We start from the raw sequence: 288,358 nt of genomic DNA on the forward strand, positions 1-288,358 counted from the left end.
TGTCGTGTTGCCTGCCTTTGGTAGCTTCACTTGGGAGCAGAAAACATAAGAGTGTTGGGAAAACCCTCTAGGGACCGCGATGGCTTCCCTTGTTTGACAGTGTCATCCCCTTTGTTTTCAGTCATTGGTGAGCTAATCTGAACTACAGAATCACTCACTGGGGGGAAAAAAAAAAGACTAAATTAAATTATTTTATTTAAGAAAACTAAATTATTTATAAGACACTACTTTAGGACTTTCAAGTTTATACTATACACTAATAGTGACATGACAATTATAGTCTAAATTTTAAAAATATGCATGAACTTATGGATAATAATTGGCCTCTACCGTGTCAGAAATAAACATCTTCACTTCTATCCATTTTCATGCATATATTCATGTATATATGATTGAAGGTATTTAAGCCATTAGAAATCACAAAAATAAAAACAGAACAAAAATGTAACTAGCACATGCTAAATACCTTTCTATTCTAATTCCTACTTTTTCAGAAACATCAACAAGGATGCAGTCAGTCAGTGTCTTCTTTTGCTTTTGTTACAAGTTTGTATTTTTCTCCAATTTATACCTGTCCAGTTCCATTAATTAAGATGCACCTCAGGACTCACAGGCTTCTGCTGTTCTTTTCTCCTCTGTGTGTGTGTGGACTTCTCTTGGACGTTCCTCCAAATCCTCTAAGCTCTTCTTTACATAGTCCTATATTACCCTCATTTCTAATTTTGGTTATATTCAACATTTTGAATATCCATTTGTAAAGACAGACTGCCTCAATATTCTTAACATGACTCATCGTCGTGAAAAGGCCACTCAAAATATTCACTTTTCCACATGCTCCAGTAGATGTTTTTTTGTTTTTTTCAGTCTTTGAAAAGTTTACCATGATCCCCGGAGCGGACACATAGCTCTGGCTCCCTCTGTCAGAGTTATCAGCTAAGATCACAGTGTTCCTGCTCATCAGTTTGCTTTCCACACTGGTCTCTGACTTGAAATTTTCAGGCTGCCTTGAAGGTCAAGCAACAGAACAGCACTTTCATTACACGGAGCACCACTCCTGGCCTTTTGTGGGGAGGGCCCTGCTGGCCCACATGGGTGGCAGCTACCGCAGGGGCAGGAAGGTGCCAACCCTCCCAACCTTGGCGAACTCCATTTCAGGAGAAGCAGGGAGTAATGTGGAGAATGGCTCTTCTTCTGAAACCATCTTGTTAAAATTTCACAACTAAAAAATGCGTCCAAGTGTTCCCTTTAAAGAAGCAAAATTTTCAAGTAAAAAATATATACATTTTAAATGTATTCAGTGTTAGGTCATTAGCTTGGAGCAGACGTGGGAACACACTTGACCTCTACATCAGGATACCCCAACACAAAGAGATTTTCTCCTCTGGTTCTTGGAAGAGGATACAAACTCCTGTTGGGAGTCTGATTCTTCTTTGTCTTACGCATCTTTTTACTCCAGAATTTATCACTGTCTCTTGCACACAGTTCCTGATCAGGGTGTATTTGGTGTTTGAGTGTGTAATTCAATGAGTACTGTCATCGACAGAGGGCTGTATGCATATTATTGTGTGGTGGACTGAAAATGGAATACCTTTTATGCTTAGGGGATTTTGTAGGATGCGCATAGACAGGGATTTTATTGCAGATTAGCAGAGTTGCCACTGACAGTTAATCTGAATTAAAACTGTGGAGGATTTTGATTAGTAAAGCAAGCATTTTGTTGGAGACTTCAGAGAAAGGGAAACTATGTACCTCTCTTTCCACATGTATAGAAAGAAGAAATCCCCCATGTTTACACTTGCTCTTCCAGTTTCTGATCTACATTCAGAGCTTTACCATCTCCATCATTGTCTAGGACTCTGGGGGCATTTTTCAATCCTCCTTTTCTCTTACCAAATGTATCAAATTGATCTCCAATCTCTTCCTGATATCACTTCCACACTGTGTCTTGACCTCTACCTCTCCTGTCGCTGTTCCCATTCCGGTTCTCATTCTCTCGGACCTACACAGCAGCAACCCTGCCCTGACTGATCCCCCTGTGCGTAGTCTCTTCATCTTCAAATCCATCTATTGTCCTGGTCATGGAATTAGTTTTCTAAAACACAAATCTGACCAACTTACACTGTTCAGAGAGCTGTGATAGTATTTTTTTTTTCCTCTTAGGCAGAAGAGTCAAACACTCGTCAAAGTATTCAAGTTTTTGGTTAAGGTGGCTGAAATAATTTCTTCTGGTTTATTGATGCTAGTCAATATCTTTACTATGTAATAAAAAGTGCCATTTTCTAAGTAAGTCATGCTGTCTCTAAAAACGTGCCTTTATTTTGATTTCAATCTTTATTTTTAATTTGATAACAAAAGTATGGTACCTCATCTTAAGTTAATCTAGGACCTGAGGGAACACACTCTAATTATTTGGGTTTTTTCTTTTTTATTGAATCAATTGGGGTGACGCTGACTAATAAAATTAGATAAGTTTCAGGTGTGCGCTACTGTAATATGTCATCGGTATATTGCGTGTTCACCACCCCAAGTCAAGGCTCCTTCTGCCACTATTTACACCCCGACACCCATTCCTCCTTTTCCTCCAGTAATCAGTATACTGGCGTCCGTGTCTACGAGGGATCGTGTGTGTGTGTGTGTGTGTGTGTGTGTGTGTGTGTGTGTGTTTGCTTAAGTGCTGGCTCACACGTCACTTTATTGATCAAGTCAATCTCAAAATAAATTTAATTTGCTTCTTTTCAAAATTCATTGTTTCTAAAACCCTTTGTTTATATATCCCTTCCGTTTGGCACAAATACAGTTTAACTTTTATTAAGTGCTTCTTAAATGTTTCCTCCTTCATTTGATTTTTAAAAAATCCCTGAGAGTAGAAGCAATGTCTTAACTCATTGAGCATCTGCATGATGGTCTAGCTTTCACTGAATTGAACTAAATAGAATTCAGCCATTCTTTCACTTGTTGTTTTTGGAACACATATAACTGTTAGGCATGTGTGTCCACATATTAAAGAGTAGACAATACATGCATTTAAAATGCCTCTGCCTTCCTCTAGCATTTTTCCAGTGAGAGAGACAAGCACTAACAAATGAACATGTAGCAATAGGTCAGATGCTGAAAAGTGCTATACAGTAATAAATAGAAAGAGTATTAAATTGAGTTAAATGTGTAAATGATATTAAGAATTAAAACATTTTTCTATAAAAGTCAAGTAGACAGGTTAATGCTCCCAGGGTTGTCTTCTCAATGCAGTTCTGGTTTTGTGACTGAAAACACCATCACAATTTTTGCTAGGGATTTTGAAAGATACTTCAAATAACTGTGACAAATCAGCAATCCTACTGACAAAACAGCTCTATGCAACCAACATTAACCACTGGATCATAATGTCTTTTATCCACTTAGGGCAATGCCTTTAATACTTAGACTACAATAGAAAACTGTGATCAAGTTATCTTCGGGATTTTCACCTCATGTAGCTATGAGAATTACACTCTGTTAGACTAAAAGGATTTTGAAGACAAAGGGTAGGATGGACTGCACATTCAACGCCTACAGAAAGAAGCTATTCAAGGTATCAGAAGTTAAGAAAAATGATTACTCGCCCATTTAGAACAGAGCAAGATGGCAGAATAAGAGCTCCCTGACCTTCCCTCTGCCCATAGAGCCACATATCCAATTCCTACTTGGGCAGGACACTGTGCTTGGGATAGTGTACTGACCAAAGCAAGACCAAAGTACGCTCTGTTCAAAGCGGGACACAGCGTTTCCCTCTCTGGTTCGATTTCTAAAGTGTGGAAGTCGGGGAATGTGGCGCATTGGGGTAATTATTCTTATCAGTTTACCACAAAAGAGCCCACACTAACAAATACCTGGTGTTCTCATCAGAATAAAAATATAAATTAACTTGGCAATATGCTCCTTTCTTTTGTTAAGGAAACAAAAACCAAGATAACTATATTTACTGTATTTTTAACTCACATGTAATTGATTGATCCCATATGAAATAAAGATTATATATGTATCTCCAATTGAACTTCATAGCTATTAACATATTAATAAAGACACCAGCAACACCTGTATATGTGTCTATATCTAAAAATTAGTTATCCCATATGTCTATCTTTCCCTAGAAAACTGAAACTATTAGATGATATTTAAAATTAAAACGTAGGTGAAGAAGGAAAGGGTTCATTGAATCCCAATTCAATACACTATCTTTGTTCCCATAACATCACTGCATGATGATGCTATTTACAGAGATTTGTAAAATATAATGGCTGTGATTAGCTGTCTATATGCATAATTCATGAGGACAAGTTGCAAACATTTCTGGTGCATGAAGCAAATCTATTTTTCATTTGCATTTTTTCAATAACTATTCTGAAAGAATTTTGAACTTTCTTTGTCTGATGTTGAAAAAGAATCAAATTTAGTCTTTGCATATCATTAACCATATGTAATGCTTGTTGAACTAATTGACTCCCTTAGATGTACTGCCATTTAAGACCAGTGATATAATTATCAGTTTTCTCTGCAGTGTGTGAAAGGTATCAAAACACAAATGTTAGAGTATTAAAATGGGCCATTTTTCTATCGATCCACATGAGGCAATTTTAAGTGGCTAACTTTTTAAGAAGATTCAATATAAGGAATAGTTGACCAAAATTAGTCAAACTAGGATACATCAGACTATTTTCCCTAGTACATCATGTAAGATAAAATTTTTTTCACCTTGAAATGTTGTATGTTGAATGGTTAGAATGGTAACAGATTTTTAAAAACTATAGTTAGAACTAAGCTACTTGAATAATGTAATCAGAAAGAACACTTTCACTATGGCCTGAAAGCGCGTTTGTAGTGTAGGGATAGGAGGTATAGGGTAACCAGGATCTCATACGGTGATGGTTTGGGGGTCTGATTGGACACACAGGTATGAGACAAAACATCTAATAATTAAATCGATGATGTGTTGAGAGGGAACAGGGATCGAACGGAATTAAAGCTGACCAGTAGTTCTGGTTATGGGCAGGCCAAATCAGGAACTACTGAACCAGAGTTGATTGGGGTTCATAGTATAAAAACATTTTCACAACACTCTCCCTATTCAATTCATGTTTATTCCTATATAATTAATTAAAATATGTTGCTATTCTCTGATTCAAATTTTAAAGATATTTATGCAACAGATATACAAACTCTAAAGAGGATGCCTATCTTAAAAAATCAGACATTGTAACTGTTGAAATTAAACTACGTATCTTCAAATTATTTTTCCCTTTTTCATTTTATTCATTGAATTCTAAATATTCTGCAAACCCAATAAAATATGTTCAATACACAAAATTTTTATTTTAGCTTAAATCTTGCATCAGATAGCAAAACATATTTAAAGTGCTCTTTGTGATTTTAAAATGTCTGTAAGTAACATAATAGCTAGTATTTAATTGACAATAAGTATAAGTGAGGTCCTAGGCCATTCAGGATTTTTTCTCGCTACAACTATATTACTAGGCTGGCAAAAATGTCACATTTCATGCAAAGTCAAGTTGAGTATTTTTAATATTAAATAGAACTACAGGTTCTGATTACTAAACTTAGATTACATTATGACTTGAAGTTACCATACTGCTATTAACAAAGAGAGAAACAAAGAAAGACAATTCCATGAAACTATAGGAATCTTCATCCAGGGATAGACTAGTCAGAGCCCCCAAATTTGGTCAAGACAGCTTTTCAAAAAATCATGTATCAAATGAATATCCTAAAAACCTGATAGATACCAGTGTTCAATTTTAAATAATGGAAATAAACTAAATAGATTAAATGAGAAGTGCTGAATTGAAAATGATTTAACAGATTGTAGAATAAAATCCAAAAGATGGAGGAAAACATGTTTTGATCTTATCAGATAGAAAATTTATAAATACCCTTTTAAGTAAAAGAAACGTAATGATGTAGTTATCCCAATTATTCATGAGAAGAAGAATCCAGAATTTTCTCAAATATGATATCCTTCTCACATTATAAAAGTGTGAAGCTAAAATATAGATGTGCTTTAATTTGACTTGAGCAAAGTCTAAATATACCATATACAGCAAAGCTGAGAATCAAAACTGCTAGTCCTGGCTATTTATTTCAGACCAGCTTGATGGAGGTATATTTTACATCGATTAAAATGCATTCACTTTAAATGTGCATCTCAACAATTTTCCCAAATCCATGCACCTGTGTCACTGCCGCCACAGAAAAACAGGACATTTCATCAGAATATGGTCTGTTAGTCTCACAGGCCTTTATTCACACATCACGCCTTTCAACGAGAGTAATCGCGACTGACCATGAACACTTAAAGTTTAAAATGAAAAGGAAATCTATCACCAGCCTTATTGGCATAGTTTGCAACAGGCCCTTACTGTTAAAGGGGAGAAAATGACATTATGCAGGTATCGTAAACTGCGCTACAGCTTAGTTGCTGCGCTTTGTTTATGAACGAGAACAGGTGGGGTGGGACCCAAGACCACAGTGGCCTAACAAATCCAAAGCATCTGACAGGGCCAGGCCAGGACCTCTTTTAAATAAGCCCAACATCAGGGAAACTCCAGGGGACAGGCTCTCCCAAAAAGCTGGTGCCAGGGTAGCTGACCATAATGAGCACCACAGTCTTCAGGGACATTAAGGGGGGGTCACTCCTCCAGTTAACCCAAAAGCTCAGTGTGGATGGGGGCAGCCTAAAATTGGAGGAGTGACTCCTTAGGAGAGGATCAAAATCAAATTTTGTCCATATTTCCTTGTCTAAAATAATTATGAAATCAAACAAAACGTTCAAAGCTTTAAGCAGAATCATTTCTTGAAAAGAATCAAGAGAGACGAATCCAGTATATCGCAGCAGAAAGGGGCATGTGAAATAGGAGGGCCATGTGAAATAAGAGGAGAGAATGCATCCTTGGTCGCCATGAAAAGAGAAAATTATGGAAAATGAAATTGTTTCCTACGGGGACTGACGGGTGCACTATTCCGAATCCATGCTGTTTGCGAGATATTAAAACTAAATATAGCACATCTGCTCGACGATATCAGAGATAATGCATCACAGTGTGAACTTTCATGATGATTATGTGTGTTCAGCTGTTTTGTCTGGATATTGCAATTTTTTTTTTCTCTCTTCATTATCTGAGAGCAGGAGAGGCTGCTTTTAAGGAACCAGCAAAAAAAAAAAAAAAAAAAAAGAAAAAAGAAAAAAGAAAAAGAAAAGGCAAAGCATTCCAGGTGACACAGTAATGGAATGCGTACGGAGTGCGTGGTGAAGTAAAAATCCCACGTTGGAGCGCAGGCTGGCTTTCAGACCCAGAGTGATCATGTTGTTGGATGACCCAATACCCCAGGGCAGCTTCCTCCGGCCGAGACTGGTCCAAACGCACACACGTCAGTGCAGCCATATGACATCATTTCTGCTTGATTTAAGAGGAACTACTCACCTAAACCCTTATTCTGAGTTAACGTTACATGGATATCGCAGGCAGTAAACGGAGCATACTGGTATGACAGGCACACACATTCCAGGAAAAATGGGCAGCAAACTATTAGGCGGCAAGACAAGAGTGAGCGAGCCTCCGGGGCCGGACCCGAGAGCCGGCCGGGTGGCATTGTGAACGCATGTTTAAAGTGCATGTTTCTGTTTCCTCTATGACTTATGAAAAGCAAAACTACAGAATTTTCTCTTTGCCAACCTAACAAGGGGTGATGAAAAAATGGGCCAAGTACTTACTGATAATAACCAATTTGTTTTTAAGTGGAATGAATGCATAAGAGGTGATTTAGTAACAGAAACGTGATACCGATTAGCATTCAAATGATAGGTGGCCAGTGTCGTGTTCTTCCTCCAGCACACAGGGCCGAGCAGGAAATTCAGGTTTCCATGATCCTGGACAGAACCTTATTATGAATGTTTTCCTTCTTCCTCAGTCTCTGCCTTAAAATAGAATCCAAGATTCACGCTGTGACTCTGCAGTACTGTTCCCTGCAAGAACCGATGTTTTTCCGCCTCACAGGCAATCTGTTTTTATGCTTAATTTTGCCCTGGGTAACCACGATGCTTGTTTATGTCATTAAAACAGCTTTTAAAGAAAATGGATTTCCATGAGTCATCAAAAAATCCTGCTTCTAGGGTCTAATTCTCTCTGCTAGGAGTTCAGGGAAAAATTCACATTTTTTTGGTCTATCATATGTTTATTAATCTTGATTAAGGAGTAGCACTTAATCATGTGTGGAGATATACAAATGTGCATTTTTCATATTCTAGCATTGCTTTAATTATATGCCTTTACTTAAACTTTTGTCACTAGCTTCAGATCAGCTTAGCCCTTATTACAGAATTTACATTTACAGTGTAATGAAGTTACGTAACTAAATTTTATCTTTTGAACAAATATAGAATAAAACAAAATTATGTCCCAAAGAATGAAAGAAATGGTTGTCTCTAAGACCTGGGGGAGAGGGGGAAGGAAGAAAAAAAATCAGTGTTCACAGTAATGGCTGACATCATAGTTACGTTAATTTTTATAGTTCAATAATAGTGGGGCCGTGTGAAAAAACCAATCTATATTGCAGAACATCTAATATAATAAAAATATAAAAATTTGTGTTCTAAAGATAAAAATTATTAAATTAGAGAGATGTCTTAAAGTAAAGCTGCCCATGTTCAGGTAGAAAGAATCATTAGATACTTAGATATTTAATGATTTTTAAAAAGGTTGAATGATGAAATTCTAAATAAACAGAGTTTCCTTCTACTTGGAGGGAAAAATAACTGAACTAATGTTTAAAAAGAATAGCTACTTTATTACTTTTAAATGTGTTTAGTAGTCATCTGAATATTATTTTCAAAGATCTATTATCACTTTGTCAAAACTGTATGTGTTCATAAACATTAAAGATATAACTACTGATGACTATTTTTGAACATTTTACCATGCATCACTATTTTTTATGTATTCACATAAATCCATAAACATAAACACATTTATGTGATGAATCTTCTAAAACACAATTCTACAAGACGTGATATTTTGTAAATCATCTTTATTATTTATCAATTTGCCATGGTCATTTTCCATATCAGCAGATATTTTCCTGCATCTTTATTTATATGGTTTCAATAATATTCAAAAGAATGTTTGTGGTCTTTTCTTAACAATATCCTATTGATATGTAATACATTCTTTTCTAATTGTGCTACTAAAAATACTTGAAAAAATAATTATTCAACATTTACTGAGGATCTGACTTTCCCTATCCAATAACTGACTTCTATGGTAATGCACTCAGCCTTGTCAAAACTGTACCATTAGCTCTCCAAAGTCTCCCAGCCATTAAACTCTCGGACCACTGTGCTGGGTTTCTAGCAAGGGGGAGAATACTGGCCCGCCAGGATTCTCGCTGCAATAACATTTTAACCTCACCAACCTTGAAAACCCACTGACCTCTTAACTTTTCATGGGTTTTCACCCCAGGGATTCCCTCCTTCCTCCGGTTTAATTTACTCAGCATGGAAACAGGCTCTTGGTTTTGACTTGGTCACCTGGTACCCTGCGTCCCTCTTTTCCTTCCACTGCCCCAGTGAATTTACTGTCCTACGTAAATCCAACTCTCTTGCTACTCCAGACCTCCGCCACAAAACAGGAGTGAAACACAGACCCGTTCCCACTTGCCTGGCTCCCTGTTCTGATCAGAACCCAGAGGCAGGCTCATAACGCTATCTGTTTGTCATGTTTCTCCTCCTCAGCACATTCTCTTTTCTCTTCTTCTAGACACAGCCCATCCTTCTTTCTGCCTTAAACCTTCATGACCTCCTCCCCACCCTCAGTTTTAGCTAAAGAGCTGGCTTCTTTCTTCACCGAGAACACGGAAGCAATCAGGAATGATGTTCTACAAGCGTCTACCACCCGAGCCCTGGGTCATACGCAGCCACAAACCCACCCTCTTTGTGGTCGGTGTGAACTTACTGACTAACGTCTATGTCCACACTCGGTTGGCTCCTCCCGCCCTCTCCAGGGCCTCGCTGCGACACATGGAGCTGTTCCTCCCTCCCCTTGCATCATCTTTCTTCCCTTTTTGCAGATCATCCACACCAGTGCACAGCTATTGTTTCTCCCTTTCTATTTTAAAAACAAAGCCAACAACAACAAAACCAACCAACCAAACAGCACTGCCACCACCACGCTGCCCAATTTTTCTCTTGCTACACAGGAGAGCTGAACGCTTCTCTTGCCCTATGTGCATCCCCAGGTTTGCTCTGGTTATGTGACTTCAGCACTTTGTAGGATTATTCTGACTCGGGAGGCAAGCATTTTAAACTGAACGTCACTGTCTTATTTTCTGTTTGAACATAATTTGTTAAAATGCTATAATTTTCAAACAATGACATGGAGGAAAGATGCCTGATTTTATAATTGAAAGTTACATCCATTTATTTTAAAATAATGTGCTCAATCTGAAATTTCAGTGATTTTTATGCTGCTTGTAAATATAAATTCTGCCTTTTAATATCACCCTCAATGTAAGAAAATATTACTTAATTCAAAAGTAAACCCATTTGACTACCTCAGCTGGTCTAAACTTTTCAACTTTTTCTTTCCACAGAGGCCACAGTTGGTTTCCTCTTTGCTAAGAATCACTCATCAAAAACAAAAGAAGATGCAACAAGCACTTTCAAAAATGAAGTGGATTTTGTAGGACCAAATGAAAAATATTGCAGCAGCCTGCATGTCCCTGACATCAATTCTCTACTTCTGGGTCAAGACGGAGTCTATTTTCTGGCTTCTAAATTATTTTTCTAAATTTGTAGTTACCTTTTTTTCCTCTCTGAAATTAACAATGACCTGGAATTTAGCATGTCACTATCAAATCCCATAAGCTATCTCACAGTTGTTTTGTTTTCTTTCCTGTTTAGAATCGAGAAATATGTACTGCTTACTGACAGCCAAACAAAATAGTTACGTGAACTCTCACCAACCCAGGGTGACATTCAAATAAGTCTCAGCTTCTTGACCTGCCATGGCAGGTAGGTAACATGACGAAATATTTCAACTGCTCCAGGAATCACTGGGAGTGGTGAGCAGCGAAGAGACTGCCATTTGTCATGTTACTTTCTCAGCATTTTAAATACTAACTGGTCTCATAAACTGTGTGTAGGAAATGATATATTCCTCCTCTAGTAAAACAGATTGGAAGTCAATATAATTTCTATATTTTCAAATATTGAATCAATCATGAAGAATGCAAATGTTTTCTTATTAAGTGCATGAATCATTAGTAAGGACACGAATTTAGGAACATTTCTTTCTGCGGGATGATGCATACCACTAATTTTGGGATGCTGTGCATAGCTGTATAAATTTTACCAGGCACAATTATTTTGAGCATGCATGTTAATTTATAAACTACTTTAATTATGCTGTCAACACTATAAGTTAATCATTGTTATCTCGATTTTTCAAATGGGGAAACTCATGCCAGGGCAAGTTCAGAGTAACATCCTGTGAACCACCTGCAAGCTAAGAGCAAGTCTCCAGAGAATAGGGAAGGTGAAGGGGTATCCAACCTTCTGGTGTCTCTGGGCCACACTTGAGCAAGAAGAGTTGACATGGGCCACACATTAAATACATTACAACACGTAATCACAAAAAGAAAATCTCCTAACATTTTCAGTAAATTGACAATTTTGCGTTGCGCCACATTCACTGCCATCCTGGGACGCCTGCAGCCTGCGGGCTGCGGGTTGGACGCCCCTGGACCACTAGCGAGCTGCCAGCGATATCAGGGAGTGGAACCACAGGAGATCCCGCACAGGTTCACCCGCCATCCCTTCTGTAGCCAGGCACTCTACTCCCTCAACCAGGATTTACTGAGAACCAACGATGTGTCAGCTACTACACGGGACCCGTGGATACACAGACTAAGAAATATGGCTTCTGGCCCGCAGGGCTCTTCAGTGCGGTGGCCAGGACAAGTTTACACAGATCATTACAGCAGTGAAGTGAAGGGCTGTAGCTACAGGGACCTGCAGGTTTCTCTGGAGGCACAGAGAACGTAAAAAAATTCATCTTCCAACAGGCACTTTATCTCAGGTCCTAGTCCTTTGGGTTTGTATATACGTCCATTATTCTTTAACTCTTTCTTCATATACTTCATACTCTCCTCTTTGCACATGGATTATATTAACATGGCTTTTAATTACAATCATGTAGAGAACCACACGGTGTTTCCCTTCAACACAATATAGTGCATAGAACTCGCCTCATTCTATGCCTAAGCTTTGATTTTATTTCCTCATAAAATAATGTGAAACTCCAGCCAAATATCATTCAAATATTCTCCTTCTGATTGCTCTGCTAGACCTACTTCATTTAACAGAGAAGTAGTTCTTAATCAGAAACCTCTGATAAACACATTTTTTATTTGTTCATCGAATAATTAGCTACATTGCAATGAGCCACCTCATTCTTGTCCTCACATGCAACACAGTATGGCGGTTCTTTTGCACGTATACACAAAGGCAAAGTTTCTGGGTCTTAAGACATGAGTCTAATTAATTTAAATAACTTTTGTCAGATTGCTCTCCAGTGTGGCTTGCAGACACTGCCCATGAGAATTCCCATTATCCTCACATGATCTAAGTTCTCTTCCCTACTCAGTGAAATCTTTTGAAGATCACAGCTTCTCCAGGGAGTCTAAGTCATGTCCTTCAGCCATCAATCCAAGACACAAGGGACTGCATCGTCTTTGATTTGATGCTCTTTGAACCCCTATAAAACTTGATGCTTCGTCGCAATTCTTCACTGGTGAAAGCTGCCTGTGTCTTGGCCATGCTCAGCTAAGCACAATCAGCAGACATATAATCCCAGTGCCCATGCCTTTCCCTGCTCTATGGTCTCACTCTTCAAACACGAAACGTGATGGAGCAGACCAGCATTGGAGAAGAGTAGAAGGGGTCGAACGGTGGTTGTCAGGGACGATGGGGTCTGGGGGAGTGGGGACATTTAATGGGTATTGAGTTTTAGTACCATTCCCATTGGCATAGCCGTGATTGTCCACAACCAGAGTTTTCCCTTCTGCTTTTGAACCTCATATGAATACTTCCTAATCCGCTCCTGGTCAGAATCAAGGCACAAAAGAATGTGTGACGGTGCGGCCATGGGTCGGGGCCCAGACATCTGACGAGTGAATCGATACCTTCAGAAGATGATAACAATGACACGTGTGTGTGTGTGTGTGTGTGTGTGTGTGTGTGTAAACTATAATTCAAGCAAACAAAAAAAGTGACTCACTCGATCAGAAAAAAATTAATGCTCACTGTCTCAAAATTATTTTAACTCTGGAATGTACGGGAATGATATGCTCATTTTACATATTCAAAATTTTTCTTTTCTACAGAAATCTCTCAGTTTTAAAAATAATAATTTCTATGTTTTTTTCATTTCCCTTTATACTTTTATATCCCCTTCTCCTACAGGTTCCAATAGAAAGGCAATAACTGCATTTTAGAAAACATGCATACTTTTTGGGGGGAGACCAAAGTACATAATATACTTGATGAGCAATATACAGAAATGAAATCTAAGGCATTATTTCTCTTTAAGTTGCAATAGAAGCCCTACATAAAAGATATCAGAGCAACATTTCACATGTATGTCTTTTTCCTGTCAGTGCCCCGGCAGCCAACTTTGGCAGATGAACATGGAGAGCTGAGATGCGAACATTCGTAAGATTCCTCCCAAGGCCGTTTTTGTCTTTAAAACATATGAAAGCTTCTAAAAATGATACTTCTCCATTACAGAACTCAAATAAGCTCAAGGTCAAACAACAGCATTTCTTCATTTTTTAAAAATAGGAATCTAAACCTTACAAGAACTAAAATGCTGAAAAAGGATAAAATCCCTGAAAGATGAGTCCACTGTAAAAAGGAGTCACAATCTTTCACTTGCCAGCATGTTTATCTTCAAAATGCCTCCAGATATTGTTAAAGAATTGAAATTTGGAACAAAAGAAAGTGCCTGGGACTTAGAAATGTCATAATATATCGGAAGACCTCTGACACATAGCAAGTGTTAGAAAAATTTTTGTTTCTTCCCTTTTCACTTAGTTCTGAGAAGTCTTCGGAAAATTAATTGTAAGTTCAGCTATAACAAATGCTTTTTTCCTTAATGTATCAAACTGCTTAAAAATGAGAGTGAATATTTATTCTAATTTGCTTTACTACAAAGAAAATAAAGATTAGAACAAAATATCCTCAAATAGGGGTGTGTTTGATATTCTACTGCTGTATAAAAAAATCAGAAATCATATTGTATTCAGTAACCAACTACTTCACAGTATAAGTGCAATAATTATATAACTTTATAGGTAAATATCTATATATTTTAGTAAGTTTTGATTGTTAAAAAATTATAGTTTTCTGATTGCATATGGTTATCCTGTGAGTTTAAGTTCCAGTCACCCACAGTGGATGGTGACTAAATAAAACATTTTTAATGACTGCATCCTTTAAGTCCTCAGCCCTTTACCGCTGTTTCTTGCCTTCCCAATTAAAATGCATTTGCTGGAATTCCTGTGCCTGGGCTGCTTGCCCAATAACCCACAGGCAGACCCCTGCAACTCCTTAGAACCCCTCTAAGAACTAATGTGACAGTCAATTCTGTTTAAAAGCAGTATAAGCCTCTGAGAGATGAAAAAAAGTTCTGGTTCTTCGATGATGTTTTTGTGAATTAAAAAGCAAAGTTGAAATAAAGTGAAATATTGCAAGTAAAATTGTATGCTATCATGAAGTGTTATGATTTCTTTTTAAGTTATTTGACAGGTTATTACAATAATCTCTGGTAAGATAATATATGATTACATATATCATTATATATGATTATATATACATATATAACAAAATTATATAAGATTATATATACATATACATATATCCAGGCCAGGTCCTGCAATTGACTGATAATTTCCTAGGGTCTGTCTGTCTCTCTATCTACCTGTGACCTATCTAGTGGCCATTCTGAGCTGTGAAGTAATAAGTTACCCCTCAACTACTTTTGTGGTGAGCATTACGCACGTAGTGGAAGGAGCAGAAGAAACCGAATTACAGATTTTTACGAATGATTAAGAAGCATTGGCAATCCTGTAGGTCACTGCTTCCTGAAACATGCTCTGTGGAAATACCAGTTTTTCTGTAGCTCTTAAAACTCAGTCAAGGTTGAGCGATCACAAGAGATTCATTCTTTCTCCTCCACTTTACTCAAGCCAATTCCCCTTCATGTATTCACGGTACAAATAGGAAAATCCTATTTTAATAGACTTGTTTGTTTCTTAAATGTTTTACTTAATTCATCTAACTTACCTTGCCAAGGATTTGTAAATCAGTGTCTATGTATATGTGTAAAAATATCTAATAAATTCCCTAGACTTTGGAAAGCACTGTTCTCAGTACCCAAATATTAGAATTTAAGTAAATTTCATTAATAACATAAATCTTTTTATCTCAAATACCACTCCTCTGTACATTTCATGTATTTCAGCCAGTAAATCAAGCAGGACAATTAAATTGTAAGTCCACAGACGTGCCTACAATAAATATAAGGCCTTATATTAAGCAACCAATTATTTATTAGTGTCTGGTATGTCCAAGGTGTGAATCTTTTTGTGGTTATAGTTGGATAATCAACTGCAAGTATATAAGCCCCCTAAATGTTTATTTCAGTTATATTAAAGAGAATTTTATTTAAGTATTAGTAGACATAGATACTATGATGGATGTGTAGAATGTAGCTTTTTTTCTTACTATTAATAATTTAAAATTTTGGAGAAAAACAGATTTATATGAAATTATTAGAGCACAAATGTGGCATTGCATAGCTAAATGCTAAGCAGTATTCTATAAACTAGAAGTAAAATCAATAACAATATAAACTTCAGCATTTAACAATCCCTCTGAATCATTCTCACTAATATAACAGTAGCTAATTATTTTGGGTATGTGCCATTTTTTTATTTACTCATATTGGACTGCTCCATAGCATTATTCCAACTACATTTTGCCTTGATGCAATAAGAACTTTCTTCAAGGCACAGTAATCTTCATGTTAATGTAGCTTGGAATTTCAAGGTCAAACCTGATATAGCAAAGTGTTGTCATAAATATTTCTGACATTTACTCATTATGCTGTCTTTAAAAGCAAGTTAATATTTCAAAAATAAATTAATAGTAACATCATTCCTCAGCTCAATTATAAAATATGCTAATGTATCAGACATTCTTAATACATCAGGATTGGCTAGGGACTACTGCAGCTGAAGTAAAAAAGAATTTTAAAAAGCAGTATTCCATGGTGAATAATTTAACCATATGGTCATTTGGCTTTGATTTAATTCAGCAATGGATGTTAGGGATTTTATGGTGTATCTGGAATAGATAAACTACTTCTAGAAGAATATCTTACAGAAAAAGGAAGTGTAAATAATACAGTAAAATATTCATTTATTATTTTTTTTTCCTAAATTTTACCAGGTCTTTTCAAATTCTCCAAGGAAACATACTCTTCTAGTATGTGAGAAACAGCCTATTCAATTCACGCTAAATCCAAGAGTACTGACACTGTTAATATGTAGAAGTTGTATTTTGGTTGAACCTTGACAAATCAGAAGTTATCAGGGACATTTCTCAAAATTAAACTTTATGCCTAAATATTAGAGAAAGGCAGAGGGAGAGAGAACGAAGGAGTTGCTGGAGAGTTACACTCCCCCACACTAACGAAAGAAAGCCTTTGGGTTCTCTCTGCAGGTACATGTTGGAAAATCCACCAACAACCATGTCATACATGTGCCAACAATCTTTAAGAGTCAATAGTTCTTTCTTTCCCAAGGTAAGAGTTATGTCCATAAAACTGACTATTCACGTGACCCGGCTGCCCATATTAAGTCAATGCACTTACTATTAGGTGTGTAAAGAGAATCTTGAACTTGCCCTGCGCACACCTGAAAAACAAAAACCAGTCATAATTAGGGTGAAGGTCAGTGACGCTCCGAGTGACCTTTGAGAAAACTTGGCTAAGACGTCTCATGGATGTCATTAACTTTTTGTGGTTAGCATGCTGCGAGGTTTACCAGGCTGCCCTTGTGTAGGCTACGCCACTCCTCTGTGCATCTGCATCATTGTCTGTAAAGTAAGAAAAGCATTTCCTGTGTTACCTTCCTCAGAGTTTTATGTCAAGCGGTGATGGTAATTGAAAATACCGCTACAAACTTTTATTTTTCCTTCTATTTTTTTTTATCTAACTGTACAATTTGTCACCCAATCTGTTAGGCCTGCAGGAGATAGTATGCAGTAATAAATTGAAGCAAAGAAAATAAATAAAAGAGATACAAAGATGGAATTACCATTTAGAAAGAACATGAAATGTATTTTTAAAAACTGACACTTCCAAATGAAAAGCGATGGCATGAATGGAAATTCAGCGCGGGCCCTGCTGGCTGAGGTCGGGGAACGGCACAGAGAGAGGCGTTTCCTCTGTGTCGTAACCTGCCCAGAATTCTGGGCAAGGATCCTGGGGAGTGTGAACATGCTGTGATGTCACTGAAGAACGGAACCTTAACACGCCAGCTTCAGAAAACGGCCATCCTGAGTCTGCACTGCATTGCAGCGATACGATCCTTTAGCACCCTTTAAACATCATTGCATGTGTACTTGGCTAAGCCAATCAACAAGGATCCATACTCATTTTAGGTCAAATAGTTTTATTTGCCCTAGAAACTATTCTGAAACCACAATGTACTAGCCCTCTTGGCCCCAGTGTTCATTTCATGTTATACCCGCCTGCTGGTGTTCACTTTCGCCATCCTTGCTGTCACACAGGTGTTCCCCCCTGACTGCCACCAAGGTCATGCCATTCACATGGTGACACTTCAAGAGCGGCTCTATTGCTGAAATCAGCATGGCTCCTCTCTCTGCTGACCAGCACGCTAGTACCTGCCATCCCTGAAGCCGTGGTCGCAATGGAGAACTTTGTGCTCAGATTAAGCGTCAGTGCACTGCCCAGAAAATTTAATAACAGCAGTGAGTGACAACTGCGTCCCTGGAGAGAAAAAACCGAACACGTACTTGTGGTGCTCTCTTTACATGCCTGTGTTCTTCATTCCGTCTCTTATTTGCACAGCATCTATTATTTTCATACTATGTAATGTTTTGTTTAATTCCGGTCTTTCCTTTGCCGTTTATGGCTAAAGGCAATTAGTACTGAGGCGGTGAGAAGGGAGGGGTAACAGTGACTTGTTAGCATGACCTCTCAGAGACAGAGGGCAGTCGCCGTGTGGGTGAGGCTCCTCTGCCGTATCTAGTGCAATGTTCTTTTGGTCATGATTATCACTTCGGTGTATCAGGGGTGTCCAACCTTTTGGCATCTCTGGGCCACAGTGAAAGAAGAGTGGTCTTGGGCCACACATTGAATACACTGTGACACGTAATCACAAATGAAACTTCATAACCTATTAAATAAATTTAGGATTTTGTGTTGGGCGGCATTCACAGCCGTCCTGGGCCGCGTGTGGCCTGTGGGCCACAGGTTGGACACCCCTGAGCCACACTTAGGTTAATCCTGGCTTTCCGAATACTGAGTTCATGATCCGAACCAAGCTGCTTGGCCTCTTCAACAAGTTTTCCTAAAAAGAAGCTAACAGTATAGTTTTTGAGGATTTACATCATATTACTTATTTACTCATTCATTCCTTTCTATATTTCTTCCTGTTACATGGTAAATGCCAAGACTAAAAGGCCATATATGCTTAATTTTATTTTCCTATGCACTATGCCCAAAACATAGTAAATACTCAATAAATATTTGAAAGACAGCCTAAATATTAAGCAGTATTTGTGGGGGGTGGGCGGGGAGAAGAGATACACATTGTCCAGTGTTTCGAAAAACATTCAGTTCTCTAGTTGTCTAACATAGGATGGTGAACTGAATCCTGGCTAGAAGAGGAGCATAAATATTACCTTATTTGAAAAATCAGAGTAAACAGTAAAGGTCCAGAGATGGCAATGGAGAATAAGTAGAGTACCTCCCAACATCCTGGAGCTGGGCTGTTCGGCATGTGAAAGCGGGAGTCTCCCTTGGGATGGCGTGAGTGGTATGCTAGGGTCCGCTGGTGCAAAGAATTCCCGGAGAGTCAGCTTGCGTCTAGAACATCAAAGGACAGAGGGAAGGGGAGGAGAGGAGAGGTTAGGCTTACGGGATTGCATTGGATTCATCACTGAAGATGCTCAAAAGTTCCATGGGATAATGGACAGCCCCTGTTCTTATATTTTAGGATGTAACTGAAATAAAAAGACTGTGGGCCAAGCCAGGATTTGTCTTCGTCCTCTCTTAAAAAAGGGCATCATCTCAAAATACATACTTAAGTAAGTCAGAGAGTGTCGACTATTTATAAAACATCCATTCTCTTCTCTCTCAAATTAACAGGAAAGAATAGGCTGACTCTACTTCCCAGGGCCCTCTGGGACCAGGTGCGGCCATGCAGTCCCATGCTGACCAACATACCGGCATTACAGACACATAAAAAATCAGAATGCATTTAGCAGGAAGCGCTAAATGATGAATGACCCTTGTTGTCATACCACAAGGTGCAGTACGCGGCAACACAGGAGCTGATGAACTGTTCGGTCTCATAGCTAAGTCCAGGTCATACGGTCAAATGTGAGATTAGGTTTCCTCAGCATCACAGGGATAAGGAGCTATTGATTCTGATGGCTTCATATTCGCACGGTGCATTGAAATGGGATCCATGTCAAAAATCCTTTTTACAGATTTTATTAACGACCAAAAGCAAAAATGGCAAGAAACTAAGAACCAGTAATTCATTAAATGTATACATAGGTTACACGGGATAAGTGGAACTTATTTAGGAATATATATTATATTGAAAAATAAAATCACTATGTAAACAAATAGAACTGACAATGAAGAAAAAAGCATGTTATCAACTCCGTAGAGTTAATAGACAACTTATAAATGATATATGCCAACACCTAAATTTCATGATGGAAAGAGATGCCCTGGGAATGTAACTTAATTAATAACACCTGGAAATATAAGGATCAGCTAGAATAGTTGAAATTCAGAACACTGTTCACTTTATTCCACATGAAGCCTTTTACTAAGAAAATTGTGGATTCTTTTCACCTTCTCACATCCGCCTCAGGTACCCCCTCCCTGAAATGGTGCGCTTTCCCTGTGCTTACAGGGTTTTATGTAGCACTGAAATCACAGGAAACTAAAAGTGTCTTTTATATTTTATTATGTTACTGTATTAATTAATTGGTGTATCTGTAACTATTTTTGACAGTTCTTCCATGTAAAACAGAAAAAAAATAAATGGAAGACAATTGTTTAAAATATAGAACTTCTGAAATATGTTTTGACCATGCACAAATCATTTTGTAAAAACATTTTTTGACTCATCTTAAATGTATTATGGAAGAAAATATTTGGATTCATCTAAAAGGATACAATTCACGGGGGGGGGGCAGAAAAAAAGATTAACTATATAATGAAGATATAATTTATAGTAATACATTTTACATTCCAGATTCAAGAGATAATTCAAATAAGCAATTATCATTATAAAGCATAGAATTGTCGTTAAAAAATAATTAATCCTTTTAAAAATTCATCAAGTTATTATAAAAGGCTTCCCTTTAACTGAAAAATTTATATATACTTTTGAATGTAGTATCAGGGAAAATGTTACATGACTTTGCATTTAATTAGTCTTTGGGGGAGAGTGTGGGCTTAAAAATAATCAGGGAAGATGTAAAGTTTCAAAAAATGAAAATGATTAGTGTCCTCATATAAAGATATTGAAAATTACACTAATTGGAATTGTTTAAAAACTCCTAAAATACTTTCCCAGTGGAGAACTTATAAATGAATTATGCAAAATATAAATTTAATATTTATTTTCTCCCTTATTTTTTTCCTACAGAATACTTTCAAAAGTTAATTTCAGTTTGAAAATATTTTTCTATGAGTTAATATTTTAGGCTTTTCAAAGCTTCTATAAGACTGCTATATGTTTAGCATGTTGGGAAATGTGGACAGAGATCAATTTTATTTTGTTTTATTTAGCTATTTTTTTTTTAGATCTTACTTATGTATTTTTAGAGGCAGGGGAAGGAAAGGAAAAAGAGAGGGAGAGAAACATCAATGTGTTGTTGTCTCTTGTGCACCCCACTACTGGGGACCTGGCCTGCAACCCAGGCATGTGTCCTGACTGGGAATCGACTGGCAACCCTTTGGTTTGCAGGCCAGCACTCAGTCCACTGAATCACACCGGCGAGGGCTCCATTTTATTTTTTAAAGTTTCATTTGGCATTATGATTTTATAGCTTCTGGGTAAGAGAATCAATGGCCATGAAAGAAGTTAGGCATGGTTAGAACAAACTGAATCTAAAAATAAACAAATAAAGAAAGAAATAAGGGAGGAAATGAGGGAAGGAAGGAAGGGAAGGAGGGAGGGGAAAAGAAAAAAAAAAAAAGAAAGAAATGAACTTGTCATGTAAGACCACTTTTTGCAGGCATATTTGATGAATGTGGTAAGAAGAACTTGACTTCAGTCTTCTTTTCAGGAGTAAGTAGCTCTAGACTCAACCATATGTCTAAGGCTGACTTTGTAATGAGATTTCGCGAGTGAGCAAGAGCACATGACTGAACAGAGTTCTATTACAGTGTACTATAAAATGATGAACTGTTAATTTAACAGTTTTGCATGAAAGTCTAGTCTTTTTTCTGTAAGACTTTTTTTTTTTAAGGAAGAATGATTGGAAGGCATTATGAGGATCTGAGCTAACTCCTTCCAGATGCAAGATTTCTGTATTCCCAATCGTTCTTATTACAGACATATGGGCTGGGGTAATAGGCTTGGTTTCAACAAGAAAAATGCTAGCAGTTTCACAAGTTAACAAATTCATCAAGGAGACAAAAACAATGCGAAATTATCCACAGGAGCCAAGTATGTTAAATTGTATGTGGTCACTATACATGCTTTTATTGTAATAAAGTAATGAGGAAAATCATCTTCCTGAAATCAAGCGCATCACATTTAATTAACCAATATCAGAATATTCACTCATATGCTCAGGGGACAGATTTTTGAAAGTGGCTCCTGCAGTTTATGGTGCTCATCTTTGCATGCCAAAATGATTTTCTTGACATGTAAAATAAGTAGTTAGATCCCTTTTAATAAAACCGAAATCCCACATTGCTTAGTCAGTGGCATAATTATATTCCAAAATAGGGAGCTTTGGAACAGACCAAATGTAGCTAAGGAAGGATTCTAATAAAGAAAGATTTACAGTTTTATATTATTAATTTGCATATTATAAAAAAATCAGAAACTGAAAAGTCTTTCTTTGGTGCTGAGTTTGTCTTTACTAGAGAACATGTATTCTTCCAGCTTTTCCAATAATGACAATTTGAGATCATTTATTTTTGCCAGTTCCTGAAAGTAAAATGCAGGTAGCAGATAATGAATTTGACTTATATTAAACAAACATGAAATAACTCCTCTTATTGTGACTTTGGAAAAGATAATCATAAAAATGATTCTTATAACTAAGGGATAGCGTCTCTCAATTTGCACAGAGGGAAGAATTTGTCTTGCTCATATAAACATTTCATGTTTTGTTCCCTAAGTATGAGCTGAAGGTGAGCCGGGAGGCCACAGAGGGGCAAGCAATGCACAAACCTGGGAAAAAATCATAATACTATGACATCTGAATGTAAAAATCAGAAACATGCACAGGAAGGTAAGAGACGGATCTGAGGATGAGTGAAATTCTGGAGTTACCTGTTTCAAGTCTGATTTTGATTCTTAGAGAAAAGAAAGGGAACGGGGGACCTAGAAGCATTTCACATTCAGAATCAGAATGTATTTATTATGCAGCAGATATTTATCAGGCGTTGGAAAAGAACTTCCAACTCAAAAATAAAGACAAATCACAGCATACAAATATGGCCAGAGGACATAAATAGACATTTCTCCAAATTATTTATATATATATACTCAACAAGCATATGAAAAGGTGGTCAACATCATCAGTTATTAGGAAAATGCAAAAAAACTACCGAGAGTACAAGGTCATACTTGATAGGATGGTTATACTTTTCTTAAAGTGTTAAAAATGATAGGAAGAAACTGGAATCCTTGTACATTGTTAGTTGAGGGGAAAAATGTTTCAGCTGCTGTCGAAAACAATTCAGTGGTTTGTCAAAAAGTTAAGTACAGAGTTCCTATATGGCCCTGCAATCCTGCTCCCAGATATACAGCCAGACAAAGTGAAAACAGGTTCTCAAACACTTGTACCCAGATGTTCATAGCAGCATGGTTCACATTAGCCAGTGGAGGAAACATCCCGAATGCCCATCCAGAAATGACTGGATAAACATGTTGTGTTACGTGCAGACAATAGAGTATTATTTATCCACGAAGAGAAATGAAGGCTACAACATGGGTGAATCTCAAAAACATATAAGGGAAAGAAGCCAGTCATAGAAGGTCGCATACTGTACGACTCCATTTATATGAAACATTCAAAATAAAGGATCCCTAGAGAAAAAAACACGGATGGGTGGTTGTCAGGGGCTGGGGAGAGAGGGGATCAAGAGAAGCTGTTGGAGTCCAGTCTGGAGATCCATGAAATGATTTTTTTTGGAACAACATGCTTGTTTGAAAGCTAAGGTTCAGAAATATAATACATGAATATAATAATATAAAATGATTTCAAAATACATAGATCACTCTGTGTACCTGGCATTCCAAACCTTAACAGTTGTCTTCACCTTAAAATAAAACCACCCCCAACATTTCGGCTGTTGTAATTAATGCCAAATATTCTGTAGCAAACTGCCCTGCCCGTGTGCCCTGCCCGCCTGCCGATTACCCCGGGGGCTGCCTTGCTGCCCCGTCAACCTGGCGAGTGGTGCTGCCCTGCAGACACGCTGCCCACCTGTTCAGCATTTACTTCCAGCCCGTCATGCTTGACTATTACATGAAATTAAAAGAGAACTACTGTGAAAACAGTCGCCTTCCAAGGCTGCGATACAATAATGCAGATGCTTTCGCTGCTTCTTCCTAATTCACCTGCATTCCCTGTTCCTCTATTTTAAAAGGCCCCTCTTCTCTCTAGTATTAAAAATGCCATTGTTCTTAGGACTGTCCTTCGAGATGTGCTTTAAGACTGTATTCTCCAGAAAGCCACCTTCCTCTTCTCTGCAAAAGCTTCTGGGATCAAGAGCAAGAAAAATGTGGCAGGTGTGCTGAGGGCCAATTAAAAAGCAAATCTGCACTAACTGATGGGTAATCTTCAGTAAAATGACTAGTGACAAGACCAGATGCCTGGGGAAAATTGACATTGACCAGATCTGTTTATTGCGGGCAGAGTTGTGATTCATCTGCATCGTGCAGCTGTTGAAAGGTAAATGGCTTGCGCTCCCATTTTGTGTTTTTATGGGTTTGTTTTGTTGCAGCAGTCTTAGTATTTCTTTTGTTTTGTTGGGTTTTTTTATTTTTTCACCCAAGCTTGTAATAGGTCAGATGTTACCATATTCAAACAGCCTTTCCATCTTTCTACATTTCCCAGAGAACCGGATTTGCAAATAGATCAGTGTTACATTTGAGTTAATCACATTCTGAATTACTAAACAGCTTGAATATATTTAACGAATGCAAATTTACCTAAAAGGTGGACAATTCAAATCAGGAAAATATGAGAGTATTTGCCCTGTTTTTCTCCTATTGTTCGACCCCAGCACGAGTTCTTTTTTCACTTGAACACCAGACTCTCTTTATTTGCATTATCTCCCTACCTAGGACACAGGCTGACACAGAAGAGGCACGCAGTGACCTTTGTTCAATGTGGACTGAAGGGGTGTTGGCGTATCCATGTTGGAAGGGTGTCCAAATCCCAATCCTTCACAGTTTCAATCATTGTCATTGTATTAAATACATTCGGTGCTTCTGTAATTTGTGAGATAGGTGGTTTACTCAAGCTGCATAAAGTTACATAAATGCCACACTGTAAATATGTCAAACGTTTAATTATTATTTGATAACGAAATAAATTCTCCTATGGAGTAAAATGGACATGTTACATAGTTAGTTTGTTTTTTTTTTCAAATAAAGCAAGGGACTAAAGATATGTCACACTGTGGATGATAAATTTTCAAACAAAAAATAAAGCCTGGCAGCACAAGAAATACTTCTTCCAGACTTTCAGGAGTGTGTTGATAGAATAGTTAAATTAGTTAGATATAGATATAGATATATAGATATAGATGATATAGATACAGATGGATATAGATATATTGTTACCTCATGAAAATACCTCATTAAATAGCCAACAAGATGTATCTTACATCAAGCCAACTCTTCTCATCCAAACCATCCCCCTTCAAGGCCAAGTTCCCTTCAGTCACCGCCTAGTCCAGGGTCTCTCAAACCGCAGGAAGAAGCAACTGCTTCACTGACACCTTGTCAAAATGAAGTCGCTGTTTCTCGTTTCAACCGGCTCCCACGGCCGGTTCGCACACCACACTCTGAGTCACAAAGGCCGTAGCCCGCTCCCCCGGCCCCCCACCTCTTGCATCTGTGATCTTGCAGTTCACAGATAGGCATCTACTCGGAGTGTTTCTGTTGTTGTTGGTTTGTTTTCATATAAATCTAACCCAAGCATCACCCATTCGATACTTCATCCTGTGTCACACTTACTTGTCTCCTCAGTCAAGTCAGTCTCCTCTCCCCCACTCACTCTTCAGCAGTTTGCCTGGTACCCCCTCATCTCGATCTTTCTATTCCCCACCTCTGTTAGGAACTATTTCCTTGTCCTTCAAGTTTCAGCTTAAACTTTACGCACACGGATAGGATTTCTCTGACCACCTTCATATAAATAGCTTCTACTCTCCATTATTCTATGGGTACTTCATATGCCTAATCAAATATATTTTATTATTGTATATCTGCTTATTTATCTGATTACTGACAGTAACCCCAATAAAGTAATAATTTCCATAAGAAGAGGAACAGTGTCTATATTATAGACCAGTTTATACACAGGGTCACACAATGCCTGCTACAGCAGAGCATATAATAGTCCTTTTTAAATAGATATTTGTATTTCTGTTAGGGTTTTCTAAGTTTTCTTTAACAGTGTATCTACAAATACAAAGTTTCTGACATTGTTTTCTCTTTTCTTGTAGATTTGAATATTGTCAAAACACTTTGATGTTATTTTATTTGTGTTCAATCTTATTTGAAGTCATGAATTCCAGTCAATTTATTAAAAAGATATCATCATAATTTCAAGATACAAATAAATTTCATAAGGAAGATTAAGTATGCCCAATGCCTCCAACTGAAAACAAAGAATTCTGCAAACAGACTGACAGTCTGTTGCTATTCTATGAACGGCCACCAAGTACATTCATGATGTGGTGGGTATGGGAAGTGACTTTTGGTTCCCGGAAAAGGCATAGTTATCTCTTGGGATCCATGCATCTGAATGGTATTGTATAATTAATAGCTAACCTTTACTGAGTGCTTACTATATTTTTATTGTTATTTCCAAACATCACGTGCAAGGATTTTATCATGATCTGGATCACAACTTAAGCCTATCCTGGCCCAATGCCCACTTTCTTAACCACTGCACTTACTAGCATCTACTTTTTAATGGATGCATTTCTTTCTCTTATGTCTTTCTTGTCTGTTCTACTTTTCCCTCCATTTCTTTTTTCCCCTTCTCCCCCCTCCTCTTTTAGCTTCAGTAAGGCAATAAACTATACGATTTGGGAACTTCTTTTTTAGGGGGTTGCTATGCATGGGTTTTAGAATTAGCTGAAACAAAATTTTAAGCCAGTTTCTGACTCAAATGTTGAGAGACACCCAAGGTGGCTGAGGGTCAGTGTTTCTTGGTAACTCAGAAGCCTTGCTGAAAAAATGTAAGAATGAAACACCTGCATTCAAGGATAGAGTAGAATTATAGTTTGTTTTCATCATCATGGAAAGAAAATAAAATCTGTATGAAAAGTCTTCAACAATTTGGTTAAAAGGTTAAGTTTGGGGTCTTCCTGACAAGATCTTCCTCCAGAAACCACTAGTCTGTGCACTTCAAATTAAGGCCAGGGAACTACACAAACTTCTCCCTGGCTTCTCCCCCAGCACAAAGCTCTGAGTTCCTAATTCCATTTACAGAAGGTGAAAATCAATTGCTTTTCTTTTTTTAAAATCAAAGCAATCTTCAGCCTGCAACGCTCCCATTATGTTTCTTGAAAATCCCCCGGCCCCCTGCGGCCCCAGGACTATGGACTCTCTGGCTCAGGGAGGGAGAGCTATTAATTGAGAATGATCAGAAAGTACTGGCAATTTGCTCCGGGAAGTCAGAGAACTTGGAAGAAGCTAAAAAGGCTATTCTCCTTGGTATTGATCCTTATATGGAGCACAATCACAGGTCGCCAGCAGTTTTCCCTTCTCTGTTCACAATCAGATGTAATTTACTGTTGACAAACAGCGGTGCAAGGTGCGTTCGATTGGAGGTCACTTCTTGCCACTCTATGCTTTGATCCTGTATCAGACACCCTAAAAATGGTCAGTTATTTTTAGCTAAGTTTATACCAGCTACAGAATTTTAGCTGTATCTTCATTGAACATCTACATGCGGGTAAAAAATACAACTGCAGTCCCATCAGCAAGCCAAAATCTAATACAACATACGTTTTATGTCATTCAAAATTATGTCTAATATTTTGGAATACCTTCTACCCACATTATCCAAATGGCAGATATATTCACATGCTTAGGAAAAAGAACTTACTAAAAATATTTCACCTATGACCATCAAAATGCAGTAATATTCCACGTAACGTGTCACTGTTGTGTCTCTGTGAGCTCTGTCTTTACTGACCAAATATGAAAACAAAACCTAAACATTATCAGCTGGGCGCTGAACGAAATGCCCTGATCCCTCCATTGCACAGACAACACTGGAAGTCAGTGATTTAGAACCACCTGATCGTGTTTTGCAAACTAATTCCTGTTTCCTTGTTCTGTCTCTCAGAGACCACGCTCCAGCGTCATCGGTGCTCCATCTGAGACTGCTCAGTTCGCAGGCGTCGTTTGGTGGTAGTCTCTCAAATTAGAAGTTCAGCTATTTGTCAACCTTTTCCTATCACTTTCTGCCCATTCCTCAGCATGTCCCTCCAACTTTCTGACAGGCAAGCCCCTAAATCTCACTAGAGCTAAATTATGAGATTCCGTGGTGGTTGTGTGGATGAGGAAGGTCAGCTTCAGCCTTGTCTTCAAAGTGCAGTCAGGGTCTTTGAAGTGAATGTTGAGACTTCCACAATCCCGTTTTCTGTTCTTATTTCTAAAACATTTTAGGAACGACCAGGACCCCCCCACCCCCCCAAAAAAGAAAAGAAAAAACAACAACAAATTACAATCTTCTATTGAAGTAAGGCCCAGGGAGGAGATTATGGCTTCATGGTCCCCTGGCAGTGCAGAACTGTCCCTGCAGGTAAACAGCAACCAAATGCTGCAGGTGGGCAAGCTCAACACACGTGCATCTCATTAGGGTCAGAGAGGTGCTCGCACCGTTGCAGTCAACGTGCCATTCAGCTTATTGTTTGCTCGGGGAATATAAATATTGAAGGGCTTGGCGGAGGAACATGAGCCCTCCATGGATACAGAGAATTGTTAATCAGGAGGAAAAGACTGAACAAGGAGAGCAAAGGCTCAAGAGAGGCCAATGGTCACACATGAAGCCAGGAGGGCAAATGGAAGAAAAAGTGGAAAGTGCCCACCGGCATGCGGACACCGGGAAGTAGTAGAGAAGTTTAAGAAGCAAGTGAAATGGTGGTAGAGGCGTGGAAAGTCTTACAAAGAGCTCCTGGGATGCAGAAGGCAGGCTTTTCAGTAACTAGAGGGATTCTCTCTCTCTTTTTTAAATGTATCAGAGAGAGGTATTTTTAAAATAATCATGGAATAATAACAGTGAAGAGGGAAACTGACGGTATAGCAGTTGAAAATAATTTATGGATGAAATACTAAGGGTAAGAATGGAAAAGAGACAAAAATTGCAATCTGGCCCAAGCCAATTTAATTACACATAAGTCTGATTCTTTTGGCAGGTAATGACAATTTCAGAAATCTTTGAATGGAATGAGGTTTACCTTTTCTTCCATAGCTTCACTACCCACTTCTCATTAAAACAAGTTATGATCCAAATTCTACCATGAATACAGACAATCTATTAACCACTACTTATTACCTAGCATTTCAAAACACTTTATTTAACCTGTCCTTTAAGTTGGATGAAGTCCCAGCTTTGTGCCTTTTCTGATGCACCAGCTACTACTTGGCATGTAAGGTTTGCTCAAGACGCAGTGATGATATTTCAGAAAAAGGACCTGTTCATCCTTAGAGGTGGCATCTGGAAACCAGAAACTGTACCTTACTGACTGGACCTAGGGCTGCTTAGAAACGGGGCTCCCAGTGCCACACTTAAAAATAAAGGTGCAGAGCTCCCTTAGTTTTTGTGCTTTGATCATGGAAAGATCAGGTAGGTGTTTTAGGCAAATAACAATCTTAAATATCCTCAGTTTCATCAAAGAGATCGTAAATCTAATAGTGATAATGTTCCTAAGACACAGATTTCACCATTGAAAACTCATTTGAGACCTTCAGTATGATAATGTGCCAAAGATGTGATCATTCAGAGATTAGGTAAGATCAGAATGTAGGCTTTCTGATCATTCCTGGAGTGTGCGTTCTCAACTAGAGCAATTGATTTGTTTAATACAGTTCAATGAACTAGCACATGTATATTACGCTGTTGATGCTGAAGCGTGTTCAAGCAGATGACAGATACAGACTTGGGCAAAAAGTCAGGAGCCCCCTAAAACAGGTTAACCTCCAGAGAAATATTATCAGGGATGAATCTGGAGGGCAAGTGGTAAGATTTCTTTCTTTTTTTTTTTTAATTAGGTTTTTTATTTTTTATTTTTTATTTTTTTTTGTCAATTGTCAAAGTAGAATGTGAGTGAACTGTATTGGGCCATGATAAAGTCCCTTCTGTCGAGGCAAGAGAAGCCAAACTTAGAAATATAAACAACTTGTTTGGACTCTATTCCTTCTAAATCCCTCTATAGTCCTTCATTTTTCTACTCCAATATCAAGAAAAGGCAATATTAGATCCTTCCAGCAAATGAAAATACAGAGACCCTGCTGAAAAGACCAAGATATGACATCGACTGTATGGCGCCTAGAGTCCCTTTGAGAGCGCGGATACAGGGCGTCCACCCCGACCTCCTCGGTCTGGAGCGGTCAACACCTGGCACCTGTCCAGGTGGGCAGCCAGGGGAAGCGGGGTGAGTCACAAAGAACCCCAGGACTGAGAGCTATGGCTCTGCGGGATGTCCCTACACCAGGCCAACAGGGAGAGTGCACTGCTTCTCTGAAAGTGATCGCACAGTGTCAAACACACCCGTGGACTATGCTTAGCAAACAAGAGTCCCCTAATGAAATTCAATTTGAAAGTGAGGACAACAGTAAAACGTAGCACGGCAAGGAACCTAGAGAAACTGAGCCCAGATTGTTGCAATACATTATGTAAAATATAAACACAGAAAAGGGAAAATTTATGTGTTGCTGCCTAAACAGAAGCCCCGTCTCCACAGTTCATGCGCACAGCGAAAGTGCCAAGAGCTGGAGACAGACAGAAGAGCATAGCGGGAAGACAACAGAACACAGCGACATCTGGGACAAGGACAGAATGTTTTGCATGGCAGACTTTCAATTTAAGCAAATGTGAAAGGAGTCCCTAGAGGCAAAATACTTCTGCGGATAAGACTACCACACAGGCATGAAACCAAAAAGAATGACAACCTCATTCTGGCCTGAGATTCGACCTGTCAAGGCAAGATTTGTTATGTGGCAGAAACAGAGAATAAGCAAATCAGGTTTCTACGCACTGCTATACACGCCTTAATCGTTGAGTAACTCTCTACACAATTCACCCATAATGTAGCTTTGCTACTGTTCAATTCTTAATTATTTTCTTTATGATTTAGAAGAATTCAAGTGCTTCAGGTACTATTAACTTGCACAACTCTTAGGGCATGTGGATTCGACCGAAAACCAGTACAGATTCAGTGTCAAGATAGGACTGTGTATCAATTAAAAACACAGAGTCTGGAGTTAGAATGCATGAATTTGAATCCTGGAACTGCCATTGGTTAGTCATGTAACCACGGGCATTCTGCTTATTCTCTCCAGGTCTCCAATTCCTTGCAGTAAACTCCAATTAATCACAATTTCTGTCCCATGGGATTGTTGTGAGTTTCCGTAACAGAACACCTCTGCAGGACTTAGAACAGGATGTGAAGCGCTATGAGCATTTGAGAGATATCTGTAATTATTATTATAAGACGGGGACTTCATTACCTAGCACAGGACTCTCATGCTCCTGGCCTCTTCTTCACTAAGTTTGGGCCATCACACTTTTACACAAGAAAACAAGTCTTTTCAGATAGAACTGAAAGCCATATTCTTTCAGGTGTCAGGATGAGGCTATGGCACCTTCAGTTTACCTGTATGACAGCAGAATCACCCCAACTAAAGCAAAAAACCAAAAAGACTGTCATTTCCCTGGTCATTATAATGCAGTACAACTAAAATAAATCCATTTTATGAATGTATAATGAGCACAGAGCCTAAAAATAATTCATCTTTCTAGATGCTAAATTATTTCACAAGTTCCATATGCTTTTGTTTGTTACCCATGCCTACATGCTATCAGGCTCCAGCAAGTTTCAGCCAAAATCTTTTTATTACCACATGCACAGGCACACACACACACACACACACACACACACACACACACGGAAGCATCGGCATTGGGCCACAGGGCTCTCGGCCTCATGGGCAATATTGAAAATCACATTTGATTAACTGGCACAATTGAATCAAATCAAAACATTCTCAACCCTGAGAACTTTAGTGCATTGAAGTGATGATGGGACAATTGTGAAACTTCTGAGATTTTATTTTTACAATTTGTTTAGGCACATTTAGACTATTATGTAAATCTGACTATTCAGATTGTGGGCATAGCTGCATTTAGAGAAAACGAGTTTCTTAGCTGTGTTGCAATGAGCATATGCAAAGTTGTTGAGCAGGAGAAATCTAAACTACTATATAAATTTTGAAAAATTTGTGCTCAGAAGAAACTCAGGTTTATATCATTTTCAGTCTTCTTTTTAAAAATGATTCTTAGGCTTTGGCATTTTTGCCAATCATAGAATCAAGCATATTTGTGTTTTTGTTGAGTACACTTAGCTATTTGTTCATTGTGGGTTTAGCTTAAACCCAAATCACTGGTGATTACAGGCTGACTTTGGGTAGAAAGGAACGTATGAACTTTTCAGTGAGCACGTTTGCCACATGCTCTCCTTGCGGCTTGTCTTCACAACTCACCACTGGATGCAGCTCAAGCTGCCTCCTCCCTCAGGTCGCCCGCGCTTTCCGAGAAGTTGGAATCTATTTAGTTTCAAGTTAACCTACTGTGATGGGATTGAAGATGAAATCTTCATGACCACTGCTAGACAAGTGACTGCAGTGGAATTTTTTTTCTTAAGAGTTTTAGCCAACCTACATATGTTTAGCGAAAGGAGAATCTGCTGCTTCCTTTTTTTTTTTTTTTTTTTTTTGCCTGAGCTACTTAACAACTTAGCAAATCACTCAAGTACTGGAGGGTTGACACCAGAGAATACTTCACTGGAATGACTGTATAGACTCCCATCTCTTTTATAGCTTTGAAAACAAACAAACAAACAAACAAACAAACAAACAAACAGCTGCTGATGCTCTATTCTATAGTGAGAGTCCTGTTGAGAATTATAAATAGCCTACACAAAGAAGATAATTTGCATAAAATTTCTGAGAATGGTACTTAAGCTAAATTCCAATAAATATAGTTCCTCTGTTTTAGTGCATGACTTTCAGAGGGTTCTAAACTGAGGAACAGAGAATCATTTATTTTTTGTTAATTTTTAAATAATATTCATATCTATCAAGTGATCATTACCTTCTTTCTGAACTGGATGAAACATTGGTATATCTTATTTGCCATGAAATACTCAGGGGCTACAATTTAAGAAATTTGACAGATCAACTCCAAACTTACAAGGGGAAATAGAGCAATGATTTGGATTAGTTATCTATTGGGAACAAACAGTTTTGGGAATTTAAAACATGAAATAACTGTGTAACCTATGCACTTTTTTTCTTTCCTATTTTTTCCTCAGATTGAAAATGTAAGAATCTCAGACTGAGATTCTTTAACTCTGAGATAATTATTTAGTTTCTTTTGAGGAAACGAATGTATTAAATATGAGAGTTGCTTTCTTTTCCATGTACGGAAAGTGTAATTGAAAAGGGAGTTCATGAGAGCGTATTTCTGCATGTCCTTCTTTATCTAGTCCATTTCCCTTATTATTTCGCAGTGCTAAATAACCACTTTTACTTCCCACTGTGCTTCAATGCAATAGGTATTAGCAGATACCGAGGCCTCACTCGGGTGATGTGTTCAACGCTGGCAGAAAGAGACGGCATCCGCCTGGAAGAAAGAAATGGCCCTTCCCTTCCTCTTCCTCCATAGCAATATGCTAGTGGGTTTTTGGTTGTTGTTGTTCAACATGTTTTCTAATTACTGATTTGAATGGTTCTGTAGATTAAAAATAAAGTTCTTAATTGAGTATAAATGAGTTTGGAAAATATCCAACTGGCAAAGCTCTCCTCTTCTAACATTTATTAGAGTCAAGATGCTTCCTAATTGAAGAAACTGTAACAGACCTCTATCTTTTTAAATCTTACATGCTCATGTCTTGTGGGGAAAAGCAGGGGGATTTTATTTGGTCTGGTCTGGGAGTTAAATCAGGATGTATAAATAAATTAAAATACCCGCAGAACAGATTTTTATTAAATTAACTACTTTGTTTCTTGGAGACTCCTGTGGAGCTTTGCACCAGCATGACAACAGCTGTCACAAGTTTTTTGATCTTAAATACCTTTAAGACAAGCGATCATAAGTCCGCATGCAGCCTGAGGCAGGGTGTGCACGTGGTTCAGAGAAGCGATATCAGGGCAGAGCGATGCGCATCCGACACAGGCGCAACGAACACCTCGCGGCAGACGCACCGCGTGCCCGCCCCGCCTCCGCAGCCCGCTGCGCGCACGCGCGTCCTCGCTCACGGTGCTGCCAGGGCTTTCTTGGACTGAGCCTGACTTTTATCATCTTACTAATCATCCCGCGTATTTTCATTAAAACAGTATTATAAAGTGAATTTTTAATTTTGAGATATATTTCATTATTGAGATCATTTAATTTCAATACGTGACTATAATATAGAGAGAAAATGTCATGTCTATACAGACTGTGGCAAAAGTAGGTTTACAGTTGTGAGCATGCAGAGTTTATTCTTGTATTATTATATATTTACTGTCCTATTTTCCATACCTACACCTAACTGTAAACCTGTTTTTACCTCACCCTGTATCTAGCAACAATATAGACGCAGAGGGAGATATATATGAATAATGTTATATATACACATACATATTTAAGGCATGTGTATATATACATATACATTTTATATAGACATTAAAATTAGTTATTGAATATTTACCACAGTAAACTGTAAGATAAATGGTTATTTCAGATGGCTCTCTTCCAATCAAGGAAATTGTCGCTTGGATTCTTTGAAGTTAATTGTTACACTTTATTGTAAATGGAATATTCCTTTTCTCTTTAAATGCTTTTAAATGTTGCCAGTCATACGACACAGGTGTAAGAGACCCAGGGTACTAGCGGTAACCGCAGGGCCAGGAGAAGAGCCCTGGTGTTTCGAGTTCCGTTGGCTTATTCTGACTACAGCCTCACGCTGAACACTCAGTTATACCGGCTCTTCAGTCTCAGGGAGCGCTTACGACAAAAGCAGGTGCTAATATGAAAACACCTCTAACATATTTAGAGGGAGCGCTGTTCCACCACTGGCTCTCAATTATAACACTGTCCTGAGGCCCTTTCAAAAGCAATATACTCATAGTTTGTTGTGAAGTGTCATCTCCAAGTGACTCCTGTGATACAGCGGAACAGGTATTTCCAGGATCAAATGTTTTGTGGTAGTGCCATTAGGCATCATTTTTTGCTGAATGGCATAATATTATTGTCATAAAATTCATCTTGAGTTTTATGTAGTCTTTTAAGTAAGAAAACCCAGCTTCAAAGGAATGAGGCTCTTTGTCCAAAGCCATAGTGTTAGCGAACACCTGAGGAAACAACTACAGGACTAAAGCCCAGTTTCCTGAGCACCAACTTACCGCTGCTCCTGCCGCGCCGCAGCCACTGCACGGGTGCGAGGAAGCAGGGGGGAGGCGTTGACTTACTGGCACGGCAACACATTGGCGGCTCCAGCTCTCATTGGCACCACGTGCTAAATCATCCCAGGTTCTGAGGGAGACCCATGACCATTTTGTGAACAAAACAGATTTTTTTAGCCATGCATTCTTTGCAGGTACACATTTTACTCATGTTCTGGTATTTTTAATACTCAGTAGATGAAATCTGAACATTGGTACACAGAATGACAGTAAGCAGAGTTTTCAGGTAGAGGAAATGCCTCACAAATTGTGAAAAAAATAAATGATAAATAATATACATGAAAAAAAAAACTTTCCCATAAATGGAATCGTCCAAAGATAGAACATGTTTTCTAAAAAAAATAATGAGTTTGCTGTCAATGGAGGAATTCAAGTAGAAGCAGAAATACCACTAGTCAATATGTTAAAGACACAAATGATCTAAACTTTACATAAGAGAACTTACGAACTTTCTTCAAACTCTGAATTTATCGTGACATATATACTGGATTTTTTGCAGGTTCCACTTTCCACATTTATCAAGTAGAACCTACAGAAGGCATGCTTTATTTGCTACATCCCCTTTGACATTTAATCAATTTTGTTTTCATATCTCTTTTTTGCATAAATTTAAAAATAATTTTGCAAATCACGTCTTTGCTTACAATCGTATGTAAAAATAAGAAAAAAGCAACACACATGGAGTCTTCCATATCGGGCTCATTAATTGGTGATGGTTTACCTTCGTTTTCCTTTCAATGTTACTATATTTAAAGTAGTTTCCATTTTTAAAAGAAAAACCTTATCTGCATATGAAGATTATAACTGTGTCCCATAGAGCAAACCAATGTGTTGCCTGTGAATTTTAACGTGCGGCTACGTCTTGCTACTGTCTTCGTTGCACAGAGTTTGTCCATCGAGCACGTCCGAACACCCCTATGCAGTTGGAGCCCTTGTCCTCCGGCAGGTGAACCCGCTCTGTGAAAGGCTGGCATGGGAAAGCTACCGCGCCAGAAGGCACCGTGCCCAAAGTGAGCTGAGCCCCTGAATGACCTCCCGTAAAAAGCCTGTTCTTTTTCTGCGCCTCCTCACAAAATCAGCCTGGGCTGTCCCCACAGAGAATATTCTAGATAAACATGCCATACAATTAATCTAACAGTTTTTCAGGCTCAACCCAGCTGACACAGAATTTCTGGAGAGACCCTTGCTTCCCTATTCTTATTTCTGTAATCTCATGTGCATGCTGTGACAGTAAAAGCCATTACTAATAATAAATTAGGTCTTAACAGTAAATGATGTTCGAGGGAAATTTAGATAAAAAATGTGTTTCTGGTGTCAACATCTTTGCATGTCTGTCAGCAGTTATACAGACAAAAATCAATATTAAGTTGTAACTCAGCAATAGGCCTGAAAATCATCTCTACCATTATTATTATTATTTTGTTGTCTCTCCTAGGGACACCAGACATCTGGTTTCAAAGATAATGGCAGTAACAATTATTTGCATCACAGCCCTAGCTAACTAGATAGCAGAAAACATCTGTTATGATCCTCAGTTCCTCTAACCTGTCCCTGGAGAGGCTTTGATAGCTGAAATATTTTTTTCACTTCTCTCTGCAATAGCAATTTTTGCGGAATGCAGATCACATGAACTTAAAGAAATGGGCTCTGGTGCTGCTTCTGCCTTCCTTGAATTTAAACCTGGCGGAGGGGACGTTAAGGAAAACCTTAGAGGAAAATTATCTTGCTAGAGTTGGAACTGTTCTGTCCTGGCACCACCGCAGCACCCTTTTCAACTAGGGTCATTGTTTTCCTGTGATATAGTAAATTAAAAAAAAAAAAAATAGAGGTAGTAATATTTGAACTAACACATCAGAGATTCACTAGACTGCTGTCGTTATGATCCATTAAATATACAGGTAGAGCTATTAAAAAATCCTTGGGCACTCTAGTCAAAGAGTGAATTACAGAGTGTTTGGGACAATACCATGGGTCAGTGCGCACTCGGCTCCGGGCTGTTGGGTGCAAACAGAAGGTGAAAGCCCCCTGGTCTCCCCAGTGCCTAGAGTCCACGCTTGGGAAGAGCTTTAAACCGTTCACAAGGGAGACAAAAACAAACCCTAAACGAGAGAACACGAACAACGGTATGCAGCAGGAAGAAATCAGGGTGGGCCACGGCAGTTGGGAAGATCTTGAAAAATTTTAATATAATTTGAACAAAAAAGAAACACAAAAACGAACTCAGAGACACAGAGGACGGCATGGTGGTTACCAGAGGGAAAGGGGAGAGGTGACATCTCGGTGGACCGCAGGCTCACGACACAGCGAGCCAGTGCGAATGCCCGGAGCCAGGCACCCCGCGAGCACGAGCGGGCGGCGCACGCCCACGGGCGCACGAGGGGCTGCGTGCTATGGGGGCGGCTGAAGGCAATGCGATCTGACCTGGCTTTGGAGAGTGGCTGTAACTTTTCCAGTGAGAGAGTGTGAAAAAAAATGAGAGACGGAGTGAGGCCACGGGCTTTCACAAGGACGAGGAGGGGGCAGAGTGAAAGGAGGGTGAGGGGCTGGAAGAGAGACGGCGCTCGCTCAAGCGTTAGGCTCAGAGGAGATACAATCGGACAAACCCTTCTGCGAGCGTCAGGGTGCGCTGTGGAACGTCTGCAAGGGATAAAGCATTTTTACAATTTCTAAACTAGGAAAATTTAAAAAAAAGACTCTATGAGGAATCCTGAGTAAAATATGAAAAGACCAGAAGTACAATAAGCAGCTTCGTCTTGTAGGAAGGACGTTATAATGATTTACACAAGTGTAATTAGAGTAAAAGTGAAGATACAATGTTTGAGAGACCATAACAAATATTTATTAAATAAGACTGTATGACAATTAAATATGTGGATCAAGGAGAAAAAAATCTCCAAAAGTGGGAAATGTCGATAACATGAATGAAACTAAAGGTGTGTAACACTAGGACTACGTGAAAAGAAAGGCCACTTTAGCCTTGAACATGAAAAGCCTGAGGAATCCACCAAGATTTGAGCGGAAATATTAAACCGGAAGTTGGAGAAGCAGGACTGTAATTCTCTGGAACAATTCTATTTGGAGCCATTGAATTTACAGGAATCGGCAAAGATGGATATTGGAAAAAATAGGAAATAATAATCCCTCAAAGTGAGTGATTTTTAGTATAAATGTTTAAATTAGAAACATACTTGCTTCATGTCAAATTATTCTTTGCTGTTAGCAGTGCTCTGGATATTTCATTATAGTGTTAACTTAATATCTCTTTTAATAGAGAAAGACTATACCTTTGATTAAATTGTATAGATAACAATTCCAATATTTTACACATAGTGAGTTATTAGAATTTAAGGATCAATTAGTTCTAAGAATCTGTATATTAGTGCATAGTAACATTTCTTATAAAAATAATGCTTTCAGTTTGCATACTAATAAAACTTACAATAATGCACTTACTTAACAAAACAAAAACACATTCTTATTTTTATTTTTCCCCAACTATACCAGTATTTCTTGACTAACTCTTTTTCCTCCTTTTAGTACTGTGAGATTTAGAGGAAGCTCATTGTCTTTTTATAAATGTTCTTCAAATTCAACCTGCTGGGAGCCTAGGTTAGGATAATTGAACTCAGGAGAATATTTTAAATTACTGAAAAAAAATAGGGCAGCAAGAAAACATGGTTTCCTAATTATGCTGTAGATGTTTTATCTCTTTCTTCTCCTCTCGCATGATTCTGTTCCCTAATCCACTGTGCATAGCTGGTGCTGCCATCGGCGTTGAAGCCAGAGCAACAGCGACAATTAACTGTGCAAAGCAGCATCTGGTTCTCAATTGTGTTAACTAGAATTTTGGAAGTGAGAGACCAATGCCTGTATAGAAACTCTGCTGTCAATAGGACCTCTGGTGCAACGCTGGCCAGGCATTAGAGAACTCAGGGAGTCCCAATACAGAAGGCTGTTTACAATAAAAATCCCTGCGCTTTAGTGTGGATTCCAAATATATGATATTCTGGAAAAGGCAAAACTATAAACACAATAGAAAGATCAGCAGTTGCCAGAGACAGGAAGAGATGAACAAGCAGGGCACGGAGGATTTTGAGGGCAGCAAAAAGGGTCTGCATAATACTATAATGGCGGACACTGAGAAATGTCATGATACACCTGTCCAAACCCCCGAGTGCACAGCACTTAAATGAACCTTCGTGGAAACCGCCGCCTCTGGGTGGTGATGGTGTGTCGGTGCGGGCTCATCTTTGGTGACAATGAAGCATCCCGGAGAGTGACATTTCTCAGAGCGGCCACCCTTGTGGGGAGCAGGAACTAGATGAGAAAGAAATTTCTGTACTTTCCTCTTCATTTTTATTTTAAACCTAGAACCACTCTAAAAAAATCTTTTTAAAAATTAAAGCAAAGGAAAAGTACTGGTTCAAAATCCTGGAGGTAAGCTATCTGAATAAGTGATTCATTCTGACGTAGTTACAAAGTGCATTGCTACTGGGCCCATTATATTATTTCAATCACTGTGTTTGGGTAGGCTGCGGTCTTATAGCAATTTGGTATAAGTGATATCAACTTTTTTAATTCTAAAAGAATATAGATTAGAAGGATTTGTCAAAATTTTCTCACATGGTCAAAGAAAGACAGATTATATTTGGAGGAGTCATGAGTATAGATTACTTTGGCTGCTAGAGTTGTTGCCCCTTCTCTAAAAAAATTAACTAATCATCAGACTGAAATCCTAAGACTAAATTCAATGGCAAAAAAATAATGTCGACTACCAAATGTTTTTAGTCCAATAGAAGCTCTGCAAAAAATGGAGGTTAACAAGTGATACATATTTAAAATATATTGGCTCCAAACGAGATTTTTCTATTTGTGTTTATCAGAAAAGTATAAATGCAATGGATACAGGAGTCTATTTCTCTTTGTCTCTTTCTTTTTCTCTTTTTTTCAATGACCTATCCATGTGCTACCAAAGACCACCTAGAATGCACAGCACATACGTCCCACAACCGGCAAGTGCAGGGCTGAACCACAAACTGCAGGAGGAAGGGCAGACTCTTTGGGGGGCTGCCTTCGGGAGCCCTGAATCACTGATGGCCATCTCTCCTGGTTAAAGCGTTTGCTACAGGCCACGACCGAGTCATTAGACAACAAATGCTTGAGATCATAAAGGACTCATGGAAAATATTTCTATCCATTAGCAATTGAGAGAGTGTGGGAATATTTTAATAACTGGACACATTAACGCAGGACCAGTAAATTTTCTCACAGCAGGGAAAATAAGAATCAATTTGAAATGTCTTTTCTATTTGCCCTCCACAACTCCATAACTCTCTCTTTTCTAGCCCAAAGACTAAGGTACCAAATAGAACCACAGAAGCCACTGTAAAAAAATATATTTCTAGCAATTTAATACTGGAGAAAACCTTATAGATTATGTATTTCAATAGTATAATCTCCTGGTAAGTAAGGTGTGGAAACTAAGATATAATAGATGAAGTGATTACCCAAGGTCACATGCTAATTAGCAACACAGCAGTAACTACAGATTTTGACTCATTATTTATGTAAGCCTTTTCCCAGTACTCTTCAGAACTACATCAAAAACAATAAACAAAACAAAAGTTTTCCTAAGCTCACATTATCTAATAAAACGTGAATACAGAAAAAGGTGCCATGCATCTATTAAATTTCCTTTACATGAATAAATATGTTGCTTCCAAACTTTTCACTTTTATTTCAAGATATATCTGAACGTCTGCCTAGAATAGCGGATAATAGTGCGGTTAAGGTCACATCATCAAATGCCATGTACGGTTTGTTGACTGATGGCCCCGGACTGGTTAAGGTAACCGACAGACCCATGAGTGCTAGCCAAATGAGAGCATGCCAGAAGAGGATGTTAAAATCACCACAAGCTATATAGGAGTATAGCATGTCCAGCACCATTTTGAGCCATAACTTCTACTTTAAATGTCATCAGATACTCTGAAGATTATTTTCAAATGTAGTTTCCCAATGAATTCATATTTCATATAGAAAGTAAAGAGACTCAGGTTGAGTTTACACAGAACTCCAGAACAGACTTCCCTGTTACATTCAGGGTTGGGTGGACCGTGCACAGCACCAACCACATCTTCCGTTCATCCAACTGGCCGCACGTCATGTTAACTCAAGCACCAAAACAATCCACAACACTGGTGTTACCAGGAGCTTATGTATCCCAGGCATGTCCATATCACAATTGTTTGCAGTAATTTTTAATAATGTCCTGAGTTTGTCCATACAAAGCTCTGTAGGTACACCTGTAAGCAAACCTTAAACGTGGATGGAAATATTTTTGTGAGCTATTGGTTCTGCCTATCGTTCTGACCTGTGGCTACGTATTTGGAATAATTTCTTAGACGAAACTTTTTCTTTGGCTTTCAATATTCTAGACTCTTACTTAACTTTGAAAGTAATGTCCACTGATGTGAAGAAAAGTAAAAGCAGTGTGGGAAGATGAGAGCATTTGCTTGATAGGTATGTGTGGGAGGGGCACTGGCAGGACTGAAAAAGCCAGGAGTGTTTCTGACTCCATCACACAACGCTACAACTGTAGAGTCATTGTAGGTATCCTTAAGTATAGTTTAAACATGCTTTACAAAAATGAAGAAATTGAGAGAAAATATTAAGTTTTCGTTGTTTCACGTTTGAATTCTTTTTATTTAGCCTGTATTGATTCTGTTCAACTTGGAAAGGCTCTTTACAGAGTATATTTAACTTTTTAAAAATTATTTTACTACAATTTATATGTAGAAACATGTAATATATAATAAACCTGCATATATTTACATAAGACATTCATGATTAATGTCACAATAAAAACTATAAAATATGATTTAATTCCTTGACCATCCTTTCTATTTTAATATTCTGTATCTCCATACATACTTTCTCTCTCCCCATTATCAAAGTTGGAAGCGCAGTTCTTAGACCAATGCCAAGAGCAAGAAAGGAGGACAGAAAGCAATCTCTTCTAGTATGAAGAGAGGGTGTAAATATGAGCCCGTGACCAGTGAATATATTTTTGTCACTTAAAAACACAAATAAAGAAAAAAGTTATGTCAATATTAGGAGCATACTGCAATAATAACTTGTTATTTTAGAGGAATTAGCAAATTAATTTTGCTTTAGTATCACCATGTCAACTTGTTTTAGTCACTTAAGTTAGTTAAATGGAGACTATGATTTATTTTGGCACAAATGTTTTGATGCAGCTTTGAAAAAAGATTGTAATAATAGTTTTTATAGCTCTTTTTAAAATGACAGAACTCAGTGATCAATTTCAAAATTAGATACTACACTTATGATTTATGTTTGCCTTAATCTGATATCTACTTTTCTATCATGTTTAGACAACCATGATTGACCACGTGTGTTTGAGTGTCAAAACTCCAAATGTTTCTAATTATCTTGTAATGAGTACTAAGTAGGAACTTGGATTGTTAACACCTAAATTCACTGGGAAAAATGGTAATTATCTATCATTTAAAATTCTAGTTGCTGCAGGCCAATTATATTACATAGACAACTAAGAAGCAATAAAATAATTTTATATCTTTTTTATGTAGTATAAGAACATAGAAAAATAATTACAAAATGTTTACATGGTGCAAAACAAAAGCATTATACCAAACAAATTATGCTCGCTTGTAGTTCCTGGGGTAAGCGGTCATTAACTCTTGCTGGACCTACCGTACCAGCCACATAGTGACACCAAGATTGCTCATCTTCGGTTCTCTGCCAAAAATAAAGATCTACTCATGCCATGTCTTCGGTTTCAGAGTAAAATCAAGACCTACCAAGTGCTGACCTGACTATGCTTTCAGCAGCAACACTTCCCCAGAATAAATTTGAACATCCCTAGAGTGCACGCCTTCCCCAAGACCCTGTTGCGTTTTCCTACCTCACAATTGCAATGAACTATTCCTTTGTGCTTTTTCCTCAGCTGCTTCAGTGTCCAGCCTTCCAGGACGAATCTGAGCTTAGTGCTTGCGTACAGTGTTTCCCCAGGTGGCCGGAATTGTGTTAATTCTGTGTTCCCAGAGCGATTTTTGGCACCATCCACCTTGAAGGCAGGACGGCCCACTTCCCAGGAAGAGTTACACACACATTGTCTACCTGGCCAGGTTCGCAGATCCTTAAGGAGAGGAGTAACACAATAATTCTGCATTCCTCAGAACCATGCATGTTAAATGGTAATCATGATTCTTGTTAGGATTTCTAATTCCCACCTTTGTTCTTTATTGTTTCTCAAACTCTTTAAATAATTATGCCCGCTATTTTAACGTAAGTTTAGACTCTATTAAATATTGAGGGAAAATATCTAAATTATGCAATGTATGCGTTTTTTTTTCCAGATAAAATTCACTCCTATAAATAAATCTTGATACTGGCACTATATTAAAAATTAAAACTTAGCTTTATTATAGTCTATTTTATTGTGTGTGGAGGACACACTTGAAAGAAAAAACTATTTTGTTTCAATAATAAAAATACACCATCAACTAGTTGTCCTTGAACTATAGAAGTTAGCCGTGTTAATATACTGTTTTTAAAAGAGATTCTATTTATGTCTATATATTCAAGAATATATTGTCACAATTTGCCATTTTAATAGTTTATTTTTATTGTGTGCTTTGTTCAGAGATCACCTGAAAAATGCATTAGATAGAAAACATGTAAATGTATTCATGTTCGCAAATGTCCAACCCCACTGACAAGCTCCTGATGACCCCCCTTCTCTGGCCTCGCCCTGTGGCCCCTTGTGAAGAGCAGCCCAACGCCGATGACAGGTTACAGTCCAGGAAACTTAGCATGTAGAGCAGAAGGGACAGAGATTTACTAGAGGAAAAAATGCTAGAGAAGGGTGCTTCCCAATATGACCTTCTAGAGATTTTTAATGCCATTGCACCTCTGAACACCAGGTGTACTTCTACAACTCAGTTTACGGTGGTGGGGGAGGAGTCCTGGCCTTAACATTTGCATAAAGATTCCAGTTAATTCTAACATGCAACTGATGGTGCTATCATTGAATTTTGCATAATAAAATACTGATCTATAATTGCAAAAATGATTCACTCAGGTTTAGTTGGAGTAAAGTATCCCCATTGAAATGTGCACACCATTGTAACTGTTTTTGAAAGTGCATCATTAACTGGCATCTCGGCTGATTGGACCCAGAGGGCTAACCAGTCAGAGCCTGGGAATGCTCTGAGCTCACAGAGATCACACACTTAGCGGCTGGTCTCTTTTAGTCATGTGCATGTGCATGTGACACTTTGTAGACAGTACAAAACAAAAGAAGTGAATTGGTTACCACTAATTACTGTAAATGAAAATAAATAAATAGGTAAATGAATACCTGCTAAAATGTCTGTGAGCACAGCAAGGGCAGGAAATTGAAAAACTACAGGTGATTTTAAAAACAGCATGCCTTCTTTTCTTCTTTTAGCAGTGACCCCAGTTGAACTAGAACTCCCCTTGCAAAAGAATTTGGTTTAAAAAGACCATGTATGTTTTGATATGTACAAATGACAAAGGGAAGGTCTCTTCATAGCACTCCTCTCAGAACTCAGAAGTAAACTTCCACTTGAAAGTCAAAACCATTGTCTAGCTTCTGCTGCTCAAGGTCAATTGCATGATAGAGTAGTCTCCTTCTTATCTGAGCCAAAGTGAAGTGCTAATGTTATGCACAATGGTAGAATAACATTTGTTGATATAAACAGAACCAAGAAAATAATCACACTTTTCCCAAAATTCTCCTTGAAGTCTAAGCTTCAAGCATATCAGAACACTTAGAGGCACTTTAGTTGTCTATTTCACTGATGCAATAAAGCAGCCTGAAAATATAGCTGCAGAGAAAGAGAAGAAAAAAACTCCTTATTTCCCACTAAAGTCAAGCAAAATGTCCTTTTTAACCTTTTTCATAGCACCCTCTCCTATTTTAATTTGAGTCATTCTGAGTACCTGAGCTTCACATTTTATAGTTATATAATTTGTAACGTCTGGCAAAGATCAAGGATTCTCCCTTTCCACCTCACAGATGTCCTTGCAAACTGGAACAAGATTTAAGTGGTTTACATACATATATTACTTCATTAGTGCCTAATTAAAAACACGTCTGACAGCTGGCAAGACAATGAGGTGCTTCAAATAATCCATGTGAGCCGATCAAGGAGGGAAAATGGTGCTTATATCACTTAGATGAATTTGTAGCATTTCAGCTATCAATTATAAGATCTTTTCCTCCACAGACTATATATATATTGTGTACACATGTTGTTACTGACATATCCATGCTGCGTTTATATTAAATGTCATATTTTATAGCAGTATGAGGATTACTTTTCTCTGAGAAGTTATCCTTAATCTGATTTCCTCAAAAATCTATTGACTTAAATGTTAATCACATCTAAAAAATGCCATCACTCTAACATCTGGTATTTGACGCAAACCTGTTTGGTTGGCCTCACCAAGCTGACACAAAATTAATAGTCTCAGGTTCATGGAGGCAAATAAACATGTAAAGTTCAAAAGTCACCTATGTAAATAATTTAGGCAGGAAATATTTTTTATTGCAAAAAAGGGGGGAAATGCTGATTTAGTTGGAAGAGAGACAATAATTAAAAATATTAAAAATGATAAATAACAGATTTGGAAGGAAAAAACTTTCAAACCATTGTCAAAAATTTCAGGCAGTGGCATTCTAGGGTTCTACTGTCATTTCTCGTTTATTCTAGTAATTGCTCTGAACACTTTAATCCAGGAATGCCTGGTCTCCCAGAGAAAGCCGTCTGCAGGCAAAATCCAACCTGACCACACCCACGGGGCCTGATGCACTGGGTTTATGGTAGTCGGCTCAGGAATTCACAGTGTTAAAATGCGGTGTTTGTTTGAAACCCAGTTCTGAAACATGCCCCTGAAGAGTTCTGTCCACTGGACTTCTCTGCAGTGACGGCAACGCTCTCCAACAGTCCCGTCCAAACCAGCAGCTAGCAGCCATGTGTGGCTGCTGAGTGCTTGCAATGTGACCAGTGAGGCTAAGGGACTGAATTTTTAATTTTATTTAATATTAATTAATTGAGATTTAAAAAGCTATTCTATTATTCATAGTGACACAAAAAATTATTATTTTTTTAAATAACAAGAAAAACACATGCAAAAGAGCAAAGAAAATGAGTGTAGCTGAAATGTGTCAGAGATAAAACATCCTAGCAAAGGAGAGGCTGAGCAGTTATCTCATTAAAACTTAAGTAAAAACTCAGTATCAGGTATATATTGAACACACTTATGAAGAAAGCCCAACAAGAGAATATCTGCAGTTAGTGGCCGGGGGCCCTTGAAAGAGAACTCATCCGAAGGAATGAAATAGTCACCATGTTGAACCTGTCCCTTCCTAGTCAGTGCATAGGAGAAATTCACAACTATCTCTTAGATACATATCCAGGTACTGGACATAGAAGGCACTGAAATAGAAAATTGAAGGGACTACTTTATGTGAGTCAATACAAATTTAAAATACAAACAACTCTTCAAGAGTTAAACAGTGTGTAAAGAATGATTTTTCCTACCCCAGTTCCCTGAATGCAATGAATGGTAGAACTATGGCAGTATAGTAACTGAGTTTTAGGATTATTTTACTTGTAAATCATAGAAAACCCAACTCAAATTAACTGTAGGAAAAAAAGAAGACATGGTTCATGTAATTGAAAAATGAAGTGGCTAAAAATATTCATGCACCATTTTTTTTTGTAGGATCAAACAATATTTTTAAGGAATGAGTCTTTCTCATATCCTGTCTCTCTTTCCTCAGCGTTGGTTTCAATTAGTGTTATCAGCAGTAGCTTCAGGCTACTGTTTTCCCAAGTTCAAGACTGAAATGAGGGTGTATCTCTCCACACTTTCGAGCAAAAGCCCTAGGATCAGGATGGAACTCAATCTAAAAGACAGGTAGTCAGCTGGGTAGAGAGGGGATACAGAGATAGAGCAACAGAGAGAGAGATATCACTCAACACTTTTAGGAAACAAGTAAAAAGACAGAAGATAAAAGGAATATTCAAAAACATACCCCAAGAATGATCATGAATCCACTGCATTTATCATGAGAGGCAGAGGGGAAATAGGTCTAATATTTAAGATCTAGAGAGAAGAAGGTAGGACAGGTGTCTGAGCATTTGCATGTACTAGTCGATTAGTTTAATATTGTTCTAATATTTTAGATCAAGGAGCCAAGTCACAGGTATTAAGCAATGAGCTAGTGTCTCATAGTATCTCACAGAGCTGAGATTAGAACTGGAATTGTCTGTTTCATAAAAGAAAAGAATCAAGCCTTTTAATGCTTTCTGTGATAACACAAATGCTGAATAAAGTAGTATAAATTTCACACATTCATGATAATTTTGTGTAACAAGGAGCCACAACAATAATTAATTGCAAAAATAACACATTTTAGGACCACATCCTATAAAGTATTCTTAGCATTGGGAAAACTGAAAAATATGAAAGTTAATGAACGTATAACAGGAAACTATTTTTAATAATAACTCTGATTAGTTATCGTATGTCGTAAATACAACTTTTTGTAGGAGTGCATTTTGTATATGGAGCACATTGATTTTTAAATGCTGTACAGTGTTTATCAATAAAGAGAATTTTAAAATTCCCCAATATTTTACCATTGACTGATGTTCGTAGAACTTCTGAGAAAATCCTATTCTCTAGGTCTGTGATATAAGGCCCTAATTTTCGCCACATATATTGTCACTCAGCAATTTCTCTGGCATTTTCTTTTCCTTTGAAGTCATGATGGAAGCAAAGGAAATGCTAAGACAGACAGACAGGCCGAGGAATGGGACTGAGAAACAGCGGGGAGGGCGGGGCTCTGAGAGCCCCTTGAGCTTCCGAAAATCTTGAAGGGAAATATTACTAACATCGCCGTATGAAAGGCAAGTTGAAAAGGAAACATCTTTGTCATCAACGCTCTCTGAGTGAACTCATTAAATAGGTTGCATCTACTGTCGTGGAGGCTATTTCTGTCCCTGTCTTGCAAAGCAAGATATAATACCCTTTAGTTATAGTGAGCGCAACTTTTAAAAATTAGTTTGATTAATGGTGTAACTACATTTTTATTCATTTATTCTTTGAAATTATTCTATCACTTTCTCTATTTTTACAGAGAGTAAGTAGGTAAGTTGTGAAATGCGTTTGTAAATACATATGTTGTCTTGGTCAACTTGAACTTGTATAAAGGCTACCAGAGGCCAAATCGCTTAAACAGCACCATTTATTCCTCACAGTTCCGAGGCTGGAAGGTCTAAGATCAAGGCATTGGTAGCTTTGGTGGCAGGTGAGGTATCTCCAGCTGGTTGAAGGTGAGGGCCTTATTGCTTCTCAATACCCTCATATTGGGGAGCACAGGTTCAATGTCTGAATTTGAGGGGCATCATTTAGTCTAGAGAAGATGTAGATACACAGTGCATATGGAAGGGAAGGTATGCGGGGGTGGGCATCAGAGGAACAGACAAGTTTGCATGATATTCATGACACACAACATCATCTAACAAATATAGTTACTTTGCACCAAATGTAACGCCTATTCGTTTCAAATGCATTTTGAAAAGTACTTTATAAACTCTATTACTGTATTTTATGCCCTGATAAACTGGGAAAGCAACATGAGCACAGTGTTGAAGAGGAAATGCGATGTATGCACTCAATGACCACAACACAAGATGTTGTGTGAGAAGAGCCACATGGTTCTAGGAAAGAGGGGCAGAAAAAGCGAAACCACCAGCTGGAGTTCATATGGAAGGCGCCATATTGCCTTTGACTTTTGAATGGGGCTTTGAAGTGTGGAGACAATGTAAGTCTATAAAGATGAAATTAATTCAGATAATGAAGAGATCTCACTTTATCTGGTATTTGGTGGCCCCCCACTGTGGTTTAAGAATGACTAGCTCTTGGCTTTCAAAGTCTAACTAGTAGCTGTACATTTAATTTATATCTGAACAGACAAGATTAATTGCTGTGCTTTGCCAAGTTCAAAAAGATTTTTCTTTTATTTAGCTCTCAAGAGGAAGTATTAACCTACTGTAGGTATCACTACCTCTCTTTATAAAAGGGGATAAAAATGTGCAATTAACTTCAGACAATTTCTTAGAAACCTTGTATCCTACTGGGCAATTTCAAGGCAGCAATCGCTGGATGATATATTTCTTCTCACCTGACTTTTAGCTCCTAAAATCATTATTGGAGCTTTTCAAGTCTATAAGTGGAAAGGCACATCTTTGTGAGAAAGACTATTAACGCAGGCCCTAAGTAGAGAGGTTATTAATGTTCAAGGAACCGGGGCTGTTCATAAGGCAGTTCAGAAGATCACCCTACTACCGGGATGGCCCCACAGATTTTGAGTTAATAGAAAAGACGGGGTCAAAGTTTAAAGAGCCACGTAAGGCCAGGAATGAAGCAAGGTCACTCCTGAAAAAGTTCCTGGAAGAATAATTTTAAAAGAAAATGAACACTTTTTAATGGTCTTAAATTCTCCTTTAAACTTCACCTTGGAAATATTAGCTATTAATGTTTTTAATAGAAATTTGTTTACATCTTTCCTAATGTAAGATATTAAAATGTTGACATTGGAAATTAGGATAATTAAGAGAGATTTATTGGCTTAACCTATCAGCTCTTTGACTGTGAAAAAATCATCAATGCCAGCGCTTTGAGGTGAAAAATCTGTCCTCTCACCTTGAACCTGAGCTGATTTGTGTGACCTCAGTAGAATGCAACAAAAGTGACCCTCTGACTCCCCTTGATAGCTCAGGAAAGGCCACACACACCCACCTGGTTGTCCTGGAATCGTCACTCACCACATGCCCTGAGAGTCACACTGTAAGAAGCCCAAGCCACGTGGAAAGCCATGCATTGGTGTCCCAGACTGAGGGCAGCGTTGATTGTCCCAGGGTGTTGCCACATGTGTGAGGGAACACGTGTCCTCTCGAGATGATTTTAGCCCCCAAGATGTAAGTGACCTGCAGGCTCCAATCTTCCCGTCCCAGTCCCCAGACGTCTTCAAGTACAGGCGCGAGCACTGACATTTCGATCTGCCCAACTTCCTGACCCGTCACCTGGGAGCGTAACACAGAATGTTTCATGCCACTCAATTTCCGGGTGGCGTGTGACAAGGCATAGTAACTGTGACAATCTTTGTCCAACATTCTTCTAATTCAAGTGGGAGAAAAGGGTTTCTATGCCATCCAAGCTGTGTCATATTAAAATTATGGTTTAATGCTTATGGCAGCTTTTGACCTTTTTTCCTGGTTGTTCTAAGCTTAACCATACTTTTGCTCCTGAAAGCTGAATGATGTGAAGTATATTTTTTCCCATGCCTCTGAGATATTCAGCTTTACAGTCAACCTCTCACACTGCTTTCTCTGTAGGAAAGCATCTCTTTCCGTAGAGAGCAGGCCAGCAAACATGGCTCTCGGTACCTTTTCCGATCACTAGAACCCTGCCCAGTGGAGGGGCAGTCTCAGAGATCTGACAAATTGGATACAATAAAACATAAACTGTTAAAAATAATGATGAAAAAATAAAAACATCAAAAAGGACGATGGGTTGGGGGAGCAAGATCCGCCTGGGAGCACCGTCCACCGTCGCAGTCCCCTCCTTCAGCCACTATGGCGGCTTTACGGAAAACAGGTGCTAGGAGTGCTCTTTCATGGTCTCATTTACATAAATGCCTGCTTCCGATTACAATGGAGCAACACCACGTAGTATTTGTTGTTGACTGTTTAAATGCAGCACATATTTGGCGCCCGGGGCCTGTGCGAAGACAGTAAGCATGAGTGCCCGAGAGAGGAGGGATGGAGAGGCATGCGGACAGGGCGCTGCGCGGGGCCGGAGAGCTGGCCCCGGCCCTTTCATTCCACGCCCGGTGCTGCGTTTCCGGAGACGGGCACCGCACAGCGTCGATGCATCACCGGGCATCACGTCTCTGGGCCGCGAGAAAAACATTTTCTTCTGACATCGGGGCGTCAGTTCCTCCTAAATCTACCACGTCATTTCATTCCCAACTATCCGTTCAGCTCAGAGCTTGCAAGGAGATAAAACGACAGACGATGCTGAGAGCTGCGTCTTCAGTCTGTAATCCAGTAAGGCGACAGGCTGATTAACTGAAGGATTTTAGGGTGGGAGGGTAAGTCATTTGAATTGTGTGTGTGTGTGGGTGTACCTTCCTGTGCATGCCTGTGGTTTTATTTCCCCCACCGCCAACTAAAAGAGTAAAATAATGTACCTGTGAGAATCTAAATTATTTGCAGTGGTAAATTTCTATCAAAGTTGTGGGCTGAAACAAATACAGCGTGCTCCCCCCCACCCCCGCTTGCCCCTTGCTCATAAGCAATGGGAAACACGACGCTTCCCACCCGCGGCGTCTGCAAAGCCTCGCCCACAACCGCCCCCGCCCCCGAGTAGGTGCCTGGGCCCCCTTCCTCCCTCTGGGCCTGGCCTGCAGGCCCAGGCTGGCGCTGTGCAGTTCCCATCCACGCCCCAGGGACCGAAGCGGACCGCACTGAGGGAGGGTTTGCTGTGCTTCCCACATCCAGCTGGGTCCTGCTGTTCCCGAACATCCGTGCAGGCCGTAAACTGATTAAAATTGTCCTGCCCGTGGATCAGGAAATAGGCTATTTAAAGGCAGACATTAGGTAAGCATGAAGAGCTTGCAAATTTGTAGTGTGGGCTTGTGGCATGAATGTAATGTAAACAGCTAGCTGGGTTAAGAATGACCTGTCACAGTCACAAGCTATTTAGAAAAACAGCATGATTACATGAAATCATGATGACTTGTTTCTGCCATTACCAAAGGACTCTGAAACGTAGTGGTTTTTAACGAATATTATGTGAATATAATGTAAATAGTTTCTGTAAAAGATTCTTGCCTTGTGTTCATTACTTCTCCATATTATTAGCAGTTGTTTCTAGTTAGAGGCAAACTGAAATTAGTTTATTTGGGGAAAGGGCCAACCTACTGTTTCAAATAATTAATTGTAAAATAGTGTGTGGGTATGCACAGAAAATGATAAATATATGTAGCAAGCACTAAGTAGAATGCTAGAAATCATTACAGTTATTTGCCAATCTGAAAATAATTTCCTTTGTTCTATTCATTAGGGGAAATTTACAAATAAACATAAGGATGATTTAGAAGTTATCAATGAAGAGCTATGACTTTAATTAGTGTCGCTGTCTCAGAGAAAGAACAATGTTTCTATCTCAATTCACTGGGTGCATCTATAGTCACAACATTTCAATATATCCCGGGGGGCTAAAAGCAAACAAATAAAACACAGAGTGAGAACGTTAACTGAACTAATAATATACTGTACAGATTCCTATTATGTGCAGATATCTTACATCCCACATCCATATGAGATCAATGTAGCGCGGTGCAAGCTACTGAACAACTTAGAAAGCATGAAGACGCATCACTAATGGTGGTCAGAGGAGGGCAATAAAAAAACCTAAAAGAAGAAAGTCAGGAAGTATCTGCAATGGGAACAGCACATTTTTAGGGTTAAGGGGAAGAGCTTGAGGAACGCTAAGATTTGACATGTTAAGATGATGCTATAAGGGAGTCCATTATTATATGTATTCTACTTATAATTTTATGTCATTACTCAAAAAATATGCACTGTACATCTATTGAAGTAGTGTAGCCATACTATTACTCTATGAAATAAATAAAATATATAACATGTTTTCCTATCTAGCAAAGGAAGTAAGTCATGTATAGCAATAATATATGTTAACCAACAAAAATATAAAGTATGAAAGTTCAGAAAATGAAAAGTTTACTTACATGTTGGGATGAAAATATTGTGGAGAAGGCAAAAGTTGATCTAGACTTTTGAATGTTTGTTAAGAAAGCTTAACTCAGTTTCAAAACAAGAAAACTTTTCTTTGCTCAATAATAACTATAATAACCACCAACACGACAGCTTTACACGTAGCGTCACGCTTCATTCCCAGAATTCGGTCACTGGGGTAAAATTGCTCGCCATGCAACTTTTGTTACTTAACTCTTAGACTCAGTTTTCTCAGTCTCTAGAAACGGGAATGTTGCTAATGCATGTCTAGTTCACATCATTATTTCAGGTTTAAAATAACTAATCCATTTAAATCTCTATTAGGATGTTTTTAAATACATGTTAAATATTTAGTGAATGATATTGATAATTATTTTAACATACAGAATCAGGATGAAGAATGAGGGTCAAATTGGTTTTGTAGGTTGACCAAGAACAAAATGCAAAAAAAGAACTTGAAATAAGCCACTTAGACAATTTAAGCCTCTGTGATTCTAAGGGGCATGATGCTGTTATTTACGCTATACAGCCCCCAAATTCAAATGAGGAAATGTTTGCTAGGTCCCTACTACATGATGATATTGTATCAGCTCCAAGAATCAAATGCTGAATGACACAGATAAATATTTTTAATCATCAAATTTAATTTTTAAATGATTTTAAGAGCATAAACAAGAAACAACAAATACTTGGATAATTTTAAGACCGTGTTGAGTGATATCAAGAAAATTAATAGGAAGAGCTTCTTTGTATAGGGTAAGCAGGGAAGGCTTCTATGAAGAAGTGGTTAATTGTCTTTGTGTCAGATAAGTATCTGAAATATTGTGTTAGTAGAAAACCAGCTATATTTACTGCATTAAAATGAGTACAATATCACTGTTTAAAGTTATTGTTTGGGTCCTGGCCAGGTAGCTCAGTTGGTGAGAGCATAGTCCAGATACCCCAAGATTAGGGGTTTGATTCCAAGTCAGGGCACATACAAGAGTCAGCCAATCAATTTATAAATAAGTGGAACAACAAATCGATGTTTTGATCTCTCTCTCTCCCCTCCCCCATCCTTCCCTCTCTCCCACCCTAAAATCAATAAAAATAAAGAAAGTTGGTGTTTACATGATAACAGCAGGAAGATTACCTTGTATTAATTTTTAATGTATAGATTTGTCATCTTTCTACTTCATCTTTTAGATAAAAAATTTAAAGTCTGACCTTTTACAATTATGGGATAATTTTAATAGTACTAGGAATTTGGCTTTAGAAATATTTGCACTTCAAAAATCCTAGCACCTACATAAAGTCTTACTTTATTTTGTATTCCATTATTTATGTGTTTAATATGTAAATCTAAGCATTACTGATCATACACTCTAGATAAAGTCTCAGTGTTTTCTCAAGCCAGTGATCCTCTGCAAAGGAGCTCAGCTGAAATTGACACAGCATACTCTTACTTCATAGAGAGGCCAAATTAATAATGGGGAAAACTTTTGTAGGAATAATTAAAAATGTAAGAAATATACCCTCAAGCAACATGAACACTTCAAAAGCACAGAGCACATGCAAGCTTAGAAAACTCAATTATAATTTACTCTGACAGAGTCATTAAAAAACTTCCCCTGGAGGTTCTCATGAAATAACATTTTTATTGCTTATACTTTAAATATGAAGGCAGCTTTATGTTAAAATAATCATGATGTTTAGCATTTTTACTAATTTAAAATGATACACAACTATTTTCTTTTATTAGTGATTCAACTTGCCAATTATTAAACGTTTCTCTACAGTCCAGTTTACCTTTGACCTATACAATGGTCATGTCTCCTGGTCATGATTACTTAGTGTTCACCAAATTGCAAACACACACACATACTTACACTTATTTTTTTTTTAAATATTTGATTAGTGTCTGTCTGATCCTCTAAACATAACCTTTGTGAAGGCAGAGATCACATTTATTAATGTATTCCAAATTTACATAAAACTGACATGTATTGATAAGGTGCTCTTAAAAACCTATTACATTAATGTTAAATGAATAAAAGAAATAAGTGATAAAACTGGGATTGCTGTCCATTACATATACTCCTTTTGAATTCGAGATTAACAAGTGCGCCTGGGGCTCCTGGCCAAGCACTCACTAGACTTGTGAGACCGGCATTGTATGGAATTAATTAGTTAGTACGAGAGCCCTGTCCGGCGAGATGAGCTGTGGCCACGCAGTTCATCAGCGAAAGGGAGAGGACTGAAACCCAGACTCCCAGCGCCAGTACTCCTCCCGCTGCCCTCCAAATACTGGTTTCATTGAGAACTAGCAGCGTGTTTAAGTGTTATTTTAAGTACTTTCTACTTTAAGTCAACATTTATCAAAGTAAAGATGTTGAACAGGCAATTGGATATCCCAGACTAGAGCTCAGGGACAAGGCTGAGCCTGGAAACAGAGAGACAAACTAGACCACTGACCGTAGTTTAATAAGGGGCAGAAGCAGATATGCCCTAGTGAACGAGAATACAGAGGGAGAAAGTGCGGCCTGCGTCGACTCCTCAGCCCTGGGAACTAGGGTATTTTGGGGGGGTGAGTAAAGCATAAGCAGCTGGCAGAGGAGATATGGAAAAGGGAGCCAGAATATAGGAAGCAAGCCAAAAACATCTTGCTACAGAGCCAGATGAAGAAAATATTACAAAAAGATGGCAGCAGTTAACTGAGAGATTACGTGGGGCGAAAATAAGTTATTTCAATAAAAGCTTTAGCAACAAAGCGGTCATAAATAATATTGACAAGAGTGGTTTCTCAGAGAAGTAGAAGCTGGACAGAAGTGGATTCAAGAGAGATTGGGAGAAGGTTCTAGAAGCAATGAGAAAACTTGTTGGTGAGCTGGTCCATGCGATTTTAGATCTTCTGTGTTTCTAATTAATGCTGATGCAAGGGGCCTGGCTCCTAACCTCCCACAGAGGCTCTGGCGGAGGAGAACTACCTTCCTTAACGATGATGGCTCCCAGGGGAGGGCTCCCAGGGCCTTGGGAAAGGCATGTCTAGGCCGTAAAGCTGGCAAAGGGCTGGGAGATTTACATCTCAAGGGCGCAGAGGGAGAACATAAAGCGTGTGCAAGTATTCTAAAGTGCGTGCTCTGCGAGGTTAGGGGCCGGCCTACCTTCAGAAAGAAACCTGTCTGAAGCACAGCTGCGCTGAGGGGACAGTACGGGCCCCTTGGCCGCATGGAACCTCAGCTAGACATGGAGGAATGTCAGAGCAGGGGGGACAACGCCTCGTGAAAGGTGTCAGGGTCGATGGCTTAAAGGTCATACGGAGAACCATCATGGTGAATTAGGGTTATTGCTAAAAATAAGCAGGAAAAATAGGAGCTAGTGGTTAGTAAACAGAGTAGTTAAAATTGAGGTTTCTAAATAGCATGAGGTTACAGGTCATAAGAGGTTCTAGGATATCACCATGGAACTGGGTAGCTCAGTCGAGATTAGAAAAAACCATGTGAAGATAGGAGACAATTGGATGTTTTGTTAACGTGGCTGCCTAAGTAACCAAGAAAGAACCTGGGGACACTCACACGGAAAGGCAGCACGCAAGCCTGGTGTTAGGGTCTTTAACGATGACTGGGGACGTATCAAAGGTATTACCAAGGAAGTGCCAAGGTGTGCTGAACATCAACAGAAGACAACTTGCTGTTAACATTGTTGCTTTGTCGGCGCTGGTTTGAGAAGGGAGGAAGGGAAGAGTGGAGGGAACCACCTGCAGAGCTCGCTGACCAGAGGAATGAAGGCTGGTGTTTTCCTCCCGTGTTTTGGTCAAACCAAGAAAGTGAAAGGAATGTTCCAAGACGTTTTTGGAAGATTTGGTTGTGCTGGAAGTGCTGGAAGATTTCATGGCAGTGTTTGTGGGATTTGGAGGGATAGGGGATTAGGTCTGATGAGGGAGCAGACAGAGCCATTGGATAAATGTCCACTGGGTGACAAGTCACCTGAAAGTTTGAGCCTTCAGGTAAGAGCTGAATAAATAGGGTTGAAACATATGGTGGGATTAGCGCTGCTGTTCTCTTAGGGCAACAGAAGTAATCACTCTAATCATTGCCTCCTTCTAGGAATCACTCTCTGGGGCCGCGTAAATCACGAGACAGATGGTGTCCTGGCAGAGGGAAAGGGCTTGCCAGGAGCGGGGGGCCGGGCGGTGTTACTCTGCACGCCCCCCTTAAATCTCTCCGTGGGCAATGTCATGCTCAGGAAGGGGTGCTCGGCCGAGGCCCCTGGTCACTGTGATGGCGACCGCCCCTTATCAGCATGAAAACTTCAAGCCCCACAATGAAATGATTCATGATGTTATTATGGTGGCATTAAAACCACATAAATGCTTCACCCTTCACTTACTGTTTAACTGGAAAGATTAACCATTTGTGGATAATTACCACTGGGCCACACATGAATACTGACATCCCATAAATCCGTCCCAACGGTGTTCTGGAATACTCGTTTCTTCACCCACACGAAGGTGAAAGAAGGGAAGGGGACTCAGTGAAAACACCTCCACACTCTTTACTTGTAACCCCGTATCTGTGATTTGTTTGCGCACTATCAGGAGGACGGAGTGCTCTCCAGGGACGGGTGCCCGCGGGGTGGAAGGCTCTGTGCCCTCGCAGTCTCTCGCTCACTCCTCCACCCCCAGCCACTGCGGTCACGGCCCACGCGGGGACACCCTGTCAAGAAATGGAGTCTATGAAATTACCCTGCTCTACGCAGGCTTACTGTTCAGTCAGCACTGACAGGTTCCCGGAGCTAACAAGGCACTGTGTCAAAATGACATTTCTTTATAACTTGTATTAATGTTTTAAAATCTGGGCTCCTGAGGTATGGACTTCTTAATCGATTTTACAGAGACTGTGAACATTTCTCTAAGAGCAATGTGGAATGTAGGCTTGTGTTTGTTTGAAATGTACAGAAAGAAATGGAATTACAGAACAATAATCTATTGAGGCATTTGTGTGTGTTTAAATAAAAAATTTAAATATTTACATTTGCTATAAATATTTAAATACATGTAAACATATAAATATTATATGTATTTTGCAATGTAATTATTTATTTTTCAAGGGCATTCTATACATCAGGAAAGCATCTGGAAGTACAACACATCAGGCTTTTATTTCTTCTTTACATATGACGGTGAATTGATTACTTACGTGGAAGGAAAACTCAAAATAATATATATGTAATATAAATATATATATATATAACAAAAAGATGGGAGCAGTTAATCTTGATATGAGAATAAATAATATATGTGTGTGTATGTATGTATGTATGTATGTGTGTGTGTATACATATATATACCTGAAAAGACTTAACCCCCAAAGCATCTTGTTTTCAAAACAACATAGATTAGCTAGATTCCCTGGTGGAATTTATCATGTGGGAAGAGAAACTATCCAAATTCCTATGAGATTTTATGGGAAGAAAATATGATTTCTGAGGCATTTTGTTTAAGGCATTATTTGGAAGGTGCCGCTCTGCTCTAAACTCAAACATATCATTCCAGTTATTTCAGTTTAATCAAACAAATTTAAAATAAGTAATCTACAAGAAAAAGTCCATGGATTTACTAAATCACAAAACAAAATAACCTAACTCTCATAACCAGTGAGTATATAAACATCTCATAGGTCTATTTAAAAAAAAAAAGTTGAAAGCAATTCTGTAGAGGGGTTATTACTTTATGAATATCCTCCACTGTAGCCTAATGGAAGTTGATTCCACAGCAAGACTTTGGAAACTGACTCAACAATACGAAGCCAAATAATGACTTCCACACACATGCATTTTTGTATTTTGAAGGTATGAAAGTAACATGCAAAAAAATGAGAGAAAACTGTTGGCATATAAAGATCCAACCAAGTGCTAAAGTTTAGCAAAACCAAAGACAACCCGCCAATAAACAGACAAAATTGCTCTTACAGAAATATTACAGGAAGATTATAATTCTAGTATGGGAAAAATCAGAGATTTCTTTTAAGAATAAAGCAAGTTAAAATTGGCGCTGAAGAAAGGCTTACCACCTACCTATGAAAACACGTTTTAGCTGCAGGTGCGTGAGTAAACAAGCCTTAAAAAGCTTTCTGAAGCATGAAACATCAAGGAGCGGACCCGGGGAAAGTGGCTCCCGAGGAACAGGGACGCGGCCGCCCGCCCAGCTCCGCAGAGGCGGCTCTGGCTGGTCTGCGCGCAAGGCATCGCGGAAAGGCCCGCCGCCCCGTTTCTCACTTTTGAGATGAGAGGGATGTGGGGGTGACCGCTCTGGCCAATGTGGTGGTGGCGGTGTTATTTCTTTATTATTTATTTTTTCCAGTTTCTTTAATAAGGACACTCCCTTTTTTTAATAGGGAAATTCTGGTTGTGAATATTATTTTACAGATAATTTTTGGTGGTACATCAGAGCACCAATATCAATACTTGAGTTCTGCTCAGAAAGAATAAATGTATCTACTGAGCAATAGAGAGATTATTTATCTTCAGAGTTACTGTTAAAAACTTCTATTTCAACCCGATATGAGAAGAATAAATTCAATGAACCAGTAAATTAAAGGTTTAGGTAAACTGAAATAGAACAGATGGCAAAGGAATCAGTATATATGATACCAGAGAAAAATTATCGACTATGATCTGAGCTCAAAATTTAGTTAGAAACCTAATCACTACATAACCCTACAGAAGATACATCATATGCCTGGATCTTTACCTAGTCCCTCAGACTCCCACAGTTCCCCCAATAATTAGATATCGGAAGAAGTACAATAGAAGATGAATCTAATGGCAGCAGTTTGAAGCTTACTATTAATGATAAAAGTCATACTGGAATACTCAGCTCAAACTTTGTCCAACACAACAGGAGTTAATACCTCAGTTTCCTATGATAATGGCCTCCAGAATATTTTTAATAAAATGAGCAGAGATTTAAGCAGAGTTTTATGTATTTTCTACATACAAGAATAGAAAGTGTTGGTTTTCTACCCAGCTGCTACGACTCAGTAATTTGGCATGACTTTTAACTTTGACCTTTGTGAATATAGACTTGGACTTAGTGACTTGTTAATGGTCTTCTGTGAAAGTCACAACTTCCATTCATTTTAACCTATGTTCTATAAACTCGTCAGTTGTAGGCTTTCCCATGCCATTTGAAAGACTGAGCCCCTTGGCTGCCATTATAACACTTGAAAGAGAAATTAACAACATCTGAAAATATTAGTGATAATGTAACCTTTGCATTTCTGTTCCAGTTACTCAACTCAGGCTTAAGGATTTGGCTGAACAATATGCTCCTTGTTCTGAAAATATTCTCAAGTTTAAATGAATTTTTTTTTTTTAATTCAACAAATAAAAGATGTCCCTCAAGAAATCTTGCTTACATTTAAAGGAACATTTAAAAAAAGATCGAACACTTGCCAATACTATCCCAGGGCAAGTGTTCGATCTTCTCTGTGTGAATGTATCTACATTTATACAAAACAGCTTTGATATTGGCCATTCTGCACTCGGATTCAACTAAGACAGCTTGACTTGGTTCCCTTAGGTGTTGCTCTTATCCAAGGCCCTGAGGGTTTTTAGAACAAGAACCATTCTGGCACGGGGTGGTTTTAGGACTATAGATCTTGGTTTCTGATATTAATGAGGGAAATCATTAGTTTGTGGAAGCTTCACTCCAGATAATAGATGATAATAGTGCATTTAGGAAGATAGGCTGAGTTAGGAGAAAAGTTTACTTGACCCTTGGCCAAGACATGTATCAAAGAAGCTATTTTGATACTTGGAATTAACATTTGATACAAATCAAAGGAGTCTTTAACAATGCAGGAGTCTTTAACATCGTATTTGTAATTTCTTGCCCTTCCTTTATTTTTTAATACTGTATTTTCCTGGATAACTTTATCCTCGAATCAGAAACTAGGCAACAGTTGCATGTTATATAAAGGTAATTAGGTCATATTCTATGTAACATCAATTTCTGGTGCTCAATTTATTATCGGTGCTGATGCTAGTTCTTAAATTGGATGTCTTGGTGTTAGGGGGAGAGATGCTCTGAAACTTCGTTTACATGAATATGACACTCGCCCAGTGCTCTTCTCTCAGTCTTTTTCATGAGTGGTGGTAGATCTGCTTTCCGCTCGTGTGTGTGGATCATTTTATGCCTGAAGCAACACCCCTTCCAGGATTCGCTTATTTGAGACGAATAGGTCAAGCTGAGGATGGAAGCCAGGACAATGAACTTCCTTATCATCAGTGGCACAGAAGGCCCCGAATCCTTCTAAAAAATAGCTGCTTAGGAAGACCATGTGCGCATGTTCCATAGGCTTACAATAGTGCTTTTTAATGCATGGCAAAGAGTGGCATCCAAACCAAGAACCTTATATGTTATATTGCAATGTGTGCATTTTCAATTAAATTATTTATTTAACCTCAGCTTCAATAACTCCTGGGGAAAAGGAGACCTGATTCAATGACATATCAAGTATTTTCTTGTTTCTCCTTTATAGGGAAGCAGGGAAACAAGAAATTATGGGGAGGGATTTTAATCTTCTTATAAAACAAATATGTAAATTATTAATATAATCATTGCTGGATTATTTATCTATGATAAATGATCTTATGAAAACATTCCTTATTTTGCTAAATCTTCTGATTACTTTATTAGGTTTTAATTCATAGATCAATGCTGACTTTTTCAGCAATATTTGAAAATGTGTATATACAGATATTTCTAAGTAAATATTATGTATCTATCAAAGTAAAATCTGTTCAAATGCAGAAGCACTCCAACGAACATTTAATAGTATTGTGTTCTTATTATTTGTATTTCAGGTGAGTTATACCATGCAAATAAACAAATCCAAGGTACATATATATTTATATTTGTTTTTAAATGATCTTCAGTAATAGTCATATATCCCTTAAACATAATTCCTAAAAAAAAAAAATGTTCTTTCAAAAACAATGTTCCACACTACCTTCATCCTTTCTTGGGAAATTGATAAAATGTGTATCTGTGGTATATTTACAACTTATGTCATTCTATTATTTTTCTTGTCTTGTTGAATATAAGTCTACTCGCAATTTTTGTAAAGTTATTTCACATAAATTACCATTTTAAAAAAACCTGCATTATATTTAAGTAAACAGATAATTTTAGGGTATATTTAAAGAATCCAAATGCTATAATGAGAGTTCTCAAGCAGTGTGCAAACCTTCTGGAGGAAAAAGAAAAAACCAATCTACCAACACTGCAATAATCAAATAAAAATATAAAAATAAAAATCATAGAAAGAGAACCAGAATGTTAGGGAGTGTCAGCCCTGCAAATGCAGCAACCTGGGCTCATTTCATCTCTCACAAATGAGATGCCTGATTACAGCTGCTCCAGTCCTTTGTCTCCCCAGGTCAGCATCAAGATTTCGGGCAAACAGTCTGCAGCTACTTTGGGTTCTAAAAGTCTATGATCGTTAAGTGAAAAGAAGCATTATGATTCAAAGTTGCCAAGAAAGACTTCCTAAAAAAGAAAATGACTTCATGAGCCATGTTAGTTGTGTATTATCTGGTTAAGACAACCAGGGGTGTCCAACCTTTCAGTGTCTCTGGGCCACACATTAAGAACACAAACATCTGTGTTCTGTGGTACCCACAAACACTAACAAAAATTGAGGAGCAAAAAAAGGTTTTAAGCAAATTTACGATTTTGCGTTGGGCCGCGTTCATCGCCACCCTGGGCCGTGTGCAGCCTGTGGGCCGCAGATTCGACAGCCCAGGAAGACGAGGAAGGAGGTGTTTCCCACCGGGCCTGCCCAGCAGAGGACGAGGTGGGGAGTAAGGGACTAGATGGGAAAGGGACTTGGACAAAAGTCGTGCACACGGTCTAGGCAGTGAGTGTTAGGTGTCAAGGGACTGGTGCAAGGACATGCCTTGAATCTTAGTTGAGGAGCTCGGACTACACTGGGTATGAAATAAAGAGCCAGGCAGCGGCCTGGAGCGTGGAAGTGGCAGTGCAGATCTGCCTCTGTGACTCACAGTTCGGGATGAACTGCAAGGAGGAGGTAAGGAAAGGTGTCCATCAGGAGGTCGCTGTGTTGTCCAAGTGTGAAGGGAGGGAAGCTCAGGGTCAGCACCAGAGGCAGGAAAAGGAAAAGGCAAGCTCAGCAGGCACTTCAAGGGAAAGCCGACACAACTGGAGACGGCTGAAATGACAAAGAGCTCCACGTAAAGGGAGGTCTGTGTGTTCAGTAGTTATCTGAGCACCATCTAGTTCCATAGTTTATTGCTGTTTTTAATTATAATGTTCATATGGTGCCCTTGTTTTTGTAACTTTCACATTGGAAGAAAAGTGTTGTTAAAAAGCTGTCTTTCTAGTTAACATCAGCCTTTGCCTGGCTACCTCCTATTGGGGCCAAACCAAAAAGGACAAAGTGCTGAGTGAGACCCACAGGAGCTTGGTTGGGTCCCGCACGTTACTAACTGGATCGCTCGTAAGCCTGACCTATTCCCACTCCATCCGTGCTCCCTATAAGATCTTACAATGCAAAATAGATACTCAATAAATATTGATTGGCGGATTAAGTGGATGAATGAACTTAATGTTTTAAGCCTAAATTACTTCATCCATTCATTGGTAGGAGCAATAAATACATTGTAAAAAGGGAAAAAGTTAAATTAGGTAGTCTAATAAGTATGACACTATGAATGGTAGTTCTATCCCTAGGTAAAAAATGCAGACTATGGTTTCAAATATTTTATTGCTTAAGTGTTTGGTTAAATAGTTTACACATTTTTTTTTTCAGTAATACGCACTGTGTATGTGTTTGCATTGTGTGGCAGCTAGCATTTAATTGCCATATTTTACAGATAGGGCACTGAGGCGTAGAGAAGTTAAATGAGCTACCCAGTGTCACAGAGCTTGGGAATGACAATGCTGTGTGGTTAATCCCTGCGGTGACAATATCCAGTCTACTTCTCCTTGGCGACCATTAAACTGCATTTTACGAAAACAGAGGGAGCATGAATTACAATGAAAACAAAGGGAGATGCTACAGAATACTGATGAGGCCCCTAACAATGGAGTCAGACACCATATTATAGGGATGGGAGCCACTGGAGATTCTAAATCTGGGAACTTGACTTGGTTGGATGTCGTCGGTGAGAGCTCAGTCTACGACGTATGCCATTCAGCGACAAAGGTGACAGGACCGGTGCCCGGAATGCCCAGGTAGCACCATGGCAGAGGTTGGCCTAAGGAGGAAGGCTGGGGGGAGGGGAGGTGGAGGAAAGAGAAGCGATGGGGAGGGGCCTACCCCGGGGCTCAGCCGCAAATGGTGTTTTATTTTGGTTCACTCCGGCATAACTGTGCACAAATATTAAGATTTGACATTGAATTCAATAGCGCTTGGTACACAGGACTTGCTCTATTTCATTTTTGATGTAGATCTAAAATATGGATATGATTCATAATAAAAGACAGAGATGCTACGGTTTTGAATTCAGGCTGTGATAATGGGCAGGTAGATAGGATAAGGATTCTTTAACTGAGGAAGGATTTAATTCAATTTAATTTAATTTAATTAAGGATTCTTTGTTGAGGAATCCAACTAAAGGAGCAGGGAAGGAATAAAGAATGAAGGATAATTCCTAGGTTTCCAAAATGAGTTTATCAGTATATGTTGATTAAAAAAATAAAATAAATCAAAGATAATTTATATATAAATATAAAAGTATATTTTATAAACCCAGGACCTAGAGATTAAAGCGAGACATTGTGCCAAGGGCAAAGATGGAATAGGTAGCAACATACTGGAGGGGCAACATATACCATCTGAGAATAGAGAAAAGAAGGTAGAGAGGAGTGTGACTAGGAAAATGTTGCTTCCCAACATTGTAAACCCTAAGACAACAAACACCTATCAAAATATCTCATCACTTTAAGTTCACTCATTCTGTCTTGCTAATTAGATTTTATGCCTAAAAATATTTCCCTATTGTTCCTGACCTGCATATATATTTTGGAAGTTTAAATTATTGTCAAAAACTTGTCATATCTTCTACCTTTAACTAAATGCAGCATCTTGCAGGTTTCTGACTCGCTAAAATGTGACATTTTAGTCGATCTTCCTCTCAGTCCATTTTATAACTTTCGCCATCCTAATGCAATGGCAGGTCTGAGAAAGAATAGATTCTGACTAACAGAAAGCATATATTATAAAGTAATTTAATTTTTAAAATAAATATGAATATTGATGAAACCTGGTGGTTCAGTCAGAATCCATTCTGCAAAAGAAAGCCCTCACCAGATATTTTAATAGAGGTAAAAAAGAGAAAAAACAGCCATTTCAGCCCACAGCTGGGAGCTGGCTGTTTTATAACTTTGGTGAACATAAATAATTTTTCAGAACATCCATATGAAGTGACTGTAGTTGATGAAGACAAAAACAAGGCCATTCTCAGAAACAATGACTGCCATGCCTCGCTCCCAGCGAACAGGTGAGGAGAATTCTCTGTCACTGGTTCGAGATCTACGCCTGCCCTTCCTGAGTGCATCCTAAATAAAAGAATAACATAAAAATATAACTTTTAATAAAAAAAATAATGTAATTAACATCATTTTTCAATAACACCCATTTCAGGGGGAAGAAATTCCACTTCTTCGTATTCCTCTCCAAATCACATAATATGAGCCCCAATCTACTCAAGAACCAACCCTGTTCCCATCTCTCTGACACCCACCCCCGCCGCCACAGCCTTTCCTGGTGTGTTCGCTCTGGCTTCAGCAGGCAAACCCAGACTTTGACTTAGTAAGGAGCAGAGGAGACTCAGTGTTGTCTTAAGGAGCATCCTGGTGGTTGGTGTTTGGTGTGAGGCAGTGACGGCAACCACAGAAGGGGCAGCTCCTTCGGAGCCAGAAAACTGTCATCATTTGACTCATCTGAGGTTCCCTGGAAAAGTCCCACCTGAAAGACAGTCTTGAGCATCTGGCGGTCACTCACTCTGGAAAACATCCTCCACAAGGACATACCCATGGAGAAAGGAATCGCATCAATAAAGGCAAAAACAAAGGTGTCTAAGTAAAAGGCAGCATACATACATTTGTCTAATGCCATGCTTATTTTTTTCTCTTACAAGATTTTTAAAAAGTGCATAACCTGAGAATGATCAATCTGTGCTGATGGGCGCACGACGGTTAACGAGATAACTGTGTGGCGACAGCAGAACAGAGAGTGAGGAATGGAACAGAGCGGCATGCAAGCCAAGATTTATCTACCACTGAAATTAAATGAGCATTGATCCACACTTGATTGTTATAAATTAAGGTGGTCAATTCAACCTCCAGGGCAACCACTAAGAAAATAACTTAACACAATATACTAAAAAATGACAAGGGGATTAAATTGAAACGCCCTACTATTCATATTGTTCCATGGCTCCGCATGGGTCTCTTTGATTCCCATCAGTGAAGTTAATCTCAATAATATGGGATCCTAATAATGTCATGTGGGCACTCGCAGAGTATCAATGTGCTGGAGGATGCCTGCAATTCATTAGCCATCTCTAAAAAAGGACTGACCTGACAAATCTTAGTTCCCAAACCTTACCGAACTGACAAATCCATGTCAAAATCAACCACCAGTGTTTTAAAGATTTTATTTATTTATTTTTAGAGAGGGTGGGAGGGAGGGAGGAAAACATTGATGTGAGAGAGAAACATCAATTGACTGCGTCTTGGAGGTGCCCCTATTGCATTCCTACTGCCGACCAAACTCACTACCCAGGCATGTGCCCTGACCAGGAATTGAACCCGCAGCCTTTCGCTTTGTGGGATGAGGCCCAACAACTAAGCCACACCAGCTGGAGCAACCACCAGTTTTGAAACAAGATGCACAAACAGCTAAAGAGATTATCCAAACATGGGTTAAATGGTACCATCCTTTCTCATGACACTTCAAACCTTCACTCCTGGAGCCCAATAGGCTTGATGTTGACCCAGCATAACCTCTAACCCCCACCTTGACGGCAAGAAACAAAGTGAGGAGAGTGACGTGAGAACCCGGAAATTTCTTAGGGGTTAACAGCATCTTAATGTGCAGAGTGTGTCAGAGAATTTCTCTTCCTGAGCAGCGTCCTTGTGTTTTAGGCAAATGAGAACAATCACTGATGCGCGCATGTTTGAATTGTGATTTGTTTGCTACTCTTGTCCATTTCATTGGTCACCTGCAGGTCCTTCAACCCTTATTATCATTTCCACCAGCCACAGTCAAGGCGTCTTTTTGGTGAGCACAAAATAGCATCAGAATTGCACAAACCCTGGGCAAGGCCAGCAAGCACAGGTTTCTGTTTGCTATTTATTGGACCAGACACTAGTGACTGATTAACATGCATATGTGCTGAATGACTTATTTATAGTCTTTTTGCACTGTATTAATATTACTAGAGTTTGAATTTAATAACTGATTTCAACTGAAAAAAATGGGAAACTAATAATCATAGGAAATATGAAACTCTACATTGTCTTGAATATTTTTAAATTTTTTACAGAAACACAGAATTTTGGAGATAAAAAGAACAATGAACAAGGTAATGGTCTTCCTGTGGACTGTAGAAAACAACAGTAGGAAAGAAGCTCTGGATTGTATCCTAAGTTCTCTGAAGCCAAGTTTTTTGTTGTTGGTTTTGTTTTTTTACCTCTAGCTATGCAGGAGAGATAATAAAGCACCACATGAACGATTACCAAACACATGAATGACTGAATCTTCTGCTGTTTCCCATTATCTGAAGTATTTCTGCACAGTAAGAATACTAATATGATCAAATGTTACAAAGATAAGAAGTATAGTCATATAGCTTTCCTCTTAGGGTTTTTTTTTCATTACTTTTTAAAAAATTGTATTTGAATCCCTACTAGGTGCCTCCATCTGTAACAGGTGTTGGAAGCACATGTAATTAAGACATCGGTGTTCTCGTATCTCCGGTGGCTTACAGCTGAGTGAGGAAAGTGAATCCTTAATACAAGTGGGGGCCCCCCAAAACCAGAATTTATTTACAGAAAATTGTGTATTTATTCGTGTGTGTTTAAACTTCAGTCACCTTCAACGTGCTCTCCACTGGATGCAATGCACCTATCCAGACATTTTTTTCACTGCTCAAAACAATTTTTTGAACTCATTGATTTCTGTGCTTCTGCTGGTTTTTTTTGTTTGTTTGTTTCACCTATTCCTCATCAGCAAACTGTTTCCCTATGAGGACTTTTTTCATCAGAGGAAACAAAAAACAGTCGCTTGGGGTGAGATCCAGTGAATTGGGAGGGTGGGGCATGGGCGTCATGCAGTTTTTGGTGAAAAACAGCTAAACGTGCAGCACAGTGTGGACAGGTGCACTCGTACACCACCCGTCAGGAAATGGGCAAACCTACTGAAAGAGTCTTCAAAAGAATTTCACTGAAGCCAAATGCAGCCTCTCACAACTACGCCAGCTAGTCCACTGATCCAGACGGGTTCCCAGAACACTCACCCAGCAGGGAAAGCCGGTCCTACAGGGCCCGCCGTCCAGAAGAAAATCCTGTTTTCCTTTGGGGGATGAAATGATCATGGATGTCCCCCCCTGTAAAATGCGGTAAGTGCATTGCAGAACTATCTTGCACATAACCAGTAACTTTCCACTTGGTTTCCAACATCATTTAGAAAGGCCGGTGCATTAATTATTACGTTGGTGTTTCCATCCTTGCCCCAACCCTGAAACCACACCCACTTCAGCCAATCCGTAAGCTGGCTAGCTATATTGTCGCTTTACCTTGATAGCCTACTTACCCCTACACTTTCTTGATATATTTCTATTACCTGTGTCCTTTCTTTATTCTTCTCTATATCCTGTCTTTCTCCTTTCATTTGCCAGCGTTAATTTCTTTAAATGTCTCTCTGGGATATTTACTTTTGCTCATATCGAGTGATGTTTACATGTTTCCCCTTGCGATGCCCTAATTATTATTTTCAATAATTTTATTATCCTCTATGCTATGAGGAATATAAAATACATTAAAGTATTAAAATCATTATCATTAGATTTAGGTGTACTTGTAACAAATAGCAGTGAAGGCAACATTACTGAATTGAATATGCATTTTACTTCTTTAGGTTCAAGTTAAATAGCAGACTGGGCACTATACATTTGAGCATTTTAGTAGCTTCTTTTTTCCATATTCAAAATGGCCAGCAGCAAACACATTCAGGAGTTTATTAGATATTTTCCTCAGCTTAATTTCTATGCTCATTGACCTTGAGATCACTAAGGGAGATGAATGAAATGTTAGTTTATCCCATTTCTTTCTCAAAGAAAGAAGAAAATCTAATAAGGAGTTCTTCCATAAGCTATTAAACTTTCAATACTAAAAATCTTTTGAAAAATCTCCGGGAGCATGGTGTCAGAATGTTTTGGCAGAGGGACACGATTATGTGCAACAAGCCACCGAAGCCCTCTGAGGTGCACAGAAAATGAAACGAAGTTTTACCAAACAAAACAAAATCATTATTTTCCTTACTGGCAGTTACTGATGGCTAATCAAATACTAATATCAATTTTTATTTGGTAAACATTTTCTTATATTTACAGAAATAATGCAGTATATAGAATATTGGATAGTTTTCTATCACAGGAAAATGATGCTTTGTGGTTTTAGATTTCTGTATTTGTATGTAAATGAGAACTGAAATGGCTTTCATTGAAACACAATTTTCTAACTATTCTTTATGAATTTACATAACTTTTGCTGGTAGATGTCCATGGACAAAATAATTTTAAAATGGACGTTTTCCTGTTTATGGGAAAAATACAAGCTTTTTTTTTAAAGTTCATGATAAAAGGTGATTATTAAAAATTTCTGTCAATATGTTGCAGGTATAGTATCTCTAACATGTTCTTTTTTGTAGAAACACAATTCTGGGGAAAGGTACATTAAGAAAATAATATCTAAATGCAATTTCTGAAAGCCATTTTCTACTGATATACGTGTTAAGTGCTAGGGGAAAAATGACTTAATGTGCATTTTGAAAAATCACTTTAAGAAAACAACCCTGATGTTTTTTTCTAAAATCATCAAATTGCATTTTGAATACACTCTCAAATTCTTTAATATATTTAGGATATATTTAATTTATTTAAGTTAATGCTTTCAATGCAAATACAGAATTTGTCTGATGTTTTTATAAAGCCTTTCTATTTCAGAAATTGTTTTTTTTTCTATATATATACTCCCTATATGCAGCCCTCAACTCTATTGTTTTTTTTTAATTTCCAGTCTTTTTATTATTTTAACAGAAGTAAAAATTGTGACTCCCTACACATTTTTGCAATTATCCTCTCTAAATTTAATAGCATTTTATCAATTTTGGGCATAAGTGAATACAATATCTGAAAATCATTCAGAGCAATTCTGAAGAAATACTCAGGTGACTTTTATACCCACAACAAAACCAGCAACCATAAGTCAAACTTTATATGGGGCCAAATGCTTTTAATTACCTTGCAGATGAATTTATGTGGATACACAGATGGCAGGTAAAGCAGTTAGGCTATAAAAAAGGAGGCGCATGAAGAATTGCTATAGTTTGAACAACAAAAGTAAGTTGTTTCCCATGAAAAAGAATAGGGGAAATGCTGTGGTGAATTCTATAGAGAGCTTAGAAGGAGGGACCTCGATGATGGGCATTTCAGCCTCCATCCCACAGAGCTGTGACCAGCAACAGTGAACAGTGGGGGGCGTACACCTGGGTGGCCGCCTATAATCGCAGGGCGAAGTGACCACTCGCGGACAGTCCTGGGGAACAACTGAAACATTCAGATGAACAAGGCGCAGATGAGGGGGAAGCTGGCCTGCGAGCACTGCTGAACCTCCAACATACCAAGCGTAAGCCAACATTCAGAAACAGCTGCTGTGTTCTAACGAGAAGTCGCCGTCAAAACCCATAGTTACACACATAACAAGTGCTGGCGAGAGTGCAGAGAAAAGGGAATCCATGGGCACTTTTGGTGGATCTGCAAATTGATGCAGCCACCGTGGGCTAAGGCACAGAGATTCCTCACAAAACTATAAATAACTCTACTGTACAACCCAGAAACCCCACGTTTGGGTATTTATCTAAAGAAAATGAAAACACTGCTTTGAAAAGATCCATGCACCCCTATGTTTACTGCAGCGTTATTGACAGTAGCCAAGGATGGAAGCAACTGAGCTGTCCATCACGAGATGAATGGATAAAGATGTGGAATGTTACTCATAATGGAATATTACTCAGCAATAAAAAGAATGAAATCTTGCCATTTGCAAAAACATGTGCGGACTTAAAGCGTGTTATGCTAAGTGGGGTAAGTCAGAGAAAGGCAAATTCTGTTTGGTTTCACTTACGGATGGAATCTAAAAAAATAAAACAAAAAGATTAACAGACAAAACAAAAGCGGACACACAGAGATGCAGATCAAACTGATGGTTGCCAGGAAGCTTGGGGGTGAAGAAAGTGAAGGGGAAATACGGTCAATGATACTGCGGTAAGTTTGCACAGCGACAGGTGATGGCCAGATTCAGTGTGGCGACCACAGTGCAAGTTATGTAAGTAGCTAATGCACTGCACACCGACTGTACTTGAATTTAAAAAATCAGTGTCTACACATGGTAAGATTTTAAAATGGCCTGTAACCAAAGGGTCTAATGGGTAGCTCACATAGTTATTATTAGAATGGCTGCCCGCATACAAATGATCAAAACGACGTAGGCATTACCAATTTGTATAAGTAATTATGGGCATTAAGCATAAAGTTTCATTGGAAATGCATCTCTTAATGGCATAGACATGCTGTGGCCTTTTTCAGTTAGTTCAGGTATGTGCGAATAAACAGATTACTGCTTGAATGACACATTCAGAATTAATTCCTATTTTTCTATTGTTTTAATTCTGAGAAGCCTTGTCCTCATAGATAAGATGAGATGTCAATCAAAGTGTCAATTCCTTGAGTTATATGCCAGAAGTCATACATGTATCTACCAATAAATATGATTTTAGTGATAAAAATCCAATAGCCTTACGTAAGACATTCGCTGCCTCTGAGTCACACTTCCTCATTTGTGAAATGATAACCATCTCAACGTGATTTATTTGTTGTGCATGTAAAGCATCCAGCACTATACCCAGCACACAGAGGGAGCAAAAAATGCTAACACTCTCCTGATTTTAAATTTAACAACAAAAAAAAGCTAAAGATTTTAGAAGATTATCCTATTTTCAATAAAGGAAATCCTATATGATCGCACCTATAAGTGGAACCTAAACAACAAAACAAACAAGGAAGCAAAATATAACCAGAGACATTGAAATAAAGAACAAACTGACAGTCACCAGAGGCGAGGTGGGAGAGGGGAAGAAAGGGAAGGGTGGTCAAGGAACATGTATAAAGGAGACAAAGACAAAGGAGGGTAGGATCTAGGGTGGGAGGTGGGTTTGGGGGGACGGGGGTGGGCTTGGTAGGGGGGACATGGAGACAACTGTACTTGAACAACAATAAAAAAATTTAAAAAAGGAAATATAATTAACTTTAGATAATGGACGTTAGTTCATTTTTACTAATATCTGTATCAATGAAAAATTAAATGCTGACCTCTGTATGTTGTTAGGGCTTCCTGAATAATTTGTTCAAGAACAAAAATTCAATAGAGTAAATGTGAAAATCTGTTTGGTTTACAGAGGATTCATGAATGGAGCAGCCTCCTGTCTAGCAAGTGGAGAGGTGTTCCCAGGAGTTATACACAAAGGAGGGTTCTATAAGCAGGAGGTGGTGGCCCAGAGGAGTTATTCACAAAAGAAAAGGAAGTGCTTCAGGATGGGATATCTTCTCTTTTGGGGGGAGAGGGGGTGGTGGAAGGCAGAGGTCTTACTGGGCAGATTATCTCACTAGTGCTAATTGGACATTTGCAGGTTGGCTATTTAAGTAAGGGCCTTGTTCCTGGAAGATGTTGAAACCACAGCTAGGTCTTGATTTGCTGTCCTGAGGGCAAATGACTCCATTTTGGGCCTGTTATTCCTTTTTTAACATTTGTAAAAGTAATTTAAAAGGCATGAGCAATTACAAAGTCACCGGTTACAGAAGTTCATTTTGTCTGCATAACTCAAGAAAGTCAGTATGGTTTCATTATGAAATTGTTCCACAGGCAATAGGAAAGCATTTTCATATTGTCAACAAAATAACCATTGCATGAGAAATTGTTACTTGGCATACCTATCCATTAACTGAAGTGTACACCTAAAAACCATTAGGAAATGAAGGAAATGTAACACCGTCTCACTAAATTGATTTTTAATCTGGTTAGATTCTTAGGTTATTAGTCTTTACAATTACAGTTACTAAGTTGCATATTTCAATAATTTTTCATTAGCATGCTCAAAACGTGCCATGCATAAAAATATCGGCTCTATAGTTCTAGTGAATGCCTACACAATTTAAATTATATGTAAGGATACTAAGGAAGTAAGGAAGCCCTTCAGATTTCCTTTGATAATTAAAATATATATATATATATATATATTTTTTTTTTTGTATAGTAGAAGCAAAATAATAAGAACAGAACCCATTCAACTGAATGTAGTGAGATAAGCTTCTTTTAAGGATGATGGGGAGGATACAGGGTATTTGACAGGGGTTGCTGGGAAAGGCCTTTCTTACAAGTTGACACAAACAGAAATCCAGAAAGGATCAGGAAAGAAAACCTGCTGATATCAAGGAGGAACATGTTCAGGCAGAAAGCTCAGCAAGGGAAAGCCTTGTAGCCCATGGTAAGGAGTTGGGCTTTCATGGTCTTTGACATGGAAAGACAGTAGACAGATTTCAGATTTCGCCAGCATATAACATGATCTTACACACTGTAAACAAATCACACAGACTGCTCCAAGGGAATAAGCTCTCGGGGGAAAAGAGGCCTGTGGAGTGGCTGCGAGAGCCTGGGAAACAGGACAACGGACCAGACGCAGGAAGTGCCGGCGATGGTACAGAAAGAAAGAGAAGGCTGAAGCCTAATTCTGTTTCTGAGGCAGGTCTGATGGGATGTTTTTGACAGGCAGGACAGGGATTGTAAAAAAGAAGACAAGTGTCCCTGTGGTTTTTACCCTGACAAACAACAAGAATAAACAAGAAGACTGGTGGACAGACAGCGTTCCAAGTCGACAAAAAAATATAAGTTATGAACAAGAACACGGTGTCTCAGTTTGGCAAAATCATGGACTGAAAAGGGGAAGTAGGAGATATCATCTATGTATGGGCCAGTTCTTGGGCGCTTTGGAGGTTAAGCCAAGGATCTTATTTTGTAGGAGATTAGAAGCTCTCCCTCCTTCCCTCCCTCCTTCCCTCCTTCCCTTCCCCTCCCTCTCTCTGTTCCTTTCACTAGAGAATGGTCTTTAACTTTTTGTTGGAACTCTGTAGGTTAAACACCCTGAACTTACTGTAAAATCCAGCAAGACTTTCCGTCTGAAGTGAAATTTGCTGCTGGAGCAAAACAGAAGGTGTTATTAAAAGTTAGGCTCTGTAAGAACTCCCTTGGGTTTTCGTTTTTGTTCTACTCTTGCTGGAGGGCACAGAACGCAGCTTTGAGCCCTTCTGTCACCTGTTGCATTTTTCCCCACATCCAGTGTCTGTTGCTTCTCATCTTTTGAGTGTCTCAGATGGCATCTTAAATTTTTGTAAAGAACACTGGTTTCAATTCTCCATAAACTATGTGCTCAGAAAGAGGTTATCTTTGACTTTCTGGAAAATTTTCATTCAACTTTTCTTAAAATAGTGTTAAAACATTTCAGTATAACTTATTTTCATTTAAATAGAAATAATCAAGTTTCCTTGAGACTTTCGCATTTGAAGTATCTTTAAAAGCTATTGCTGACACTCTCAGAAACATGATTATTAAAATGCAAAGTCATCCTTTGAAAAGTTAAAATTGGTTTATCAACAACTATGAAAGGAAATGATATAATGGTTACAAAATTTTTAGAGAAAGTATATCTTTGCTAGTTACATCTTTTAGAGAAAAAACGACCTCAGAAACACAGGCAAAATGCTTTATAAAAACAGTAATAGTAATAAAAAGGTAATACTAAAGGTTCATATTATAAATAATACCATTTTACAAGTTCATATAAATATGGAATAAAATAAAATCCTGAGTAATGCAGTTAATTATTTTGTAAAAGAAATTTAGATTCCTGACAGCTTTTAGAAACTTAAATTTACAATTACCATAGTGCTATATCTTAATTTAGATGGGTTTTACCCTATATTGCCCTCTTTTTCTAAAGCTGTTTCTTTCTCTGAGATACAGTGCTTTATCTTCGATGTTAGTGCAAATAACCGAAATGATTATATGACAAAGGGATCAGGGATATCTGAATATCAATAAATTTATTTAAAAAGTAATGGTAAAGTTGATTAGTAAAATACAGGGCTGTAGTACATGTAATAATGTTATGCATCAAATATAATTGCTCCAATTAAGTTACAAAGTAACAACAACAAAACACACAAAAAATCATGCTTTCAGCCTGGACACAGTCGTAATACCAAGCCAGTTAGACAGTTAACTAGATTCAAATCCCTTTCCCATCACCAGACTAGGCCAAGCAAAAAGCTCTCCAATTAGGAAGAATTAGAGATATAATATGATGCAATTTGCAGATGGAGCCATTCCTAAGACAATACAAAACTCGTTACAGAACGTTAGAAAGGAGAAACACAATTTAGAAAAATCATAAATGTAACCGATAATGACTATCACAGACTCAGCTATTCATAACCAATCCCAAAGGATCAGAACATGGACGATTTTGATTTATTTGTTGTCTAGTGAACCAAATTCAAATAACTGCAAAGAAATTTCAATGAATTATTGCATGAAAGAACAGCAGGGATTCGACTGACAACGACACACGCACACGGGGACTTGAAACGCTGAACGATGGCAGCGGGAGGCCGCCGTACACTAAGCGGTGGAAACCGGTTTGACCTTGGCTGAATATTTACCGTAGTCGAGCAGGACAGATCAGCTAGCTAGACAGATAGGTGGAGATTTCCCAATTACCTCGTCACTGGGGACACGGAAGGGTAAAGAGTAGGGGACAAGTCATCAGTGGATTTCCTGTTGAAACTCTGTATTGGATGCTAGAAATTAGGGATATGGTACTGCCAATAACTGAGAGTTTTTCAGAGCTGAGGATAGAATGGGGTAGGTTGGTTCTCTTCCTTTATACCAAAAAAAAAAAAAAAACCCCAAAAAACAAAAAAACAAAACAAAACAAAAAAAACAAACAGATCCATTACAGAATCTCTTGCCAAAATGGAGTTGGGTGGCTATAATAAATTTTAAGTGACAGATCATGTGATCGGGCCACTCTGCCATGCCCCCCTCCCCAGTCTAGTGGCCAGCAAGGGTAACATAAGAAAGTAGAAATCCCCACCTGTCGCTTCGGGGCAGATGTAAGGCAGCTTAAACTAAGAGACCGTTTGCCTCCCAGAGACAGGCAGCAGTGAGAGGCGATGGCCACACAGCAGAGGCAGCCGGGCGGACATTCGCTGGGACCGGTCCACTAGGTTTTCTGCGGGTGGGAGGCTGGGGAAAACATCAGGGACAGACCCTGGTGAGCAAGGAGGGCTGCAGAGCTTGCCTGGGGGCAAATGGGAGTCCCCAGCAAGTCCCCCCATGGCGTGCCTCTGTCGTGTGCTGATTTTTTCCAGCCAAAGGCAAGTTTAGCAGCAAGCTCAAGACAAAGCTCTACCCCCACTTAACCACCTAGAAGAATTTCATTTAGAGGCCTTGCCCATAAGAGGTTGTGAGAGAGAACTTCTTTTGACCCATGTATGGGGCAGGGTAAACTTCTACTAAAATACAGGTCTGCTCTTCTTGTCCCTGCAATGACCCTCTGAAGCCCCGAAGGTGCGCTGCCACACCTGTAGCTCGGAACGTCAGGTACACCTTAGCTGTCCTTTTCGGTCTCTGAAGCTCTCCTGCATGTGGGGTCTCTGACTCTCTCAAACATGCAGGGTTCCCAGACATATGCAGGCATTTAATTTGGTTGTTGTCTTTTGCTAATGTGTCTCATGTCTCTTTGATTATGAGACCCGCCAGGAAAGCCCAGAGGGTAGAGGAAAGTTTGGTGCTCCCACACACAAGCCATGAGCATCGCCTGTGCTGAGAGATCACTTTGAGAATTATGTGGGCAGAGAAAGAACCAAGGATGAGCCCGTGGCCTCTGGGAAGAGGCAGCACGGCGTCAGAAGGAGCCAGCAAGGAAGGCACCAGAAAGATAGCACTTGGGGACAGAGGAGAGTGTGTTGGGAAGAAACCCTCAAGGATGGAACACAGAGAAGTTGTAAAACCAAGACGTACAAAAATAACACTAAATTTACAGAGGGAGAGAGATGGGGAGAGAGAAGAAGGAAAAGGCGGGGGGGGGGAGTGGAACAGGAGAGGGAGGAGAGAGACAATTTCAACAGAAAAACCTGAGTTGCCTTGAAGGGACATATTTAAGTGGCTCTCCAACCTCCAATCCCATCACTGAGAACGCAGCTCCAGTGCAAAATGCAATCAGTTCTAGAAAGCAAAGGAAGTAGCATTTTTGCTACATTTGGGTGGCAATATGTAGACTTTGACAAAGCCCTGCCTGTGGCTAGCTCTCTTGGGAAAATTGAAGTCAATTGAAAAATAAATTCTGACATACTTTTATCGTTTGTGAGACTAACAGTTGCCAGTAGTTCTGCTTACATAGTTCAAGGATAGTTGAGTATTTTATTCAAAATCAGTTTCTTCAGTATTTGCTCCATAACTACCTTCTGTGTTGACAGCTATCATTTTAGTCTTTGGCAGTAGAGTTTTTCTGAAAATGGACTTTCAATGAGTCATCTCACCTCATCCAGGTAGATTATAAGGCTTCAAATAAGTTGATGCTAATTTCCATAGTGAGCGCGTCAAGTCCAAAAGTAACATATATTTTGTTCCATCGTAAGATATCACACCAAGTTTTCCTGTAGAATTACTTTCTGGACTGTTTAGTTAAATCACTCTTCTTGTTCTGATAGACATAGGGCTACTTATTTTATACTGCACATAAAATTTTCTTCCAGTCTACTTACAATGATCTGAAAATAAGGTTATGATAGTTATGAATTATAATTTAGTGTGTTTTTCCTTCCTCAGATTGTGTAGACAATTATTTTTCTCTAAGTCTGCCAGAGCTAAAAGAAACATCAAAATGGTGGATGGGAAGAAATGTCCTCATGCACCAATGTTATATATCTTTTTTTTTTTTTTCCCGAAATAAGACTTATCTACCAGACAGGAAAAGTAGTGCTTAAAACTTCAACTTGCCTGAACTAGGATCGAGAGCCTTAATCCTACCACTTGCATGATTAAAAAAGTACAGGTTATGAATTATATTTATAATCTCTTACCTAAATAAATATTCTATCTATAAGGCAACATGAGACAGATAAATTTTACCTAACTCAATGAATTAACAGCTTACTTAGAATGTTCTGTAATTGTTATACTAAACTGATGAGTTGGGTTAGTTGACCTCAAAACATTCAATGTCCTGCTTTTAGATCTAGCAAGAGACCCAAAAAGTGGTCCCTCTCTCTATCCAGTAAGGCCAGGTCTTCAAAGGAAGATAAAATGACAATGGAGGTAGAAACAATCGCCTGATCTCAAAAAGTCATTCATGAACCTTGGGGGCAAGCCCACTCTCAGCAGTGCTACATATACACTGTGAAAACAGTTGTCACAATAGCCAGGTCCATGCTGGCGTGCCTTCACAAGATTACTTCAAATTATAATACCTTTCTGTGTGTGTGTGTGTGTGTGTATGTACGCACGCGTGCATATGTGTGTACTGGTAGAATTCTCTGGGGATATTGCCTTTTGGATTTTGGATCCTACGTCCTCCTTATACCTGACGTATTATAAGGAGCTATATTTGAAGTGAGAAAGTGGGAACAGCTTTTGACTATCTATTACGTAAAATGGCTTATTGCAGGGATGATGGAGCCTTGTTAAATGTCTTCACAACATCCAGCAGCAGGCAGAGCCAGGCTTCTGTGCACAAGTAGGCTGCGAGCGGCTAGGCATCCCTTGCGCTGCTGCCAATAACGGCCTGATCCATGTTGGGACTGAGGGGCTGAGAAGCTGGAGACTTTTCTCCTCCTTGACCTGATTTTCTCTGCCAGCCCTCCATCCTCCACTTTAGAACTATGGACGTCAGCTAACGACATGCCATGTGCATTGTGTTTTCTGTGTGAAGTGCACTCACTGAGGACATGTAAAAGAAAAATGTTTTAGCTCCATCTTTATAATGAGAAAAATTGTGTACCTGTGTGAGTCTACATGTCCAGAACACACATTGCAGAGGACCACAAATCCATAGGTCTTTGTGCTCAGTTATTTACTAGCTATGGAAAGCGACATTTTTCCTGGGCCTTGGTTCTCTATTAAGTAAAGAGTAGTTCAGTGTCAATGTTCTGGGTGGTTGTATTAAATAATATAATAATAATATTTGACTGAGCACTAACTGCGGTCTCATTTAACCTCAAAATAAAATATGTATTTAACATGAAAAAAAGAGCAACTTTAAGTAACTTAAAAACTCTGTCTTTCTGCAAGATTGACTGAATTCTGACCTGCTGAACACAAAAGTAGATCAATAACCACAGCATATTTCAGAGGTTTGAGCAAGTGCCATTGTGAATTACCTTGGACATAGAGGTTCAATAACATATTTCAAGTCAACCAGTATTTTTGACAGTTTTCCTTCATGAAGTCTGTGACTATACCAACAAGATTTGTAAAAGCAGGGAGCATGAAAAGCTGGAAAAAAAGAGATTCATTTTTACGGTTCAGATATATTACAAAACCTTGACCAGAAGGTCTCAGGAAAGTAAGGGGGGATTTGCAATCACAGAGTTTATTATGCAATTGAGAATCCTGGGTAGAGTGCTTGATTAGGAGCGAAGGCTCCGTTGGAAAGGCGGAGAGTCTAGTTAACCCAGCAGTGGGTTTCCACTGACATTACATGCACTGTATATGACACTTTTTATAGATTCTTGTATGGCACAGCATACAAAAGCATAAGGCTTTATCTTTCAGAATAACTGCCATATCTTCATGATATTTAACTACCTCAATCGAAATGTCTAACAAGTAACTAACCTTTCATTAAAAATGTAAAATATATATTTGGCATAAAAATATAATAGAGTTTTTTTTTCATAGTTGTATGAAGTAGTACATCAAAACTAGAATTTTTTTTTTTGTTAACTGTCAATTCTAAAAATACAAAAGTTGATTTTTTTCAAAATAAATTTGGCAGTTAATCAATTATCAGAACACTTATTAAATGCACTAAAAGGAGAATTTTGGAAAACGAGGATAATTCAAAAAAGCTTATTATTTCTTGTTAAGAATGAGTGTAAACATGTTCTTTAACACAACATTAAGTAGTAAAAACCTTAAATGCCCATATACTAAAAAAGAACCCAGCTTTTTTTATAATTGTGTTTTGTGTTTTTGAATATTTCTCTTCCATAGACACACCCCCCCCCCCCCCCGCCCCCATTCAAACAATGCTGTTTTAAGCTTGATGGTTTTCTTGGAAAAACAAACTGCAAAGCTGCGGGCTTGCGACGTCTTGAGGGAAATTGCAGGAGGGAGCGTCAGGCTGGAGCCCTGTGCGCCGGCACGGAGCTGCGTTAGCGGGCGCACCGGCCAGGCTGCAGGCCCTGTTCCTCGCCCCGCGGAGGGCATCGCGATTGCTTCCTACACGACGCATCGGTTCACGGTGTCCACAAACCGATGATCTCTAGTGAAAGGCCCTCGGGCTCTACCGGGAAGTCTTCCTCCTCGCCGGCCCTCTCCCCACGCCCCGCGTGTTGGTGGGAAGATTCTCTCACTCAAACAGTTGCTTGAATAGGCATTACTGACACTAACGTCTCACGTAAGTGGCCTCCACGGAGGAATGAGAAAACCTTAAGCACTGAGCTGTTTTCCTGAGTGGAGGTCATGGTGTCCTTGTCCGTACATAGAAACGTGGGGGAACACACGTCCATACACAGCCTAACAAAATGAGCATCTCTTATAGTTACAATCTAATATATTTTAATTATCTCTGCTCAGTAATCCTAAAACTACACCTTAGAGAAAATGCAATCTTGGCTGAATTTATTAGCTACAATACAATAGGGACACAACAATTGAACAATGAGTACAGTAGGAAATAACAACTGAAACGTGCATAGAGGAACGCTGCACTGGTACGTGTATCAATCCATGCCCTCGGTCATCCAAGAGGACCTAAAACAGTAACACCCCAGGAGAAACGGGTGTCTCTAGTGGCGCTTTAAGATATTAAAATGATGTGTACATATGTATAATTATATTAGGAAATGTGTATAGAGCACTCACCCCCTCCTAATCTGCAGGGGAAGCTGAGTTTGGGTATATGGCAACTTTACTACTTTCCCCACTTTTCTGTATATCTAAAGCATGTATTATAAAATGAAAAGTTTATTTGAAAATGCCATTGATACTAAAACCAACAGATGCAATTCACCACAGAGCAAAACTAAAAAGTATAGGCAGATATTTTACGAAGACCAGTGAAGAAAAAGGGAGATTAAGAACTAAGTAAATGCACAGAAAGACTAAAAATTGTAAAAGTAGATATTACTAAAATTAATCTGAATTATGCAGAATTACAATTGCATTTTCTTCAAAGAACTGCTAGATTTATCCTAACATTCACATGGAAAAATAAAACCAAGAATAGAAGTTGAGCAAGCAAACAGAATAACCTGCTTCTGACATACCGACAGTTGTTTAGATTCAGGATATAGATCAGAAGTGGCATTGTGAAGCAGAAAGAAAAACACTGGTTATTCAGTGTACTGTCTGAAATAACTGCCCATCCACACCGGGGTTGGGGGGCTGAGGGATAATACATAAAAATATATCTCTACCTCACACCAAACTGAATAAATTTCAGGGAGATTAAATGCTCAAATGTAAAAATGTGGGTATCAAAACTGTAAAATAATTTAAAAGAAAATAAGAGAATTGTTATGATCACATCAGATCATTGTAGCTTACAACATGAGAAAAGACATTCACCTAGAGGTGAATGCAATGAAAATCAAAACTATCCACTCAACTAGAATTTCCTAGACATGCTCTTGTATTGAATTAGAAAACAGAACATAGCAAAGATTACTTTCGAGACTGATGTTTTAGAGTCTTGATTTGACTTTCAGAATATTGGATTTTTCTTACACTATTTGCCAATTGTAACATATTGTCTCAGTTGCCAAACCACTTTCCTATATTACTGACTTTGTAAAGACGTTAAGACTCTGAAAATCATCTTTCCTTTGCCGTCCGACTCCCTCTTACCTCCAACAATAGGGGATTCTAGGGGGCTGGAAGCCAGGGAAGGGAAGAAGAAAAACGCTTTCTCTTTCTCTTTTTGCCTGCATCCCTCTTGGTGGATGTTTTTTAAATTTTTGCCCCTCCCTACCCTTGCAGCTGTCTTTATCCCTGCTTTCAGTGTGCCGACAATCTAAGCCAGTGCCATGCAGGCTGTCAGAGATCAGAGATGACAGTGCCAGGCAGCTGGAGCAACACCCCGGCCTCTGTGACCATGAGGTCCGGCCCCAGGTCCCAGGGGGCCCTCTCCCCACCAGTAAATAGCAGAAATCCTCACACTTATTTTAGTAGCTGTTTCTGATTGTTTTTACCTGTGTCATATTGCTGTTCCACTTTTGCTTTTTTAATTATTCTCCACCTAGTCAATGATCCTTTATACTGAATTATTTCAGTTAAAGTAACTGGGCTTGTTTTTTTTTCTTTCTGCACCTTTACTGATTCTAGAGAGGTAAGTTTTAAGATTGGTTTTGTGTGAAGAATATTTTTCTTGCATTATTTTTTTGTGACCTATTTCTAGAAAATTAAAGCCAAATAGGATACCTGTTTTCATTTTTACTTCAGCAATCTAAAAAATGATCAAAATGTGTGGTGGGCTTTTATTTGTATAAATAAGCATCTATTACTTCTAATGAACATACTTGTCAGTGATCTAAACTGTTGCTCGTATGAAACTTTTGTCAAGGGGGAAGGTTATGGTTCCAGGAACAGGCAAAGAAACAAGTTCAGTTTCGGAGGCAACATGACATGACTAGCCCATGTCTTGATTATCAAGGAGTTTGACTAGTTCATTATCACATAGTTGGATTGATATGATATGCTACCAAAATATTATCCAACATCTTTAAATTGCAAACACTAAAAAAAATAATAAAAATACAAAGATACTTTAAATTAAAAAATTTAAAACAGTCTAAAGCCTCTTCTGAAATTATTATATTGACACCTTGATTTTCCTGCATGAACTGTGCTGATTAAATTTTAGTCTTTCAAGCATATGTTCTACTTAGCAAAGTGGCATATAAAATTTTATGTAGGATTCAGTGTTCATAATACTCTCATAGGATCCCTGTACCACCGAAATTAAACTAATAATGCTGAAAAGAATGTTTACCTCCACGATCCCTGTGGTACTTTAAAAGATCCATCAACTTGGCGCTTTTGAAAATTTAAATTAAATTGATGATGTCCCATTACACTCTCTTCGATGATTATGACTGCAAAGGAGTAGAATATAAATCTTGAGGAAACCAGCTCTGAAAGGCTATAACTAACAGAAAACATGATAGATGCTGAGTGTAGACATTGTGACTTTTGTTCATCGCTAAGAGAATAATGAATTATTTTAATTTTTGCTTCATTGAAATTTGAAGTACACCTTATGACCTTTTGAAGTAACCTTTATTTTTTTAACAAATAAGATTGAAAATAATGCAGTTGAATTTTAAATATAAAATTGTATATTTATAACACTAATTTAGTATTCAAAGGATTATTTTCAAAATAATTTTGGACTTAGTAGATAATAATTTTGGATTTTTTGATAGTAAACTATTAGTATATATACAGTAAAGTATAAATAATGCTTCTAACACTGTATTTTTAATAAAATAATTATCAACCAATAATCATCAACAAAATAATTATCAACCAATATTAGTTTTATGGATATCACTTAATGTTAATTTATTTTCCCTTAAAATTTTAGTAAGCTCATATTAGAACAATTCCTTTACCTAATGAGTATTTTTAAAGGCCACTGTACATCTTAATGAACGTAAGAGAGATGACAGTTCCACAATTTGAAGCCCTGGCAGTGATAAAATTAAGATAAAATTATGAAGTAAAATTGAACAGAGAGGGTAAAACAATCATTTGTATCTAGTATTTATTGTGCTCATCGTCTGGCAATAACCAAGTAAAACTGCATTTAAAAAGGGATCATAGAGTCATACCACGAAAAAATATATTTTAAAATAAAATCATCAGAAAATAAGCAGGAACCATTTGAAAAAAATATAATTTATTGATACCATTGCTGCTAAACATAAGCCACAAGAGACAAATGTATTAGAGGAATGAAAGTACTATAAATTCTTAAGTATGAAAATCCAATTTTTTTCCGGTATCACTGGGAAAGCGTGTGATGGCTGCGGCGCGCACAGGCCCCAGGCCGCGGGTCCTGCGGGGACGCGGCGGGCGGGCGTCTCGGCCCTCCCCCAGCACTGCCCCTGGTCCCCGGGCTGCTCTCTGCAGGGCCGCGCCACTGAGGCTTCAGCCTCTGAGCAGTGTCCCTGACACCCGAGGGCTGCGGCGGGAAGACCGTGGTCTGCAGCCCGGTGGCGCCCGCCGGGTATCCTTGCAGTTTCACCGGAAGCGGGCAGTGCCCGCTCCCCCGGTGGGGGCCCTGGGAACCCACTCGAGGCAATGGCAGAGCTCGGTTGCCAGACAATAATCGCCTTACCTCCAAAGCCTCGAGTATTTCCTATGTGGCCTTTGTACAAGTTTGCCAGCCCTCGCCCTGGAAGACAGATCTCCGGCGAGATTCCTAGGCCAGACTTCCAGCAAGTTCTGCTGGCTGGGCGCTGTCCTACGAGGTCTGGAACTAAGCTCTGGAGAGAGGGCGTCCTCCCTAAGGGCTCTCCCTGGGCGGGGGCGGTGTCCATAGGAGAGAAACTACTGTTTCCATCCTCTATTTCTCTATTTTCTAGAGTTCTCTGTAATTCTTACTAGCCAATCCCTCGTAACTCCAATGCCCTGGTTTAAATATCATTCCGTGTACTACACTTTTCCTATTCAAATTATTATATGGTATCTATTTCCTAACAATGACTATACTTTTTCTGCTTTCAGCTTTAAGCTACATGTGTCCTTTATTTAACATGGGCTTCCTGTAGACAGCACATACTTTGTTCTTATTTTTAATACACACTCTAACCACCTGTGCCTTTTGAGGTGTTTGACGACTTATATTTAATAAATTGGATTCAAGTTTCCCATCTTGCTGATGTTCTCTTTTTGCTGCATTTTTGGTTTCTTGTTTTCTTCTTTTCATGCCTTCTTTTGGATTAACTGAAAAATTTAATTTTAGCATTCTTATCAGCTTATTAATGTTTAATAATTATTTTATATATTTTTTCCAGTTTTCTAGTTGTTTATAAAAGGAAGAGAAATATAATTCCTATTACTACATCATGGTTAGAAATTCAAGTCCAAAGATGGTGTTTATTTTAAAGTATATTTTTTCTAGCTTTGTTTGAAATTGCTTAAGTTTCATATGAAAGAATAAATGCTAAGAACAACAAATGATGATAAATGAAAGAATAAATGCTAAAATTATGGGGAAAAAATAGTCAGGGAGTAGGTTGCCTTAAAGTTTATAAGAATATGTGATAACATAGGATAAAAGCACATGTAAGTTTGCATTAGTGAAGAACCAGACTAATGTGTTACTTCATTTAAATGAATATGACATCCAGAATGAAATGACAATATTTATTTACTGATAGATGACTCAGCTGCAAATTATTTGAAAATATTCTGAAATAAGCTGCAAATTATTTCAAAAAATTATTTTATAGAGACATTAGGGTGTGTCTCACAATAAAAATCCTTATAAATATACTAGTAAAATATGTATCTTCTTCATTAAAATACTGAAAATACAAATTACTTATATATTCCCCTTTTAATATTTTCTGTAGTGATTTCTACTGATACAGTGAATTTTAAGATGTGCTTGTATTTTATTATTTTTAGTTTATAAGAAATTAAAATATAAAAATGAGGGCTCTCAGATATTTTATCAGATACACATTTAGAAAAATACTTCATTAGCTAACTGATATAGTTAACTGAATGGTTTCTATTCTTATTTCATCACCTTTTCATTAGTATGAAGATATGAACTCTTTGAAGCTCGAGATTACTGGGTTTAAAATAATAAAGTTGCCTTTTTAATCTCAAGGTCAACTGTAAGGCAGAATGAATGTTCTAATTACCTGAGGGGTTGAAAATTTTTGCGGATGGCAAAGCTTTAATTGATCCAGATGCTTCCTATTGGTAGAAGCCAAAGCCAGGTCTACAGGGGGCTTTCCTCTGAAGAGCTGATGAAACTCTATGGCCCCAATAGGGAAAATAAAGAACTTCTTACAGTTTCCTAACTGACTTGGTAAAGCTTTACAAATCACGTCTGTCTCAAAGTGCTGGTTCCATAGCCTCAATTTATTGGTATGAACATAAATACTATCTTTTCACATACTTAGATAGACCCCATAGAACTTAGTACTTTTCTTCTGTGAAAGGCTGGATGGATGGCAAACGTTTTAGGCTTTGCAGGCCCACTGCCCCACTTTGAGCTACTGTAAAAAGCCATCAAAAATGGGCTATTTCAATAAAACTTTATTTATTGTTTAAGCCTTGATCCCTTTTATTGGAAAATGGTATTAGAAACCAAGATCTGGGCATTAGCTGTGTTTCTTGCCACTGGGGTATCATTTCGTCAAGTTTCATTTTCTTTCTTTCTTTTAAATTTTATTTTAATTTATTTTTTCAAATACATTTGTCTCTGCCTACCCCCCACCACTTTCCCTTGCCCCCTCTCTCCTTCCCTCCCTCAGCTCTTCCCCTTTGGTTTTGTCCATGAGTCCTTGCTATATGTTCCTTGACTTTCCCCTTCCCTTCCTTTTCCCCGCCCCCCCCCTTCCCTCTTGTCTCTGTTGATTTCTTTTCCTTTCAGTGTTGCTGGTCGTATTTTCCTTGCATCTCTGTATCGCTGGTTAGGTTCCACTTCTAGGTGAGATCATATGGTATTTGTCTTTCGCCCCCTGGCTTATTTCGCTTAGCATAATGCTCTCCAGTTCCATCCATGCTGTCGCGAAGTTTAGTAGTTCTTTTTTGCTTTCTGCTGCGTAGTATTCCATTGTGTATATGTACCATATTTTTTGATCCAATCATCTGCTGATGGGCATTTAGGCTGCTTCCAACACTTGGCTATTGTAAATTGTGCTGCTATGAACATTGGGGTGCATAGGTTCTCTTGTATTGGCGTTTATTAACAAAACAAGAAACTTGCCTGCCACCCATAAGTGATAACCCCTGGATTAAAGCATGTCTCTGCTAACATAACCAGGAAGTTTAATGCTTTGAAATGATTTTATCTTCTATTCTTCCACCTCATTTTTTTTCAGCATTAATGATATAAAGTTCAAATGAAACTGTATTCATTGAATTCCAATGTATGCAGCATTGAATGCACTGAATCTATTTTGCATAGCTTTCCATAATAAGATGTATTAGTTTTTTAAAAGATTAGATATTTGGTAGCATTGTTCTATAATCCATGTAATTTTAACTGAACCTCAGTGCACTACATAATTTCAAGCAATAATTTAGGGATTTAAGCATGTTCAGCCAGTCATTTTAAACAAATAATGAATGCCTACAATAATTCATGCAACTTCCAAAAATGCTACATTCCATTAAGGCACTGGATAAAGGCAGTTTAGCTTATTTGGAAACTGAATAAATATAAAAAACTGGCAGATGATCAATCTGTATATGATTAAATACTTGTTTCAAAAGTAAATCATGGGGGAAAAAAGAGCCAAAAAAATGTGATTATCCATATTTTCAAAATTGGTAATTTTGCAAAGTTTTGTTTACAAGGAAATCTTGTTTTGTTAAAATTTCTAAGCATGCAAAAAGAGATGGCGGCGTTAGACCCTGCTCATTTCCACACTGGGACCAGAAGCAGGCACTCCAGTCGCCAAAGCTGCAGGATCCGGGATGCGGTCCTTTACGTCCCTGCCTTATCCCCCCACTCGAAAGCGGGAAAGAGAAATGGCAGCTCTTTCATGGAATGGTTCTTGAAATTTATGAGTTTACAGTTGTGCTTGGACCATGGCGAGGGGCAGGGCAAGTGCTATGCAATCGTATCTCATTTTTATTTTTTTATTTATGTTTTTCAGGATGTTAAATAAAAGCTATTAAGTATGTGTCAATAATCCCAAATCCATCACTTCGCCAGCCTATTTCCAATGTCCTCCAGAGCCTGGACAACATGGTTTACCTGTCAGAAACATGCCAGTCATTTTATTTAGACCCAAGGCAGCCTTGGCACTGTCTTCAGTCTAATGTGCAGTGACTGAAAAAGAGCTACATTTTATAACTGCTGTGATATCGACCCCTGGGGAGCCAGACCTGTCACTTTGGTAATAATACTGTATTTCAAGAATGAGTACCAGAACCACGACATTAACCCCTGGACACTCGACACCATGTCAGCATGGCTTAAACGCTAATACAATTGCAAAAGAGGGGGAAAAAACCCCAACCAAACAAAACTGAACATTTCAAGCAAAGGACTTGAGCTTATTTCTTAACGACGCACACTTATCTTCGGTTCTTAAAGAATCTGAATGTCTTTGTTGTTTGGATTCCCCTTTAGATTGAGGCTGGTTTAAGGGGTCAGCATTTCTGAGTATGTTTTCAAGAGGAGGCAGAGCGAGGACAGCGCCTCCCAGGTTTCATTTAGCTCAGTGGACAGTGGCAGAAGCTCAAAGTACCAGGACGGCTCAAGGTCAGAGTTCGCGCAGCCTGGACTGCCATTTGGCCCCTCCCACGCCACCGAGAGCACGTACAGAGGCCTGGGGAGCAAAGGAGCGAGGCGTCGCAGAAACTGCCTGGCTCCAACAGTTAGGGATTTGAGAATGCGACAGTTCAGGCTTCGTGGCTGATCACTACAAGATGGAAGGATAGGAGGGAAAAATTCTTTTCCTCATCCAAGTGAGAAGACTATGGACCACCTTTCAAAGGCCGCTGGAGGCTCAGAGAGAAGCATCAACAGCCGAACACCAAAAGGGCGGCCCTCGTGGACTAACTGGATTAGTTTGCCCTTAGAGCGAAGAAGAACGAGCACCACAGCTACGCGGCAGAGGCCTGGGTCGCAGAAAAGGGGCCCGTGTCCGTGAGCCAGGGACGTCCCGGGGAATACAAGGCCCCGTGTGGAGGCTAGCAGATTACATTTTCAGTCGCAGCCCCTGCCTGCTTTTTCCATCCGGTGGATGGAAGTAAGATGAGCCTGCCGAGAGCTGGCGCGATGCAGTCCTTAAGAACCCTTCCTGGGGATCGGGCTGCAGGGGTTCAAAGCCTGGCTTGGTTATTATGAATGACTATTATTAGCATAATGAATATGCTAATAACGCTGACCTCAAAGGCTATGGGGAGGGCTAAGAGACTTAATTTATGTAAGCAACTGGGGTTTTCAAACATCACTGTGGGAGTGAACATGGCCACCTCGTTTAGAAACTACTCTAGTTCTCCTAATGGTATGAACCTTCTAAGTATTTATTCAAAACTGTATGAGCCGTCTAACTATTTACTCAAGAAAATTAAAACATATGTTTATGGAAAGAGTGCCATATGCTAGAATGTATCTTTTTGAAAGAATATATAAAAATGTGTAACATTAGCAGTGTGGTTTTTTTTTTGTTGTTGTTGTTAATCTGAATCGGGGTTGTTTTTCATTTTATCCCTTTAATTCAATTTTAGGAAACTGATTTTAGAAACGTTTTTAGCGTGTGTTATAATATTCATGGTATTTCCCTAATTGTTATCTGATGTTAACGGTGGCGGTATGAGGAATACACTAGCGATGGCATGTGTCTGTCAGCAACCAGGCAGGGATGAGCAGTACCCAGCGCACTGCGTCCTCAGACACTTTCCACGGTGAGGTGCTGTGTGCGCATGACAAATATTCATAAGCTGCTACGGTTCTGGGAACTCTCTGAACAGAGAAGTCATTGTACTCCCTCCAAAAACCCCGTGAATTGCTATTATTTCAACTGGAGAGAGAAAATATCAATTCAAAGAAGCTCAGTGCCTTGCCTATTATACAGTTATCAAGTTCAGCAAATTTAATATTGATAGAATATTTTTATCTAATCTGCCATCCTAATTGCATTTTTGTCAATCAACCCACTAATGAATGCCCTTCACAACACACTTCTTCCTCTGCCAGTGCAGGGCCCGGTATAGGACTGCACATTGCATTCAGGGGGCAGGTCTCCTTCAGTCTGTATCAGCAAAACCTGTATGTGCCATTTATGTCATCACTGATACGTGCTATGCTGTGCCTATACATGGCTGACCAATGCACTTACAATTCAAGAAACAGGGCAATATAGTCGCCAATTACTATTTACCTGCACATTTCAATGGCACCTAGTTGCCCACAGCAGGAAATGTAAACTCGCCCACCCAGGTGCCGGCCCCCGGTACCACGCACCCAGCCTGACCACCCATGTGCCCCTCGTCCTGCACAGGCGCCACTCGTAGCTGCGGGAACCCGTGTGTGCCTGGTCCAAGCACGTCTGGCTGGGAATTCTCATTCCACCACTTGTTGGCTGTCTGCCTCTCATTTACTTTTACATTAAGCTGTCAGTTTGGGGTTTACCAGGATTCTCATTTGGACCCTTTTTTCAAAATATGACCTAATTCGCTAACTCAACTAGGAAATTCTGAGCAAGAATGAGGATCCGATATGTTGAAAAAACTGAGCTGTGAGCATTGTTCATCTGTCTTCTGCATAATACATTTTTTTCTTCTTAGAGTTCGAATAACTAATAACAAAATGTGTTTTTCAATTATGTTAGTATGAATTCTCTTCATAATCAGAATATTTGTTAAGTGCCGCAAGGTGACAATGGTCAAGATAAATCTTGTACAGCTGTTCTCCCATGGGCCTGGGAATGGGGCTGCGACACTCGACTTCTGCAGCCAGTTCTCAGCATTTGACTATGAGCAGCGAGTGGCTTTCTGTTAAGGCCAAGGAGTTCAAATGCCTAGAACAAGTGTTTCATTATGAGTCAAAAGTAATTTAGTGGTGCCTGAGTATAGAATTCAACAATGGCACACCGTTTGCATTTAAATATTGGCAAGCTCACGGCATTAGGAGAAAATCGACTCAGTTATAAGCTTTTTAAAGAAATGTATATGGTTGATTAGTGACGTGGAACGGTCTCAATGTGATACAGCTAAGCTACTGACGCTATGACACATGAAATTGCGCAACAGTTATCAATACTTTGTCATTGTAATTTTATCCTAACAAAATATATTATTCAGAAAACTCACAAATACAACACCAAGGATTTTTTAATAGTAAAAATTGATACATCAAAAGATCTCTATTGTTGAAATCTTAAAAAATGATATAATTAAAAAGTAAATGCATGCCAATCAAAGTAGAAGGGGACACACTACATTTATCCTTCAATCTTTGATAGAAATGCAAAAAGCAAATATTCTTTGCTTAAGACTAGCAAAGTGTATAAACAAATTTACTGCACTGATGCTTATAATCGATGTTTCCTACTTATTTTACATCTATATGACAACACACCTGTAATTTTCTTGAAACCATCTATCACTCTTATCAATGAAAAATCATATTTCTCTCAACAAAAGCGAAGATTGCAATTTGCGCAGTCCAGTTATTTCCATGTTATAAAGGTGTATTTTAAAAACATTCTCTCTAGAATCTTGAGTAGTGATGGTTAAAAAAAGAATTAATATCCGGTTAAAAAAATCTCAGTGATATTATGAACAAAAATATAGTCATCTATAGCAAAAATTAGCCCTTTTTAAAATAAGAAATGTACTTATTTAGTTTCCATTTAAAACTTACCGCAAGTTTTATTAGTTTTGCTTCCAAGTCCTATCACGAAAACTTAAAACATTTTTCTTCTATTCTATTGAAAATAATAAAGATTGAGAAAAGAGACATTAACTAGAGTTGAGGGGAAAAGAATAATTCCTAACGATATTGTTTGTTGATTTTATAAAAATAAATGTTATTTTATGTATTTTAAAAATGAGTGTTACTCATCTATCTTTGCTTATCCCCTGAAATGCACCTGCCAATACATCTCTTATGCCTAATTTGTAATCAGTGCCTGCTCTGATGGGCAGTATTATCTCTGCAGTATCTGAATATGAATGAGGTGACAAAATGGCCATTTGCCAGCTCAGTATTGATTAGGCATCTATGATTTATACTGGGAGTGAATTGAAATTCCACCTGGCAAAATCACTATTTTTGTCTTTTTTGCTGTGTCTGTGTGCACCAGAGATACAACATTTTGCTTCTGAATAAATTGGTTTCTCTTGGATTTTCAGGTGTTTTACAAAGGGATAAACTTGGCTTCTATCTTAAAAATAATTTATATTTGTACATACTCAAGGAAATGTGTAAAATTCTAAAAGATCTTTAACAATAGAGGCCTTTGATGTTCCATAGCATTCTGATTATACTAATTTATTAGCAACTTCTACTTTCTTTGTTTAGAAAACTTGAGCCCATTGCTTTATTTAGGGCTAACTTTGAGGACAGCTTCAAAGAGACTTAAAAAATAATTTAGTAAATACTGTGTTTAATTATATAAACAAATTATTTGAAAAATTTTTTAAAAGTTCAAAAAATATTAAATTGCTAATAATATCACCTCTTAAACTCACTTTATCATCTCAAGAATATATTTAATAATAAAAAATAAATTTGTTACTCTGAAATATCTCTATAGATCAGTAAATATAAATAATCACTTTAAGGGGCCAAATTTCTTGTCCTTTGTTTTCTGTATTTTTAAATGTTACATAATCTGAAATAAACTTATATAAGACTGTTGTATGTCAGGAAAAAAAAATCTTTAGAGAAGAATTCAGCTATACCAAAAAGCTTTTTGTGGATATGAAGAAATAATTGAGTGCTTGACATGTAACTTTATAGGTCAATACCTGAAAAGGCAACATCTGAAAATGAACTGATATAAAATTGTAGAATTTTAGGTTGATGGTTTCAGAAAACAAATTGAGCATGTGACCTGGATTTCAGAAGGTGCAAAGAACAAAGGGAGAATTAATTAAGAGTGAGATGCTGGTTTAGATCATGGGATCCTGAAACAGTGGATGGAAATGGTCAAGGTTACCTATGGTCACAATCCAAATGGTCAGGGGGGAGGGCAAAACAGGAAACAAATTAAATTTGAGCTTCCTGGTCATGGGACGTGGATATTGGGGGCAGTCAGGTCTTTCGGAGCTAAAGCCCAAACAAGGTTAAACCCATGAACTGACTGTAAGACGGTGTATAAAACGTATTACCCTGCGGTAATAAATGATGAATTGTCCTATTTTTATTTCCATCCCATATTAAAAATTTACCAACAACTAAGGAGGCTATACAATAAGGGAAAAGTTCAAAAGATTTTGTCATCTCAAATGGATTAATTGTATAGCGTGAATCACATCTGAAAAATTAACTCTTTAAATTGGTATTTTATAGTTTGAATCCAAAGAAAAATTTGTAAAATGAAACTGTATTTGTAAATCCAAATGTACTGTCAAAGAGAGTTCTATATAGTGATCATCTATAGTAGCCATATGTGATCTAACTTGTGTGTTACTTTTTATCCATAGTCAACTTTTTAACATTATATGACAAACACATTTAGGTGGGTATTTTTATAATACTTGGGACAGTTTACAAAGACATTCAATAATATCATATACAGTTTGGGTTTTGACAACCGTTGTCACCTTTATGCAACTGTCAAGGCACAATTCTTAACATTATAACCAATCTACATCATTTATTGAAATACCATGTAACCTGTATTTTTTGATAGATTAAAGTAAGCCATGTCGTAAATTGTGCAAATTGAGCTTCTGTTACCCCAATCATAGCCTTGCCATGTGCTTCATATAGCAGGACAAAAATAAGAGGCTCATAAAAAAAAAATAAAGGAGAAAGTCTGCCATTCTTTCCTAGAAAATATTTGTCAGGAACCCTTCAAAAATAATTGGGAAGAAAATGCATTAGGTTCTACAACCCACTGAGTCATTTTAAAGCACATCTCAGCACGTTAAAGAATGCTATTTTTTACAACCAACCTAGTTGTGCAATGATGTATTCCCAAAGTTGTCTCAAAGTTGCTTTGAAAGAATTATTTCATCTGATTTCAGGCTTAAGCATTTATTCCATTTTTAAAAAAAAACACAACTTTTAAATTTCCCTAGCTGGCACTCAATTTTCTTGACTATATATATTTTACTGCTAAATTCACTGCACTGTGAATTACTCTAACAAATATTGTTTGGAGCTGATGATATTTTTAAAAAAATATATATAGTCTAGATTTTAGTTTTTAATTTCTCTGCTAAGTAAAGTCATATTTTCCTCCAAGAATCTGATGCTACCATGCATAATTAGTCAGCAAAAGGAATGATCATATTTCAGTGAAACAAGAGCACTTGTCCGCTTATCTTGTTTTATGCTTGTTCATTTCCTTCGCTCTTGTGATCCATAACGGAACAGAAGCGTGCCTTTTCATTTTTCTGTCTCCTGCAATGCCTTGCAAATAGCTCAATATAGGTTTGTTAAATTTAAATATATGCATAAAATTGCTTTCATAAAGCTATTGCTTGGAGATAAGACTGGCAACAGCATCACTAGCCATCCATATTCTATTCACATAATAGTTGCTTGTTAAATTCTAGGGTTTTTTTTTAAAAAAAGATTTTATTATTTATTTATAGAGAAAGGGAGAAGGAGGGAGAAAGAGAGGAAGAGAAATATCAAGCAGTTGCCTCTCACAGGCCGCCCCCCTTCCCACGCCAATGGGCACCTGGTCTGCAGCCCAGGCATGTGCCCTGACCAGGAATTGAACCAGTGACCTTTTGGTTTGCAGGAGGACACCCAGCCCACTGAGCCACCTTAGTCAGGGCTCTAGCTAGTTTTTTGACATAGCAACATCCTAAGTATTAATTCAGTTTTATAATAATAAATTTGTGTAAGATTCTTCTTCTCCAGTAATACTCAGAAATGAATTATAATAAAGTCTAGTATAGCAGAGTTCATGCTCTCTTAGTTACTTCCTCATAAAGAAGATCATAAAACAAATAGACAAATAAATATATAAGGTAAGTTATTGATCAATTCTGTAAAAACAAATAAGGCAGGGTAAGAGAATAGACAACAAAAATATAACCCTAGGCTATTCTGCAAAAGCCTTTCTAAGGAGGTTACAGTTGAGACTGGGTGTGTTAATAGAATGAGGATGAGGTAGGATGCCAATCTACTGGAATGGGGGGGTAGCTCATAAGAGTTTTTCAGAAGGAAGCAGATACACCCAGTATGGAAGTTCAGGAGAGGGCGCTCTGAGAAACGGAAATGCCAGATGCAGCCATCACAGCGGGAACACGAGGTATGGGGCCAGGACGGAGCTGACCATTCGGTGGGCCGAGGCACAGGGCATGGGGTTTTGAGCGATATGATGAGCAAGGATGTTTGCCATGAGGGCGCATTGAGGTGTAGGGCATCGTATGCTACTCTAATGGTGTCTGTTGTTTGCTTAGCATTGAAATCGCTGATAGGATCATTGCTTTAAAAGTTTAATTCTAGAAAGAAAAAAAAAAACACTTATTGGAAGAAAATCATTTTTAAGGTTATTTTAGGGTCCTGAAACATCGATGAGTGGGATCTGATACAGGCCCGTGACAGAGGAAATAAAGAAGAGAAACAGAGTTCACAAATAAAGGGGAGATTGCACAAAGAGTCAGACCTCACTGACTGCAGAACTGGCCTGATGTAGCCACCAGTGAGCAGGAGGGTGCAGAGAGCGCAGGGGACTTATAATAAGGCTGATTACGTAGATAATGTGATCACATATAATGATCAGTATGATTCATGCTTTCATAAACAGCTTTAGACATGCATTCCCGGAATCAATATATTTTACTTAGGATGATCTGGTGTTTAAATATGATACTAAGATAAATGTTAGTAAAACAACCCTTCAGAATCTTTCCAGAAAAAAGAATACTATATTCACAAATAATCCCAAGGAACCATAGAGTGAAAGCTGACTGAAAAACAAAGTAAGTGTGAAATATAATTCAGAAGGAGAGGACACAGGAAGGTTGCATGGTGGAAAGAGAGGTACCAGTCCCGAAGAGGCAGGAATCTTTTTCTACTTCGTATCCATTGAAACTTTAACACAGATCTCTAAGGTAGGGCCTCAAGTACCAAATCAAAACCTTTATTTCCCCCCTTTCCCTAGTGCCTCATGGAGCAACCCCATGAACTCTATCAAAATATATACTTAACTCCTCTCCTCCTTTTCACAATGCTACTAATCTGTCCAACCACAATTATTTTTCACTTTAACAAATACATGCAAAAGCCCCTTACAGGATCCCTCTGCTTTGATGGCTCACCCCTCTGCATCCTCTTTTTAACAACCAGAATGATCTGTGCAAACACAGAAATCAAACTGTATATGGAGGCCAACAAGAAGCAAAGCCTATTTCTGTCCCGTCATTTGTTACGCTGATGCTCCCAGCTCCCGCGGTTATCAAACTCCTCCTGGACCTGCAGACCCGCCTGTCTCCAGTCCCCCTTCCGCAGGCCTGGCCCCTCCCGCTTTCCAGCCTCAGGGCTGCAGCAGGTCTTCCCTGCCAGCTCTACCTGAACTAGCAGCCGCATTCTGCTTCCCTCATCCTCTGATCCTTCCGTCATCTGATTCCTTCCGTCATTAAAAATTTTATCATCTGTAATCATTTCATTCACTTGCTTAGACTGTGGAACACCTTTCTCCTTCCGATGAGAAGGTATGCCGCACGAACATGCCTCCTTGTCTCATCCGCGGCTGTGTTTCCAGTGCTGTGCACACAGGTCGGGGTTAAAGCTCCATTGTTGTGGGGTGCATGAATACGATGTATTTGAAGATGGGGACAAGAACAACAGTGGTGAAGCTGTACTCATTAAATCCATTTCTACCCCTCAGTATATTTTTCTCAAGTCTGAGTGAAGAAGCGAAGGTGGTGTTATCAGGAAGGTAGTGTATTTGGATGCAGTAAGGTAAGGTGCCCGTGTTTGCCACTGGCGATCAAAAAAGATCCAAGAGTGTGTCCTTCACAGTCACTCTGTTTGTCCCCGCTGGAGGGGTAAGAATCATTAAGGGAATGTGTTCGCCATTACCTTTCAAATTCAATATGTAACATAAAGAGGATTCATATTGCTAAGTCTGTGTTGATTCAAATCCTGAAATTGAATTATGCCTGGCAATTCATAATCAGTAGAAATAAGCAAGTATTTGAAAAAAATAACAAAGAACTAAAGTAATTATAAAGTAACTGCACTGCAAAAATGACGTATCTCCACAGTTTAAACTGCCTGGTTTAATTAGCTATCTCCAAGAGTTTTGAACACTTGATAAATCATTGGAATGAGTGTTTCTAATCTCTTTCACATGGCTCAGCCAGGCCACCCACACAGCATTTAGTCTTCACTGCAGACTGGAAAGCCATTCAAACCTAATGCTACCTTGTCACGTAATGTGGTGTGTGTTATGTGTGTATGTGTGTGTTTCCATGGGTTAAATTGAGCAATTAATGAGATGACAGTAGGGAAAGACATTAACTATCTTTTCAAATAAGACCCAAAATGCTTTACAAATACAGAGAATAAGCAAGCTGCCATTCCACAGACTCGTTATGTTTACTGTAAGTGGGTTGGGGTGTCAGGCCGCTGTTAGGGTCTAAACGACGGTCCCAGAAAGGTAACCGGCAGTGGTTAAGCACATTCAAGAGCCACATTATGAACAGTTCTTTGCCCTACCTTCGCCAGCAGTTTCCATCGGCCTGTCTGCAGGCCGTGGAACTCTGTTCACGCTAACCTGAGGGAGCCATCGCTACACGTGCGAGTAATGGCTCCATTGCACTGTTATTCAAGAGCAAAATGAACCGGCACTATGACTTTGATGAATGGGACACTTATTTTTCTCCCAGAAAGGGGAAAAAAAAAGGAGGGTTAGTCAAACAAACTTTACAGGGCAACTGAACTTGAAGAAGTTGTTTATTTAAAAAAAAAATTGTTACATAATTTTATTGACCCATGTCCCCCAATCAACTCAATCCACCTTTAGAAAACGAATGAAAATAAGGGCCTTTGAGGGCCGCAGGCAGCCCCATGGACCATTGCACCGCGGCCAGGAGGAGAGGAGATTCCGCCTGGCTCTGTCGCAGTTAAGTCCAGAGGCGGGGGCTGGGGGGCCGAGAGGCGCGTTGGCAGCCAACCCCACCGGGCAGGGAAGAGTCCTGAGGCCTGGGGCGGGACACCCACATAACCGCGAGGGTACCCTCGCCCCTGGGTACCGGGCGTAGGGAGGCCTTTCTGGACAGTCCCCAGGGCCGCGGGGGGTGTAGCGGGGGGGGGGGGGGGAACTTTCCCTGCCTTTCCACCTTCCCGGGTGTAGTTTTTATCCGGCAGCTCGGGTCTGCAGGAGCGCCAGCAGCTCGTCTGAAGACAAGCTAAGAAACAAGAATTGTGTAATTTGGGTGCCTCTTCGTGCAAATTAAACACTCTAGATGCCATGAAACCTAGCAATGCATGTGAAAATAAATGGAAAATGTTATGTTAATAATTTTAAAATGTAATTCTTCTTTGCTTAAAACATTAAAAAGCAAATACCATGAGAGGTCAAGAGAGAGCTTAGAAGAGGGGAAAAGCTTCGAATTCACACCTTAATCCCACGCGTCCCCCCACCCCCCGCCCCGCCCGGCGCGAACACGGAGCTCCCGTTCTCATCTTGCACTGAGTGTTGCGAACGGCGTGGTCGGTAAAGTCAAGTACAAGGGTGGGCAAAGCAGGGTTACAGCTGAGAACATGCAACACACTTTGTTCTTGTATTATCATCTGACAGTCGCTGTATTCCTCTCCAGACGAACAACTGTAAGCCTACTTTTGCCCCACCCTGTAGTGAGAAAGAGGGTGAAGGGAAAGGAGAGAGGAGGCAAAAATTCACCGCTTAAAGTCCCCGCGGAAGCTGGGGCGCAGGAGGGGACCGGCCTGAGGCACAGGAGTCCGCTCGCCTCCCGCGCACACTCCAGGGCTGAGGGCCCGGCCGGTGCGCGCAGAGGGCCCCGAGGAGGGCCACCCAGGAAGTAAACCTCTGACACCCCACACAAGTGGGAGAGTATCTTCTACAAAACTTACACCGTGCAGTTTGTTGATCTGAAAACTGAAGAAGAAAATGTTGTCTTCTGAAGAGTAAACAGTGTCCACGGACAAGAGAACTTATATTAAAAAAAGTATCGACTGATGTGTACTTACCTATCTTTAATTGCGAAACATTTCACACAATTAAAAACAGCTTAAACTAAAACAATTAGCAATGCAAACAGAATGGAAAGAATCGAGAAGGAACTTAGGGATTACACCTTACAAGACATTTAAATGGACTAATTACTTATTAGCTTGCTCTATTTAAGTTAGATAGAAGGGGCATTCCCAAGAGTCAGATTCATTAATTACTAAAATTAGACATTATCAAATGAAGAAAAATTTGTTTGAATCCAGATAGCCTCAAAGGGAATAGATATATTTGTGTCTGCTTGAATTTCTTTTTGCACAATCCCATCAAATTCAGTCTTTAGGCAATTAATGTGTTTACTAAATATTTCTCTTTGTTTTTGTTACTAACTGATCAAGGTCCATTCAACGATGGTTTCTGGTGGGGGCGGTACCTGCTGAGGTCTCTGTTATACCACTAACTTTGCTGCGCACCCCTTTATATGGGTTCTTTGAAATTTCCCTGATAAAATGTAACAAATCAGAAGACCATATTTTTTTTTACGGTACAATAGCATATCTCCATTTTGCAGTTTACAAAAATCAGAGAGTTTATAACTTTTATTTGAGATTCAAATTACTGTATGTGCTTGTCATAAAGCATGTTAGATGCATGTACATAGCATGCAAAACATTCTTTAACATAAATGGAAGCAAACAGTCCATATTTGGTGTTTACTAATCTATGCTGAAATATGTATATTTTTTAAATGTGGATTCTGCTGGGCTAATATTTCTCAGTTTTCAGTGACTGGACTTTTTGGGCAAAGAGAAGTGACAGGTAAACTTTGCTTATGTTCTTTCTTGTAGAAAACACACACACATACACACACAGCTCATGCACTGCAAGCACAATCAACTAATTTATAGTAATTTTGATAGTTTCTATGAACAGATATTGGTAAAGGATGCATGTGTAAAACATGTGATAAAGTTCACAGTAAAAATGTGGTCACCTTATAGAAATAACTTCGACATGGAGTAATGACCACATCATGAGCAGGAAACATCCCTCCAGAATATCAACAAACACTCTTAGGAGGCAGAGGTGTATAACATAAATATTTCTTAATCCCCGCCTGATTAATAAGGGGATATGTGCAGATGGCAGCCTTCCTCTATCTTGTCTGTGTTTTCTGCAATTTGTCCAGAGCTGACTTAGTAGTTATATTTAGACCCACATTTTAGTATCACAGAGGAGCTCCTGCAATACCACTGCTGATCAATCTTCTCCTGCTTCAGGATCGTTCGATTACCGTTACAGAGGGCTCCCTCTGTTCCAGGCACATGGTGATCACACACATTTCTCTCTTCACGGAACTTAGCGTATAGCAGGGGGGGAGGGGCGGGGGGGATATACTCTAAGTAAGTAAGTGCTATAAAATGTTCAGATGTATGATTTTAGGTTTTAAAATATCTTACTCCATTCAGTGGCTGATATGTGCCTTTGTCTCTACTTCTTGCCACCTACTATCTTAGAAGCAGCATTTTAAAGAGAAATAAACCAGCTGTATAAATGAAGGGACTACCTTGTTCTCCATTGGGGTGGACTAAGAATCTCATAAAAAATCATGCTGCATGAGACTGGATTTCCCTCCTTATGCCTTAGAGATGACGAACTCAGCCTTCCCAATGACGTCAACACTAGTTTCACCCCACTGTGTAACACGTAAGTCAAAGCCCAAGGAATAAACATGCAGCTTTTTTTTTTTTAACTATAAAGACACTGCCAACTATATTTCATAATGTATAAATTTTCTGTGCAGATTCTGAGACAGCAGGAGGGAGTGAAAATCTCTTCTCTTTTTGTTTGACCCTTATGTTATCTATCCTCTGACTAGTAGAATTCTATTACAATTGGCTATTGGGAAGGAACTCAAATCACTCAGTGGGGGGCTTAGACCCCTTTGGGATGCTATGCAAAACAATCTGCTACACACAGGACTCTAGGGGGTCTTATGTCTTAAATATTAGTCATGAAGAGAATTGGTTTTATATCAAATTCTGGATCCAATTTCTTGATCTAAAATCCAATTAATCCAACTGATTTTCATTTTAGATTAATAAAATACATACCAATCTCCTCAGTAGAGTTTCAGAGGGAGAAAATCTATTTGAAAGCTTTCTGAACTATGGACTCTCCATGTAGCCACTGGCTAGGATATTAACTATGTCAAAAATGGTACAAAAACTTGTTCTAGAGAAGGTGAACAAGGATCCATCCCCAAGAATAATTTTATGAGGGTTTGTAGGAACTTATTACTAGCAAAAATCATAGAAAATGCCTGGTCACACTAATCAACCAGAAGGAAATAAAATTTTAATAACTATTTGTCCAAAAGTTAGGAGATAATTCAATAAGGCAACAGCCTTGTTCAGTGTTGATGATTAGTAACCTATGGGTCACCTTCACTTAGATATAAAGGCCCAGGAAGGAGTAAATCTACAAACCATTCACCTTCCATATTATCCCACAGTCTTAACACTGAACTAAAGAGGCTCACAGAGACAAAAAAATCAATAGCTAATCCTTGGTCAACTCTATAAGCCTATTGATTAGACTGAATCCACTTTACTACTAGGGGACAATTATCCTAGTTTAATTGAATAAATTTGAATAGTAAACTAGTAGCAAATGTTGGCAGTGGTAATGTGAAGGTAAGTAACACAGGAAAAAGAGAACAGTTTATCCCTAATTCCCAGATTTCCTTTACCATTCTTGTCCTTGAGGCAACCACTGTCTCAGGTACATACTTACAAGCAGACATGCTCATAGGTTAATATACCATTACAGACAAAAATAGTGGCACATTAAGTAGACTTTTCTAAAATTGTGCCTTTTACATGGAGACTGTAATGTTTGAGGATTATTCTTTTTAGTCATAAACATATCTCAGTATTTTAATCTCACCTTTTTAATAGCTGCATAGTATTCTCCTGTATGAGTTCAGTTTTTAAAAAAATCAACTCATAATCTACAAGTAATGGACATTCAGGTAATTTGTAAAAATATACTACTATAAATAGTGCTGCAGTTCATGTTCAGGTTTATAATATAGCATATTTGTTAGAGTACCTAATTAAGATATATTTTTGGAAGAGAAAATATAGGTGAGCGTTTCACAATTTGATGGGTATTACTAAATTGCTTATAAAGTGCAATTTACAGTCTTAAAATATTATGACAGTGAGTGTCTGTGATTTCTTATGCAATCTAGAATATTGCCAACATTTTTATCTTTGCCAATGGTAAATGCCTACAATATTCTTTTCTACTAACTTTATTTACAAGTGATCCGGACATCTGTTCAGTATTTAAAAGCCATTTGAAGGCACTTTAATTTTTGGCTATAGAGAACTAACTTATGTAAAACAAACTCTAGAAGAACTAGAAAAAAATACTTAAAATGTATACGCTTGGAGACATCAGAGATCTACCAGGCTACGGAGAATCTGAGGAGCAACAGTGCAAGAAACAAGTGGCATGAAGAGAAAAGAGCTAAACATTTTTCGACATGACGGCCCCATAGATGACTGCACCCAAGATGTAAATCCCCACCACTGTCGCATTGAAAACTTGAACAATTTCATACGGGTTTATTTCGTAATTGTACTTCTGTTAATGGGGCATTCATCATGCTTTTTTATTTTTTATTTTTTGTCCTTAGCTAATGGAATTGAAAAGTTGGTGATGCATCGCACTATCATTAGCCCCCAGGTGCCCGCTAGCTCATTGCCTTATTGATGAAATCACCTTAGGACAAGGTCTCCATAACTATCCTTCATTGGACACCTGCAGGGCAAGTCTGCCTTTGTTCCAAATTCCAATACATAGCAGACTGTTTTATAACACATCTCCTGCCTGTATCTCATTAAGGTTAAGTATTCCTTTATAACGAGCCAATTTTACAGCATCGTTTGGCTCACGCTGCATCCCAGAAATAACTTGCTGCTTGGCAATGGGCGTTTTCCCTTCTCACAGTACATTTTGTCTTTTCTTAAGGCCCTTATGTTGAAACTGGAACTGCTACCAACGTGCCACATCTCAGCGATCTTGTGTTGATCTCTCCGTTTGCCTTCTGTTCGTGTTCTGTGAGTCCAAAAGGCTTAAGTACGGAAAGCTCTCCAGGTGGAGACCTGAAATATTAACACGTGACATCCCCTCTTTACACAAGAGAAACTGCTCTTATTCACAGTCTTTGGATGCTGACATTGCATTGATCCAAAACACCATTAATGTTTGCACGGACGTGTAGTAGGAAAGATGTTCTGCATTTCTAGACTCAGGGTCCTCTAACTTTCCATGGGTTATTACCATGTTGCCCATTAGTTATTGCCTCTCCCTTGAAAAGTAAAGATTGATGGCACTAAAATGACACATTTTAATACAATGAAGTCACATTTCTTTCTGACTCTACTTCAGATGTTGATGATCTGGCACTTTTTTTTTATTTTTCAGAAATAGCACAAGTTCATTTGAAGGAGAAAGACAACCTTTAATAACAGAGCAATTATTATTTTAATCAATAGCAGTATTATACTTTAAATTAATCTTCAAAAGTCCCTGAAGCAAAAATTTCAAAAGTCATTAATCAATTAAGCAAAATAACACACAGTCTTTCAAAGCAATCTCTCTCCTGAAGGTTGTTCAAACTGTTTTCTGAGAATTAAAACTTAGCACTTTTTTTTCACTTCTATTCAGTAGTTTTATTTTTCTAATAAGAATAATGGCCTGATATGTAAAAATAATATGAGGGTATAAACATGCACATTCGAGCATATTGAAATGACTTTGATCAGATCTAAATGGTAAATCTGTAAAAACAGCCTTTGTTTGTCAACAGGAAGGACAAGGTGCTTCAAGAGCTTGTGTTCTAACATCAAAGACCATGGGGGACTTGAGCAGAGAGTGACACAGGCCCTTAGTGGCTGGAGCGTGGGGGCCACATGAGTCGCCGGGACTCAGGGGCAGCCTTGGTTTCCCGCTCAGGAGCAGAGCTTCAGGCAGCACTTTTTCAGACACACTTGATGTTCAATTTCCAAGGACATAACACATCGAGTCTGTTTCTCAGCTCTGCTAGGTATCAGCCTATGATATTTCTTTTCAAAACCAGAACACTGATAATGGGACACAACCTGTATTCTATTTTTTAAATAATTTTCTCTCATCTGATACTCAATTTAGAGTTAATTCCCACTCTCCTGGAATCCCACTTTAGAGTTATTCAGTGTAAGCCCAAATCCCATAAAAAAAAAAATCTCCCTTCTTACTGACATTCAACCTACACTTTCTCATGGTGTTTTCTCTGCCTTGCTACAGAAAGTTATAGATCTAATCATTTGTTTCACAATAGATATGTTCCCAGTGGCCTTTAATGGATGGGCTTTGTTGAAATTTTTAAATGACTCCTTCAGCTTGCAAACCACTACTAAAAATATAAATGCCAAATACTTAGGAATAAAGGAGTAATTCACAACACATGAACCTGCTCACCCTCCCCCCAAGACAGCACATTTGCTCCAAACTTTTTCCAACCCTCTCCTTATTCAAGTATACCTGCATTACCTCATTCTTCCAGAATATTCTTCTTAACACTAATTAATGGAGTGGATGTTTGCATTTGGAACAGTTCAGTGTCATAGATCAGGAAGCCTGAGTCATTCACGATAAATAGGTTTTCAACACAGAGAAATGATGTCATGTTAGATGTGCTCCATGCAGAGCATGAAGTTGTCATTTTGGGCACATGTGAGGTGCTGCTGGCCTTAAATATTCCCCAGCATCCCTTAGAAACAGCATGTGCAGACAAAGAGGCAAGAACCAGCTTGTCACTTGCTGTTGCTGAAGTGTGATGTGCAGGGAAAAGTAGCCAATCAGTAGATTAGAGAAAAGTGTAGAGCAGGCTAAAGAATTTGGATTTGACTTTCAGGCACAGAATAATTCTACTCTTATCTGTAATGTGGAGGAAGATGTAAATCTGTTTTATGCGTCTGCAATGAGCAGAAGTATGACTAATAGATGGAAGTTACAGTTGAATTTCTGTTCAATCTAATAAATATTTTTTTTCCATTAACTAGAACTGTCCAGAAAATAGAATGGGCAAATTAGGCCAAGCACCTCTTACTACCTAGCAGTCACTGAGTGGGTACTGAAGGTCCATGCCTCAGGAACGCCTTAAAAAGTAATTTCTGTTTTCTATGAAGATGAAACTTTCAATTCTATGATTCTCTGATACCCTCTGTTGGGATTATAATACATGAATGAATGAGAGTGTTAAGGTGGCCACAGTGATGCTACTTTCACTAATCAGGGAACATATAACAGAAGCATTTTAGTTACTGACTGTGAGAACACTGCTGCCAAGCCGTGGCAGGTGGAAAATAGGGAAAAATATGTAACATGAGAGGTGCTTTTGGCATGTGCTGCTGCATGCCATAGAAGATGTCTTTGAATGTTGACAGAAAAAGTAAAACTTACGTTCATTATATCATGATATATATGAGCACCGCTTTCCTATTATCATACAATTGATTAGCTCATCATATCACATCACCCACACTACTCTGAAAGCCCTACTAGGACGTTCACACGCCAGGTCATATTGCACACGTTCTCTCCAACCCAGCAACTGGCCTGCAGGACGAGTATCACGCTCACTTTACAGGCCACAAAACCAGAGCTCAGAGAGCTCAGGCTCGTCGCAGAGGCAACAGACGGCAGGCGGAGGGCTCGGCCTGCCCCCGGCCCTGTGGGCGACACTCACACGTAGACAAGCCATTCAAGTGCTTCAAGATGGTTACTTAATTTTTTAAGACCTCTATATACTTACAATGTAAGATGTAAAGATCGATTAGCCTCTAACTGTCCTCAAGGACGAGTATTTTTATTGGTTTGTTTAATACTCATCTTTGCAGTTACAAAATGGGAACATGCTAAATTCTAAACTCAATCTATCAAATGCAAACTGACTAATACCTATGTTTGAAAATACAAATCAACAGAAACACTGGAAAAAAGAAGTATAAGCTAATAAAAATGGAAATAAATTTTAAACATAATTGTTTGTTTACCTCGATAGATGGAAATAACTTTGAAATCTCTGATGATCATCCTTTAAGATTTACTAGAATGGCAATTGCTGTTATCTTCCAGTTTGCTAGGCTGGGTAACTCCCATTTTTCCTTAGTAGTTAAAGCTTAAGACAATGATTCCCACCCTAAATTCTCCAATTAACATTCTCTTTTGCTGTTCTTCTGTTGACTTTGAATTTCTTTTAATCCTGCTTTTCAGATATTAAAATGATACATCAAGAGTCCACTGTAACTTAGCCACCTATACCCTTTTTCAATGTAACTAAACAATTAAGATCATTTATAAGAAAAAAATTAACAGTAAAAATGTCAGTGAAGAAATAGAGCTGCTTCACTGTGTTATATGCTATTACATTTGCAGAATAGCATGCATTATTTTAAATGTTAAATATAAATATAGTTTTTCTCGGGGCTTCTATGAGTTTTAATTCCAACTGCATGGGAGAATTTCTCTAAACAGAGAAATGTTTTTTCCCCCCAATATTTTATACTCTGTGTTTTAGCTCAAGGCAAATATGTAGTTTTATTTGGAAACATTAGGAAAAATATCTCACAAATTTTAAATACCTCAGCTTGTTAAAAGAAAAAGTAGAAGCAGAAATGGTACTAGATCACAGGCATCAAAATATAATGATGAAGTAAATTGTGATATATAGTCACAATAATATTTGGAATCCAGCCATGAAAACAAATAAATTACCACTCTGTGCAACGACAGGGGTGACTTTTTGCCACACAATGTTGGCATTATGGATGCATCGAGTATAATCTATTTGTATAATGTTCCAAATAGACTCAATTAAACCACATTGTTTAGGGGGGACCGCAGAAAAGTGGAAAAACTATTTAAAAAAAACGAAATTACTGTCATTGGTATTAGCATGCAGTGTTCTGGCAGGAAGGAAGGATAAACTGTAGAAGAACAGAGCTGATGCATTTGGCGGTTGAAAACTGTACGTTTCTAACCTGACTGACCACTGGACGCTCACACAGATGCTTAAGTTTTCGTCAGATGGTATATGTGTGCTTTCCGCTATTTTCGGTACATGTTTTAAATGTCTATTCAAGGGGCTTTAGGAAAAAGAAAAAGAGACCCAAGGAAATGGAATCCCTTGATTCCTAAGATGCCCTAGACCTGTTCAGTGGCATAGTGAAATTTGTGAAAGTGAGTTATCTCAGGCAAAATTTTAACTAGTCGTTTTTTTAAAATTTTACTTTAAAACTGCCACGCTCCATTGGTTTACGTTGTCATACGCCCGCCCATCCTGAAGAGGAGACACAGACACCTCTTCATGAGAAAAGTGTCATAGAATTGTTGGCTATGTTTAAAATAGCACCAGGGACATTGCCAACACAGGCCTAGCACATGTCGGACAACTCGGGGCAGTATGCCTGCGGGGGCATCCCATGCCGGGAACAGGGGAACCCTCTGTTCAGTTAGGAGACCTGCGCCCTCCAGGCTGGAGGGGTGTGACTGACAGGCGGCCCGTGAGAACCTCGGCCGGACACGGATCTCCCACCCAACAGAAATGTCTGCGGGTATCAACACACCCGAAGGGGAGTCCCAGAATTGCAGAAATTGATATGGAAGTTTAAAAAGTGGTAAACAAAAGATTTAAATAATTGAATATTTTATTAACTGAGCCATCTAAAAGGCAGATTAAAATGTGTTAAGCTGATGGTGTTGAGCTTTTATTGTTACTCGTCCTCAAATTTATGTGCTTCATGAAATGTAACAAATGAGTACCAAAGACAGTATTATTACTACTTTAATAATTTGTGTATTAAATCAGTGCACGGGCTTTCACATCATTTGCTATTTTCTACAATAAACATGCTTTTATTTATGATAATTCTTTAGTAAGCAATGCCATAAATCATGATTTTTATGAAGAGACAAAGGCCAAATTTTAAACGTTGAGAGTGAGGTTTAAGGACAATGCAGGACAGATCCCAAAATAGTTATGGGGGCTAACACTCTGTGGACCTATCAATTTATCCGCAAGCTAATTAAATAGTTTCCTCTCAGTGATACCCCCAGCTAATAATAGTCACAGCAGTAACATAATTTGCAAACTCAACATTTTTAAGTCCTTAAAGTGAAGAATAGGATGATTCAGGAAAAAAAAATCACATTGGAATTGTGAACACCTGGGTAATCCAAGTAAATACACATTATGGAAGTTACTATGGATGTGTATAAGCACATATTTATATACCTGTATTATGGAATATTTGTAATAGAACTTAATTTTCCTAAGTTTATATATTTGTATAATTATAAATTTAATCTCTCTAAACTGTAAGATTCATGGAAGCTGGAATTTCTTCGGTCTTGTTCTCTGCTGTATCCCAATGACTAAATGCCTAGCACATGAAAGAATCAATATGCGCTTTTTCAATTAAATCTGATCCCTCTGCTGAATCAGTCTCAGGTCATGCACACTGGCTTGCTTGTCCTGTAGAAAACCCATCATTTTAATCAATGCATGTGTGTCTGTATGTATCAGAAAAAAAGAGCTTTCATTTTTCCTATGTGCTACTTACCACCATTTCATGTGCTTTTCTTAATACCCAGTAATATTAAATGACAATTAATTATCCCTATGCTATTTTTATAACAGATACTGAAAGCTGTATGGCTCCAGTAGGTTTTCAAAAATTTTAGAAAATTGATCAAACCATTTAAATTTACCAGTTTATATTCCTGTATAAATATGGAACATATTCAATTTTATGGAACAAAAAAGAAGAATCAACTGGGCTTTGCAAGACATTTTTGGGATGAGCATAGATGTCCTCAGATGAAGGAACAGGTTAGAATACCCTTAACATAACCTCCGACCACACAGTCATTAGGCTGATATTCCAAGGCCATTTACATGTTACAGGGGGCAAGTCTATGCCGCACAGCTATGGTGCACGCAACACTACTTTCATCATTAGAAAAACAGAGAAACATACAATGTGATTCTGGAGACGGCACTTCCAGGCACATAGTTAGCTGACGACGGTCTAAGACAGTACCTACGGATGGGACCTACTGCTCCAAACCAAAATTAATGTCCACATCCTGCCACAAGTGCTGAAAAGGATTCCCTTCTCCCTAAGCTTGAATCCAACTCCTCTTCAAACACTAAAATGGTACAAAAGTGCCCACCACTCTGTAAATTCTTCCACACTCTTTGCGTGTCTAGAAATTAGTGACTTCCTTCTCTGTAATCATATAAAACTTGGTCACAACTTGTAATTGACTTGCTTGTGCCACTGCTCTATGGGTAGATAAGCGAGACCTCCCACACGGCCTTATACGCACTTCAGGGACCCCGGTGAGCAGTAGTAATGCAACGTTCTGGATGGAAGTTTGATTAGGAATTCAATACACTGATTTGTTTGGTTCGTATTATGATTTTAGCATTGCCAGTGGTGAAAACAAGGAGCTACATCAGTTGATGTTATTTTCTAGATATTGAGTTGAAAAGGCCTGACAATACTTTGACACCTGCTGTCATATTCCCGACCCTCCTGGGTGTCAGCAGGTTTCCCCTCAGGCATAAACCGCATGGGGATGAAACCAGGTGGCCCCTGGCTTGTCGCTGCCCCTGTGAGGGAACAGCAGAATTGTCTCTTTTACTTAGAATCCCCCTCCCCAGCCGCCAGGGGAATAGAGAACAAATTTTCCATCAATTTTATAATTAACATATTTTGGTCTTTCTTTACTTTTCCCCTTCCATGGAGAGGGATAAGCCTCTGTATCCAGAACAGGTATTTCAGACAGGCCCATGAACCGCTTGCCCATTACTCCCTCATGGGTACTAGTCCCTCATGTCTGAAGCAAAATAATATCCAGCTTGCGAAGCAAGGATATTAGAAACGTTGAAGATTGATAATTTTTGTAGTTTTCATTTTGTCTACATTCCCCCTACCCATTACTTTCCTTTATCTTCTATTTCTAGTTTTAAATTTCCCATGGATATACAAGATGAATGTCTGTGTGGGTATCGCAAATAAAGAAACGCCATATTTTTAAAACATAATATGCTAAAGATTTCAACAGTCTTAGCACTAGCATTTAACTCTGCGTAAGACATAGGTATAATAAAGGGTTACTAATCAGTTCATGTGTATGACTGCATTTTCAATCTAAGGAAATATGCAAAGAATGAATAACAATGGGATGTAAACATAGAATCAACGCTGCCACATTAAATCTGTGACTGTGTATAAGCACCATGTTTTCTCTTTCTTACTCCTGGGCTCTTTAATACAACACACCACTCTATGGATGTGACATGTCATCATTTTTCCTAAGCAAACACTGAATATAAGTCTTAATTTATATGACAAGAAGCAGCTATTTCCCTGTCTACCTACAAAAATCTTATTGACTCATCCTTTTCTTACACATTGAGAAGTCAAGAAAATTAAATCGCCCCATTTTGTTGTTAAGTCTGTTTGGTGACATGTTAATCTCCTCTAATGACACGCCATCCAGGGCTCCTACTCAGGTAGGTATCAGGGCCACTGTCATCAGTATCCTGTTTTATTTTTGCAGAGATCATCTACTTTCAGCGACTCATTAAAGCATGATGAGTTGAATACGTTCTGGGCTATGTTTTAAGTTAATTATGTTCTGAACTCTTACCTTTGCTGCTTTGGATATAAATCTAAAAAGTCTAAAGTAGGTTCTTTTTTATTTTTCACAAAAAAGTGTTTTTCAACTTATTTAGAAAGATATTTCCAGAGAAATTGCATCTGATTTGAGATCTGCTGCAATCTGTCCACTGAAGAAAAAAATAACCCTCATTTTATTATGGCAAAAGGTCCATTTCAAGGTCACGGCTTGGCTTTGCTCCTGAATTCCTTTAGCTGCTGAATTCCTTTAGCAGCTAGGAGGATACACAAAGATTCAAATGCTGGCTTCTTTTAAGTGACATTCAGTCTAAAAGTATTTGATCAGTACAGACTCTAAAGGAAGCCAGCCAATCTGAATTTGTAATGCTGGACAACAAAACATTTTATTGTAGTGTAAATAATATTATATGTGCAAACTTTTCATTTTAATGTCAGAATCTATATTTTCTATTTAAAAAAGAATAACCAGTTAAATGCCAAGTCTACACTGAAATTCAAATTCCTTTTTCTATTTAGGAGACTCAGAGATTTGTTTTCCTGTACTGTAATGATTTTCTAACCCCAGATAGTCAGGCCCAGGAAATGCAATGGTTTAATCTTTAGTCAGAGGGCTGGAGAGTCTTCTATCTCAATACTACCCTTAAGTTAACTGCATTCAGATATCATGTCAAATTAAATAAATTGAACCCAAATGAGGACAGGGTTCTAAGTACCTGGTAAAATTTCTCGATGTGGGAGAAACTAATTCAATTGACATCACACCTGACATTTGGTGACAGGGAAAGCTTCCTTTGTGGTGTGATTTTGAAGACTCTTTTGGTCAAAAACATTCTCTTCTTCTTCAACACTCCCTCCAAAACATCATGATATCTGAACTCTCCATAGAAGACACTTTGGGTTTGCAGTTTAAAGACCATCTGTGAGCTGTATGTTTAACTTAACTGAAAGGCCAAAGAACTAGACATTGCGACCGAGGCTCTGGTCCCGACACCAAGCCATTGAAAGAAAGGCACTCGGATTCTCGTTATCTCCTCCGTGTATCGTGTGCAGTTATACTAGATGATGGCTATGAGCGTGTTTAGCTGGTGAGCCTGAAAATGCTGTGCGCCTATGATAAGCCCAACAGGACTAGGGCTATGAATACATGGGGACTGCCTCAGCCATCAGCAGCAGGGATTAGTCTTTGATTCCAGCTCATTCCAATTGCCTACTGATGTAGTAGGTGAGAGCGATGCTGATGGATGTCATTGGAGGAACCAATTAGCACCACCAAAGCAACATGCCTTTCAGTCTGGGTCACAGAATGGTTTAGAAGACATAGAGCTTTACCGTTTTATTGAGCTCAGTACCTTACAAATCTCTCTCTCTAAATATATTTTGATACAAAGCTGACAGTATTTATTCTACTCATCTTTGCCATGAGACACCGACTGGATCAAAGCAAGCGTCCTTTAAATAAATGTATGATGGAGTCAATCAGTCAATTAACATGAAAACTTGGAAGCACATAAAGGCTAAGTGAAAAGCCTGACCGACAAAGTCGCTGGGTATTCACCTGCTCAGTCCTTGAAACGATAAGGCTTTGAAGTAGGGAACCTGTAGGAACGGAGGGCAATTTCAAAAGAGAAATAATTCATGACAAACATCAGGTATTGATTGTGAGCTAGAGAGCCAAGGAATTATGTAAATCTCTAAAAGTGAATGATGCTGTTCTCTGATGGGAACAAACAGTCAGAGAGGAGGTGAGGCTGCGCCATCACCAACACTAATTGTCATGGGATAAACTGCGACTCCACCCCCCAACTAAGCTGTGCCTCGTCCTCAGTTTCCCTGGGGGCGCCCCTCGCCCACTAGGTGCCCATCTTCCGGCACACACACTGAAGTCCCGGCTGTCTACTGAAGAATTCAATGGTGTGTTTTGAACACGTGGGCCCTGGGAGCTCTCAAAGGCACAGAGATCTTCAACCCTGGAAATAATGACTAATTTCAGGGCTGGCGGGGCACTGCCGCCAGAACTACTTGGGGCGGGGAACCCCTCCAGGGCCCTGGAGGCCACTCTGTAGCATAGCTGCGCCTTCGCTTGGGTTGCACTCTGTCTGAGAAGTGCACGTGGATACCGAAGACTCCTAAGTGCACCGCTGGCAACAGCAGATGCGGGGTCTGGCACAAATAACGCCCCTTCTTTTTATTACAAAAAAATTTATTGCAAAATCATAAGCATGTAATCCTGTAACATAACAGCATCACACTTGAGCACACCATATGACATTGTAGGTGCAATGTTCAAATTAAAACTCTAAATTATTATACCCATAGTATTACCCTACCAAACACACTCAAGCAGGTGTTACTCATGTCGGGCCCTGTAATTTTTGTTTATAACCAACAACACATAGCACACGGTAGCAATGCAATTTTCCACTGAGTCCTTTCAGCTCCCTCCTGGGGCCCACAGAGCACTGTGCAGAGAGATCAGAGGTGAGAAACTGCTACAGGCTTGGTTCTGTTTTGTACTTAGGTACTAGCTGACATTGAGGCACTTAGTCATCAGTTATCCTCTTAGTTTCCTTCACAGACAATGTTTATAAGAATATCATAAGGAATGGGTAAGAAAATTCATATCAAAATTTCTTCACAAATATAAAGATATTAGCATTAGAGCTAGCTTTAGATAACATACTTCTGAGTGATAATTATACTTCAGAACAACAACCACAACAACATCCACAACAAAACCAAAAACTGTGCACCCAACATAGGAGCTCAGAGACAATGCCCCTAAAATGGACAAAACGTGAGAAAACACTGAATAATATAACGGGAGGCCATCAAATGGAAGAGCGGGAAAACATTCATTACAGTAGATTTATTCCTCTAGGACATTCAAGCTTCCCGCGCACAGCGGAGCCTGGACCACAGAACACCCAAGCAGATGTTTCTATCATCTACATATGCTGCCTACAAAAGAAAGACATTTTCTTTCTTCCTCCAAAAAAAGGACACCAAAAACTAGATATTCGCTTGTGTTATCTGAGTCCACAGCAACATTATATAAAAAAACACTGTAACAATATACAGAAAAATTTAACAAGTGATTTTTTTTTTTCACATAAACAGTAAGGCCTCCGTTAACATGGTAGAAAGGTTCTGTGATTTTAAGTGAAAGGCTGTATGACACCAGTTTTACCGCAGGCTAATTTATACAAATAAGGGTTAAGTCCCTATGGCATCTCATCATCGTTAAAACAAAACGACCTTGAGTGCAATGATGGTATCTGAGGATGTGCTGTAGCTGATTCTATTGGGAAATAATGAAACACAAATTTGAAGAGTTTCAGCAGTTTGCCTTGTGGCGTTAAGCAGTGTTTAATATTTGATTAAAATGAAAATGGGAAATCCATGTCAAAGATGTTTTCATCAATACATGTTTGTGTGCCCAAAAAAAAAAATCACTGCTGTAATATACTGAGAAGTAATATTGTACAGTGGTTACAACAGAATAGCATGGTGCTCGGAACACAGTTTCTGGGCCTGGATTACATAGGCTTTGGGCAGAGACATTTGTTTACTGTGCAATTGCAAGAAAATCCTTAACCTCTTTTTTCCTTAGAGTCCTCGTTTTTAATCTGAATGTTGTAGTAGCAATGTTGGGAAATTTATTATGAGTCAATTCATATAAACTATTTAGAACATGTAAGGGATTAATAAGTGTTAGTTTGAGACTTAAATTTATTTTTAAGTGGGACTATTCAAGAGTAAGTTAGAACAGCTTTTTATTGGTGACACTATTACAAATGTCACCCATTCCCCCCTGCCCTTGTCCCCATCCACCCTCGCCTCCCCACCTTCACCGCACTGTTGTCTGTGTTCATGGGCTATGCATATATGCATGTATGGTATCTGGCTAATCTCTTCTAGTCCCCGCAACTCTGAGATCTGTCAGCTTGCTCCAAGAATCCACGACTCTGGTTTTATTTTGCTCATTGGTTTATTTTGTTCGTTAGATTCCACAGGTGAGTGGGATCATATGGTATCTGTCTCTGACTGGCTTATTTCACTTTTCATAGTACTCTCTGGGTCCATCTGTGCTGCTGCACAGGGTGCACGTGCCTTCTTTTCTACAGCCGCGTAGTAGATTTTTATTTTATTTTCATACTTCAAGTGTTCATATGTGTGTGTGTGTGTGTGTGTGTGTGTGTGTGTTTTAATTACTTCTTCCTAAATAAAACTTAAAAGTTTAGAACTTTGAAATTTAGAGTGGAAGATATTCTTTAAAAAAACAAAACAAGAAAAAAACTAATTATTTTTCAGGCATATTATAGCTTTAATAAAGAAAGATTTTTTTAAAAATGATGACATTCTTGCTTCAGTTTCTGTATTAATATTTTTTATGCATGTATGTTTAAAGGTTAGGGATAGTTTTAAGCTGATGGTCTTTATCAGCTGTGTGTTTGTAGCTTCTTCCCATCCAGTAAATTGATTAGTACACAGAATTATCAAAGCCCTTGACTCCTTTAAATTCAACTCACTTCTCTTTTTGTGTTGAACTGTAGTTACCCAGTTTTGTTTTAAAAATTTAAATTCTAATTAGTGTTGCATCAGGCTTTGTCATCTCATCAGATTTCATTTTACACAGATTTTTAGTATACAAATAACACCATTTTGTTAAGAGATACTCTTAAAGTTATTTTCAAATACTGATTTTATGTGTACTAATGGTTCAAATAATGAGAAATGTAATGTAAGTGCCTTAGGATAAATCGTTTTGAAGGTTACCTAAAATAATCAACAGTGTCAAAATACAAAGTGTCCAATAGCTAGAAAAATAAATTTAAAACAAATGCAAAATGCCAAACTTTCTCTGAATAAGTTGTCTACCTAGCCAAGGAAACTTGTTTACCATGTACTTCTTCTGGTAGCTTAAATCACAAGATAGCAATATTCTTGTAGGTTCATTAAGGATTACAGGTTTAAAAAATGCTGATTACAGATATATATGCAAAACATAATTGATTTCTGAAATAAGATCTCTTTACTGATGAAACAAAAGTGGCTGATTTCCTCCCCTTTTTAAGCAATCTTTTTGATCTAGTGCTGTGTAAGAGAGGAAAATATCTTCTTGTGACCTTTCTAGGCTCTTGGTTAAGACACCCCCATGATAAATGGCAGCCTGCCAAGAGCAAAATAGAAATCTACTAACATGGCTACCTCCTGTAAACATGGAGATACCCAGGAAAACTGAGTGACTCCTGAAATGGTGCAAGTCAGCACCTTAATAACCATCCACAGATTAAAAAAACAAAATGATCCTGGGAGCCTGAAGGACAGTTACAGGATGTTATCAGAAAAGCACAGTAAACAAGGGTAAGGTTGTGAAGCACATTTAAGTTTTTGAGCCTCCACTGATGAAGCGTTTCTAGAGGGAGACTCATCCTCCTCTTCCTGGTACAGACAAGGAGACACCTTTAAAAATAGAGACTTTCCTTATAAATGACTCTTACAAAAGTCTAACTTCTACTCATTTTTAGTGCTTTTTCTCTGTCTACTGCCTCTTAAAAAAATATTCAGTTCAAAATAATCCTTACACCAAAGAAAAATAATTTAGGGCGATAGCATATTTGGTTCACCTTCAGCTGTTACGACTTTTCAGTTATTCGATGGTATTACTAACCTTTAATCAAAATGACGTAGAATAAAAGTTCTTTTTAAAAAAGCCTGTAGAAAACATATGGAAAGAACGTGGAAAAGGAATCAGAAAACCTAAACAATGTCTAAAAGAGGCGAATTTCTTTTTCATCTCTTCTTATGAAGCCAGCTTCTGACGAAGTGGCTGTAAATATCCTACAGAAACAGCCGGAAGCAGCTCTCTGGAGCTGGACTAAACCGTGAACGTGCCGAAGCTAGTCTAGCTCACCTGAGCTTTTTGCAGTTAGCTGCCAAGTGACCTGAGCAACCCCTGAGCAAAGTGGAACCAAAATGCACGGAACTCAAGTAGCAGACCTGTCACTTTTTGCCACCCAGAGCCCATTAAAAAGTAGGACATCGTCAGTAAGGATGATCCAGCACCCAGACCAAATACGGACACAGGACTGCCAGACCACACTCTGCCAGAATGAAATTACTTAGTTTCTTCCCGGCCCCTTTCAGGTTCCTGACCTTGGATGGCTTAGTTCCAAGACCATCCATAGGGACTGATCCTATCTATGAATTAGAAGCAGTGACTATGTATAACCCCTCCTCATCTTAATCTTAAAATTTGCTATGAGCCTCTGCTGGGGGAGGCAGATTGGGGTCTCTCCCCTTCGCCCACTCGGCTGCCTCAGGAAAGACACTCTCTGCTTACTGCATATTCTATACTTTGCTGATTCTTTGCAGGAAGTCAGACATATGGACCAAGGTTTGACAACAATTATTTTCTCAATACCCAGTTAAATGTGTCTAAATATCAAATTCAGGTTCCATGGAATACAGCAACATAAGAGAAGGAAATAGAGTTTAGAGTCTTTCTCCCCCCCCCCCAAAATATGCTTCCCCAGCAGCTGGTGTTAAATATTGCGAAAGGACAGTGGACGTTCTCATCTGATTCTGGCCGCAGGACAACTGTCCCGAGGTCTTTAGGATGCACGTTCCGTGCCCGCACTCTGCTCTTGAACTCTAAATGAACTGCCCGTAAGCAAACTGAATTCTGCTGTGGTCACAGCCTGAACAAAGGATGGCTTACCTTCTGTTACACATCTGGAAGGTATCTGCTCATGTTCATGATGGAGACCTTTTCTTCCACAGATCCCCCTGCAAGTAAGAACAAAAAAGATTTTAAGACTCTAAGTGATACAGAAGATTTTATAATGGGTTCTCCATTGTCATACGAATGCACTTGTCCATTTCAACATATATAAATAAGGTTATAGAGAAAATAGAAAATTAAATTGATTCAATCTGTAGAACCAAACTAAAGTAGAGTCACTTATGTCAGAGACAAACGGAAAGAGTCGATGCATAAAGGAAACTTAACATAACTTTACAAGAATACACTGTCATTTTGCAGGCATTTCAGTCTTCTCAGAAATCAGCAGAGGTTACCAGCCAATCCTCATATGCCAGGTCTGTTCACACCACCTCTAAACGTCCTTGTTTCCGACTCTGCTTCCCTGATCCAACTAACAAAGACCACTAGGCAACCAAGCAGCTAAACAGCCAAATAACCTCTGTATCTATGCTGTAAAAAAGCCTTAGTCTGTGAGCAACTTGGACCTCATCGCTCCCGCAGGCTTCAGTTCCTTGGTTTGCAGGTGAAACTCTTGCAATAAACTCATCTTCCTGCTGTTTTATTCAGTGACACAGTTTGGTTTTTTGACCCATCATATATTTATATCTCCAGCAATGTACTTCCCAAGTTTTAACTTTCCTGAGTAAGGTTGTCGGGACATCCCCTCTGTGCTGGGACTGGCCAAAGGGCCCGCGGGATGAACTACAATATAGCCTTTGCCTTCGGCGACAAGCATGCGTGCTGTCATGTGTCCAGAATATTTTTAAAGATTTATGTATTTTTAGACAGAGGGGAAAGGAGAGAGAAGGAGAGGGAGAGTAACGTCAACAGGTGGTTGCCTCTTGTGTACCCCTCACCAGGGACCTGGCTCGCAACCCAGGCATGTGCCCTGAGTAGGAATTGAACTGGTGATCCTTCAGTTCACAGGCCAGTGCTCAGTCAACTGAGCCATACCAGCCAGGGCTGGCCAGGACTTCTGATCGCTGGATATACCCAGAAGGAGTATCATTTTTTAAAAATTATTCAAGGGAAGAATTACTATTTGTTATTTAATTTTCATATCAGTACCAATTGTGCTACATGAGATACTACAAAAAAAGACCAGCTAAAATAAACAAAAGACTAAATTTGTCTTTAAAAAGCAGTATCTAGTGTCTGAAATACATATCTGTTAAAATAGTAATTAGCAGATGATATGAGTGAATTAAAAAAATAAATTTTACTCTCAATCTTGTAAGAGTGAATAAATGAAAAATATCGAACAGAAATATTACCATCCTGGTTTCTTATCCTAGCTCTGAACATCTTTGGCAAAATTTCTAACAGGAAATAAAAATGTACTTCTTATTTCATGAAAATATTTTGTCTTTTATAACTTTCCAATTAATTATTTTTAATAATTACATAGAATACTTGCATAGAATTTCATCCAATAATTAGGTGTTTCAAGCTTTGGGCTAATAACTGCTGAAATTAACATATTTTGTACAATTTCTCCAAGTATATGAGGAGCAGGCATTCCTAGCTGTGAAACCAATGGGTCAGGAAATATATGGAATTTTAACCTTCATGTATTTTACTTATTCTGATAATTTTCCTTTACAAAGGTTGAACCAGAAATTATTAATATTTTTAAATGGTTACCAAATTGCATAATGATACTTTGACTTGCATTTATTTAATTATGTATGGATTTATGCATCATTATGTTAATTTGTGTATAAACTGCTTCTTCATTTCTATGCTTATTAGATTATTCATATTTTTCAAATACATCTGTAAATGACCCTTCCCCCAACTCTGGAAATGCTATGGCAACAATAGGAAAGTCGTTGGTATTTTGTTTATACCAGAGCTTTGTTTAGCTACTAACAAAACTACGAAATCTCTTGAAGGAAGAACTGTGCGATTCTCAGGGTTAAGGGTAGAAGCTCTTCTGCAGTGACGATATGAAATGAGAAGCTGTTCATAGTTAGCTGGGTTTTTGACTAGCTTATAAACATGGCAGAGTAAAACCAAAATAATTTAAATTAAACCTACTGCACTCTCCCCTCAGCAGATCCAAGCAGCCTTCAGGCAGCCCTGAACTCCCGTGGCCTCGGGTCTCCCGGGGAGGGGCCTGCGCCCCCTGACGTGGCTTTGCGCCCACTGCTGTGCTGGTGGGTGCTGCCATCCTTTGCAACAGCAGGGGGCCCCCGCAGCAGGCCTGGCGTGGTGGGTGCTGGCCCAGGGAGCTCTGCACGCGGGCGGCGCCAGCGGTGACCCCTGCCATGGGCGGTCCTTCCTGCTCTGCACTTGCACGGACACTGGAGGGGCTGAAAATAAAAGCAGCCCCTGCTGATCAGCCTGTGGCCCAACCAGGAATTTCCAGGCCCAAGGACTGCGCCAGCTCCTGGAACTGCGGCTTCCCCACCTGCGGTCCCAGGTCGGCCTGAAGGCCCCTGCGGAAGGCAGCGCCCTCGGCCGGGCCCTGGGGGCTGGTCTGCGGCCCTGCGGCGGGCCCCTGACTGGGTGGGCTTGACCCCTGCAGGGACTCATCCATCCTACCAGACTCTTACAAAAGGGAGGTGAGGTCACAGAAAATAAGGTTTCTCAGAGTTGCGTCCAAGAAAAACAAACAAAGAAACAAACAAACAAAAAAGCACCCCAGTGATTCTTTCAATGCGTACAATCAATGCAGCTACGCTGGAAACCAGCCTTGGCTACCCATCACCAGCAGGCATCCACTGTTCGTTTGCCTGGACTGCTGATGCATTGTACTGGGCGACAGATAACCTCACTCATGATGACGCCCACTCCATTGAAAATAGTCAACATTTACATAAATAATTTGATAGTTTATATACGTTAGCTCATTTTAGTTTTGTTTACTCCACATGTAAAGGCAGAGATACACCTGACTCATGTTTCACATGTACTGCCTCATAGCTCAGTACAAAAATAAACCTCTTTTAATAAAATATAAAGACCTAAATAGCTGGAGGTAATACTTATTAGTATATAAATGATAAAAGCTTTCGACTTTTTAAAGTTTTTTTTCCACAGTAATCATATGGAAATAGGAGCAAAAGAAATTCTTTTTCTTGTGAAGTTGTTTCATCTGTTGATAGAAACTTCTCTCTGAATTATTTGCCTTTTCCCCCCTATTCACAGATTGATGTGCTTGCCTTTTGAAGCATGTGGTTAGGGCCACATTTTTCCTTCGGTTTTACATACTGAGCATAGATCTTCTGGTAAATTGTGCCTTTTGTTCTTTTTTTTAATGGCTTTTATGCATTGTTATTCCATTAGGACAAGGCTGGCTATTGCTACCAATGTCCCACAGAGAATATTTCAGGGACTTTCTTGACAAGGCTGAAAAGTCTTTGCTGAGCATTCATTCTGCCTTCTAATTCTGTCTCTGGGTGTCACTTTCTGTGCTCCAGTTTCATTCAGGTGGCCTATTCTTGGTCTTTCCATTTCTAAGTGCTGCTCTTACAGCTTTCAATTAGGCACATCTGAGCGCAGCTCTGGTCTGGACTCAGTTGAATTCAGGTCCAAACTACTTTTTCATGTTTGCTACAACCATTACCTCATTGTCAGCCCCAGATAAAGCTGTCAGACATGTGCTGCATAATTTTGTAGAGTTTTACTTAACATAAGATGAATTTTGTTTGGAATAGACCTGTAGAAAATGCCACTTAAAAAATTAATCTGATAAAAATTAGAAATATTAAAATAATTCTACCTATTAATAAAATCATTTCAGTATAATGAGCATATATTACTGCACTAATTTGAAGTTTGTGAAAATATGTACTTCAAGGCCTCCGAATACCTAAGGTAAGTCATAATACAGGAATATTCAACAAAACTTTCTCAGAACTAATACAGTGCAAATAGGGGCAATTTATAAATGAAATATCTTTTTTAATTTTTTTAAAGATTTAATTATTTATTTTTAGACAGAGAGGAAGGGAGGGAGAAAGAGAGGGACAGAAACATCAATGTGTGGTTGCCTCTTGTGTGCCCCCTACTGGGGACCTGGCCTGCAACCCAGGCATATGCCCTGACTGGGAATCGAACAAACAATGCTTTGGTTCACAGGCTGGCACTCAGTCCACTGAGCTACACTAGCCAGGACAGAAACTTTCTTAATTATTAAATCAATCTTAGATAATACTATCTTTGATTTATATTATAATTCATTTGAAATGTGTTTATAAAGATACATTTTGTAAACACAAGAGCAATGACAAAAAGAAAAACAAAGATACAATTACTAACCAATAGTAGCAATAAAATTGCATAGTAAAAGTATTAAATTAACCCAAAAACAGGCAGAAAAAGAACAAAAACTGAAGGAAAGAACAAAAGCAAAAATAGAACCCAAAGCAGATAATATATTTAAGCTCAAACATGGTTATAAGGGTATTTTATATATATATATATATATGTATATATATATATATGGTTTAAATTCGGAGAGCACATCAGAAATTTTCACAATGGGGAGAAAAAAGAGTAAGTTCTCTACAGAAAAGCTACTGTTAAGATGAATACATTGTTTAAAGTATTTTAAAGAATAAAAAATTATGTCAACATTGTTCATAAGATGCCCAGAGAAGGACATTAAAATTAGACCCGGTAGAATCAGAACAAAAACAATGACCACAGAAAAAGAGGCAAGTGTCACAATGGCAGAGGGCCGGTTTATGAAGAGCACGCGGTGATCTTAAACATGCGCTTATGCATGATGGGTAGGGTCTGCATACATTTACTCTCTATATGTATGTACTTAGTATACAGTACATACGCATTTACACTGTGTACATACACACGTTCCACACATATATAGTCACTATGTAAATAGCTATAATAGCTGAAAACTACACAAGCACAATTTCAAAATCATGGAATTTTACCGATGAAAAGGCCTTGCCCAGTCTTCTAGGGTACAATACAGATAAAGAAATGAAAGTCCCCAAAGTTGAAATTATTGTTTAAAGGTTAATAACAGGAGGAAGCCTACCCCTTAAGGCCTGATTCCAGCTGGGCCTTTCCACTACCTCATCAGCCTGTTCATCTAAGAGATTTTAATCAGCCCTTCCCGGAAATTTTAACCCTCGGTCCCTTTACATGAAAGAAATGGTCTATTGGCTATATTTTTAAAGGCATCATTTTTGCTTGAGGTTTCACCCAGCACAAATCATTTCATACTGTAGTTCCATAGAAAGTAATGCTTACTATGAAAATGGTTTGTAATATGTGATGGAAAATAAAACCGTGTGTGTATAACAGAGTGCTTAATTGCTTTTGTGCTTTTAATCATTCTAGTTTTTAAAATATTAATGCATCACTTTACCACCACTAGAAATAGACCCAATTTACTGGCTATCTTAGTAAAAATATACTTTACAGAACTTTTCATTTAGCACATAATTATTAAGTGCCTGCTCCTTGCTAGGACCTTATAAAATGACAATATGACAAATTAATATTTCTAATATTCCTCTGAAATTATCACTACTATAACATTCAAGTGCACTTTATCCATTAGTTTGTCGAAAATGATACTATATATCCTCTTGTTTCCCTTTCAGTGACTAGAGAGAACTAAATTTGTTAACAAAAATAAACCTTTTAAAATGCAAAAAAGTCCTGAGATGTTTAAATCATATTTTATAAAATGCCATTTATAAAACAGAATTATAATATTCATATATATCAGCATAGTATCAAGACCTTCACACACATAACACCATTAGAAAATATAGACAACTTTGAGCAAAACACATACACTTCTTTTATGTCTTGCGCTTTTAACATGAATATATTATTTTATATTCATTTACATAAAAATAAATATCAAAATAGAATGACATAGAAAAAAAATGACATGCTTTTAGCCCCTGTGGAGCTTACGAGAAAAATAAGTCCTTTGAAATTCTCAACAATTTTCTCAGTGTTTCTCATTATAACCCCTAATGACTTAATTTTTTTCTTTATAAACCTGGTATCTTTGTAAGGTAGAATTTTTCCTTATAACCAAACACATTTTTAAATCTCGAGCAATATTTACTATTCACTAACAGAATTTGATCAGCATTCTTAGCATTTATTATGTTACTTCATATCTGTATAAATTAAGCACTTATTCAGGGGATCCTGAATATTTCTTCTCAGACTGTGACTTGATTGTTTTAAATGACTTTTGATCTAAGTCTCTTAAATTGTAATAAAAATGAGGCAGATCCGCCGTCCCTCCGAGACCGAGATATAAAAACCCATCCATCACGGTGTATCTAATTAAGAAACTAAGTTAAGAGGTGTTTGAACAAGATATTTGAAAATCTCAGGGGACCCGACAATTGAATTGGTATTTCAGACATATCAAATTAGTTAATGATTTGGGAATCTTTATTCTGCAGGAGTATGTAAATTAAAAAAGAATAATGAAATTCATTAAAGCTTGGTCTCGGGGAGGAAGAAGGACCTTGTGCACCGCAGCATGTAATTATAAGTACCTGCCTCATTCAGATAGAAGGACAGGAGACCGGGGGAGCAAAAACGCAATCTGAGCAGGTTAGTTTTCATATTGGACACAGATAGTACAATTATTTTTCTCTCTCTGTTTAGGGTATCTTCCTCATAATTGACAAATCCATATTTGGTCACCAGGCTTGTTTTCCATTTTCCTTTCACCATATGAACTTGTAAGATAAAGGGGTTGCCATTCAAAATGACAATGGATATTGAATTTTCTCTTGAAATTTAACAAAGTATTTTATTCATTCTGTCAGTCTGTTTTGATACTGAAAGAGGTAGAAGAATAAAACTCTACTTCTTTGTCCTACAGCATAGAGTGAATGGAATGTTAAATCTCACCCAATAAATAACTGCATTAGAATGCTCGTGGTTCTTTGAAAGCATATAAACTAAGAATGCAACCAATGATAACATCATTTTATTAAAGTAACAATAGTTTCTTCCATTTTGTATTTCTGTTTTGCCTACCAAAAAATATTTGTTTTTGTATCTATCATTTAAAAAGCCAAGTTATAATAAAATATAAAAACTGTTTTTAAAACTTGAATGTTTGTAGAGGATGCCCATGCTCCAAAAACAATATATTTTCTAGATTTTTATTATAAGACTGTAGAAATATAAAAAACAAATGCTGGTTTGAACTATGCCATCCCACTTAAATTTGTAAGATTCCAGGGGACCACGGGAGACGAGCACATTCCCTTCCATTGTCTCCCGCACCCCTGGCTATTCCTTCCAACCCACTTGCCTCTATGGTACACATTTGACTTTTATGAGATTTCTGACTTCAGTTTTTAGCCTCAGAAGCACATAAAATTGTAAACATTTGCCAAATAGCATTTATTATGTCCACAAGGTAGATGCTGGAAACACTACACCATTAGATGTCGAAATCCAAAGAAGTGAGACTAGAGTAGCTATATTTGTTCTCTCTCGTTTTTTTTTAAATTTTTAACTGTATTTTTCCATCACCATTTGTCTGTCCGATACCCTCTTCCGCCTCCACCCACCCGCTCCACCTCACGCAATTACCATGCTGTTGCTGACGGTTTCTTATTAACATGGAATGTGTTCAAGCAATGAACTAACAGTAAAACTGGAAACATAAAACACTGAAGTAGGAATAGTATGATAAAGAGTAAAAAATCAAGCATGTGAACAAATGTCTGTGCAGAATGATAGCCACTGCCAGTGAAAGGAGACAAAACAATTGGAAAATGGTTAATTGCACAATGGAAAACCAAATTACTGCAGCATGCGCTGATTCAACAGGCTTTGTACAGATATTTAACAACAATATAAAATGCTCGTGGCCTCATATTGTACGTGAAGAAAGCAGAGTTTGAGAAACATATATAGCGCCTAGTGTGATGTCAAAATTATGTTTTAATTTTATAATTACATTAATACAAAGAAAACACTGAAATAAAACACATCATTGTATTGACTGATCTCTGTATTTTTTACTGTGATATTAATTTTATTGTCCACTGATTCCTATATCCATACATTGTTTTAAATTAGCTTGTATTATTTCATCAGAAAAAAATAATAAAATGTAATTCCTATAAGTTCTTTTTCCATTTGAACATTATATTTTCAAAAACCAGAGAGTTGTCTTTTAATAATACCAGCCATTTAAAGCATCATGTTTTAACAAACTGATTTTCCCCAGTGTGCGGGGAAGGCACATTTTATTCCACAAGCAATGCACACAGAGCTCAATGAGAGAGCCAGAGAGAGAGAGAAGCCCTGAAAAACTCCTGGCACAATTCTCATAAAGGTCCTTATCATTATTATGTATATTACACTTTTCATCAAGCTCCATTTTATATAACCTCATTTTGACACTACCCCTCATTTCTCTGTGCTGTGAGGGATTATGTCCAAAATGACCCCGATTTAAATCTATGAGCACATGGAATTCTGCCCGATATGATTGCTTCAGCAGCATTCACGCAAGGCGGGCTGGCCCAGTAGGGTCAAGGCTTAGGGCAAAGGTCCAATGGCCCAGAAAATTCTTCCTTTCCTTCTAGGTGAGCTCAAGACATCTATTTGCCACGGTTTCTGTTCCCAGGGGTAAGTCAAACGATTGAGCCAGTGAACCAAGGACGGCAGACCAGAAACTATGGTACCACCCGAATGACCCACGCGCGAAACTCACCTGACCTAGGGGTGTTTCCACTGCTTTAGCCAGCAATGAATAGTTATTGTTGAAGGCAATTTTAAAATTTTTGCATCAGAACAAAAGGCTCCAGGCTCTTCCAATACTAGCTGCCATTCAAGCCTTGAGGCTCCTTCCAGACACTTCCATAAGCACCGGCGCAATAGTGTCCATGTTGCTTAGACGGCATTTGTTTTCTGTGCAAATCACAACTTAGAACCGTCTAGCTTTTGTGCTTTCTCCCAGAAGTTGCACCCAGCGGCCCTGCCCCTTTAGAGTGTCCGGTGCTCTGATTACAGAGTCGGGGGGGAATCTCTGCCATTCAATCTTTAGGACAAGCACATACCCGTGTTCCGACTGGGTCGATCATCATGCACTTTACATTTGGTGAAATGTACGCATTTGTGTATTGTGTATGGGAGCCAACAGATGGCGCTGTGTTGCTCAGTCACCCTGAAAACACTGTACCTGTTTACACTTCAAAGATAGAATTTTCTTTGCATTTCTCTGGACAAGTCATTTTTTCCCTCAAGGAGGGCAATGCCACCCTGAGATGAGGTCATGTGATAAAACTCAGTAAGAGGAATCTCTTTAATGGATAAGGTTGGCACACTAACGCCATCAGGCCTCGCAGGACGCTGTCCCTCACACACGCTGCGAGTGCGGTTTTCAGAAGAGAGCATTTCGGGGAGGTAAAGAGTGAATCTCTGTGTTCCCTCTCCAAAATCCTTTTCAAAATAGATTTGACAGTTGAGTGATTACATCTCAAATGGAGACTGTGATAGAATATGTGAGATTAAAAACTCGGCAGCCTCATCCACAGGACAGCGAACAAAAGGGGTCAACAGAGACACGGAGCCCCTGCGCGGAGCCCAGATAGCTGATCAACTTAACTCTGCCCTCAATTCATAGAGGTTAAGATCTGCACCTTCCACGGTCTTCACTGTCCGGGTTTTCAAACTCTGTCTAGTTTTTTATCCTATCAAGGTCTTATCAGGTTTTTTTTGTGGTTGGTTTTTTTTTTTTTTTTGATCTTTGAGCCTAAAATTAGTAACATCACGATGCATACCTGTAGAAATAAAATTTTCTCATTCTCTTTAAACCTCCAAAAGAGCTCCTATAAGGCAATATGAGAGGTACAGCATTTGTCTGGTTATTGTTTAATTTAGAATGTAGATTTAAAACCTCAAAGGAGATAGCTAGAGAGAGTCGTGACAGCATATCAAATACTAACATTGTGTGGTACTTAGATGTTGTGCATGCATAGGCCTGTTTCCTCATTTTACTTTTCAGAATCATTTGCCTTCAAAATAGCAGGAAGTATATATCCCATATGGGTAAACAAGATGTAGCATAAATCAATTACCTTCTGGAAAGATGACACAAAAGTTCTATTTTCTATGTAAAGTTTTATCTTTCAGGTAATTAGCTGCCTTAAAAAGGAATAATATTAACAAGTAGAATTTAGCTAAAGAAACACAGATGCACAGCAATAAAAATACTGCAGCCCGCTCTCCGTGTTCCGCGTGGAGCACCTTCCCGTGCGTTTCTGCACTCTGACTGCCAGACGGCTGGGGGAGCCGAGCTGCAGTTCCGAGGGGCCACTGCTTCCGTCCGCCACCGCCCAACACGCTCCGCTTCTGAGATGACAGCTGAAGGCACACATGCTAATTGCTCCCAGTTTTGTCTTCCATTGTGGTGTGAACCATATATACAATCTCAGCTCTCCCATCCTCAGCTCCACAAAAAAGGTAGCTTTTCTTCTATTACAGCAGTATGTTTAAACAAAGAGCATGCTTCAGAATGGTGTGCAACATTCACTTCCTGGTTTGTTTATGCATTATAGGTGCCTGAGCACTAACCCAGACCCACCCGACCACTGCCTTTGATGGAGTGGGGCCCAGCGTGGGTATTTCAACAACCCCCGGTTAGGAAACCATGCCCTGGAGAGCAGAGAAAATGACATGTCCTCCCAAGCAGCTGGTGCCATCTCTTCGGCTGCCTGCTGGGGTCCCTGAGTTCCTTCTTCAATAGCTGTGTGGCAGGCCCCCTGCCCACAAATGTAGAGCTCCACGCTGGCCTCCGGGGTGGGGTTTCTACTGATGTTCTCCTTGGAGCATCAATTCTGGCCTGAGGCCAAGGAAGGGATCTTTTTAAAGGTCAGGGAATTATTAAATCAAAATATATCCAACTCTCATTTATAACTTAAGCGTCTGAAATCACAGTGAAGAAAACTTCCTATCACACTTACTAACAGCTGGTTTGCTCGCACTCTGTGCTTATACTATGGTCCTGTGTTGGGTCTGCTCAAAGGAAAAGGAGAAAACTCCCAGCAAGTGTCTCCTAAGCAGTGAACGCGGGAGCCGGAGGTTACGATGACAGTCGACCAGTGTGGGCCAGGGTGAGAGGCTGCCCTGGGGACCCTATAACGCTAAGGAGACTCAGACGCCAAAATGGGCACACACGACACAAAGAGCGAGTCTAATAGCCACTGCCGGTCATTGCCACAGACGGTTGTCATATTCGTGGTCACCTCTCAAGTAGCATTTCTGATCCTGGGGACATGTCCATGAGCCCTGTCTCTCCCCAGCCAAAAACAGAATGTGAATTCTCAGACTCCCTAGCAAAGAATGGAGGGATACGGGATCTATACTCTGCCCACGAGATGCACAAATATTTGGTTCAAGGTAGGGTTCATAGGTGGACATCAGGTGTCTGTCCTAAGCCATACAGCTGAGCCACACAAAGACTGACCCTGACGTGAACCATGGACTTTGGTTAAGAATGTATCAACGCTGCTTTGTCCATTGTAGCAGATGTGCACACGCAGGTATGCCATGGCGGTACATGGGCGCGCTCTGTACTTTCTGCTCTGTTTTTCTGTAAGCTGCTAAAAGAAAAAGGCATCTATTTATTTAAATTTTAAAAAGGAACTATTAAGCATGAAAAGATAGGGAGAAACCTTAAGTGTGCAGAGCTCCACAAACGAAGCCTGTCTAAACATCTAAGTAGTGTTCCTTCCAATGATACAGCTTTCAGGAAGAGCCAAAACTATGGAGATAGTAAAAATACCAGTGCTTGGCAGGGCATTAGGGGCTGGAGGGAAGGGTGAGAAGGTGAGGCACAAGGGATTTTGGGGCCAGTGAGACTGCTCTCGATGATAGTGCAATGGTGACCTATGACACTATGCATCTGTCAAGCACACAGAAATTTACAGCACAAAGAAGGAAACTTAATGTATGCAAATTTAAAAGAGTCATTTAAGAGTTCAGGGAATCCCAGGAAAGAATATAGACTCTGACAAGAGAATTTAACTGTATTACAAATGCATGCAGCAAGCTCGGCGAAGAAGGGGGCGGCAGGTGCTGACCTCCATGATCTTGGGAGTGAATTGAGCCTGCACGCAAAAAGCAAAAAGGCACTGAACATAATAAGCACTTCACTCCAGTTGATACAGTGTCCCAAGGGCATCCAGGTGAGCCATTTGGATACTGCTGTACATATATCTGTATGCTGAAGTTAAAAAATAAGTAAATTGGCGACAGGCAATGGGAACCAGAGTTCCTACCTTTTTGAGTGGGACTTTATACAGATAGTGAAGGAGAGGAAGCTAGAATGATCCATGTGGTCATGGGGATGAACTCATGTTTAATACAGACACAGATGGTTAGGTTTAGATGGTTACAGGTATATGTGCACATAGGTTAGTAAAGACGTATTTCCTCGTTGGGACACTGGAAAAGACAGAAAGGAACACCTCAGTAGCAACGAGCACATCTGGGATGAAAGTTGCATAAATGGATAACGTGTTCACAAGATACTCCCTAGTGTTTGCTTTTAGTTTATATTACAGTTTCAACATTTATTCAAGTAAAGTCTAGGGAAGGCCCCTTACATCTCAGGTATTCCATATAAATACATTTAGGTTGAAGGGTAAGTTCTAAATGATGAGCCATGACACCAAAAGAATTCCTCACATCAAGAGCAAAAATACAACTTCCACTGAGGACTTGGGGCCCAGACATCTTGTGCGCCACACACCATGTTGCTCACAGCGAGAACGGTGAGGAGGCACAAGGGGATCTTACCTTTATTCACCTGAAAATAAGTGGCAGAACAAAAACACACACACTTAAAATGAATACAGTGAAGAAAATGGTAAATTAAATGTCTTAAGAAAAATATAGTAGAAGAGCTCTGGAACAACAGAATGAATATAAAGCACCTCCAGAAAAAGAATTCCCAAAAGTCTTCCTTAATGGCAGTATTTGATCTAGCAGTTAAGAATGAGTAATATATCAAGCTTGAGGATTTATTTTCCATCTTGAACGTGATTACATTATTATTTTAATTTTGTCACATATTATGTTAAAAGGCTTCTTTGTCAAAATAAAATTCATGCCTAAAGGTGTTCTGCTTCTGATCTACGAGATGATTCATTGTTTTACAGTTAGTGCTTTGCATAACCACCCACCCAAAGTCCGGGGATTACTGTAGCCCAAAGGTTCCATTTGAAAATAATTTGAATAAGTGTTCAGTCCAAAATAAATGACTGTCATCAAAAAATTTTCAGCCAGAATTTGTAGATGCTTTTGAACACGTGTCTTAATCCTTTGTGAATAGTAGCTCGCACGTGCACACGCACAAACGCACACACACAAAAGACAGAGAAAAAGATCTTCAGGAACCAATAGAAAATAAACCATTGTATGACACATTAATTGTGAAGCTAGTTTCTGCCAATAACAAAAATTATTTTACTATTTTGTTAAATCAGGATTTTTAACTGATGTTTAGAAAAGTTTGAAGAGGATGAAGCTCAGGAATTTCTCATATTTTTGTTTACTAAAAAATAAAGTGATATCAAAGGACTGACAATAAATAGAGCACTAGGTGTATGAGAAATAATTGCAGTAAATTTACTTGTAAATGTATAATTACTCAATAGAGTAATTATATTCAGAAATAGAATTGTTCTTCCATGGTGTAGCTATTTGTTTCCAATGGTGATTTCAACCCCCCCCCCCACCCCCTGCCACCAATAAAAAGGAAACAAAAATTTTGCTGGAGACCACCTCTGATTTGCGTAAATAGCATATTTCTCTGTGGTCTGCAGAGAATGGCGAAATGAGCCGAAGGACGCCCCCTTTTTTGTGCCTAGGAACTGGAGCACTGTAAGAGGCGGTGAACAGCTGACCCGGAGATGGAGGCAGAGGGCAGACGAAGGGAGGCCGCTGCAGAGGGAGGCCCACAGGGAGGTACAAGCTCACAGGCCTCTCCAGGCAGGGCCGTGGGCAGTGTGACGACGAAACCGTCTAAATGCCAAGGTCGGAGATGGGGGGTTGGGGGACTCTGTTTAGACAACAGAATTGCATTGTTTCTTTCCAATCGTTAATCTTCTTCATTAAAAGCAGAACTGCAGAGCTTAGAATCCCCTAAATATATTCTTCACATTAAACAGAGGCTGAGTTAGGAATATATTCACAAGCTGTTTTCTTATCTGTCCATCCATCTATCCATCTATCCATCCATCCATCCATCATGTAACTATTTTTGCTTTAAACCACATGAATGAAAAACTGCAGTTACATCCAGGGACATTTTTCTCCTGAACTCTGGCAAATAGAGAACATTTTTTTTAACATGACTCTGCTTTTTACTTCCCTTACATTCCATTGGGGCCATAGGAGAAGAAGAGAGGTTAGGTACCTCAGAAATTAAGTCACCTCTTTTGTTTGTCATGGTGGGACTAAGAATCTGAAAGTGACTTAGGTAGAAAAAAATCCAAATCATCATCTTTCCAACGAATACATTTGTTTTTTAATTAAACTATTTCTTTATAAAATAGCGATAATTAAGAATTAAACACTTCCTTAATAATTAATACCGTGTAGTATTTCACATATTCCATACCGAATTTTTTTTTTTTTTTTTTGCATTTTGGATCCTTAAAGTCAAATGACCTAGTCCTTCATTGCCATTGAGGCATGGCTGGCTCCTCCTATTTGGGTTTGGATCTATCTATTCATCATTTCGCAGAATGGAAAAAAAGAACGGGAATCCATAAAAGCAAGGTTTATTTGCTCACAATGGATGCTTAATGTAACACCCATATTCATAAGAGATGTGCTGAAGGAGGAGCCAAGGGCCTTAGGTGTTTTAAAGAATAAGCATACACTGAGGAGTTTGGCTTTTGTTGCTAATGTTTGGGAAGAGCCAAATGCATATCTCGGTCCCTCTGGTCCTTTCCAAGACCGAGACTGTGTTCTGGAGTCATGAGGAAAATGAAAGCAGCCTTTGACAAAACACATACATCTATGATCTCTGTCAACACAAATATCCCTGTCAACTGCCATCATTTCTCTCTCCTTCCAAGGTACATGAAATCCTAAAATACAGATTGAAACTCAAAGAGGCTAACATAAATGCCTGTGATAAAAGTCTGTTAGCTTCAATCTTATTAAGCTGGATATTGAAATTTTTTTAAAAAGAGCAAGCAGCTCTGTTTAGCTCAGATGATTTTGTTGTCAAGAGACCAGTGTCTCTGTTTCCACAGTGCTTTCCTGCCTAACTGCCGCTGGGACTTCTGTTTCTTCGATTCCCACTGCTTAAGGCGGAATGACGCTTGCCCCTACTTCTCAGGCCAATCCTAACAGTCACCTTGGGGTCATGCATATTTAGGTATGTAACCTCTGGGAACTAGAAAAGAAAGTGTAGAATAATACTTGCACTTTAGGGGATTTATTTCAGAAAACATAATAAATACCAGAGCTTTAGAATCTTAAATATATATATTTCAATATCTATTTATCTCTATAGAACTCTCTCTCATTATCCCAATTTTCTCACTGTCCAGTTCCTTACAGCTCAAATGGTGAAAAGTCTAATTCAGTTATTTTTGGTAGGATCACTTTCTGTGAATCATATTGAAAGTAAAATTTGCCAAGAATCTGCAGTACTACAGACTTACTTTTTTCATATAAAAGTAAAGATATAATGAAGAAAGCTTTTACGTGAGTTTTACTTGTATCATTAAAGTGGAATCTTTCACAGAACTAAGGTCCAAGTGGTCTTGTAATTGCATTGCCATTTATGTAGGAATCTAGATGGAATCATAGATAATTCCTGCTCTATAGAGTTAAAAAGAGCAATCGTAAGTGCAGTATCTTAACTTTCAAGGTCTGCATCTAATTTTCTAATAAAAATATCTGGTTATCATTGAACCATTCTGGGTGTTTTTGTTGTTGTTGCTACTGTTTATAAATAAAATGGTAACAAAACAGATTTTGCCAAGGACAAATATTGCCTCCAGAAGTTAGCTCTCATGAGTCAATGGGTTAGTTTATGAACTATCTGTAGAATTTCCATTTCCAAAGGTACATTACACAAATCTCCAAGGCAATGCGCTCTCCAAGGCACATTTGTAAATATCTGTAAGGTTTCCATTTTCCTGACAGAAACAATTACAAATGCCGTGCAAGAATGATTTCACATGGAGAGTTGAGGCAGCTACCGGAATTCTCTTAGGTAACAGTGGCAAATGTTTATGCTAATATTATTTAGCTTTTCACTTTTAACTTCAAAAATCAGGTTACTGAATTCATTGCCTTTTTTTTTTCTTTTTTGCCATCAGTGTGGTTTTAAAAAAGAACAAACATTAAAAAAAAGGGTGGAAGCAAGCTCATGTTCACTTCAAAACTCTGTGTTTTAAAACAAAACACTGCAGCGTGTTTGCACCAGGGAACTCTCAGTAATGAAGGGAGGAGCTGCCATCTGGCTTTTTCAAACGTACAGAGTTCGTGCTTCTATATATAAATGACAGCATATGGGAAGGAAGGCTAGCAGTTGAGCACATATTCCTGGAAATACTTAGAGAATTCATTCTTCTCAAACTGTGTACATCAGCCTCACCCAAAGCATTACTTCTAACTCCTAAACAAAAACAACAGAAATCCCTCATAGTTCAAGAGCATACTTTCAAAGATTTACCTTATTTATGTCTTTGAAACATAACTAAACATTCATGTGTTATCTGTCTTCTCTTGCCCAAGAGCCACTGATATTATATAGAAACTTTAAAATATATATCTTAATTAATATAGATGTATGAAGGGAATAGTAGATAAAAGTTTTCAAAAGATTTTTAAAAGGCAGAGACAGAAGACTGGAAAGGGATTTTCTAGGGCAAAAGGAAGCTAAAACCAAAAATGTAGGAAGAAAAGATAAGGGTGAAAGGAAGTCCCATTCACCCTGAAGAAGCCTAAAAATTGCCCTTCGAAGTGTTAGGGAGGATAAGGCAAAAATGCAAAGAATATGTTGAAATACACAAAAGAACAATTTCCCTTCCCAGGTTCCCATGTAGGCACCAATACAGGTGCCAGATACAAAGGCTTACTCTTTAGAGAAATGAAATTGCAGGGAGAGGGTGTGGAAGCCCCAGCAGTCAGACCTTGCCCAAGTGTTCACAGTAGAAGGCCAGATTCAGACGAGATCGGGCGCGTCCAGGGTGGTCTGGCCGTAGACGGAAGGCCAGATTCAGTAAATGGTGGGGTAGCCGAAGAATGGGATGCTCTACAGCCATGAAAAAGAAGGGAAGCGCTCTAGTTGCCTGTATGTGGAAATGTCTCTGAAGTATTTATAAAGCCAAGGACAAAACAATGTACGTCCAGGATGCTTCAATGCCTGTAAATTAAAAACATGTGCGTCTGTATACACACACATTAGCCTAAAGGGGCAGGAGAGACACTAGAATACCGTTTGCCCCCGGCATGGAAAACCAGGTCCCTGGGACCCACTGTGGCCCCGGAGGGAGGAAGGCAGACATCTCACGTACCCTTCTGTCTCTGCTGAGTTTTGTGTCATGTGTTTGTACTGTCTATTCAAAACAGTAATATATTTAAAATAAATCTATAAAGGTCAAGTTCTGACAAAAGGAAAAAAAGAAAAGTATTAAATATGTACATAGAGCTCAAATATAGCTGAACAAGAACAATTACTGGTTTTAGTCATGTCTGCTGTATAATCACATAAAGTCTTAATTAACTAGCTCATAGAGAAACATATAGTCATCAAAGGCATATTTCTGCATATACATATGTGTATATAAACATGCACCTATACACATTCTAATGTATATAAACATACATACACATACATAAACCATATAAACATTATACAGTTTATACATACACATGTGTAATTTATATAATTCCCTTTTTTCTTTAATTTTCTGTCTGAAATGTCATCTTGTAAAAGTCTAATGTTTTTAATTTAATTTTTTGCAGCATATACAGAGGCAGATTTTTTCTTTCTGATTCATTGAATGGCTATGTCTTACATACTTTAGATATTGGGCAATAGACTATAAGGTCTTTGAACAATTATTTTATCAATAATTCTTTATCTGCTACATATATATCCAATGGCACACTAAACCCTATCTGGATAACATGAAGCCTTTGATCTAAAATATGTGTAAAACAAAGCCTGGGAAATAAATCCATGGTGAGTCTTACAACATTAATTTTTAATAGCTATCTTTATCTTTGTATTTTCTACTGAAAAAGTTTTTCTTCTTCAAAAACTACAGATATATCAACCCAAGTTTTATTTTCCCCTCTGACTTTGTTTGAGAACTTTCTTAAGTGTAACTTTTTTTCAGTTCACTTTTGGTCTTGTGCCCAGACGCTGACTTCTAAAAATTAAATCAATGAAAGGCTTCGCTGGAATAGTCTACCTTGTGGTCATCAGGAGGGAATGAACCATGAGAAGCGCTACCTCTTTGCCTCATGAAAAGCAAAATATTTTCTCATTTAGATTTTGGATTTCTTTTTCAGTATTTCATGTATTTGTATAGAATCTGCTTAAACACTGTTTCAAAGACTAAAGCTACTGGATTTCTGTATTTACGGTTGACATTTGTCTCCCTAGACATTAAGATTAACTTCTGATTTCTCCTCATTTCCTTTTATGTTTTCATCTGATGTTTTGACCTTGAATTCACTTTTCAAGATATACTGACTGCAGACTTATAATACACTTAAAAAAAATAAAGGTTAAAAATTGTATTAGCAATCTCTATGTCACAATTGAATGTCACAGTATCCTGTCAAGAGTTAAATAAAAACTAAAAGCTTGATGCTCATAGTAGAAAGGATGATAGTTTATCTTCCAGGGGTCTCCTGCAGAACATGCTTAAATGAATGCATTTGTACTATGGAGCGAAACTTCATCTGTGTTCTGCATAACTGCTTCTCGGCTTCAGGACTGCTCCGCGGGCCGTGAGAAGGAATTGCAAAGTGAGCATCCTGCTCCCTGCAGATAAGTTTATGTGTCCTCCTTATCATCGTGAACAGACGTTAAAATAATAGCTACCCTATAAACTAAATGCAGAATTTCAAGTCCACTCTTGATTCTAATGACTTTCAGTCCTGTGTTGGGATTATAATGCTATCCTGGGTTAAGTGTGTGCTACATCAAATTTCAGGCAAACTTCCCAAAATATTTTAAGGATTTTTTTATATCTTGTAGCATGTTTTTATAACTATGACGTACGCGTATTAATACTTGACTCGTTTGTGTCACCATAGATATAGCTCTACAGAGCTGTCAAAATGTTAAATTTGAGAAAACACACACAAGAGTTTCTCAGCCATGAGCTTTCCTCGCTGAAATGGTCATGTCATTTGAACAGGTGGAGTGAGTGGGGGCAGGAAGGGGGAGGGAGAGCCTGTTACCCGAGGAAGAGTATAGCACTGATGATCAGCAGTCAGCCCTGAGCTGAGCGCCCCATCTCCACACCCTCTCCAGTCCCATTCACGCGGTCACCTGTTTCTGTCCTCACCTGCACTCTCTGCAGCAGTCATTACCTGAGAAAACACTTTCTGCTGAAAGACACAGTGAACGAGGACGTATTACGGGGACAGAGCATTGTCTTGACAGGGTGGCTCCCTGGCCCCTGAAAGCCCGCTCGAGTCCGCTGTGCCCACTGCCGTTGCCGAACACCTGCTCGAAGGCCCGACGCCCGAGGTTCAGCCTGCGGCCCATTCCCGCTGCAACTGTAACTGATATTATGTCCTGAACGGGCCGGAGTGGTTGCAGAATTTGAAGTCTAGGGCAACTGGACATCGCTCCATGGGCAGCTCAGGTGTCATCTCTGCCATGCAACTTTTTTAAAAAAATTAAAATGGCAGGGCTGCCTGCACAGGTCGGTGGTTCAGTGATGCCCCACCCGTGTCCTTGATTCTGAGGGTCGCAAAGCAGCCCAGGTGGTGAGTCACAGGAAGCTCGGATGCGGCGCTGTGCGCAGAAGAAATCAGACAAGAGCACTCATCAGGACAACAGATGGGGACCAATTCCTGCTCACCCACCGCACCTCCAGCAACTCGTGGAATCCAAGTGAAACAGGAAAGGAGAAGGGGTAAGGCTGTAGCTCTGGGAGATGTGAGCGCCTTACCCAGCAGATTTTGTACTGACGGCACACATCATATGAACACAAACACACACACACACACACACACACACACACACACACTCACACACACATTCTTTTCATACACATTACTCTTCTGCTCAAACTTCTGCACCAGCCCCCCATTTCACGGAGACTAGAAGCCAAGATTCTTACGATGCACTACATGAGCTGGTCCAAATGACCCCTTCACCTCCTTTCTACTCTATCCTTCGCTCTTCCTTCAAAGATCCTCTCCAGCTGTCCTCCAAGTCTTTTCTCGGCCGCTCCCTCCCCATTGAAGCCTGCCCTACCCCCTCTTCAAAACTGCACCAACTCTACCCCAGCTCTTCGCATCCCCCTTCTCCTGTTCACACTTTATTCAATGTTGTGCTTATCACCTTCTAAATTACTTCACTGTTGCCTCTCTCACTCTTCCGGGACTGTTGGCGCCATGAGGGCAGAGGTCTTGGTTCCAACCCGACTGAGCAGGGCCTGGCCTGACTCACCTGTCCAAAAGGCTTGTGATGAGTAAACGAATGAACTAGAGCTAATGTTGAATTATCTTTCCCCATGAATTTTATTAAAATCTATCAGTGGTGACAACATATTTATCGGGGTATCCTTCTGGGCAGCGGAGTGGAAAGAGAGACTGAGGAATCTGAGTCTCTGCTTCCTGAATGTAATGTCAGATGTGAACATCTGGAACCAGACAAAACTCCATCCCAGATAATTCTGAGAGCTGCCCTGTAGGGCGTATTGTCTTAAATAAATAAGTGAAGAGATTGTTACTTAAGAATTACTGATTAACGCAAATAGCCCTGTACCCTTTAATCCAAATGCTTTCTCTGGGGTGACAGAGTGGAATAAATCAGAGCCTATTAGATGCAGGTGAAGCATCACATTTTGAGAAAGTGCACTAAGACACTGCTCTGGCCATGTCGGCCTCACCTGCTGTCAGGAGAGCCTGGACGTCCAGAGCTGCATTTGAGACTTCAGTATTACAAGACCCCTATGGTGAAGGGTCAGAGAGAAGACAGTAGATATTTATCATGAGGCCCTTTATCTGCTCAAAAGTGGGAGCTTGAAAATAGGGTAATTCACAGCAGTGTTTAAACGGACAGTTTTAAAAAGCAATTATCTGCAGGTCCTTTTTATCGGGACAGCATAATAGGTTTTGATTAAACTTTCAAGGCGTATTAGCAGAAAAGCTCCAAAGGGCTGGCCTGTCTAGATGATGCTGGCAGAGATGGAGTAGTCCTTCATCAGACTCCTTCGCTCTTTCTTGGGTAGGTTGTTGCCTGACTAGACTATGTCCCCTGCCTCTCTTACTGTTCGTTATGGCTACGTGGCTGAGATTCATTTAACAGAATGAAGATGGACGTAGTGTTTGCACTTTCAGACTTGGCCCGTGGAAACCTGCCATGTGGTCCTCCACACCCTTTGCCCCAAGTCCCCACAAGATGCTGACTATCCAGCAGAGATCCCTGGCACCGAGGACACAGAGGAGTCCTAAGTTAGAAGGAACTGAGCTGCGGAAGTCATTTCGCTCAACCACTACGATGGACTGTTATTTGAACTGAAAAAAAAAAAGCTTCTAATAGATTAAGTCTCAGATTTGGGGGTTGTTTTGATAGCTGTTAGCCTAATACAGGAGGCAAGTCACACACTGACCTATGCCACATCTGCTACACTGGGTGCATATGTATAGCACAGAGCAAAGCAACAGGTGAGAACAGAAAAAGGTCTTTTCCTCCACTCGCTGCTCAGATGCCTAAAACATATAAAGTTAAAGAATGTATTGGTGCCCTGGTCGGTATGGCTCAGTGGATTGGGTGAGTGCAGGCCTGTGAACCAAATGGTCGCTGGTTCGATTCCCAGTCGGGGTCAAGGCCTGGGTTGTGGGCCAGGTCCCCAGTAGGGGGCACTCAAGAGGCAACCACACATTGATGTTTCTCTCCTCCTTCTCCCTCCCTTTCCATTTTTCTAAAAATAAATAAATAAAATCTTAAAAAAAAAAAAGAGAGAGAGAAGGTGTTAGAGGCAGATCCATCCTGTGACGGATTTGTGAAGAACTAATTCATGGGTATAAAAAATTGAAGCTAAAATTAATATGAATTTATAAAATAATTACAATTCCAATATGATTTCACTTTATCAAACCATATCTCACTTCATATTACACTGCTTGTTTATAATAACACTGGTGACTTTTGTTAGTGGTGAGCAATATTCGTAAGAAAAGTAGTCACTGTTTCGAGGCAGACGTTCCTGGTTTAAATATGAATGATGGAGACGTGTCAGGAACGGGATCATCTTGCTTTGCAAAGCATTACAAATGGGGTGAAATTTCCTTTGTAAATCTCATCCAAACTTTGCTTTTAGAAGATTCAGACTGTTATGTTAGGATAGAACATTTTGTTAAAGCACAGTAAGTACTTCTAGTTTCATCATCTCTGTTATAAACTAATAATTTATAATGAGTCCAGCCCTTGAGGTAGTTCAGTGAGTGACATTTATTCATAAATGATACCATATGAGGTACTTGAAAAACTTAAATGTCTAAACTTCAAAGACGATTAAGTAATTTTACTTTCTTCTCCCCAGTGCTGTGGCTTCTTTTATATCATTGATGTTATTTTCTCCCATGTTCTGATAAATTCCCTCTCATGTGAACAGAACAGCAGGCTCAGCTTTCATTTGATTTCGCGCTGTTAAAAGGTTTTGCCTGTGTTTACTATACGGTGCGGTTGTTTCTGCAGACACCCACTTGTTACAGTTTTCTATTGTCTGTTTAAACAATGTTTTGTGGAAATAAACTACAGCTTTCAAATATCAGTACTTTTCCATCCTATTTCTCTTTGAAGACATCGATGGCTGACCTGTACTGGATTTAATTGAGATTAATGAGAGACATTAAGTTTTTAACCTTAATATGTAATTAACGTTTCCAACAATTATTTTCCTAAGTGGAAATTATGACCTTCATTTATAATCAAATAGAGTATTTCAGAAAAGTTTCATTACTGTAGCAAATGACATATACGAAAGTGTTTCTCTATTGGTTTTTCATTAAAAAATAGTAATGATGATAATTAAGACTCACGGAGGGATTTCTGTGTCACCACATGCTCAGTACCTCACAAAATTCCGATTGTGCAGGTGACAAAATTAAGACAAAGCGTTAATCAGTCAGACAACTTGGCTGGGTTGTTTTGCTATGGGCACATGGCCTTGTGATCCTTAAGCCCGAAGCCTTCACAACAACTCGCCACACGACGGCCCGTGGCAGCGGGGGCGGGGGGGGGGTGTGTGGAATGAACCAGGCAGAAGCTGACACCTGCAGGGGGTTCAAGGGAGAGAAGAAAAAAAGGGACGGGAGTTTCTGAAAACAGGTGCTGCTCACTGATGGATGCCAGTGTAATGAAAAGATATCCAATGGCTACTGGATATACTCATATGTCAAATCGCAGGCATCAACTGTTCCAGAGAGATCAATTTTATAGTTAACCAGAAGGAAGCAAGACCAAAACTGATACAGTGATTGACACCACCATTATCTGTTACATGGAAAACTCCAATAGACTCTACAATGGTCTCCCCATCCCATTCTTAGTTTTTTCTATTCATTTTCAACAGAGCAACAACAATAATCTTTAAACATATAAAATCTTTAATACTTATTAAGCTCCTTCATGGACGTTCTACTGCGCTGCAATCTTCATTCCTTAACCTGTAATACAAAGACCCATTCATTAACCACGACCCAGACTTACTAGGGGGGCTGGCGGCCTTCCTATGCTCAGCACTCTGGGCTTCTGTCAACAGAACGGGGTCGTATTTGAATCCGTTACTCTTTCTTTCTGGTCCACTTTTCCCTCCCTTTCTGCTAACTTCTACTCAACATATAAATCTGACTTTCAATGTGGAGCTTAATCGGAGTGGATTTCTGAACTGCCTTCTCTCACACAGCACCCTGTGTTCTTTCCCAGAAGGTCTCGGAATTGGTAAGAAAATGCTGATTTGTATGTTTGTTTCAGTTATAGCTCCCTTTTAAAAACATGAGCTCGTGCAAGCAGAGAGTCTGACTGCAGACTGCAAGTCATAGAGTTCAGTGCATGGTACACATTGATAAGGACGAACCTTTACTAGGTATGCAATAATGTATGTGAAATATTTAAGAGAAAGGAAGTTTAACCACTTAACCACTTCAAACCTTTGGTTTCATCTTTTTACTATTTGATGTATCTCTAAACTGGGTCTGATGCACTGGTCAATAAAATTAATGAATACCCCAAAACCTCCCTCCCAGGATTCACAAGCTATACCGCAATATGGCATTAAAAATAGTTTTGAAGCAATTAATAAGGAGTATATTTTAACCACCGAGTGCAAGTACCACTGACCCAGCATCTTCAGTAGCATCTTGGAGTTTTGCTCAGAAAACAATTACTTGAACTCCACACAAGACCTACTGAATCAGTCTCTAAGGGTGAGAACTAGAAACGTATGTTTTACCTAAGCCCTGCGGATGGATCTTATGAATACAAATATTTGAGAAACAAAGCTCTACAGAAATTTATGTTTTTAAGAGCTTATGTATTTATGTATGTTTATTAATTAAGCCATGCCTGTAATGTCAAGCCACAGCCCATATGCGTCAGAATGTACTATAGGAGATAATTTTTCAATAAATTCAAGTGTGAGAGCATTTTATTTTCTGGCATCTATCCATACCAAAATGAATGCGGGAACCAGGAAAATGTAAGAGGAACATAATTATTTTGCCTAATTTCTTCATGTTGCCAGCTGACAGCAACTTTATCATTTCCACATGAGCTCCATCATGTGGCTGAGCTTTGATTTTCTTTCTAGGAGTAATCCAGAAGATTAAATCATGAGTAGAAGAGTTGGTGCTTTTGGAGAGTTCTGTTGCTGGGAGCTATCTGTAATCACCGTTCCTTTGTTGATTTCAGTTGTTGCTGTTAATTATTTGGCTCTCAGATTTGGAAATTAGAAAACAATATGGCCCATTGGTTCTTCAGTTCCAGTTCTCCCAATCCAGTTCTAGGAAGTTAAAGGATAATTCCTGCATTAACTGTGTTTTTGGGTTTGAAGGTTTCCCAAATGGATGCTTTTCTTTTATGAGATAAATGATTTCACCCTGCCTCTCTATCTAAATTACAACAGGAAAAAAAAGTGTGTACAATGTTTGGTATTTTTTTATGTAACGGGCATGAGCGGAGATGGAGGAGAGACTCGGGATGAAACAAAGCTTTTTAAACCCACAGTTCCTAAGACAAGAGGCGTAGCAAGGCCCCTGCAAGGCCACGCAAGGAAGCCACCCAGTGGTCAAGAGGGGGAAGGCGGAAGCGAGGGCAGAGCCTGGGCTATGGCTTGTCAAGGGTTTCTACAGGACAGGCAGTGGGCAGTCGAGGACTGGCTAGTTGGAGCGACCGAGGCGGCGCTGCGCTCCCGGCGTGGTCCCTGGCTGCTTGGCCCCTGGCCCGGGATGATTAAGGAAGAGGAGCATTGTCTCCTGTGAGTATGTCCCAGTAGGGGAGCTCAGGCTCTTGGCCGGTTCGGCCGCGCAGCCAGCGCAGGCCCCTGGCTGGGCACTCGGGATCCCTGAGGGCCCGCTAGCTCGGGGAGGGCAGTCTTTCCTCCGCCAGAAAGGATTTTTAAGGTGCGAAACCATCATGATACATGGAAAATCAAAAGTACTTATGATACAGGGTGTGTCTGTATGTCTGAACACCTAGGTTTTTGCATGATACTTAGTTATAAAAATAAATGTAAAGGACCTCATCATATGCCAAAAAGGAAATGGCTGAAACCAATCACAGATTGACTTTTTGCTATTAAAATATTATAATGTGTATAAAAAATACACAGCTTTGCCCTGGCTGGTGTGCTCAGTGGATTGAGTGCAGGGCTGCGAATCAAAGGGTCAGCAGTTCGATTCCCAGTCAGGGCACAGGCCTCGACTGTGGGCCCGGCCCCCAGTTGGGGGCACACGAGAGGAAACCACACACTGATGTTTCTCTCCCTCTCTTTCTCCCTGCTTTCCCCTTACTCTAAAAATAAATAAATAAAATCTTTTAAAAAAATACACAGTTTTTGTCATCAGTTTGCTCAAAATTAGAAAAGTTCACTACCCACTATAAATTACAATAAAAATGTTAAGAGTAAAGATTCAGAACCTTTCTACTACACAGAATGTTTAATAGTTTATAGACCTCATTAACCACTTAACTGAAACACTCATGCTTCAATTGCTCCTTATTCTCTCTCTCTAAGTCCTATTTCATAACTCAAGCCTATATGTGTGTAAAAATATCACCATAATTAGGAAAATGGTATCTCATTGATGGCACACCAAAAAAAAAAATTCAATTTGTAAGCAAAAAAAATCTATAGTTAAACGTTAATTGATGAGAAATAGAAGCCATCAATTTGAAAAGACCAAGCAGTTATTCCCCATTAATAAGTGTTCTCTGCGTCTATTTGAATATAATTTTTATCTGTTACAAAAGTAAATTATGAGACAAGCTAAAGTCAATAATTCCCTCTTAAATATTTATATATTACACTCCATTCCATTGTGAAATAAAGTTTATGTGACGTTCTTCTGGTTTCTATCATGTCTTTAACACAGTTAACCTTGCTTGCCATTGTAGTTTACAAAACTACGTTAAAGTCAAATGAGAAGACTTCATTTCATTTCTGTTGCCTTTGAAGAAACGTTTGAGCCAGATACTGTTCATGTCTGTATAGATAACTGCAAGTTCATAAATAAAGTAAAAAAAAATCCAAAGAATAATTTAAATGTCCTGAAGGTAATCATACAGAAATAAAGTAAAATTATACATGTATGAATAAAACATAAATGCCTTAATACTTGTTTAGTACCATCTGCCAAGGAAAAGAAGTAACAACAATATCTCTAAGAGATAATCTTTATGTCTAGAGAAGAGATATAGGAGTAAATAGCAAAATAGTTCAGATTAATGCCAATCGTTCATCTTCATGAATGTTAAATTCTGTGTAGTCGGTGTCTAATTTATTTACTGATTGTTTTTGCTTTGGAGGTGCATCTTTTCATGCTATTTTAATCTTTAAATTCTGCTTCACCATCCATGTTTTAATGTTTGCTTTTCCAAATCAGGTTAGGAATTGTGGGCTGAAAAGACAGAAGTGGGGAAGAAAGAGTTCTTGGCCCTCACATTCTTCTGCTGTTTCTCCGCAGGTGCCATTGCCATCTGGTGATGATGAGACTCCTATCAAAGACTCATACGCTTAGCCTTTAGCCTCCCTACAAACTCTTAAGTGAAAACATCCAGCATTTATGATGCTTAATGTACCAAAAATGAATAATATAAAAGAAGCAACCTTTAGGACACTCTGAAGAAACTTTGTATCTTGTGAATCCATTCGTGATTTTTTTTTCAACTGCAACCATCATTAGGCATTATATTAAAAATTTAACATATGAAATTGCCCTATAGATTGGTCAATATACTTGATTACTTAAAATACTCTCCAATAATATTCTAGAATTCTCAGAAAGAATACTTTATTGTCTAGTGCATTTTATCATATTGATGCTTTAAGAATAACATTTTAAATGCATCCCTTATAAAAATAATATAATAGATTCTGAAATACTCTCCATTTTTTAGCAAGAGGTATTCAAATGCAAATTAATTTACAAATCATATTGTACTTATGCAACACACATGCCTACCATTTAGAAGTGTGCTGTATAAAACCAACTAAAAGGACTTCACCATTCTCAACTACATAATTTTCTTACATATTTTATCATTTGAAAATTAAAAAAAAATATAGCTCCATTTTCCAGAAACCTGATTAATACTCTTAATTGTCAATCTCGAAAAAAAGAATATGCAAATAAAAGAAATGAACAAAATTTGCATGAGAAATTGATTGTAACCAGAATAAAGGAGACTTTTAGGGTGGTAAACAAGAAAAATTAAATATTTGTTGTAGGATTATAAAGCATAAATTCATTGTAATCAGTCAATGTATATATAAATTGATTGCATTATTATTGCACTTGTAATTGTTTTAAACTATGAAGACCTATGGACTAATACAATTCCACATGCAGTATATAAAAATAACTGGTATCAAATAACTTCTTATAGGGTAACATAAAAACCTTAACACAGATGTATGGTTGTTCCCATGTATATTGGAAAATAACTCATGGATTGGTTTGCCATATTGCAAAAATATGCACTATTATCTAAATTTAAAAATCAGGACAAGTAAATTGCTACAGTAACCTTTTGAAATTGCAATTTAATTATTCTCCATACAACAGTTCACATTTATACAAGTTCTTCTTCTGAATTAATAAGTCGTTTCATTTAATTGCTCAAATGGTGTTCAAAAGTTCTGATTTTTATAAGTACATCAATATCAGTTTCTTTGGGGAAAATGGATATCTTTAAAATTCTTCCTTACTAAAATGGCTACATAGTAGTTGTCAAAAATATGTAATAATGCTGAAGATAAATGCATCGTGGTATTTCACAATTTGTCCTAGGCATAACATATGTAATACAGACAGCTATGAGATGTCTATGTATAAGAATTATGTTCACCAGTCTTTAATGCTGTTTCAATCAAATAATTAAATATTTTGATACAATGATTTGCTAAAGCACCCCTTGTAACAGTACGGTCCTACAGCCCATGCCAAAAGCGGCCTCTGCTTAAACTCTTTCAATGTTGTCACTTTTCCCATCTTAGTTTGTATAGTAATTATTTTAAAGGGTATGGGCACACCAAGCTACTGCAGCTTGACCACTGTACTGCCAATAAGGCTTGGTCCTCTGGAATATTTACTGACACACACACACATGCACACGCGTGCACACGCGCACACACACACACACACAACATGAAACCAAGGGACTCACACGGCCTCGAACGGCCGCAGCTGCTTTCAGTTCCCTCCACCCACGTAAATGGTGGCAGATGGCACGTCTGATGGGCCGTTAGACTCACCCGATGTGTGGATGCTGCTCCTGTCACTTGTAACTGGGGATCTTAAGTGAATCAGTATCTCCTTTGAGATTCAATGTCTCCATTATAACACAGGGATTAGAATATCCCTCATAGAATCACTGTAAATTTTTTCTTGATTCATCTGAGTTTCCTCTGTCCTTTGAGATGCCTTCTAGTCATTTCCACAAGTTTTTTTGGGGGGGCCTTTATTACTTCTGCCTCAAAGTTTCTGGATCTCACTGCTTACAAGTTATTCTGTTTTCTTCTTCCTGATTTTCAGCTAAATTCCCCTTTTCCCATTCTCCATAAATATCATTTTCCAAGTATCTTCAATACATTTAAAGATAAACTTAGTAGGGTATATTTTGTCATTTGATCCTGGACACCATGTAAAACAAAATAATGGGAGATTAAAATACTCAGCCTTCAAAGTCCTTGAGCACTGAAATGTATCACTAATTCTGCAAATGTCTGACTCCATTGTCAAAAAAGGTAAAGAATTTGTATAGGCAATACACTTATGTAAGTGGAGCCCAAATAAGAAAGACTGCAAATAGTATGAGCAAAGACTACAAAAGGAAGACGGCAGCAGGCATTTGTTAAACAAACTAAGCCGAACCAGGCCCACAGAGGCCCGACGTAAACCCGAGGGCTGGAACACGCCAGCCCTGGGCCACACGCCCTCTCAGAGGTTCTGGCACCCGCAGGTCCGGCTGAGGGAACCAGGGAGAGACAGAGCGGAGCTCAGAGTAAAGCAATGCTACAAAGAAAGAGGGTGCGCCTACGGTCTGGGGCAATCCTGCGTGGCCCGAGCCTTCCCTTGCCCACAATACACCAGCTAGGAGACCGGGCGGCAGACAGAGGGAGGACAGGGGACGGCACTGAACAACTGAAGCATGAGCGCCCAGGGCCCAGCGTTTGGGGGCAGAAAGGAGAAACAGAGAAAACCTAACATGGTGAAGTACTGTCCTCTCTTCATGACTTGTTGGTGACAAAGTACTAACTGGACTGTTAGGCCTTCTGGAAAAAGCCCTGGCAGTTTCTTCCAAAGTTAAGCATGAGCTGGTCACCCTTTGATCGAGCAATTTCAGTCTTTGGCATTGGCACGAAAGACAGGAAAACACATATAGACACAGTCCCACAGCAAATCAATACACAAAAGCGTTAGAAAAGACTCTTCAAACACTTGTTATGTGTAAGAGTCAAAGGTTGGAAACACCAAAATGCACCAGGGCTGGTGACAGGTAGGCTGCCTGACGCGGTCTCTCTCAGGACACCCGTGCCTCCTTCAGAAGGCCGCCCAGAGTTCCCCTCAGCAGCTTCCCGATCTGAGCCAGCCCTTCGCGACCAGCTCAGCATCCCCAGCGGCGAAGGGACTGCCCCTCTGACCGTTCTCCTCTCGGACTGACTGGTGCCCGGGGAGGCGAAGGGCTAGGGGGACGCTCGGCAGACCCCAGTGCGTTCCACCTCCATGGCAGCCCTTGGCAAGGCGCCTGGTCCCCGGGCTGGGAGCTCCAATGCTCTCTTTAGATGCGGCCGGGGGGGGGCGGGGGCACTGAACGTCTCATTCTCAGATTTGAGCCTGGCATTAGGGGACATTAACATTCTCCTGAAAATGCTCTCTCTCTCTCTCTCTCTCTCTCTCTCTCTCTCACACACACACACACACACACACACACACACACACACACACACACATACACACACCCAGTAAACAGAGAGTCCTGAGGGACTGTCCAACCAGGGCGCTTTGACACCCTCGGGGCAGATGGCAATGTCCGGAGGTATTTCTGATGTTGATAACTCAGGTGGAGGATGCTGCTGGCATCTGGTAAACAGAGACACGTTGTTCTACATCCTCCAATGCACAACGCACCCCCCAAAGCAAAGCATGAGCCTCTCCAAAATGTCAAAATGGTCAAGGTTAAGAAAGTCTGAGGGAAATTTCTAACTTCAGACTTTCGCAGAGAACCCTTCAGTTCTGGAGAGGGCGGGAAGGCCATGCTCAGGCAGGTGGCACCTTGGAAGGGTGAGCTTCTGTGACATGAACACGCTATGCAATCAAGCCGCAGCGGTTCGCACTGAGAGTAAGCACTGTCTTCTCAACCTTCACACATCAAGTCATTTCAATAAGCCTACACCGTTATTGTGAGAAGTAATTACAACCAGAAATGATAGCAAAACCATATTCTCAAAGGACAGTGTTGTATAGTAACCTAATGATGCAGATAGAATATCATTTAGTACATTTTAAAAGAATTATGAAGAACATAGCCAATGACATTATGTTATGTCCTTTAACATATAGCATAACAGTTTAAGTGTGAAAGAAATATAGCGCCTTTAAAGGATGTAAAGGTAAATCTACTTATTTTCCAACATAATTTAAACCCAGGAAATGAGGGCACTTAGTTGTGCCCTAATTTACATGAATTTATTTTGAAAAGATAATTTTTGGCTTTATATTTTGACCAGAAATAAATGGTAAATTTTGGAAAAGGATATATATTCCTAATCCACCCACCTTGATCCACACCTGTGAGCCAAATATTGTTCAGTAAATTTTCTCTTATTGAAAAGAACACACACAAAGATTTCATGTTAACATATTTAGTAAATGTTACTTAGAATATATCTCTGTTACTTTACTTGATATATATTTATTGAGCCTAGAACTAAACCAGCGCTACGCTAACTGCTAATGGCACAGCAAGGAACAGAAGGATAATGTCCTTGACCTTATAAATATAACATTCTAGTGTTAAAGTTAAATGGTTTATATTTAGTCTGAGTTAATGTTGACCAAAATGAGCTACCATTATCAATTCTATTCATAGCAAAATTATATTATGTACCAGGCTGGACAAATATAGGTTAATAATAATAAATAATACAATAATTAATAAAGAATACAAGAATAAACTGTGCTTCATGTCCTCACAACTGTAAACCTACTTTGGCCCACATCTGTGTATTGGTTACTAATTTTAAAAGATCACTAAAGAAAGAAAATTATCAAATATGTATATGTTTCATATTCTAAAAATGATCATTTTATATTTTAGTTTATATTCTAAATTAATAAAATTCTTCAGAAATTCATATATGTATGTTATATGTAAAAAATTCATATATACTTACATATAAATCAAAAGGGTGATACTTTAATAAGTTTAATTGATGTTTTGGAAAAAAACATTTTTCATGGGTATGCAAATTATAGCATATGGAATATAGTCAAAATATTGTAATAAATAGGTATGGTGCCAGGTGGGTATGAAACTTATTGGGGGGAACACCTGTAAATTACATAAATGTCTAACCACTATGCAGTATACCTGAAACTAGTATAATATTGAATGTCAACTGCAATTGAAAATATATATTTATCTTCAACAGGTAATTAAAATATTAGATTAATTAAATAAAAGATATGAAGGTATTAGTAAATTAAAGCATAGAGATTCCCACCTTACAGTCATTATTTGATTTCTAGACCAGATTTGTACCAAGTGGAAGTGCGGCCATCCGCTTTATTTGTTGGCTAAGCTTAAGTGAGTTGGAAGTCTCAGCACAGCTCACTCCTCGCTAAATCAGGTCGTGCTATTAAGAATGACTGTCATTAAATTGGAACTAATTGAGGCCCACAGAGGTCTAGATATCAGATTGAAGGATTATTGGGTCACATTGCGAAATCAGCAGGGTGTCCTACATGTCACTTTTAAGGCTGGATACCACAGAAATGCCTCGGGATTTCTGTCTGGTAATTTTAATGTGATTTTAGAGTTTTTAAAGAAAAAAGTGCATAACAAAGAGACATATAAATATTTGAAAGTTTCACAAGACAAGTAATGAAATTCTTGAACCAACTTAAGAATGTGCTATTCCTCAAAGCCTATCAAGTTCTAGTGCATCTGAATATATAATTGACAATATAGCTTATTGAGGTCATGAGAAATCCACATTCTCTTCCAACTTAGACTTTGTAAACTGGTAGATGGAATGAGAAGATTAAGTACAAAAAAAACAACAACAATCGTAGTACAAAGCTAGATACAGACAGAGAAGCTGTGGTATAATTTAGCATCTCCTTCATTAATTTATTCAGTAAGTATTTAAGAAAAATGTGTCTTATTATATCAACCCTCACCACTCTTTTATAATACCATACTTGTATTCTCTGACACATATACAAGTATAGGAATTGATTACAACTATAAGTAATAGTTAAGCTATATCATAAAATGACTGTTTTATATATACAGGATGGGACAAAAGTAGGTTTAAAGTTGTTCATATGGAAAAATAATACAATAGTAATAAAAATAATACAAGAATGAGCTATTTCATGTATTCACAACTGGAAAGATACTTTTACCTTGCCTTGTATAATCTATACAATTGCACACATCTATTTATATGTATGTGCATTTGTGTGTGTATATGAAAGAAATCAGCGAAATAACATTGATTCATCTATTTCCCCTCACTCCCTGAGCACTATTGCATGCTCTCAGTCCACAAGTGGCTGTGTGCAATGTTTCACTAGATGACATCGGTCAGGAGTGTTTGGAACGGACCCTGCCATGCATCACCCCATCTCCCCGGGGACTGACGGACTGCTGGCAGAAAAGGCCTCAGCTGTCCGCCACCCGGAAAGAGCCAAGTCACATCCAATAACCCATGAAACACTGGACTATACACCTCAGGGATCCTGCCCCAACTGGGTACAACTCTGGAAAGTCCTCCCACTTCTGCAGCTCTTGGTGGGACTGGCTGGCATGTCCATCAAGATTTCATAGCAGACAACATCTCACTTTGCTCCCTCTGGCTTCTTGCCCTTTGCTCCCGCAGCGTTAATTCCAGAAATGCTCCCTGCCTAGTGAAGTGCGGGCAGACTTCCCTCCACTGCGCGTCTGCGCCCGGGGGAACTGCGGCAGGGTTCACGACCTGCGCCGACCAAAGTCCACGCTCCTGACTGCTCCGCCATGCTCTCCTGCAGGGGCTGGGTTCACCGTGGCGTGGTCATGGCCTCTTCGGACAAATTTACTTACATCTTTCTTGGAGAATTGTTTAGATCCATATGGATAATCAAAGTTGTTCAACTAGCAATGCAGATGCAAAGGCGGGGGGGGGGGAAGCATCACGATGAATATAAAAATCAAGCTTATAGAGTCTGGAATCCATTAATAAAACCATCAAATAAACAGTGAATAAATAAAAGCAGGAAGCTAGAGCTTTGTGGGCGTCTTTGGACATTAGGAAGAACATCATGGGCATCAAGGCAGCCTGAGAGGAATGCCCGGCTCTTACGCTGCGGAGAGCTGGTCTGCAGACTGCAGGCCTTCAAAGGGAACGGAAGCGGGAGGGGTCCGCGGTGCGCTGCTGGGGTAGCACCTCGAGGGAATATTCTGTATTATTCGAGGGAATGTGCTTTATTCACTCCAAACTGCACTGATTGGGTGCTGTCACATTTCTAGGACTGGAAAATCAATATGATGAATATCAATATGGATAATTAATATGACAAAAAAGATCAATGAGACAAAATGTTTGCCTTGACAAAATTCAATGATTTTCAAGGAAAACAGTGATCCCATTTCAAGAACAAACTTAAGTACTACTTTTCTTAGAAAGTTATTTCATGTCAAATATCCATATTCACGTTTTGTATGGTAAAAATCAATACATTAAAACTCTTAGTGTAACACTATCCACTCAAATTATGAAGCTCTCTTCACTAATGATGGAATTAAATGAGGCCAAATTACTGTAAATGTGTTCTTCCAAAAACACCATCTGGATTCTTGACAGAATTGGCAGCTGGAAACTTCGTTCTTAAATTCCCCATCACTCTTGGCCTCTAATCTGGTTAGTCCATCAAAAACTCTGTTAACTAACAAATAGATTATGCTTTGGTTATGTAACATTCTTTTTTTTTTTTCATTTTTAGAAAAACAACATTTTGTAATACAATAGATAAAATTCTCCATCATTTACCATATTCTATCTAAAACTGTTGTTCCCTAATATTTTCATATAAAAGTCTACTTAGTATTTTAATTCATTCACCTTAGTTCACGGATCAAAGCTCCAGATCTAAGACCACCTTATTTTTATGCCACATTATAAGACCAGCACGTAGGAGAGCTCCTGGCTCTTACTAAGCATTCATATAGTGGTTGTGCTATTATTCAGAAATCATTGAATAGATGAGCAAATCCACAAATAAGTGAATGATACATTGAATAAATGAATCCAACTTTGTATTTCCCAGAATGAGTCTGTTAGTTGTGCACCTCATGCATTTTCTTTTCAATTAACTAATTAATTTAAAAGTAAACATGCACAAAAAATTAATTATGGCAAAGCAAAACTTGTCCACTAAGTAAAGAGAAATATCTTCAGGCAAGAGCTGAGCTGGAAAGGTATCATTCGATTACACAATTCATGCACAAAAGATTTATCTTAGGCTGCCTAGGAAGGTTCTAGTTTCAATTTAAACATAATTAGAAAAACCTTAGCCATCCATAGAAGTGTCTTCACAAAATTTATTTACACAACAGATGTTTCCTTTCACAGAATGGAAAAAAAAAACTAAAACAAATATAATTTGAGTTTTCTCTAAGGGAAGGAAATTCAAATAGATCAAATCTTCCTAGGTAGAGATATCTTGGCTATTTAATATCACGAGTAAACAAATCAAGATCCAAAAGTTATCTGGGCAATGTAAGAAAACAGAATCTTCAGATGTGGCACATGTTCGGTGTCCTGGCTGCACCAGGACAAGACAGAAATGTGTCAAGAGAGACAGTTTACAGTTGATAGAGACCCTTAAAGAAGTCATTTAAAAATCAAGTTTAGACACTGCTCCTCAAGATTAGAAGTTTCAACACTTGTCTTTTTCCCCAATAATTCCAGAGCCCATCTAGCCCTTAGAAATCTATTTAAAAATAACTTACTTCAAAAGATATGTATAAATCATAATGTCAACTATTTATATTTCACTGGATGCCAATTATATCCATTAAATTATGTATAGTATACTCTGTTTACTATAAAAAGAAAGCCAAATTATAAATTAACAAATCTGGGCAGAATTGGCATAGTTTGCCCATGACAGGAAAATTGTTTCCTGACTCGGAAAAGAGAGTGTGCCTTTAGCAGCGTTATTTTGGTCCCTTGCCACTTGACAAGGCAAGGCTAAAAATAGCTTTGACTTCTAAGTTCTTGACTGTTTACTTTAAGGAGTTCAGCAGGTTATCCCACCCCACTCCTTTCAGGAATTAAGACAGTTAAGTAGAATTAATGTCTTGCTAGAAACTGTTCTTTTTTGAATGGTCGTGAAGACCCAGAGCTCTATGGAACTAAATCCCTCTTATAGATCATGTTTTCATTGATTTCATTCTTAGATGTTAAACTGAGTTTAAAATTCTGAGATGTTTTATATGCAAACTTCTCAGGGTTATATTTGGTTCAATCTTGGCTGCCATGGGGATTCAGTGAGAAGCCATTCATTTCTGGAGATACACAAATCTTCCCTTAGCGAGAACAATTTCAGCTCCCTCATTAGCTGTCAGCAATTTATTTGTATGTATCTTATGGCACTAACCTTCTTCTTGCTTTAGGTTGGTTTTGACATTGTTTCATTATATCATACACCATAGCACTAACAAGAATATCTCCCTACCTACCAAATAGTAGTAATAGAATGTAGAATGGAATTACCTATTTCACCAAAAGCATCTGTTGCTTAATGTGTAGAAGGGGATCCATGATCTTTTCTAAATTGCATTTTTTTGAAATAAAAAAGGTAGTCATTGTACATATCTTATGATTCCACAGACACAAAAAATTGTTACTGAACGATTTAAGTTGTTGTAGCGAATTGTACCAACTAAAATCTAGTAAAACAATTACATGGTGATGCTCCATAACCACCACAAGGCACGGAGCGCTTTTGGTTCTACTAATAGGGACGGAATCTTCACGGCACATGTGTTTTTATCCTTCAATTGCTTGTCAATTTATTTACTATATGAATGAAGTTGATTCTGATATTTGAACAAATCCACGAATACATAGTCTGAAGGAAAGATCAAGAGAAAAATAACAGATGGCTTGGGAAGCGGGCTTTGTGTCTGGACCTCTTTTCTGATTCCAGATACATGAGTTCAGAGAAACCAATTTTCCGCCTTCTCACAGAGAAAGAGCAAATTGAAATCACCACTTGCTGAAAAGAACAAGCAGCAGGTCAATGAGACTTCTCCTTAACAGGCAACCGAATAAAAGTCAGGGGGCACAATTAAGATCATTGAACCTTCAAGGGAACTGGGTGTATCTTTAAATAAACAAGTCAATAAATGGTGCTTATTCTGTGAGTCTGAATTGGTTCTAACAGAGTTGAAATGACCTAAGATATCAGATGGCTTAACTATGTTTTAAATTTGTTTATTTCTCTAGCTCAAAGGGATCTACAGATCTGTATAAAATCTTTGTAATATTTTTTATAAAAGAAAGCACAGTGTACACTGAATTCACTAGTGAACTTTCATGAATATTTAATTTCACATTCACCTTAAAATCTGTTTGGCTTAGACTAAAGCCCCACAGATTATGAATATTATGAAAGAAAAGCCCCAAATGTTACTGCATTTTAAGAATTTTATTCTAAGAAAACAAGTAAATAATTAGCTTTTACACCACATAGAGTCCATAAATTACTTAGACTCTCCAGGTAAAAATACCACAGCAACCAGCTCACTGATCATCCAGTAACACCCTGGACTAGACCTTGGAAAGCGCAGCGTAAGTAAAGCTGATGGCCTTTGCCGGGTTTTGGTTTTATTTATAATTCTGTTTGGTATTTAATCATATGCTTTGTTAGATATTCTTGTTAAAAGGGAAATTTTTTCATTCAAATATCATTTTAAGCATAAAATGAGTCTATGTAGTAAAAGATTCGGATATAAAGCAATCTTTTCAAAAACACCCAGTTTGAAATCAAAAAATAAGAAGTCCACATAACACCATTATAAAATAGATACATCTATAAAAGAGGAAGAGTTAACCTCTTGCAATTTTAGCTAACAGTCTCTTCTTAACTTCATATTGATTTTCTAAAGAGCAAAGGAAAATGGAAGTTTGAGGGAAAAATCTATTAAGTGGGTTCCAGTAATACTGAAATTGAAACAAGTTCTAATATATCTATTAGTGTGAAATCCTTTGTAAGGAATTTTGGATTAAAGTCTAGAAAGGTTAGATTGTTAACAACATCAATAAAACAGACTTAGAAATATAGTCAGGTGAGGAAGAAAATGTCTGACTAAAACATGTATGAAAATTGAAATATACAATGCAGGCAAGTCTGGGGAAGTTACTTAAGTTATACATCCCTCATCATACAATTGACATATTATCTATGTAATATATGTGTGTCCTGGATGTGTCTTTTTGAACTTTATATATATAAAATCTTTCAATCACATAAAAGGAGAGAGATTCATAATATAAACAGTCATATACCTAAAACCTATCCTAGATTGGACAACGGTTAAGTATTGTCATACTCATCCATTTTTTGTGAAATAATTTAAAATGTTACAGAAAACATTTCGCCACTAAATATTTCCGTATGCCACTCTGAAGAAGGATATTGTACAGAGCCACATATAATTTTCATACCCAAGTAAAAAATGGTTCCTTAATATCATAAACACCCAATCCATATTCAAACTTCCCTAACTGCCCTAACGCACATTTCACAGCGGTTTCATTCTTGTTGGGACCCACACAAGTCTAGGAATGCAATTTACTGTCACCTTCCTTATGTCCACTCTAACTTGTAACAATCACTTCCTTTGCTCTACTTCTCACTCTCACTGCGGAGATCAGGCAAATTGTGCTTTAGGATGAATTATATTTTTTGGGAGGGAGGGACTTGTTAGAGTGTTTACCTGTGTTGTCATCTAGCAAGTATTTTATTCTCTGTAGTTTTACATACAGAATTTAGACCTGCATGACATATCAGATTCCGGTGAAGCGCCCGTGGAAAGCTTACTTTATAGCTGGTGGTCAGATGCGGGAGGGGGATGACTTAGGGGAGGGGCGGTTAGTGAAATCGCGGCAGTGAAGGCAGATTCTGCGACGCAGGTCCTCCTAGTCAATTTTTTTTTCCCTAGAAGTTGTTTAGACACCCACTTTGTGCATGTTAATCAGGCTGTGAATTTTTAATTTTAAAATGGATATATACCATTAAATTAATTTTTAGAAAAAAGAATAGCACACGTTTTTGTTCTATAGCATGATACCATGATGTATGCAATGCCTGGTTATCCCAGTAGCATCGCTGAAATAATCACACCGAAGTCACAGAATAGGAAGCGATCTGTGGAGTGAAGCGTGGTGTCACGCAACTATTCTACACTGAAAATGCAAAGTGCCTGGGTCAGAGTGAAAGCGCTCCCAAGACAACAGATAATGGTGTGCGTTAGCTCACTAGGTGAGAAACCTCAGCTGTGTCCTATATGTGAAGCATCTGTTGAGACGCTCAGCAAAACTGTAATTAATTACTGATACGAGAAATGAGCCTCTTCAGGAAAATCCCTAGAATCACTGAAATTTCTAATTCACTTCTACTGTTTTGTCCTTTCCTGCCAAATAAGCAACATTCCCAAGTCATCTTTGGAAGGGCAGTGATGTTGTGCAATACGATTGTAGAAAAGAAGAGAAGAGTTGATATTGACTGGACACATGAAGAAAAAGTGTGAGAGGAAGTCACACATTCAGAGATGTATGGATGTCATTCCAGAGAGAGAAAATTACCTAAGTAAAATGTTTTTAAAAGCAGTAAAACAGCTGCAACAGAAGAGAGAATAAGATACTGTGTACAATATGCACAGTAAGAAAGGGAATGAAAAGAAATGTCTCCAAGCCTCCATTTCTCTTACCTGTCATTTTAGCTGAAGACCCTTTTCATATTTCCTTGAGAAATTTAAAATAATCAGAAAGAAACCTCCACAGTCCCAGCACGTCTTCCAATATATTTATACAGAGCATTTCCTTCTAATTCTTATCAACTCTCCCTGTTCTCATCTGAATCAAAATTCTTAGCTTAGGTCCTCTTCCCCACCCCTGCACAAGCACGGAGTTTCTTCAGAACCGTTGCTTGGTGCTCCCCTGCCTGAAATGGTCTTCCCTCCAGTAGCTCAAGGTACATTTCTCTCTCCCTCTAAGGCCCATTCTAAAGTTGCCCTCTCAGTAAAGCCTTCTCTGAATACCTTTCACAAAGAAAAGAAACCTCCTGCACAATATCATAGCACTCCTTACCCATTTTAAACGGCTTTGTTTTCCTCCAGGGTATTTTTTCATCCTCTGTGTGTATGTGTATGTGTATATGTATATATTCATGTATTTCTCTTTTATTTTTTACTCCTCCCATTAAAATATGAATTTCATGAGGATAAAGGCTGTGCTTATTTACAGTTATATCCTGAGAACCTAGAGAAATGCCTGGGATATGGTGAGTGCGTGGTATTTATTGAATGAGTACATGAATGCAAGGATCAAACTGTATAAATTCTTGCTTTTGGAAAACAGCAATTTGGACTGTATTTAGAGACCAACAGGGAGTTCTCATAGGTTTAAAGTATTGAGGTATTAGAGCACTGCTTTAAAACACTGGCCTCAGAGCTCCACGGGATGGCAGGCAGGTGGGGAGTCCAGAGGGACAGACAGGAGGCAGCGAGAATGCTCTGCAGCGCTCTGCTGACTCCATAGGGTTGACTAGGCAGGTGGGTTACTTAACTATCAGTGACACAGGCAGAAAGACACTTCAGATATGACTTAAACATCATTACTGAGACTTTGGATAACGATTCCATATGTTTCCACGGATTCTCTGACATTCTGTTTCACTTTTGAGAGCGAAGTGCATTCGGAGCAAACACTTCCTGAAATCCGGGCGGGGATGACTGTCTCCCCAAAGCCACCTGGTTCAGGAGCTTCAAAGCCTCACTCAACAGGATCGGTGGATCGGTTTCCTTAACGGACTTGCCAATGGAGCACCGAGTCTCTGCTTCCTACGAGCTCGGGCCTTGCTCACGCCAGCCCTCGTTGATCCCATCCCTTCCGCTTGCCTTCCAGTCTCCGTGTTAATGGGGTGGCCAGGCCTGGTGACTGACATCGGGGTCTCAGGCCGACCATCAGTCCAAGGGGGGCCCTCCTTCCACTGATAGAGTCCAAAGCTCACCGAAGGCCACCGCGAGGATGGACCAACAGGAGAGCTTTTACTAAACAAGGGCTCAAGGGAGCCTGTTTGAAAACATCAGAGGGCTGTCAGTTTCCTTGATAATGAATGTACTTTCCCATAAAACTTCAAACCCAAGTTACAGCAACCAAAACAAATATATCTCATAATTTATCTATTTGTCTTATAAAATTATTTTTGAGAACATAGGCTGTGTGCTGTAGTGTTCTGAATATTTAACGTTTTTCTGACATATAACGTGTTCTCAATAGATATCTAATCCATGTGAACCAGACGGAGTGAAAAAAAAGCTGAGCTTCTCCCATAGTCCTTTACCTCCTTTAAATTTCTGATCAAGGCCACGTTACTGTAGAGACACTCCGGCTACTCGAAAACTGCGCCTGTCCTGGTCACTCTCATGCATTCTTTGCTTTACTTGTTCCTCATTTACCATCCTCCAAGAGATTATGGCATTTACCTATTTTTGTTATCGTTTATTGTCTGTACTTCACAACTATTAGAAAGTAGTTGTTTTAAAAAAGACAATTTTTGAAAGTCTTCCCCCTTCCCCACTATACCACGATGGCTTTTAATAGCACCTAGCACAGAACATGTGCTCAACAAATATTTTTTTAAATGAATGAGTGACGGAAGGAAAAACATCCCTGAACGGCACAGAACAATGCTGTGTATTAAATTTCTTCCAAAGCTTACTATTTTGACTGGTGCTAGGCAAAACTAAAAGCAAACAATGGTGGTTCTATAGGGAATTGAAACACCATGGCCCAAAAATCCATCTTTATTATGGACTGGCTTGATTCCCTAAATAGAGAACACAGGTTCTTAATTTATGTGAATCTCATGTACCTCTGAGGATGGAATTCAGGGGTCAACACATTATGAATAAATGTATAAATTACACAATATGCTTTTCGCATATTTAAGCAGAGGATTCCATTAAAAAAATTTTGCCACAAGCACATTTCTGAATACATTTCATCAAGCCAGCCACCTCTCCGACCACCCCCCCATGCCCCCCGCAAAATGGCTGGTCCCACTGGCCTGGCTTGATGAGAATTGGAAGCATCTATTACATAGAGCCAGCCCCTCAAAACTTTAGTCCTACTGGGTGCATTTATGTGTGAAATCAAATAGTATTTCTATCCTGATGAAAATGATATAGTTTATATTCATAAAAACTGATCTCCTTATGGGTAGCTTTTAAGTTAAAAATGTACAATATAAACATTTCATATTAGTCTTAATAAAGTCCTTTAAATATTGAAATTCCGTAACTACTTCAGTGTTTGGTGCACATATAAAAATCTGAATAGGTCAATGTGGTTATTTTGAAATTTGAAAAAAAAAATTGATATTAAGTTGCAAATAAAAACATAGTGTAGTTCTCTCTCTTTAAAATATTGTATGAGGGTAATTTAAATAGTTTTCATTCGGAGGATCATTTATTTCCCCTAGGTTTTTATGAATTCTCAGTTAATATTAGCACCACAATGAAGATTAAGACAGTGAGCTCCAGAGCCCTGGTCAGAACGGAATATTAAGTGAGTGATTTTCATAGAATTAGGATTCATGACTCTGTGGATTTGGCCACTCGGAGTGCTCTGGTCTGTCACTCTCCCTAAGTACCCACGAGGTAAGTCTCACTGCCTCTCGTGCATACTGCGTGTGCTTATATATTCCATGGAGCTTGGAATCATCAATTTTTTAAAGAAATAAACAGAAAACAGCCCTGTTTCCAGTATTTTAGGGCAACGCGCTTGCGTGTTGAGCCCAGGGCCTCACCCCACAGGCGGCGAAGGTGGGAGCTGGCTGGTACCGCGCAATCTAAGGATGCGCCATCGCAGGGCAGGCGGAGGACCGGGACGGTCCCCGCCGCTGACAGTGGAGCAACTGCAGCGCCCGGGGTCCCGCGAGGCCTGGAAGACCCGCCTCCCTTGGAGGAGGCCAGGACCCCTGCCGTGAGGAGCGTTTCCAGGACCAACTGTGTCCATGTTTCAGGAATCGCGAGTATGTTTCATGATGAAGTTCTGTAGGCAGGTTTGTGGGAATAAAAGGGTAAAGCTCAGGGACAGAGAAGTCTGCAAGGTGTGGAGTGCTTCTGGGTCTTCGTCTCGTACATAATGCTGTGCGTTTTGTTTTGTTCTGTTTTGTTTCAGACCGCTGGTCCCACCTTCTGGAGTGAGGGAAAAATGTGTACGAATGACTAAAATTATTGTTTCCATTATATTTTAAAATTGTAGAAACATTAGCCTACAGGGAAAATGTAATGTTATATACTATTCACAAGACCTTGAATGAGTTTATTTCATTTTGTTAGGTCAGTAAATTCAAATTTTAAAAAGTATTGACATCGTCAAGGGATTTTCAAACCATGAGTAAAAGGTAAGATAGATGTGGACACTGTGTAGGGAAGTATCAACATCCACAACCCATATTGACAGAAGCCTTTTCTATCTCAACCCCATTTCCACGGGATCCTAAATGTGAGTTGTATCCATGAGTGATGTTTAAAAAAATGAAAACACAAAAACCCGGCAGCAAGTTTTCTCCATCACAGGTTCAGAAGTAGCGCCCGCAGAAGCCAGAGCTGCAGAGCCTGAGATCCTGGCGCTGTGGGTCTCGGCCACAAAGGACGAGGCCGCAGCCCAGTGCCGGGCTGCCTGCCAGACGCTGCTCCTTGACAACAGGACGCAGGCTGGAAGGTTGAGAAAAACATGCTTCTTCACACCCTTATTTTCTGAAACCCCGAAAATATAATAACCAACACTCAGGGTGAGCGTGGCAATCTTTTTTTGTTTTGTTTTGTTTTTGTACCTCAACCAAGAAGGGCAAGAACATCAACTAAGCCTTAGAAAGATTTCCAACAAAAAGGGTTAATGTTAGTAAGTAAGCGAGCACTTGAATGTAATTTCCCTAACTGACTACTTTAGGTGGCGTCTTCCCTGCGTCGCAGCAAAGCCAGCAGGGGACATGTCACTACCTGACTAGTCCAAAGATTACGTCGGGCCCAGCAGCAATCAGGAAGCCCATTCTGAGTGAGTCTGCTTTTCCTAGAGATCTCATTCTTCTTCAAAATTTAAACCTAAGTTGGGTTAATTTCATTGTTTCCTTTTAACCCAGATACCCTAAAATTATGTAACTTCAGGGAGCAAAAATAATAAAACTCAATTACTTAAATAAGGTGTAGATGTAAAGTATTTTAAGCAAATGCAGTTTTGAAAATTTCATTCCAAAGTGTCAAAATACAAAAAAAAGCAGAAAAAACCATCATCTGACGATTTGTTAAGTAATCAAAATGAATAAATACATCCATTTTAACCTGAAATCATAAAATAAAGGTTTTATGACTTTTAATTCTGAGGAAATTTTTTTAAAAAGTGTGGTCTTTCACATAATTGAAGAACATTCTTTCCCTGCACCTTTAAAGCAAGCATATGTCAAAAACATTAAAAGTGGGGAGGAGGCAAATAAAATTCTATTACCGGTCTTTTTCTTACCCAGGACCATTAGACCACTCGAGATACTCCAAATAAGCCGGAGGCAGGGCAGGTACAGAATTAAGTCATTTATCTTTTGACTAATTTGTTCGGGAAGCAGACGGACACATGCAGGAGTCCTTTTGTGTAAAATATACCAAAGGCTTTCCTGATGTCCAAAGTCATTTTAATCTGCATATTTCTGGCTTGTAATTAACTGTCAAAATTATGATATTTTATTTAAAAAGGCCCCTATTGAGGAAAAATCTTATGTTACAAATTTGAGTATTTTCACAATTAATTTCCACAATGCCTGTGACAGATCACAGCTTTGAAATCAGATCAGCACACGTCAACTGTGTTTAATCCCCACTAACAGAGTTTGCTTTGTCCCCAAAGACGTGGAATCTTGACCCCAATTTAGGACCATAGAGACCTCTGGAATTCCAACTATAGAAATAAACGTCTGCAGGTATAAAATTTAGGGTGAGAAAGGATGGAGAAAGTGTCATAGTCTTGGTTTTAGTCTATTTGTGCCAATTATTTGTCATTGTTTGTAACTGTAACCATAATAAGATTCCACTTCACACTCACTGGAATAGCTATTGTTGAAAACAAAACGAAACAAAACAAAGTAACAAGTGCTGGCAAAGATGTGGAGAAACTGGAACCCCCTGTGCATTGTTAACAGAAACGTAAGATGGTGCGGCAGCTACAGACAACAGCATGATGGTCGCTCAAAACATTAAATAAAGAATTACCATATTATCCAGCAATTCCAACCTTGTGTATATATGCAAAAGAAGGGAAATCAGGGAATCCAACAGATATTTGTATGCTCATGTTAAAGGCAACATTATTCATCATAGCTAAAAGGAAGAAGCGACCTACCTATACACAGAGGCAAGAATAGAGGAAGAAAATGTGGTATATATGCGCCATGGAACATTGTTCAGCCTTAAGTAGGGAAGATATCTGGATACAAGCTACGACACAGGGGAACCTTGAAAACATTATGGTAAGTGAGGGAAGCCAGTCACTAAGAGCTTCTCACAAGCTGACCGGAGCCCTGAGTCCCAGAGGCAGAAGGGGGATGCTGCGCTTTCCTCGGGGGCGGGGAGAGCAGGGAGGATGAGGAGGGCCCTGTCAGCGGCACAGCGGTTCAGCTGGGGCACAGCGGTTCAGCTGGGGCAGGAGGGCGCACTCGGAGGTGGACGGCGGCGATGCGATGCGGCGCAACAATGTGAACGTCCTTAATGCTCCTGAACTGTCCCCTTGAAAATGGTTCAAGTGGTCAATTTTATGAGAAACCTAAAATCACTGTAGCTCTATCAGGCTGCTTTAGAAAAACAGGCAGAAAAATGTGTTCCTTCCCTTAGTAATAGCAAGAGCTTATTTGTTTGGGTTTTATTTTGTTCTTTTGAGGTTACAGGTAAGGCTGCCAGGGTAGCGGGTAAGGGGGTCCTTATGTTTACTGATCTTCCCAGGAATTTTTATGCTTGCCCCAAGTTTGTGAATGTTCCCTGTGGCACTAGTTCAAGCTACCAAACAGCAGGCAGTTGGGACATCCTGTTAATTCAAGGCACTGCTCTGGATGGCTTTGTTTGCAAGGCCATCAATGGGCTGTCCCCAGATCAGCCTCTGAATATAGATCTATTGTCCTTGCCCTAAAATTTATCTTCCGATTTGCAAAGTAGATCATTTTACCTGGTATACTTCAGAAATATACTGCATATCTCTTTAACATATACTTTGAAGAACTGAACAAAAAACATCACAAGGTAGAAAATCCTTTTCCTATGTAGGTATACAGGGTTTGTTTTTTTGCCTGCAAGACAAAAAGAAACAACTTTTTTTTTCTTCCAGCAAATCTGATTTCTCTACATATTATAAATAACTAAATCTAGATAAATAAGCATGTTCCAGAATAATTGGCTTTATCCTCTGCCCACAAGATACTAACTATGCTTTTAATTTTCTCTATTCTTTATTCACTTTTTGATAAAAATGTTCAATAGGGGTTTAAATCCTTTTCCCAAGCTTCTCTTTTATCATGTTTCTAATTACCTAGCCTAATTGCTCAGAACATTCAAGAGCTTGTGAAGTTTTTTAAATAGTTTTCTTTTAATTATGATTCTTCAGTGAAGAAAAGGCTGCTAAACAAAGTTAAAACTGAAAACTGAACATCTATGTCAGAGGAGTAAAAAGAAGGAAATTTAATATTTGTTTTAAAAATGGTTTAAGAAGACTGATTTATACAATAACTTTTTGCAAGCCGCTTGACATTATAAGACAAGATTCATGGTGATCAAACTGATCTGATGAAAAGATTCATACAACACATATATGATAACTTACTATATTTCTTACACATACATACCATGTCAGACGATAAGAAAGGATTATCAAATATTTCAGACAGACATTTTCTGTGCTGTATAGGAATTTAGAAACAACTTTCTCAAGGCAAAGATGCCTAAAGATGCCTTCTCAGTAATTAAATTTCTGAGTTCAAATGGTAGGCACAAAATAGACAGGGGAAGTCAAGAATAGTATCGGAAATGGAGAAGCGAAAGAACTTAACATGTACAACCCATGGACATGAACTAAGGCAGGTAGAATGCTGGCAGAAGGGAGGGTGCAGGACAGAGGGAAATAAAGAGGAGAAAAACATGGGACAATTACAAAGGCATAATCAATAAAAAAATGCTTTAAAAAGTTTCTGAGTTCAGAACTGTAAAAAAAAAAAGATAATTGAAAATGTCAAAAAATTGGTGTTCTGGGAAACCATTTTATATGCTTGTATTCTTTACAAAGATGTTAGTGAACAAAACTATTTTTTAAAAAATTACCCATAGTCAAACACAGCTGTGAAGAGAGTGACATCAGAATTTGGCTGCCTATGGAATGGCAGAGACTAGAAGCTATATTTTCAGTGATCTTGGAGGGTCAGAAAGAGATGCAAAGATTCAGATGGAAATAAAAGGATGTGACTGACTGTTCTTTTATGAAGAAGTATTTGGAAATGGGAGCCCAAAAAGCACAGGAAAAGCAGAGTATGAACTTGAGCAGAAAAGCAGCATAAAAAAGGACTAGAATTTGGGGAAAAACACTCACTCACTCACACTCACTCACTCACTCACTCACTCAGCGCGCTGGAGACTGCGCGGGTGGGAAGCAGGTGAGCAGGCCGGTGAGGGAGCAGGGGAGAGGCCGGAGCTGGGCAGACCCAGTTGTGATGGACCACGTGGGCTGAGGCCAGGCCAAGTACAAAAACACAGGTAACTGGGAGAATTAACAAGCAATTAAGGGCCACATGGCTATCAACGAAGAGACAAATTAGTGTCAAAAATGCCGAATGACAGGCACTGGTCACCTATGCGTAGAAGCTGGAGGCCAGCTGCAAGGCCAACCACAAGAGTCTGATTCAACAAAGCCAGACACTGATCAATAGAGGATGCTTATCTGATCTGTTCTGAGCAGTAGCAGCGAGCTGCCTGCCTGAGAAGCACCTTTGTGAGGCAGCAGCCTCTGCCTCCTTTCAGCAGAACCAACTCCACGGGGACAGGGCTGACCCGGAACCTCCATGCAAACAGCACAAAGCGCTCAGGCGGGGCTGGTCTTCACAGCTGCGGAGCAAGGCTGGCCCCGGGGCCCACCTGTGTCCATGCCCTGGTGGGTCTGGCAGCGCCCACCGGCGGTTCCCCTGTGTAAACATCCCTGCATTGAGCATAATTCCTAAGAGGTGGGCTTTCAATGAGATGAATGGAAAGACGAGCTTTAGTCGCCTTACCCTTGATTATTCAAGAAATACTTATTGAACAGCTGATCTGTCCCGAATGTCGCTCTTGGCTCTAACCCAGACATTACCCAGCTCAAGCCCCCGCTTCAAGGGCGAGCCCCTGAAGCTGAAAAGGAGGGACAATCAGGGGGAACTAGCTCGTGGTAGAGGGGCACCCCATCTGCCTCACACCATCTAGAAATCCACATACATCCCTACCAATAAAAGCAGTACTAGAAAACAGTGGAAGCTTAGCATTAAAGGATGAAAATTTACTAATGTAAACATGTGGAGCAGAGTTTTTCAAACATGGATGTCAGCACCCCCGGCTTTAGACTCAGTATGTTTGAACCTCTTCTTGGTAACTAGGAGCAACATACATCCCAGTAAATACAGCTAATACACAGGTCCCGACACTGTCTACGATATTGCTTCCCCATGTAAATGTAGATACCATCGTTCGTGTTCTTAGACCTCAGCAGATCCCCTGGAAATTGCCCTTGTAGTTTTCCCAATTTATAAGCCCTATGGGCCTTTTCTGTTGTCTGGCTGAGAGGTCACATTTATACAGCCCTTTCTATGTGGCAGCCACTGTTTTTAGCACTTCACATGTAGTAACACATCAGATGTCCTTGAAAGCCCACGGAAGGGCCACTCTTATTATTCCGATCTGACAGCTGAGGAAATCCACAGAGACAGGTATCACCTGAGAACTGCAGAGTGCGAGAGACCCACACGCAGGTGGCCTGTCCCAGAGTCACTGCCCGTCGGACTTCACAGGCAGCGAACGTCTCACCCAAACACAAGCTCAAGTGGAAACCCAACGTGTGAAATACATCAGAGCGGGGATGGCTCCCTAGAAGGGGGGTATCGGGTAGGCGCAGCAAAGGCCCACAATGCTGTACCCTCTCTCGTCCTCCTCCAATCTCTCCCACTCTAAGGGGAAGAGATTAAAAAGGTGCCAAAATAAAACCAAAATAAATGATCTCTAATTCTTTTCAAATTCCAATATTCTGACTTGGTAACATTAGAGAACACACATGTTCACCTTTGTTTAAAATTTAATTATTACCTTTTATATATCTATCCAGAAAGTAAAAAAAAATAATAATAATAAATCTCATTTTATAGCAAAATATATTATTTTTGCAGATTCTCCTTGTCAGCATGAAAGATGAATATTATCCTGTCTTCCTGCTTGCGGCATGGAAATTACTTTCTCAGCAGTGTATTAATTAGTCAACTGCAGTAGTCTAGAACTCTTTGATGCTAGGTAATGAGATTAATAATAGATCCCTATCAGCCCTCCTGAAGCTACAACAGGCACAGAGTGCTTCTAATCCCGGTAGCCTATATGTGGCCTGGAAAGGCTCTTCAGGCCCCACAGCTAAGCAGGGACCCTTGTGTTGGGAACGCTGTGCTACCCAGTGCTGACGAGAGGAACACAGCCATGAGAGCGTCATCCGCTATTCTACGTACGCCTGGTGCAGGACGGATCGTCTGAGGTGACGCACAGAGGGTCCCAGTGCGTCCCCTCTGGGAGCTGGCTGATGCCAGCTTGGCCTCAGGGGGTGCAGCCTCTGAGAAATACACAGGTTGTGGATTAAGAGGCACTGGGTACACAGCAGACAGTGTGTGCTGAGAAATTCCTACTCTGAAGAGAAAATAGCAAGAGTTCTTCTCCTTGAGGCATCTGTAGTCTTCTGAAAATTGTCTTGCATAGAAAAAGTAATGAATCCTAGAAGTATGTTCTAAAAATTAAAGCTGGACCATGTATTATTAATCTTTAATGCACACGTACACATAGAAACACTCAAATCCACACTACTGTCTATAGAATTTTGTCAACGAAGTAACTCTTTAGCATAGCATGAATTGCTTTATTCATCTCTCAGGGTGCGTGTTTACCAACCTTTAGCCATTCTCCTGGGATTACAAGGATGCTTTATAAATTTTTAGTATAATCTCAGGGCCCCTGTTTCACTGCCCACCCCTCCCCCCCACCTACCATTGGCTGATGTTTCGTGATTTTATTTGCTTATTTGCTTTAAGGCAAGATTAAGAAGATTTTTGTACTATTAGAACCTTAAATATATAAACAGGCTTTGAGATGCTCTAACATAAATGCACTTTGTTCAGCTTTCTAGAGTTTATCATTTTAATTGTATTTCATTTTCACCAAACCCTCTCTGAAAAGGAAATCTAGATTAGTATCTCTTAGATTATTAGTATTCTGATAGCAGAGTTTGGGAAATTCTTGGTTAAGGCGTTGTGCCCTATTGAAATGCAAATGAGCAACACATTAAGCTTTACCAGTTTACTGAGTATAATCTTTTCATTAAATCTTTTCCTAACAGATTTCAAAGAAGGGAGAATACAAGAGCATGAGGACAACGGAGTTGGGAAGAAGTTACACCTTGGCGTGGGCACAGTTTTGTTTGGGCATATTCTGGAGCATACAGTGGTCAGAAGAGTATGTTTTAAACCAGGGTACAGAACACTCTGCTCCCACCTGAGACTGTGGGTATTTGAAGCCACATTGGAACGGATCATGGATTGACTGAAATCAGAGAATTCAATGGTCTTCTCAATATGGTTTATTTTTTCCTGTGATCACTTAGTTGGTGGTTGTTTTGGATTGAATTGTGTCTCCACTCAATAGTATGCTGAAGTCCTGCCCCCATACCACAGAATATGGCTGTTTTTGGATACAGGGTCTTTAAAAAGTTAATTATGGTTCAATGGGGTCCTTAGGATGGGCCCCAATCCATTGGGACTGGTCTCATAAGGAGAGGACATCAGGACACAGAGGCATGGCCCCATGGGGACCCTGTAAGAGGCGGCCACCTGCAAGCCATCAAGACAGGCCTCAAGAGAAACCAAAGCTGCTGACACCTTGATCTCGGACGTTGAGCCTCTGGAACCGTGAGATCACACGTTTCTGTTGCCTCAGCCCCCGCCCATGGCATCTGTCACGGCAGCCCTGGCCGCCGGATGCAGCGGGGACACGGGACGTCCTCGCCGCCCTCTCCGAACCCAAGTCCGATCCCCTCCTCCTGTCTGGCTGAGGCTGGTCCCTGGGAACCCCGATCAGCGGCCCCCCCGCCCCGTCTGCTGCCCTCCGCCCCCGCCAGCGGTGGCTTCCGCACAGGAGCCTGGCCCGCGTCTCTGCGTGAAGCCCCTTACTGGCCCCCCCGAGTTTCCGAGGCTCCTGCAGGACCCGAAGGCGACAGCGGGGGGGCCGTGAGGGAAACAGTCTCCTAGCAAGACCAGCCGGACCGTCCGCACTGCCTGACGGGACTGTGTGCTTACAGGTCACGCACTGTCCCCTCCTTCCCATTTCTTTACGCGTAAGTCTGACGGGGCTGTGAAGAGACGGCACAGTCCAGGAGTAATGAGGGAGCAGCCCTCCGACGACACGTTTTAAAGATACCCACCTGCTGGAGTTGACACTGTTAACCTCCTAAATGTAACTGCGGGTCACTCCGAGGACTCAGAGGCAGAACTGACGTCAGCGCTCCCCGCCCACGTGACCCTGGAGCGTCTGCGCACTCAGCCTCGCCTCGCTCACCGCGCTCGCGCCTGCGCAGAGTTGAAAGGTGTTCGCACATCTACCAGTTGGAAGAAGTGAAAAATTTGGTTCAGGAAATGTAATTTATGTTGAATATCATTAATTTTTATTTATATTGAGGAGCAATTTCTTGAAATTAAAAATGTTAAAATTGTTATACCAGAAATGGTATGAAAAATAACTATGAGATGTTATTAATACACAAATAAATTGCTTATCCATTTTAACCTTATGTAATTTCTTCATTGGATTTCAAGAATTTTAAAGTTTTATGGTTTTCGTAAGCAAATTGTCAAAATGTAGTGCTAAATAGTTATAAAAATTGTACCTCTGCTGCCACCTACACGTCAAGGGAAAGCACTGCGGGCAGACTGCTCAGGCGCGTTGACGCATAAAAGAATTACCTGACAATTTTTGGATGCATTAAGTTTAACATATGCACTCTTGCTAAATTCTTTCAAAGGAAACACTAATAATTTTTATGATTATATCATATGATATACCCAAACTTAGTTTATTAGTTACCCGTTAGTGGGTGAGGAGAGAGAAGGAAAATCTACCATGTAAAATGATAGGCGACTTATATTATTTCAAAAAGTTTTAAGTAGAATAAGCCAACTTTGTAAATTAACATAATCAATTAAGTTTTAATATGCATGGGTTTACTCGCTGGACACTGACCTCCGCAATTAAAATTAATCTACAACCATTAATGCTCATCCTGTACCTACCCCCACCCATTAGATATTCGCGCATTTCACCGGGATGCACAGAACAAAGCCGTGAAAGGTCAGGCTCTGAAGACACGTGGCATAGGTTCAAATCCGTGTTCTGGCACTTGTGGTGTATGTGAAATTTGGCAAGTCACTCCACCTCCCTAACTGTCATGGTCCTCATCCGAAACAAGGAGATAACCGTATCTTGATAATCCATATCACTAAGAATTTAATATTTGTTTTTGCACAGAGATTATTGTGGAAGTTTCCCGTGTTCCTATTGCTCCGAGTTCCAGGTAGAGATCCTGCAGGGCCCACGCTCTGGGAGCTGCCTGTGTCCAGGGGCCTGTGTGGGCAGCAGCCTCGCCCAGGCTGCCCAGGCAGCCCCCCATTCCGTGACAAGGAATAAATTAAATGTACTGCAGGAAACACCTATTTATCTACAAATAATTGCCCATACTGTTTTGATTCATTGTGCAATGTTCTCCCACGGAACAATGTTTTATTTTTAAAAATAGTTCCACCAGTTACAATGGACTCGAGGTAGTTGTTCCTTTTGGGGGGATTTGGAGGTAAATGCTGCCTTCTTTTTCAGGAACTCTAGAGCCACTGGAACCATAGATAGAACATGCTGAGGAGAGAAACACAGAGACCTCACACAGCCTGTGGGAAGGCTCCCTAAGGTCGCAGAAAACTGAAAATCACGCCGTTTATGTTCCTTGTTTTTACTTGTCTTCCTGGGCCTCGGGGACACCACCGGTTCTGTTGGAAGTTCTGAATCACATGTTAAGGGAAGAAAAATGCTGCAAGATACGAGAAATGTGGTGGCTTCTGACCAAGAACAAATCAGGCTAAGACCTTGGGGTATGCAGCAAGAAGATAAAGGACCTGCGGAAGGCTCGGGGATCTGCTTTCTCTTCTGCAGACCAGGGCTTGAGCCTGACCTTAAGGCTTTCTGAACCACAGTTTCTTCATCTGTATAAAGGGGGTATTAAGACTAGTAACCTCGACGAATCGTTGAGACTATCACAGGAGATAACATATTTGAGCATAGAGATGGCAAGGTTGGGTATGGAGAGTGCTATGCTAAGCGAAATAAGCGAGTCAGAGGAAGAGAAACACCATCTGATCTCACGTGTATGTGGAATCTAATGAACAAAATAAGCCGATGAACAAAACAGAGACAGAGGCCTGGGCTCATGGAACAGACTAACGGCTGTCGGAGGGGGGCTGGGGGCAGGGGGCCGCGCACAAGGAGGAGGGGAGGTTGGCCAGAGAACCGCCGTGCAGGACCCACGGACTCCAACGACACTGCGCTGCCAGCCCGAGCGGAGGGCGGTGCTGGGTGGAGGCTGGCCAAGGGTGGGGAGGAAATGGGGACGGCCGGAACAGAGTAAACAGTAAAAATAGAGGCAAAAGGACTACAGATAGATGTCACTGTTTCTTTTGAATCTGTAAGGAGCTGAGATGCGTAAGTAATTTATTTGCTTACGTTTCCACAGCTAGGTATGGCTGAGCCATGATGTGATTTTAAGTTCTTCTGACACAAAGCTCATGCTGTTTCAACACGCCAAACCCCTTACTCTCTCTTTTTGAGACAGAACAGAATCCATCCATTCCACAGTGTGGTAGTGCCTAGCTGGGCTGATGGTAAAGCTTTCAGAATAGCCATAAATTTCTCAGAAAATTATCCTGTACGTAGACAGACTTTATAGTATCTTTAAACCATTCTGAATTGACCAGAAAATTAAGGTAGGATTATATATAATATCTATATATTTCTTAAAGTCAAGATGAATGACAAGCAAGATATGCCAATTGTTGCACTGAAAAAAACAGACAGTGTTATGGCAGCTTAAAAAAATCCAGAATATATATTTATAGTCGTCTTTTTCACCATCTGTCTCACAAGTGTCAAACTCGCTTAAATCTCTGACATGCACAGCTGGTGACAGGCTGCTGTGACCCATCTGCATACATGCCACATGCCAGTTGCTTGACTGGGTACTAATTGGTGGAGGCTATGCTCCACAAATAGTCACTTGGTGGCTAATAAGTATTTATTCACCGATGGCTCTGTGTGTGTTCAAAATGCCTCCTAAAAAACAGTGCCACCAGCAGAATGAGCAGAACCAGAATATGAGTCTCCGTTCCTACTTCATGTAGCCTGGGGTTCTAAATAGCTTAAGTATGATTTGCTCATTTGTGAAACAGTAGCAATGCATTTTCCACTGGGTTGCTGGATTCAACAAAGTAACCCAAGTAATTTACAAGATGCTGTTTTGCAGGCAGGAACGGCCAACAGTACCATCCCCACTGCTACTTCTACTGCTGCTCCAGCAGGTCAGCCCGGCCAGCATCCCGGCGCGCCCACGCCTGGACCTGGCCGACAGAGCCACCGGGCGCGGCCTGCCTTCCCCGGACTTCCCCTCCCTGGTCCGTGTGCGGCCACTCCTGCCCGCCCCTGCTCTCATTACCAGTGAGCATGGAATTAGAGGGTGTGTGTACTCCGACTTCACATATATGTATTTTAGGCTCCTTCTCAGGATCACAAAACTGCTTTGAATAACCAGATTTTAATCAGATAAAATGCTAGTGTATGACCAGAGATGCTCAGCAATCAAGGGTGAAGTATCATATCAATTCTGTGCGTTGGAGGCACTTTTAAAAGTCGATGTTGATGATGTGTTATTGCCTGAGGTCTGATCTCTCCATGAGTAAGACTCTCCAGCCCCAGGAGAACAAGGACAGGTTTGTGTACGTTGGCACTTGTCTCGTGTGAGAGCCATTCACCTCCAGCTGGAATGAAGAGTAATTCCCACGTCCTTCCACAGGGGAAATGAAAGGAAGTTTCTGACTTTATGTAGAAGGAAAGACATATGACTAGAGTGTGCTGCACAGGGAAGCGACATGGTCAGTCTGCAGCTCTGAAAGTATCGCTGGGCTGCTGGGCTGGAAATGCACTGTCTGCACAGATGGGGCAGGGGGCGTGTGTATTAGTTTCAGAGCCATTGGCTCATAGGCAATATTTACAGCGATGAACTACATTGAATCCCACTACTTCTATGATGATGTAGAAGGTCTCAAGTGACCAGTGTTCCCAGGCTATCAACAAAAACACACCTTTTCTTTCTTTCTTTCTTTCTTTTTTTTTCTTTTCTCTTATCAAACAGTTGAGGACACATAAAGATCTATCAGAGTGCTTAAGATGCATAGAAACCGAACAAACTAAACTTCAGAAGTTTATCCATGCTGTAGTATGCACCAAAATTTCATTTCCTTTTAATGAATAATATCCCATTGTCTGTATATACCTCATGTTGTCTATCCATTTATCCTTTGGAGAATATTTGGATTGTTTACACTTTTTTATTGGGAATAATGCTGTTAGGAGCATTGCTGTACAAATATTTGTTCAAGTACCTACTTTCAGTCCTTCTCAATATATACCCAGAAGTGGAATTGCTGGATCGTATAGAAATTTGATGCTAATTTTTTGAGGGACCAGCACACTGGCTTCCATTGCTGCTGCACTGTTCTATGTTCACATCATCACCGCACAAGAGTTCCTTCCCATCTCTCCCTCTTCTCCCCAACATCTGTTCTGCATGTAGACAACAGCTAGCTCTTCTCACATCATCCTGGGGGACAGGGACAAGGACACCAAACAGAGCCATGGCACTCTGACTCCTGCTGTTGCTGTCAGTGATCAACTGTCTTTGTCTCTGACTCAGGATTCGCATGTCCTCTGCCTATATATATAATATAAATATATATAATAATTTATATTATATATATATAAAGTATATATATATAATATATATATGAAATCATGGCAAGCTAATTAATTAGATGGTAGGCAATGAAACTCTCAGATACGTTGCGTGTTCTCAAAATGGACAGAAACGAAAGACTAGCCAGTGTGGGTTCAAAAGAGAAGAATAGGGGATATATGGAAGAGCAAGCATATTCTCATCTTAGAGTTAAGAGAACTGAGGGTCAGGAAACAGAAAAAACTTATCCCCAGAACTCCCCGAGTAGGTAGTGATGTTGAGTGGATCTGATTCTGTCACCTTCTCTTTCTGCCGTGACATGCAGCCTGCGATACAGAACGCTGGAGCTGCCAGGGCCTCATTCTCTTGACATCCGGGAGTTTAGAAGTCATTTGTGAATTAATGGCACCATTCTGGATTATGATTGAGATGGACTCTGTGCTGGCGAGCTCTACTTTTAGGTTAATGAAGATATATTAGATTTAAAATGATGGCTAGGTGATTTACATTTCAATTGACTCTGAGAATTTAGGGTTTATTGCCTGGGGAAAACCTTAATTCTCATAGATTATGATTGACTACTCCATTGTTATGGGGATATAATTTGATTTTTGCTGGGCCTTACAATGCAGTTTAGCTTTTACTACTAAAGTTTCCTTCTTTAAAAAAAAAAAATTTAATGTAGAGTAGCATCCATTTTGGTCGTTGCATAAATTATGTGCCAGAGTGGCCACCCCCCAACCACGTGGCTGCTCTGAATCCCAGGGGGTGTCAGTGCAGGCGATGCCGCCTTGTCTGTCTGGCGCCAGCCCGTGTGTCTACGCCCAGGTCTGTGTAGCTCAGGTCACCTCTCAGGCGCAGGACGGGTACGTCCCCACGACTGGAGCCTCTGCTCCGGCCGATACTAGAGGCTCATGGTGGTGTCTTGTTTTTCTCTTCTTGCTGCTTTAATATTTCTCCTGTGCTCTCAGAATAGCTCAGAAAGTCAAATCATATATAAAAAATATATTTTATATATAAAATACATTTTTATATTTTATTTTATAATATATGAATATAAAAATATATACATATATTACATATTGTTACTTTTTATTTATGTTACCAATATAAAATATATATATTTTAAAAGGGTTTTCTTTTTTTAACTCCAGGAAATGTCAGCATCTCCTTTCATGGAATGACTGCTTTAGAAACAATTTTAAAAACTAGGTATTAGATGAGGATTTTGTTGTCACCTCACTAAAAATGGTGTCCGTTTATTAGTGAGCCATTTTGAAAATCAGAATTAACATTTTTTTAAATTTTATTAAGGTTTGGTCAGTATATCTGTTTTTTACAGTGCACGTTAAACCAATAAAAACCCCCAAATATTTAAAATATGGTTTTCCCATGGTGGGGTTCCTGGCTAAATATTTTAGTTTTATAAATATGAAAGCATCTGTTTAAATTCCCAAAACTACCATTTTAAGTGAAATTAAATATTCTCAAAATATATAGCCAAATGAAAATTTTTTTTTTCATAAATAACCACAATTGACTGGGAAAATATATAAAATAGCCTGAAAATACCATTGAAAGCATGTTTTTTTCCTAGATAGTTTCACTCTATGAAACTGACCTGGAACTCTGATCTCTATAATCTGTCTAGTTCTAAAACACATTAATGTTTCATCTTTAGACTGGGAAAAAAATCACTGCGAATCATAATTCCAAAATCAGCCCGCGACCTAGCACACACCTCCGTGGGCTTGGCGGCCTGAGCTCCTCTCATTCTGCTCTAACCCCAGCATCCCTGGTTCATTTACTTCTTTTAACTTTAATTAAAAAACAGCAGGAAAAGCCAAGAAGATAAAGCAGATGAAAATCCCTTTATAGCCTGTAGTATAGTGAACAACAGTTTGAGAGAATGAGGAAAATTATGTTCAAATAGGAATATGAGCCATGAACATTTATTTCTCCTGGACTACCATTTTTACAGAGGCAAACCATCGTCATCTTTTGTCTTGTTGCACCAGAAATGTCAGACTCAAGCTCCCTGAAAAGTCTGTGAATCAGACAGACAATATTCTTCTTCCTAGCTCTTTTTTCCTCTTCTACAGGAGTATTTAAGCTTGCGGGGAAAACGATTATTGCAGGGTCGGATTCATCATCTTGCCGTGCAGTCTGCACTGCACATCACTTATAACAAGGTAGCAGAGAGGAGGCCCTCGCTGTCAGTTTGCTGAAGGGCAAATTAGACTTCTGGCATCACCTGTGGACTGCCAGCGACCTGTTCATACCGCATTTGTAACCTGGGTCTGCGTCCGGATGCTAATGAACGTAAGACTAGTGCCTCGCCTGGTGCCCTGCATGCACAGGAGATGCACTGGGTAACTCTTCTCTGTGAGTAACTGAGTATACAGCAAGAGAGGTCTTGGTGCGGAGGAGGTGGAAATGAAAACAATGGCTTCTCTGTACAGGAAAAATCTCTCGGAAATAATCTGAATAAAAATCCTTTGCTAAGTTCCATCTTTTCCAAGTGTTTTATCTACCCTCCGATACATTTACACTTCTCCCGGCGCCCTTTCATTGAAGGGGGCCCCTGTCACCGGTCCAATGACACGTGAGCAAAAGCGACGGGTCGATTCTGGCGAACGCTCTTCTCCAGGGCTCTCTCTTTCCCGGCAGTGACAAAGGAGACCATGTGCAGGACACCGTGTCGTTGCAACGCAGAGCCTTGATCAGCCTGGCGGGGGTTCTGCCGACCCCCGCGGGATCCGTGGGCGGTAACCGAGGATACATTTCCGCGGTGCCCAACCATGACACCCTGCGATATTTGTGGAGGCCCTTCCTAGCCTACCATGACAAACACAGGGGGTCCCCTTCCTGCTCCCGGGTTTCTGAGAATAATAACGTTCAAGAAAAACTGGTAAAGAAGTTGAACTTACGATTTTGTAGTAACTTCCCATGGTAAAAAATTCATTTTCAGAAAAAAAAAATCCACTAGCTCAACTTGCAATTTAGCATAATCCAAGATGAAAAATAATCCATTTTTAATCATGGAAGTGCATAATTTATGTGTAATAGTATAATTCTTCATAAATACATTTTAATTATGACTGCAAAGCACATACTTGTCATTGTCTTCTTTTTTTCTGTCCACAAATTTAGACTGTTAATCTCTTGCCAAAAGCAATAGCTAGGAAGCGTTTTGTTTTTTTCTTTATGGAACTACAATATAAAGAGTTTTTCCCTTTAAGAAACTTTTTGATAAAATCTCATACATTTTAAGAATTTTATTTTATTCAAATAGAGAAAGACTTAGAAGTTTGATGAAGTATTTTAGTGTAAAACATTTTAGTTATGGTATTATAGTATGACATGCTTTAAATAAAAACATACATGCTTATGGTGAGTAATACTTTCTCTATATCATGAAACAATTTTGATGTCAAGGTATTTTAGAGATAAAAATAGCTAATATAACTGAAATATCTGATCGATGAACTTTGATAAGACAATAAATTGGTTAGGAAATGTTAACTTCTCTATTCAAGAAGATGACTTTTTATCTAAAGAAAGGCTTTTACAAATGTGTGATGTCTTCTGAAAAACAGATAATCTGTAATTTCTTGTTCCAGGAATTCCTCATTAGACATGTTCTCATTGGAGTTTCCCACTAGATATAAAAGCTCACAGAATTCTCCTGAGAGGCGTATTGCAATCAAGCCTACAACCACTTGGAGAATATGCCATTATTCAAATTTTCAACAGTAAATATAAAATGCACACAACTGAAACAGAAAATGACAAGCAGGGATCCCTCAGGAACTCGACTACAGGGATCTTCTCTGAAATAGAAAGAATTAATGACCCATGGAAATAGAACAATAATCAAACTTTTAGACAGAGGAAGACACTGTTATAATTATAGCAGAGGTGATCAGAAGACAGCGGCACTGTGGAGAAAGGTCAACTTTGTAGATAAGCAAGTAAAATCATTGCTTTGGAACTGATAACAATTCTTATTTTGTCAGATCTGAAAACTGTATTTATCTAAAATGTATTCCTATTAATATTTGAATAGAAACCTGATGTGTGAGTACTTCTGTGACTGATTTGCACCAATTTCCCATCAGGTGTATTATAATGAATATATTTAACATTATTTTGAAGCTGAAATTTATTTATTTTAAATAATCTTTAATTTGTTCAAGGGCCAAAATGAAAAACCAAAAGGAATGCTGTCAGATAAAGTAGCACATGCAAAAGGAACAAACTGAGGTGAGAACATGGTATTCCCTTAATTCCTTTTATCTTATGCTTACAATGAACAAATCTAAACTCATTTAGTAATACACATGTCCAGCTCAACAAAATTCACGCATAGTTTTCACTCCCATATGAAGCGTCTTACATTTAGTCAGTTTAATTATCTATAACCCTTGGATGACATATTTTAATCCTTTGTGATTCACTGAAAAACTCTGCAAATTATGTCTAAGTGGCGTGTTCATTAAAAAATCGGAAATATTTTTGAGTCCAGATAGCACAGAACAGCTTTCCTACGTACAGCAGCAATACAATAACTATGCTAGGAGGGTGTCATTTGCAATTATTTAGAAGAACAATTGTCTTAAATTATTCAGGTTCTTCATGCCTAGTATCTTAATTAAAAAATAAAATTATTTTTAAGTAATCCATAGGAAAAAAAGGGAAAAAAATGAAAAAATAATGTAATGAAAAAGCCAGGTTTGTGGAGCTCACTTGATATGTTTTACACACAACAGCGGCAATTATTTCGACAAGGCCCTTCCAATGGCATTAACATTGGCAGAATATTATAGCTTATGCAGAATCCCAAAGAGCGCAGTGGAGACTGCACCCTACTTGGGTCTCCGCGCTGTCTGTTGGGAATGTGGACACGGAGGCCCCTGCAGCGCAGCATTCTGGCTCACCCGGTTTAATTTATAACAGGGCCACAGCCAGGCCCCTGGCTGGCAGCACCGTGCCTCCGCCACCAGGTTCTTCTCGAGTCTGTCACAGGGGCTCCAGGGACAATGATCGATGCTTGTGTGTGAGTCCTGGACGTGTCTGGCCTTCCTTGGCAGGGAGCAGCGCGGGCGTGTGCTGAGTGAACGTCCACGCATGGACATCTTGAACTAAGGGCGCCCCTCCTGCCTCAGCCTATGGAGGGGAAGCCAGGTGGCTGCCTCTCTGTGAACCCTGCCGTGGGTGTGAGCCTGAGTTTAGGAAGCCTTTTCCCAAAAAGAATATACGTGCTTCTCCTTCTACCTTAGGTAGTTAAATTCTGAAATGAGCCTACTATGTCTCAGTTATAAAAAAACAATTTGAAGACACTACCAAGTACAAAAAGATAAAGGATGCAAACCAAGAAGAAGAAAGCTGATATGGCTATATTTAAATTGACTTCAAAGTAAGAACATCAAGAGGAACATTTGATAACGACCCAACATCCATGTGTCAAGGAGACATCCGTCTAAACGCTTCTATCCGCCCCCAAAGAGCTTTGAATGCATTCAGCAAAATTTTACAGAATTCAAGAGCAAAACAGACAAATCAATAACCAAGGTTGAAGATTTGAACACCCTTCTCAGTAACTGACAGACTAAAACAACACGTGTATAGGGTAGTTGAAAACCACAGTCAACTAACTAGACCTAGTTGAGATTTATAGAAAACTACATCTAACAATCAAATAACTCATTTTTCTTTTTTCCTTGCACAGGGAATGTTCACTAAGATAGTTTATATGTCAGACTGTAACATACATCTCAGTATGTTTCAAAGGACTGAAATCATATGGAACATGCTCACTGACAAGAATAATATTAGGAATTAATAACATTAAGATATCAAGCAGACAAAAGTAGGTAAAAACACTTCAGAAGAATTCATTAGAGAAAAGTCAAAAGGAAAATATAAGTATTTTAAAAGAATGATAGCTAAGATACAATATAAAAATATTTGGGAGTTGCAGCTAAAGTTTAAATAACAGAAAAAAGAGAGGTATAAAATCCATGATGAAAGCTGTTACCTTAAGCCGTTAGAACAAGAAGTGTAAGTCAAATGGATAGTGTGCCAGGATAATAGAATACTTTCATGGGGAAAGAACAACGCACCCTCAACCCTGCCTCAGACAGACTGTGTTTGTACACAACACTAACAAAAATGCACTTTGGGATATAAGATAAAACAAGAGCTAAAATTCCAAACAATAGTAACACAGAGGGCAAGAATAAACAGGTAAATAGAACTGACGTGTTCTCAGGGTCTGACACTGCCAGGAAGCTGTACAAGGAATAATTTATGTTAGGCTGCACTGAGCCTAGTATGCACATGGTACCCTTTAGGGGTAGACTCACATGTACAAGGGCGCATAATAGCGATGAAAGTATAAAAAAGCAAGTTAATAAAGAGAAACATGAAATTTTAAAAATGTCGAGAATTCCAAAGGAGGACAAGAAAGAAGAGACAAAAGAACTCACAACATGAGGGTCATCAAAATAGAAACCATATAGTATGACAGTAGCTGTAAGTCCAATTTATTGGTAATCACATTAGCTACAATCAGAATCATTTCTGATTATTCTAATCAGAATCGTTGTTCAGTACAGTTGTCCCGCCTTTGCCCCATTGCTCTCCCCTGCCCCGTCCCCTCAACTCCCACAGTAAATCCCCCTTTTTTTGTGCCTGCGAACCCTCTATTCGTGCTCCTTGACTTGGCCCTTCCCCTTCTCTCCCCGTTATCCCCCTCCCCCCTCCCCTCTGGTCACTGTCAGTTTGTTCTTTATTTCCAAGTTTCTGGTTCTATTTTGCTCATGTGTTTGTTTTGTTGATTAGGTTCCACTTATAGGTGATATCATATGGTATAACAATAGATTTTTTTTAACCTCATTATATGTTACTTATAAGACTTTCCTAAAACATTAGAAAATAGGAAGAGTAAAACTAAAAGGGTAAAGTTATAGCATGTGAAACCCAACAAAAGAAGGCTTCTATGGTTATACTCTTACTAATATCAGACAGAGCCAATTTTAAGTAGAGTTATTACAAGAGATTAATGTGAGCATTTCATAGTGACAAGGGCATCAATTCTCGAGAAAGACACAATAGTAAACCTCAAGGCATCACATAACCTCAAAACTATATACAACAATGTAGAGGAATCTGTTTCCAGATGATCTGTGTCAAAGCACCAACAAGCAATAAAAAGATGGTACTCAGTAAACACCATTTGCTCATTCATTCAAAATCAGAAAATAATCGGAGTTCAGAAAAATTAGAATGCCCCTCCTACTCGGTGCCTAACTAGCTATTGATGTTTCTGTCCCTCCATTTCCTCAACCAACAGTGAGTGAGTGGACCCTATGTAGCCCTAATGCTTTGTGATTACAAAGAAGGGAAATTAATGGTAATATTTCAATGTAGTTTATGGAAAGAAACTCTTGAATCCTAAAGAGCAACTATCTCCCAAACTCTGGAGCAATGGGGCAACATGTAAAAACATGTTTCTACACACCCACCAGCTGCCACATGTGAGAAGCTGGGCTTTATAGCGTCCACCACACTGGCCCCTTTTCACGCCACAGCCCTGCTATGTCCCATCCCAGCTCTTCAGACAAAAGCACAGAAGCTCAGAGGAACTGCCTCCCCCAAGTCCGGGCAGAGAGCAGGGCTTCTGAATTCTCAGTTCCCTAAGTAATTTGTCTCAACATTTAATGCAGAATTCTGAAACCTTAATGAATTGATTAAGTGATTAGAATGATTCTTAATTTTGTTTCACAGAGAAAGCGGATATTAGAGTTCAAAAGTCCATTACATACTGTGTCTATCCAATCTCATTTGATAGATGTTGGCCTTGATTGACTGGCTTCGAGTGGTTGCTAATAAATATTTGTTGATGGTATTAATGCAGCAGCACTGAATAACACCACACAGACAGTTTACATTTTACCACCAATCAGCTATGTAGTTTCTGAGTTCAATTTCTCTAATTATAATTAGTTCAAATGTACTAGCTTTAAATGTTACTTTCAAATGGCGGGGATATTATAAATCTAAGTGACTCATCGGAGGTCACGTACCTATCTAGAGAGAGACCTGGTACTGGAACCTCCCCTTGAAATGAGTGTTCTTTTAAAACAATCATCTTTTATACTAACTGAATTTTTAAATTACAGAATCTGTGCCTAAGGGATGCATTTGATAGTATTGGCTGCTATGGATTTATCAAATCAGTTTCAATAATGACAGCCTGCAGTGCCATCTTTGGATTAAATACTTTACCTAGAACTCCAACTGGGACCAATGGCCCAATAGAAGCTTCCGTTTACTGCTCTCTTACCATGAGCCAGGCAATGTGCTAAGTGTTTCTCATTAACTGGCTGATGTCACATAATAACCCAGTTGGGAGGTCCTATTAGTGTCTACATCATGCAAGAAACTTTAGCTATGCAGAAAGGTGCATGTTGTATGTACACAGGTAACTTGCCCTAAGTTACCTAAGTTATACAGCTAGTAATTGGCAAGGTGAGAATTCCTCTAATCAATGTGCAATTAGTTGTCTGTTTTAGAATCAAGGTAAAATTTGTATCTACGTTCCTTAGCAGGGAAGGAAATACAGTTTATATGAGGGGAGTTTCAAAAATACAGGATTTTACATGCATCAAACAGTTAAAAGACTAACATTCTACTCCTGTCAAGACGAAGGGAGTCCTGAACTGAGGTTTTCTTCTCAGTAATAGAAATTGAGGATTTAAAATATTTCTGCTGTACTTGTAACTGTGAATAGATGTGGGGAAGGGCAAGTCTAGGTTAGCACAAAACTATTTTTCTTCTCCCCACCCTCAAAATAGAGATAACATGTTTCAAGAATGAGACAAAATGCAGCTTCTCAGTTTGATGAAACCCAATGTGTTCAGATATCAAATGTGATGCATTGTTTTAACCATCCACTAAACTAGTGATTCTTTCCTCTATTGCACCTGGCATTCCTTTCAAAATATCACCAACTGCTGATATGCCAGCATTTGACAGAGATTGCTTGTCAAAAACAATATATTCTTAGACTGTCTTCCACTAATAACAGTCCTCACAGCTGTGTGAACAAGGAACACCCCCCCCCATCCCTCTCATTCTCCTGTATTATCTGTCCTTTTCTGAAATGTCAACTTGCAGAAATCTTTCATATGTAGAAGATGATTCCTATCAAATCATGAACACCCCTAGATTTATAAGATGCCCCTGCCCACTGAAAGAGCAGGAAGTTAAGGATGGAATGTGGAAGTTCGCTCCGTGAGTACAGGTCTGTTTATATTTCCAAAAGCTGACCAGCTCGCCTGTTTCCAGTTTGCAGTGTGTTCATTTGCAGAGGACTTTGCACATTCTGCTTTGAAACAAGCCATTAAATCATGCGGGATTATTGCATAAATGATGAATGAACAGAGAAAAATGGGGTCATTTAATTTCCTTTAAAAAGGAATGGACTCTGGATTAAATGCAGAAAGTTCTTTGGGGAGTAAAATTCATTATTTTGTCATATAATGTTCAGGGCCTTTCTGTTTTATGTTTTTACAATGTACCCAGGGTGCAATTTTATAACCGGCATGCATCTAAGCATTCATATTTAAAATGTAATTAAGTAAATTTAGCAAAATCAACAACATGCACTTTAGGATTTCTAAAGACATGATCTTACCGAATGAAAATATTAGAAGGTGACATTACATTAAATTCTAAAAGTTTTTATCTCTGATACTACTTTATTTTTTAAGTGCTTGGTAATGGGATATCAGTGCAGTTCATTGAAAAATTATGTTTAACCATGACAAACACACATCCATACACACACAGAAGAGTTCAAAAATATTACTTATAATACTGAAACAGGAAATAAGCCAAACCAATTAAATTAGGGTTTCTAACATAGCAAAAGTAAACATAGTCATTAAAATGGAGTGTGTGTATTTATTAACTCGTCAATTTTATGACATATTACAGAATATTTAGAGCAAATGTATGCATTTATTTGATATGTGACTATTTATATAGCTATATTGTATAGACATGAATCTCCAGTTTTAGATTGACGTCCACAGTATTACCACTCTCTACCTCCTTTACCAGTCAGGTTTCAACCAGAGAAGCAGAAGCAGAAGCAGAACCAGTAGAATGAATTGTGCGTGTGTGTAGAGAGAGAGATTTCGGGGAGCCCATGGTTGTGGGACCGGCTCAGCCAGCCTGAAACCTGCCAGGCGGGCTGTCTGGAAGTGGAGAAGCAGGCAGGCTGGAATTCATGTCTATGGCCAAAGATGTGGTCCACACATAGACTATTTTCTGCATCTACAAGGAAAATTCAGCTCTACTTTTAAGGGTTTCCAATTGATCAAGTCACACCCATCCACAGTACCCAGTATAACCTCCTTTACTTTAAATCAACTGATGAGGGACTTTAATTACATCTACAAAATCCCTTCAGAGTAGCATCTATACCAGTGCTCAAATGAACAATGAGGACTGTAGCTGAGCTAGACTTTCACCTCCAAAAAGTCATCTCTTCTTTCAACTGCCATCTTTTGCTTGGATCATTATAATAACCCCCTCACTGGGCTACTTGTTTCTGTCCTAAAGCAATTATGGTAGCAATGTATTCACAGTTAGCTGACAAATAAAAATAAGATACTAGATTTCAATTTTTAAATGTATACAGTTTTCTTTCTCTTTGTTGAATCCTTCTTCAATCCTTCTGTGATGGCTCATGGTATGTGTCAACATGACTGAGCTCAGGGTGCCCTGATATTTGGTCAGACATTACTCTGGATGTTTCCATGAGGATGCTTTAGATGAGAAGCCCCAAGTAATCAGATTGCCTTCCATACGGCCACTGGGCCTCATCCCATCAGTTGAAGATCTAAGTACAACAAAAGGCTGGCCCTCCCCCAGGAACAGAGAATCAATCCATCTGCCTGGTGGCCCTTGACCTGAGACATCAGCTCCTTCTGGCTCTATAGAAACACCCAGGACTCAGATGCAAACAGAGGCATTTACTTGTAAGATATTGAGTTTGCCAGCCTCCCTGTGTGAGCTTATAATACCTTACCTAAAATTCCACTGTTTTTCATCTGACTAATGCACCATTCCACACCTCCACTTCTTATTTCCTTAAGAACTATAGCCTCTATATTTTCATGTAATGCATGTCAGAGTGCCACAGGATTTCCTCTTCTCCGGCCCAAATGCATTATACCAGATAATTTTAAAATTGATTAGAGACTCATTGAAATACTAGCATTAAAGTGATGATTTCATAGCCTCCTATAGAAGTTAGGGTTTAGTTAGGCAGTGAAATGAACAAGTACAAATTCATGTCACTCTCAGTAATATTGGAGACAGTTAACTTTTGTTCTTGCAGTCTCTGTATTTCTATTTTTATCCCTGTAACCTTAAAAATTGTCTGTTTTTTTTTTTTTTGGCTGTTTTAATGAATGCTGGCATAAATTTTTCCTTTTTAATACAAGTTTAATAAGGAATTCATTTTATTTAATGGCCAGGAAGATAGCATCCTTCCATAGCTAAAAAGTTGATACTTCCAAACTGCAATGGGTCTATGTTATGGAAAGTAGCTAATGATGTATTACCATGAAAATATTGCTAACTTATGTTGCTACGTCCTGACTTGTCTCAGCGTAGTCAGTCTTTCCCCCCTCCAGCTCGTTTCTCACGATACAGGCAAAGTGAGCTTTCACAGGACGAGTGTGGTCCATCAGCCCCGTCGCTGGCTCTCGCTGTGATGAGGATGCGCCAGGCACTCTGTCCACGGCCTCCCAGGCAGCGTGGTCGCTGACCTTCCTTTGCCTGCTCTCTCACACTAGGTTTGTTTTCCTCTTGCCAGAAAGTTTAATTATGAAAGAGTCTCATGTCCCCACATTTCTATCCCTCCTACTTCCTCTCCAAAATGATTTACACTTCTGACCTTTCCTCAGTTTTTCTATCCAAGTGGCAGCTTTTCAATCCCCCTAAGTCATGTCATATCCCTAGAGCATTAAGCAACTCACCTAGCAAGGTTCTGATTTTGTACCTATTTCATTCATCCCTGTCCCTCTCCCTCTCTCTCTCTCTCTCGTAAACTCTTTAGAGCACCAACATGCTATTCTTGTTATTTTTTATTTTGCTATTGACCTCCCAGTGCTCACACAGTATTTGGCACATGCTACATGCTCAATAAACAACTGTTAAGGGAGTAAGTAAATCACATGGTGTACAATCCACTCGAATACCCCAGTTTCTCTTGAAAGTATCAACAATTTTAGAGAGAAAAAGTATGTACAGTGATATAAAAAAACAAAACAAAAGAACAGGAACCTTATTTTCAAGCACCAAACTTAAATCTTCGTTTTAACTTATATAAAAAAATGATGCAGCACTTAAATTTTAAATAGATCTTTCTGGTTGATTTTGTGCTAAGTAAACTTTTTCTTATTAAAATTGCTCTTATAATTTTCCCTTGCTCCTGACTTTTGTTTTTTTTCCCCCTCCTCCTTTCCTTTCACTCCTCACAAATATAACCAAACAAATTTAAAGAAAATGATGAATAGAAGGAAAAAATAGGCACTCCATAGACTGTGGAAGAAAGTCTAACTTTAAAAGAAATCATAGATATTGACAGGATATAAAAATTATTTTTTTAATAAAAGTTCATAGTCTCTAGGTAGTAAACCACGAACATGAGAAAGACCGCTCGGGGGACAGTATTTTTCAAAGTCACCAGGTTGAGGTTAGGGGTGACTGACTGCAGCTGAGCGTGTCAAATGGGAGGAGGCTTCAGTTCGCGCTGTGGGTCAAGGGCCTACCTGAACAGGAATCCCAAGGTTGTCTGACATGCTTCAAATGGAGAAACAGGGTATTTCTCGGCTTTCTTTCCCCCACTCCTGTCCTTTGTCATCAATTGAAGAATACATTGGCTAATAATTCATGCACATTTACCAGATATCTTATGTACAGTGGAGAATTTTGGAGAGCGAAAATAAGAAAAAGAGAAAACTATACTGCAACAGTCAGAATATGAGGAAATGGACACGGGGTTCTCTCATGGGGAATTTTAGAAATCGAGGGACCCCACACTGGACAAAAGCGGCAGGCTGCTCATTTGCAGACACCTTCCCCCAGTCCATTTCTGAAAGACGACCCTTGTATCTTTGCTCGGGTGAGCCTGCTCCATTGGTTGGCTCCCACTAAATCAGAATTTGACCATTCTCGTGGCTAAACTCAAGATAGCTTTTGATAGGTTCAAAGTGGTATCACAGAAACTTCCTGCATCTCCCCCTTCATATCAACACACTTGGGCACAGCCTTGACATCTTTCATTTTCTGGTTTGTTTTCAATGAGGCATGGTAAGTGCTGGAGACTCCTCGCTCACCTGCGAGTACGATCTGGGTCCTACCACTAGAGATTCCCGTTTATTTTGCCTGTTGGTTCTTACGTGAGGCCAGCTCTCAGAATCACTGCCTAGAATCTCTTCCTCTCAAGCTCCTCACCATAAAGGCACCCCTTACATAGGTGTCTTTGAGTGAGAAACACAAAAGAATGTGATGTTTAGTCATTGATATTAAGTTTATGTTATTAATGCACTTCCAAAAAAGTATAACTTCTGAAAATGCAATATTGGAATTTGTGATGTTAATCAACTTTAGTTAGGAAATGTCATATAGGTAATGGGAAATGTTTCTAATGTTATTATAAAAATATAGAATCAAAAGTTCACTTCATGGGGAACCAGCAATAAAACAATCGCTTGATTTATAGATGGCAAGTAATCTGGAGAATTCAGTAAGTACTGGTGCTAACATATAAACAACAGTAAATATTTTATGGGAAAATGTGCAGATTACTTCACCAAGCTATCTGTCATGTTAATTTATTATGAGAATTATTTTACTTACTTTTATTTGTCTGATTTATGACTGTGCATTTTTGTAAATTTATTGCACACAGGAGAAGACAAAGGTATTAGAATTCCATAGTTCTTTCCAAAAGGAAATGCAAAATTTGCACTGATATAGGACCAAAGGGTTTAATCAGTTAAAGAATGAATGTTCTAAAATATGCTGAAAAATTTATATAATTGAAGAGTGGAGATATTTCTTATAAACAAAATGCCCCTGAGTACTATGCCTGCTGAGAACCTCTACCAGCATTAAGTATAATATTAGAAAGACTGGCCTGGATAGTTCTGTCAGCTTGCAGAAATAAATATAGTGAAAAAAACTGTTTCCACGTAGAAGAACAATTGTGAATTTTTAGAATTATACAGGTATAAGTAATGAGAATAAATGTTAATTCCTGATTACTATGTGCACTAGTGAGTGGAAAGTTAGCCATTCATAGTTTTTAGTATAGTCTTAAACTGATAAAATCAAGAGAAGATTTGGAAGCAATACTGCTTTATTTTTCAGTAGTTTCAGACAGGCTCTAATTATTCTAGGTGCAGCTGTCACCTTATGGTGAGTTCATTCATCTGCATGTATTATTTACCCCCGAATTTTATGCAGACCTCCTAAACAGACTCCTTTCTCTGTCTACTTTGCCCTTTGTTAAGCAACTGAAAATAACTGCAGAAATTCCTCCCAGTCTTAGAACAATGAGGTGTAAATGCCTGAACTCCAGCATGAGCTCACAAGTCGTGAGAATGAGGGTCATGGGTACTGCTATAGGCTGCACTGTAGTCCCCTAAAGTTCATGCCAATGCCTTGCCCTCCAGTAGCTTAGAACGTGACTGTATCTGAAGATAGGGTCTTTCAAGAAGTGGTTAAGTTAAAACAAGGTCCTTAGTTTGGGCCCTAACCTAATGTGACTGGTGTCCTTAAAAGAAGAGGGATTTTTGGACACACAGAGAGACACGGGGTGGGGGTGGAGAATGTAGAGAGAGTAGAAAGGAAAGAGCATGCGGGGACACAATGAGAAGGTGACCATCTGCGAGCCGAGGAGAGAGGCCTCAGGTGAAACCACACCAGCCAACACCTTGACCTTGCACGTCCAGCCTCCAGAACTGCCTGAAGACACACTTCTGCTGTTGAAGCCACCCAGGCTGCGACACTGGGTTACCGTGGCCCCAGCCAACCAATGCAAGAGCCATGCTCAGCTGTGGTCCCTGACTGCCAGCGTGGCTGTGGGAGAAAATGCCGTAACCATCGGAAATGAGGTGCACTCATTAATTTCCAAGACGACTGAAGCTTAAGCGATGGTCTCAAAGGCCGCAGAGGAGCTTGGCGGCCTCCAGGCCCCTCCCCTCTGCCACCCTGAGAACGTGCTGATCTCTGAAACTCTCCACGCAAGTGACCCAGAGCGACTAAACAACCCCTGACGGCACACAGGAACTCAAATTTCGTCATCGGTCTCTCCTCCTTCAGCAATGCATGCTATTGTTTTCAAGTTCCGCTCATACCCGGCCTCGCTGGACGGGTGGGCAGCCCCAGGCTTCTTCTCTGTGCCAACAAGGACAGTGTAGTTAAACCACAAGCTGGTGAGATGCCAATGAAGATCAATTAGGTATAAATTTAATTTTAGGACATTATAAATGAGGCTATATTTTCTTAAGCAAATGCTTAAATTAACACCACATGCATCGTGACTGCATTTTAAGATCTGTATTGCATAGGCTATATAATTCCTTATATTTAAATATTAATACGCTGTAGATATCTTCCAAGCCTTATGCTAAAGCCTAATAAAACCCCAAAAGTTTTGTCTTAAATCAAAAAGCAGCCGTGAATTATTTCAGGTTTGATGCCTTTTTCAAGCACATTTCAGACAGAGAGCTCATTTCCGTCTCCATTTCTACAGCCGTGGGTTTTAAATGATGCAGGGAGTATAGGGAGTATCCAAATGGGTATTCAGCCACCTTATGTGAAAATTAAGCCTTTCTGTGTAAAATATGAATTAGAAAAGCAACATTTCACAGCATTAGTTTCAGCATTTAATTCGAGTGGAAGAATCAGAAAGGGCTCATTGTCTTCCAGGGCACATGACCCGAAGGGCTTGGGCAAAAGGGCAAAGTGACACAGAGAGAGGAAGAGAGAAGAGCGATCACATTAATTTTAATGGCACAATAGTAGTTTTCAATAAGCTTTATGACAGCGGGAAAGATAGATTTTTTTTGCACTTTGCGCTAAAATGCATAGTGTCTTAAACTGCATTTTGCCAGAAATCTAATACCTATAATTTATTGTATCCCATGTTCTCAATGTTAAAAGAGGAAAGAAGGCAAATGTCTGGGGGCTCGAAATATAATGGACTGTGGCAATGAAGCTCCCCAGCTGAGAACTGAAGATTTCCTTTTAATTTTAAAGAGCACAAGAATCGCTGTAAGACGGTGCCGGCGTGCTGTGTTTTCCACATTCTTCAGTAGGAATCGGAACTTCAGAGTCTGGAAGTGGGAGCAAAGGGCCGGTAGCTTAAACTGAAGACACGCTGTTCTGAAGAAAGACCTCAAGTCTAATGGGAATGTTTCATTAGACGGAGAGGCCAGGAACCCTGACTTTCTTAGGCAGGCCTACTTTTCAGTCAAGATGTCAAAACCACCCTGTTGCTTCCTGGCACTGCGTCTTTGTGCCCTGCACTCAGAAGGATGCCACCCAGGTCTCCTCGGCTAGTCACTGTGGCCATGGCCATGACAAAATCCAGGTTCCTTTGGGAAACTTTTCCTGCACACCAAGCATATGGGCTTAATAGTCACTGCAGTGAATTCAACGAAGCCTTTAAGTAAATAGGGAGAAGTCTAAGACTCTTGTCCAGCTTGTCATCAGATGAAGATGTGTTGGAGCTTTTGCTTTTCCTCAGCTTCAGTAGAACCTCTCAGCATAAAGCAATCACTAACAGGTAGTAAAAAACATCATCATAGAAATCGCTCTCCAGAAGAAAAGGAATATATTTTATTCAGTGTAAATGGGGCAATGGAGAATTAGAATATCTCCATGTAAGAAAAATAAGATCATAGTTTGGAAGCCTTTCCTTAAGAAATCCAAAAGTGCCCTTTCTGAAGACGACAGGGTTTGGGAGGTGGGGGGGGAGTACGAGTCGGGGCCTCACGTACATACATGGCCAGCTGTCATTCAGGAAAAGGACGTGAGTTCTGGTTGGCTGCTGGCTGGCCCAGGACAAAAGGGCAAACGTCGGGAGGAGGGCGCTCGTTCCTGAGAAAGGCTCTCGGACCATCAAGGTTGTTGCGCAACAGAAGGGGCAGCTTCGAAAAGCCATGATCTCCCCATCACAGGAAGCCTCCCAAGAGGAGCTAGGTGTTCTGAGGGCAGGCACAGGTTCCCAAGTGACAGCAGGGACGGCGTTCGACCTGCCTTGTGTCCCTATCACGGGGCCACCGTCATTACCCTTCAGGCTTCTCAAAAACAGAAACTGCCACTTAGTTTCATCTTTTTAAATTATAGCATGTGCTTCACTTGTTCGACAAAAAGTATGCCACATATTCATTAAATATTTAATTCAAGAAATATTTATCCAACAGCCACTATGTTCCAGGTATTTTGCTGGATATTAGAGATAAAATAGGAAACAGCGGAAACAAGGAATATTCGTTAGGAATATTCTCTTTTGTTGGTGGTACTCTCCAGTGTGACAAACTTTAAGCAATGGTAAAATATCTGTTGCCAATGAAACGCCAGATCAATAAGACAATGCATAGCGCTGATGTTTGTCGAGGGCAGGAAATATGGTCTATAAAATACTTTCTTCTGCAGATATAAAATCCGTATTAAGTTATGCTGGCTAAATAGGAGGGGGAGGGCAAGAGGGCCCAGGCCGAGGGAATTACAGGTAAAGCCCCAAAGATGAAAAGGAAGCGGGAGAGAGACAGGAACACCTCGTGTGTTTGGCGAACTACAGTACGTTCAGGTACTACATCACAGGGCACTTTCTGAACTCCAAGCTCCCTGCCATCAACCTCTGTTGTATGAACTGCTGCCTAACGGTGTCCCTCACATCAGCTGCTAAATAAACCAGTTGTTGTATAAAATGAACCAGTATGCAACTGGAGAGAGGAGTGGGCACTAACAGAAGTTAAATTCTGACAGAGTTAATTAAGCAGGTCACATCACCTAGGGCAAGTAAGAAATGTTAAAAATCTTTGATTGATCCTAGGAGAAATTAGGAATCCTGGAAATGGTCTTAATCATGTAGCCAGTCAAGGGCCATTGCTTTCATTAAGGACTTATACATGGCACAGGGAGAGAGCCTGCGCTGTGAGAGAATCAATTATAATACATCAGCCCAGACTTCTTAAAAAGACTTTCGTATCAATCATACCTTGTTGCAGTAAAAGCATTCTTCGTAAAAGCATTCCCTGTACCAGGCTCACAATGTGAGGGTCAGCATGCATTTATCTGTAACTCATACAATTGCTTTTACTACTTCTACTCAACAAAATACCAAGAACTTTTTTATTTTTAGTTGGGTTTCTTAAAATAATTAACTGCTAATTTTTTATTGTAAAAAAAAAAATGCACCATGGCTCTTTTGGGGTGATTTTTTTTAATGACTAAATACACAATTTTCAGAATTTTTGAAGAAACTGATGTTCAACAAGGGAAGAAAATGAAGAGACACCAAACTGCACATATTTCATAGCATGGAGATAAGTGACTAAAGGACATAGGGGTGTATCATGCTAGGCACAAAAGACACCGCTTACTTGTGCCCTGGAAGAGTTAATTCACCTAACTCGGGTGAACATGTTCCTCACAGAGAGTAGTTTTTTCTTTTAAGACCCACGATATTTAAATAAAAGAAAGGGTGACAGAAATGGACAGAAGTAATCTCTCTCTTGTATTCATAATAATTAATATTAATCTCAGTAATTGCTACTGATGAAGACAGATTTATTACTACTAAAATGGTGGAGTCTTTACTTTCAGAGCTAACTTATTTTCTTTTTACATATTTATTAGTCTTTCACAAAGTACCAATTAATCTTTGGAGCCAAATTAGCGAGCCCATCAAACATTTGTCTCATCAAATACAGGCCCTGGCAATTCTCAAACAAAGCGACGCTCCACCAAATTTATTCCTGAATCACAATCATTGTCCATGTCGATTCAGTTTGGTCCGGCAGGCTCTACAGATTAGGGCTGCATTCATCATTTACACTCCACCCGCTTGTGAGAGAGAATTTCATTTGTTCGCAGTAAATAAATTACCCACTGCTAGAATATTCCTTCTAATCTCCCAGTAAAACCACAGCGGAGGAACGCTTCGCTGGGCAGTGGGACGCAGCCAACAGAGGCACTAGAGAAATAACAGTCCTATGTCCTGAGGGGAAACAAAACAAATCCTCCAATGAAAGCACAAGCAAACGTCAGTGTCTACATTTACATTTTTCTGGATGATTTGCATTATCATCACCTTCAATAGACGTCAGCTGTAAACGCACAGCATGTAAGCACAGCATGCGTTGTAGAAGTGCATTACTCAAGCCCCTACACCTAAGAGTAAAAAGGCCACTCCTCTAGCCATTCACGACAGTTCCCAGGTGGGCAGCAGTATGAAAAATAAGGAAGGGCATGGACAGAGAGAGATGGTAAAAGCAAATTTTAACCATGAGGTGGAGAATTTACGAACTGCATGATAGCGGGGAGGACCTCTGGTGCGCGGGCCCAGTCTCCCCTCGGGCTTGGCAGTAACGTGAGGAGGAACGTGGGTGATTTTGGACTCGATTCCCCCTTTCTTTACCAAAATATAAATAAGTAGTTTCTATAATGGACTGAAAAGGAGAACAGCTGATAAAGCAGTCCTTTTGCTATCCTAAGTGGACTAAAATAAAAACATTACCAGGAGAAGCCCCAGATAAATTAGAACTTGAAATGAAGAAATATCAGCAGAACTCCTTTATCTAAAAGGAAGCTAGTGGTCAAATGATTTGTCACAGTCACGAAGCTCAGAGATCCAGCAATATGGAACACCCAGCTCATGGCTCTCTACGATTACACAGTGCTCTCTAGTGAAGAAACAAACTTATCTATACATGCTTTCAATTCTTTATGTCTCCTATAACACTGCTAGAGGAGAGGCGGCCTTAATGTTTATGGGTGTATTTTTAATGACCAGAATGTTTTCTTTAGATTTTAATGTAATGTTCCAAAAGATTATAGATATATACACACATATATATTTAATTTATATTCAATATATATACACACACATACCAGTATATATGTGTGTGTGTGTGTATATACATATATGGAAGCACACCCACACATACAGTTAAAAATGATTAAATGATTAGGTACGACCAATCCTAAAATCATTGTCTTACCCGACATCCTCACATGGGAGGTTTCCATAGTATGTAATTATGTATTATTTACTGGGAAGCTTTTTCTTCCTTATGACACTGTCAGAATCTTGTGAATCATCATTGGCTTGTTAGCGGGAGACGTGACTAATCCCATTTTGTGTTGTTTCATTCAACAATTTGAAAAACTGACCCAAATTCAATCACTGACACAACAAGGGAATTACTTTCCAGCTCTCGGTATGACGTTGCTCCTTCAGAAGACACTCTGAAAGGAGGCGGCGCGAGTTTGGCAGACCCTGGGGCCCTGGGCCCTCTCGCAGCCACTGCTCTGCTGGCCTAGACCGCGCCCGGCTGCCCGCCAGGGCCTCCCCTGGGAATCCAAGGGGCTCGTGTCCAGAGGCGGGAGAAAAGGGCAACCAGGGCTGGCTGCTGCCTTCTGGCAAAACCCAAAAAAAGCTCTGCCGTTATCTGGAACTCGAGACTTCTGCCATCTTCAACTCAGATGTTTCAGGAACACACCGATTTGCAAAATTACTAGATGGATGACAACTACCGTATATTGTGGCAGTTAGTGACATGGGCTCTAGGCTCATGCTGACAAAATACCTCATTAGCTGTGTCACCTGGGTGCATTCCTTATTGTTGATAAGCTTTAATTTCCTCATTTGTATAATCAGGATAATAATAAGAGTTTTGCAATATTATTATTCTGAGATATGTATTACCATGGCTGGTTCATAACAAGTATTTGTTGTTAGCTATTATTATTTATGTTATTAATATAGATAAAATTATGCAAATAATGGTACATACTTCCTATATAAACTCAATTCTTTGGCTGATATGGTTCAGAGAAATAAGTTTTGAATAATTTTATTAGTGATAAAAACTGAAACTAAAGAAAGGGAACTAACATGTGTGCGTTGTAATAAATGTTGTCTTAACAAGTTTCCTGGTTATTATCTAATTGTCCCGCAGACTCCAGGTAGCTCTTTTTCAACTGCTCAGGGTCACAGAGCAGGCTCCCGTTCACAGGCGAGCTCCCCGTAGTGGAAAGAAAGGGAAGGCCGGCCTCAGAAGAGATCATATGCACCTCAGCCTGTGACCGCCATATGCGCGTAGTTATCGTAAACATAGGAGAAGCCCCAACTCAACCCATGAATTTCTTTAATGGAAATTCTCTCTTAAGTAAAGCAAATGTGTTTCCTTCTCAAATTCAAGTGACCAAGGCAATCAACAGATACGTGCCTTACCTATGACAAAAAAACTCTTACACCATTCTAACTCCATTAAACTCCATATAAGTAAATGCATAGATTACGCACACATGCACATATTCTCACACTATGCATGTGTTTAAAAATAGGGTTATTTTAAATACAAATGATTCTGTAATAAAAAAAATGGCGGCTGACTCCCTGTAAGGGCCCCGGCACCGAGGAGGGTGTGCTGCCACTAGGGGGCGCCGGCGTGGACGGCAGCAGTAAAATTCAGAGCCACCCCAGGGCTAGAGCCCTCCAAGATGTATAGCATCAACCTATACTGAGGGCACGTAAAGGACGTATCAAACGAAGGTACTTAAAGGTAATAAAGTGTAAATGTTTTAGATATCAAAACGTTATAGTTTGAAAGATAGCACACTTTGAAGAATCTAAAAAACTGAAGGCAAGTGACAGGCAAAAAATGGCAATCTTGAAGTCTACTCTGTGAAGATTTTCTTCAAATCCCTGCCAGATATGGGTTCCGACTCCCCATGTGGTTGTAAGCTTTTCTGCGCATGGATTCCTACTGTGTTGCATTTATTTATTTTGTATGGTTTTCGAAAATGCTTACACACACACACACACACTTCTCATGTAGGGAGTATGCACTCTTCATGTATTTTATAGGCGTAGGCCCTCCCGCTTGGAGGTCTTCACCAGAAAACAACAAACAGTGGCTTGCAGCGGCCTGAAGGTCAAGCCTGCTTCCACCGCCAGCCGGTAGGCGGCCAGGGGCCAGGGAAGTGGCACCCAGCGAGGCCATCTGGGAGCCCGGATTCCGTCCGGCTTCTCCCCCGCCCCCCCAGCCTGGCTGACTGCGGTCTTTCTCTTCACGCCCAGGCCCGTTCGCGGGGACTGCGGCCGCAGTTCAGCCAGCGGGGAGGGGCAGAGAGGCGGTGGTCCGCAGGTTGCTTCCTTCCGAGCTTCCCGGAGCGGCCGCACCGAGCCCCGCACGCGCAGAGCCTGCCGGGCAAACCCAAGGCGTGGGCGTGCCTGGCTGCACGGGGGGCGGGCAGACGCAAGTCCAGCCAATCAGTCCTGTGCCCTGGGGAACACAGGGACGCGGCTGCGACAGGATTCAGGAGGCGACGCGGGCAGTAGGGGGTCCAATTAGCCGTTCTGCCACGTGATAGATACTAAGCAAAAAGCAACCTGATCTTCAAAGAACTACCTGGTCAAAATAATAACGGCTCATTAAGCTACACAGAAGTCTGTGCCAAGGAGCACATCAGAAAACAGAGGCAAACACCTGCCCTTGTTGGGGTCCAGGTATGAATGCAGCCAGGCTTCACAGACAGGGCCCGCAGTTTGCTGAGAAGTTTGGCCTCAAAGACTGAGATCAGCGTGTGAGGGGATGAGAATGACAGAAAAGGAGATTAGATGACAATAGTTTTTATGAAATGCAATTGAGGATCATTCCTGTCATTTCACTATTATGGCTCTCATTTTCTTTCAAATGAATGTGTTTGGATTCATTAAAGTTTAAAATCTCTTCCAGCTCTCCTGTTCTATTAAATAATATGTTGATCCCTTAAAGGAGTTACTGGACTACTAGAGAGGTCAATTGCTGAAGCCCAGTAATTTCTATTTGAATTTTGCTATTTTGCTAAAGCTTTTACCTATCTACACTTTAATTTAAACTTCCTAAGTTAAAACTAATGTTCATATGATAACATTAAATTCCGTGATATGAAGATGACTTCGACAAGCACACTTCTGTTTTTGAACCTAATTCTTACATTAGATTTAATTCCTTTTTTTGTTGCATTCTATAAAGTAAAAGGTGGTAAAAAATAATTATATTGTCCACATATAATAACTCCACAATTTGGTTTTCACTCAGAGACTATTAGAATACCTGACCTCCAAGATGCTGTTAATGCAGTTTTGAAATTTAATTCTGATGTATTGATTTTTTCCTAGGGGATAAAAACTCTTCTAAATGGAAAATATGATTTGTAGTTTATTCTTTACTAGTAGGAAAAAGCCTAAAGGAAATTTTAATACAATAATATTTAGTTATAAAAGAGAATGGAAATCAGAATTAGCCTTTGTTTATAATCATACCAATTGATTAAAGCAAGCCAGTGTGAGGCACTTCAGGCATTGGCTTAGGCTGGAGGAAGAGAAATAATGGTCTGCTTTGTTTGAAATGTTGTCTAAAGGAAGAAATTATTCAACTATATAAAATTAATCACTTTATCCACTAAGTAGAGTTGTTTAGCAAATCTACAATAGTTGAGAACTAAAGACAATTTGTAAAAAAAAAAAATTGTCTTCTATAAACCAACAAAACTAATCTGTTATTTTCTATAAATTATTTCCGTTTCAATGAGTAAAATTAGGGAGAAAACCTCCAAACACCCAGAGATCAGTCATCTCTTTTGTCTTTAATACCCAACATTCTGCTACATTTTGTTATCACATAGTTGTGTTCATGTTTTCTTTATTCTGTTCAAGACCAAACACAGTACATGAAACATGGTAAGTACTCAACAGGTATGTGTCAGATTAACTTGACTTGGGCCTTGAACACATAGAAGTAGTTTAAAATAGAACTCTGCATTATATTTACTAAAACAGAATTTAAAGCTTTACCTATCTTTCATTGTATATATCTTGTAGGTCTACCTTGCTTCTACATCTCTGTAGTCTTATTAAAATTTAATACTCATTTCTCTTATAAGCCAGGGGCCCACTGTTTTATTATAGCATCTTGTAGCAAATCTGGACTTTCAGATTATTATTCATGCTGGCTTTTTTTTTTTTCTTTTAAGATAGTTTTCCATGGAAACCTCTGCTTTGCTATGCAGGGAGATCTCCCACTGTTGCATGTTCTCTCAGTATCATGCCTGCATCTTCTCCTTTTCATCATCTGCTTATAGTTTCTTATTCAATGTCTCCCAGCCCCATGGTCCTGTCCAGGCAGCAACGAGATTGTCCACCTCGTAGCCCTGTACCTGGCAGTGCCTGGCATCTAACAGCACTTAATAATGGTTCTTAAAATTACAATCATTATAAATTACAGTCACATTGTTTCTATAATCTAATACATAACATAGCACAATAACATGATGCATAAAAGAGAAAATAGATCCCTTTGAGATTGGCCACAGGCGCCTCACTGCAAGATCACCGCAGCAATGGATGTACCAATGGGGAGTTGAAGCTAGAGGTGCAGGCAGAGCTCACCCGCCCTGCCTTGCACTACTCCTAGGAGCAGAGCACATGCCAGGGACAACACACAATTTTGTGACTCTGTTAAAGCCGTTCCCAGGCTCGAGACATCCTTGAACGCTTTGGGGAGCCAGGGAAAAAGCTGTGCACAGCACTCTTAAGGGACGGACAACGCAATAAAGAAATTCTGAGTTTCTGATTTCTATGGCTGCAGAATGAACTGGCCTAAGTTCATTAATTATAAAATATTAATATAACATTTGTGTGCAAAAGGTCAGAAACAATCGTCTGCGCCAAGCAAATTAACCTCAAAATGTAATTTTTTTACAAATCAAAAGAAAGTCATTGAATTTTGGTTCAATATAAACTTGTTTTAACTTACTTCATTTAAAACGCAGGGTCTATTCTTTTTTTTCCTTCTCCTGGAAGACCAAAACAATTTTGTCACCCTGTTAGGCGTTGAGTGGGCCTAATTTTATGTTGCTGCTTTCAAATGAAGCTGTGTTTTTCTCTTCTCAATGCACCTGCACTCCATCACTGCAAGTTGTTAGAGACTCGCTTGGTTTTCCCATCTCTGGGTTTCTCATCTGGAGACTTTCTGTCACACTCCCTCGGTCGTGAGCCCCTCACACAAAAGCAACTACCTGACAAGATGCTTTCAAGAATTCTTGGTTATTCTGGCACCTGGGCTGCTTGTAAAAATTGCCATTTATCTTTACTTATAGCTTCGCCCTACTGTGTCTTCCTCCTGTAAACAAACCCTTTAATTTCTTCTCTAAAATATGTCCACAGACTATTATAGACACCAACTACAACTTGAAAAGCCGCTAGTTCCTTAAAAATGAGTCAGAATGTACAAATTGTACTTCGAAAGCAGTTTCTTCCCATTTAAGTGTGTTGATCGCTGTGTAAAGGCATAGAATTATCTGATCGTATAGAAATGGCACAGATGCAGTAAGCCAGAGAGGAATTACACAGGTAAAAGAAGCTCATAACTGCTCCATATGCATCTTTATTTCAAATGTCCATTTGCAAGAGTACGTAGTTTGTCTATGAATCAGCTTTCTCAGTTGTGACTTACTTGAGATGGCACTTAAGGTGAGATGCCAAGTTCCTAATAATGCTCAGTTGTCCCATCTAACTTCACTTAAAACACCACACAATCAAGAATCAAGTTGTTAAGTATTTCCAGGCAGCACCACACCTAAGGCGGGCGCTGTTCTGATCTCAGGGTCTTAAGCAACCGCTCCATCCTTGTGCCCGTGCGCCAGGACCGACATGACCGCAGTGGGGGGCCCCTGAGGAAGGGGCGGGAAGGAGTGAGGAGGAGAAGAGGGGGATGAAGGCAACCCTTGGAATCCAGTCTGTTCTAGATCTGAGTGAGGGTCTTGAGACTAAAGCAATATCATCATTATACCCAACATCATAATGACAGCAAGGAGCCATGGTCTTCTCCATCACAGATAGGTTGTAACTGAATGGACAGCTGAGCTAAGGGAGGCCACCTTGCTCAGGATGGTAACCAGTAGCCCTGGCGCCACTGAGCTCAAAGCCATCAGCTGGAACCCACAAGCATCACTTCTCAGTGATGCTTTTTTAGGTCGGGGGCTGCTGCCAGGCCCAGGGCTGTCTGGGCCTCTGTGTATGTTCGCTCCAGCCGTACTTGGAAGGGCTGCTATCAGCAAAAAGCTGGCAGGCGTGCCTCCTTCTGATGACTTTTCCATTTTGCAGAAATGACCTCCCCATGCTCAAGTAGAGCTTCTAGTTGTTTCCCATTGTCCTTAGAAGAAAACCCAGTTGCTCTTCACAGGTAGCTTTACTGTCTCCTGTTCTTCCTATATGACTCTAGGTCAGGAATTCTTCTTCTGAACTCCCGTTGTTTGCCAATATCATAGCCCTTAGTTTTGGGCATATTGATTTTAACTTACATGTGATCTTCCCCATCAGCCTCACGCTCCTTGGAGGAACAATGTCCTCGTAGCTTTTGTTGAATTCCTAGGGTCTCGCTGCACCTGCCACGTTAGAAGCTCAGTAAGTATTAGTTAAATGAATGAATGTCAACTTTCACGTGCCATCTGTGGAAGAGCAGGCACAATGAGCCAATTGAGATTTTGGAGCAAGGAAATACCAAGCACGCCCATGGCAGAAAGAGACGCACTGTGACCCCGGGAGCAGCAGCCAACACACCTCCTTCCCCGTCCGCTGACCGGACGCCCAGCAGCCGGCGGCAGGGCCGCCTGGAAGCGCTTCCACCCTCGCCAGGCGGCCTCAGGGGAGGCCTGCCGCAGCCGCAGCCGCTGCTCTCGACACTCTGCCTCTCACTCCCACTGCGTCTGCTGCCTCGAGGAGCATGTGCTTTGCTTTTTTTTTTTCTTTTTTATTTATTTTTAATTATTTTTTAGAATGTGCTTTAACACGTGAGAGCAGCTGCTGGAGCATCTGCCGCAACCTGACCGCGGATCCTTCCCAAGAGGGCGCCTCCATTTTTAAGCGCGGTCAGAGCGCAGTGCGGGGAAATGCAGAGTCTGACAGCAGGGACGGCTCTCGCTCCCGACCCACGACCCTCGAGACCGGGGCCTCGTGATTGTGTGCCTTCAGCGCACCCACCGGGAAGAGGTGCTCTCCAAGACAACAGCCCGTGACCGCGCTGTCAGGGGTCACGGCCCCGCTTCTGCCTCTTCTAGTCCAAGCCTAGGAGGGAATATTCTGGCACCCTTAGATGAGAGCTGGTTCTTGTCCTGTGGGCCAGTATTCTTCAAACTGCAGTCTCCTAGGCCCAGACTCCATTTGGACTGCATCTGTGCATACAGCTTATGTCACAAGTTAGTTAATCAGGCCTGCGGTTTCTTCCTTTTTATTGAATTTATTGGGATGATCCTGGTTAACCACATTATACAGGTTTCAGGTGCACAAGTGCACAACACATCACCTGTACCCTGTATTGGGTGTTCACGGCCCCAAGTCCCGTCTCCTTCCATCACCATTTATGCCCCCCCGCCGCCCCCACCTCCCCGCACCTGCCTCTCCGCTGGCAGTCACCACGCTGCTGTCTGTGACCCTCCATCTTTTTCTCTTCTTTTCTTTTTTGCTCAGTCCTTCCACCCACCTCCCAGCCAGTTCCCACCCCCAACACTGAGCTGTCAGTATGTTCTCAGAGTCTGTCTCTCTTTGCTTGTTAGCTCATTTTGTTCATTACATTCCACATATGAGTGAAATAAGCCAGTCAGAGAAAGACAAGTACCATATGGTCACAAAGATTTGAAAGAAACTATAGCCTATTATCCTTCGGGATTCAGTGAGCAGCGCTGAGGGATTTGATAGTAGAGTTTTAAGGAGAATTGAGTGTGGTAGCTACTTTGTCCATATTTTAGTAAGGTTCTACTAGAGAACAATGTACTTCCTTTGAAACTAAAATCTAAGAAATAAGGAAATATGGAATTGTGAAGAGTTCCTTTTTGCCTGTGGGCTATAAATTCAAGGTTATGTATGGTCCATCAATTTGAAGATAGAAAAGCAAAATTCTCCAAACAGATCTGAGATGTGTATGAGAGATTCAGCAGAAGTTAGGATTGGACCCTGAGAGAAAACTGACCCCTTAGGCCTTTTCCAAGCTTTTAAAGCATTATTTGGCGGACAAAAGAAATAGAATCACTCCGGTTGCTATGTAGTCTGAGGGAAAGGGACCTGTATTTCCCCAGCCTACTGCCTTATTTCTAAAGCAGAAACTATGTATTTTTTAGATCCTGCACATAGAAAGTAAAATGTTATTCTGCCCAAGGTAGACTTCCAATCATTTGAACTTCTAATATCTTTGTACTTGATGCTTTATTATGATATCAAAAATATTAGTTTAGATATTCGAAGTACTATTTCTATTTTTAACTCACATAATTGCAAGTAAGTTATGCTCCATGAACTATATGCAAAAAAACAAAACAAAACAAAAAACCCCAAAAACAAAAACAGAAAAACCCAGTCTATCCTCATTCTTCAATAAAGAATTGCAGTTTTAAAACATTAACTGGTCGGCATATTTATTTGTAAAATATCCCAGTCATTTATTTATCTATAATCTATTAGGGGTGGAAAGTATATAATCTGCTTGATGATTTGCTTGATAAATGTATTTGTCTTTTTAATGAGCTTCTTTGTTAAGGTGGTTACAGTGATTAATGTGCCAGAGCACATCATCAGGAACCTTGAAAACCGAAAGTCAATATTTGGGAGAAATCCTTACATAGCGCAATGCAGTGCTGAAAACTGCAGAAATCTCCACGGGCAGGGCAGCCAGTGATTAGCAGACACATCTGACGTGCTGCTATTTAAGCAGGTTGCAGTGTACTTGGTAAGAGATGGGAGAGAAGCAGCGGGGGAGGGGCCGCAGAAAAGCAATTATAACCCACGAATTGATAAGCTCCATTATCTGCAAACACATTCGATAGTTCAGATTACTAATTGCCCTGTCAGTAGGCCTGGAAAACACAGCAAAGGAGCTGTAATTTGCTCAAAGCAAAAATACTTAGAAGCAAATATGCATTTCACAGCATATCAGTAATTACCTTTCATTGTAATCAATTGCTTGACCCTAAAGACTGCAAAATATATTTTTGTTTCCTATGGGAGAAAGATATTCTAGGATGCAGTTGTTTCATACCATAAGAAGTTATAGGAAATACAATTCATAAAATATAAAGCAATGAAACAGAATAAGAAATTCACAATAAAAATAAAGATTAAACTCTTGTCATTTGTTTGTTTGGCAGATTTCTCCTGAGCCCACAATAATTCTGTGTAGCCCCCTAAAAACTGACTTGACCCCAACAGATTCACTTCTGTCAACCTCTTATCTCCTTTTCCACCTTTTCTGCTCTCCTATTACTATATTAGAAAAAAAAACATTTCTCCATAAAAAAATATTCCTATGAAGATAAAAGAGAAAAGGATTAGAAAGATAAAGCATATTCATATTTTTGTATAACAAATTTCCTTTACATTTACCATTTTATTTAGACCTCAGGCAATAGTAGGAGTTGTAATTTCATGAATAAAATACAGAATCATAAATGTTTAAACAATTTGCTATACTCTTTTGAACTGAGGTGTACAGGAGCTACTGGATGATCTATTTTGTACAGTTTTTGTGGTGTTTGTTGTTGTTGTTGTTGTTGTCGTTGTTAAAGGTGCCCAACTATTCTGCTCCCTGCGATCCGTGGTGGCAGCTCGAAGGGAGCGGGGCTGCCAACAGCCTCTGTTTGTGTCACGTGACCTGAGCAGGGCGGAACTCTGAGGGCTCGGACTCTTGAGCCCATCTCCCCACATCCGAGTCTTGGTTTTGCCCCGGCCTGGCCGTGTGACCCAGCAGTCAGTTAGCATCTCTGCCTCCGACCCCTGTGCCTAGATAATGGAGTGGCCCACATCAAAGCCAACCACCAACAGGAAGGGCACCTGTGATCGAAAGCAAGTTAGGGGTATGAAGTCTTCTGCAGCAAGTGAGGCAACATGCACACTGGGTGAAATCTCGAGATACTTTTGAAAGTGAAAAGGGGTCAAGGGAAGCAGAACTGTGCTCTGCATTGGGTGCTGTCAAAAATCAGGTGCCACTGTTATTTGGGTATCTTTTCTCTAAGAGGCAAGAAGGGCAAAGAGAGGCTGGAGTTATTGAAGTAGCAATGGTCCCTTGTATATACTGGAAACAGGAGATATTTGGTAATATTTTGTGGTTATATAGGGTCTGGGTATTTTTTGTTTGGTTTGTCTTGTTTTTTTTCAGGCATGGGAATGACATTGTCTTCACAGTCATGGAGATTCCTCACAAGATGCTGACAGTATATAAAACTGATCATGTTCTTCAGGGAATCCCATGGCCTAGTTGGTAAGGACTCAGTCAGCCCTGACTTGACAGTGGTTTTTCTATTTTTTCTTTTTCTTTCTCAGCACATCCTTGCTCAAGGGCTGATAAAGGCAATCTGCAGGACAGTGTTGAGAATACTGACCAAAAAAGCCATGTACGTATCATTTTCTTTAATTAAAAGAAAGTTAGTTTTCCCTGTTAGGATAAGTTATCACATAATTTGGTGATGGCTACACAGTAACTTGCGGGATTCTGGAAAGGATTCATTAGCCCACATCAATACAGACATTTACCAGGAAAAAAAGTAACTATTAGTTCTTATAATAGAGTGTCTTTTTGTTTTTTCCATTGGTCTGGCCAAAGGCTGCTCCATAAAGAAACACCAAAAGTGTCTGCGATAGCACACATTCTTTCACAGCCTACCGAAAAAATAAATGCATACATACATACATACATACATACATATATAAGCAATAAAATAAAATTTAAGGAAAAATCAGGGGCTAATGTGACTGTCCATAATGACACTGGTGGATAACTGTAAACTGGTTTGTTTGATGCCCATAACCGAATCATACTATGGGACCACAGAATGTATCAGTGATGTAAGACTCATTTATGGCCACAGGACTGAGAGCAGATTTTCTGAGTGAAATTAAATTTGTAAAGCAACCAACTGAATGTGACATAAAAGACTATTCTTGCTATTAGTTTCTACTTTTATAAAGCTATGTTTTGACGAGAGAGCTATACTGATTTCAGGAGAAGCTTTTAGTTGACATGGTCAAAGTCTACTTTGATGGCATTAAACACTGGAATTAATAATGAAAGAAAAATGTAAATACTTAGAGCAAGTGTGAAGGAAATGAACCTTCTGAAGGACTTAAGAACAGTATCTGAGTTTTTATCATCAGGTGAAGGCTGACACCTTCAGCAGCAGTTAGCTTCAGAGCAGTAGTTATAGTCTGAAAAATTCTCACAGGAGAAGTTTCTCTTTCTTTAGTGGCAGTAAAAGGACAATGAGGATGGAGAGAGAAAGATCAGGTTGTAGCCAAACATACTGAGTAGCCTTTGACTGATCACCGAGAGCACAGGAGTATAACACACAAGGTCAGTATTACAGGAGAGACAAGAAGTGCAGATGTATTGGAAATGGTAGTACTATTTCAGCTTGCTCGTCAAAAATTGCCTACTTTGATTTGTCATCTAAACCTAGAGTCTTGGAGTCAGCTGTCTGCTCTTCAAGAAAAACAGACAAGACAAGCAAACAGGCACTAATTTTATCCTGATCTAAGAGTCAGGAAGAGGAGAGAACACAGGCCAAGCCTGGGTGCTCAGCTCCATAAAGACAGAGGCCTGGAGAGTTTTTAAGAGCTGGACTAGGGGGAATCTCAGGCCACCTGTAAACACTAGTTGGTTTTACCAAAAGGAGAAGTAAATTTTCCAGTACCTTTATCCGAAGAGGAAGTGTTACAACTTGGAGCGAAGGGCCCACCAAAGGCTTTTGCCCTAACATCGACTGCAAACGAGGGGCTCCGTCTCCTATCTTTCAAAGGCATGGCTCCCAGATCCTCAAAAAGGCATTTCTGGGATGTAAAACTGGAAAGAGGATTTTAAAAACTTCCCCCCCAACCCCCCAAAAAAGGACTAAAATGTAGGTTCAGCCATAAAATGAGTCACGCATTGTAGGTTCCAGACACAGCAAATGCTGAGCCAGACGCACATGTGAAGTAATTAAAAAGTGGTGACAGACACCCTGCGCGCATGGGGGCTGTGCAGCACCCTCACGGCCCCCCCAGGCCGCACAGACTCACCCAACAACCGGGCAGTGGGCGGCGTGAGAACGCACAGCCAGCCTGACCGGCTGTGTTCCGCTCCCCAAGCCCATGGTTTATCCACACACTCGTTTGGAAAAGCAGACCTCCTCCTTGGGAGAAGTCACATATTTTGCAAGTAAATTTTCAAAAAAACAAAACAAAACAAAACAGAAAAACCCCCTGCAAACTATGGAAGCATTGCTATAGAATCTGTGTTCCTTTTCACTGCTACTGACAAAAGAATTTTCTCCTGAAGGAACATTTTTGCAAAGAAATTTGGTAGTTGACTCAAGAAAACCAACCCCTCCTAACGACTGCTCTTTGGGGTTCTTCACCGCCTCACCACGCCAGCTATTTCCATTGCTTATTCTAAATCTCGCCTGTTTGCAGACTGGCAAGACTATCATCACTTCTGATTTGTCTTTTTTCTCTATAAAATATATTGCCAGAGAAGCTCTCAATGACCTAGTTCTATATGAATGTAAAATTACATAAATAACAGGTAAAACAATTTTCTTTAAATCGTAAGCTCCACAAGAATATGAATCTTTTTTCTATCTCATTCACTGCTATCACAGGTCCTAGACTATTGCCTAGCTCACAGCTATCACTCAAATATTGTTGAACATATACCAGAGATTTTTTAAAATGAAACTCAGCTCATGAAGGGCCACGGGTGCACACACTCTTTCCTAGACTGAACAACTGTTTACGGACGGAGATCACAGGACCGATGGTTGAGAGCGGGGACCAGCGGGTTCGCAGAGAAAAGGGTGCTGCTGGGAACGTACATGACAGGTCAGTAGACACACGGGAAGGGACCTGCTCTGCAGCAAACTCTCACAAACTCCTTGCACTCTGTGGTGTAGCGGGGAGTGCTGCTGGCGTTGCGTTCACGCCTCTTTCTGTGAAATGAGCAACAGTCCTAGCCAGGGCCTTTCAGGGGCTGTGAGCGTCTGGATCGCTTCCATTTTCTGAATTATTGCATTGCTATTAAGAAGGTCAAAAAATGACAAACAGTGTTTACAATGAGTTACATTTAAAATGTTTACACTTAACAACATAGCTCACTTGGCAAGTACACACACAAACTTGCACACAGGTTTTGAACATATGTACCTCATTTGCAGATGAAGACAAAGTTGGTATGTAGGGTCTGTCTCGAATATCATGCACAGGCCAAATGGTCCTTTGGCAAACGCCTTACGCCAACTCTCTCTTCTCCCTGAACTCTTTCCCTGATGCTCTTTTGAGTCTGGCTGTCTTTTTTTTAAGCTGTCTGCACTGCACACAAATCATTTTAATTGCCTGTGTCTATGGCTGTTTCCTGGTTGAGGAATCTTAAGCGCTGCTGGAGACTGAACATGTGTACCTTCCCCAAAATCCGTACAGTGAAACCTAGTCCCCAAGGTGATGGCTACTTGGAGGTGGAAGCCATGGGCAGGTGATTAGGTCATGAGGACAGGACCCTCATGGATGAGATTAGTGCCCTTACAGAAGACGCCCACTGAGCCCCTTGTCCCTGGGGACACCCCGGAGGACACAGCAGTCTGCAACCAAGAAGACGGCCTTCACCAGAACCCAGCCACACTGGTACCCTGATCTTGGACTTCTAGCCTCCAGAACAGTGGGAAATGAATTCCTGTTGTTTATAAGCCGCTCAGACTATGGTACTTTGTCATAGCAGCCTGAATAGACTAAGACAAGTGCAAAAACAATGAGCAGTATAAAATATTCAGCCCACTCAGAAAAAAACAAAGGATCCCATAAAATTTGAAGGAATGAATGAATGAACCTTAGTCTCCTGTTCTTTCTCCTCCTCATTTTTCCCAGCTCCACTGAAATCCCCGAAGGAAGATGGTGTCTATGGCTTGGTTTTACAGAACAGACTTTTCTACCTAAAATCCTGCCTTCATCTATATATCCATTAGCATGACCAGAACCACTTCAGTTTTATCCTGCCAGTTGAATTCTTGATAAAATATTTTGTCTTATTTTCCTAATTGGCCAGAATGGCTCTTTAACAAACTTAAATGATCCAAGCAATAATTTCTTCAGTAAAGAGGAACAGAGCAAGGTTTAAAAAAAGAAATTTTCAAACTGAGGTGAATTTTTATGAGTAGGATTGACTTACACATGAATACACTTTACATATGCATGTGCAAATTCAAGAAGTGGCATATTATGTGTCTCACAGGGTTGCCCCCCGAAACGGTAAAGAGGGCCTGCCCATTCGGGAATCATGGAAGTCCAGGGGCAGAAGACCTTTTCTGACGGCCAGTGTTTTACCTGCCTTTTTCCTTTCGTTTCCTGGTCCTGGGGACCACCTAGTTTCACACTTTTTTTGAAACAAAACTCCTTCACATTCTGGCAAATGCTTTTACTGTGACCCCTTTTGCTTCTTTGTGCATTCCCCTATTTAGGAGTTGCGCGTAAAGACACTGATTTTGTTCCCACGAATCCGCTCCCGTCTCTGCCCCCTGAATTCTGCCCTACGCCTTCTTCCTGTAGCTCCCGTCTACCACAGGACTGAGCACCAAACAAACTGCAGAAAAGAAACTGTACGTGATCTCAGAAGGAGCCATTGTTTTCAATATACTAGAAAGCCAGTGTATACTAAGCTGGTCTACCTCTTTATTTTTGTTTTCTTTATTGATCCTGGAAATGTTTTCTCCCCACCCATAAAAGGGACAGAAACCTGAAAAGACAAGTTCAATTTAACATCCAAGATCTAAACAGTCTGAATAGATATTATATGAACAAAAAAGCCTTCCCTCATCTCTCTTGAATTTGTGTTTATTTCTATTCTAGTGAAAAGGTATGATCGATCTCTCCTTTGGACCACAATGATCAAATATTGCCTCAGTCAGCAGGTGAAGACGGGAACAGATTTTACAAAATGGCTTTATGACCAGCTCTGTAAATACCTGCAGTTCATCTTTCTTGAAACAGTGGAGTGTCAGCCTACGTGACAAGTGCAGCTCAGGCTGACTCTGCGCCTGTTGACCAGGCACCTACATCAGCTCTTCGGAGGGGCTTTCTTCTGCGCATGGTGCTCGCAGCTTAAACTGAGGTACACACTTGGTCCCTCTACCATCCGCTGGCAGCTCTATGAGCTGATGGGAAGGGAGTGAGATAGTGACAGGATGAGGGGACTAAGACTTCAGAATTCACCGTCACTTCCGGAATAAATGCTTTCTGGTTGTTTGTATAGTTATAATTTATAACTTCTGACTAATATGCTTATGTCTCCACTTCTTGGTTAATCAAGCTTAGACAGTAAACATTGAATCTCTATTGTGAAAAAAAACTAGGCCATATTCATTTCTCTTAAATCACATTCTCTAAATTTTTAAGTTATATAATTATTTTATCTTACATCAAAAATCTTAAACATCTTAATTATCTACTTAAGCTGTTGATTCATGACCAAATTTAGACAGTATTCTATAATTCTCCAGTATATAAAACAAAAAAAATTAGCAATTTAGACTCCCAGTCTTTATTCCCTCTTTCACATTCCAGTTTCTGCCAACTCTACCATTATTTTCATAGTGACAAGGTTTAGAACATCTACATTCTATTCTATAGTTGTGATTAAGTTTTATGACTTGATCTTAGGTTTTATGAGTTGATTTTAAATATTTTTTTAGAAATCAATAAATGTCATGTCATATACTATGATTATAAAAAGTTCAATTGATAACTGAGCAATCTGATAGGATGGGTATACCAGAAAGAAAAAATCACCCTCTCCCCCCGTGAGCAGAAGCCGGTGCCATCTGAAAAACAGTATGCCAGGAGAGCTGGAGAGCTGTCACATTTGTGAATGCTGTATAGGTTGACCACAGTTTTCTGAGAAACCTTTTACATGGTTCTGCAGGTTGATCATTACCTTGCCTGTTCCCCACGCGCCTACCTTTAGCATATGCTTAACATGGACATTTCTTCTAATTAAACCATTAATTCCATAGCATCTACAGTCTTCTAAAGGATATCCTTGTAAGAGGCCCCTACATTTCTGCTAAAACACAAAGCATTTTTTCTAGGACTGACTGCACTGTTAGCTGTTAATGTAGAATTTCTTTTTCTTGTTTGTACTGTTTCTTTATCTTAATTATTTCTCTTTTTGGATTGTTTTCATTATATAAACTTTTTTTCAAGATGAGTTTAAAAAGTACATTTTCTGAGGCTACATAGATATAAAAATCTATATTGTTCTTACATTTGATCTTATGCTGACTTGCTATAAAATTCTAGGTTTATAATTATCATTCCTAAGTATGGTGAAAATACGTTTATATTGTCTTGTAATACCCACTATTGCTGAACTGGGGGGCCAGTCTCAATTTTCTTCCTTTGCAGGTACCTGACAAGATCAGAAGTCACCTTGTGTCAGGAATAGTCTCAGGCCATTTTTATTGTCCTGTAATGATTTTAGTAGCATCCCTTTAACTACATATGAAATCATCCAGGATTGGATTACAAATGACATAGTGACTTTTTATTTTGGAAATTGTGTTCATCTTTTATTTCTGAAGGTTTATAGAATCTGTATGAGCCAAGTTTCATTTAGTGTATGTCGCACTTGAAGGCCCCGTCTTTTGAAGATTTACCTTTAAGTCTTGGAAATACTCTTCTATTTACTATTATGATTATTATTATTACTTCACTTCATGTTCTCTGAGGTCTCCTTAATTTCAATTTCCTGAATACTGGACCTCTCGATCATATTTGCTACTTTTTATTTTACTGTTTTAGTCCTCCCTCATATTTTTCTGACTTATTACCTTTTTGCTAAATATTTTTTTTTAAATCATGATTTTTTTTTATCTCTAAAAGAATGTTCTTTTTTTTTTTAAATTCTCCCTTCTGCTCTGAATGACTGCTTCCTCTCAGCTTGGTCCTGTTCTTTATTCAGTTAGGTCCTTCCGTCTGTACTCTGGTTTTCTCAGATACCTCTGTAACTTGGGACATCCACTCTTAGGTTAAAATGACCACGACCTTGACTCAGGTTAGCTGCTGGGCGGAGGTTCTCCTGTCGCTGTGTGGGAGGCTGTCCTCGCCTGGAGGCCCCTCAGCCCTCCAGCGGTGAGAGTGCCGACCAGCCCATCGGCTTCTTCTGCACGCGAGCACTTCAGCCTCTCTGTGCTCTGTCCCCGGGGGCAAGGGAGCGGGCAGGACAGAGCAGTTACCCCAGACGCTAGCCAGGGCTGGGTCTGCTTAGAAACACGGACAGCAGGAAGAGCTCGGTTCTCTCCCTGTCCCCCAAGTGTAAGGGATGTACACAGTGTTCTGGGGATGTTCTTCCTGGGCTGCTGGCTGGACGGTGGGTCACTCAGCACCCAGAGGCAGGAGGCAGGCGAGCCAACCAGGCCCCTTGCAGTCTCCTAGGTCAACCAGCCCATTCCGGTCGGCCCTCTACTTCTGTAATCTCTACCCAAGGAAAGATCCGGCTCCCCGGGGCTCAGAAAGGGAAACAAAGCCACTTCCACTGTTGCTTTGGAGCGTCTCCTGGACCTCATCCTGCTGGGTTCTAACGATATGTCGACACACTTCCATCTCCCCCAGTCCAACCACAGCTTTGACAAACTGGTGACAAAGGGACAGCATCTGCTTCTCTCTCTCCCCTACTGTGCACCTAAACGCTTCACACTTTTTATTGATGCTTCAACGGGGTTTTAGGGGAAAGGAAAGAAACATTCTGTCTTGAACCGTTTTTCATAAAGAATGTTACTATTTGAGGGAAAAAAACCCTTTTGTAAAAAAAAAAAAGTTTTATGCTAAAAAATTTGGTGAATGCTATGTTAAATAAATTCAGGAGGCTGCTTTACTGCAGTTTTCTCCATCTCCAACAAGCCATTTCCAAGGTCAGTTTCCAAGAACAAGACATGCTACGGTAATTCAAAACCTCGTATTCTTATGAGCTTATGCAGGGCTTAATACAATTCTGCGCAAAGATCCAAAGGTACCGGGCTGACTAAAGCACAGCATGCCCTCTTGAAGAACTCGACTGTCGTACTTGAAGAATACAGAACCAAATATCATTAGCCAACAATAAAGAACTTCGAGAAAGCCTGACCTGACCTTTTTCGCTAAATTGCAGATCAATTAAGTTTTATTAATACCATTACTAGTTCTATCAATATATTATGGCTTATAAAATTAGCATTTTACTAACTACAAACAGTTATAAAAATATTTTCTTTTCAGTCTTTTATGCTCCATTTTTTTTTAACAGAGACTAAATGACAATGGAGATAACCTCTGGCAACTTGGGGATTGTTTTAAATAATAATGCAAACTGTGGGATTCTGTATAAATGCCCCACGCTTTTTGGAGATACTGTGGAAGTACTTTCCTTATGAGATTTCTGTTTAGATTGGAAATTCAATGAGAAAACCTGGTTGACAGTATCTCAACATTTCTGGCTCCCGCTTTGCTTATTATCTGAAAGCACTGAGGAATCAGCAATAAGCAAAAAAATAAGGTAGTGAAAATGAAATTCTGCTTTAACTTCTTTGAAGTTTTAAAAGATTTTGACTCAAGACAAAATTTGGAGAAAAGGTTGAAACCTACTTTGGCTTATGTGTTCATCTTATTTATCCACTTGATCAAAAACAAACAGAACAGCAATAAATGTATCAAGCTATTTTCAAATTAAAGTTACTAAGTTAGATACAATGTAATTGTGATAACAGAATCTTAAAGAATATTATGTGTCAAATCTTTTGCCAACATAGCTGAAGTTTTATATATATATATATATATATATATTTGCAATCTGATCATTACTGAATTTAAATTATTCTGAGCTCTAAATGACAAACCTCTGCACATAAAGCTACTGGCAGCATCATTAGTCTTGATGTGCTAAGTTTCTCTGTGTATAAGGATATTATTAGGCAAATAACACTATTTTTAACAACATATTAAAAGTATTAGATAGAAAATGCTATTTTGAGGAATTTCATCACTCATACCCACACAAATGTACAACAATACTCAAAGGATAATTTTAAGGCATCCTTTGAGACTGGATATGGAAAATTTAAAAGCCTGGCCTGGTAAGGATGTAGAAACAGGAATACAGCAACATCATGAACAACCGCCCCAAAATGAAAGCAGCCAGGACAGGGCACCTCTGCTTCTACTGTGTCCCCAGGGGCTGAACACCATGCCCTGCCCCCTCCAGCTCTGCTTCCCTCACCCAGCCCTCTCTTACTCCTGTGAATGTTGTCTTGTTTTGTGTTGTTATTGTTGTTGCCAGTAGTACTTTTATAATACTTTTGATTTCTAAAAGTGCTCTTAAGATACTTTAGCTATTTTAAAGAATGTTGAGGAAGTTCCATTAACCCCATATTATAGATGCTTCTTGTATAGCAGAGAAAATACTTGACTTCAGAAAAGTCATCGCAGATTAGTGACGGAGGGGCCTGCATCGCTCCACTCTTCCCATGGCAACAGCTGCTCGGAATAGCTATGGTACCTAAATTTTTCGGTATTCTTAATTTGCTGGGACCCTATTTTCCCCTTTTGAGAAGCAGTCTGATTTACTGAATATATTTCCTTACAGATGTCAGGGAGAAGAGTGTTCTGTTTTATTCAAGTTGCACTGCACAATATTTTTGGAATATAGGCTGCATGGAAAAGAAAAATCTATTATTAATCTCCTGTAATATGACAGGGACACACAAATAATACATGAAAAGGCTCGCTTGAATACAATGCCGAGCATACAGCAAGTGTTCAGCAGTGGTAGGTGTTGGCATTATTTATGAATTGGGCTTCCACAATCCCTCCTCACACTAAACAAGAAAAAGGCCTTCATCTTTCATAACGAAGAATCGAAGAGATAGTTTTAGAATCACATGTGACGATTCTCAGGTTGAATGTTTTAGCATTTGGGCTTTAAAATCAAGGGCCATGTTCTTTCTTTAATGGAGTTGGGTCCCTGGAACAGCAATTTCCCAGCATCTCTGAGCATTTTCGGGGGAACTTCAAGAAAATTTTACTTCCGGGATTCCTCACAGGCATAAGGTGTGGCCAGCATACCTGCTGACACCTTGTTTTCAGACTCCCCATCCCCAGAACTGTGGCAAAACAAAAGTGTTAAATTTTAAGGCACCAGGTTTATCCCACCTTGATATGGGAGCCCTAGAAACGAAGAGACCAACGCCTACGTGGCCTAGACAGGCTACCTGCCGCATTAAATGCCCATTCCAGTCAACCATCTTTAGGACCCTCGGACGGAGGTGAGCTGGCAGGAAGAGCGGCAAGAGTCATGTAAACCTCTCCATCCTGGAATCACTTCTCTCTGCCTTTCACCTCCAAAGGAGGTCCTGCTAGGCAATCACGGGTGGTGGAGTACAATGCGTCAAGTCCTGCGCACAGTACCGAGCACAGAAAGGTACGTACCGCAGCCCCCACCCCCACGGACCTTTGTGGAGAACAGACACAAAAACATATTCTAGTTTACTGAAGATGCCATGGTCATTTCAACTGCAGAGCAGGCACACGATGGTCGGGGGGCAGGGGCGGCGGGACGCCTGGCCTGGCCTGACAAGGAGGGGCAGGGCGAGGGCACGGGGAGAGAGGAGAGGAGATCGGAGCAGGGCGGAGACAGCCACGTTATCCTTGAAAAGCCGGATCACAGGAATGAGTGTCAAAAGGGCTCTGTTGAAGAATCTATAAATAAGATTTTTATATAACATTGATTTTTTTGTCCATAGATTTCAAACTACCTTTTCTATGCTAAGGGTATAGGTAAAGTGTTGGCTCCATTCCCCAACCCCCCCCCCAAAAAAAGAAAAACCTAATTGCAATTTTGGCTTTAGCTAGGTATGTTTTTGGCATCGTTCCTTTTTTTTTTTTTTTTATCACCACAGTCCAAATTCCTATAATACACCAAACATATGAATATTTATGAACTAGATTAATGGCTTTGATAAAAATCACAAATGCATTTCCACTGTTCTCCATTCATTCATTCAAATCCATTTGTTTCAGTCATCACTGCTCAGAATATAACAATTTTTAATATGTTATGAGGACTCAACAATTAAAGATACATATTTCATGTTTCCTAGGTGAGACCAACTTCTGATTAAGTTTAGGGGATCCAGAATATTCGATAAACTCATAAAAATAATTATAGAATATGGTACATAAGGAAATGTGGGCCCCAAAGCCCTACATTTCTTACTTTCAGTATATGAGCCAAGGTCAGACAGCAAGCGGTCGACACCGGCCAGAAATGAGAAAGGGGGAAACCGGTTGCCGCAGATCGAGCGCAGCTGCGGCTGCGAGCAGCAGAGACGGCCGCGGCCGGTGTGCGACGCGGGGGCGCTACAGAGCCGCGTTTCAGGACACCCTGCTCAACCTGTGACTGTATCTACACAAAATATATATAGGTAAGTTTTAGAGTATTCAAAAAAATGTCACATAGCAATGAAAATGAATGAATTATGACCTCGTGCAATGGCATGGGTGAATTTCATAGACACAATCTTGACCGAATTCGACCTGACACAAATAAGCCTCAATGATGATTCCCTTATTTAAAGTTCAAAGGAGGAGAGCGGGGTGCACTGTGCGTAGGAGAGGAACGGGGGGTTCTCCCATGGTGCAGTCACACTCTGTTTCTGACCGTGGGTATTGCTTACACAGGTGCATTCACTTTCAATTTATTGAACTGCACACATGTAATTTGTGAGCTCCTGTTTGTGTATATGAAACTTTCATTACCGTGTTTGTAAAACACACCTTAGGACAAATCTATTACAGAGAATAAGATAATTAGTAAAAACGGCTATGCACTGATCTGTGCCCCCTGAACATGTATATGTTGAAGCTCTAACCCCAGGACATTATGTGGAGATGGTGCCTTCAAAGAGATGATTGGCGTTCAGTGAGGTCACCAGAGCGCAGGCCTGGTCTGACAGGACTTTTGTCCTAGAAGAAGAGGAAGACACGCCCGGGAGGCATGTTCGCAGAGAAAAGGAGCGGCAGGCGCCAAGGGGAGGGCCCCCTGGAGCAACACCTGCCAGTCCCCGGGCCTGGCCTCCGGCCTGGTGCTTCCAGAACTCTGAGAAACATATCGGTGAAGTCAACAAGGCTGAGGTGTTTTGCTGAGGAGCCCCAGCAGACTCATATAATGGTCAAAATCAAAACAACTGTATGATGCAAGAAGCATGAATGGTTCTAATACATTAAATACATACACAAACACACAGTGCATATATATACATGTACCCCTCAAGAAGAGAGATTTGTTGGATGTAAACCCTGAGGATGAATGCATCTGCTGACATGGACCCTGGGGTCAACTGAGGGCACGCATGTTGTAAGCGACAGGGGCTGGCAGTCATCCACTGACCAGGGCAGCTGGTACGCTCTCCGTACCACCGGGAAGAATCTCTGCGTGTCCAGCTCCCTGCGCTACATCCTGCTCATTGAACCATCTGAGGCCACTGTGGAGCAACCTCTTGGTTTTGTCTTTTGACCAACGGATGACCTTCCCTATCCAATCAGAACTGTTCATTAATCACCAATCAGCTTTCATAACGCTGGACAATCAGGACTGCACAATTTGGACCAGTCAGAACCACATGAATCTGGATGCCTCATTTCCCCAAAATGGAACTAAGTGGATACCTGGCTGGGACCTTTCTGGATAAAAGGCGACCTTCCCTTTGTCTCCACGTAGCACACTTTCCGTTCCTGCTATAGGCTGTGTCTCCCCAAGGCTGCAAACTGTTCCCCTGAATAAAGCCTCTCCTTTTTTGTATTTTTTTTCCTCCAGTATCTTTTTTAGATTTGCTTACATATATAACATAAAAACTGAAATAGACAATAGGAGCCCAGGATATTATTCCTAAGAGAAAAAAAATACATATAGTATTGGTGATAACAAAATAAACACAACTGAAAGACTTCCAAAAAGCACCTCACCACACGTCAGGCACCAGTCCAAGCTGTTAACACATATCACCTCCTTGAATACCATACGATCCCTATCAGTATGTACTATTTTCGATCCCATTTCATAGGTGGAAAAGTTGAGACTTAGAGGAGTTAACTAAGGCTCCATATTTATTGAGTTATCTAGAAGCCTGACCTTGAAGTCCATACTCTTGCCCACATTTGTTAGGTTTCACGTACAAGTATAAACAAAGAAATACCGTTTCCCCCATTCAGCTGTACAAAAATTAAACACACAGAGATAAGGCCCAGGGTTGGCATTCTAATGCACTTCCAACAGGAATATGAATCGATCGGAGCTTTTTAGAGGGCAATTTAGCAATTTATATCAGGCCCTTCCTTTAATCGCTTAGACAAGAAATAATGTAAGGACAAGGATATTTATCACAGTGTTATGAATAACAACAAAAATGTGATACAATGTAAATATTCATCAAAAGAGAATTGGTAAGATAATTTATAATATGAACCTTTAAAGGAATCAGGAATCCCTTGTCTCTATTAAACATGTTGTAATGGATCTATATTGACAAGGAAAAAAAATGCATGACTTACCATTCTACGTAGTATTTGCTTCTTCATATTTTTTTCTTCAACAGTAGGCATTGTACTTTTTTTTTTCTTTTTACCAAATCCCTGAGGAAGATTTTAGAAAGAATAAAAATTGGATTTGACTCTGAAGATCATTAGTCTTCATTCATATATTCAAAAATATTTACTGAATCCTCACGATGTGCAAACCCTTCCCTGGTTTTAAGGACACAGCGCTGAGGGACAGAAATCCCTGATGGAATTTTCATCGTCAGAGATGCTCAAGTGCGGCTGACCCGTAAGCAATTCCGGGCACAGGCCGCCAACACCCTGCCCAGTTGAAAACTCCAGTACAGCTTTAGACTTTCCAAAAACTTTAGTGCTAATAACAATTTATTGTTGGCCAGAGCCATATTAATAACATAAACAGTCAATTAACATATTTGTACACATATTAAATACTGCAACCTTACAATAGAATAAGCTAGAGAAAATAAAATTATTAAGGAAGTCATACGGAAGAGTAAATAGTACTGTTGGAATTCACTGAAAAGAATCCATGTGCAAATGCGCACCCAGAGTTCAAACCCTGTTGGCCAAGGCTTGGCTGCAGGATCTGAGTAACACTTTAGACCAGGGGGCACCCTACGGGGATAAATTCATTTTTAGTGATGGGGCAAAAAGATCTTTGATGCTCCCTCTATGCCTCAGTGTCTCGAAAGCCGTCATCTAAGGAATGATACAGTTCCTAGTTTTATTGTTTGCTTTTGCCGCTCCTCAAACTTTCTGGGGCAATTAATTTGCCAGGAAAAGAAACGGAGTGATGGTATAGCCGTGGAGTTTTGCCTTAAGAATATTTTTTTTAAGATGATCAGAGATCAGAGCTGTTAACTAACAACTTATATTACAGTTGCTAATGTAATCTTTACTTTTTAATTAAGCTAGTAGGGCAAAGGACTACGTATGCACAGGTGTGTGTGTGTTTTATGTGTACTAACATAAGAGACTGAAGAAAAAGGAACAGAGCAAAAAAGATATATGCCCCGGGTTGTTAGAGGCTGTTAACAGTGACTAAATAAAGAAATCAAATAGGGTAGTGCTTTCTAACTTTCTCACACAGAGTCTGGAGGCTGCTCCACGGTCACGAGGCATCTTTCTGCTCCAGCATCTTCAATGCAGCCTGTGCTCCAGGTGTGATGCCAGGCACTTGGGAATTCCTATAGTAAAAGGACAAAAAGGAGAGTAAAAAGATCCTTCTTCCAGGTGAAGTCTTGAGGAGGTTCATTAGACCCTGTCCTGAGTAATTTCTCACATTTCAGTGTTGACTCCTAAGTACAAGGAATACTGGTAAATGCAATCCTCCAAGTGGGAATAGTGCCACTTTTAAAAAGAAAAAAAGAAAAAAAACTAGCACCCTAACAAAAATTTAGACAGGTATAAGAGATATAGGACAGGAAAATAATTGTGTGCACTTAAGTCCTAATGATTTGGGGCGATGTCACTTTACAAGCATTTATATATAGAACCCCACCTCTGGCAAAATAGGAGTATGTCCTCAGATAGAGGTGAAAGACACTATGTAAGGATATCCAGTAAGCATGTTGTTAAAATATAATTATTACCAGAAGTCTGTAATTCAGCAAAATTTTAAAGTTTAATGTGAATTATTTTAAACATTGAATTATTTACTTGACAATGATCTTCAATAGTTTTGAAGCCCCTCTGTGAATTGAAAAATTGTGTTTTGTGTCTGCAAAGAATTTTATCTATAATCTTATATTTGATGACCATTGTATATTTCAAACATTTTTTTTCTAGTAACTACATTATTAAGTTTATTTTATTCTTGCTTTGATCTGATGGGATTGCATCTAACAACGCTGGAAGCAACATTTACATTTCCAACAGTTTCTCCACTTAGCAATGGTCAAGGATCCACCACTTCATGCCCTATTTCGGGAGGTCACTATCATAGACTCAGCAAAGCACAGACTGAGCATGATTTCCCTGGCATCACTGGGTACCAAGCAGTACATTTATTTAACTTCTCAGCAGTTCATTGGCATCTTGGTGAAAAGAGGTGATGGAGGCTATTTAATTAACCTCAAATATTTCACTGGCATAAGAAACTGAATCAACTGCCAGAATCATTAGCAATTTATAAGCTGAGTTCAGCAGCAAATGGTCATAAATCCAATCACATGTAACCTTTCCAGTAAGTGACACCAGTCCATTGAAATTTATTATGGGGGAAATCACAGGCTTTGACATTCACAGTAAATATCTAGAGCATTAAGACTCAGCTTGCCAGAACCCTAGATTCTCACTTTGTAGATAATGTACAGAATTTTAAGATGCAGAAATGATGAATAAGAACGGAGTCGTTCCTCTGAGTGTGAGCAAGAAATATGAGAGGTTCAATATTTGATAATGCTTCATTTTCTTCAATAGGACTAACTCATACTGTGGGACCTAGAATGATAACCGTGACTGCTGAACAGCCATAAAACACTGGTGAGTCATTTGGTATGGTCCATAGACAGTCTAGTGCGCAAGCCTGCTTGGCAAGTTTCCATTGGGTATGCATGACAGATAACCTGTGAAAGCAATCAAATTTCATTTTCTGCATCTTTAGTGGTGACATGAGGTTATACTTATAGAGAGTATAATGTAATTGATTACATGAGATTAAGTTATCAATAACATGATAAAAGTATAGATGGAAGGATTTCAAAATAAGACTACATTTGTTTCATAGAAGGATTTGAAACGTTGAGGAAAGAGAATAATCAGGTGATGACATTATAAGATATTAGGGAAATTCAGTGTAAGTTATTTGATACAAGAGTTAATATGATCATTTGAAATGGTTAAATTCAGTAGACTGTCAGAATGCTTCATCAAGTATAGCCTTTCCAGTAAGTGACAAACATAATTATGATTGATGATCATGGATAAGCACGTTTTCCAAACTCGAGGCTTCACTAACTAGATATTGCAATCAGTATATGTAGCACAGTTAGTAGTATTGATAGAATTTTTGAACAACTCTCATATTCGTCATGCGGCAGTGTTCTGGAATTAATTCTTGTATGCTAGTATAATATCCAATATTCTACTGAAGTAGTTAAACTTTAAAGATTTGTATATAAATATAAATCACAATAGAGTTGTTTCAAGCTGCTATTTCAAATATCAGTTCACAGTGAGTTTCTACTTGTGATAAAGCCATGGGCAGAATTGTAGCTCATTTATATGCATATATTCAATTAAAGTGTTATACATTTATGATTTTATAGAAAAGCCATTCAGTTATGAGTTAGTGTGTCTGTTCTCCTTCGCGCATCGGGTTCCCTGGGTCTCGGCCAGCACAGCTGGCCCTGTGCTGGGCTCTGTCGTGTGCTCGCAGTCAATCAGCTGTCAGGTTGACCAGCAGGCTGGCTGGAGGCTGGGTGGTCTTGAATGGCCCTGCTCACATCTTGTGTGTTTGTGTGACTGTTGTTGGCTGAGCATGTCCCTTTTCTGCCCAACACCCCCCTTCCTGAAGGCTAGCTGGGACTTGTTCACGGTACACGTGGGGTCCCAAGTGCAACAAACCCCAGTGCGCAAGTGGTTCTCAAGAGGCTGCCTATGTCACATTGGATGGAGGCTATGACATTCCAAGAGCATACAAGCGAGTAGAAGCTGTTTATTTTTTAAAATCTACTCCACACCTAACGACTTATTCTTTAAATTATTTATGTATCTCTAAGATAGAGGGACTCTCAGGAACAGATACAGAAAACTGTCTATCCTTTCTGAATGTTCATATGAAAACAATAATACCATACTGAAAATTCTTGACTATTTCTTCAGAGTTAAAGAGTTACTGTTTAAGGCTTAAACCACACCTTGCACAGCAGGCTCAGTATACGCACGTCCTCAGAGGGCTCTCTATCCCACTGCTGTGACCACTTAGCAGTCTTCGGTGGAATTCAATTGCTAAGCTGCAAAAACCTAACACCCAGTGTTCTCCAGGGTCGGGCTCCCACCATCCTCTCTAGCCAGAGACTTTACTATTTCTTCTATAAAACATCACTGTCCAAGGACAACAAACTCTTATTGCAGCTATAGTCATTTTTAACACTACTGTCCTGTACCCTGGATCCTAAAATGGTAAACTCTCCACTCTATGAAGTATTACAGTATCCTGGTTCCGAACCTGCAGTTACCCTTACCGGAGTGCGGGATACTTTCCCATTACTCATTAGCATCCTTTCATTTCAGCTAAAGAATGCCTTTCATCACTTCCTGTTTGGCAGGTCTAATAGCGAGGAACTCCCTGTATTTGTTTGTCTGGGGGTTTCTCTCTCCTTCATTTCTGTAGGAAGCTCTGCCTGGTTAAGTTTTCTTGGTTGGAAGTTGCAGACGTTATATATTTCCAGCGTATGTGCTAATCACATATATCGTTAGAGAGCAATGGCGGTGGCCCCCGGATACTGTAGGAGTGGTTCTAACTCCCTACTCCGCACTGCCTGCCCCCGTAGAACTGCGGAAGGGGTGGGAGGAGGAGGGATGAAACCTGGGAACACTTCCTCTATCTTTGTGCCTGGCTCTGCTATTCAACCTTGAGCTTTCTTTCAGGTCCCAGCTACAGAATTTCCTTCCAGGATTCAAAACATACTCAACCAATATTTCTAGTTTAGAATTGTGCAGTAATCATTATTTTAACTACCACTGACATGGTTTTGGCTTACTTTTCTCCATACACTCATTTTTTTTTATGACATAAATTAGGGGGGGGAAGAGGAAAAGGGTAGATGGAGAAAGACCCCTGTACGCTCCTACAACGGGACAGAGAGTGAGAGGCCATGCGAGCCTAGGAAAGAACGAAGAAGACAGTGGAGTGCGGGAGGGATGGGAGATGCTGGACAGAACTTAAAACGAGTCTCCGTGAACCCTCTGCCCTAGCCTGGCAGTTGAGAGATGCAAGGAATCGTTAATAGTTTATGGGAGCACTTTTCTGGCACAATACCTCATGATCGTAACTTTACTGGGATTATGCATTGTCATTGCAAATTTCTTTATTTTCAATATTATTTTCCTGAAAAGATGAGAGAGACCTAATCAAGCAGCATAATTTTTCCAACATTTATAATGAAAATCAGCATCTTTCTTTAAATAATTCTCATGCATAAATGTACCATTTTTATAATTAACATTTCTATTAATTAGAATTTAATGTTATAGTGTTGTATTAATTAATGGAAAACTTTTCTCTGCAGTCACCTCAAAAGATTTCTATATATAAATGTGCAACTTACCATCAGAAAATAAACTATTATTAGCTAGAATATTATGAATTTCATGACTGAAATTCTGGACAATATGAACTCAGTCCTTGATCTGAATGCCCTTGTTTTAAAGATTTAAATCCTTAAAATGATACAAGTTTCATTTTGGATATTTAATTTCCTTTTTCTTAAGTAATAAAAAATGCATAAGTAATGTGGCAAAGGTGGTGATGAATGTCTTTAAAGAGATAATTCTTTGGAGAATAAGGATAGATTATAATATTAATGCTATGAGCTGTGAAGACGAAAGGAAGGTAAGAAATATAGCTTCTGTCCTGTGACTTTCCATGATATTTTTTAATAAAAACTTGATAGCTGTTCTCAGAGTTAGAAAATGATTTTGATGATTGGCTGTCAATCATGTATTAATAACTATATTTCATACTGGTGGTTACTAAGTAAAGCTGTATTTTGGGAGCTTTTAAATTCCAGATTCTTTTGTTACAATCAGCAGCAGAGTATCCAGGCTTCATACATAGAAATATCTAGTTTTCTCCCAAGTTTCCAGGTACTTTTGTGATTAAATTTTAACTGCTGTAACCTCAACTGCTAGAGGAAATCCCTGGCATTTGAAACTAATAGTAATGGTCGAATAAATCAGCAAAATTCAGGAACTGTATTTTTATATATCTCATCTTTCACTTCCTAGCCTAGTAACACATGCGGTAACCACCTCAATTGTTGTATTGATTGCTGCACATATTTGTCTGTCTTTAAATGGTACTTCTTCAACATCTTTATTGACTTACTACTTCTGTTTCCTTTTTCTGAAACAAGATGCCCTTCTACATTTCATACTTAAATGGAGAGAGTATTGGTTATTCACCCACTGACCAGTAGTTCAGTCACTTTAGGGGTTTCTTCCTCAAGCATTAGCAAAATTCGCAGCTGGCAATTACCGGTATAAAGTCTGTGGCCCATAATTATGTTGAAGGTTTTGTGTACGAAAGGAGCGTCATGAAGAAGCTCCTTGCCTGGGGCATGGAGCAGCAGCAAGGCCCGCACTCCAGAGGGACTTCCTCGGGTTACCTGTGCTCAGCAACAGCTGCAGCAGATAAATGTACATGGGGCCATGTATTGTGTCTAAAATTTTGTCTCCAGCCCTGACTGCGGCTCAGTGGGTTGGACATTGCTCCACAGACTGAAAGGTCACCAGTTCGATTCCCAGGCAGGGCACATGCCTGGGTTGTAGGCCAGGTCCCCGGAGGGGGTGTGTGCAAGAGGCAACCGATCCATGTTTCTCTTACACATCAATGTTTTTCTCCCTTTATAAATAAATTAATTAAATATAAATTTTAGAAAAGGAAAAAGAATACGATTGTGTTTTCAAAGCCCGCAGGCTGATTCCTAGTGAATGTGGCCACAGCACGTGAATTTTACAGCTACAGCCTAGCACTCACATCGCCCAGCCTGGTTTTCTCCCCCTTCCCCTCACGGAGCGCTCAGATCCCACTGCACACAAGCTGAGGGAAGGCCATGCGGAAGGCGACACAGGCGGTGGTGACAACTGTCCCTTGCAGCTCACGGACCCAATGCCGGGTGCCCATGCCAGGACGTCCAGTGCTGAGGGGACGGGAGGCAGCCCTTAGGATTCCCGCCCCCCGCCCCCAGCATGAGGAACATTCAGCACGTCTTTCCTTCCCTCCTAAATCAAGCCAATTTGGTCTCCCTGAAGACCACGGCCGTAACGTCCTAGCCTGCCTCTGCTTTCCCTCCTACTCTGTAGTAGTAAACAGCTCATGTCGTTGCTTCGAAATGTACATCCACAAATCACATGATTTCCTTGGTCATTAGGTTTTGAAAGTGTCTCATAAAAATCAAATCAAATCGAAAGTTCAGATCCTCTACAGAGTGGGACCCCAGGCAACCTCTCTATGTAGATTTCCCACTCTTCTGCCCCTGGGCCCTGCCGCTCAAGACACTGGCATCCCTTCTGTTGCTCCAACGCCCCAGGCGTTCTCCTGTCTCAGGGCCCCTGGGTCTGCATTCGCCTCGGTCTGGCACGCTCAGCTCGCAGATGTCCCCACAGGCCACGCTCCGGAGGCCCCTGCTCCAAAGTCGCCCCCTCAGGGAAGCCATTCTGACTGCCCTTATTCTACAGTCACCCCCCTCTATCTCAACTCATCCCCTTATTTTTAAAGTGTTTATTACTACACACAATCATTACTTTTATTCATTGATGTGTTCACCTATTGTTTAATTATTCCACAAAAATTTAAATTTCATGAGGAAGTTTAATTTGGGATGTGTATTATTATTTTTATTTATGCATCTTGGTTCGAACAAACTTCACGTTTCAGCTGAAAAAATATTTGTGGAAAAGGGTGGCCTAGCCACCTCAAAAGACGATGACAACAGCACAAAGCGTCCCAACCTCAGCCCTCATCCTCCACCTTAAGAGCCATCTGATCTCTTAAAAAAGGTTGTTTTGGTGTTTGGGGAACTGACAGTTGCGCTTTAACTTTACTGTCATCTTTGTCATGCTAATGGGGGTTGAGGTTAAGGGCTTTTCAAGACAGCCAAACGGAAATGTTGGTATTAGCCTGGGTTCCAAGAGAAGTTTTGGCAAAAGATACAAATCTGGTAATCACTGGTATATTGAGCGTTCGTAAGGCATTGGTTTGAACAAAATTCCCCCCAGAGAGCGGGGGGCGGGGGGAGACCAGCAAGGAGTAGATAACCCAGAAATGAGCCTCACAGGCACCTAGCTTTCAGTGGCAGAGCAGGATGAAGCCATGAAGGGAAACGAAGGTGGCTCGAGAGCTGCGAGGAAAACAGAAGCAGCCAGATGAAGTGCTTCAATTGGGAGAACAGGGCTGAGAGTGTCCGAGACAGCTCAGAGACCCTTTGCAAGGAGCACTAAAACACGTCCTTGACTTCTGGCCCGATTCTAAGACAGCATTTCATTTTGCTGCTGCGAAAGTCTATAACGAAACGCAAAACGCCACTTAGAACTGGAAAACACAGTTAGACAGACATACAAGATGACTAGTTTCCTTAAAAAAGTAAGAAGGAATAATACTGGATGTGAAGTTCTACCGTTTTCAATAGTTCACTTAAGCGAACTTAGTACCCACAGGAGATACACAAATTGCTATGTATAGCATTTCCATTTTCATTAAAATGTAAAACCATTAGGAGAGGTGTTCACTTATTAATAAAATGGTTGATTAGTAATCAGATGTGTTTTCATAGAAATGAAAACAGATGCATATTAGGTCCTAAGACAGAAGAAATACTGCAAAGCAAATCAGTTTGGGTGGGTTATTCTCTCATTGATGCCTGTTTTTCATGCAGAGCTCACATCATCTCAGACAAAAAATGATAAAATCTACAGGTTTAAGAGAAATAAGAGATGGGTAGATTAAATCAGATTATAGATTCTTCTCCACATACACCTTCACCTTTATTACAGGTCAAACATAACCCAATAGCCGAATTGTTTAGGGGATACACAGACTTTCTGTACACTTAGCATTCCTGCATTGGTATTTGAGAATGATAAAAATCCTGTTATTATGAAAGTGAATAGGAAATAATCCTTTATGTAATATATCAATGCCATCCTATGTCATTAATTAATTGCAAGTGAAATATACATTTTTTTCTTGTGGCCATAGTACTTTTAATATGACAACATATTAAAATTGCAGATATTTGGTTGCATATCTTTGATGGGTTTTGAGATCAGAACTTAAAATTACGTTAGAGGTTTTGTCTTGTTTAGGAACAAAATTTGCCTGGATAATGCAGTCAAAATGTTTTATTGAATTACATAATGTGCTTATACAATCAAAATAATGAAAAAATAAAACAAATCACAACATAAGAGGCAAGAAACTAAAGATGCCTAATGTTTTTTTCCCATAATCGAGAAACTAAGCCTTCTAATAGTGAAAGCCTTACTCTCCTTTTATTTTAAAAAGTCCCCCACCTCATACCTACACCAAGGGTCTCCCTCCTGGAATGCACACTTGGCATCTAACACCTGGGAAAGAAGAGTGCGCTTCAGCGGGACCATCCATGACCCCCATGGCCATCTCGGTCCTGAAGCCTATTCACTGCTCTAGCGTGGGCCTTGCCCCGTGGCCCGTCTCTGGGGTGGCTTCATGCATCTCTGTTTTTTCATATCCTCCCAATTTCCTTGGTTAGAATGTGTGATCTTTGAACCTTTCTCTCTACTACACACACACAGGCGCACACACAAGTTGCTCAAATTGGAACTGTTGAGTTTTCTTTCCGTCTTACATAGGCACTGCACCTTGGTCAATGAAAAGCATTAATTCTTAGAAACGGTGCAATCCAGTCCCACAGGAGGAAGGGAGGGAAGGAATGGTTTTCTGACTATCTCATACTTCAGGGACTCAAAACAATAGGTACAGTGGGTCACGTGATTGCATCGTTATTGTGTGTTCATTTCTGGTTTTCAAAAGAGGCACTTTCGAATCTACCAGAAATAAGAATGAGACATATTGCTGAACATTGGTGGCTACTTCTTTGGCTACAAACACAACTATTTCTCATAATACATCCATTTCGTGCTCAGATCCTGGAGAGAGGGAAGGTGTTACTGTTGTAGTTCACACGCCTTTTCCACGCGTAAGTGAAGCTGAAGCACCATATGCCCCAACATTTTAAAATGTGTTCTTGGGTCTGTAGGGCAGAATGACATTTGGTAGAGAGCACAAAAGATCATTGTGATTTTAACTTGGAATTCCCTTTCTGTCACTATATTGCTTAGTGTGACATTACACATCTGTAGGATTGATCCATTCATTCATTTAGTCATTGATTGATTCACTCAGATTGTTATTTTGCTCATTAAAGAAAAAAACTGCCTATTGTTCCTAAGCTGTTTATTTACGTGTGAGTGATGAGAGTACCTACAAGCACTCTTGTTTACATTCTCTTTCTCTCTGATTTGCACACATTTACACGCTCAGCTACTTCAGCTCTTTTCACTGTAGGGGTTTAGGTTCTGTGTTTCTTTAATGCCTTCCTTTTATCTCCCACTGGCAACAGTGCTCCCCAGTCCAGCACCCCACTCCCCACAAGGCCCCCAGCGTTCCCTCTCTGGTCGCGTAATTCCAATTCTCATTGGAATCTGATATTTGAGATGGCTGATAGGAGCAAGGATAGATTTTGAGGCACTCTCTGCTCATTTCTCGCGCCAGCACAATGAGGAGGTTTAGTGTTTAAAATTCACAGCCCACGTTGCTTAGGCAGATGTCGGCCTGACTGCATACAAATCGCCCAAGATGATTATGAAATACCCATTCTCGGTATCTCAGTAGATCTGGGGTGCAGTCCAAGAGTCTGTATTTTCAAAAGCTCTTCCAAGTCATCCTGACGGTGAGCCAACTGTGTGAGCCCAGGCTCTCCTCTGTTTGTCACCTAGAAGATCAGCCTGTCCTCAGTGGCTTAGACACTTAATCTACATGCACATGAATTCCAAGGTTGGTCACTCACTATCAATGCAATTTTGGCCAAGTAATTTAACACCTCAGTGCTTCAGTTTCTTCATTAATAGGGGTTTTGCAAGGATTAAATAAGTTAAATTCATGTAAAATGCTAAGACTTATAGCTGAGATACAAAGTTATTTTACTCATTTTTAAAATGAATCATTATTTTTTAGTCATCATTTATTAAGAACTTATAAAGTATCAAGCATAGTGTTTTCACACTTGGGGATGTGTAAAGACTACCCCTCCTCTTGCTAATATCCCTAAGAGTGTGGTGTGGAGAAGAGATTTATAAATACATAATTAAAACTGGTATATTTGGATCAAAGACTTAAACATAAGAGTTAAGACTATAAAACACTTATAAGAAAACGGAGAGAAAGCTTTATGGTGTGGATTTGGCAATGATTTCTTGGATATGATACCAGAAGCCCAGGCATCAAAAATAGATAAATTGGACATTAAAATTGTAACTTTGTGCACCAAAGGGCACTATTAACAGAATAAAAAAGCACCTCCCAGAATGGAAGTAAATATTTACAAGTCATTTATACCTGATGAGTGGTTAATTTCTAGAATATATAACGAACTCTTTAACTCAACCACCACCACCACCACAAAAAAAGCAATCAATAAAAGAGCAAGCTAAATCTCTGGAATTCTATAATGAAATGAATGTCTACAGGCATGAAAATTAGGTGTGGAAGGATGGGAAAAGTCATAAACTTAGTTTTGGTCTAGTCTTGTGAGTTACTGTTGATTGCGCACTCTACTAAAAATGAGAAGCAAAACAACGACATGCCACCTTGTACCCTTAAGGTTGGCTATTAAAAAAATACCAGGAAATAACCAGTTAGTGAATATGATGGTTAATCCAATATATCAACTTGGCTAGACCACAGTACCCGGGTATTTAGTAAAACATTATTCTAGATGTTTCACACAGGTATTAATTAGATGAGATTTGCATTTCAATCAACAGACTGAGTAAAGGAGACAGCCCTCCACAGTGTGGGTGGGCCTTATCCCATCAGCTGAAGACCTTAATGGACAGATTACTGACTTCCCTCAGGGTGAGTGAATTCCGCAGCATCGGCCCTCCCCTGGGTCCCCGGCCTGCTGACCTACTTTGCAGACTGAACTTCCTTGCCTCCACAAATGCATGAGACAATTCCTTAAAATAAATCTTACACAAACTCACACACCACACACCCCTGCAAGGAATATGTACATATTCTGTAAATTCTGTTTCTCAGAACCCTAACAGTTTGAAAATGTGGAGAAGCTGGTATCCTGTGTATTGCTGGTGGGAGTATAAAGCCGTGCGGTAACTGTGGGCCCCCAAGGTCTGCCTGGGGAGAGGCCCAAACTCAGACGGCAGTGAATTTGGGTGGGAACGGAATATTAGGAAGGAGAGAGAGTAAACATAAACTGTGCTTTTTAAAAAGTTGGTTTGGAGGGCAAAGAGTGCTAGGGAAAAGCAGGGTAAGCTCACCCTGTTTTCACAGAGTAGATTTGGATGCGTTTGTAGACTCAGATAAAACATCACCGTCAAGGGAGACCTGGGAGATCGAACAGGGTGTTGATGACCGATGGAGCCAGGTCCACAGGGGAAGAGGACCCGATAGGCCTCCCAGGCGCAGAGAGTCCCACAGGAGAAACAGTTTTCCCTGGGCACGTATGTATTTGTGCACATGTGGGCGTGCATGTGGATGAGATCATTAATTTCTAACAGCCTCTGCCATCTTTATGCAGTGGACGGAAGGCACATAATGAAAATTTAAAGGTTGAGGAGGGCTGAATAAAGAACAAATTAAGTGGCAGTCAAGCTATATCAGAATGAGACAAGATACGCTTTGTCCTGTTTACCTTGCGTCTCATTCAGGTACATTAAACTGCCAGTCTACACAGGTTTCATATAATACGACAAGGTGTTTTGCCTTATTTCACTTTCTCCACAGGACAGTGGGGATGACCTCTATCACCTAAAAGACATATTAACACAAGGAAACTTTTAAAAGAAAATAAACTAAAGTCGGTCAGGGTATGTTGACGGAAAATAATTATTAGATTAATCGAACTGTCTGCTGCTCTTGCACACGCGAATGGCCATCCTGTTTGAAGGACAAGGGTGGTTCCGGCTGGAGCAAAATTCACAACAGTCCAGACAGAAAAGCAATGTTCTGACTGCCCTGCAGAAAATAAATAAATTACACCACACGAGACGATGGCTTTCACATTATCCAGGGCCACGTTATTCCACCGCAAGTCTGCGTTATTCAATTCTTTTGTAGTCTTTAATAATAAAAGCGGCAAGTTTGTAAAGCTAAGTGAAGAATACATCACCATCATTTCAGGCGGCGGTATTACAAGTTACCAGAAATGCTGGGAAGCATCCCACTTGGGCCTCTTCAAAGACAGCTTATTTCCCACTGTAAAGGCCATAAAATAGAAAATGAACATAACAAATGTTTCCATTTGTTCCCTAGACAGAGTTTAAAACAAAGGTAATCCATAACCATAAGATAAAATGCGGCAATCTCCTTCTTTAGATATTCATATCGAGTAATATCTTTGAAGTTTCATTCATTAGGCAAATGTGAAAAATAGTCTATTCTTTCTCTTGCAAATAAATTTTATTCAAGCGTGAAACAGTAGGGACCTCCATCATCATGTGCTCTTATGTCCCATTTTAGGGAGACAAGTGCAAAGTAACCTATTGTCTTAGGCTTGTCGGCCCTTAAATAGCACCATTAGACTCTGCCCAGTGCTTTTACCGGAAGGTAATAAGGACACACAACTTGCTCAGAGCTTTTGCTGCCCCCAGACCCCTGCTGTCCGATGCAGCGTGCTTTTACTGTGCACCTCCTGAATGACAACATGACCAAAAGAAGTCGGTAATCATTTTATATGCTTACTTGCTATCTATCTTTTTTGGTGAGATGTCTGTACAAATCTTTTGCCCATTTTAATTGGCTGGTTTTCATGTCATTTAATTTTTAAAACTCTTTGTATATTTTGGATACACATCATGTATCAAATACAGGTTTTGAAACTATTTTCTCCTCGTCTGTGGCTTTGCTTTCCATTTTCTGAACATTGCGCCACACAGACCAGAATGTCGAAATGTTCTGAGAGTCTGTGCGAGTGTGTAAAACAGATTTTTTTTCCCCCTTTCACTATCTCTACTACTTAGGCAAATGACCACGTAGACATCTCCCTCATCAGAACCAAGAGACTTTCAATGGATAGTTATAGTTATTTATATATACATATATATAAATAATATATATGTTTATTTTGGTTCTTCAGGTCAAAATATGGTATCTGGACCAAGAAATGTTAAGTGTGAAACTTGGGGAGTTCAGAGTCTGCTGTGCTTTGGGCCACACCGCCTGCTAAGCTCGGACATGGAAACCTGTCTCCCGCTCCTCTCTCGACTCACTCAAATGCCGACAGCTCTTCTAGCAGAATGTTTTCACTTCAGACTTCCGTTTCACTAGTTTTTGAATATTGTTTGTTGGTTAGCTACATGATCGTGCATCTCTGCTTCTGTAGCCATGAGAATATGAATGTGCATAGCACCAGTTCTCATCCTTGTGATATGTGACCATACCTTTATCTTCCCCACCTGCTTTCCTTTTTAGGCAGCTTCCCGTGCTAATGGCATTATTATATGCTCTATATTCACATGGTGCTTTACATTTTGAAAACAATCCGAGTGGCACTATATTTTATAGCGCCTCTAGGGGCGAGGAGTAGAAAAATCGTGCATGCAGATTATCACTGAGAGAAGAGCCGAATCATCGGCCGCAAACGCATTAAGTCCCCCCATAGAACATATCAACTATTGTTAAGACAGTCTGGAAAAGACCATTAGTGTAGATATGCATAAAAAGCCTAAATTGTCTTTTCTTTTAACTTTATGCAAATGCTTATGTAGCCCCAAACATTAATTATTTATTCAAAAATATTTATTGAACTTCTCCTAAGCACAATGCCTTCCGAGACTGCCATAGGGCAGGGACATGTAGAAAAATGTTTAACAATTGGCTTCCCGGGAGAAGGGAAGCTATCATTAGAAGTATATGCAGTTTTCTGTGGTATAAATACTTTCAACGTGATTGATTTCAAGCTATCAAGTTGGTGTTCGCTGAATGCCAAGTTTAAGAGGGATGAGCACAGGTGATTCTGGAAAGCTGGTACGGGGTCTGGCCCCAGCACACCCTTGGCACAGAGGCAAACCTGTAGGGAGAAATGAGGCACTGACAAGAAGCTGCATTGCCTGAACCCCGTAAAGGCGATGCAATGCACAATACGAGAGCATCCTGGAAAACACCTCCAGCATTTCTAAAAGGACATGCTTAAGTTCTTGGCCTTTCTGACTTTGAAACAGATGAAAAGTATCTTCTGACTTCGGCTTAATTCCTTTTTCTCTTCTAATTTCTAGCACGTTGCTGACTTGTCACAATGTAGGGGTTTTTCTTTTCACTTGGAAATCTTTTAACTTTAAAATTGATTTTTCTCATGCAGCAGTTTTTCTTATTTTCATTTGTCCATAGAGAATTATAAATTGGCACTGCACAGTTTGTCAATAAGACACCTATAAACCAGTCCACTACCAAGCACAATATGGGACTAAGGCCTGAGGTGGATTCTAATTAGTATTTTAGCTAAAATAATCACAGAAAATATTTCTTCACAAAAAGCCCATTTCAAAACCTTAAGAGAAGTGAAATACTTCCAAGTCCTTCTTACCTAAAGGCAGCTGCCAATTTTCACAGACCTCAGCGATGCCACACTACGGCTTCCCTGTCTCCAGTGGCAGGAGAGGACCCATAATATTTACCCCATCAAACATGACCCGCTTTGATCCATCTGCTCCCCTGCCTACCTGTCTTCCAGAAATTCTCTGCAGAATTCACTGCTTCTGTGAATTCACAATGAATTATACGTAAGAGTATTTTCCCTCTACATATCTGCTCAGGGCGGCAAGGTTCAAAAAATGTTTTCAGCAGTGTATATGTATGTTTAATGTTAGCCAATTTTATCTTAGATCTTCTAAACGTTTTTATTGGCTACACTCACTATGGGAGATTATTTGAGCTCTTGTTCATGCCTTCCTTGGTTGTAGCTACTTTAAGTGGCTCTGCAGCTCAACCTCGGAAAGGAAGGACAATAAACAGCATTTTTTTTCCACCTTGTCATCTGTTCTAGCTTGAGAAACACACAATGTATTTTTAAATTTGGTGTCTGCCACTATACATTATCGGAGACAAATGCCTGTGCATGACCAAGTTTTCATATCCTATTTGGTATGCTGATAATTCAGGTTGTCTGCTTTATCATCACTTTAACGTGTCGAGGCCACCAAAGATCAATGGGAACTTGAAATTAACTGCAGGTAGCTATTCAAAAAGAATATTGCTGCAGGTGTAAAAACGGGCATGGGGTTATAAAAAACAAAAGTCAATTTCACTCTATTATATCATGCATATGTCCCCAAAATTGCTTTATCAATATGTGATATGTGGCAAAAATAAGTAAAATAAACAAGAAGCATTCTCCTTTTCTCTTCTTTCTGTCATTTCATATTAGCTTTAATGAAAATGCTTTGATTCAGTACTTCCTGTGGAGAATAGGGGAAATATTTCCCTGTAGGTTTTGTTACTCAGTAGTTATTAAAGCGACACTGGATACACGCATTCTTTTTCGAAGAGACTGATTCACTATTATTATTCTTCAGTAAGTGGGATTCATAGGGCTGTGTTTTTATCTATGCCATTCAACATGGGTGTGGGGGGTGAGGGGAAAGCTTGATTAAAGATTTAACTATTTATTGGGAAAGACTAAAAAGATACTTTATAGCTTAAGAAAATACAGTATCTTGAGAGAACAAAATATCTCCCTCTGAGATGTCACTGAACATGGAGAACCTGTTGTACAGTACATTTTAATCTTTTAAGAAATATTTTGTAATACTCCTTATATAGATCAGAACAGAATTTGTTACTTGCTCATGTTTGACCTGTAAGATAAAAAATTATAAACCAGCCAGCTAATGTAAACCCCTCATAAGTTTAGAATTGTAGAACAAATTGGTAGTACCCAATGCCTATAGAGAGAAATCGCAAAGAACAGTTACAGTGGAGCAGAGTAAAAGGTAAATGTGCTTCATCTGCACAGAGGAAGGAGCGAAGGAGCCCTTATGTGGCGCCCACGTAGGAATCAGTGAGAACTGCGCTTCCTGAAGCCCACACCGCTGAGCTTGGTCACTTTTACATAAGGAGCAATAGCAGTGATGATTTAATTTATGAAAATATTATATAGTTAATAAATAAGAACATGAAATGGATTGTATTGAAGTTCTTATCATGTAGACCTTCAGTATACGAATTTAAACAATCTTTAAAAACAATCCGATAATACATTCGGAAATATTAGGTGTACAAGCATATTGACTGTTCAAGTTCAAGTATATATAAGCTAGTTTAGAGGCAAGCAAATTAAATAGATAATAAAAACCATTTCAAATCCTCTGTGGACCGATATGGGTGAAATTTTGGTTGAAATTCCTTTGACCTTCATCTCTTCCTGCTCCTTTGAAAGAAACTGCAGCACTTTACAAATGGCATTGATGTTCAAGTTTTAGGACACTATACCTGGAAATGTTCTCTGTGTATTAAAAGGTGCACATGTGTATGTGTGTATATCCTGGTGTGTCCATCACCACTTTGGGTGTCTACCTATTCAGTTAGCCAAATAACGGCAAGCTTCCAGAAACAGGGTTTGAGACCCTGTAACATCACTGCTCTGCCATGAGCGAAACCATGCTGTCCAAACAACATTTCCTAGGGCGCAGGTTGACTGAAGGGTGTTCACCAGTAACCCCACAGCAACCGAGCAGTGCCTTGCCCTCCACACGGTGAGAGAGGTTGGGCGGTCGCATTCGCAGGTCGGTGGCCAGCAGCCTCAAATGGAAGCGACATCCCTTCTTCTCCCACTTCAGTCTCTCATGTATGCATGTGTCATCAAAGGCAGCTTGCTCATTAGGAATTCCATGACTCAGAATCAGTTATGCTAACTGATTATGAGGGGCCAGGTTTCAGAAAACATTCCAAGAGTAAGAGGAGTTCGCTTCCTCATTATAGCATCACCCAAGAATTTCACAGAGAATATGCGTGTGGACTGGACTGCTGGAGCCCGACACCTCATTAAAATGAAGATGAGAATCAACATGAACAGTGAACGGCAGGATGACAACCTAACTGTTGGAATTCTGTTGACAGTGTGTTGGCGTCTTGTTGAGAAGCCCGGTACTGTGGTGGCGGTAAAAATTTTGGAAAGCCTAGAAATCCCTTATGGCTCATCCTACATGGGAAACAGTGCATGGGTAAAACACCTCCCATCTCTCCATGTTCCAGGAAAGAAAGGGCCAATGGAGTAGAGTCGCATGTGGCAGGGTCGCAGCAGGTAAATGGTGGCCGCTTTGATTGGGCCTCCTGTAAAAACATCCGTGACCGATAGGTACAACACTGTGTCTGTAAGCAGGGTCAAGAGGAAAGAGGAATCAGTCATCTGTTGTTGGCTTACACATGAGCAGCTACAGAGCAGGGATCCTGGGTCAGGCTCAGGGACCTAGATTGCCAACTTTCTGTCTGCTGGAGGTCAAGGCAGATGCCAAGTGAACTCCAGCCCTGTTTTGGCAAGAGAGAGAAACAGGAAACGACTGAAGCACCTCTGACAGAAAAGCAGCAGTCGTTGTCTTGAATGATGCAGAGTGAAATAAACATTTTATTAGAATCTCGTATCTCAAATGGTATTAGACACGCATTTTACTGTACTAATATCAAAATAGGCCATACTGGCCACATACACGTGTAAAAATACCTAGTAAATGAAAATATTTACATTTGTGTTGCAATCAAAACTCAAATTGACTTTCCCCTATTTTCAATTTCTTCAAAGGCTTTTTGAATCTGCAGTTTCAATTTTTCCCTGAAATGCTGGTCAAGCAATAATGTCAACACATATCTTCTATTAACAAAAACTTATTTATTTGAAATGCCAGGTGAAAAAAAAATAACAATTACTGCAAGAACAATTATTACCATATCAGGATTTACTTCCAATTGATCTACTTTAAACTTGGTAACTATTTGTTTCTGTTTGTTATGTCTCAACTTCCACTGCATTCATATGTTCTTAATTATTACTCATGAAATCCGTAAATACTGATGGAGTTGGTATACCCTATATTGCAGCTCAGAGTGAAGGTGTCATCTTCTATATTGCAATAGATTATCAGTAGACAGCAGTCTTATAAAAACCTTAATAAATGAACCATGTGAAAATGAAGATTTTTAAATGACACAAGCCCAGACCCCCACACACTCAACGCCTTCCTTTCCGTGACACTAGGAGTAGAAAGCTTCTGTCGTCCTGGGGAGAGTGGGCGTACAAGTTCTAGTCCTCCCTCTGCCATTCGAAAATGTGGAGCTTTCAATGCCCCCTCAACGGAGTCCTCCCCAGGGGCCAGTGTTAGAGGCGGGAGGAGAACCGGCCTCAAGGTGAGCAAATCAGAAAATCTGACGAGAACATGTTGTAAATGGGTGTAAGTGTTATTCTTATTCTTGCATTTAAAATGGCGTGACCAACCTCGGGGTGACTCTGATAACACAACATCAGCAGGGCTCGGGCCACTCTTGACGCCTGGTGGAGATTTTACCAGACTAGTTCCTAGTCATTACTAAGGACTGTGTTTGCTCCCAAGCACCTTGAGAATGACAAAGTGATAATGATAATAATTAAAAGCAGTTATGCCAGGGCAAACGGCTTTAGAGTGAAATGCTATGCTGGTTAAACCTTACAGAAGAAATCCTATTTTGAAAAAAAAAAAAAATCTTATTCCGTTTCCTCAAAGAAAATATGAGAATTCTGTTAAACACTGCATGTAGTCATGTTGTTCTAATATTAAGATGAAGAAGAAAAATGGGTGCTATTCTTGATATTACCCTGAATGCTCATTTCTGCAGATGACAAAAAGCTTCATTTCAAAAAATTTTCCCCGGCTATTGTGCCATCCAGGCCTAAAGAACAGATTAATAAAGGGCCATGGTGCCCATCAGAGCACAAATAAAACAGTAGCAGCTCAGGTCTTTGGGGCTGAACAGAATACATATGAGCATTCAACTTGAGCATAAGTGAATCTTTTGAAAAAATATTAAGTCGCAGGCATGTATAATGCTTATCGGCACCAATGTTGCACTGACACACTCCCTACTAATAGAATATAATGCGCTTGCCGCCTAGGGCTTGCCCAGCCCTATTCATCGATGGCACAGGTTGAATTTCTTAACCTCTACGGGGAGCTGTTGCGAAGTGACTAAACTTGACATAATTTAATTTTTCAGTTCTACTTCAGTTGGGTACAGCGATTTTCACTCTCTTCACTCTTGCGGGTTCGGTAACATTAGGAGCAGCCGAAAAGGCTCCCTTGGTGATCTCAACCTCCCCTCTCCCCGACGCAGGGGTCTGTTCTGAAGTCCGCTCATCCCGCCTTGTCCTCGCTAGTGTTCATAATTTCTGCTAGATGGGCGATGCCACATTGCCGCTGTCATCTCCCCCTGCACCGGCATACACCCCGCGGTCAGGCGAGAACTGCAGAGCCAGGCGGTGGGCTCTGGTAATAAACTGGGACTTCATTCCAATAAACACTGACGGACATCAGTTTTCATGAGTGTTAACTCTGCATCCTTAAATCTATGAAGTAAATATTGGTACAAACCTGGCAGGCCAAACAGGGGTTGGTAGATCTGAACAGATAAACAAATCTGGAGACAGCAATATCTGATTCTGCTGACTGTGGGAAAGAACGCGCTTACTTCATGCTATGAACAACATATTAGATATTTCTTCTTTTATTTTTCTGTCTGAAGTGGCTGACATATTTTCACTGGCTGGCATCTCTTTTGGACACTGTTAATGCTTTTTCCCCCCCCTTTGGTCAAAAAGATGTCCATGATGAATTTTAAGATATAATCTACAGCACTTATGTTATCACCCAAGCTTGGTAGTCGATGCTGACTGTGTTATTCACTACTACTATTCCCATGGTGCTATTCGAAACTGAATACACTGAAATTAAATACAGGATACATGGCAGATGGTTTTAGCTAGAGCACACTTCTAACAACTCTATGCTTTATCAAGTGCCATGGTGTTTAGGACACAGCGGTTTGTTAACACGAAGTTATTGTCCTGACAAATAAGCATGACTACAGCACCCTTTGCTTGGTTCCCACTATTTATTTTCCTTGAAATTAGCATAATAGCATTTTCACATAACAGGAAAAGCAGAATGAGCAATCAATGTCTTCAAACACCCAAACCCGCCATTTTACACTGACTTGTACAACAGCTAATTTTCGTTGTGTAATAAAGCATTCCAAATCGTAGTGGTTTGATAGGACATTTGTTTACAATTCTGTGGTTCCGCCATTTGGGCTCAGTCCAACTGTGATGCCTCAATTCTGCTCCCGGGGTGTTGACTGGGCTCATTCTCACACGTGCAGTCGGCGAGTGACAGAAAAGCCCTCCGTGCGGCTGGTGGTGGGGAGGGCGTCCGCAGGGGGGACAGAGGTAGGCGGGCCTCCACCCCTCGCCATCCAGCAGGCTAGTCCAGGTTTGTTCACACAGTGGTGGTTATACGGCCGCCAAAGGCACCAAAAGAAGAAATTTGCAAGCGCATGAGCACTGTTCAAGTGTCTTCCTGTGCCATGCCTGGCAAGGTCTCATTGGCCAAAGTCAGTCAGTGGTCAAACCCAGATTCATAGGGAGCACAAACAGACTCCACCTTCAAAAAAATGCATTGATTCTGAGATGCAAAAATTAGGGCCGTTTTTGCAATCGACCACAACTCAAGTTCCAGGTTATTATTGACAACGGTGAGTTAGACGCATGGATTTGGAGTCAGGTGTCATCAAGTGCTATCTCTCTGACCTTGGATAAGTTCCTTAACCTCTTCGTAACAAAATTCCCTCATCCATTAAAAGATGTACTTTAAACGATCTTCCTATAGGGAAGCTGTACAGATTAAATAAGGTACTTGTTTTGAAAAGTACTCGGCGCACATTAAGAGTTCAATAACTATTACTTATTATTATTTTAGCAATAAAAACAGCCAATACGTGTAACCTTTTAAGCCTGGAATGCACCTCGCGGCCCACATAGCCTACTCCTCTATCTGGCCGCATGTTGCCCGCTGTTCTCGGATGTTCTGTCTCTCCCATCACCTCTTCATGTTTCACGTTCAGAAGTTTTTGTTAATAGCACATTATTATCTTTACCAACTGTTAAAACACAGTTGTGTTTCTTGTAAATGGGATTCCTACATTTTGGATCTTGGGTGACCTCTCTTTGTTCTTTTTCCTTACCAGCCTCTAACTAATTCAGGGCCTTTACACTTGATCTTCTGTCTGGAGAACTTTTACCCTATTCTCCCCGTGGCTGGCTCCGTCCTATTATTCAGATCTCATTTCAAACATCATTTCCTCACAGAGGACCTCTCTGATAGGCCTGCCTAAAATAATCCCTCCTCATGCACTACATTACCTCATTATCACTTGGCCAGTTTTATATACTACATTGCACGTGTGACTCTCCAAGCTGTTCATCGTCACCTTCCCCCACTTGGATGCAAGCTCCACTATCGCACAAGCCAGACCTACTGCTTTGTGGGTATCTCTAACTCCTAGCAGTGCACCCTGTACGTAACAGGCTTCCAAAAAATATTCGGTAAACTTACTGAGCACATGCTCTATTTTTATGTGCCTTCCTGTCCCTGACATCACATTTACACCCTGAGTTAGTCCTTAGTGTATGTCTGGTTCAATAAAGGAGGCAAAGTTATTCAGCTTGTCTGTTGATTGGAATTTTATGGAGGTCACTAGTGACATTAGCATGTTTTCTATTCAAGAACAAGGAGCTAAAACTCCCAGCTGGAAATGATGTTAAAAACCCAGGGAATTGTGTGTCTATACAGAACAAAAGTAATGGACATGCTTGAAAACAGTAATTTGGCCAGGTCTCTATTATCTGTGCTAATGAAGAGGAGCAATGAAGCCCATGATCCGTGACAACAGATGATGAAACACTATTTGCATTTAGCTCTGGGTGCATTATCCAGAGCCCCCAACTTGTAAACAGGTTATGTTCCAAAAGGTCATTTGTAAACAGGTTATTTGGGACTCAGAATACATTTTCCCAAGAAAAAATACAGCTGATTTATGGTGCTTATGATACTGAGAAACTAAAGAGCAGCTACGGCACACTTTATACCACTTTAGTAAAGAAAATGGCTTTCACGTCTGGAATCTGTCCTCCGCCACCGCAAACCTGCTACCTCCCCTCCAGTCCAGGGGGAGCAGGCACCTGTCTGCCCCGCTACCCTCAGACCCAAAGCAAAGTCTCTGGGAGCCAGAACTCCAAAGGAGGGTTTTGTGGGGCAGGCTCCGGGAGGGAAGGCTGGGGCTCTGGAGCGAAGGTGTGCCGGCAGTTACCTGAGCTTCTCGGGCAGCTCTGTGGGGACCCCTTTGGAATGAGTCTGTTGGGACAGGCAGCCTCCTGAAAATCAGAAGCCCAACACAGGGACGAGAGGCCTATGACAACTAACTTGACATTGCTCAGTGCTTCCCATTTCAGACTCATTTCAGAAACTGTTTGTTCAGAACAGCAGATAACAAAATGCTGGCATTTTGGGAAGAGAGAGTATGTAGAAAAGAATACTCAAATAAGATTAGCACCATCGATAATAAAAGCACAAAATAACTCAAATTCTTATCGCCAGGAGTATGGATATCTAAACTGTGGAATATACACACAAATTTTTTGAACAAGTAAACTATAACGACAGACAATATTTTAGCAATATAAGTGATAAGATACATTCAAAATTACATAGACTATGATGGTCTTTATATAAAGTTAAATACAGCTAAAATAACTATAACATATAAAATATGTATGTATGTGTATATGCAGTATAATTTTATAAAAATAACCCAGGGAATGACGAACCTGGGGATCCGGGTGACAGCGACCTTGGATGGCAGGAGAATGGAAGCAGAGGGACAGAGGAGTAAATGCCGACTGCTGTCACAGACACTATCGCTGGGCCTTTGCCCTACGTGTTCTTCTTTTTATCCCCATACTACTTAACCATCTTCTATACGACATGGTATTTCCATTATTATATGCTCTAGACACTAAGTTTCTAAATGTCATCGTTCCTTGCTTCCCTGGCGCGTTAATGGTACTCCAGACACCCACAGTGAATTTTAAATTGGATGGTCCTGATAGGAGTCACTGATTTGACACCATTTGCCCAAGTTCACAGGAAGCAAGAGCGCTGGCCACGAGAACGTCTTGGGGAAGAGCATCCCAGACGAGGGGAATGGCCACAGCAGAAAGCCCAAGGTCCGGTGTTGAGTTTTTAAGAAGAAGGAAAGGAAGCCAATGTGGCTGGGGTAAATGACAGAAAGGAGTGAACAGTAAGAGATGGGGTAAGAGCAAAAACAAGGAAGCCAGAGCATCTGGGGCCATTGTGGGGCTTTTGTCTTTCACTGAGGGAGTGAGAGCGAGTGAGCGCAGATGAACGTTAAGATCGGATTTAGCTGGTAAAAGAGCTTCTCTGAATGCTGTGCTGAGGAGAGAGGGTTGGGAGGCGTGAGGCAAGGTTGGGAGGAGACCAAGGAGAACCCATTAGGAGGCTGCTATGGCAATCACGGGGCCTGGAACTTGGCGGTAGCAACAGAGATGCTGAAACGCGGTCGGATTCTGTAGGAGGTGCGATGAAAAGGACTAGGATGAGCCAATACTGTGGCCTCAGCAATTGGAGGGATGTGTCGTCTGCTGAGGGGGGGACCTCGCGGAACAGGGACAGTGTGGGGAAAGCTGATCAGTAATTCTCTTTGGACATACTAAATTTAAGAGTTTTTCCAATCAGATATTCAATGGACATTTTTAAAAAGTCAACATAATGCATGTGTCCGAAGTTCAGGAAAGAAAGAACCCTAAGACAAAGAAAGAAAATCGGGAATCTCCAGCATTATAGATTATATTAATGGCCCTAGGCTTAAGTGGGATCACCATGGAGTCATCTATCATGTAAATTCATTGCTGGGAATTTAAAGGAAATGTGTGCTTTTATATCCTTTATTCAGACTGGAAAGAAATTGTTTGCAATACATTTTAGTTTCAATAATCCTTGTCTACTCCTCCTCAAGTGTCAAAAGTTAGAGCACATAGATACGCTTATACTCAAATTAAGTATCTCTTCACCAGTTCTGCTCAGAATGAATGAAATACTAATGACCCTGAACAAAACAGTGTGGGGTGGGAGGTATTGGGGTGACAACTTCTGTGCTGTCAAAAACCCTCATATAACTTCTGACCTCCCCAAAAACTTAACTAGTAACCCACTATCGACCAAAAGCCTTAATAAACAAAAATCCAATTAACACATATTTGGCATACTATATGTATTAAATTCTTTATTTTTACAATAAAGTAGAGAAAAAAATGTTCTTAAGGAAATCATAAGAGAAAGTACATTTACAGTATTAATGGGGGGGGGGGGTACGTCTTAAGTGGACCCAGGCAGTGCAATCTTGAATTGTTCAAGGGTCAACTGTACCTCATCTAGGTTTTTGTAGATGGCTTATTTTTTGCTATAATTTGTATTCCTTTTTAAAATGTAAGTCTTATTGCCTATGGCTCTTTGAATGCTGTCAATGATTCACCTTGGTAAAATAAAACTTGATTTTTAGAACCCACTTCTGTTATATGTTATTTTATTGTCTAATTCAAATTCCTTCCTCACTGGGAAGAAAATTGCTTCATCTCTATTTAGAGCTGTAATTTGAACTCTAGAAAGAAACAAATCCTTCAAAGCCATCAGGGTGTTGACACGTAATCTTACCGGGAAGGAGGAAGGCAGGGCCGCAAAGCGACTGTCTTCTATTTACTTAGTTTATCGACACGGCGTTAGTGCCTCAGGAACTGTCACTGCATTTTACAGGACAGACCTTGTTTTATGGATCTTACATCCTACACACATCTCCAGAGTATTAACTATTGTTTATCTCCCCCCATGTGAATCTAAATGCACAAAGAGGGAGAATTTTAAAAATAAAGCAACAGCATGTTCTAACAAACTGTAAAATTCCTGGTAGGTAAATATTTGCCAAAATTCTTTTTGTATCAAATTTGTAAATTTTCCAAAGATTCTTTTTTTTTGGTGCAATAACAATTTTTATATATGGATCACCCCCCTTTAGTTTTGCACATTCTCAAATTACTTTCACCAAGAACACTGCTTCTTCACCCACTTTTTCCTAGAGTGTTTTATGTTTTTAGAAATTTGCATTTTTTAAGATATTTTTCAATGTTAATGGCAATCTCAGGTCTTTGATATGCTAAGTTATCATGTTATATATGCATCTGAAATCACTTATTAAAGTGATGTTGGTAAATAAACTTTAAAGAAATTTGCTTAGGATCTGAAATATAGTGTTAGATGTGTTTGTTGTCTAAATATTTAAAAATTAATAATACTCTATTATCAGATTGTTATTTAATAAAATTGACTGCCCAAACTAAAATCATTTCAGTTTAAAAAAACAGACCTTGAATTTCATATTAACTGCTTTATTTCAGTCTACTTCCTTCATAGCAGTGAGCTTAACAGAAGTGAGGGCTGCTACTGCCTTGTGCTGGGAATTTGCAAAGAGGACTAGAATAGAAAGTCTGGAGAAATAAACAAATGTTAACTAGCAAAGGAGAGTAAGTCCTCATAGTCAGGGGAAATCAGATATGGTCTCATTGGTATTGTTGTATATAGAATGCTGGACGTTGAGTCCATAGAATACAATTTAAATTTCTCATCTGCATTGCTTTGACCAAGTGCTTCACCTTTTGGAACCCTTTCTCTCTCTCTTTTTTTTTTTTTTTTTGGTAATACAGCATTAAGATGTTTCCAATGCACTCCACCACTGAATATGGTTAGGGCTGCCAGATGAGGGAGTGAAAATGAGAAAGCTGGTGTTACACATGGATCTGAAGGAGCGGTAAGGATCTAGTCATCGATGTTCTGATAATGTCTACACCCAAACTAGGGAACTCCGATCAAGATAATCATGATATCCAAACTGATGGCCATCTAAGTTCTGTGCCTCACCCCTTGGGACTCTATGCTTCTTTACCCATCCCCAGTTCCCTTCCTCCTTGTCTCCTACACGTTGAAGGCAAGTATCTGCTTATTTGTGATTCTTTACATGCCACCCTGAGTAGGGCACATTTACATGGGAGCAGAGACTACTACCACCTGTCCCCAGTCACATCTCCCAAGGGACAGTACCATGCCAAGCACGTGAAGCAGACTGTATGAAGGGATGAGTTTAGTGCACACATCAGAAATGGCTCATTGTCTACATCCCTGGATAATCAAACTACTTCCGTTAGGATGAAATGATAGAAAATGTGTTTCTTCTGTAATCATATTCAGTTTCCCTACCATGTAATTTTCAGACATGGAAAACAACTTTTTAAAGGATGATTTAGAAATACAGTAAAAGCATAAAGACGTAAATTATAATTCTGAGGTCACCAAGGCGATCTAAAATCGCTAACTATGCCACTTCTTCACTAGAGAATGAGGGCTCCCACCTCATGTGGCCATTGTGAGGAAGAGGTGGACCTAGACGTACAGTGAACCCTCCGGGGCTGCTAGAACCAATTATCACAACGGGCAGGTACACACACAGCCTTTATTCAACTCCACAATGCCGCAAGGTGATTAGCCGTACTTCCACGGTACTGGTGAGAAAACCGGGGCTTGAAATAATCAGTAACTGGGTCAAAGAATATTGCAAGTCACCGGTGCGGTGGTACGGATGTCTACGTTCCTGTTTCCACAGTGCTGCTGTGTGAGTAGATGCACTACAGCCAAAGTGATACACACAGCAGAAGTGCGAGCCTCTCAAAGGGAGTGAATTTATCCTGCAAATTGAAAACTGAGTGAGTGAAACTATTTGTTACACAGGCAAACTATATATAACACAGTTACTGCTATACATTTTCAAGAAACTTGACCAATTCTGGGAGATTGAAGAAAGCTGCTTCATTCGTCTTCCTCTCCGATAGAAGAATCTTGACGACGCTTTCATCTACTTCTTAGAGACATACAACCGCTGTGGTAACTTCCTGGGCGCACTTGTAGCTGGTTAGTCAGTCTCTCTGATTTGAAGAGCGATCATGTGGACTTGTCTGCCACTGGGATAATCGCTTCGTTCGTAGCTGGGGGTCCGTGTCAGCACAGCTTATGTCACCGAAATGCAGGGTTTGCTGGTGTGAGCAAATGCAGAGCTGGTTAACTGCCTCCAGCTTTCAAGGGAAAAGTGTCTTCTTTGCAGCCCCTCCAGGGGCGCCACGGCGGGGCTCGGGACCAAGGGGGCACACCCTTTGCAGCTCTTCGGTGCCAAACTGCCGCCCAGGCTAGCCTTCCATAGGCGCCCGCCAAGCCCCGAACGAAGACAAGACAATACAGGGTTGGAACCGCTCCGTAATCATCCAAGTGACATATTCAGCAGCGAAGGCAGTTTTGAATAATAAACACTTTTGTACAGACTCATAGTCCATCGTACACAAAAGCTTCCTTCAAACATTTTGCAGAAGGAGAGGGAACATTCTTTTCCAGATGCTGCAAACTGTTTTGCAAACCCAGCCCTGAAATCTGCTATGACAAATAAAGGGAAAAATGACTTTTCATTACTTTGTTTTAGATTTTTCTTTCCAAGAAACCAAGTTTACAACTGTATTTATTAATTATTGTACTATGTTTCTATTTCCCTGATCACCTTAAAATGAAATAGCAAAATATTGTTTTCTCTATAAATGAGAACAGTAAACTAATGGATCCATTTAAAGTGCTAGTAAGAGACTTTTAAAAAATCAGATTTAAACATTATGTGAAACTCAACTGTCCTTACATCAAAGCATGAATGCCATCAAATTCAAACGCCTTCAAAAGCCCTTCTCTATAACCCCAAATTAACACCTCTCTCATTCTTGAAATCAGTAGCATTAATTACAGCCTCTCGAAAGCTAAACATCCTTTCTCTTTTTCTCTAGTGTCACTCTCAAATGTTTGGAAACAGTACTCTCTGCCATCGGACTTCATTTATCTCTTCTCAAGCATTTCTCATCCCATTACATTTTAGTTCCCAGATCACTTCACTGAAATTGATCTTGCCAAAGTCACCGAAGTTCTCCAATTCTTAAATTCAAAAGCCTCTCATTGGACTTCAGCCTAATCTTCATAATACCACCATTCGACCAGAACTTTCTCCCGGAGTGCCGGAGTACCTTTGGTTATTCCTTCTCTTTGTTTTCATTCAAAAAACAACAGTCATTATATGGCTTCCCTATCAGTCATTGTACTGGACATGAAAGAATAACAGAGTCAAGAATGGGCCTGCGTTTCCGAGTGTGGGTGAGATCTGATGATAAGTAATTACCATCTAATACACGGTAAGTGCTACCAAGGGAAATGTCCACTCATCAACGGGAGGAAAGAAAGATTGGTTTCTGCCTCCTTCACAATTTCTAATTTCTCTTCACCCACACATGCTCCATATTCGTTCATTTTATGAAGCTTACTTTCACAGGAGTATGATTAGAGGATGAAAATTAAAATTTGGACATGATTTGAATGCAGTTTTGTCTCCAGAATGTACTATAAAGCAATAGTGTATGTGTCTACAATAATATTTTGATGGACGTGTTCAGTATTATGATTAGAAAATATGCTGGGAAAAACATCCATTCACAAAATGACAAATGTAAAATGCTAAGAAAAAATTGAGCCAAAAAGCAAATACGTTACATAATTCTTGTAATTTCAATGAAGTAGAAAAAGTATTAAAGTTAATCAAAAAGAAAATCACTACATAACTGATGCTCTTTAACCAAGGGGGGGTGTCTTTCCACATGGGCATGTATGATAATTTCCATACATAGAGTTACATTGTCTTATCCTAATATCCACAGGAAGCACTGGCTTATGTGCTACCACGTGAAAGAGCATGAGTTCAGGGAACAGGCGTGAGTGTGAAGGAGAGACAGCCAACCTCACAATGAAGGGGACCACTCGGCATGAGTCCCTAGTGATGGCTTGATCTTTAAGGACATTACTCCAGAGAAACAGCTACATCTCAGAACAAAAATTGCTCCCTCCCCCATGTTGAAGTTCTGTTTCACAGGTGGCCATCCCTCTGCACACCTGAGACAGACATGTGGCAGCCACGGATGCCTCAGGGGTGGCGCAGGGACTGCAGGCGAGAGGGCGGGAGTGGCCAGGACACCGTCAGGTTGTGCCATCTCCCACATGGAACTGCTTGTCTCAGCAGGGCCGCGGTCAGGAGGCCACAGCCAGGCGAGGCTGAGGGGACCCTGGGGGCACCTAAGGTTGCATGTTGGGTGGTCCCTTAAGTCCCAGGTAAAGCACACGGTCATTCAACGTTTAACTGCGTCTGCCTTTGAGGAGGTGGACAGGTTTGGAAAGGCAAACCAGAACACATACTGGACTAGGTATTTATCAATTCAATTACTTCGTAAGATATGTTTGCAATTATAATCGCAAAAGACAATATATGAAGTTTTACATATTCAGATGCCTAAAGGTCGAAGAGATTAGGCCTACTTTAATTATAAAGCCAGTCTATGTAAAAGCTCACCTACTATTTCGCTCACAATCCTGTTTTCTACATTACTGTCATCATGACAGAACCAACCACCAAAAATAAAAACCTTAAATGACATTCTTAATTCCTCTCTTTCTTCTCCACTCCCCATGGAGTCGGTCACCCTGAACAAGGACTGATAAACAACCCTAGGGTCGGTCGGAGCAGATATTTGCAGAATCACACACATAAGCCCGGCCGCCCCAGGCCCGACAGACTGTCACTGGGCCTTACGTACTCACATGTTTAAAGAAATGAGCCACTCAGTAAGTAGGGGCACTGACCAAGAAAGAGCTAGAAGTTTCTCTACTTCTCTATTGCTCAGTTGTCCCATCTGGAAAATGGAGCCTGACAACGGAATCTGCCCCATGGAGATGGGAAACACAGCGGTTAGCAGGCGCTGGGTGCAGCCTGCAGTGGCCAGGGGACAATCTGGGCTGATTACACTCCTGTCGAGAACGTTGCGGTTACAGGAGCGGCAAGCACAGCCACTGCCGTCCTCACTAGGGTGCCCTACTCTACTCCAGGAACCAGAGTGACTGCTTTACCCACCACACTCACACTCACGCACGAACCATAAAAACCCAGCAGGTTAGCGCTGCCTCCACTTTACCGATAAGGAAACTGAGGGCCGGAGATACGAGGTGTGGTGGTTAAGGACAAGCAGTCACTACTAAGTGGGGCCAAGTTTCAATGATCGTTGTGTCTGACTTGAAACTCTGACTGCTCCAGTCTAGATATCACAGCAAAAACGATCAGAATTATTTAATCTGTAAGCCAAATCACCTCGGCATGGACAGATGATGCTGAATTTCCAAGCCTAGAAAGCTGAGGAACAGATCCTGCAATCTGTGGACTTCAACAATGCTCACGCATGCTGGCGTTTGGAAGGTACCAGCTCTCGCATGTGCAATAGCATTCTGTACAACTCCTTCTGCAAGAATGATGATTTTATCTCTATTGGAAGAATGTGGCCTTTGGAGAAAGACTCCCTAGAACTGTATTCTGTCTTCGCCATTTACTGTTTGCATAAGCTTCTTCATATCAGTGTGTCTCAGTTTTTTCATGTTAATGGCCCAATAGCACTCTCTACCTACAACGTGACAGTGAAGTTTAAATGAGTTGATAATGGAGTTAGAGCGATTACCAGCACAGTCAGCACTTAGTCTGATAATTAGTTAACACTGTCATCATCCTCTCTGTGAATCGTACTTGGACTCCTTTGTACAGTTCCTCACTCTTCTCGGGAACTGATGATGCTCAGTGTGCTCTCTATTTCCGGCGCTCGACACTGGAAATTACTAAGCCCCACTTGAAACACTGGTGGGAGGCTGAGTGAGTGGAACGAGCGAGCCTGGTAGTTCCTCTATTCCCAAACCCGCTCGTCTTTAAAATCCGCTCAAGTTCTTCTCTTCCGATTATTCCAATGTTCCTCACTCCACTGCTTCGCCATCTGGCCTTTATTCATATGTAGCCATGCCATTCTACATTGTTAAGTAACTGGAGGTAGCTAATTTTTAAAGCTGTCTTTAAAAATTTGCATGATCTATACTATAAAAAAAGCTCTTAATACCAGCTCATTTGGTCACTGCTTTGCTTGGTCAGTTTTAGTCCGTTCAGCCCCAACTCAGGTTAAATCTCTCTTCTTCAGTAAAGGCTTCAATAGATGCAGTCCAGAGTGGGGTCCATAAGTTACCTTCTCAGGCAGGCCATGTTTATAACAGTTTGTGCAATTATTTGTCTAAGGTTCATCTCATCCTCCGTACTGTGGGCTTCCTGAGAGCACAGGGGAAGCGTCTGGCATCCCCTCTATCTCCAGAGTCAAGGACAAAACCAATACACGGGATGTTCAATACAGGGTGGGGCAAAAGTAGGTTTACAGTTGTGAGTACACAGAACAGAGTTTATTCCTGTATTATTTATTAGTATATTATTTCCATATGAACAGCTATAAACCTGCTTTTGCCCCCCCACCCCCCGCCCACAGTACATTCATTAAAATCGTTTTCCTGGGAGCCATGTCTTTGACTTCTCTCTTCTGGTTGAACCTTAGACATGGTAGACTTTAACAACGGTTGCCTGAAATGATTCACTGGCAAATGCCAAGTTGGTTTTTGTAATTTCTTTTTTCCTCTCAGAACCTTGAGGCTAGGAGAAGCCTGGATCGGCTACAATGTTGGGGGACCCTGCCTTGCCACTGCCCATGGTCTGAAGTCAAGGCTCCCACTGAAGAGCGCACTCTGACAAATAGGACTTCTTTCTTGGGGAAGTCCAGGTAGCCATTTGGATCAGCAATAAAATAATGGAGCATTGTAATCTAAAGTAGTGCTGTATTTCCAAAGAAACTCAGTATCTCTTCTAAACTACTAATTCTAACCAGTGATTAAAGCAAAAAAATTAAAACAGCAAGAATATTGTCATAATTTATTTCATAATCCCAAGCATAACGTTGTCCTTCTCATATACTTTTTTGTTTTTAAACTGAACATTTAATTGGTCAGCTAGGAGAATTCATGCTGAAATCATGCATGGTGGACTATTTGTCTCTCCATCCATATATGCAGCTGCTGAACAATCTAAATTCTATTCTAAAGAAGGTAAAGAGTAGTTGGAAAAATGATTCATGAGTAGAGATTAGTTTATTTCAATTTGTTCAATTCATTGTTCAATTTATTAGTGGTTTGTTACGACATGATCAGAAATTCAATTACATCTGCTGTCTGATTTAGCATTTAGCAACAAAATATTCCAAACAGAATATATCAATAGTTTTCAAAATCAAGTGTAAAAATAATTTTAAAAGATAATCAATAGAATGAATAAATAAAGCTTAACTAGACAAAAAGTTTCACAGGCATATGCATTCATCTCAGGAAAATATAAAAAAAAAAAGTCCAAGTAAATGCACACAATCAAGTTCTACAAAGAAGAATGAGTGAAGGACTAAAATAGATTCCTATTCAAGACCTTCTTTTGGTGAATATTTCTAGGCTAAGTAACACATTGTTATTCTGAGACCTGATTATCTTGATTTATAAATAAAGCCAGTCATTTCGGTTCAACGACAACAGGTTGGAATAATGAATTTTCTCACGCAGGGTTTGTCTTACTGTACATTCTACATAAGCTAGTCAGAAATTAATGTCAATAAAGTAACAATATGCAGGGCAAAAAGGTTTATCCTTTTGTTTGTAAACAGAAGTACTCCTTTTGCTCACTTTAGAATTTGAGCTTGTCATTATCTTTGAACGAAGGTGCCTATTTCCTGCCTACGCGTCATGGAGATAATAGCCCAGACTCTGCAATTTTAAAGAAATCTAATGGACCACTGATCTAAATTTTGAAATAAATGAATTATTATGGGAAAGGCCTCTGGGGGCGGGAAGAAGCAAGCTTGAGCCTGAGTAGGAACAGACTAGAAAATCAGAGCTGGGTGCTCAGAGGAGGGGACTCACCAGCTCTGGTCACCTGATCATTGGTCCATCCAGACACAGGAGGCAGAGCACCCTTCGGGCACCAGCACGTGAAAGGCGCTGCCCACCAGCTTGGCATCTGAGGCCGTCTTTGCCACGAGGAACCTGTCTGACCTCACACGGCTCCTGAGAAGTGTTACTGCGCCTCGTCTAAGTGCCGAAGGGCCAGGGAAAAGCTCTTTATCTTGTGCTGAGATACCACCACCCCAGTATCTTGGTGGAAAACAGGGCAGTTGTTCTGGTGACAAGTTCCCAGGACACTGTGGGCATGTCATCTCGTGTATCCAAAAAGCATGAGTAGTATTTTTTACTTGTTGTACTAAATATGTATGAGGCAAATTTTAGAAAGGTATTTTGTGACCTCCAATAGGTACATTTACAATATTCTCTCTCTCTTTCATTTGTCTATTTTCTTCCTATAACAAATGTTTTTGGATCGTATGCATTTTAGTTTTGATTTTAATAACTTCCATTAATGTCAGTTATCATTTATGTTATTTTTCATTTTGTTGATTGGGATTTTCTGAGTGCTTCTTAATATACAGAATAATTTACATGCTAATCTTAACTGGTGTTTCAATCACTGCCTTTATGGATTTAGCTTTGCGTATTAATGAATAATAGCATACCAGCTATTATTAAACAGATTTTTGTTGTTTGTTCTTGTTTTTAATCCAGCAAAGGCCATCCATTGACCACCTTCTCGAAGTTTGGTTTTATAAAGTTCACAAAGAAACAAACCTTATGATTTTCAAGAAATCTTGCATTCTAAGATGGAACATGTTCCATAAAAATAAGATGTGCAGTTGAGACAAAAAACTAAATAAATCTAAAGCTGTGATTCAATTTCCTTTATAAGTTCAGATTGGCATCTAGAATACATGTTTGTTTGTTTTTTTACAGTGATTTAACTTTTGCTCTTTTCTCTTGAATCCTGTTATAGATTTGCTCAATTAACTATGACTATATGTAACATTTTAAATGAGTTAATTACAATACATCGCCTACTACATGTTCTTAACTGACATGGACTATAGTGAGAAGGTTATACCTCTTCTTTTGCTCATCTAAATAGTTCCTTATTCTTTGTAGTTTGGGCGACAGACAATTTTTTGATGCCTATCTTTTTGTTTGATTATGAAGGTGGCACATGGAGGCGGGGGACTGTGAGGCACAGATGTCTTTCTGGACTTGGGGGCCACACCCTGGAGCCAGGAGACAGCAGTGCAGTAGGGAAGAGATCGCAGGGCAGAGTTTATTGCCAGATCAGCCCAAATCCGAGGTCTGTGAGGAAGCCACCAGGTAAAATCTAAGGCTGTGTGGATGTGAGGCCACTACATCAGTTCATACAGATGAAGAGAACTATTGGAATATGTTGACAAACAAAGACAAGGATGGGTAGAAAGTTAAACTGAAAGACTCTAAAAATGAGGTTTGGATTCTGACTATGAGGATCATGTAGCTAGAAACACTTTTACTACCAAGGGAAAACTGAAAATGAACACAGCTTGTCAAATTAAAGGAATGCCATTCTATCCCTACTTAACCAACTTAAAAAAAACTAAATAGATGTTGAAATTTAACAAGTCCCTTTCCAATTTGGAGGGGGTGTCATGGGCATTCTTCTTTGTCTTAGAGATGTGATTAATTGCATTAGCAAAGGTACTAATACTGAATTACACTTAGTGTTACTGGAATCAACTCTGCAGATTCTTGGCTGACTTGAACGTGTCACATGTTCGTTGTCAGAGCCATCATTTAAGCCAGGCATCTTTAATGACGGCACCTGTAACCTGGTATTCCCTTCTCACACTGCACACATTTATTTTCCTGATGAATTGTTGGTAATTTCATGTGGGGAAAAAAAGTTACTTATAAAACTGGGTTTTATTGCCATATTAGAAATGATCAAAAGTGCAATGAAGAAACTTATCAAAATAAGCATCTTCAGATATGCTATCACACATGGAATTAGCAAAATTAATTTTTAATATGCTGCAAAAGGAATAGAATATAGAGCAATGTCTTTTCATGTTGTATCTATGCTTTTCTCTTTCTAAAACACCAATTTGAGGGCTCTAAGCTGTTTCTCAACTCTCAAAAAACATTCGACTCTTGAAGATTTGAGTAGCCTAAGAAATTTGTGTGTGTGCGCCTTTACATACATATCCATATATACACACATACATGGGTTGTGTCTGTGAACAGACACTGGAACTGTGCAATGGGAGTCCCCATGCATGCAGCATCCCGGGTCTCCTCCCTGCTAGAGAGAGGAACAATGCCGGCATACTTCTTACCCCTTAAAATAACCTAGAAAGACAGTGTGGGTACACAGACAGGCTTCTCAGTTTGCATTGGATGAACTAAGAAGTTAGTGTGGAAAGTTCTAATATGAAGTAGTGACTGACCTCTGTCCCTCACTGACTTGTTAGAACTTTCAAGTACCTTTTCTCATCACTAACATGCAAGCTCTTCTCCATATACAGAGATCTAGATTTCACCCCAGGAGTCAAATACAAAACTCCTACCCTAAATAAATCAGGAGGGCAATGAACTGTCCGCAGGCTCTGAGGCACCACGACAAGGGTCACTCCTGAAGGGGCCATGTGCAAAGGGACCCAGTCAGCACACAGCACCTGTCGGAAGACAGCCCGGGAAGGGATTTAATTCAAAGGAAAAGAATCACATCTAACTCTGCAAATGCACTGTGTTGCCAAAAGACGCACCCACTAAAACAGCAGAGCTCCCCTGGGAGGCCGGGTTTCCGTTTCAACAGTTAAAAATAAAATTACGCATCATGCCAACGCTTTATATTTATCAATAGTGTCACTAGTTCCCAGCCCGTGGCCTGTTGCAGAGAACACGTGGTGTTCTGCATAACCCCCACTGGGCAGCTTCACGGGCTAGTTTTGTGGCGTGAGTTACACATCATTCAGATAGAAAACACACAATGGGTTCTCTTATCATTCGGAACACAGACCCCATTCAAGCAATGAAATAGGTTTCCAATTCATTCCTTAGCACTTCCAGGTGTATTTCTATCACTGTATTATACAATTTTTGTCTAGTTTTTTGCCATCACCTCTCACATAGAGCTTTATTGATTCCATGACAAATAAGTCACTCAGCTTGTAACTACCATGTTATTTGAAATTTCTATTCAAGGTTTTCTGGACCATTCTCCTTTACAAATAGAGTCACTTTCTTATTATTTATTCTACTGACTATAACAAAAGTGGATACAGAGGAAGTAATATTAGCTTTCCCTGGCGAGGAATAAAACTGACGTATGTTCCATCCTTGGTTCCGTTATAGAAGAAAACTTCCACACATCCAAGATTTGTGTATCTTACTCCCTTTCCCTATTTAAAATTTAAAACTACATCATATTATAAATGTGAATATGTTGAAATCATTAAGTTTTACCATTTTGAAAAGAAAGTAAGATATATCTGTGCATAGCTTTTTTTAAACAAAAGCTTGGTCACGAAGTAATTTAAATGTAATTTTATAACATCATCTGGCACTTATAAAATGTTGACCCATATTACTGACCATATCTGCAAACTATCCCAAAATTTCTTATTAACCAGTGGAAAGGATTGGTTAGGAACTGAGTAACTGGAATCGAAGGGGTTCGTGGATAAATTAAAATAAAACCACCAAGGACCATGAACAAATGAGTATGCAATAAAGAAGCCCAGGTGCTGAGTGAGAGTTACCTGCTCATCTGTGAGGCGCTGAGTCTGCCCCTCAAGGAACCAGGGGCTGCAGAAGGCACAAGGTCGACTTGAGTGCTACCTCTGACCTGAAGGGGCTGTGGGGTCACACTCATGTTTGTGGTCCAGGGTGGGGACAGATGTCATCTTATGACACGTTAGGAGGAATACCATGGGATGTCCATGTGCCACAGGACAGAGGCAGGTCCCAGAAGTCGGGGCAACAGGTCAAGTGTCCTTCGCCCGGATATGTCATAGAGAAAGCAGCTTCTGCAGTAAATTCAGAAGGAAAACTGGGAATTTGCCAAACTCAAATATTAGGCAAAAGGGGAGCTGAGTCAGGGAGGTGATCAAAAACGATTTTTAATGGAAGCAGCATGTAGGAAGTTATGGGTCTAAATAGGGAAATGATTCATTCTGGGGACAGAATTTTCTGTGACCCTGCTGGGCACGTCAGGGAGACGAGGGGATGGGGGGATCTGCCTCTGAGAAATATTTGTGCACAGTTCGCTGGAGCCAACTAATAAGCCCATTGTGACAGGTTCAATTTCTACAGGCTAGACATCTCTGTTCTGTTTTGCAGCTGTAACCTAACATTCCTTGATTGGGTTAGGTGTCTTCAAAATTGATGGCTGTGGTCGCAAGCATGGCTGGAAGAGGCCCGCTCAATACATCAGAGTAATCCTATCATAAAAAATTAAAACAGCAGGGCAGTGGTGTCCTCTATATAAAAAGGACAGACTGCACATAGATATGGGCTCTCACAAATGAAAAAGACCTTACGAATTATATCTCCAACTCATTTCATTCTCCAAATGAAAATGCGCATTAATATCCACAATATTGAAATGGCTTGTCCAGTGTGACGCAGTCCATATTTATAGCAGAGTTTCTGTGATATGCAGAAAACGTGATCGTTCCTTTTATATAATTGATCTGACTTCAGGAATCCTCCACCTCTTACCCAAACATAAATTCCATACTTGGGAGAAAATTTAAAATTGACTCATTCAGCTTAAAACTCAGGTTGAATAAATATCTTAGCTTAAGAGAGGGGTGTCCGACCTTTTGGCATCTCTGGGCCACACTGGAAGAAGAGCTCTCTTGGACCACACATTAAATACAGTGTGATGCACAATCACAAAAAGATCTCATAATGTGTTAAGTGAGTCTACGATTTTGTGTTGGGCCCCATTCACAGCCATTCTGGTCCGCGTGGAGGCTACAAGTTGAACACCCCGGAACTTAGGCTTTCAGGTTTCTTTGTTCTTTTTCTTACCCACATGATCTCTTAGGTTAACATGCCCTTGTGCCCATGGATTGAAGTCATTCTGGAATCCACACAGTGTCCCCCCACCTCTTTGGTCCTCTGTCAATGTCCTTGCCCTTTTGATCATCGCTAACATTCGGGCAAAGTGGCCGAATCTGGCAGCGGGCTGTGCTCCCCCGGAAGCCTGCCCAACTCAGCCAGGGTCTCGCCGTGGTCAGTGACCACGCCGGCCTCCTCCTGACTCCTGCCTGCATTGCAGACCACTCTGCATCTCTGTGACTTCCTCCAGTGGGACCCCGGTCCGCACTGTCCCCCTGCCGAACCACCGCCCTCTCAATCAAGTGGGCCACGTGGCCGAGTGGCCTACTCTCTACTAAGCCACCTTCTAAGAGCTCCTTAGACCACAGGGCTCTCTCCACGCTGCACAGAAAGGTAGGGCACCCAGGATGCTAAATGTCAGCCCTCTGTCACCACACTGTGACACTGCACTTCCCCTTGAGTACCCCCTCCAGCTGTGGCAGGGGCAGCCTGCTGGCTCCCCCTCTCAGAGGCCCAAACGCTGCTCCAGTCAAGAACCCCCTGCGTTGCCATGTCTAGCCTGCCCGTCTAACACGTCGGACGTGGAAAGGACAGATAAGGACCCCTGTGTCTGATCTTCTGCCTCCCTTATCTCCTGTCTCATTCTTTTCAAAATCCCCCAGCTCCATAGAGAGAGTTTCAGACTTTATCTACCGCATCCTTCTCATTCAGCAAATCTGTCCCGAGGCTTAGCCCTCATTGATGAGCGCTGGGAAAAAAAAAAACAACAACTCTACATTAAAGAAGAAACCGCTTCATCTGAGATCTCTGGGTTCAGCTCATGACATCCTTTAGATAAATCTTTAATGTTTTACTTACTCCAAAATTCTACTTAGAAAATACCTCTTTTTCTTTGCATTTCTTTTATAAAAGTCCTAATTTCCTGATCACACTGCTGGAGAGGAGAATGCCTCAGGCCCACCGGGAAGAAACTGAGGGGCAATATGATGGAGAAGAGACGCACAGCCCCGCGGTGCACCGAGAAAACGAACGCACTAATTAGCACATAAATCTGCACTGAGGATCGGCACATTCCGGGGACTGCAATCATAACCTGGGCTCTAATTTTTAAATTCTGCTGAAAATAGGACAGATCGGTCATTTCAGATAAGAAGAATTAAATTTTCTTAGAAACTTTATGTCCTAGGAAAATACAATGCCTGCCATCTTTAATAATGTCCCTCTTGAGCTTCGTGGCAAAGCTGCTTGGTGAGGAAAACAGGTAGATGTATGACGGCCTGGGAATACGATCTATCTTGAGGGTTGCAGAGGAGAGAGAGGGAATGACAGTGAACAGGTAAAATATGAGACCAAGAGAAAACTGGGGCAAGACTAACAAGTGAAAATGAGTAGAAAGGAATGAATGATTCTAAGGAGCTTCAGAAAATTGAACATTCTAGGATAGAGACATAAAAAAAAATTTGGGAAAACCCTGTGGGACAACAAGAAAACAGATAGAAATTATTTCTCTATAAAGTAATAACACAATTCACGCAGGAAGTCAGGTTTCGGAAACTATGTTTTTCAAAGAGTCAATGTTCTAAATCTAAACTGAGGATCAGCCCATCTCTTAAGGGGAATCAGTGATATAGCCCAGTTACGAAATTATGCAAATCTATCAAAGAGCTGGATTTGAAACGGAGGGCAGGTGGCTTATCTAACAAAGTTAGGAGAACATATTCTTTAGAGTTTAGTGTCACTGCAATGCAGATGGAATCTGTGATGCAGAGGAGAGAGGTGTGATGCTATTGTTTCACCCTTTGAGATACAGCGTGCATTCCTAGTATATCACCTTTACCCTGGGTGTAAAGCACTCAGCACAGCTTCTCATGGCCTGAATTCCACGTTATCACTCATGGGTGGTATATCGAAGATTTTAACCTGGTTACCGTTTTCCTTTTCCTTGGTTTCCTCTTTCTGATAAATATTCACCGAAGTTCTCCTGAAGTCCACTCCACTCAAAGAGGGTATGCAGGCTGCGCAAGTGTGATTACGGTACAAGATGGGGTCGGTGGACACGGACACACACACACACACACACACACACACGCATGCACGCACCAAATTATCTCGTGGAGGGCGGGCCCCCTGTAGTACAGGCTTCCCCCGCTCAGTCAGTGTCCTGGGAACCCATCTGTATCAGTGCACCAGCTGGCGTTGTTATGAGAGGCAGTGTTCGGCTTCAGTGAATTTTTTGGAAGACTTTCAACGCATTGGCGCATTTCATGACGGGTGATTTACCAGCGCACCTGCCCACACTGCGCTGAGTGTGCAGCAGTTTTTGATCAAAAACAGCAGGACCCCCATGCCCCACCCTCCCTATTCACACGATCTCACTCTGGGTGACTTTTATCTTTGTTTCCCCAGATGAAAAAAAGTCCTCAAAGGGAAATGTTTTTTTCCCTTTGTGGAAGAGGTGAAACAAACAAACAAACAAATGGCATTAGCGCTAAATGAGATCAAAATAGATTAGTTCTAAAATTGTCCTGAGCAGTGGGAAAACATCTTGAGAGGTGTATTGAATCAAATGGATAGTACTTTGAAGGTGACTCAAGTTTAAATATGTAAAAATATATACACAATTTTTTTATAAATAAATTCCTTTTTTTAGATCCCCCCGTGTATATGCAGTTATATGAAATATCCTGTGTTCAAAACTATCCACAGAGCACCTGCTACTTGCCACGGCCTGTTCTCATGGTGGCTCACACAGCGGGACTAAAACACAACATCCCTGCCATCACGTGGTGTTCGGTCCTTGTAGGGGACAGGCATTAATCAGCCACCGAGTGTCCCTGTGCCGCAAGCGCGCCAGCCAGCAGGACACCTGAGTAAGCTCGGTGAACTGGAAAGCTACTGCCTAGCACTTGGATTCTGCCTAAGGTAAGCAGTGAGGCATGTTGGTCAGCCACTAGCTATATGTGCCTTAAGAAAAATTTCATAAATATGTATTTTCTTTTAGAGGATCAATTAAAAATAAGGTGTCCTTTCTCTGGGTAGCCCCCAAGTCAGAGCACATGTATTGTACAGGACACACGTGGTGGTTCTGGACACAGAGTAATCTCTAAAAAAAGGAAAATGCAGTAACAATCCTCTAACACATCCACATGTTGAAATTGCCCATGTGTACATTTTCTTAAGATTCCAAAGGTAATTAAATATACCTCAGGTACACAGGGTGGGGAAAAAAATAGGTTTATAGTGGTTTGCATGGAAAATAGTGCAATGATTAATAAATGATAAAGAATAAATTATGTTTCATGTACTCACCACCATAAACCTACTGTGGTATACCCTGTCATTGATCAGTGCTTAAAAAAAAAAAAAAGAAAATCAGAATGTGCTGCCACCTAGTGGAGGTTTTAATTTGAGAGCCAATTACTGTACTTAGCACTCAGCTGCCCCTTCGGCCTTGGATTATCACCCATCCCGAAGGTCTCTGTAAACCTGGCAAACCGGCAGCCCTCACAGCAGACTTCTCCCTGGGCATAAACTGTGCTGTTTCTGCAGACTCTATTCCCAATGGAGTCTCTTTTGATCGGGTTCCTAAATGTTCTTTGATATTCAAAATAGCAAAACAAATAGACCACCCCCCCCGCCAAAAAAAAGAACTTCCATTTGAACTATAAAATCTAAGACAGGCATAACCCAGCGCCCTGCCTGCACCTAACACTCAGGGCGGTTCGTGGGTTTCCGCACGGCTTCCGCGGGTGTTCTGCTTCCTGCCAGGGCTTAGCAGCCTTTCCCTTCGGATTTCACACTCTCTTTTTACATCTTGGCTTCAAAGTTCTCCTTCCCGGGCCTTGTCAGTCACCAATGCCCTTCCTGCCACATGGTGCTCTGAACAGAACAGCAGGGCGCTCTCCCGCCGTGCATTGGACCCACTCAGGCATCTCACAGCCTTCACAAAGAACACACTGACATGGGTAGAACCTGGCTTGGCAGTTCATCGGTCATTGTTGTTTCCATTAGATACTTGCCATCTCTCAGAATTGATGGATGTTCAAGTCTTATACTCCACACTTCTTCCTTCTGATCGTAGCCTCCTAGGATTTGATTTTTGAAACTACTGTTTTACTTATTGATGTTCTTGCAAAAGAGCTCACTCTGAAGTGACTCAGGAAAAAAGTCATTTTTCAGTGGCTAATTTTGTTTAGACCAAGTCAGGAGGAGCTAAAGATAGGAATGGAGACTCTCTCTTCATTTGCTTCTCATTCTGCTTTTTCTTGTTTTTCTCTTCGAAGGCAGATCTTTCCTGTTGCAAGCAGGCAACCCCACAGCCACCAATGAAAGTTACCACCAGCACCTCAGTTTAGCCGCTCCCGGGGGAAAGAAAAAGTATTTCTTATCAGTGTCCTAATGACAATCCTAAAAGCAAAATCTGATTGGCCTGGCTTGGATCACATGCATATTCTTTGGGCCAATCATTGGTGCCAGGCAGGTGGAGTAATGTAACTGGTTAGGATTAGGTTAATATGCTCACATCTGTGGTCAAGGTTCAGAGATTATTAAAAGAAGGGGGTGAAGGATAGAAAAGTTGACCAAAATGCTTGGTCAAGTTGACTCATCCTGCCAGGGCAACCAATCTCTCAATCAGTCTCAGGGGTTGCGTGTTCTCTGCTTATGGAATTTCTGCTCTTCTCTCTTCTGGGAAGAACTCTTTGCTTACTCATAAGTTATGCAATTGTATTGTTTCTCTTTCAAATTTTGCTTTACTTCCTGTTCCTAGATACAATTCAGGAACACATGTGCCCAGTCTTCAATTACTAATAACGGTGTCTGATTTGCCAGCTCTTCTTTTGGAGGTAGGAACTGGTCGGCCTTTGAGAGTCACTTCCCCCATACCCACCCAAGGAGGGAGAATAACTAGATGAAGAACACAGTTAGCGGGGCGGCAGGGCCTTTGGACGAAGCAGGTATCATCGGTTTCACCTTGACTTCAGATCCCCTTTCTGCCTGGTCAACTGTGCCTGCCTCCCCAACTTTGTGCATCAGGAATGAGGCCATTGTGAGAACTGGCAATTTCTGAAGCACTGAAGGGCTTCTTAATTTTCCCCTAATGATTAGTTTTTGGAAAATTAAAGTTGAAATTGTTTGAATAAACCAAAAATTAAACAATAGTTTCATTTTATTAGCCTCTTCTGCAACATACTTATGCACAAGATTATTCCACAATACATCTATTCGAGAACAGTTCAATTCACATTCATTTATTAAAATTAAATCACTAGGACAAATTAGGAAACAGTATTGTCAGCCTCCAATAGTCTCCTCTCTAGGTTCTAAATTTATCACCTTTTGCGTTGAACGGGCTGTTTCATTTTGGACCCTTCCCAGAACTCTCTTGCTAGGTGGACATTTCATTTGCATACAAAAAGTCACACCACATGGCTGGATAAACCCACCATCTGGCCCGGGCAATTTATCTGGATTATTATTGAACTGTACAGAACTATGTAAATATAAATTCCTAAACTTCCAACTGCTTCCTTCTCCATCTGCCTGCCTGCACCTCCCTTCAGCTGCCCTGAGCCCACAGGAACGTCAGAGTCCCCACCCGACACAGGCGAGCAGGCACACACACCTTCCTGCTCCATTGCCTGTGGCTAGTGAAAGCCAAGCCACAGAGCCAGACCAGCTGGTCCGCTGCCAATCTATGCTGCTTGGCCCCCACCAGCCTCTGCAGCTGGTTATCACGCCTTTACCAGTCTCCAGCTAAATCCCGTCTCATTCTCTCATTCTTCATAATGTCCGTTCCGAATCACTGGCATTCTCTTCTTTAATGTCTCACTTTTTAATGTGATCCATTTTAGAGATTCAGGGCTAAGGATTCCAGTGAATAAATATCAGTATTACTGCGCCTGTATTTTTAACAGTAGAGATAGACTGATGTTGAAACATTACATGATACGAGTTCGGCTTTCATAATAAATGACTGTATGTCTAAAGTTGTGAATTAAAGGACCTTTTGAGTTCTTATGAAGCAAGACTGAATCCAGAAGATTATAAATGATGTTAAATCATTACTCTATGTCCTTATTGGTTAATTCAAGAAACTATACAATACTGCACATTAGGAGAAGAGAAGACCACCAACTCTGAATCCAGACTGCCTGAGTTCAAATCCTGCCTCCTACTTACAGTGGAGTGGCCTTGGGATATTAACTTATTCTTTTCTGTGTTTCTGTTTATTCATCTATAATAATAACTATCTCATCAAATGTTATAAACATTTAAACAGTGCACATTTTTAAAGAGCTTAGATAGTGTTGCTTGCTACATGAGGTAAACATTCTCTAACCCACCCACCCCATACAAAGACCACCTGCTTGGACCTAGTCCACTGATGTGACTCTCCACTTTTATTCTTTCTTTACACGTGCAGCCCCCGAAGTTAACCCCTACCCCAATTCACTGACCCTGCTAGTTTTACAAGCAGACCCACACGGTAGAAGAATACTCTGGAGTTTGCAGGAAAAGCTTTAGCTAATAATGGTGAGTAACCACTGGACTCCTTTTTGAGCTCTGTTTATGTATTCAACTGCAATACTGGCCACAGTCAATGGCGAGCTGAGGATGACCCAGGGCATTCAGTATGTAGGCTCTGCTCTCTGAGATGCAACTGTCCCCAAGTCTCCATCTCCTCAGCTCCCACGTCCACCCCCTTCTCTGCCCCCTGAAATCCACGTTCTCCCTGTGATCTTCCACCGACACTGAGCCTCCGATGAATGATGACAACCTTACAGGTAAAGCCATCTCGCTTTTTCCTACCACATCGTGAGAATTTCACTGATCACTCATGCTTAGAGCTTTTATAACAACACTCTCCTAATTCTCCCAAGTGTTGTCATCTTTATGGGCTTCCCTCTGTGTCTCCTACATAACCCTCCTTTCTCTATACATTGAAATTCCCCTGCTTCTTATGCCTTTGATTTCTATGCTTCTGAAAAAAGCAAGTGTACGTTGGCTTGTCCCATTCACTCTAGAGTTTCAGTCACAGCCCATTGATAACACACCTTCATCATCTCTTCCCCAGATCACACCAACAGGATACTACCTGGTTTCTCTGGAAGCCTCTAGTCCCATCCCCTTCAAACCCCCAAGGTTATCTGCCTAAACAGTGGTGTCCCCATGACTACACGGTCCACAGAGGGAGGTCCGAACAACAGAGGCCACACACTATCATCTCTGTACCCCTCCAGTCTCACTCTACCGTGCCATGCTCCTTGACGCCCACAGTGCTCTCCAGAAACTCTGCGTATTCTCCCACATGACACTGCTTTCCTGTGCTTTGCAGGCCAGCTTCGCTGTCTTGAATAACTTCTCTTAAACTTTACTTTCATCCTTTAAGTAACATGCAGTTTTAAGTAACTTTAACTGAGACACACGTCAGTTCCTCCACCCAGCTCCCAAGCCTAGGTTAAAGGCCTTCTCTCTCAGAGCGTCCACTTCCCACTGCTGCAGTGTATTAATTGTATTTTACTTAACCTGTCTCTTCATACTTTAGAAGTTCTTTGCTGGCAGAAGTAATGTAGTATGTGTACCTATCCCCAGTCTCTTCCAAAGTGCTTGTCCTTTAAAAAGGTACTCTAAGCTATTTATTGAATGGATGAACAAATGATTGGATGAATGAGTAGCTGCATCAGGGCAGCAGAACTCTCAAGAAATTGACCCTTGAAATATGCTCAGTAGCCTCTCTCCTAGGATTCGGAAACCTCATTCCTCCCGAAGACACGGAGCTGGCTATGCTGCCCTCGTCTGTCTTTCACATGGCGACGGCGGGATCACGTCGGCCACAGCTCTGAAGACCTCACAGCAAATGCAGGATGCCCTGCAGGACAACCCTCTTTCCCACCGCATTCTAGTTTTAAGTGGTCATTGTTGTCATAAGTGTTCTTACCCACATTTCAGCTAGTTAAAAAATTGTGCCTGCCTCCATAAAATGAAAGATGCCAGATTGTTTACAGATGAATTAATCATGACATTATCCTTGGAACTTTTAAATTACATCAATTACATTGCATTTAGCATCACAAATAACCTGCATATTAAACAAATGGAGTCTTTTCTCCTATTAATAAAGATTAAATCACTAACTACCACTGTCGAATAGCAATGTGTCTGCAGTCAGTGACTCCCAGGACACACAAGAAATCTGGCACTGTCACAAACTATATGCTCCTTTCGGGGGCCTCGTCAGTCTTGATGGAGCCTGGGACCATTCGTTTTCTGCAGGAGCCCGTCTATGAACCGACGGTAACGTTTAGATGTGGGGGGCTGCCTCACGCAGGGAGCCCGAGAGAGCTATCTGAAATAATCCCGTGTCAAAGAACCCGCGCTGAGGCATCTCTGTGAAACATCGAGCAAGCCTGGCTTTTCAGTTTCCGATTTAACTGTTCAGATACTCAAAACATTTGGATTCAGTTAACTGATGTCTTTCAAACAGTAGCTTGGCGAGGTCTGAATCAAGTCAGGCAGAGACATAAGGACATGATTTCTAGTGTCTTCTGTGAATTATGCATAAAAATAGGACAAAGATAGCAATATGTCATCGAATGAAAAATCTGTTTAAATATACTGGTCTCAAAACATCCATAGAAGAAGTAGCCTTTAATTATGCTAATTTTTCTTACCCTTTATATATTATGAAGTGTTAAAAATACAAAAAGCCTTCCAAAACTAAACTCCTCTTATCTATGACCCACAAATATGCTAACAACTAAAAAGACAATTATGGTATCTAGCCACAGCATCACCCGCCACAGCCCTCCTATGCCAGCCTCCCCTGGTGCAGAGTGCAGAACCAGAAGCTGTGACTGTGGCCCGTGGAAGCCACTCCTGCCCAACCCGGGATGTTTGTTGCAGCCTCCAGCTTCACCTTGTGCAACCTTGGCTGGCTTTTCAGCAGAAAAGTTAAAAAGTACTAGAACCAACGGAGCATCGTAATTAAGACTCCAGCAAAAAAAGTGAGCAAGGACAGCATTCTGTAATTTGTTTTTACCTTTACTCCAATAATAACTGGATTTCAGAGCAATCCACAAGGAGTACACAACATACACAGAGCTAAATCAAAATTTCCATGAAAACTGCCTAACAACCTATACTCTCTCTCTCCTTGGCTATTCTCTTCTCTTCTGTATTTTCCCATTCTATTTTATTTCACTTCCAAAAGGCTGGTGCACTAAGCTGACTGTAGGGCAACTCACTGAGATGCATTATGGCTCTCACAGCAAAGGCATCTGGGAAATGTTGGACTCTCTGTTTAACCCTCTGTGACTGTTAAACTTTTTAGCCCCAGGCTTGGCTGACTACCTAGAAAATTGCTCAAAGATAAATCCATGCCCCCAGGAGGGAGGTTGGTGAATGTACGGAGTCTGATACCTGCCTGATGTCATCTGTTAACGCAGGAGTGCATTGCTCTTTCTCGTGGTCTACCTGACTCCCCACCATACGGTTTTCCTATGAACTTCCTACTAAAGAAGACCCTGTCCTGGGGAGGGGCGGGCTCTTCCGGACTGGCCACCACTGGACGCACAGCTGTTTCGCCCATGCGTGTAAGTTTCTGCCATTAATGCTCTCATGCACTCGAATAAGGCTACAGGTCAGGTCTTTGGAATCGGTCCTGATTTTAGACTTCCGGGGTTTTCCCCCAACATTGTCCTATTTTGAGGAATGAGCGTTAAAGAAATCTTTGGTTTCAACTCAGGATGTGCACAGGTGCTCAGGCCTTGTCAGTGTCAAAGGTTGGTTTGTTGGGGAGAGGTCAGTACTCTGTGGCACTAACATTTCTTCCCTATCCACTCAGATGAACATTTTCTTCTTACCCTAAACATCGATGTTTCTTAGAATCCAGCCCTACACGTCTGCTTTTCCCATTCCATTCCTACCTTTGCCTCATTGTTCTCTAGATCTATTCTCTTTCTGCAGTTACTTGTTTGACGTCTGCCTATCTCACAAGATTGTAATTTCCAAAGGTCAATCTCTTTCTTAACCCTATGGTAAGACATGCAACAGGAAAACAGTAAATAAGATTAATGAGGAATCCATAGTTTTGGGCTCCCCACATTGCAGACCGGCGCGGCTGCCGTCCTTGCAGAAAGTAGGGGGAACAGGGCAGGTCTGTCACCATGCCTAACAAAGGTGCCCTCAACCACCCAAAGTCCAACTTCAGAATCATTTCAAATACGTCGTCAAACACGACTGTCAACAATTAGTAAAATGCAATTAAAATGCCATTGGCTAGATTTCTCGTTATGTAAGAAAATGGAAGAAATCCATCTTTTCTTTAATTCTTAAAAATTAAAAAGGCAGTTTCTGAGAGGAAAAAAAAATTGCTCTCTCGTTTGGCTTTATTATTGAAGTCAGGAATTGAAAGCCCAGTTATGATTGAGAAATGCTGGAGAAGCAAAATTGCTGGTCAATTAGAAAACAGTCAGTTCCTCCCAAAGAAAAACACCTCTTCTGACACCTCCCTTTGTGTAACAAATGGTTTGCCTTGGTTGTAGGAGAAATGATGCTCACAGGGTAAAAAATTAATTAGATTCTAGTGTGATGTGTTGTGGCTGAGTAGGCTAAGGTAACATTTTCTTTTTTCCTGAACTAATGTAATATTTTGATGAGTAAACAGGAAGATGCACAGAGATACAAATCGTAAATATTTACTGAGGAAGTTTTGTTGTATCTAATTAATTTAGATTATATTTAATTATATATGTAAAACAAGGAACTCAAAGCCACCAATAGACTATTTGTGTTCATGAAAGCAGACTCTAGAAATAGCTAAGCCAACATTAATACTGTTGCCATGATTTATTAACTTAATGTACTAATTATTCATTAAAACTCTTCTAACCAGCCTCTGTCATCAATCAACAAATATTTACAAAACAGCTATTAGGTATGTGCATGTTCCCACACGGCTATTAAAAAACAAAAAAAACTATAGAAAGGAAAAAATAACAACAGCCATTTAATCCTAGATAGGAAACAAATAAGAAAATTTTAATTATTTGGCTCAGGTACAGGTATACATAATCTGTAAAATGAGAAACTAAAATTAAAAAGATCAAATTGCTTTATGGTTTACTTCAGTTACTTCAGAGATTTGCAAACAGAGTTGCTATTTAATGTAGTACTTATATGACAAATACAAGAAACCGGACAGGTAGATAAAATGGAATAAACAAGGATTCCACAGTTCTTAAGAAAATCTCACTTTCTCAAGAAATCTACCACTGTTCTCATTCTGTTTTTGCTCTGACTGAAGTGATGACTTTTTCCTCCTAACTTAGGTGTTGTATCTACAGACTAATTCAAATTGAGCACTGTCTTAAGTAACATGAGGATAAACATTTTCAGACATCAAAATACCCAAGCTTGTGATAAAAATTCCTCCCTACAAAATGTTTTTATACTAACTTTTTGTCCAAAAATATTAATTGAAGTATTTCAATTATTTTTGTAATTTCATATATTTCAAAAATTTTCTTTATAGCATATGGTATATCTTTATATTAAAAACTAAATAATGTTATAATAGTATATTTGGTGAAAACAGTATTTAATTTAACCTCTACCCTATTAGGCAAAAGTGTTATAATAATATCAGCATCCTCCAAAAGAACATGAAAGTTTTTGGTTTAAAGATGTTATATATTTACCTAGAATCTTCATCTCTTTTTAAATTATTAATAGGTTATAAACCATCCTAAGCCCTGAATCTGTCTTTTATATTTTAATCAATATGACAAAACTACTACTAACTTAAAAAGGAAACTTTCCTACTTTCCTTTCTGTGGCAATGTCAGAAATTTCTGTCCCTCTTTCTCTGTGAATAAATGGACTTTGTGGAATTGTCACTAGGGATACATGGTAAGAAAAGGCTCGGTAACAAGGAAAGCAAACAAACAAACAAAAAACATAAAGCAGGAGGCTGTTCTTAAGTTTCTTGATACGTGCCACCTCATAAAAGCATTTGCCTTTGGGCGCCCCCAATGAGGGAACAAAGCTACAGCCATACATTATCACTATGATGTGACAATCTCAGGTGGGCCAGTTTGGCTGTTACACTTTGCAACATTCAATCAAATACTAATTCAGGGGTTGCAGTGACTGCATTTCGTGGATGTGACCAAAATTCATTATCAATTGCTTGTATGAAATCCTCAATAATCCCTTACCTGTGCATGATACACAAAAGTCACCCAGGAGAAAGCAGTTCCCTTAGGTGATCTGGGTGGACTTGACTCGATCGGGGGAGAGGCCTTAAAATTATTGCCAAGGCTTCCCCAGTGAGGAGGAAATTTGACCTGTGGACAACAGCAGCAGCCCCCGCCCCCAAGTTCCAGCCTGGCCTACGGATTTCAAGGTTGCCCAGTCAACCCCCACAAATGCTTAAGCCCATTCCTTGCAATAAATATCTCATCATATACGTTTCATTGTCTATCTCCTACCGGCCCCGCTTCTCTGGGTGAACCACCAACAGCTCTCCGTTACCTAACGTGGCTGCGGAGGACAAGGCCAGGCACCGCAAGGAAAAGGGGCAGTGACAACAAGTTTCTAGGGGCCTTGACATAGGACAAGCCACATTCTGCCTCCAAAATGGAGCTTCAAGCTTAGCTAAAAACTTTGCAACTGCTCAAAGAGAAAGAACAAGACTAAACTACAAGATTAAAACAATAGTCTAGGTAATGTATAATAATTTTTCAATGTTATCTTGAGTAGGGGAAAAAGGGAACTTTTTTGAAAAATCTTCCTGACTGATGACTCTATAGAGTTCTGGACCTTTTACTCACTCATTTATAAAAAAATAACCTATTCATTTATGTGGGGCCTGGCAAGGAGAAAGGCAATTCTCTTGAGCTAAAGTCAATAAATCCTTGAAAATCTTTCCATTTTATTAAACATAGGTGACCTCACATATTAAAAAGAAATTTATTTTCTATATGGATTATCGGTATTTAATCATTAACTTTTAAAATAAACTTTATTACAATCTTCACATATACTTAAGTTGATTTTTCTCACACACATAAACCTATGTAAATATGCATATGGTTATGCAATTTGGCAAATATATATCTTTGAGAAATTATACTAGGGTTAAGGATTGTGTGTTTCATCTTGATTATATGCTCTATAATAAAAGCCATAACCGAAGAATGGAAAATAAACTGATTTATACGTATGAAAATATTCCAAATCTCATTGCACCTGTCTCATAATATCCCTTTCTAAGGACTAATGGTATAAAAATTCAAGATTAAAGATCAAAACCCATAAATCATAAACAAAATGACACCTGTTTTTCTTCCTATAAATCATTTTCCTGAAACCACAAAGTATAACAGTGATGATAGGTCAATCCATCACGCCTGAAGCTAAATACAACACTGAGTTTCCAAGGATATGCACAGTTAGATGCTGAAAAAGCTCATTAATTTCTTCACAGATATTTGAGAATACAACCATCAATGGGGTAATATGTGAAAGGAATTTACTAGAGGATCTTTACTTTTATTTTAATGAGGAGGAAACGCAGACAGGTAGTTCACTGATCCATGAGACGTGAGCAGCACCCATCCTAAGAATTTTCTTGGTGTTGCAGTGGTTATAAAAAAAGGGTTTGTAACTAAACATTTCCAAAGGAAATGATTATGATTAGGGTCTGACGTCCCTGAGCTGTATTTACCTCTAATGTGTTTTAAGTGTACAATGAATTTAGTTTGAGTGTGTAGCCTGGGAAGGAAGGGTGTCAAAGTTTAGAAAGAGGAAAGGAGGAGAGAAAAAGAAAGGGGACGGGAGGTGAGAGGAAGAGAGAGGAGAAGGCGGATAAAGGCAAGAGAAATTCGGGGCCGGTCCCTGGGCGTTGGCCTCCCCGGGACACACGTTTCCCCGCTCTTTCACCCCCACCTCCTCCCTCTTCCCCGGCCCTTTAGACCATTTCTCAGGCACCCACGAGTCACCCGGTGGACACTGCCCCACAGCCTCTTCTAAGCCGGGCTTCCTAAACCGGGCAGATCACGCAACTTGAAGGCAAGCCTTGCCGGTACAGCCCATGAGCTGCTTGTGGATTCATTTCTTTTTCTCGTAAGTCATGAAGCCGTCTCTGAGTACTTAATTCACCCAGCACTCAGTCAAGTGCTTCTCCCCGGGAAGGCCCCGCTATGGCCCTCTTACCCTCGTCTCCCCTCTGCTGAGGGTGCAGTTTTCACTTCCACCGCAGAACCTCTGAGGTGGCCTAAAAGCCCCCCCGTTGTAGGGTTCGCTGGTTTTGCTTATTTGTTCCCACAACAGCTCTTGGATGAGTAAAAGCGGCTGCTTCTGGGGGAAGCAGAGGCGAGGCAGGGCTTGCGCGGGGGCCAGGAAGGACCTCGCCGGTTCCTCTCCACTAATGCGTGTCAGAAGACTTCCACAAAAACTTAATTAACTGGCTAATCAGGTGGACAAAAGGTCTAGCTGGATATTTAAAAATCCTTGAAGGGAAAGCCAATTAATTACTGCAGAGTGCTCCTTATCAAAGAACTCCCAATTCCTAGAACCAGACTGAGTTCATTGGGCCCCAATATTTCTGCCACCCAAGAGACAGAGACCCCCCCCATGAACCACATATTTGGAAGAAATTTTTCCACAAAGCAAACTGCATTTATTAATTTTTGATGACTTCATCACTTTTATTAATCAAATGCATCTACAACTGCTAATCAGAATTTCTAATAGGCTATTTGCAATCAGATCCTATGTAGCCAAAATTACAAGAAATTACTTTGGTCCCAGGTTCTTCTTGCAAAAAGCAACTGTGCTGATTGTAATAGTCTAAAATAGTAGAAAATGTGCATTTATTTTAAAAAGTCAAATTACTCACAATTTTGAGAAATTATTTGGGGAGATATAAATTCCTACTTTACAATTAATCATTATCTTTTAAGCATTACATTTATAAATTCAACATCAAAATATTTTGCTCAGCTGATAGGAGAAAGAAAAAATGAAAAATATGAAAGAAAAACAGATGCGACTTTGCAAATTTTCTGCCAGGCTTTCTAATTATGTGTTATTCCCTCTTTATAGTTGTGCAGAAATTTCAAGTGTGGTAGAAATGGCCTCATCAGTTGCCTGATTGGAAGAACTAATTTAGATGGAACCTGAATATGTTCTCAGCAAAGGAGGAATGAGTTGTACAGCATGCTATGTACATACATATTTTCTTCGAAGAGTTTCTAAGTAATTTTCAATCATAACATGCTCAACCCTTTATAAAATGATATGTTTTTTGTCTTATCCCATCGTATTGATTCGCAGGATTTATATTACTGAGGATGAGTATATTTTATACAAGCTTTCAAAATGTAACAGTGCAATATATAAAATGTTTAACAACATGAAAATACGTAGCTTCGTGTATTAGCATGCATTTATTCTACAAGTTATTTTAAATCTCTACTAAGTGGCAGACACTGTTCATTCCATGTCGACTGTCTGCGTGTTGACTAAGCGACAGACCTGGGAAAACAATAACAAATAAGACAGACAGGCCTCTGTCCTTGTGAGGCTTAAGAATTAGCTTATTCACAAAAACTGGCATTGACAATTTAGGTGGTATGTTTCAGATAGTGTCTGGTGCAGTGATGTTCTTTGTCTACTCAATGACATGTACTAAACTATCATTAATTTCCTTTTTCAGTAAACTATCCAATAACATCGGTTAATCTCAACTCAAAATTATTTAAGATGCTAAAATTTATCTTCACATCAATATTCTTAAATATATATTCTCTCAACTTAGAGATGTAACATTACACATAAATAACCATCAATAACTGAACCGAATTCCTAAAATCTTGACTTAAAATTCAGTTGTTACAAATTTTGAGCATAAGATGGAAGAATAAAATTCGTCCAAATTTAGAAAGTTTAAGAATTTCAATGCAGACAATGGGTTACTTTTCTGCCTACCTTTTCCACTGACAAGGAGTTAACAGTTGAGTCCTTATAATTTACTACCTCTGCCAGAACTGTTTACATAAACAGCTAGTTAAAATTTTGGAAATATTTTCCTCTTCATTTTCAATAGGTTTCTCTTCAGTTTTATCCTGTAGTACTAGCACTCCGTCTTCCTAAATCTGCAATCCCTTTTCCTGCTAAGGCCTCTCAGTGGCATTCTCAGCATCTCTAAACTTAATGACAAAACTCTAGTCCTGAATTCAGGGCTGGTCACAATCTGACCATAACCTGACGCTCTGTTAATCTCAGCGCCCGCCCCCTCGTCAGAGAGGGCGATGGAGCCTTGAAAGACCCTGGTCTGAGAGTCAAGGGGGCTCCGTCCCACCTCGCATCCTGTCGCAAACCCCCTGTGGGAACCGCCGCCTCCTCCTCCTCTTTTCCTTCCTCTTTTAATCAGAATTAGTAGCTCTAGTGAGATCTGATATTTAACTCACTTCCAAGGAAGGGGAGGGGGAGTAAGTGAAACAGAGGAGTTTTAGGTCAGTGAAAATACTGTGTATGGTACGATAATGACAGATACATGTCATCGTACATTTGTCCAAAGCAACAGCATGTCCGACACCAAGTGTGAACTGTAATGTAAACTATGAACTCGGGGTGGTGATGCCACGTCACTGTAGGTTCAGCAGTTGTGACAAAGGCCCCCCCTGGTCGGGGATGTTGATAATGGAGGAGGAAGGCTGTGCACGTGTGGGGGGCAGGGGGTACGTGAGAAAAGTCTGACCCTGACCTTCAGTTTTCCTATGAAGACTTCTCTTCAAAAAGCCTTTGGAAGCACACGGAACAATTTAAGTGCAATGTTCACTTCTAAATCACACCTCCGTAATGCTGGAAAAAATTATCACAGAAGTTCAGCCGCAAATAATTTCCTGTTTAAAATAATTTATGCTAAAAACAGGCCTAAAAGTTATTATAAATTTTAATCCTGGGAGCATTGTTTCTGAAAAACACTAATATCTATTTGTTGGGAATTGTATAGACATTATTATACAAACATTCAACAGGCAACAAATCCTGTGTGTGGGGGGGGGCATGTGTGTACTCAGATATATTCAACTTATCCAAAAAGAACCTGAACGCATTAAGTAATTAATGCTTGTCAGTTACTCTGAGCGAATACCATTTTAGTCAAACGCTCTATCTGCGGTAAGTAATAATAATAATAATAATAAAGATAATGGGCTGTCCGATTACGTAGGTTATATGCTAGCAGTTTTAGAGCACACCATAGGTTGCTCAGAACGCAAATACTGGAGTTTTTCCTAAAAAGGAAGACAAGCACTCATCAACTTCAAAGAAGATGTTTGTAATGTGAGAGACACACTGATGCTACAAGGGTCAGTGGACCAAGCTGCAGGCAGTATGCTGGGGAGCGAGGAGGCGGCCCTTCCCCGCCTTGCTCAGGTGCGTCTCTCAGGACTGACAGACTTTCTACTTCAGCTGCACACAAGGAAACGAGTTCCCTTCCCCGGCCCCCCGGCCGTGCCCAGCAGCTCCCGTGCCCCACATCAGGCTGCGACAACCGTCGGAAAGTACCTGATCACAGGCTCGTTTTCTGCAGTTAGGGAGTCAGAATGGTTCTGAGATACGTCGGGGAGAAGGTGTGCATTTCAGCCCCTTGAACAGAAGTGACTCTGGCCGGAAGGGTCGTGTCCCTATCCCTCTATTTTGGGATCTCAATCCATGTTAATTACCAGCACATCAGAATCACATTAGAGGAGGAGATGCTTTTTCTGTAAATAAGCAGTGGAGGTCAGAAAGAAAAGGATTAGTGGGTGCCTTCTATTAATTCCCAGCAGCCACAAATAACCCTGCCTGCCATTCATACAATTTCAAAAATCCCCAGAATAATGAAGTGCAAGCATCCCATTCATAAACAACTCTCACTTATTCTTCCCTCAGAGGTGGACCAGCTGAAGCCTCACTCACTTGGTGCTTTGGGCTCTGAGCCCACGTTTTCTGAGTGGTGTGCAGCCCTGTCACTCAAGTCCACAAGGGACCTCAAGTCTAACAGGCCATGGCAAAATAGGATCGACCGTCACAACCCTCAGAGTACGGATGGGGATACAAAGGGTAGCCATCAAAACCCTCCAATTTAGAATGGAAAAGAGAGAGAAGAGGCTAAGACGTCCAGCATACCTGTGAGACAGGAGTTGCAAGGATCCCCCCCAGGACAGTGACCGATGTCAGCAACCCAGATCCCCCTCCTGGGACACTCCCCACTCCACTGCCCTCCCTAGTCACAAGCGGACTGAAAACGGGCAACTATGTTGCTTTAGCACCCTACTCCCCGCACAGTTGGTTTCAAACCTTAAGAATAAACATACATGCAAGTATCTTCTCAGTTTAGAGTTTTCTTCGCAACAAAATAACTCTTACAACCAGAGTAGGACACTGGCAAATCTGCATTCTCTCTAGTCCCCAGTCAGGAAACCAAAGCTGGAGGTCTTGGCTCCATGACCCTGGACCCGGCCGCCCTTTCAGTTCAGAGTTTGGTGTTGCACGCGCCACCTCAGTCTCCATTTGCACAGCGTCCCTCTACTCTGGTGTCTCCACGCGACTCGCTCGGCAGCGAGCCGTGGGGATGCTGCTCTTTGCCACGAGGCTAAATCCCAATGGCTGACTATGAAGTGTTGTGTGGTAATTAATTTGGTGAGAAGAGAATAGAGCACAGCGCATTTTAACACAAGATTAGGGGTTCCTGTTTCTTCCCCTCCCAAAGGCACCCTGACCGTGGCCCCTACTCCCAGCCTTGCCAGGGCACGGGGTGCGGCCAGGGCAGTGTCCCGTGAGGAGGACTCTCTCACTCTCGGTCACCATGGGCCGCTGGCAGCACAGCTCTGCACTGGTGTCGTCTCTCCTTCAGGTTGGGGCGGTCAGCCAAGGCCGGCACTCAGACCCCTTCCCCCAGAGCCGCGTGCCCGCGCTCCCAGGCCAGCCCTCGGGCCCCCGACGCAGCAGGCCCGCCTCCTCAGCGGCCCTCTCCCTCATGAAAAAGACACAGAAGGGCACACCTGCAGTCTCTGTGACCTAGGAACCAATACGACCCCGATCAATTTAATACAACATAGAAACAATGTTTTCAAAGGCTGTTAACTGCCGGACTTGAGAGACAGGTACTCCCCTGCCACCCACTCTGCCTGGACTCACTTGATCTCACACTTAGGGGTCTTTCAATTGCAAAAAAGCCCTCTCACGACCAATTTTTCTGTTTTTCACATGCTTCACTTGCAAGGGCCGGAAACCTCCTCAGACTAGTTTTGCAAATACAGTGAATTTGGTCATCCATAAAACTGGGGTGATACAAATCACGTTCTGGTTTCAGGCCCGGGACCGCGTGAGCCAGCAGCCCGCAGACCCACCTGCCCCCTCCCGCCATGGCCTGGCATTCGCTCTCCTCTCCACCACTCTCCTCTGCTCGCCTCAGCGTTGGCTTCATGCTCAGGCAGCCTTTGTTAAGGAATCACAAAAACGTGGCATGTATTTAGGTTTACAGATGGACAGAAGCAGGTTTCTAACAAACCACTATAGTAGGGAGAGATGGCTGAAGCTGATTCTCAAAAACCCTTAGGTTTTTCCTAGAGCCAGGAACAACAGACCACCATGAGACAGAGGGAAAAAAAAATGAAAAGAAATGAAAGGTACCCGTGGGCCCTTTTGCATCTGAAGTGATTAACAACCAAAGCTTTTCGTGAGTTGTCAAGAATTCTCACACTTATTTTATGACAAGGTTTCAAATATATTAAAACTTACTCTAACACAGTATACAGAATGTACATATTCAAAAACATTAAAAGAAAAGCCTCTAGGACATGTTTAGTGTTTTCTCTAGATTTTCAGGGCATTATGCAAAGACATCAGTGACAAGAACCACTGACAGGAAAAAAATAAAGATTATGTAATAAAATACCATTTATGTTAAAAATCTACCATAGTGAAACCAAAGTGATGCGAGTTTAGTACCTTAGAATGGCTCTTTGTGGATATACATCTGTCTCTATTTACATATGTATTGATACATATCTGAGTATTTATATATCTATACATGTATCTATACCTGTATCTATATGTACAAAAGTTGACTTTGCAAAGAGAAGAATCATCTTCATTTCTGAGAGAAGAAAAGGACGAGTGAAAACTTTTGAGATTTAAAAAAACCCACCTGCAGTGACACCTGGGGTGTCGCTGGCGAAGTAGGCGGGATAAGAAAGGACAGAGTGTGTTTACAGATGACCTCCCAGACTCAGTCTTTAACAGGAGCACTTGACATTTTACTACCCTCACCTTGACCTGCCCGGACAGACTTTTCTTTGCCTCCTGGATCTTTCTAGGCAAACGCCTCCCCTGAAAATGAGGGCCTCGCTCTGAGACATGGCACAGAGCTGCCCGCAAGGCAGTCCTGGCGGCCGCTGGCCATCGGTGGCTAGTGAGGAGGGACCTCGCAGGTGCTGGCTCTGGGTTTAGGACAAGCACCTCGACGTGGGCGTCCTCTGATGGCGATATAACCGCCAGGAAGAAGAGGGCTGTGTGTCTGAAACTGCCCACACTGGCTCCCCCAGATGCGGCCAAGAGCCTGCGAAGGAGACCCAGCGGAGCGGACTGCTGCCTGCAGTGACAGCCAGCAGGGCGCTGGCGTGGGGCGCGGGAGGCAGGAAGCTGGGGGGCCAGGGAACGCTGGGAACTTGATGTAAGGCCGTGCTTTCAAAGAGGGAGCCTGACTAGGAGGAGGCAAGCCTCAGGACACAGCAGCCCAGGACTGGGGCAGGCAGCGGGGGGGGGGGCATTCCAGAATCTTAGGGTTCAAACTCAAATTGCACTTTTAAATTAACGTGCCTTTTTATCTTCCAGGACAACCTAATGAAAGCAATTTTGCACGAAAGTGACCTTGGATGCTTCAATGTGTATTAATACTTTCCCTTGACGAGTAGATGAGTCTTCTGAGAAGGGACTGTAATGAACAATCAAACCATTTGTCTAGGCGGAAGGGTCCTTGAAAAGCGAAGTGATGCTAATAATGAGGGCAGACGAGCCAAGTCAGGCCGTTGCACGCAGGGAGGCCTGGCTTCCCTTCTCAGCCGCCAGGCTTCACTCTCGCACTGCGAGCTGCCTCACTCCACTGTGCTGCCGACGGCAGACACCGCGTCCCTTTTGGCTGCAGGAGCCACGCTGGAGGGCCTCCTGGTTGGAGCTCATCCCCTGAGATGGATTCAGAGACCTGGGCCAACAGAAGCGCGACCCACACCCAGGAGGCCCTAGTGACACAGGCCAGCGGGAGCAGCCTGGGAGAAAACTGTCTCATGGGCACATGAGGCCAAGAGCACCCATGTGGAGCGTGGAAGACCTAACTCTCAATCTTTTCTAGAAATTCATGCAGTGCATTTGTGATTTGGGTAAATTTTCTATCTCTGAGCTTCTGTTTCTGTTCTGATAACTGAAACAACACGCACAGGACATTAGCACATAATACACCCAAAGAACATTGTTCTCCTTTTCATACAAATCTATCTACTATGGAAAAAATAATTACCTAAAACATATTATGCAGCATTTATTTAATGGTAACTTATGAAGTAAAATTTGTGATGCGCAGTTCTTCTGAATAATCAACAGGAGTATTGTTTCTACTGTAAACATAATTGCCTGCTGACTAAAAAAATAGACATTATTAGGTTTTACAAAATTAATCTGCCATAAATGGGGAGCTGTTTCTCAACGGTTGTAAAGTTTCAGTCATACAAGATGAGCAGATTCTAGATCTGCTGTGCAACATAGTACCTCTAGTTAACAAGGTGCTACCTAAATGTGTTAACAGTACCCACCTCACAGTAAGTGCCTTCACCAGAAAAACAGAGAACAGCAGCAGAACCACAACAGAACACAAGGACATTTTTCGGAGGTGAAGAATATGTTTAGTGAATCGACTGTCATGATAGTGTCATGGATGCATGCCTATGTCCAAACTCATCACGAGGTATGCTTTAAATAGGTACAATCTTTTAATATATTGATCCTTTAAAAACAATTCTCACTGAATATCTAAGTTTCCATTAAAATCAGTTACTAAATTGACCGCTATTTAAAAGTTATTACATTTTAACTTCACACAACCAAGCTCCTGTTGGATATTTACTTAAAAAAAAAAAAAAATAAAGACAGCCTCAATGACATTTAAGTTAATTTCACTTGTTTCAAATTTTAACTCGAAAAAATACTTCCTTGTTATTTTTAATCCAGATATATTTGGTATGAAGATGTAATTGCAATTTTAAATTAACTTGTCTTGTACCTTCAGGGACAACATAATGAAAGTAATTTTGTAGAAAACTGACCTTTTCTTTATAGTCTTCAGCATGATGCACCCCACCAAAAATGAATCAATATTCTAGATTCTATTTTCTGGGGGGGAAGCCGTATGTTCTATTCATAACAATTTCATAGCCCTTTTCGAGTTGATTTCTAGTCTTAATTCAAGCATCTTTGATTTACATTTAAAATTAAAACAATAAATTAAATGCCAGCAAGCTTAGCAATGCTTTTTCCTAATCAGGGCATTAATCTTTTAAACAAGCTTTGAATGGAAACACAATCCTGTGACCCGTATTAATGGTGCTGATATGTTCTACTGTTTCCAAGTTAGACTATCTCCTTCGAGTTCGTATTTTTGTTCTTCTCAGTTCTATACTATGGGTGACTAGACCTTAGCAGTATGCTGATACAATGAAGGGCTCTTCAGGATGAAAGAGCTTGTGGCTGGTCAGAATAGATACCTGAACAGGACACAAGCTCCCCTCGGTCTCTCTTCCCTCGGGTGGCCTTGCCTGCTTACCCTCTTTCTAATTAATTTCTTAATAAACATCCTATGGTGTATTTCAGTGCGCACTCTGCTTCTGAAGAGCGTTAAGTTTAACTGAGTTTCTAATATCGTGCTCAGGTTTTCACCCTCCAATCACCTTCTAAGTACAGACTAACCCCAGGCCCACATTCACCACCTGTCACAAATGGGGATAGTATATCTGCTCAAGTTCTCTGCCACTGTGCCCCCTGACCAGGTTGTCTCTCTCAGCCTCGATAAGTACCTGAATCTTCCTAAGCTCACGAATGCCAGGCAAACTCTAGAGTTCCTGACTGCCTCTGATGAATAAGCCATATGGCCCTGAGGTTGGACGCCAGGCCCTGCCCAGCACCCTGGTGAGGTCACCATGTGACCCCAGTTCTCTTCTTGCTCTGCCGCTGATATCCCAACATGCCTCAAGAGGCACGTGTTCATAAGTGGAGCAACCTCCCATGCCCCCCATGGAGTTTGTGAAAATAAACTGAAAACTGAGTTCAGGAGCTAAACCTGTCCACAGGACGACAGTCTCCCCAATTTATTTTTGCCCTCTTAAACTTTGCCCTAGAGTTAAAATAAGCTCTCTGTAATCATCTCACCTAGATGATGTCCATCCCAGAGTTGGGGAAGAATTTCAGAAAACTTAAAGTTTTAGACACGACCCCTATCCGACACTGGGACTCCAGAGCATGAGTGTATTTCCCTTCCGGGACAGTTCTGAAATGTAAAACCTTGAAGCCGAAGTGGAGACGCAGGAGGTGCCGCAGCACAAGCAGTGGCAGCCCGCACATGGGAGGGAAGAAGACAGGCCTTCCAAACAGGGGCTTAAAAGCCATGTCCACAACATTTCACGTAAGATGCAGCTGCTGCGTACTCAAGATTTTTTCCAAACACACACTAGCAAGAAAATGCCATGAATGCTTTCACAATTGTTAACATTTTGTCACTCCTGATCAAAGGACGTTTGTCAACAGGTTCACTGGGCGGCTTACAAGCACAAACCCTGAAATCAGAATCCTGGGGTTCAAATCCAAGCTGCCTCACCCAGCAGCTGGGCAAGTGTTTTTGGTTTTTGTTTTGGTTTTTGTTTTTCCCTGGTGTCTCTCCTGTCTCACCTATGAAACAGGGATAATAGTACTGATCTCAAAGGAATGTTCTGGAAGCTGAATTATTATAAGGAAAGTGCTTAGACCAGTTACTGTCCTTTTTACTGTCATAAAAAGTACTGTGTACATGTGAACTATGGTGATTTTGATTAGATAGTAGAAATGGTATCATTCTTTTTAAAATAGTGCCTTAAAAGGAGAAAATCAAGATAAAAAAATATAAGACTGTTTTCCTGGTTGAATAAAAAGCGGTGACAATAAAATAAGAAAACTTTTTTTTTTAAGCTAGTCACATTAAAAACCACCTTTTGATTTCTCCACGTCTAGTCATTAGTTAAGATACGAAGCACCGTTCACAATTCTTAAATGCTACATTTGAGTGCCTTTAGTAACAAAGGAAAACAAAAACATTCACAAGGCAGTACAGTGTGTTTTGCATTTGCCAACAGAAGGCCACATTAAGAATCTAAATAAGGAGGAAGTGGATTTGGGAAGTGAGCTGGCCCTCATATGCATCACCTAAAGTGTCGCAGGGTAAGAATAGTGATAAAGGCTCAATCACATAGTATTGCATCGATGTAGTATGTCACTCAAATAAAAAGCACACATCAGCTTCCAGATAAACACATGCAATTCCTGCAAAAAGCTAAAGCAAAAATTAAGCTGTTGTTTTAGCAAAAGATTATGAAATGGGTTTTCTGTATTCAGTATGCATCTCTACTCACGACAGAAATCGCCATAAGTTTCTTTAATACAATCCTCTACCTGACATATCGTGTTGCTCAATGTACACTAATTATAGAGGACAGTCATTTAACATGTTGAACAGTCTTGTCAATGCCACATGGAGGTTGTGGAAGGATTTGAAACCTCCCCCCTCAAAACCTTGTGTGTGTGCGTGGGTCTGTGTGATACTTTTAAGTTAATTTTGTTTTTCAGACCAGAGTGTTCCCTGCTTTGGCAAGGGCATTTCAGAACAGAGTTATCTGGTAAGAAATCAGACATACATTTTTGACATGGATTTTTATCATTTGCATAATTACTGGTAGACCAAATATTGGAACTGTAGTTGAAATCTAAAATGGTGGCATTTTAAATTCATTTGCATAGATAGTCATTTCAGAACTAAGAGATAACTTGTCTTTCTTTTAAAAAAAAGAACATATTTTCATGAATATCTACAGAAAGCATATTCCAAAAGCCTAGCACTCATGTCTGAACAGAGGTGGCCCCTACACAGGCCGGCCCGTGGTTCCAACTTTGAATCTGATGACAATCACATGAAAATAGATATGTTTTTCTATTCACTGGAACTGATTTTAAACAAAATCCACAGCTTTTCCTGGTTTACTTTGAAATAAAATGAAACAATTTAAGTGATGTAGGTGGGTTCGTGTTAAGTCAGCAAGGAAAGGACCCCCGCCCGCGTCTGCAGGCAGAAGGGCTGCCTGCGGGCTGGGTCTCGGGTCCAGGCAAAACTGACTACAGTGGTTCAGCCTGGTTCTGAGAATGGCTTTGGGCGCCGAGAAATGTTTATACGCTGCTTCCCGTGCTGCTTTGGAGGGGGTCCTGGACACCAGGCACATCCGTGTTGTTTTTCTAAGTTGTTTCTTCCTAAGGGAATAGCAGGGCGATCACAGAAAAAAAAAAAAAAAAAAAAAAAAAAGGAAGAAGTCTATATCAAATGCTGTAACAGAATCAGGGGGCGGCTTTATCTGGGCCCTCCCGAGGAGGGGAAGGCCCTCATGCCAGCCAAGGATGCTCAAGGTTCAGCCCAGGAGGCTGGGGTGAGGGTGGAACAGACTGTACCTACAGGTACACCCTATCTTACTGCACTTCGCTTTGTTGCACTTCACAGGTGTTGTGTTTCTGTTGTTGTTTTGTTTTTTATAACAAACTAAAGGCAAGATGCTCCACCAGCAAAGAGATTACAATATGCTTTATTATGCCGGGCTGGAAACGAACCCGCAAAATCTCAGAGAGGTGTCTGTGCTGGGAAAATCTAAAGGCTCCACCTTTCTCCGATATGTGTGGTAGTCTTCATCTAATGAATAAATAAGGATGCTAGTAAAGAAAACCTAACTACAACTGAAAAGAGGTGCTTTATCTCCTAAGTTTTAAAAGGCTGATGAAACACACACAAGCACTTCTGCACTTAGAAAATCCCCCATTTTCTGTGACATGGGAAGACAAAACACTTCGTAACTCAAATAAATGCAGCTCTCGGGAAAACAGGAGGACGCGCCCAGAGGAGGAGTGAAAGCAGAAAGGCCCTGTGTTCCCAGAAGAACCAGCGCTCCCGGCTCCCTTTCCGCTGCTCTCCTAAGGGGTTACTGCGGTCCGGCAGGCGAACAGCACCGACAGCTGTCTGACCGTCCTGCAGGTGACTGTCTGATGCAGGATCCTCGGGCCTGGCAGCAAAGGGCCTGCCAGGCGGGTGGCGTTCGGAGGGGTCCAGGTGGGACTCTGCTTCTTCGCCTTTTCCAGGCCAGCCATGTTCTTTGGTCTTTACTCCCCACCCAACTTCTTCTGGCTTCGAAACCAGCTACGTGCACCCCTCCGCACGTCCCCGCGTTTCCCCATCTTTCTCTCTGAGTGAAGCCCTGAAAGGTGCTTGGCTTTTAAAGGGTCACGTGCTGAGATGGGCCTCACCTGGATGATCCAGATACTCTCTCCCATCTGAAGGTCTTTACCTTTAACGGTATCTGCGCAGTCCCTTTGCCACAGAAGAGAATGTATTCACAGGTATAGATATTTAGGGGGCTGTTAGACTCTCCGTTTCAAATGTTAATATTTTTATTTTTTTTTCCAGTGACTTTAAACTCTCTTCAAAAGAATTTTTTAAAAATTCCTTCTCAGTTTCTGCCTACCACAAACATGCCTATATATACACAGACTTGCTCACAATTAAAAATAAACATAAAATATATATGATTTTGTTAATAACTAACTTATAACAAATTTGGAATGTCTATTCATGACTAGTTTTATAAAAGCAATGATAGATGATCCTTTTACTTCTGATAGAATAATAAGCCAGATCTGCTAAGAAATTACTAAATAAGGAATCAAACCCAATGGCAATAGTCATTGGTTCTATTTGCTTCTGTGTGGATTCTTTTGAGAAGTAAAGCACCAAGCATAAAGTTAATATAACTGACTGATGGCAAAAAATAAAAATAAAAAATAAAAAGATATCCTGATATAGCTATTCTAGCATTTTCTGTAGACAGGACACTTCCAAGTGGCCAGTTCTTGGCAGAAGTCTCCGAAGGCGGGGCACCAACGCCGGCCCTGCCGGCCGGTGCGGTGCAGCTCACTCCTGACTCCTGGGAAACAGGGAGGAGCACTTCCTTAAGTAACAGCAGATCTCGGCCTAGGGTTGGCCCTTCGGTTTGTGCTGGAGTTACACAAACTCGGAGTAGGAAGCCAGGATTTAACCCAGTTCATAGAGGGTCTGGCGTGGCCCTCCAGCATCTCATGGGGGATCCCGTAGATAATATAAATCCACTCTAAAATGACCTTCAAATTAATAACATTCCTCGGTGCTAGGAAATTAAAGGTTAATTCTGTACTTAATATGTCCAGGCCTACATTGTGACTTTTAATAATTAATAAAGGATATGAGTGAAATAACGTGCAAGAAAAAATTTCAACTGACTGGACATTGTGTTTCTTGAGCGAGGACAGCTAAGCTTTTGAGAAGTGGAGAAAAGGGAAAACTATTCTAGACTTCAATGTGGTTTCTTTGTAAATCAAAGTCGAGCTTGACAATGCAGAAACTTCCCATTGTTCAACATTATCCCCAAACCATCTAATCAACAGAACAATTGTCAACAGGAATACAATGTATCACCTTGGCCTTTAAACTGTGGTCAGACAGCATATTGATGCAAAAGAAATGCTTACTCTGAAAGCAATTGAAGAAAAGTAGGTGGCATCGTAAGAGCAGTAAGTAGAAATATTTTTATATTGAGATACATTTGGTGAAAGTTGCTGACGTAGCATTCATTTTATCCCCTCAAGTTAGGTGGTGAGGATCCATACAACTCTGTCCAATCTATAATGCCAAGCAAAGAGCCTAAACCTGTGGGGAAAGACTTGGGGATCAGGGGTACGGTTTCTTAAAAATGGAGACCTGGGACTTTTAGTAATTTATTTCTTTGTTATGGAAATCTGTATTAATTTCTTGATATCTCCTAACTGCAACTTTAATTAAAAGGTATTGATTCTAAGAATGATGTGATATTGTTTCCCATGTTCAAATTAACCTTTGATAAGCCACAAAATAATCAACAATGGAAAACCAAACCTGAGGTTAGAAAATCTATTTATGTGCCCATTTAGATCACTAATATTATTAGATAGTTCTTAGAGTGAATCTGCCAAAACAGCCCTTCCTTATGAGAGCAGATACTATACAGAGTTTGAAAAAGTTTGATATATTTCTTTTTACATTTTTTGGTTTGGTTTTCAAGATGTCCAACTTAAACACGTATTTTATGAAACATATCTACATATATGAATCAGTGATTCCACTTCTGGGAATTTGTTCAAAGAAACCCAAAACACTAATTCAAAAGAACAGAAGTACCTTTATGTTTACTGCAGTGCTACTTACAATCACCAGGGTTTTGGAAGCAGCCCAAGTGCCCATCAGTAGATGAGTGGAGAAAACAACTATGGGACATTTACAAAAATATTATTGTATCAAACCTGCTGAACATATATAAAAAAGTTCACTCGTTTGTAATGCCAAAAAAGAACCAAAAATATAATTATTTCTATTTTTTTCTTAGTCTATCAATGTCAGACTTCAACTCAAGTTTATCCTTCAAACTCAAATATAAACAGAAGTGCACCAGATACTGTGGCCTGGAATGGGTGCTGCTGGTCCAATCCTCCTACCCATCAGGGCATATTTCAAGAAGTCTATCAAGTAGACGTCTGGGAGACACTGTGTACACATTTGTAGAATAAAATATTATCCATGCTAGCACTCTACCCAGGTTCAGGTTACAAAAACTGGATCAAAACAGGGAATAACTTTTCACTAGGATTGTAGGTTTCTTTGATTAGCTTTTAAACATCTGTTTACAAATCATCAACCACTTAACAAAGAGGCTGAAGAATTGTAGACTTAACACTGAATGTAGATAACCCCTGAAGAACAATTGGAATTGAATGTACAACAATCTCATTACTGGAATCAAACATAGAAGTTAGCACACAAAAGGTCAGTTTATGTAGAATTGTTTGATAAACAAATACAAAGTTATACCAATATTATAGGGGACTTATTAAATCTGACTTTTGTTTCTTTAAAAATATCTGTCTTCTTGTAATCGTGAAATAGAGATCATATGCATTTTAAAGGACTTTAAATACAATACTTTAAATATCATCTACTAAGCAAGAAAAGTGATAAAAAGAATTACAATTGTCTTTAGTGATCGTTTTGTTTGTATCTGTTCCTGGTTTTCTCCTCCAGATTGTTCCTTCTCTTTGAATGGAATACAGAATCACTATCTGCCTAAGGAAGTCCCAAACAACCAAAGATTTCCACCATGACACAATTACTGGATACTTCAGATAACACATTTGCAACAGACTCCTATTGATACTCTTTTCCTTCTTTGAGAAAATGTTGCAAATATGTTTCTACCAAGGATTTATGAATTAGGATGATAATAAAATAAGCAAAAACTCCAACTTTATGAGTCTTAAAAACTGAAAAACTTTATTTCCAACTCTGTCTGGTTCTCATTTTAGAGATCAAAATTTCTCTCTTAAAAAAACAAAGATGATGGAAAAAGGAAGGAAGGAGGGACAGAGGGAGGGAGGTAGGGAGGGAGGGAGGAATCCAGAGAGATGGTTGAGATATGAAAGGTGATTCTGACAACCATTAGCCTTAGTACTTAGTACTTACTATGACAGTCTTATGCAAAAGTATGCTATTTAATCCTTAGCCA

The sequence above is a fragment of the Pteronotus mesoamericanus genome, unplaced genomic scaffold (assembly GCF_021234165.1).
Source record: "Pteronotus mesoamericanus isolate MK-2021 breed Mesoamerican mustached bat unplaced genomic scaffold, CSHL_Meso_final contig_347, whole genome shotgun sequence".
NCBI lineage: Eukaryota > Metazoa > Chordata > Mammalia > Chiroptera > Mormoopidae > Pteronotus > Pteronotus mesoamericanus.